We start from the raw sequence: 223,512 nt of genomic DNA, 5'->3' as shown, positions 1-223,512 counted from the left end.
GACTAACAGTCTTGGAGAGTGATTACAGGTACAGGTACAGGTACAGGTACTTCTAAATTTTAGGCATGCTGCCTAAAGGTTAGAAGTACCTGCAGCTTCCATAATACAATTAGCTTTTTTACATTTCTTCTCATCGCTTAATCCTAAAGACTAATCAGATTCAGAACCCCTTGCCTTCTCACCCTGAATCCCAAGAAACTCCATCTCCCTTCTCCTGCCTATCTCCAGCTGCAAAGATCTCTGCCTGGGGCATATATACGTTTGGAAGCAACAATTGTAAGTAATGGAAAATTATCTGTACAATAAATAATTTCAAACTTAAAAGATCTTTGCCTGAATACTGATTAAGAAGAAAAGTTAGCTGTGTGGAAGAGGGAAATCCATGTATTTCTTATTGAGCCAGCACAGCGCTATTAGTTATTCTCCCCAGATCTAAAACAAAAAAAAAAAAAAGTGCTCCCAACCTGCACATTTTTACGCTCAGAAATTAACGTCTACCCAAAGCATGCATTAATTTCTGAGCAGCCCAAAAAAAAATACAGACAAACAGAAAATACTGGTTTTCTGTACATTCTCTGACTTAATATCGTGGCAATATTAAGTCGGAGGAAGCAAAACAATTTTTTTTTAACTTTTTTTTTTAAATTTTTTAAAAAGTTGCCAGCGGTCAGGTTTGGGAAAAGAGATGCTCAATTAATGAGCATTCATTTTCCTAACCCGTGGCTGTGTACAGGTTAGGAAAACGGATGCTCGTAAAATTGAGCGTCCATTTTCCTAACCCACTGACAAGACACCTTACCTGGGGTGCCCGCTGCCAAGGAGGTGCTAGGGGCACATATTTGTCCCTAGCGCCTTCTTGGCAGTGTGACCCCTCATTTAAATATTCAATCGCGCACACAGGAGAGGTGGCTGTGCACGTGTTAGAAAAGCGGGCGCTCAATAGTGAGCGCCCATTTTCCACGTTCATCTATTGCATCGGCCCCCACTGACTGTTACTTTAGCGTCTCTTCACTGGGTTTGAATCCGACCCTAGAAGTTCGACTTTATATCTTATGACATCACAAACACAAGATGAAACAACATGCAAGGTGTGAGAGACTGCCATAGCAGATGGAGGATTTAGACCACAAAAAGTATGTAAGTCTGTGGGACACATGCCATGCAGAAGGATCAGACAGTAACCTGATAGAATTGGATGAAAAGTAGCTGTGCAACTCGTTAATCAAAAGGCTTTGATGAAAGTCGATGAATGTGAATAAAAGGAAGGACGGGCGGTGGGTTTGGAATGAGTAACAAAAGAAAAAAGGGGAGAAAAAATTGGATCTGAACTGAAACTATTCTCAGAAGAAAGATACACGGCTCTTAGGAGGCCGATTCACTAAAGCCACACAGGTCCCCCTGTCACAGGTGTTTATAAGAGGAGGTTCGCTAAAACTGCCTGCGGGTGCGGGACTCCAGTGGCCACAGAATCCCGTGGACACAGTGCCGTAACGTCTGTGCAAACGGCTCTTCCGACTCCTTGACCTCCGCCCTTGGCAGGAAGAGATAAAGGGCGGCCTTTTACAGGTCCTTAGATTCAGTGCAAAACAGGAGGGCGTGGGAGGGTCAGTGGCTGGACTAAGAAGTGGAGGCTTTGCTGAAACCATTCGTTCAGGTAAGGCGTTTGGTGTCTTCAGTCTTGCTGGCATTAAGTAGCCACTGAAAGGGAAAGTTGCATTTGAAAATGTCCCTCAACGCACCTTTTCCCCGGTGTCTACTGTTTGGCTTTTGAGTAGTGCCTGTGAATGAGTGGGCATCCTGTGCGTGCCTGAGTCTTCCCCTCTCTAGTCACTAATTGCCTGTAACCCCCCTCCCGTGTCCTCACTGTGATGGAAGGATGTGGGAATATAGATCCATTCCTGAGCAGGGGAAAAGATTACCATATACGCCCTTGGGTACTGAATATTTGGACTCTGACAAAACAGTCTTCGCATGATTTGACTTTTTAGTAAGAAAGTAAAAATATGGTTATTTTCACAGATATAAGATGTTCCAGTGGGTTTTTAAGCAGAGGAATGACAGACTGCAAGCAGTTAGAACTGTCCTGTTGAAAATGTGAGGTCAATGTATGTTATGCGTGTTAATTGTCTGCCGCCTTGGGCATGTTTTTATTAAATTGGGGAGGCGGGTTTTAAAGTTGTTGAATAAATGACTGAATGAATGAATGAATAAATAAATAAATAAATACAGGATGGTGTTCCAACTTTAATCTTCACTGATATAAAGCTTCTTTAATTGTGACAATGTAGTGATTAGTTACTTAGAGATGAATCTGTTCCTTCATTTGCACAATCACAAGCCCTGCAAACAGGATCCCTGTGTTTATCCACTGCATGATCACCTAATGAACAGGCTCTGGGAGTTTCTTTTGCTGAATGGCATTCACTTCCACTTCTTGAGGATCGCAAATGGGTCATGTTTTGAGGATATCTCTATGTGCATGAGATAAGAACATAAGTTACGCCATACTGGATCAGAGCAAGGGTCCATCAAGCCCAGTATCCAACAGCAGCCAATCCAAGTACCTGGCATATACCCAAACATTAAATAGATCTCATACTGCTAATGCCGGCAACAAGCAGTGGATATTCCCTATTGATTAATAGCAGTTTATTAACTTAATTGTCTAGGAACGTATCCAAATCTTTTTTAAACCCAGCTACACTAAATGCACTAATCACATTCTCTGGCAACAAATTCCAGAGCTTAATTGAGTGTTGAGTGAAAAAGAATTTTCTCCGATTCATTTTAAATGTGCTACTTGCTAACTTCATGGAGTGCCCCCTAGTCCTTCTATTATTCAAAAGAGTAAATAACTGATTCACATTTACCTGTTCAAGTCCTTTCATGATTTTGTAGACCTCTATCATATCCCCCAGTCATCTCTTCTCCAAGCTGAACAGCCCTAACCTCTTTAGCCTTTCCTCATCATTTTGGTCACCCTTCTCTGTACTTTTTCCAGTGCAACTATATCTTTTTTGAGATGCGGCGACCAGAATTGTGCACAGTATTCAATGTATGGTCTCACCATGGAGCAATACAGAGGCATTATGACATCCTCTGTTTTATTCACCATTCCCTTCGTGATAATTCCTGTTTGCTTTTTAATCGCCACAGCACACTGAGCTGAGAATTTCAATGCAATATCCACTATGATGCCTAGATCTTTTTCCTGGGTGGTAAGTCCTAAAATGGAACCTAAGATTGTGTAACCCCACCATGGATTACTTTTCCCTATATGCATCACCGTGCACTTGTCTATGTTATATTTCATCTGTCATATGGACACCCAATCTTCCAGTCTCACAAGGTCCTCCTGCAATTTATCACAATCTGCTTGTGATTTAACTACTCTGAACAATTTTGTATCATCTGCAAATTTGATCGCCTCACTCGTTGTACCTCTTTCCAGATCCTCTATAAATATTGATTTTCATACAGCTAAAGCAGTATAAATGCAAATCTATCTAATGCATGTTTATTAGGGATATCCTGAAAACCCAACCTGTTTTGTGTCCTTCAAGGACTGGAAGCGAATACCACTGCTATAGCTCTTAGGATACCTCCTGGTACCTGAAATCCAATGGCTGCACTGCTCCTGTGCAGGAAAGCTTTCTCTCTTTAGTTTCAGCACTGTGTGGATACTGACTTGTCTGTTCTCAGGTAGGTAGCACCGTTTCAGCACTGGGTCACACTTAATGGAAGAGTCAGAATGAAACTTCTTCTCCCTTGAAGAAAATCACAGTGGAGTTCTGTGTATTTACGAAATCTCTTCTGGCAAAAACAATTGGAATTGCTCTCATTCCAGGCTAGGATTATTTCCTCCATGAAAAACCTTAAGAGCAAAAGCTATCATCCAAACGTGGGAAACAATCGCTCCTGCAGATTGGAAAGCTTTACCCTTGCTTTCCACTCCTTAAGCTTTCCAAACTGGAGAAACTATGACCCCCCTGCACCAGGTCTGCATCTACTTTCCCTGCTTACGGTAATGGCTGCACCTGGGTGCCTTCTGAAATTACTGCAAGACAGACAGAAAGCATGGACTTCTTTGAACCACTACATCACAGAACTTTCTAGAAAACTCTTGGGGGGTCTCTGACAGTGATGCAGCCACATGTGGGCCTGGGTGGGCCATGGTCCACGCACTTTGGGCTCTGGCCAGCTCAAGCAGCATTGCCTGGCAGCCCAAGAAGAGAGTCCCTGTTGCAGGGCTGCTGCGGACAGGCCCGGCACTGCTGGGCATGCACACTCAGGGGAGCAGCAGCCAAAGAGAGGAGGAGGCCCGCGAGGCCACTATTGGACCCCATCCTGCCAGTGGTCAAAGAAGAAAGAAGAACCCACCGAGAGGGAGCGTTCTCCACCTCTTCTTCGTGTGCTGGCTCTGTACTAATTAAAACATGTATGACTAGCAAGTGCTCTATGCTGATCTCGCAGTGCATGAGATCAGCAGAAAGGAAATCCTAGCCCCATGAGTTTGAATAGCACAGGGTCAACACATGAGGAGCAGCAAAACAGACTCCCCTTTTTGCTCCCTCTGGAAGCCTGCCTCTGTGTGTGTGTGTGTGTGTGTGTTGTGTATGTGTGTGAGAGAGAGAGGGAAAGAGAGCATGTGGGAGCGAAAGCGTGTATGTGTGTGTGTGTGTGTGTGAGGGAATATAAATGTGTGGGAGTGGGAGCATGTGTATGAGAAAGAGCATGTGAGAGTGAGAGCCTGTGTTTATGTGTGTGTGTGTGTGTGTGTGTGGGAGTGGGAGCCTGCATATGACAGAGAGCATGTGAGAGCAAGAACCTGTATGTGAGAGAGAGCAAATGAGAATGAAAGTCTGGGTGAGAGACAGTATGAGGGAGTGGGGGCCTGTTTATATATGAGAGTGAGCATGCAAAAGTGGGATCCTGGGTGAGAGAAAGCATGTGGATGAGAGAGCGCATGTGAGAGAGAACCTGTGTACGAAGGAGGAAGGAAAGAAGACAGGAGAGAGAAGAAACAAAGAATAAAAAGGACCCTGAAAAAGGAATTAGAAAAAGACAGTGAAGAGGAAAAAAGAGACTGGGGACCAACTAATTAGAAGCATAATATCAGACAACAAAAGTAAAAAAATAATAATTTTGTTTCAGTGATTGGAATAATACTTCTTTGGGAATGTGCATTTCTTGTATATTTGTATTTTGCTTTTTCTTCAGTATTCCAGAGTTCACGGAGTCTGGTTTTTCTGGCTTTCCATTTCAGTTTTGTCTGCATGTTTCTTTCCAATTTGTAGTCCCTTGTTCTGCATTAGGTAAGAGTCTGTTTGTGTTGCACATGTGTGACAGAGGTGCAGTATTTTGGTTAGCGTGTAGTTTCGCTATAGGGATTTGTAGCTGTCCTGTCTATTGTGTTTGCCCCCTAGGTAGTGTATTAGTGTTCTTGGGCTTGGTGTAAAGTTTGCCTTTGCTGCCTTTTTGTAGATGAGGTCCTGTGAGTTACTGCTGTTATAATATTGTATGGCAAGGTTCTAGGTGGATTTTTTGATTTTTTTTTTTGGTATAGGTTTGTGTTACTTCACAAAATAGCAGTGGAGAGAATTTGTTTTGCTGTCACTGAGGTGACACCAGAGTTTAAATATATATATATATATATTTTTTTTTTTTTTTTTGCATGTTCTAGTTCTGTTCTGCACCCATTGCAAATCTTAAGTTCTTATGATTATTATGATTATTGCTGTTTTATTGTAGTTATGATATTCGCTGCATTTGGAAACAGGATTCATAAAAGAATACATTGATATTTGTTTTATTATGTGATTGGATCTTGATTTTCTGTAAAGTGTTCTTTTTTTTCACTTTTCACATGATATTGTTGTGGATTTATAAACTGCAATAAACATAAAATAAATTCATACAGATTGATGTTGGTAAGTGCTTGAAATAGAATTAAACTATTTTAAAGCATCACTCGTGATGCATGATGGCTGGACCAACTTTCTCTGCCACAGTTTATTCAAAATTCACCTGTGTGTGAGAAGCATCTTCCTGCAGTGCCATTACACTGATGTTACCCCCTTCTCATGGGTCTGTATTGCCTTCCTTTTTGCACTGGCATGCAGTTAAAGCCACTTCTCACCTACAAGTTGCATCTATTTTGCAGCTCCAGGCTACCTCTCCTCTCTTATCTCGCCCTGCCTCTCTCCTCTTGACCTCTGACAGGCAAGTTTTGTTTGGTTTTTTTTATTTGTGCTCTTCTCTTGCAGTGCTAATCTCAGGCTTTGCACTTCTTGTTTTGCTGAACCTCTTGAAGATTTGCTTTGACATCCAGAGCACCTGACTGTTCCTGATCTTGGCCCAGTCACATTAAGCATATTATACTGTAATGCTTAAGCGATTACAAGAAAATGATTTGTTTTGTATGTGCTTCTCAACTAGACTGTAGGCTCCACGGAGTGAGAAAGGGCTCTTGTATGTATCCACGCAGCATTACACATGCCTAGTCATGCTAGTGAAATGTTAAGTAGCAGTAGTAAGTCCTAGAAAAACTCCAGACCCAAGAACCTCAGACTTGGGACCCCCAGCCTCAGAAACCCATGACCTACGAACTCCAGCCCCCAGGACTTTATTTGACTGATGAAGGGAGTGTAACTCTCAAAAGCTATTCCAGAAAATGTAGTAAATCAATCCAATAAAAAGGTATCACATCACATTTTTTTTCTTTACTGGCCTTGATTTCCATGCATTTAAGCAGATTAACACAGCAACCACACTGTTTTATTAAGAATTAGTAGAATGGCCAGATTTTGGCCAGCAGAGGGAGCCCATACACTGCCGTGAATAATAGAATAAAGCACTGTGCCTGCCACTCAGATAATAAGGACAGCGAACAAGCTGTGGGTGATACCTTGTAATTAGTCTAAATACATTAGTGACTACCGTAAATAAATAATATATTTTTCACTAGCATAGGTCTCAAATCCCAGGCTTCAGCGTAATTAGTTCAATAAAAATGTATCACTTACAATTTGTTTATTAACCTTTACTTCCGTGAATTGTAGAATAGGAACCTACAGACACAAACAACAGAGAATCATTTGTGTTATAAGAGAAGAGTATAGAGCCCATGCTGGCTGCATTTATGGCTTGAATGCAAACAAAGCAAGTCTAATTTTAAACTGTGAATTTATATTTTCCTAAAGCATACTTGTCCATATATGTGGAGTAGAGAAGTAGCCTAGTGGTTAGAGCTGTGGCCTGTGAGCCAGGAAAATCGGCATTCAAATACTACCGCCCCTTCTTGTGACCCTGGGCAAGCCACTTCACCCTCCGTGGCCTCAAGTGCAAATTCAGATCGTGACCCCTCTAGGGATAGGGAAATCCCTGCAGTACCCGAATGTAATCTGCTTTGAACTGCCTGAAAAGCAGAATATAAATCAAATAAATAGATTTATTGATTGTACTTTCCTAAAGAGTACCTACAATGAGAAGCTTAGAACAGAGAAAGTTTGAGAGAGACATACGTAACAATGCTGAAGAAATAATTCAGCGCCACAGTGCCTTACTTTCCGTACAGTGTACCTTGCCACATGTCAGGGTGAGCTCAACATTCACCCCTTAATACTTCCAGACAGAATCCAACCGATGCCCCTCATTGTGACCTCTGGGGCAAGTCATCTTACCCTCTATTGCCTTGGGTGAAAAATGTAGGGCCTCATTCACAAAGCAGTCTTCTCCCGGGACCAGGATGGGAGAAAAGCCTTGTTAAATCAGGGCCCTTAAATTGCAAACCCTCTGAGGATTGGGACATACCTGCCGTTATATGAATGCAATCCACTTTAAAGGGACTGGATGGTGGAACATAAATAAATAAATAAATAAATCCTAGGAGGTCCTTTTCCTGTTCGTGTAGGAACTCCATCCCACAGGGGCTTACATCAAGAACTCATTTAGCCACTTTTAGGAAATTTTGATGGACACGGCTGTCAAGGATGTGCGGAAGAAAAATGTTCACTTCTCCTCTTTCATTTGTTTTGTAGGGCACCTCCATTTGATTCATTAGTTTCAAAGCGAAAAAAAAAGGTTTTCATTCATTCATTTTATTTGTTCATTCATTTACCATTAAGGTCAATTGTGGAAGCACAACAGCGTATTTTGGACTCCAGAATTGGGATTTTCTAATTATTTCTATTGCAACTGGTTGGGTAGATGTCATCAGAAGGGTGAAGGTGTGTCAACAAATCCAGACTATGTCAAAGGTGGCGTGATTGGCCTAAGGCACTGTAAAGCACTAGCAGTTTTACTGTACAAAGAGTGGCATCAATGCACCAAGGCACCATGAGAGGTGCAAAGCAGCCCCCTAAAGTGACGAGAACACACCCCAATATGTATAGTCTGGGGTATGACAGCAAGGCAGAGTGACAGCAAAGCCCTCCAGGTGTGAAGTCTGTGTGTGTGGCAGCAATAGTGAGTGAAAGAAAGACTCCCCAGTTGTAGGGTAAGGGATATAGCTGCAAGGATGAGCGGTATGGGAGATGTCTGTCTTCCTGTTGAGGCACCTGCCACTTGCCAAATTTAGTATAAGAGAATGATCTATCGTCAGTAATATTTTTGTAACATAAGCTTTTATTACATCCCCTATCTGAACATGATCTTGCTGCTGGGTAGAATTTTGGGTTTCTTGTGAAATTTGCTTTCCAATTGAAACTTGTGTCACAATCACATGACAATGGTCTCTCCTCAATGTGGCTTTCCTGGTGATTCGTGAAGTTTGCTTTATTAAGAAAGCTTTTGCCATATTCTGCACCTGAACACAATCTCTTCCCTGTGTTGATTTTCTGGTGTTGCATTAGTTCTCTTCCTATTGAAACCTTCATCATATTCAGAACATGTAGATAGTCTCTCCTGTGCATGTTTTAATTTGTGGCTGTATTTCTTTCTTCTGACTGGGCACAACATACCTCAGTATAACCCAGAAAGAAGAAGGTTGGGAGGACTAGGCTGGGAACCTATTAATGTACAACAAAACAGAAAGGTGGAAAACCAGAAAAGTGCTGTGGTGGGAGGAAAAATTAGTTTTTTTTTTCTAGGGACTAAACGCCCCAGTATAACCAATAATGAAACAGGGTGGGAAAAGTAGGCTGGAATTGTAGAGGGGTAGGACGAAGTAAAGAACCAGAAAAGCGGTGGATGGGAGGAGAAACATTTTTTTCTTTTTTCACATTTTTATCTGGAGACATCCTAGTATACTCGCAACTACAAGGGAAACAATCTAATCAATAATAGCATATGTCGGGGATACTTTACACATTTTTTTTTATTATTATTCATCTTTGTACCAAAAAGTGAAGTGCTAAATATTCATACTGACACTAACCCCTTTGCAAAGCATTAAAGGCCAGACAATGCACATATCTAATTCCTTCCAAATCCTATAACAAAAGTCAAACAAACAAATTAAAAAATCGACGATTCCCTCTCACTAAAACACCATCACCTTCAGATCTGATACGTTTCTTTGTATTAGTCAGAATAAATGGTAGGGGCTGCCCTGTCCTGGTCCTTGTATCCTGGTCCTACAACACCAAGGTCCATTGCTGTAATCCAGAAAGGCTGAGGGCAACCCCACTGCTGATTCCAAAAAGCACGCGATGTGGATAACCAGTTACCTGGCAAGCATTAACAAGGATGTAGATCCGTCACTCGAAAAGCCTTGTTGATTTTGTCTTAAATCTACAAGTCTTGAGTCAACAATTCCACTTGCATAATTTCAAATGATCCTCAGTAGCAACTGTTAAAAAAACACATTTTATCCAGACTGTTCATAATGGGGCGGATTTTAAGAGCCCTGCTCGCGTAAATCCGCCCGGATTTACGCGAGCAGGGCCCTGCGCGCCGGTAGGCCTATGTTCAATTGGCCTACCGGCGCGCGCAGAGCCCCGGGACTCGCGTAAGTCCCGGGGTTTTCCGAGGGGGGCGGGGCCGAGCGGCGCACCGTTTTTGGGGCGGGACGCGGCGTTTCGGGGGTGGGCCCAGGGGTATGGTTTCGGCCTGGGGTGGTCCGGGGGCGTGGCCGCACCCTCCGGAACTGCCCCTGGGTTGTGTCTAGGCGCGCCAGCGGGCCGCTGGCGCGCCGGGATTTACTTCTCCCTCTGGAAGGCGTAAATCCCCCAACAAAGGTAGGGGGGGGGGTTTAGACAGGGCCAGGGGGGTGGGTTAGGTAGAGAAAGAGAGGGGAAGGTGAGGGGAGGGCGTTAGAGAATTCCCTCTGAGGCCGCTCCGATTTCGGAGCAGTCTTGGAGGGAACGGCGGCAGGCTGCGCGGCTCGGCGCGCACCGGCTACACAGAATAGGCAGCCTTGCGCGCGCCGATCCAGGATTTTAGCGGATACGCGCGTATCTACTAAAATCCCGCGTACTTTTGTTTGTGCCTGGAGCGCCAACAAAAGTACACGAACGCGCCGTTTTTGAAAATCTACCCCAATACCGTCTGCATATTGGGGTAGATTTTCAAAAACGGCGCATTCGTGTACTTTTGTTGGCGCTCCAGGCGCCAACAAAAGTACGCGGGATTTTAGTAGATACGCGCGTAGCCGCGCGTATCCGCTAAACCCCATATTTACTTATCCAAGTTATATCGACCTGTTCTTTGTAAGACATTTACTTGTCAATGTTATTGTTCTGTTAAAATGTAAACCGAATTGATCAGTAATTCTGTTATTGGAAAGTCGGTATATAAAAATGCTAAATAAATAAATAAATAAATAAATAAATAAAATCCTGGATCGGCGCACGCAAGGCTGCCTATTCCGTGTAGCCTAGACGCGACCCGGGGGCGGTTCCGGAGGGCGCGGCCACGCCCCTGGACCGCCCCGGGCCGAAACCACGCCCCCGAAACGCCGCGTCCCGCCCCGAAAACGGCGCGCCACTCGGCCCCACCCCCAACACGCCCCCCTCGGAAAACCCCCGGACTTACGCGAGTCCCGGGGCTCTGCACGCGCCGGCAGGCCTATGTAAAATAGGCGCGCCGGCAGGCCTATGTAAAATAGGCGCACCGGCGCGCAAGCCCTGCTCGCGTAAATCCGCCTGGATTTACGTGAGCAGGGCTCTTAAAATCCGCCCCTGTGATTTTAATCTATTTATGCCGTGATCTAATATGTAACATGCCATTTTTGCCATCTAAGAACTTCTACAGTAAAGGTTTCTTTTGGACACTCATCTCGAGCTTCCAGAGTATTTAGTTGGTACTTACATCCCTTTAATGGTGAACGGGAACAGTTACCTCCCCAGGACAGAGCAGCCCCTACCATCTTGGGTTGGAGGATTGATTCCTATCCCCCTAATGGACAGAATCCTACCTCGGGGCCTGTGGGATTGAGAGAAAAGGATACCCCTAACCTCTAGGCTCCAAAACCCGAACAGGGGGTTACATCAAGATTTGGAAACTGTTCACAGTGTCTAGCATTGCCTAAATAACGTGGGGGAGCATTTACTACCACAGCTCTAACTTATAAATAAAAAGAAAAAAAAAATTAAAAACCATTTAAAACCGTGTAAGTATTGACAACATTGTTGAATGTCATTTTTGAAACTTGTCTATCATTAATTAAACTTCCCAAACTATTTGAAACTCTTTCCGGCCAGCTGAATTTTGATTTTTCATAATCTGGCTTCAGAATAAAAAAAATCTAAAAATCACTCATGAAATTGATTGTTTATTCCATTCATTCACCACATACATTTTATTATTTTTATGTAAACTTGTATTCCTGCTTCCCCTCCAGATCCACAGACCAGGTAATGTAAACATAACTTTTAATAGACTTTGGGGGTCGATTTTAAAGCCCACGCATGTGCGCCCATGTGCGTGCAGTTCCCGGTGCGTGTGCATGGATGCAGCTATTTTATAACACGTGCGCATCAACGCGTGCATGATTATAAAATATGAGTCCCGCGCGCACATGCGCGCCGGATTTTAATGTCCATGTGCGCATGTGCGGGTGGGTGGGTGGCCTCTTCCGTGCACAAAGGGGGTGGGATTTTAGAAAACAATGCACGGTGACGTGAGTGGGGTTTACCCAGGTCCCTATCCCCCTACCTACCCTTCCTCCCTTTTCCCCCTCTCTTACCCAGCCCCTAAACTAACCCTATGCACCCTAGAATTTTTTGTTTTGCAACTTAAATGCTCCTCCAAGCTGGTGTATGTTCCTCCCGGGACAGGGCCTAATGTCCCCTGTCCTGGCTGGCCCCCACTCCACCCAGACCCCACCCCCGGCCTGCCCCTTTGAGACAGGCTGGCACTTCTGTGTGTACCGGGGGATACGCATGTGGCTGGGCCATTTTTAAAATGTGCTTGGCGTGCGCACGGCCCAGCCACGCGCGTATCCCCCGGTTTTAGCATGCAGAGCACTCTGAAAATGTGGGCGTTTGTAGGGAAGAGAACAACTGTAGGAGCCTCTCTGGACAACACTGGAGATCACTGCTCACATCTGCTTTATACCTCAGCCACCACGGGAGAATAGGACTCACTTCAGAGGGTGATTTACAATATAGTGTTTAAAGTGTGAGGGAAGGATACAAAATACATTATTAAAAACAGTAAATATGAAGTAATAAAAAAGAGGCTTGCAATATTACAGGAAATCTGCATGTAAATGTAACTTACTATCAGCAATTTTCAAAACTCATTTATCCACATCAAGTGCACTTAAGGAGGGTAAAACCTATTGACAATTCAATGGCATATAATATAGCAACAGGTAAAGTGCATTTACACATAGAAAACCCGGTTTTCAGCTTGTAAATCCTTTTAAAAATGACCCCAAGGGGTGGGCAACACATAAATGGTGGCACCTGTCCCTCTCTGCCTCTCCATCATCACATCTCTGAGAAAAAGAAAGCACACCAGACAAGAAAAACATTTTTTTTAATCCTGAAAAAGATTTTTGGGTTTTCGAGGGAAAACCAACATCCCCCCTCATCAGGCAGTCACTATCTTGAAAACATAACAATTTTAATAAATGATACAAAAGACAAATCTTTGAAACCTCACAACTATTTCAGTTCAAACTGAACTATTCCTCAACAAATGCTGCTTGTTCAACATTATCCAAATGAAGAACTCAAGAAAAACAATTAAAAAGATTAATAAATAAATATACATTTTAGTTTTCTTATTCTTTTCAGGGTTTGTTTTTTTTTACATTTTTTATCACTTTTTTGGTTTTTTTTTATAGCGCTGTTTATTTGAGAGAAACTTTGAAGAGCCATCTCGATTTCCGGATCCTTTCCCTCTTTTTCTGAAACAGATGTTGGTAGGTGGCTGTGTTTTGTTCTGTTTTGCTTGGTGGCTTTCTCTTCCTCCTTGGGGCTTTCAGCTCAATTGGAGCTAAACTTTGTTGGGCTGTGGCGCTATGAGAGCTCATGGGCAGTTATCTGGAGCCTTCCCCCCCAGTTTTATATCCCTTCCCAGCTCACTTAGGCCAGTCATTACAGCAACAATCCTCAGACGATGGCCATGCACCATGATTCCTTGTAGAAGCCCGCAACTGTGGGGGTGCCATTGTGCAATGAGAGATACTCTCTCCCCCCACTCCGGAACTGTGAACGCTTATTGGTATATGCTGACACATACCATTTATTCAGCATCCATGTTGTGAACCTGCCCGCTCCACTCACCTCTGCTGTTCCCGACGCGGCATGGACGCCGCCGTCGGGCCTGCCTGCGCGGCTGGAGCCGCGGACTGAAGATCCCTCCCGCGGCCCGGAGGCCGCCCCGGTGTTCTGACTTCACCGCGGCCAGAGCCGCGGACTTCTCTCCCCTGCTGTCGCGGCTGGAGCCGCCGCCGTCGTTGACATCTTCGCGGCCAGGAGGCCGCATCCCTGGGCTGGAGTAGTGGCAGGAGCCGTCCCCGGGGTTCCCTGCAGCGGCTGGAGCCGCTGCCGTCGTCAGGGCCTGCTCCTCAGGCTCTGCCCTGCTTCCGTGATGTCGACGCTGTGCAGGCCGCTGTCCACGGTCCTGCACAGTCCTGCTTCCTGCTCCCTAGGCACGCGGCCGTGCCTCTCTTCTGTATTTAAAGGGCCAGCCACAGGAAGTGTGGCTGACTCTACCTAAGTTTGAACTTCCTGTTCCAGTCCTATAAAAGGGCTGTCTTCACTGTACGTCTTTGCCTTGCATCGGAGTGTCATCCTTCTGGAGGCTCCTGCCTGCCAGAGCTCCATCAGGCCTTCTTGTCTTCTCCATGGAGTTCCTGTTCTCTCGCCTTGTCAAGTCTTGTCTTCGTGCCTGAGGTCCCTGTCCAGATGTCCCGTCCAGGTATCCTGATGTTCCTGTCCTGATCTTTGTCCTGATGTCCTGCCATGATTGTCTACGTCCTGATGTTTCTGCCTTCCCGGATGTTCTTCCCTGCGTCTTCGTATGTGCTCCTAGCCTTCTGACCTGCTGGGCCTTGGAGTGGCCAACAGATGGGACCTGTCCCTGTGCTCTGGAGCTTCTGTTCCCACCAGCCTTCGGAGCTTCAGATGTCATTGGTCCCGACATCGGAGTTCCTCCTCCCCTGGATCTTTCCTGCGCATGTCCCGCTCTCCTCGTGGTCCGTGACCAGCCTTCAGGCTGTGTAGGGCGCGCAGTGGGACAGGGTGGTCCGCGACTCAGTCCTGTGGGTGGGCTGAGTAGGGTGCCCTGAGAGACTGTGCAATTGTCCTTCTGCCCAAGTGTCTTCTGTGATGTCTTCGCACTAGCCCTCGTCTGTGATGTCGTTACATACCTGCCTGGTTCCAGTACCCGAGCCTTGCTACAGTTCCTGCCTGGTTCCATTATGCGAGTCCTGCTACAGTTCCTGTCTACTGTTCTAGTCTGGTTCCAGTTCTCAGTCCAGCTCCTGCCCTCAACCTCAGGCCAGGCCTGCTGCCCCATGCTGTTCGCAGCAGGTCCAAAAGGGCTCGGAATGGTCGGAGGACCATTCACCTTCCAACATCCTTGGGTGTTGGCCTTGGGGGCTTGAAGGTCTGGCAGAGGGTCAGCTCGCCAGTCACGCTGGAATACGCCATCAACCCTCGGGTCGGCCCTGGGTGCGCCTGGGGTCGGGCTGAGGCCCAAGGGCACACTAAACCCATCCCGCAACAGAATGCAAGGCCTTCGAGGTTGCAACAGAATGCAAGGCCTTCGAGGTTGCAACAGAATGCAAGGCCTTGTGGCCGTCCACAACAGTATGCAAGGCCATGTGCTCGACGGTACTTTCAGCGATGGATTTGCCTTGTTCTGACTCTTGCCTGTGTTCCTGGATGGTAATAGGACCGAAAAAAATTTTTTCTGGACTGTTCTTTCCTGCTTACGACCTGCTGGAGGTACCAGCTGTCTGGATTTCCTTTTTGAAACGACCTACAGGAGGCGCCTGTATCCAGACCCTTTTTTGATATCCTGTTACCATGTTGGGGTTTTACGACCTGCAGGAGGCGCCTGCACCCCTACTGGTTTGTTGGGTTTTCCTTGCCTCCCGGATTTCTTGATGTTTCTTGTTTCTTGCTTGTTGCTCGTTGGTCCTGTCATTGTTTTGTTTCCTGCTTGTGTGCTCCTTGTTCCCGTGTTCCATTCCCTCATTTCCCAGCTCTCGTTCTGTCGCTTTTTCGCCCTTCGCTCTTTCTGCTCTTTCACTTTCCGCTCTCTTGCTCTTCCGCTCCTTGAGTTCCCTTGCCCCCTGCTCCCCTGCTCTCTGTTCCCTTGCTCGCTGCTTCCTCACTCTCTGCTCCCTTGCTCCCCGCTCCCTCGCTCTACGTTCACTTTCTCCCTCTTTTGTGTTTTTGTGTTGTCGGTCGCGCGGTCGTTGTTCGCTCGGTCACTGCTCGCTCGGTCGCTGCTTGCGCGGTCTCCATTCATTCGGTCGCCGCTCCCTCGGTCTCGTGTTCGCTTGGTCCCGTGTTCCCTCGGTCTTGTGTTCCCTTGGTCTTTTCTGTTCTCGGTCTTCTGCTCTTCGTCTCTCGTCGTGTTTTCATGTTTTTGTGGTTCCTGCTTGCCTGCTACAGTACCTGCTTGGTTCCTGCTTGCCTGCTACAATACTTGCTTGGTTCATGCTGTCCCCAGTTTTACCAGCTTCCACTTTTTGGGCCCTCATATACCTCCATTCGCTATGAACTGTTACCCCTCTCCTCGGAATGGTTGACTGGATGTTGAGGAGGGGGGCTTTGAGGAGGGGGGACTGTTGTGAACCTGCTCGCTTCACTCACCTCTGCTGTTCCCAACGTGACATGGACGAAGTCGGGCCTGCCTGCGCGGCTGGATCCGTGGACTGAAGCCCCTCCCGCGGCCCAGAGGCCACCCTGGTGTTCTGACTTCACCGCGGCCAGAGCCGCGGACTTCTCTCCCCTGCTGTCGCGTCTGGAATGTCATTATCTCGTATAATGAACACACACCTAGGGGTTAATGTCTGTCCCATACATGTGATCTCTGCTTCCAGACAGCCAACCACTGGCAATTCCATGCCATTGACTGTCTTCAAGATCATTCAGCTGGCATCTTCAACTTTACTGGATGCTTGGAAGTTCTGTCAAAAATGACTCTCAGTGATCGTAGTCACATCTGATCCTGTGTCTATGTAACAGCGGGTATTAATACTTCCAGTGACCACATCTAGTATGGGTGATTTTCCATCAAACCAACTGATTGGAGTCATACTGCAAGAATGGTATACCAGGATCCAGCTTCCTCTGATGTAGATGCCGGTTCCTTCTGTCTTTTCACCTCTTCTCCACCAGCACTAGGCCACGACTCTTATCCACAGTCTGCCATCTTCTTTTCACTCAAACAGTTTCAGGCTATATGCATGCACAGTTACCCGCACATTAGGATTCTTATACTCTATAGCAAAAACAGACAAATGGCATCATAATAAAAAAAGAAAGAAGATTTTATTAACATGGAAAAGTGAGGAAAATTAGATTGCAAGATATAAAAGAAAAATCATTAGCCCCACTCTGTATCTCAGTACAGTTCACTTGCAAAATACTTCAAGCTTGTATATTATTCTGGCCAGAATAATAATATAAGTTCTCAGTTAAATCTCATATGAGCTGTTTTCCTTTTCTTTAGACAAGTTGCTCTTCTGTGTGCTTGATAAAGCTGATGCAGGTGCTTGAAATCCTGTGCTCAGTTCAGCTGCAATGTCCACTTGCTTCAGGAGATTGGACGTCTCAGTTCTCACAAAAAAATATAAATTCTCTGTCTACTCTATATAAAATTGTGACAAATCTTCTGAATTTCCCTGCAACTAAGTCAGCTTGATACTGAATGTATGCAGATACTATTCTAAATACTGCTTTTCTAGCTATAATGAAACAAAAGGTCAGAAAATACTTGAAACTCACACACTTTTCCCTCACTACAAAATAACAAACCACTGCTTTCTCGGCACTGCTATATAATTACTATTCTACAGACTTTGGATATGAGGAAATGCGCCAATCTATATGCAAATGTTATTTCCTTTGTGGTAGCAGCCATGTGGCTAGGGTAAGAACCTCACCTCATTGTTGTCCTCTGTCTTTGCCTCGCTCTGCCTGTCTGATGGTACACAAAAGACAACCTTTCTTTTATACCTAATTTTTTTAAAAGTTCATTAGCAATCGATCCCCTGCTCCTCATTGGCTCTTGTCCAGGATTACACAGCAACTTCTGATTCGAAGAGCTGTCATAGGTCCAAAATGTTCCTTCTGTGGAAATATCTAATCCTAGCAATTGTAGCCAGGTCTAGTGTCACTGCAGCCCAGGGGATCATACCACTGGCTTCCAGCCATGGCACCCCCCTCCCCTTTGTAGTGGAGCCAGAGGGTAATTTAACATATGCATAGGTGTGGACTTCTGCAGGCTTCAAAGGAAAGCATTTGCATTGGCCCCTCTCTATCCTGCCAAGTAATTCACATCACCATTTGCTAGTCAGAGCAAGAACAATATCTTAAGCTTCTGGCTTACATTACTGCCACTTAACCCATAGTGCAGAAAGGGGAGAAGAATCCAAACATGTAACAATATTATTCATTTATTATCGTTACTATAAACTGGTATAATAAAGTAGTGATACATGGAATGCCTTCCTGGAAGAAGTGGTGAAAACAAGAACATTAATGGAGTTCAAAAGGGTGAGGGATAAACCAGATGATCCCTAGGGGTTAGAGCAGGACTTCCCAAACATTTAGCCATCAGGACCCCATCTTAGCACTTGAAAATTCATGTGACCCCAGGTGAAGACCAAAATGAATTTGTGGGGAAAAGGGGATTGTCCACTTCTGACAATCACTCCACTCTAACCCTCCCCACACATTACCTGATCTTTTTCAACATCCAGTTTTTCTCTTAAACGTCTCCCCTCCAGCTGATCCTCTCTTACATCTCCCACATAAAAATACAAATCCAGCTCCTGTTACCTTTCTTGCCTATCCTCTCACCCTCTCCAGCCCTTTTGGCATCCCCCATCTGTTCCCTTCTCAGTCCAAAGTCCTTCTTATAATCCCCAACTGATCCTGACATTCCTTCCCTCTCACCCCATCCTCCATTCTCTCCTCACACTCATCCCCATTACCTCACCTCCCCGCCTCACCTCCTTCCCTGACATCCTGAAGGCCCTATTTCATCCCCAATCTTGTCATTCCCTCTCTTACCCTATAAAGGCAATTCTCCCCCAACCCACCCCCACAATACACCATTTCCATCTGATTCTTCTCCTGAAACCTTCTGCCAGATAATCCAACTCTAAACCACTTCCATATCTGATCCCTTCCTTCAACATTCCCCTCCTCAGGGTCAGCAACATTTTCCTTGGGGTCCTGGGCCAATTATTGTTAACAGCTGGTGGGAAGAGGAGCAGGCAGATGAGATGGGCAACATTTTTTCTTGAGTAGGTTCAGTGGTGGATGAGGTTAGAGAAGGAGTAACAATCTCCACCAGCCTGTTAACACTCAGCCTTCCACTCCCCTCATAGCTGGTCCTGAGCCCAATTATGATCTGCAAGTGGCAGAGTGCAGTGTCTGTGCACCACCAGTGCAAGCTCACTGGCCCTGCAATGGCCCAATCCCACCTCGTGCAGGATTTCATGATACTAGAAACTCATGTGAGGTTGAGCCACGACAGGTCCTATGCATGCATGCTGGTTTATAAACCCCAAGTTGACTTCTATTACTAATGCTGCTGGTGCTCAAAGAGCACTGTAATTTCGGGTTACAACTCCATTTGGGATGCTTTGGGTTAGACTAGGATGCAAATGAAAAAAACGGGAAAGCAGTGGAAACTTTAGTTGTGACATTTCTGCATGCAGATAACCTGTACAGAGCAGCAGTTACAGCCTTAAAACATTTTGCTGAAGATAGTATTGATCATTTGGGGTCTTTATCTGCCATCATTTACTGTGTCACTATCTCACTCTTTATCCTCTTTGAATGCAAATGAAGATATAAACCTTAGGATTGCTCTTTGATGGCATGGGGACGTTTTAGAGAAAAAAAATGAGAGACCTTAATAATCACATCACTGAAATGTCTTGGGCAAAAGTAAACGTTTAATGGAGATAAAGCAAATTCATATTTTTTTTTTAATCCAACAGACGAGCCTGTAATATATATTCCTGTTTTGTTTGACTGCCCCACTTCGAGTTCTGCAATAAAGCTGCCATTGTTCAAAGAACAGGTTGGGCCAATAATAAATAAAGTCTTTGCTGGAGCGCGGGAGCGCGCATGCGCAATGCAGAGAGCAGGAACTCGGCCGACGCCGGAAGAGCCCCGGATCTTGGTGACGCCGAATCCCAGGAGCTCGCCCGCGGCGGCGCCTTCCCGTTGGTTCGTCCCTCGGCCGGGGATGGTGAGGAAGTGTTTCCAGCGCCTGCTGACTGCCATCAATCGGAGAATGATGAAGCTGCTGGTCGGACTCGCCCTCGTGGCTTATGTGGCTTGTGAGTGTGGGCTGGCTCTCTGCCTCTTTCATTCATTCGCCGGCGCGGGGGAATGTGTTTGCATGGGAGGCGTTTTTTTTTTTTTGGTTTTCCCGTAAGGAGCTCTTCCGTGCACGGACGATTGTCTGCAGAGCTCCGTTGCCCCCAGCTTGCAGGGCTTGCATGGCTCCTGCGTGGCGACGGGGGTTGCCTGTCAGTGCACAGCGCTCGAGTGTTACAAGTTGGCAAAGTCGCATCTTGCTTAGGCCTCGGGAGAAGCCCCCTGAGGTGTCCCCGTCCCCCCTCCCCCGGTAGCACGGCACGTGTTACGCCCGGGCAGACTGCCGTGGGCCGTGGGGAAGGCTGGCTGTGAAAATCAGCCTGGCTTGCCTTCGGAATCAGTCTCCGGTGTGCCGAGGGGAAGCCATGGCACCCCCCCCCCCCCCCGGTCTCGAGATGCCCTCAGATCGGGGGTGGGGGGGGGGGGTGAAGGCAGGCATATGCATGCACGAGTTGGAAAGGTAGAGCACCGTGATTGATTTTATTTCTTCTTCTTCTTCTTTACTGAAAAGCAGCATGTCCTGAAGGACCCGGGGCGTAGGGGTTGATAACTCCGCCCTGCACTAGACGGGCACACGCTCTGTTTATATAGTGTTGCGGTTGACGTGTAAATCCAGCCCTTGTTACTCGTCAACTACAACGCTGCCCTTTCCAGGGTGGCTGCTTCTGTGGAGCTAAGAGATGTCTGGATGCAGTGAAGCATGGCCAAGGCTGAAGTTTTGTGTTCGTTTTTTTTTTTTTTAATGGAACAGGTTGTTTAGTGTATGGCATCCTGGACTGTGTGTGTGCTTTTTCCATGCTCTCATGAAAAAGGTGAAGCCATTAATATAATATACAATCCCTAGTTTTGTGTGTGTGTGCGCGCAAAGGATGGGTTCTTTTGAATAGTGCTATCATATTTGAAACAAAAGTGAGAATTTAAAAACCTCATGAGGTGCTAATTATCAAGTTTATTTGGAAAGCAAGTCCGGAGGTCGTCTTTTAATTTATACTATAGATGCACATTTGTGATGGTACCTAACAAGACTTCTGCCACTTTAAGTGATTAGCATTTGGATAATTAATAGGCTGATGCAATAAGGTGCACCCAGCTTAGTGCGAAGGTTTACTTGTGGTTGGGCAGGCATGCATTTTGGGCATGCAATAATGTCCAATGCAGCAAGGCGATTAGTGCGTTGTAACAAAAGTGTAGTGTATAGCACCCATTGCATTTAAATTTCATGTAAATTAAGACTGGTATTACTAGGGTTTCTATCTTTTCCACAGACCAGGTCTGGACACACTTATTTGCATAAGTTTGCATAAAACAGAGAAAATATCAGTACGGTAAGACCATACTAATAAAAACAAACTTTTAAAAGCTTTTAGAATAAAATCAGCAATTAAAAATTATAAATATTTTTAAACTTCCTAAACCAATAAAATATTTCAAAACAGCAGATACATCAGATAGCATGCAGTATTTAAAATGAATAAGGATTTTTAAAAACTCCATGTTTTCCATATCTGGGAACATGATTTTCAGTCACCCTGACATTGTTGTGGAGCACGATGCACTAACTCTTAACTTCTCGGTCATATACAGACATGATCATGCTCCCACTCGCACATGTTCATGCTCTCTTTCACACACATACATCCTCTCCCACCAACTGGCTTCTGATTATTTCTAAATCAGTCTGGTGAAAGGTGGCACAGCCCGACTCTGCTTATTCCCATAACATTTTCTACCCAGGAGCCCCAGGATCATTCTGCTAGCACCACAATTCTATAACTCCATACTCCCTCCAGCTCTGCTCTTGGAGCCATCACCAGTGTCACCACCAGGAGGGGCTACATTGCACCCTTGGCACACCCCATCCAGCCCTCCTCTCACCAGCTCCTTCCCCCCCCTGTTCCCAGTCCTCTCTTCTCTCCAGCACCCCTCCTCTTTTCCCCTCTCCACTGTGCTTGCCCCATGTCCTGTCCTCTCCACTCAGTCCCCCATTCTCACCTCATGTTTGCTCTCTTTTGCCTCTTCCCCCCCCTCCCTCCTGATCCTCCTTTCCCCCTGTTCCCACCCCTCTCTTGTTCTCTCACCCTCCTTCCCCCACCCTCTGCTCCTCAGCTCTCATAGACCTCATCATCATCTGTCCATCACCTTTCACAAATACCTGTCCTGGTGATTCCCCCACTCAGGTCTCTGGAAACTGCTGATGGGCGGCAGAAGCACAATGCCGGTCTGGTGGTAGGTGGTAGTAGAAATATAGGCAGCGGCACGGCCCCATGGCCTGGAGCAGCGACAGCAGCAACAGAACGAAGCTCCCAGTGTCGGCAAGCAGATAAAGAAGTCAGGCAGTAAAAAGGGTCCACAAGTTCTACTGCTGAGTTGTTGTTGGGGGTTTGTTTGTTTTGTTTTTTTTAACTTGCTTGTGGCAGAAGTTGCATCTTGAAGCCCTATCTTCTTTCGTGAGCAAGTTGCGGCGGAAAGAGAGAGAACTTGAGCATGGAGCACTTCTTGTCAGTCAGGTAACAAAAGCAGCAGGGAGGAGCTGTCATGGCTGCTTGATGGGCAAAAGTTGGTTTCTCACCCCACCCCACCCCATGCACCACTTGTTTCTGACACCCATGTTTCACAGCCTAAGTGTGTGCAATTCTTCTCTGCTGTGTCTGTGACCAGCAACCTGAAAACAGCATGCCACTGATTGGTGTACCAGGCCCAGAGCAACACGTAACTTATCTTATTTTAGACATTTTATATCTCGTTCCATATCAAGAGCACACCGTATATCTGAAAGGTCCCCAGCCCAGCTTGGATAGTTTAACATAACCTTGTTGTCCAACTGGGTTTTATGGGCTCCGGTTACACTTGCAACTGGACAGCGGTACCCCTGATGAAAAAAACTGGACTGTCTGGTTTAAAACCAGGCAGTTGGTCACCCCAGGTGAGTGGTTCTCAACGTACCCTCATTCACCCAGATCAAAGCGAGACATTGTGAACTCCTGCTCTTCTGGGCCTGATGGAAACACTAAATTTATCTTACCCCGCTGGGCTGGAAGTGATGCTGCTGATGCTCTCTTCACCCTGTGGGGGATGGGGCAACGAAGGTTGAAGATGCTGGTGAGGAGGTGGAAGAGAGAGGGATTGTGGAAATAAGACCATAAGAAACTGCCATACTGGGTCAGACCAAGGGTCCATCAAGCCCAGCATCCTGTTTCCAGCAGGTACCCAAACATTGTCTATCCCATGCTACTGATGCCAGTAATAGCAATGGCTGTTTTCTAAGTCGACTTGATTAATAGCAGGTAATGGACTTCTCCTCCAAGAACTTATCCAAACCTTTTTAAACCCAGCTACACTAACTGCACTAACCACATCCCCTGGCAACAAATTCCAGAGTTGAATTGTGCGTTAAGTGAGATAATTTTCTCCGATTAGTCTTAAATGTGCTACATGCTAACTTCATGGATTGCCCCCTAGTCCTTCTATTATCCGAAAGAGTAAATAACTGATTCACGTTTACCTGTTCTAGACCTCTCATGATTTTAAAGACCTCTATCATATCCCCCCTCCAAACTGAACAGCCCTAATCTCTTTAGCCTTTCCTCATACGGGTGGGAAGGGGACAGGGTGGGAAACATGATAGTTGGACAATGAGAGGGAGGAAGAGGTTAGGGAGAGCTGTGCAGGGGAGAGGGAGCCCAGTGAAGAAGATTTGGGGGTCGGGAATGCTGGACAGGTATGTGTGAGGGTATGATTAAAATGGAATAATTGGGAGAAATGAGGCTTGATGGGAGCATGGAGAGAGAGTGGCAGGATGCAAAAGCATCTGTTTTGGGAATGTGCATTTCTTCTATCTTTGTACTTTGCTTAGTGTAGAAGAAAATGTTTCTATTTCTCCAGTTTTACACTGAATGCAGAGTGGCTTTTGGGGGTTTCCATTCCAGTTTTTTGTCTCCACATTTGTAATGCATGATCTTTTATTCTGTGTTTGGTGAAGGCCTGTTCTGTTTGTTTATTTATTTGTTGAGTTTTATATACTGTCATTCGGTGAAGCCTCACAACGGTTTACAAGATTCAAAAGGTAGTATCTTAACATATGCGAATTAAGGGTATAATAGGAAACCTTTTATATTCCAAAATGAGCAGATAAGGGGGGGGGAGGAAAGAGAGGGGGAAAAGGAGGGTTACGGGGGTGGGGAAATTAGTTAAATGGAAAGTTATTCATTTTAAAGTCCGACAAAAAATCATTTGAATGAGACGGATTTGCTTGGTGCTGGTCTGTCTTGTTTTTGCGTGGTTTCGGTTGGTAATTGTGTTGGGTGTTTGGATGTTTTGATACTTGATTGTCAATGCAGACTTATAAAACAGCCATGTTTTTATATCTTTTTTGAATGTTTTGAGGTTAGGTTGGGTTCTCAAATCTTCTGGGAGGGAGTTCCATATTTTAGGGCAGGCAATGGAAAATGCTCTCTCTGGTTGCTGTCAAGTGAGTATCTCTGATTGGGGGGGGGGGGACTGTTAAAAGGCCTGTGTTATTTGAACGTAAGTTTCTTTGTGGATTCTGGGGAGTTACATTTAATCCAGTTTGACCTTGATGTTCATTGTGTAGTAATTTGTGTATGATGGTCATGGATTTGTGTTCAATTCGGGATTTGATTAGAAGCCAGTGTAGTGAAATCAGTATTGGCGTTATGTGATCATTCCTCTTTGTTTCAGTCAGAATTCTGGCTGCTGAGTTTTGCAGAATCTGGAGAGGTTTGATGTTGGAGTATAGTATTCTGATCAGAAGGGAGTTGCAGTAGTCGATGGTTGAGAATATGAGAAGCTGTAGTACAGTTCTGAAATCATAAGGGTTAAGAAATGGTTTCAGACGTCTTAGGGTTAGTAGTTTGTGATATCCTTCTTTGATTTTGTTTGATATATGGTTCTTGTAGGAAAAATCTTTGTCAATTTATTCCCGGGTTTCTGGTGTAGGTGGCAGGGAGTATTGGGTTCATTTGATTGCAAAGTATGAGTTGAGGTGGTGGTGTTGGATTGGGTTTTCTGTCCATGAGGATTATTTCAGTTTTGTCGATGTTTGAGTTTAAGGGATGTTAGAAGATATTTGAGACAAGTAGAGCAGAAGTTTCTTTGTACATTTCTTCAATTGAATTTTGGATGGGAATTAGAAGTTGAGTGTCAACAGCATAGAGGAAGTGGGTGATTCCCCTATCTTTTAGTAGTTGGCATATAGGAAGAAGGTATGTGTTAAATAGAGTGGCCGATAGCACTGAGACTTGGGGAACTCCAGTGTTGAGGCTAATTTCTTTTGGATGGGTTGTTGTTAATTGATACTTGGTAGGTTCTGTCTGATAGATAAGATGAGAACCATTATAAGGTAATGTCAGTTAAACCAATTTCAGACAGCCGTTCTAGGAGTATAGTGTGGTTTACTGTGTCGAAGGCAGCTGAGAGGTCAAGGAGTATGAGTAGGTATTTTTTTCCTTTGTCGAATCCTCTTAGTGTCGTGTCGTTCAATGAGAGTAGGAGAGTTTCTGTGCTTAGGTTCTTTCTGAATCCATATTGGGTTGGTGATAGGATGTTGTTTGTTTCAAGGTAATAATCAAGTTGGGAGTGTACGACTTCTTCGATGATCTTGGCTATGAATGATAAGTTTGAAATAGGATGGTAGTTTGCTAGGATTTCAGGTTCCAAGTTGTTGTTTTTTTAGTATCGGTTTGATTACTGCAGATTTGAGGCATTTGGGGTAATTACCTTCAGTCAGGGATAAATTGATGTTCTTGGTGAGAGTTTTAGATATGATAGGTTCAATTGTTTTGAGAGTTGTTATGGGGATGCTTTCTAGGGGGAGATTGGCGGGGTTCATTTTTTTTGATTGAATTTCAAGGGTGGAGGTTGTCAGTTTTTCCATGTTTAGCTGTTGATTAGGTTGGTTTGTATTAGGTTTGATATTTTCTTGTTGACGGATTCTGCAAAGTCATTACTTCCGTGTTTGGTGCATGTAGTTTCTTGTGTGGTTTTAGTGAGGTTTTGTACTATGGAGAATAACATTCTGGGGTTGTGATGAAATTTGGTGATTTTGTTAGAAGAAAAATTTTTTTTGTATTGTTGATGGTGTTTTTATATTGTGTGTGTTATTCTGTGTGTGTCACAGAGGTAAGATATTTTATTAGCATTTGTATCAGTCTTATTTGTTGTGTTTTCTCAATAGGACATGCCTTGATGCTGCACTGCTACCTTTTCATTGGTAGAGCTATTGCTGTTTGAGTCCTTGGAGTTAGTACTGTTATGGTATGGCAGGTTTGCTAAACATATACTGAGCATTTTTTTTTTTTTTCAGGTTTTGTATTTTACAATGTACCTGGTAGTAGGGAGAGTGTTTTTTTTTTTTTCTGATACTGAAATGATGCCAGTATCAAAATATCTTTTCTGTATATGAGTTGTTTGGGGAAATACCGTAGTTCTGCAATGCACCTATTATTGGGGGGTTGAGGGATTCCTGTGGATGCAGAGTATATGTTTAAATTTATCTCCATGATGGTCACTTCTTTGAGCATCATCTATCACATGCGTCCTGAAAGAAAAAAGGTTGAGAACTACTGTTCTAGGGCACTGGCTTCTGGAGTAGCAGTTGTCCTTTAAATGGAGCCTCCTCTTTGGAGAAGAGTTAAAAGAATTTATTGAAGGATATGAGGGAGTCAAAACTAGAGTTCCCTAAAAGATATGTCTTGAGATGTAAAGGTCCAAGGTTCAACACCTCTGGGACTGGTGCAAATACAAGCAAGTTAGGAGTTCCCCCTTCAGGTGTGTGAAGTATCATCCCTTTTTGGAGGGGGAAGGGCTAGAAGGGCCAAGACAGAGCCCCCTGTAGAAGCAGTTAATAACCGATTAACCCAGTGAAACACTGCAGGTGCCTCTGGCAATAGTTTCAGTGGGCAGCTGCCTGTTACGGTGCTATTCAGAGTGGACTCAAATTATGACAGACCAGGGAGTCAGACATTGTATGAAGGGGCTGTGCCCCGGAATGTATAAAACCGGTCTCGAGGCCTTTGACTTCCCCCGTGCACGTCTCAGCTTAAGAGAGAAGTGGTAAAAGGGACATTATTGAAAGTACTGTACCTCCAGGTGATAGTTCCAGAACCTCCTTAGGAAAAAAGCAAAGTAACTAAGATATTTTGTGGTACCAAAAAAAGATGGTCTTTCCATCCAGTATTGGATCAAAAAAGGGGTCAACAAATACCTTCATATGCCCCACTTCTGAATGGAGACACTATGATCAGTCAATGGAGATACAAAAAATGACAAGAGAAGGGTGACATCTTATAGACTAATCAGTTTGAGGCATGAGCTTTTGAGGACAGAATCCACTTTGTTGGATGCATCCATCTTTGAAAGCTCATGCCAGCTTTTATCTATTTTTGTTTTGAAACTTCATATTGTTTTTGGGGCTTTGTATTTCTTGCTGAACTCAGATATGTTCTTATTCTTTGCGGAGGATTCTGGGGATTGAGTGCAAATTAGCCTTTTTCTTTGCTCACACTGCAATGCACTCTTTGAAAATGAAATCTCTTGAATTGTTTTAAGGCTATGGACTATTTTTAAGTGTGTACTTAACATTTAATTGGCCAAAGATTTAAATGAACATCTGACAACAAGGGAAACGCAAAGAGTCAGGACAGAGACGGAGAACTCTGTGGATACCAATGGAACCCTTCAAAATGTAATTTATTTGGATTTCACGTTACCGAGACAAAATGCTGTTTCGAAGTTGGTTTACGCTAAACAAATGGGAAGGTGACCATAGTACATGATTATCAAAACTAGCCAATGAGTTTGAAAATGCAGAATGAGGGCTATAGATTGAAAGAAGTTCAGTTTTTGCCATATTAAGAGAAAGTTTGTTGTATTGCAGCCATGTTTTGATTGTTGACATACAGATTTTTAAATGTTCAAGAACATCATGCCAAGTAGTATGTAAACAAAGTACAAATTGGATGTCTGTGATTTTGGAGATGAGGTGAACCAGTTTAAGACGTCAGTCCTGCCCCACTTCTGCAAATGATGGAGGAGTATGTCATGATCGACCGTGTCTCACACGGAAGAGATATCTAGGCAGATAATATATTGATGGCTATTGTTAATCCCCCCCCTTCTTAAGGTATCAGTAAGTGACAGTAATGAGTTCAGTATTCATGGTATGCCTAAATCCAAATTGATGGGAATCAGCAGCTCGTGTTTCTGTAAGTGATCAGACAGTTGTAATAGAACTGCTGATTTGAGAACCTTGGAAAGAAAAGGCAGAGATGAAATGGATCTATAATTGTTTGAATCTGAACTGTCAAGATTGTGGGGTTTTTTTGTTTTTTTTAAGGCACTCTGGGACCAAACTTTCATCTAGTGAAAGATGAATAATGGTGATGATAAATGGGTAAAGCAAATCCCTAGCTACTTTTGAGGAGAGCAACAGAACAATTGCTAGATGGGCCCATGACATTCATGTGGGTAATAATCTGGCTAACTTCACACCTTTTAAGATGGGAAAAATAATTCCATAGTTGAGTTGTGTTGGAGGATATAGCGTGCCAATTAGAATGTTGGAAAAACTAAGACTCGGCATTTTCTATTTTTAAATTGAAATGTATAAGAAATGACTAAGTGTAGTGGTATTAATAGTGGAGGAACTGGTTAGTTTTTTTTTTTTCTCAAGAGAAAAACACCTTGGTATTATAACCAATATCACATATCTGTTTAGCATAGACATTTTTTGTCCTCCTGAATTAGTTTGATAGGTATATAACAAAGATCTGAACATGTCAATTCTGAAGTGTGATATGTTATCTTCACTCACATTTCCACAGAGATTGTCAGGCTGATTTGAGAGCAGGAGTTAGCCGATTTTGAACTTGATGTTTCTTTACCCTAGTTAGTTTAAGAGGAGCTAGTGTATCTAGTATTGAGTTAAGAGTGAGTCCCAAAAGGATACCGCTGTGTGAGTGCTATCTCTAGGAAAGTAATGGGGAAATGACTTATAAACTGTGTTGCATCCATATGGCCACAGTGAGACGTGTCTGAGAGTAACTGGAAGGTATGAATGAAGTTTTACTATTAATGTGAAAACTGATCAGAGCAGGGAACCTCCATCATGGAGATTGACTTGAACTAAAATCTTTAAGGGATTTATTAACAAATACCAAGACTAGAGTATGACCAAGTCAGAGTAGCAGAGCGAATCAATTGATGCCAACCCAAGGTTGAGAGGATATCGGGGGGGGGGGGGGGAGAGAGAACATTGCAAAGAGAGTGGGGATGCATCCACATGTATGTCAATCTCCTAAAATAATCATATTATTGAAATTCAACTTGGAATACAAGTTACACAAAAAATGGAGAAAGATTAGACTGCAAAAGTTTGGGAGGACATTATACTAAGCACAATGAGAAACAGATGAAACCACATGCATTTCACGAGGAGTCACAATTAAGATTTTCAGTCTTTAGTTTCCAGTGATCCTTATAGACTACGAGTTGGCCACAACTCTGCCCTCTCTTGTGTGGCTGCGAAGCACAGGAATAACCAGCTTGGTGGATTTGATTCAAAATAATGTCGATCCATCAACCAAGTTTCAGTAATAAAGAAGAAATCAGGTTGCCTTTCAATAATGTTGTGGATGAACTGAACGTTTTTTTTTCTTTACAGCCTGAGTATTAATGAGCATGAGAGGTGTTTAAAGACAACACAGAATGTAACTTATCCTGACATGGAATGAAAACAAGACAAGATGGCCAATGGGACACAGGATGATGCTTAGCATAGGATCAGGTTCCATACCTTCCTTGCTTGGTAATGAATGGAATAAAATAATTTTGAGGTTCTGTATCTTCCAGAATTGTAGTAACATTACTTGCCACCTCAGCCCTTGGAGCGCATAATGGAGCTCCTTTGTTCTCCTTTGTGTGTGTGTGAAGGAGCACGCACACTGGCGTTTCACCCTCCCATTCAGATGATGTCATCAGGGGGTGGGGCAGGGCCATGGGCCAACTATGACAGCTGAGCCAGCAGCAGTGGTAACATCCAGGAGGCAAAATCCACTTTCTCAGAGGAGCCAGTAGTTGACAAATAGCCCAATGTGCCAGAGAGAGTGGTGCAGGCAGAATCACAGTCCTTCAGCGGCGTTGCATGCCAGCTCTTCACCTCCCACCACCCCCCCCCAGTAAGATGTCATTGGAGGTAGGGCAATGGGCCAGCAATGACAGCTGAACCAGTGGGAACATCCAGGAGGCAGAATCCACTTTCTCAGAGGAGCCATGTAGTCCTCTTAACGTGCTTATATATGCACTTCTTCCAGTGAAACCAACATCTACAACCTCTGTACACTTGAATAAGTGTGACTTTGGAAATAGAACAAGAAATCCATTGGTGGTTGCAGCTGGAAGTCTTCCAAAGGGGTACAGTCTTACAGCCTATGCCATATTATCAGCTAATCCTAGTACCAGATGCCTCCACAACCGGCCAGGGAGCTCAAACAAGCCGGTACAAAACATAGGGGCTCTGGTCCATTCAAGAAAGTCATTTACAACTCAATTTGCTGGAACTCAGAGCAATATGATATGCGATGCAGGCTTTTTTCTACATTCTCCAGGGGAAACACATAATCTACATGGACAACCAAGTGGCAATGTTCTGTGTCAACAAACAGAGGCATGTGATCTTGGATCCTTTGTGAAGAATACCTACACATTTTGCAATGGACAATTTGGAACAGAGCCTCCCTGCAAGTGACCAGAGTGTCTGGAGTAGTCAACATGGTGGCAGACACTCAGCCAGATATTCCACTTTCCCAAATAGTCACTAAGTCAATCTTTTTATAGCAAGGACTGTTCAGAAGTTCATCTGAGAGCGTGCCATTAATAGCACTAGTCTGGCCCAAGCAACCATGGTATGCCTATCTAGTACAGTTCTCCATCGAACTACCTTAAGACTGGAAGACAGTCCTACCTTACTAACCCAAAGAGGACAGCAATTTATTGCACCCACTGCTCCTGATGCTGATCTTGACAGCATGGATGTTCAGCATTCAGCACTAGTTCAATGGTCTTTGGACCTGATTCAGTCCGCCATCCTGTCGGCTACAAAACCATCCATGAGATGCAATTCATTTAAATGGAAGCATTATTCATAATGGTTTGTGTCAAACACATTAGACCCATTCATTTATGAACTTTGCCATTTTGTTTTCATACCTACATCACCACCTGTCAAGCTGGATTGGCGATTGTGTCCATCAGAGTCTATCTTAGCTTCATTGTAGCCTACTGCACTCCTGAAAATGCAGCCCCTATTTCCATGCATCCTCTAGCCCAGTGATGGCTAACCTATGACACTCGTGTCAGAGGTGACATGCCGAGACGTTTTTGCTGACAGGTGCAGCGTTTCGTGGACTATCGGGAAATTATTTTTTTTTTTTTATCGGCTGCGCCGAGCCTTTAAAATTAGTTTTTTAGTATGCCCCCGGGCGCAGGGAGGCTCATGCGGCACAGCGACAGGCAGATAGGCAGGGCCGTGGTGAGGCTCACGTCAACACGGCCCGAAGAAAAAGATCGCGTTTAAACGCGCTGATGCTCCTCCTCCTTCCTGCCTGTGTGGCCCCGGAAGTAAACATTGCCGGAGCTGTGTGAGCAGGAAGGAGGAGAAGCATCAGCCCGTGCAGAAGAGGAGCAGTGCTTACGGGCCGCCGCGAATCCCAAGTCGCAACGGCCCGAGAAGAGGAAGAGGCCCGGTAGCAGGGCCGCCGCGGCCCAAGAAGATCAGGGCCGCTGCAGGGCCCCACCCTGTGGCGACCCGTGAAGAGGAGGCCCAGAGGTGAGAGAGAGGCTGAGGGTCCGTAGAGGGTGTGTGTGCGTGTATGAGATGAGTTGAGAGACTGTGTGTGAGAGTGAGGACCTGAATGTTTGCAGAGACAGCATGTGCTTGAGCAAGACAGCATGTGGGAGTGAGAGACTGTGTGTGTGTGAGAGAGAGAGAAATGCATGTCAGAATGAGAACCTGACTGTGTGGTGGAGGGAAGAAGATGGAGAGAAAAGAAATAGAAAAAAAAAGACAATATAAAAGGAATTGGCAAAAAAATAAGAAAGGGAAGGTGGGGAAAAAAAAGCCTGTGACCAACTAATTAGAAAACTAAGATCAGACAGCAAAGGTAAAAAATAAATAAATTGCTTTTTAGTGATTGGCACATGTCATCTTTGGGAATGTGCAAGAGTAGCACTTTCTCTATGCGGATCTCACAATGTACGAGATCCGCATGGAGGAAGTGGAAGCCCACGGGGCCTGCATAGAGGAGGCAGCAGAATGGGCTTCAGTGCCAATAGCAGCAATCAGCACCTCCGCAATAGCCATGCGGCAGCAGTGACAGTGGCAGCAGAGGAATGAGAGAGGCTCCGAGGTTGTTGGCAAAAGAAAGAGAGGGAGGTCTCCCTTTAGTGTGTGCACGTGTATGAATGGGAGTCTGCCTGGGGGTGTATTTGTGTGAATGCATGGGTGCCTGCCTGGCTGTCTGTATGTGCAAGAATGAATTGGTGCCTGCCTGGGGGATGGGGAGGGAGTGGTGTGAAAATGAATGGGAGCCTGCCTGGGGTTCAATGGGTGTGTGTGTGTGTGTGAGAGTGACTGGGAGCCTGCCTGGATTTGTGTGTATGTGAGGGAGCCAGTAGGTGTGAGCATGAGTGTGTATGAGAAAATCCAGGGGAGTAAGAGTTTGTGTGTGGGGAGGGGGGGGGGGTGGAGGGGGAGAGAGTGTTTTAATTGAAGATTTAGCCAATGAAATTCAGCAACAAAAAAGTCACTAACAGGTAAGGTAAAGAATTATTTGTTTTTGCTTTTTTAATACAGTACATATATTAAAATAACTTTTTGTTATTAATTAGAGCTACAAATATCACAATTATGGATTTTTCTAGAAGTGACACACCATCCGAGTTATGCTCGGTTTTTTATGAATTTTGACACACTGAGCTCAAAAGGTTGCCCATTACTGCTCTAGCCCCTAAATTCATGAAGGGGCACTTATGTCTATGCCTGCTGATCAAAATACCACCAGTTCCCTGGGTTATTTAATGTTCTCACCATTCTAATTAAAGCTCTTTGACTCTCTGGAAGCCACATTACTGAAATACCTGACTTGGAAAGTCCTCTTTTTAGTGATGGTTACCTCCACACTCAGTGAGTGAACTACAAGCCTTGGTTCATCACCACCCTTATCTGCAATTTTTTCATGACAAAGTAGTTCTACAAACACACCCTACATTTCTACCAGTAACTCTACTTAACTTACCTAAAGCCTTATGCACATGACGGTGAGAAGCTGTTGCACACATTTGGATTGTAAAAGAGCTCTTGCCTACTACTAACTTAGAATGCAGTCCCACAGCCAGATGCGTCAACTCTTCATCTCCTATGACCCAAACAAGTTGGATGCACCTGTAGTGAAGAGGACGCTATCGAACTGGATAGCCAATTATATCCAGCACTGCTACATGCAAACTGAACTCTTATCTCGCAGGTCCAGTCAGAGCCCATCAAGTTTGCCCAACAACTTTCTTCATTGTGCACTTGAAGGAAGTACCCATTGAGGACACATGTAAAGCTGTGACCTAGTCTTCTGTCCACCCATTTACTTCCTACTATTGCCTAGACACCTTGGCTTCTGCTGACAGTGCATTGGGACACTTGCGTCGTGCAGTTTCAAAATAGTTTGCTCTCTATGATGGAGTCCAGGTTGCTATATTAACAATGCTGTTCTGCAACCCTGTGCTTGGGACTTCCCACAGATAATGGCTAATTTAGCCCTGTCTAATGACTGAAAAAAGCAAGTTTTCTTACCACAAATGGCGTTTTCTATAAATAGCAAGGTAAATTATCCATGAGAGGCCTGCTATCCTCCCTGGATAAGACTGTGCTATTCTGCTAGCTTTGAAAACAGACTGAGGAGACTCTGAGGCAGTGCCTGTGTGGGCACTCCCACACATGCTCAGTAGCAAACTCTCTTTTTTTTTTTTTCACCCCTTGCTTTTCTAATACTCCTTTTCTTTGTCCTTATCTGTAATTATTTTTCATTTTAATTAGGTATGTTCTATTATGTAAACCTCCTTGGACTATAATGTAAAACACCTGTTAAAAATTTATAAAAATAAACAAACACTTGACATCAGGTCCCTAAGCCTCTGGTCCTTCTCCTCACTCTCCTCCATATGTGAAAATATAATGGTGCTCTTTGCGACTCCATAGCATTCATAAAAACTTCCCCAGAGCTGAAATATAGCTGAATAAATAATATAAATAAGCCGCATGTGGACGAGAGCTTGTGTACTACATAGTATTTCAAAGGTACTTATGATGTACAGTAGCATGTAACTCATATCTATTAAATATCACTGCTGAGAACTGTTTAAGCTGTTGCTATAAGCCTCAGCAGTAGTCCTAATTAGCAAGATTTACTGATTCATGAAGTTTGTAATTATCTGCTGTAGTGTTTTGTTTTTGTTTGTTTTTTGTTTGTTTTTAATTGGTTTTATTCATTTTTATGGAAATGTTTGGCATAAATTTGCTGTTTTAGAGCCTTGCCAGTAGGCGACTAATAGTGCCTAAATAAGTGATACAGTAAATACAGGTAAAACAAAGCTAGTAAATACTATATCACAAATGACATGTCGCACTAATTAAAGTAATTAGCCAGCATTATGCTTAGGACTATTTGGGATGCTGTTTTGAACAAAGTTGCTTCATTGAGTCTGCGAGGCAGTAGTTTAAAATAAAAAATAAAATTAGTTGGTAGTTAGATTTTTATTTATTTATTTTAAATCTTTTCTATACCGTCGCTAAGTTATATACCATTGCAACGGTTTACATGTAGGCACATATTTAATGTAGGTAAAAGTGTACTATAGTTCATTCTAACAGGTGCTGTCAAAGGTTCGGTTACAATATATCATTAGACAAAATTTTTAGAGAAGTGGGTCATGACAGTGTACTGAAGGTACTTTTACGGGTTAAAATTATCATACATAGTGTTATCAATATGCTAGTTGTGATGGGGTTCATAGACTACTCTACTGTATCGTCCTAAGTACTGTATTGATGGGAAGGATTGCTACTTTTTGCATTCTTTTGAAATATTGCCCACTGCAGCAATACATCTTTATACAACTGATTAAGGAAGGACAGAGAGAGTAAGAAAGGGGGAGGAGTAGCTCTTTGTCAAAACAATATCCAAGCAACTGAAATGCAAGGGACGTGGGATAACGAAGAAGCATTATGGGCTATCCTAAAAACAAATAAAAGATGGTGCTTCTGTTTTATATTGGTGTGGTCTACAGGTGCATGATTCAGATAGAGCTGGACAGAAATCCTTGTTGAAGACATCCAAAAGGTGGTAAAGAAGGGAGAAATGTTGCTCGTTGGGCATTTTAATCTGCTGCATGTAGATTGGCATATCCTTCTTTGGCATCTACAAGAAGTAGAGAGAGAGTGGGTGCCCTTCATGGAGCTCTGCTCAAACAAATGGAAATGGAACCCAAGAGGGGAGGGTGTGATATTAGATATAGTGCTCAAAAACTGGGATAATGTCTGTCTACATAGGTGCCCACGTGAGCACCAGTGATCATCAGACGGTATGGTTTGATATCGCAAACAAGATATGGAGAAGTTGCACACAGATACTGCGCCTTTTGAATTTAAAAAATATGGGCTTTGCCAAAATGGGGATGTTCCTGGAGGAAGAACTAGAGGGCTGGGAGAAAAGAGGTAAGGTAGGCCAAATTAAAAGGAGCTATTACAAAAGCAACAGATCTATACATTAGAAAAGTAAGAGGAAAAAGAAATCAATCTGGTTCTCCAAGGAGGTGGCTGAAAAAATAAAGGCAAAAAGAACAGCGTTCAAGAAGTTATAAAGGGTCATAAAGAGGAACACAGGGAAGAATGCCTGGTGAAACTGAAACTAAGGGAGATGAAGGAAGAAATCAGGAAAACAAAAGGTGAAGCGGAAGAAAGGGGTAAAATGAGGTGCCAGAACATTTTTCAGATATATCTGAGAAAGAAGGGAGCCCAAAGTAGTATAGCGAAATTGAAAGGTGACGAGGAGCAATGCGTGGAGAGAGATGAAAAAAATGGCAGAAATGGTAAACAAATACTTGTTGAAATCGGCCCTTATAAATGTCCAGTGTGTAAGCCACATACCATCTAGGCATTAGGACTTACACTTGTGAAAGGCACCCTTTAGTTACTAGTATTGCCATCTTAAGCACAGGTATTTACACTGATACGAAAGTGGAGCCAACTTTATACAACTCTGTTTTTCTCTTTGGCTGGTAAATGTGATGGTTTAGAAGTGGTTATCTTTCTTAATATATATATTAATATATATATATTCTATACCTTTGTACCTAATTATGTTTCGTGTTTACTGATTGTATAGCAAAGACCCTGGTTAACTCCCTCCCTCCCCCAGTTCTATTATCAGTTTCATTGTAAAGCCCTGTTGGCTACTTTCTTGTTCCATGGAAACCGATGTGATGTTTTCTTAACGAATGTCTGTATACAAAAACTTTAAATAAAACGTTTTTAACAAGCCCGTAAAGATGTTGCTGTTTTGATGCTCATGACTTAATCAGTTTTCATATTTGCTTCACAGCACACAATACTGTATCTTTCACAGCTTGGAGAAAAGACAGCCGAGGGAAGATATGATAGAGGTCTATAAAATAATGAGCGGAATGAAATGGGTGAACACAAATAGGTTTTTTACTTTTCCATAAAGCACAAACTTTTTTGCACATGTGAATCAAGGTCTGTGTAGTTAAGGATCCCAAGAGTTACCTGCTCAATATCCCTGTAGTGCAGGTAAATGAATATTTGCAGCGTTTGGTTTGGGCAGGTTGTTGCTGCGACGAGATGTGACTTAGCATACTGGTGGCGAAGAGCAACTGTTCCATCCTTGGCTGATGTATGTACTAGAATTGAGAGATGGCCATCAAGAATGATGATACGGCTGGATTTGAAAAAGTGTGGGCCCCGTATACATGGTGGAAGGGTAAACAATAGCAGCAAGCACCTTTTCAGCAGGGGAGGCTTAGATTTATTTAAATTTATGAATCGCATAATCGCAAAAAGATCTAGGCGATGCACAATAATGACATACACAATAAAAGAGCAAAGAGTGTATTAACTAAAATACTCAACAAATAATATTTATTTATTTATTTAAGGTTTTTTTTATACCGGCATTCATGAACTCGTTCACATCATGTCGGTTTACAGAAAACAGGGGTGCGAATAATACAACCAAACATAAATAACGTGATGAAGAGAAGCAGTTACAATTAACAAGGGCTAATGAACTGGGAATGTAAGAAATAGAAAGAGATAGAGGAGGTTAATTATATACAAAAGTACAATATAAATATGGCGTCTCATATATACAGTCTCTGAGTAGAGAATTTATTTGTGGTGCATATTAGGTAGAGTTCGGGAAGGCTTGCCTGAAGAGCCATGTCTTGAGTCTTTTCCTAAAGGTTAGGAGACATGGTTCGTTTCTGAGTTCTGGAGGGATGGAGTTCCATAACGGTGGTCCTGCTGTGGAAAGGGCTCGGTCTCTTAAGGTGCTGTGATTAGTGGTTTTCGTGGGTGGAACAATGAGGCATCCTCTGAATACAAAAACAGTCAAGTAAAATAATTAAAACTAGCTTATTGAAACAAAAAAGCTTTGAGGAGAGACCTAAGTGTTTTCAGATTCGCATTGCCGAATTTCTAGGGGTAAAGAATTCCAGAAATTGGGTCCTGCTACTGAGAGAGCCTTCACGAGTTGTGTACAAACGAGTGATCTTTGGGGAAGGAACATCAAGGAGATGGTGTTATGATGAGCGAAGGTTGCGAACCGGTTGACAGAACTTGAGAATAGCATTTGCCCAGGGACATGAAATAGCATTGATGTTTGTGAATAAGACCAATTTTTAAATTGGAGGGATAATAATTGCCCCGGGCTTACCATGTATTGGAACTGTGATAAGGGAAGGGAGAATTACCAGAAACTGTCAAATAAAAATGGGAACACTGATGTCATTAGTTGATAGTGGATTATAGTGTTGTTTTCAGGTGAAGTTTTGTGTAATTTTGTTGTGGCATGTTAATTTGACCACACTCAAAAATAAATACATAGATAAAAAGCACAGAAACTACAGGACATGCAATGAAGTTACTAAGAGGTCTATTTAACACAAATAGGAAATGAAAGCTGTTAGTGTAGCAGGGTTTAAAAAAGGTATGGATGAGCTCCTGGAGGGGAAAGTCCATAAATCATTAAGGTGGTCTTGGGGAAACTCACTGCTTATCTCTGGAATAAGCAGCTTGGGATCTGTCTACCCCTTGGGATTCTGCCAGGTTCTTGTGACCCGGATTGGCCACTGTTTAGAAACAGGATACTGTGCTTGAGGGACCTTTTTTGGTCTGACTCAGAATGGCAAGTCTTATGTTTAGGTTCTAATCTTGAGCAGCAGTGCTTGGAGGGCTTGACATGGGTCTGCCAAAAACCTAAGATTTTATTGCAGTGCATGAGGTCAGAGTGTGAGGTAAGATGATGCCTTAGTGTGAACATAACTGCATAAGGTTGCTAGGAAATAAGCATCTATTGCTGTTTATATTAAGCTCTTGGCAGTTTCCTCTTAAGGAACTAGTTTCTCACGTATCCAATTCCATTAGAACTATATTGTCGCGTCACACTGAAATGATTGCCTCTTTATGTACGTTCTTTTTGACAGCTTTTTTTTTCTTCTTTTTAAGACAATTCTGACTTTCCTGCATCTTGGTTTTAGTCAGTTGGACATGAATGCTGCTGTAATGCCCATTCCTTTTTCTCTGTATGTGTTTATCAATATATAGTCACATGGATACAGAACCTTTTCCCTACTTAAAATGCGAGTTTGAGCATAGGAAGATTCAAGTGACTTGCTTGAGGTCAACAGCTGTGTGGTAGATGTTTCCAGATTTTATAACTTGCGCATAAAGATTTCACAACCAGACTGTGTAATAATAGACTAAAATGGGCAGAGCATGAATCTTTAGGTTCACTTGCACTAACCAAAACAGGCATAATGAGTCACTGGCCAACTTTGAATAAAAATTCACAATTGGTGAGCTAGCAACAAACATTACACCACATTAACGGGCCGATACAGTACAGTGCACTCCGGAGCACACTGTGATAACCCTCTATTGGATGCACGTTTTCGATGCGCTAGTGTTACCCCTTATTCAGTAAGGGTCCGAAAACACTCATCCAACCCCCCCGAACCTAATAGCGCCCGCAACATGCAAATGCATGTTGATGGCCCTATTAGGTATTCCTGCGCGATTCAAAAAACAAAATGTGCAGCCAAGCCGCACATTTTGCTTTCAGAAATCAGTGCCTACCCAAAGGTAGGCGCTAATTTCTTTGGGGACTGGGAAAGTGCACAGAAAATCAGTAAAAACTGCTTTTCTGTGCACCCTCCGACTTAATATCATGGCGATTATTTAAGTTGGAGGTCCTGAAAGTTTCCAAAAGTGAAAAAAAAAAAAAATTTGAAGTCTGCCCGCAACTGTCGGGTCGAAAACCGGACGCTCAATTTTGCCGGCGTCCGATTTCCGAGCCCGTGGCTGTCAGCGGGCTCGAACAGACGCCGGCAAAATTGAGCGTCGGCTGTCAAACCCGCTGACAGCCGCCGCTCCTGTCCGAAAAGAGGCGCTAGGGACGCGCTAGTGTCCCTAGCGCCTCTTTTTGCCTGTTTTTACCGCCGGGCCTAATTTGAATAGTGAATCGCGTGGACAGGAGAGTGGCCTGTGCGTGCCTCTCCCGTGGACTTTACTGTATTGGCCCGTAAGATAGGGCTGCAAATGAATAGAGAAGGAGAGCTAAGGACTGGTGAAGAAAGTGGCTTATAGATTTTTTCAGAAACCTTTTTTTATGTATATTCAATTTTAACTTGCTGGATCACCAAAAATAATGCCCTCAGTAAGGAACACCACAAATCATGTACAAAGTATTACTATAAAACAATATTAAACTAGAAGTGTTAAACCCCCTCTTTATAACTGTATTACATGTTATATATATTAGATAATCCCTGCTCCCAACCAGCCAGTATTTTTCCAGATGAGCAAACATAGGACCTGATTCACTAAGGGTTTCTCTCGTAGACACAAAATGGGAGAAAAGCCGTAATGATGAATCTGGCCCATAGCTGTCTATATTTGCTTCATGATACCATTATAAAGAAATGCATGGAAGAGTTTTGATATCATATTGGCTGTTGCCTGCTCCATAAACCATTGATGGTCAAGTACATTGTGCTGCATGACTGCTGCTTATATCAAATTTGAGGGTGTGTGTGTTTTATAATGAATTCCCATCTACTTCTAGACCAGGTAGGCAGCTGAAATGGTTTAAACTGACGGGAAATATTTGAAAACCAAAATGTTCATATTTGGGGAAATGGGATAAAATGGGGGGACGGGGACTTAGGTTATTACGTAAATCCCGAGCTGCTGTACGACTCGGCTAGTTGGCCCATATAGTCGCTGGCCGCTGACTATATCTAGCTGGTTTAATGTTAGCCGGATACGTTTATCCGGCCAACTTTACGACAACCCTATGGGCCGACCAGACTTAACCAGATAGGTTATCTAACTGAATATCTGAGAGGTGGTAATAGGAGCAGGGGAGCAAGAGCCAGCAACAGGATTTGGGAAGGGGGGAAAGATTTGAGGAGCTGCACAGAAAGGTGAGGGTGGGAGGGTATATTAAAGAGATCCAGAGGGGACTGGGGAGCGGAAGAGAAGAGAGGGTTGGTGTCGGGGAGAGACAGAGGTTAGGGCACAGCAAAAAAAAAAAAAAAAGAGTAGGGTGTGGGGAAGCAGAGAGAGAGAAAGAAGGGTGGGATGGGTGAGAGAAGGAAAGAAAAGGGGCGTGGTGAGATTGGGGTTTGGGAATACTGGTGCTGGGCAGAGGGGTGTGGAGGGGGAAGGAGGGGCTGGGGATATGGGGGTTACAGTATCAGGGGGTTTGGATGGAAGGTATTTTGTCTGTGCCTCTTATTATTCTTGTGTGGGGGTGGGAATCTTATGCTGGGGCTGCTGAGAAAGCTGTGGGGAGATTGTGAGAGGACTGGTGGGAGGACAGGTTGAGATTGAGAGAGACCGGGAGGACAGAGTGGTTAGACACTAATGGGGGGGGAGTGGTGGGTGGATTGAGAGATTGAGACAGATTGGATTAAGGGACTGATAAAATTGTGGGAACAGGTTGAGGGAAATGAGAGAGGGACAGGGTGGGGGATTGAGGCTGATAGCAGGGTGGGGGGACAGGATGGGAGGATTAAGAGAGACTGGGCAGAGAGCATGTGAGAGATTGGTGGGTAAAAGATGGGGTTTCTGTCCTTTGCATGTTAGGCTCTTCCGTTCTGTGCATTCTGGTTTCTTGGCTCTTGGGCACCCCTGGTGTATACCATTACTGAGCTATTTCTGGCATTGCTTGCTAGCAGTGTGGAAATGAATTTCAGTATTCCTTTTGTAGAATTAAATGTATATCATGTCACACGTGCAATTTGAAATTTGTCACTATTCAATCTGTAGGAACAAAATAAGTATAAACTGCTGTATGATCTGAAATACTTATTACATTTGTTTTTTTTTTCTTTTTCAGCTGTTTGGGGAAATTTTGTCAACATGAGGTAACTTACAGTTATTGAAACTTTGTATTTTTCATGATACAAATACGTAGGATAAATATTGTCAGTTGTATATATCATTGAGACTTCTTGTGCAGTATGGTGTTCATTCCTGTAGATTCCTCTCCAGAAAGATATAGATAGGTTAAAGGTAACCAGAAGAAAGCCATCAAAATTGATCAGAGTTCACGCCATAAGTCCTTTTGAGGTACACTTAATGAACTAATGATCGTCACAGTTGAATTTGTTGGAGGTTCCTACTGTTCGTCAGGCTCGTTTATTCATCACTAGAGAGACATCCTTTTCGATTGCGGCACCCTGTCAATGAAACCTTATTCCTTTAGAGTTAAGATCTCTCGAAGATGTCAAAATTTAAAACATCTTTTAAATAATTTTTGCTTGCCCGTGTGTTCAATGTTTAAAAACTGCGGAGAGAAGTCTTGTTATATGACAGCTGATGATCCAGTATTTGGTCTTATTTAAGTTATTATGATGTATATTATCATTGTTATGATTTATGATTTTGGCTTCTGTGAAACCATGTGTTTGTAATGTTTTTAGTTTATGTATGTAATTATGTTCATCGCCTAGGCCTTTTTGTGTTAGGCGTTTAATAAATTCTTTTAAATGAAATGAAATGAAAATATGTTTGATCTTGGAGGTGGAGAGGGCAGGGTAAATGATATAATAGATTTATATAACTGTAAGATATAAATGCACCAAAAGCAAATAATTTTTCACAAGCGAGTTCTAGAACATTTGCTCTCTGAAGCTACTAAACCATTTTAAGGTAACCAAAATATGCAGTTTTAATGCATTTTTTAGATCATATTACACACCTCTCATGCATGATCATTGCAAATATCTTAAAACCATAACTGGGTTGGGGGAGGGAAATCTCAATGTTCATAGTTGAGAAACCACTAAGCCCTATAAAAGAGATTTTTTATTTTAAAACATTTACTATACCGCCTAAACAAAATGTTTACTAACAGGCCGATTCAGTAAACACCGCGGGAGAGCTGGTGCTCGAGGTAAGCAGCCAGGCCACTCTCCTGGGTGCACGATTCAGTATGCAAATGAGGGCCCGCGCTAATAAGGAGGCGCTAGGGACACTAGCGCGTCCCTAGCGCCTCCTTATTGGCAGAAGCAGCAGCTGTCAGCTGGTTTGACAGCCGACGCTTAATTTTACTGGTGTCTGTTCTTGAACCCGCTGACAGCCACGGGTTCAGAACATGGACGCCAGCAAAATTGAGCATCCGTCTTCCAATCCGCGGGCAGATTTATTTTTAATGTGTTTATTTTTTTATTTTTGGGGCCTCTGACTTTTAATATCACTATGATATTAAGTCAGAGGGTGTACAGAAAAGTATCGAGCAGGACTAACAGGCTCATCAACATGCATTTGCATGTTGAGCGTGCTATTAGTTTCGGGGGGATTGGACGCATGTTTTCCATGTGGGTCCGAACGGGGGCTAATGGCGCGCTCGGCCTGAGTGTGATTTACAGTGCCATTAAAATCACTTCAGCCCTCCCACAACCCAGTACCCTCAATAATAAATTATCCCGTACTCTGACAAGCAAGGCTGAATTAGCTATGACACATGGGTGACGACGTTCACCATCACCAAATGGACCCATCTCTCTAGCTCAAAGTTTTTACTACTGTGCATGTGCTGCCTTGTGAACTCCTCCGGTCTTTTTTGTACAAGCTTCCACACAGAGGTGTACCCTCTCTCCGTTTGAGAAAAAATATTAAAAAAAACCAAAAGCCCCACAACTTGCAGTCTCTGCACTGCTCAACAGCACTTTTCAGTGCTACAAAAAAAATCCTAACAATATATCCAACTCTAAGAAGGCTGCCTCTAGTAGCTGTAAGGACTGTATGTATGACTGTAAGGTGGCCATGATATCTGTGTTAGATTCCTGAGACCAGTCTATAACTCAGCCAATTACTGCAACTGTGGCCAGCTGTCACCGAGATCCCAGAGGAACAGGGCCTGTAAAATGGAAGAATTTAGATTAGTGAAGATTTGGAATCTTTCCTTTTCTTGGAGCAGGATCTCTTCGTACTCCCTCTGTGCCATGCTCCTTGAGCAAAGCTCCCCCAACCTTGGTGCCGGGTCCTGGTTCCGCTGAAGTTCAGGGGTGATCAAGCATCGAGAGCAGGGGTTAGTGAGGCCCTGGATGTACCTATGGGCCTAGCCTCCCACCTAGTAGGCCTCGTCTGTGCAGAAGAAGAAATACCGTATGTCAGACCTGGCGATGCAGTTGGCACAATCGAAGCTTAAGTTGGCACTGAAGCATGCATTGACACAGGGCCTTGTCTCAGTCAATGCATCCAGCCTCTGCGCCATCTATGCTTCACCCTTCGGCATCATTGATGCACTGGTCACCAGTGTCATCAATGCATTTTTGAGGCAGGAACAGGCTTACCTTCCTCCATGTTTGCTTCCTTATCTCCATTTCAACTCAATTTATGAAGACTCCAAATTAGATATGCTCAATTGTGCTTCTGGTCTGTATGTAGCCATTGGTGCAGTTAACTGGAGTCCAGTAGGAATTTGAGGATGACCTTATACTGTTGTCAGAGGATGTCTTCCCCAAATCCAGGTCAAAGGTAACAACAATCCGTTGACCAGGTGACTGAATTAGTGAATACTTTCTTTTATCTCATTGGCAGCCAGTGCAAGGAGGGTGCTCTTCAACCTCTTCTGTCCAAAATATTGGATTTGTTTCCCCAAGGGGGTTCCTCATGCTTGGGAACTCCAATCAGAGGTCCCCGGTGGTGGGATCTATCCCTCATCCATCTTCAGAAGAATCCAGCCAGTCAAGGAGGGAGCTTGGAATGTCACTGTCTGGAGCTTGCTCCTAGTATATTCCACTCAAAGATGACCAAGGACCCTACCTTGATAACATTCATCTTCATTGGGATCGTGGGTTAGTGGCCCTTCGCTTCTTGGTTCTGAGGAAGGGTCTACAGGGATTCTCTCAGACCCCTTACCTGACCTGCCAGGACATTTATCTCTACCATAAGTCCTCTTGTACTCTAAATTCCTGGACCAGCTGGGCAAATCAATAGGAGTGAACATATGTATGAACAAAGATCTCCATGCTGAGTTCTTTGGACTACTTTTAATTTTGAAAACACCTTCTGAACCTCCAATGATCCCAAGTCATTTAATCCTGAGGGAACAAGAATTTGGGTGAGTCTAGTCTCTTGCCCCCGTGTAATTAAGAAATTGAACTATAAATACAGAATTCAGCAGGCTCCTGGTTTGGAGTAGTCCAACTACAGTGGTAGCAGAGTTGGAACTGAAATGAACTAAAAAGACCAGAATCTTTCCCAACACTTTTTTTTCTCTGGGTAAGGATCCTAAATTGTTGAGCAGTTTTAGGAGGAAGGTCTTCCAGAGCTTGAGGTTAATGCTGGATTTAGGCCCACAAGCTATACATGATGCAATACTTAAATAACTGCATCTACAAGCTGAAGCCTCTGGTAAAGTCCTCAGTAGGGGACAGGAAGGCTATCTGTGGGCTTTTTTGAATGCAAAAGTGTACGAATGTCACCTCCGGTCAATATATGACTTGTTTGGCACTGCAGCAAGCTCTTCTGTGGTAGCCATCAGAGCATGCCATATGGCCTGGTTGAGAGCTAGCAGCTTAAGTGTGGGCATTGACAAGCTGGCAGATGACTCGTACTATGAGGACAAGGTCAGAGAAACAGTCAATATACATTTATTCAGCCTTTATTCATGGAAGCCAAACAGCCATCTTTCTCTAGGCATCCTTACTTCACTTTTGTATTTTGAACTTCCTTTTTATTAACAGGGAAAAAAAAAAAGAAACCTAACTCACAGACCTTCAAAGCACACAGTTTCTGAAGCACTTCAAATGTACCTGTGAGCAATACAGATATAACATTTCTTCCCATTTTTTTCATTTTTACAATCCTCCCTCTTCATCCTCCCTCCCATCCGTGTTCCAAGCAGACATATCAGCTCCTCAGACAATTCCCATTGTGTACAAAAACTATTCCCAGGCTGAAAGAAACATCACAACTACTCATAAAATGGTTTCCATTAGTTCCCCTCAACCCAACCAAAGAAAATATCTTCATATTCCCTTTTCCCAATGTCTTATAATCATGGTCTCTATCAACAATCTGCATGAAACAGAGGTGATGAACCATCTCAGAACCACTGTTTAATATCAAACTTCTCACTATTGGAGGTAAAGTCTGAATATATTTTTCCCAGATAGCCATAAACATCAGACGTTACTTGAAAGCTGCAGTTGAGGCTGTTTTTCCATCTGCATCATTTTATGCAGTGAGTTTCGCCACTGCCAGAAAGATGCTGCTTCAGCCTCTCTCCAGTTTGAGAATAAACTTTTTACCTAAAATACAGGCCTGTGTAGTAAAGATTCCATCCGACTTACTCCTCGGAGGGAACTTTTTAAATACTGTCTTGGGAATCCTCACAACATCATAGCACTATATTTTTGAAAGATAAGTTACAATCTTAATCCAGAAGCATTGGTTTGACCCACAAGTCCAAAAACAGTGAATCAAGGGTTCTCTTCCATGTCACACAACTTCATTTGTGAAATGCCAGCTTTAAAGGCTTATACTTGGGAGACACATGCCCTCACAAAAATTTATATTGCAGCCCTAATATCCATATTTAAAGATTGTTCCTTAATGTTTATAACAAGATTTTAGTATTAGTTCTGAAATGTTAGTCGCGGTCACGGGTTCAGCAGGCCACAGATATAGTGAGGTCAAGCTCTGAATCAAATTCATGCAAACCTTTACATATATATGGTAGGGATGTGCATTCATCTAGGGCGAATTAGACCATTTCAATGGAATTGTCTAATTCATCCTGTTTCGGCCACCCCGAAAAACAAAGGGAATTTTCCCAAAATTTTGGGAAATTTCATTTTTTGGGGTTAGTATGCACTAACCCGAAATTCAGGGCATCCGGGGGGGGGGGGGGGAAAGGCCCACACTGCGGGAAATCAAAATTTCCCATGGCGGTCCGATAACAAAGGCTGAACCGAAAGGTTCAGCCAAAGCACATCTCTAATATTTATTAGTGTTTTTTTCTTGACCGACCTTCATCAGAGATGTCATGCCGGTTTACATATAACAGGGGGAAAACAAAGAAGGAAGAGAGCAGTTACAAAAAACAGGGTAAAGAACTGGGAGGTGCAAAAAAGGGTGCACGTAGGAAAGAGCATTAGGAATAATATATGGTGGATGAGAGCTTTAACTCTTCCATGTTTTATAACAGCCTCTACAGAGTCTAAAAAGAGAGTCCAAATCGTCCATTGGTTACATAGTGTCTCAATTGAATATAGGAAAAATAGTTATTGTCACTTAAGGAATACCGATTTTTCAATTCCAGAAAAGGCAAGATCGTCCTTCCTTCATCTAAGACATGTTGCAAGTGTGTTATACCTTTTGACTTCCACTGCTGGAAGTCAATCGTAATATCTCCCGGTATAAAGTCCAGGTTTGCCTGAATCGATAATACTGATGAACAAACTGAGGACCTTTTTAAGAGGCTTAGGCTCACCCAAGCCCACTTAAGAGGGGCTATCATAATAGACCATATTCCTGAAAATTTACCATATGGGGCAGTCAAGGGGGGGCAGTTTGGAGAACAAGCACTATCAAGTTATCACAAAGATCTATTTATATACCTAGTGCCTAAGTATTCTCAGCATGCCAAACTATTAATTTCTCAATCTGGAAGCTCTAAACTTCTCTCCTCCCAACTCCCCTTCAGGCATTTCAGTGGGATTCTGGGCTTCCTTGCCACAAGAAATGTAATCAACAGTGTGTCTAAAGCTTTCAAGTCTGTCTTTGGCAAACTAATCAGTACATTTTGAGTGGAATAGAGTAATTTAGGAAATCTGCCATTTTAAATAGGTTAATCCGTCCCACCAGTGAGAGTGAAGACCCTGCCAAGCTCGAAGCTCTTACATAGTATGGTCTAGGAGCAATGAAAATTCAGATCATAGAATAATCCCAAATCTGTAGACATCTTCAAGCCCAGATATCTAAAGCTACCAGTAACCCACTTCAATGGGAAATTTCTAGCCCATTGAAGAGATGGGCTAGAAATCTCTTTAAGAGATTCTGGGGAAAACTAAAGCTCGGATTTGTCTGTTAATTTTAAAACCTTGTGAACACTTGCATTAGAACTGCCAAGGAATAATTTTGGATTGGTAAGGAATGCTGCATGTATGCCCAATTGTATCCCTCTTGCATCCTGAGCCAGTTGAATGTAGCACAACAACTGTTTCAGGGAAAGCAAAAATAATAAAGGGGACAGGGGACAACCATGCCTGGTACCCCTCTCTATGGGCCATAGCTCAGAATGAATGCCGTTGGCTGTTATACTCACGCTTTGATTTCTAAATAACATTTGTCAGTTGTACTGCTTGTTGAAAGCGACCCTACAATCCCATAAACTCTAGAATAAATATGGCCATTCAACCCTGTCAAAAACACCTTTTCAGCATTGAAACTGACTGTCAAGTAAGGAGTCTATCTGTTATTGCTTAATGTCATGGTAGTCAGTAACAGATGCACATTCATCAAGGCATGTTTCCTACAGACAAACCCAAACTTTCCTAGTTTGATAGGCGGGTGTCCTTTTGCCTAAATTATCGATGGCATTTTGGCCAACAGTTTTTGATTAAATTTTAATAGGGTCCTGCTCTGATTTATGCATTACCCTAATTTGAGCCACATTCGCATCATATGGATATTTTCCCTTGTCTAGCAGAGCTTGGTATACTAAACTAAGTGGCATTCCTTGCTTCACTTTTAAACACTCCATCTTCCAGAGATGCCCCTTCCGTCATTTCTGGAAGATGGAGTATGACATTATTCTTTTGTAGGTCACTATCAGGTAAATAATGAATACACTAGTACATTTAAAGGACCCTAATTGTACTCATTCCTACTCCCATAGCAACCTAAAAACTAGGAACTGAACAAATGTAAGACAAAGACAGCAGTCCAGCAGCACGAGGGGGGCCTCCCACTCTTCTGCATAGTGTCATGTGTGATTTTTATTTATTTATTTATTTTTTTTACCCACCAGTGAGAGGTCTCAATGTGTGGATGAGATTATGGTGCAAGGAAGAGGGATTCAGTTTTGTAAGGAACTGGAGAATCTTTTGGGGAAGGGGGAGTCTCTTCCAAAGGGATGAGCTCCACCTTAACCAGGGTGGAATCAGGCTGATGGCACTAATCTTTTAAAAAAGAGAGAGAAGTGCTTTTAAACTAAATCAAAAGGGAAAGCTGACAGTCGCTCATCAATGCATGGTTCAGAGGGAAGTATCTACGAAGGATACTAATGAAGCAATAGAGTTAAGCCATCCCAACAGAGAGGTTCCAGTAATAAGAAAGGTAGTCCAAATGCCTATAATTAAAAACTCACCTGAGCTAAAAGATTCCAGTTTATTCCTGTCAACTGCAAAACAGTGTTAATACAAACAAAAAAACACTTTGAAAAGTTTGCATGCTAATGCCAGAAGTCTAAAAAGTAAGATGGGAGAATTAGTGTATAGCAGTGAATGATGACATAGACTTAATTCTCATCTCAGAGATGTGGAAGAGAGGATAACCGATGGGATATTGCTATACTAGGGTACAAATTATATCTCAGTGATAGAGAGGAGCAACTTGGTGGTGGGGTAGTGCTTTATGTCTGGGGTGGCATAAAGATCCTGCAAGAGACTAAATGCACAATAAAATCTTTATGGATAGAAATTCCTTGTGTGTTGAGGAAGAGTACACTAATAGGAGTATACTACCATCCACCTGGCCAAAATAAGATGGACAGTGAAATGCTTAAGAGAAATTGGGGAAGCTAACCAAATTGGTAGTGCAGTAATTTATTTATTTATTTAAAACTTTTTATATATCGGCATTAGTAAGCATACATCATGCCAGTTCACATTGTAACTGAAAGGCTGAAATTACAATCAACGGGGAGGGGAAACAGGGAGGAATATGCATAGAGCAGAGGGCAATGAAATTAAAGCAATAAAACTGTAACAGGCTATTTACTGGTCTAAATATAAAGGCTTAAACGGGTTACTTACAGGAGTCTATGTACAAAAGGTTCAATTGAGGTATGGGCTGGAGGGGGAGGGGGGGTGAAGATTAGTCTGGGTAGGCTTGTTGGAAGTAATGGAATGGAGACTTCAATTAACCCAGTATTGACTGGGTAAGTGAACGATTAGGACATGCTAGAGAGAGAAAGTTCCTAGATGGAATAAATGACATTTTTATGGAGCAATTGGTTCAGGAACTGATGAGAGAAGAAGCAATTTTAGATCTAATTCTCAGTGTAGTGCAGGATTTGGTGAGAGGAAACGATGGTGGAGCCACTTGGCTATAGTGATCATAATATGAACACATTTGAAATAGACTGGAAGGGGGACAATAAGTAAATCTATGGCTCTAGCACTAAACTTTCAAAAGGGATACTTTGATAAAATGAGAAAAATAGTTTTAAAAACAAACAAAAAAACCCCTGAAAGATGTAGCTACAAAGACGCAGAATGCAACAAGTGTAGACATTGTTTAAAAAAAAAAATCTTAGAAGTGCAGTCCTGATATAGTCAATGCATTAAGAAAGGTGGAAGGAAGGTCAAACGATTGCTAGCATGGTTAAAAAAAAAAAAAAGTGAGGAAAGATGTTAGAAAAGAGGATAAAGCATAAGTGTTGGCAAGTTGATAAGACAGGCTAAGAGAAAATTTGAAAAGAAGTTGGTCTTAGAGGCAAAAACTTTTTAAAATATATCTGAAGCAGAAAGGGAGTTGGTTGGACCATTAGATCATCAGGGAGTTAAAGGGGCAAATAGGGAAGATAAGGCCATCGTGGAAATATTAAACATTCTTTGCTTCTGTGTTTACTGAAGAGGATGAGTAGACTGTTTTCAAGGGAAGACTATTCAGATGAACTGAACCAAATCATGGTGAACCTGGAAGATATGGTAGGCCAGATTGAAAAACTAAAGCGCAGTAATTCACCTGATCCGGATGATATACACCTGGGTGTATACCACTATCCTATTTCAAATTGTAACCTACCATTAAAATCATCTGTTGCATCTGAAGACCTGAAGGTAGCCAACGTAACCCCAATATTTAAAAAGGGCTCCAAGGTGATTCAGGAAACTATAGACCAGTGAGCCTGACTTCAGTGCTGGGAAAAATCATGGAAACTTATAAAGAATAAAATCAGAAAACATTTAGACAGACATGGTTTAATGGTGCACAACCAGCATGGATTTACCCAAGGGAAGCCTTGCCTCAAAAATCTGCTTCATTTTTTTGAAGGGGTTAATAAACATGTGGACAAAGGTGAACCGGTAGATGTAGTGTATTTGGATTTTCAGAAGGCATTTGACAAAGTTCCTCATGAGAGGCTTTTAAGAAAACTAAAATGTTATGGGATAGGAGGCGATGTCCTTTTGTGGATTGCAAACTGGTTAAAAGACAGGAAACAGAGAGTAGGATTAAATGGTCAGTTTGCACAGTGGAAAAAGGTAAACAGTGGAGTGCCTCAGAGATCTGTACTTGGACCGGTGTTTTTTAATATATTTATAAATGATCTGGAAAGGAATATGATGAGTGAGGTGATCAACTTTGCAGATGACTCAACATTATGCAGAGTAATTAAATCTCAAGCAGATTGTGATAAATTGCAGGAGGACCTTGTGAGGCTGGAAGATTGGGCTTCCAAATGGCAGATGAAATTCAGTGTGGAGAAGTGCAAAGTGATGCATATAGGGAAAAATAACTCTTGTTGTAATTACACAATGTTGGGTTCTAGATTAAGAGCTACCATCCAGGAAATAGATCTAGGCATCAGTGGATAATACATTGAAATCGGCTCAGTGTGCTGCAGCAGTCAAAAAAAAAAAAAAAAAAAGCAAAATGTTAGGAATTATTTGGAAGGGAATGGCAAATAAAACGATGGAGGTCATAATGCCTCTGTATCACTCCATGATGAGACTGCATCTTGAATACTGTGTGCAGTTCTGATCACCATCTCAAAAAAGATATAATTGCGATGGAGAAGGTACAAAGAAGGGCAACCAAAATGATAAGGAGCATGGAATGGCTGCCCTATGAGGAAAGGCTATGGAAGTTAGGGCTGGTCAGCTTGTAGAAGGATGACTGAGGGGGGATATGATGATAGGTCTTCAAAATCATGAAAGGACTTGAACAGTTTATGTAAATAGGTTATTTACTCTTAGATAATAGAATTAGGGGGGGCACTTAATGACATTATAGCAAGTGGCTCTTTAAAACAAATTGAAGAAAATTCTTTCACATGGCGCATAGTTGAGCTTTGGAATTCATTGCCAGAAGATGTGGTTAGGGCAGTGGGGTTTAAAAAGGTTTGGATAATTCCTAGAGTTAAAATCCATAAACTGCTATTGATAAGCAATAGTAGCTTGATCTATTTAATGCGACTTGGATTGGCCACTGTTGGAAGCAGGATGTTGGGCTTGATGGACCCTTGGTCTGACCCAGTATGGCATTAAAAACTGAACAGCAGATAACTTGTATATGATGTCTCTATGTTAACAATCATTTGAACCTTTTTGAAAACCTTGTTAACCTCCTTAACCTTGTAAACATCGTATTTTTTGTAAACCGTTATGATGGCGAAAGCGAATGACGGTATATAAAACTCAATAAATAAATTAAATCAATAAAAAAAGTCTTATGTTATGTGCAGCATGACCCAGGCAAGGGTGGCTTTCTTACCTTGTCTGGCTGTCAATGTGTCCAACCCCTGGGATTCGTTCTGGCTCTGGTGACTTATGAGGGTGTCAGCTGTCATCAGATTCCCCCCCCCCCCCCCTTCTCTCAATTTAACAGCTTTGGATGTTGAGCATTCTATAGTCTTGTCCGTCAGTCTCCCAAGAAGCAGAGGGCATTGTGATTTTGGCTCAGGAAGCCATCTATTAGAGCATGCAGTTTTAAATAGAAGCGTTATTCATCTTGGGTCAGGCAGGCTCCTTGAACCAGTTTGCCCGACTCCAAAGGATTTACTTCAATACTTGTTTTTTCTCCCTTCTTTGGGCCTCAGTACAAGGTCTGATGCAACTCTGTGCAATTGCCATTTCCATTCTCAAGTGGACGGTAAGCCCATCTCCATACATCTTCTTCTTCTGTTTTGAAATTTATGAAAGACTTGTGGCATACGAGACCACCAGTTGCCAAGCCATGGGATCTCACGGTCTTGATGCAACTGATGAAGCAGCCCTATGAACCAGAAGAATCAACTCTTAGAATTTCTTAGCCAGAAAGTTTCTAGTTGCCATCACTTTGTCTAGAAGTCAGCAAGCCACAAGCAGTGGTTCGTTACTCTTCGTATCTACAGTTTTTTGTTTTTTTTTCCACAACAGTATGGTGCTCTGCATTCACCCCATATTTCTGCCCAAAAGTAACTTCAGTATTTCATTTGAACCAAGCCCTTACCTCATGCACATAAAGGGGAGCAGGCCTATCATTCATTGACCTATAAAGGGGCTTTGGTCTATTATCTAACGAGAACATAACCACATTTTCAGGCTTCTCAACTTTGGATCTTCTATGATCTTAAATGGCCTGGGAATAGCTCTTGCCAAGCACATGTTTTCCAATTGGATAGCAGAGTGTATCATTCGTTGTTATCCTCTGGCTGGCCTCCAGATCCCAGACTTTGTCGAGGCTTATTTAGAAAGAAAAACAAGTTAATGGTTGTATAAATTAGAAGTGCAAAACTACTTTTGCATGTTTTTTTTTTAATTATTTCTAAGGTGGTTGTCTTTCTTCAGCCGTGATGGGGTTATTTTTCTGCTAAATTTGTGATAGCAGAGAAAATGGCAGTATTGAAAAGTCAAAAAGCCTGATCATGAAACTACTGTGCCATTCAACTTTTTTCAGGTTCAGGAAGAAAATGGGGCAACTTAATTTCAGGAATAGAGTACTTCAGTAGCCTAAGTTACTTGAGTACTCAGGTTTTTTTGTTTTCTCATGTCAACATTATATTGCATAATAACAAAAAAAGACTGCCTACTAGTGAATTTTTAACCAATGTTTAAAAAAAAAACAAACCAAAAAATCTGCTGGAACATTGAGTGCTTGGGAAGACCATTTTTAAAAACCTGACTTTTGTTCTTTGTTCTCAGTTCCTTTTGGTTTGAAGCCAGCCTTTTTATAGCTGCTGTTGACCTTATGTGCTGCAGCCCTCTGCCTTGGATCAACAGAAGCCTTAGAGTACTGTGGCTTGAAAGAAAACTGCATGCTATGTAGCCACTGTTTTAAGCTTCAGAAGTAGCCCTATTGAAGACAACTTTCAAAGCTGCATTAATGTGGGCAAATAGTGATTTAGTCGTGTACATTGGCTATCTGAAAATTGCCCACCGTCAATACCGCTAAAAGTATGAGTGTTTTAGAACGTGTGTGCTTTTTAGTCTCATTTAAAGGAGGCATTCCTGTGGCAGGATTCAAAGTGAACATGTGTGCCTCTGTTCTCTTTGAAAATTGTTGCACAGGCCGTGAGTGTAAAGTACCTGCAAGGCTTTATCCCAGTCTGAAAATTGCCCCCATTCTGTATTGATTAAAAATTGCACTTTTAAAAATATCTTTAATGTTCTTAAGTTTCTAGAAGCAGCCACTTTGAAGCATTACAAATTGCCTCAGACAACTTGAAACTGATTGGCTCATGCAATGTCATATGACTGTTTTGTGAACCAATAGCATTTCTTTCTGTGCACATGGGGTGGTTGCATGGTGTTAAATGTCACTGCTGTGGTTCTGGGGAATTGTAGTGGAGCAGCTTAAAAGAAACATGAAAACCGATGTAAACTTTTTATACTGCTAGAGAAGATGGTTATTCTTTCTGTGTATTTTTTGAAATTTTACTGCTATGCATTATGCAGCTCTTTTTTTTTTTTTTAGAGTAAAAAGTTGTCTGCTAACTTTTTCTTTTTCACAGCAGTTTCTATGCAGATGTTGAGAAAAGAGGAGTAGCCTTTGCTTTTAAGGGATACGCTTTTCTTTTCTTTTTTCGGAAACTTTCACTTGCAGAACCCTTTAGTGTTTTCTGCCAAGCAGATTTGTAACTCTTTTTTGTACCTGCAGTAGTGAAAGTTCTAGCCCTGTGCTTCATTTAGTGCTTCAGTCACTCGTATGCTTTCTGAGAAAAGGGAGGGTTTAGTGGGAGGAGACACAGATTTGATCTCCAGCACACTGGTATATGTGTGTGTGTGTTACAAAGGATCTTCTGTCTTTTTCTAGTGGCCATGTGCTGGTCCCCATGTAAGGGAATTTTGTTTCTGACTTGAAAGCGCCCTGTTTTCTGCTGTAAGAACAGCAGGTTTTAGTGCACTTATTATTGAAAGCGCATAGTTCCATAACAGGTATTCGAGCCTAACTACTTTTAGTATGAAACCAGAAGAGGACAACATCTCGGCAAGCCTTTAGAATAGATGAAATGGAAAACTTGACAGGAACTTTCCATTGAAAAAAGAAATGTGCTGTATTATTGGGTTTGATAGAATTGGCTGCTTTCCATGTGTCGTCTTTTTCAAATAAATCTCCCAGTAATGCTTAGGCAGTGATCTTTCTTGCATCTCTGAACCCAGTGACACTGACGTTAAACCTATCTCTTCTTTCAATCACCTGTACCCTTACCTAGATACTAGTTCACTTTTAATATGTACTAGAAAATTTCTTTCCAAAAAGCAAAGCGGAAGCCGATCAATAATGCTGGAAAACAGAACAAACGGTAATGGATCGGTGTATCAAGGGATTCCAATAAAGAATCCCTTGATACACCGATCACTACAGTTTGTTCTGCTTTCTAGAAAATTTCTTTGACAGATATTTAATGCCGGACTATGAAGACCTCCTCCTCTGGAACCCATCTTCGTATGTTTGTTTGTTTTTTGTTTTAATTTTGAACGTCACTTTGTAAACAGTTGTGATCTACAAATGGAACGACGGTATATATAAAATGTCTAAATAAAAAATAAGGGCTTGTCTTTTTTTTAAGCTGCTTTAGTTCATTTGTATTTTTTTGTGTTTCTCTTCTCTCAGCAGATCGTTCCAAGAAAACGGAGAAAAGAAAATGGAAAAGAAAATAGAAGAGGTTAGTCTTTCTCATCATGGCTGCAAATATTCCTTTCTGCCCTTTCTTCTTCAGCCTGCTATTCTCTGTCTCAGAGCTGCCCTCTAGATAGACAGACGTACAATGTATTCTTTCCTGCTCTACTCGTTTCCTGTTCTGTTGAATGAAAAACTGTTTGGCTATTCATAAGCATCTAGGCTTCCTGAATAAATATTTAAAAGTTGGATACGTTTCAGCATAAGGCCCAATGTATTACTGTAGTCTAGTCTAGAACTCACTCAGGACCTGAGCTGTGAAGAGCTCAGCTGTCATTAAACCATGCTTATTTACAAAACTGCTAAAGCTCAGTCAGACTTCTTGGGGGAGCGTTGATGCACAGCAATCCTAATCATGTCGCAGATTTCCAATTGGAGTGAGGTTGAGGCTCTAACTGGGCCACTCCAGCAGGACAGTTATCTTTTTGTTCCTTAGCCACGCCGGTGTAGTTTCCGCTGTTTGCTTAGCGTCCTTGCCATACTAAGAGGTGCATTTCTATCCCAGTTTCAGCTTTCTTACAGAGAGCAGCAGGTTTTCCTCAAGGACTTTTCTTAGTGCGTCGCCCCCTTCTATTCTGACCAGCGCTGCGGTTCCTGTCAAGAAAAAACATCCCCCATGACCTGCTGCCACCACCCTGCTTCCCAGTAGGGATGGTGCTCTCTGGGTGAGGTGCTGTTGGGTTTGCACCAAATGTAATGCTTTGTATTCAAGCCGAAAAGTTCTATTTTAGTGTCATCAGACCACAAATCTTTTTTCATATTGTTTGTTATAGTAACCCCTGAGGGTTCCTTTGCGTTCTTTAAAATAAGATTCAAGGTGGACTATTGAATAATAGCTTCCCTCTTGTCACCCTACCATTACAGCTCCGATTTTGTGGCGTGCTCAGGATATTGTTGTCACATGCACACTTTGACTAGTCTGGAAATGACTTAAGGACATTTTTATTTTCTTATTTCTGTAGGTGGTTGCGCCCTTAAAAGAGAAAATCAGAATCTTGGAAAAAAGGTACGTGTTTTTTTTTCTAAAGTGTCAGTGCATGTCTTTCCAATTATTTAGATGAAATCGGAGTTTGTGTTGGTACTGAGAGATTCTATTTACAGTACTTAACTTTTATTTCTTCTGCTATTCATGTGTGTGTTTGGGTTTTTTGGGTGACGGAATTCACTTTTCAAACCTCAGACCTTAAATGTTTATCTGAAATGATGTTTTAGGAAGATCGTGGCTTCTCTAGCAGCCTACCTACCTAAGGGGCTTAAAGGGTGGAAGATTGAGTAGGGTTTATCCCCTGCCAGCAAAGAACAGGAAAGCTGTCCTGAATTCCTGAGGTTGATGTCCTATTTGCCATTACCCGTAGGACAACCATTCTAGTTGAAGGTGGAGCCAAATTTGGTGCCAAAGTTTTAGAAACTGTCAGTTTCATGCGGGCAGGTTTGCTATGTAACAAAACATTCTAAGGCTCAGGTTTTTCAAGGAACTAAGAGGAACAAGGATGAAGTCTCTACAGGCTCCGGGTGCCCTCAATGATACACAGCTGGTCCTCTCCATGATAGCCTCAGTAGGTGGCCGCCTACTAAGGTTCTATAAAGAGTGAATCCAAAATTACTTCAAACCAGTGAGTCCTGGACATCATCAGGGCTATGAGCCTAAAAACAAGTACTGAACATATTTGTAGTATTTCCCTGTGTTACCGCTTTAGAGGGAAGCTATAAAGGGAACGCTGCACAAAACTGAACTCTAAGCTTTTGTACCAATACGTCCACAAAGAGGGGACAGGACACTTATTATATTTTACTTTGTAGAGCCAAACAAGGATGGAGCTTTCTATCCAGTAATGGACCTCAGAGATAAGCATTACACATACTCCACTGCAGTATGGAGATGCTAAGGTCACTAATTGAATCGGTGATGCAAGGGGAGTGTTTGGTGTCCTTGGATTTAGCTTAAATATTTTCCCATTCTTATTCGGATTACTTACCAAAGCCTCCTACGTTTCTGTATCTTAGGTCAGTACTTCAGTTTCAAGCACTGCCCTTGGATTTCTGATCCAATCATAATCTTGGATTTCAATATTTGGGAAGTAGCGATGAACTTTCTCTCCGAGCAATGCTAAATGGTCAACAATTAGCGAACTGATCTCACAGTCAGCAGTTTTGGAAAACATTTCAAAATTTCCTTCTGTCACTTTCCTTTTCCAAATTGCTATCCTGTCTCTCATAGCACAAATTTTATCTACCGTTGTTAAAATATTTTCTCCTTTTCCTTGCATACTGCTGTTTATTTTATTCAAGTGTTCAAATATGACGGCAAGATATGCCAGTTTTATGCACCATAGTTTGTTTTGAATTAGATCGCAGAATTTCTTTTGCTGATTTTCCTCAAAATGTTTAAGCATCATTTCCTTCAATTCGTTTTTTTATTTAACAGCTTTTAATATACCGGTGTTCGTGGGGGCACATCACGCCGGTTTACAATAAAACTTGAGAAAGGAGGAAATTACAAAAAACAGGGAGCGGGTAGGGGGGCGGGAGTGAGGGGGATAGAGGAGGAAGGGATAGCAGCTGAGAAAGTAGAGGAGAGTAACCAAAGTTGAGGTGGGGTATTTACAGGAGGAGGTATTTACAGCAGAAGGACTGCAGAGGTGTGATAATGTAAAACTATAACTTATTTACATTGTATATTCTATACATTATAACTTGTTTACAGCAGAGTGTGATACAATTAACTTAAGTCAAGCTAATTCAGGTGGTGTGTTAAAGAGAAATCCATAGGAGCGTGTATATACAACAAAGCACTCGACCTCTTGAGAGCCAACGAACTTCTGTGTGTAGTGTAAGGTTTTTAAATTTTGCTCCCATTTCTTCACAAATATGAGCAAACAATCTTGATTTAAGAGGTCTAATTTTAATGTAATTGACCATTTGAACCACTTGATCCATAACCTTTCTTAATTCGTTACCAATGCTTTGCACGACTAGTGCTTCGCGATGTAAAAAGCAATGAGTGATTATAATATTTTCATTGCCTTTCTTTGTTAAAGCTGTAAAACCTTTGTTTGAACGAACCATTGAAGGAGCGCCATCTGTGCTTATTCCTATTCAATTTAATCATTGCAAATTATTTTCCTTCATGAAGCAATCTAATGTGTTAAATATTTCTTCGCCTCTGGTTCTCATTGGAAGTTCTAGACAACACAAGAATTGCTCAATGGTTCTGTCAGCATGAATGAAACATAAAAACCAGTAATTGTGCTAACCCACTGATTCATCTAACTGCAATGTAAAAAGCATATTATCGTCTTGAAAAATATCCTTCATTTAAAGCTTAATGTCCACAGACATGTCTTGAATAAGTCTTCCAATTGTGTTATCTGCCAAAGGGATTTTATTAACTTCTATCTCAAATTCGGGCCCAAACATTGTTCAAACAATAGCACAACAAGATTCCTTTAGTGGTTTTGGAAATAGTTTGTGGCTCCTTATTTTTGGCAATTATTTGAGCGACCAAGTATCTTGCTTTTTGAGCTTTCTCTGATGTCTTCATTCTCTTGGTGAATGATGCAGACTGCTTCTTTATAGATTTTGAAAGTTCAATAAAGTATTCTACTGGCTTTTCTGACAAATGACTGTGTTTTGAGGTAAAATGGCGCTTTAATTTGTTTGGTACCATACTTTCATTTGCAAGTATCATCCCACAAACTAAACACTGGGGAAAAAGATTCTTTTCATTACCAGAAAATGTGACCCCCAGTTTTATATAATCTGCATTGTATAAACGAGGCATAGAAATTTTTCCTTTACACTTCTTGTTTATTAATACAGACCATTCAACAGTTCTTGTGTAGCTTTCTCTATAGTCGATACATTTTGTTCATCACACACATCGTCTTCAGATTTTTCTTTTCTTAACTAGAAACTTATCCATTTTACCCTGATGAAATAGATGGTTGTATGCAAGTCTGTATTGCTTATTTCAGTTGGCCAACGTTAGCACTGCGTTGTGTGCAGTCGGGAGTTGACGCCGTGCCGTCGCATGCGCGTGATACTGGAGGGGAGCTGCTTTCGACGTGCCGACTGCTATGTGGACCGGGCTTGAAAGTGCTATGTTCGCTCGCCACACCTTCACACTGCAGGCGACACACTGTCGCGATACAGTTTGGAAAGCTCTGCACTATGGCAGCTTCTTATGCTCTCTAGCTCCACAATGAAAGCATGCCTGGGGGACTTACTCTGCTTTCATTTCAGCTACTTCTGTTCCCAAGTTTTTAACCTCGTTGACAAAATGGCACCTGTGCAAAAATACTGTATTACAGCTTCTCTTGCTCTGGTCATCTAGCCTTTGGTCTTTAAACTATTTAGTAATTTTTAGGTGCAGGTCCAAATGATATCTGGTTAAGAAGCTAGCCAGATAAACGCATCCGTCTAACTTCAGCAGTGAGGCTATGCCACTAGATATATCCAGATAACTTTGAGTAAGGGTTTGTTTTTTTTAAGCTAATTTTAGACCTGCTCGATAGCAGGTTTAATTTATCAGGTTTAACTTATTCAGGCTAACTTAGCCAGATGTCTGAATATCTCTGCTTCTCCGGCTGAGTTAGCCAGAGAAGTAGCTACGCCATGGAATGTCCTGTCACGCCCACCACTTAGTTGGATAACTAGTAGGATAAAAATGTATCCAACTAAGTAGTGGCGGTGCCAAACACGCCAGATATTCAGACACTGCCCCTCAGCCAGATAAGTCCAAATTTTATCCAGCCAAGTGGCACTGAATATTGACCTTGGTTTTAATTGCACTATCCCTTACCTGTCGTCTGATTTTTGAATGCAGGTTAGTGTGTGTAGCTTGCTTGGACTGTTAACGTAGAATTTGTTGCAAATGTTTGTCTTTTATTTTTTGGTCATTTGAAACTTTTTTTTTCTGCAGTTTTACTCAGAAGTACCCACCTGTAAAATTTCTCTCTGAAAAGGATCGTAAAAGAATTCTGGTGAGTTAACATTGTGTTACAAAATATTTTGACTGGCTTCCCAAGAGCCATTTTAAGCCAACCATGAATTGTCATAAATTGGTCTGTTACATGGGTTGTCACAAATGACAAACAATTAATTAACCAGTCTCTAGGTTTGTTACATTTTGTGACCATTTTGATGATCTAACTGAATCCAGGGCTGCTGAGCAATTTAAAGACTGAGCTTTATTTATTTTTTAATTATATTGCTTGCCCTATGGACTCTAAAATATTGTATAATACAGAGGAAAATCCTTGTTAAATGTATGCCACACTTTTGCAACTTGCCTTTTAGGTTCCAAATAGAATTTCACTGAGTGGTATCGGCTAATTATCCAAGGACAAGCAGGATGGCAGTCCTCACACATGGGTGCCATCATCCAATGGAGCCAGACACAGTACTTTGATCTCAAGGTTCTAGAGCTTTCAGCATGCCCTACTGAGCATGTGCAGCTCTTGCCCCTCCCTGTCTCTCAGGTAGAGTTCCTTAGTCTAAAGCTGATAATTCTGGAGCTGCAGGCAACTGTTTTTTGGTTTTTTTTCTCAGGCAGATCCGTGCTGTTTGTTTTCCCTTGCATCCTTTGTGGTGGTTTAGATTTAATTTGGTTTTTCTCTCTTTGTAGTACCTCTGTCGGCTGCATGGCAGGCCTTGTGCACTGTATAGCTGACAGATGTTTTTCCCCTTAATATATAATGCTGTATGTACGGTTTAACTGTCATCTTAACCTTTTTGCCTTTGTCGGGTGCCTTTTTGGGCTTGCAGTGTGCAGTCTGTGGGATCCAAGTAGGCCTCTGGCTTCGGGACTTGCAGGAGTTCCAGGAAATTCTGTCCAACTGCTGGGCATCAGAGGCTGGCTGGAGAAATTTAGGACCAGGTGCTCCTGTGGGGAAGAGAGCTCATCTCCCCACACTCTGGGGAACTAGTCTTGACTAGTGCCCTGGATGACATGGCCTCCCCTTCTGAATGACAAATCGATCTGGCAATGCATGGCTTCAAAGAGAGGGTGAGTGTGAGTCTGAGTGATCAGCTTCACTGATTCACCATCTGCGCCATGCCCAGAATCAATTGCTAGTGCACCTGCATGCTAGAGTACTGATGGCCACAGAAGCGCATTGGGTGCCAGTGGCATCACAGCTGCCATTGAGTGGGCACCATTGAAGCTATGGCTGTCGTCAAGTGCCATGGATGCCATTGTGCGCCGTGTTGCCATTGATACCATCTAGGGTCATGGAGGCCATTGTGCGCCAGAAGCACTGTAGATGTCGTCAAGCCTTATGGGGCCATTGCCTTCTGGGCTAGCATGCGCCACAGGCACTGTCAGTCATAGTGGCCGCCACCAATGCCGTCAAATGAAACAGGGACAGTCAAGCAGCATGGCACGCCGGCTGTCAAGCACCGTAAGTGCAATCAATGCCATTGAGTGCTCTCAGGCACTGCAGGCACAATCAGTGCCAGAGAAGCATTGTGGGTGCCACTGAAGCCATCAGTGCAGTTGAGCACTGTGGCATGGCAGCCATTGAACCATCAATGCCATGGATGCAATTGAGCGCTGTGGGGGCAATTGAGTCCCATGGGCACCAATGAGCACCATGGAGGAAATACAGATGGGAGACCAATGAATTGCTGTTGAGGCAGGTTCAGCCAACAGGGTCTGTCTCCACATGGCAAGCCAGCCTCAGATGCCTTTGCCCTTCATTAGGACCAGGGTTTCCTTTATATGTATCCTCCAGCTCCACTGGTGGCAAAGACTTTGAAGCTCAGGGAGAACAAAGGCACTATGATTTTCATACCCTCAATTGGTTGACGCAGGTCTGTTTTCCAGTCCTTTGAGAGTTGTCCATCTGGAAATAGATCAGACTGGAGACTTTTCCAGATTTCATCACTCAAGATTGGGGCAGGTTGCAACATCCCAACCTTCAGGCCCTGTTGCTTGGATGTAGGGTGGTTTTGCAACCCCTCAATCTCTTGGAAGATGTGTCCCATGACCTTGTAGCTTCCAGAAAGTACTTTCTGGTGAAGGCTATGGTTTGAAGTGGAAGAGGCTTTCCATGTGGTGTGAACAAAAGGCCTTAGACCCTTTCTCCTGTTCAGCACAAAACTGCTTGACTACTTTTAGACCAACTCAGCTAAGGTTCACCTTAGTGCAATTCGTGCATATCACTATGGTGTAGAGGGCAAGCCCATCTCTGTACAGCCTATAGCTTTTTTTTTCTTCAGTTGAAGCCTCCAGCTGTGTCCTGGGACCTCAGTGTGGTTTTACTTTAGCTGATGAAAGCTCCTGTGATCTGAAGTACCTGTTGACCTTTTCAGGTATTTGAGGTGGTGGTCACTTCAGCACGCAGGGTCAGTGAGGTCTTAGATAAAATATTATTAAACCTGTTTTGTTTTGATTTTTTTTTTTTTTTAATGTTGGTATAAATGTCTCATGCATACTGTCCTAATGCAGATAACTGGCGGAGCAGGATTTGTGGGTTCTCATCTTACGGACAAACTAATGATGGATGGCCATGAAGTCACAGTTGTGGACAACTTCTTTACGGGCAGGAAAAGAAATGTGGAGCACTGGATTGGTCATGAGAACTTTGAGCTCATTAACCATGATGTCGTTGAGCCACTCTACATTGAAGGTGAGTTGACTGTGTGCATACTGATGCTTGCATATCAAGCAGTTTGCATATTGTGTTGTCCTTGCCCTCGTACTATTTTGCATGGGAAGTCTTTTGTACTGGGAGAAAATGGAAGAGGAAATTTTTCCCTTATGCACTGCGTGCAGCAGACACATTTTTCCTAATTCCAAATTACTTACTGAATTTAGCGTGAAATAGATTAATGCCAAGGAAATTATCACACTGGATGCTGTTTAATGTGTGACCAAACTATTTCTTCTCCCGTGTTGACCATCTCCAGCAGAATATATTTGCTAGTAGGCTTGCATATCTTTGTTACAATCTGATACTGCTTAAGGGTGTTTTTTTGAACTAACATACAAAAAGAGCATCTAACAGTAATGGCATTGTACTTCAGGAATAAAAAGGGGTAAGGTACAAGAGGAAAACGTCGGGCATTTTCTGATTTCGAACACATCTTGTTATATCACGGCATCAGCATTGTGCGGTTTCTGGTCTCACGCACACTACTCTAAATCTAAGGCACATGCCATCCAGTCAGCTTCCTCTCTGAAAAACTAATCTACAGAGGTACTGTGTACACGATTGCCTATTCAGCACAGGCAGCTGAAATCTTCTGTTTTATTTCTGCCAGCTATTCTGAAAATGCTGATTCACTTACTGATGTTGCACAGCAGCATGATGTAGTTCGGATCCTCCTTATCTTTTCTGAGAGAGAATTTAAAGTTTGCTAATACTTAGAGCCTTTTATTTGAGCATTGATGGATAAGGTAGATAGACTTTTTCTTAATTCTTTCATTAACACACCAGAGAGAGTGCTTTTTCCTAGCCGGTACAATTTACTTTTGGTGCATTTGAGGTGTAGACTCCAGTGCTGCAGAAGTCCTGTCTCTTGACAGTCATAATACTGTTACGTTCAGAATTCTTAATATTTTGTACAAGATCAGTGTAATTTTAAACCAGTGTTCCCAAGCTTTTCAAGCTTACGGTACACCTACATTAACAGATATTTTGTACGGCACCCCAGTCTCCGTGGAGCAGGCAATGCAGACGTGGAGAGGACTAGTCTGCCAGGAAAGCTAGGGAAGCACTGATAGACCTGCCAGTTTCTCTTAAATTTTAAAATGGGGTGGGGGCAAAGTCGTCCATGAACCCATCACCATGGACCAGTTCCCGCTGTGTACAAGTGTCTGTGTGGTAGCGACCAAAGGAAAAGGAGGATCAATGAATCACACACAAAAATCTGTAGACCATGTTTGAATGACATAGTCTGTTTTGTGATTTTTTTGTCTTTATTTTTTCTATTTTATATGATTTTATATAATTTACTTATGTATGGTGTATATGTTTTTATGTTTTTATTTGTATTTATATGTTTTTATACATGTTTTAGTTTGCTAGCCCCTGAAGCAGCTCAACGAGTGAAACTCGGCCTGAGTCGGGCTTTTATTATGTTCTGTGCTCAATAAAGAACTCCTGGTGTTCATTGATCCTCCTTTTCCTTTGGTCGCTACTGCAATATTGGATCAATTTCCGATCTGTTTCTTTGGACCTTCAAGTGTCTGTGTGGTGCAGGTAGCCGGCTCAGTTAGTTACCTTGGCTGCTGCATGTGGCTGCCAGAGCTCCTTCTCTGCTGCTCCCTCCCCCCAACGCTCGGAATAACTTTGCATAGTCTCCCCATCTCACGTAGTCTGGGAATAAGACAGACCGGAAGGAAGCTCAGGAGGGGAAAATGAGGAAGTGGTGTGTGCCACACACAGCGGGGGCCCAGCTGCCTGCACTCTGCAGGCTGCCCACTAATTCCCATACTCCAGTGCTCACGCTATAGCTGGGAAGGAAAGGGCATGTCTAGCTATGCATGTGCTAAGACAGGAGCTTTAACATGTTTCAGAACCATGTTGCTGTGAGGTGCAGAGAGAGCAGGACCCAGGTGTTAACCTGGATCTAAGAATCGGGTAGTAATGACTTTTCCGGGATACACTTGATCAGATCTTGAAGGCACACTGGTTGGGACACACCAGTTTAAACTTTGCATTTCCATTTCTGTACTGTTTCAAAATCTTTACATTTCATTTTGCTGCTAAACATAATAGTTAAAAATATTTAAATGCCTTTTAATTTTTTTGCAAAGTCAAAAAAAATTTGTAGTGTGAAAACCTTTATTCATCCATTTTTTTTAGGTGTATTTTGCTAGAACAAGAACATCTGTTAAAAGATGTTTGTTTAAAATCTTTTCTATACTGTCGTTAAGTAGTATACCATCACAACGGTTTTACAGTGAGGCACATATATACATCTTAGAATTAATTTATACAGCTTTCAATCTATAGGAAGCACCATTAAAGTCCGGTAACATAGTTTCGTAATAAAGACTATTTGCAAAAGTTAAAAATATTGTCCTTTTCTACGCTTCTCAGTTTTAATTGCGCATATATATATAACTCTATCGTAATGTGTGATTTGTTTTAATAAAACATGCTTATTGAGCATAAAGGTGCTGCGTTCTGATGTTCTGCTGCCAGAATTCATATTACACTATCCACTGCTCTCTTTGTAACATGCTTGCTTGAAAAGCCAGGTTTTTAAACTCTCTTTGAATATTTTGAAATCTCTGTAGTCTAATTTCCAAGGGCATGGTGTTCCACATTATTGGTCCGTCTAGGGATAGAGCCCGTTCTCTAACCTGGGTTAGTCTAGCTGTTTTAACCGAAGGGATGGTTAGGAGTGCTTTGTTCACAGATCTGAGGTTTCTATGTGGGACATGAACACTTAGTGCCGTGTTCAGCCATTCTGCTTTTTGTCGTGTATTAATTTATGTATTGTGCAAAGTGTTTTGTATGGAACTCCGTATTCGATGGGTAGCCAGTGTAGTTCTCCTAGAGTTTCGGTATTGTGATCTTTTTTTCTTTTATCAGTAAGTATTCTTGCGGCAGAGTTTTGCAGTATTTGGAATGGTTTTATTGTTGTGTATGGTAATCCAAGGAGAAGGCCATTACAGTAGTCGGTGCTAGCAAATATTAGTGCTTGTAAGACTGTTCTGAAGTTTGTCAAAGTTGTTAAAGGTTTTAATTTCCTAAGTACCATAAGTTTGGCGTAACCTTCTTTGACTTTTAGTGATATGTGTTGTTCTGTGTCAATTACACAGAGGTTTTGTACTTTTTCAGTTAATTCTATTTTCTGATTATTTTTGAGCAGTATTGGAGTTTGTATGATAGATTTTTTTTCGTTCTAAATGTAGGAATTCAGTTTTCTCGATGTTAATTACTAGCGCCATTTGGTTTAGTAGCTGTTTGTCTAGGTACATATTTGCTAGATTTAGTGTTTTTTCCAATGTGTCTCAATTGGTGGCAGTAGTAATTGAATGTCGTCAGCATAAATGTAGTGTGTGACTCCCATGCCTGCTAGGAGGTGGCATAGCGGCAGCAGATAAATATTAAATAGTGTGGCTGATAGTGCTGATCCCTGTGGGACGTCTGTCATCCAAGATTTTACCAAAACTTTTTAATTTATTTGGTGCTTTGTCATTAGGTTAGCTGTCACTTGATTTTCTTTTGGCACATTGGGTTGATTTTCAGACATGCACATGGAAGCATTAATTTCAGGCATACCATTGTCAGTAGAATGTCTTTTTTGGAAGGAAGAAGCATGTGGGGGATCAGCAGTTTACTTCTTTTTTTGGGGTTTCCAGCTCAGCTGGATCTGAGGCTGGGAACCAGGCCATGAGCCTTCACTTGCCAACTATCTAGTGATTTTTTTTTTTCTCCTATTTTATATCCCCTCTTAACTCAGCCCAGTTATTGCAGCAATAGTCTTAAGTCTGGGCTAATCACTAGGGTTCCTCCCAGTATCCTGCAGTCATGGGCCTTAATTTTTATTTCTTTTGCAACATTCTGCTGCTATGTCCTCAGTGAATTACAAATAGAATGACAAAAGCAGCATAATAACTTTGAAGCATTGGTCGACAAGTGTGGAAAACACATGATCTTGTCGACCTTCAATGTTTTCAAGACAGAATCAAGATTCTCTGCAGTGGGTATTGGTGCCCACAGACCTCGACCAGCAAAAACTTGTAAACCTGCCATGCAATGAGGAGAATCTCTTTGGAGATAAGGATGTGGTGGTTCAAATTAAAGACCACTGTGACACACCAGATCTTCTCCACTGCCACTTCAGATCTGACGCAACTCATCCAGAAGGCACAGCCAACTACTCAGCCATGGTTTTAACTCCATTATGGAGAACATAACAGAACTTAGTACTTGTGCCAGACTACCTTCCCGTCAGATACTTAGGTTTTATATAAACTGTTGGTGCAGTATAATGTTTGGATATCTGGGTCCTCAGCATAATATGAAATGGATACAGACTGCATTTATTGAACATCATCGAAACTACTTAGGATATATCTCTGCATCAGGAACTACTGCAAATAGAGCTTTCTTCCTTCTTAGAAGCGAATACTGTTGAACCCATTCCATCAGGGGAAATATGGTGGGGTTTCTACTCAAAGTATATTTTTGATCCAAAAAAAAAAATAGGAGACGACTGTCCCAACATAGACCTAAGGACTTTGAACAGGTTCCTAAAACGGAAAAGGTTTAATATGGTTTCCCTGGGCACCTTTATTCCCTTTCTGAAAAAAAAGGGGGGACTGGCTATGCTCTCTAGATCTAAAGGATGCTTACATCCACAAGAGATTTCAGGCTCACTGAAAATATCCTAGATTCATAGTAGGGAATCACTGCCTCCAGTATCATGTACTACTTTTCATTCACAAAATATCTGACAATGGTGATGGTGTATCCATGCAAATTGGGGGTGTACAGGTTCCCCTACCTGGACAATTTATTGGTCAAAAGTACAACTTAGGGTGGTGCCATAGAATCAGTGAGTAGAACATTTGGGTGTTTGGAATTACTAAAGCTCCTCATCAACTAACTTGCGTGCTACTTGAGCCTGGGAACAGGAGTTTATAGGAGTACTGTAAGATACAACTCTGGCAGAGTTTTCCTCCTACAGATGAGCATTATTACACTGATAATACAGTGGAGAGGATAAGAACGAGGCATTAGCATGGGACATGTTGAGGTTGTTGGGCCTCATGGCATCAACAGTCCATGTTACTCCCTTGACATGTCTTCACATGAGGCAAGCCCAATGGACAGTCAGATCAAAGGCCACTCAGTATCTTCAGGACAGCATCGAATCACCCAGCTTCTGAATAACTCCCTGTCTTGGTGGCTGATCCATTACGATCTGGGCAGGGGTGTACTCTTCCAAATTCCTTCAGTTTAGATTGTTCTAACCACAGATTTGTCCAACCTAAGGTAGAGACCCTCATGTGAAGGGGCACAGCACCCAGTCCTTAAGTCAGTTCAGGAAAAGCTTCATTAGATAAATTCCCTAGAGCTGAGAGCAATTCGGTCCACTCTGAAGACTTTGAGATTGTTGATCAGCAAAGTACTTGTCGAGACAAGTATTCTACATGAGCAAGCAGAGAGAAACGAGATTGTAGCTCCTGTATCAGGAGACTGTCCATGTTTCGGTCTGGGCTGTCTCTCAAGGGATGGTCCTTAGGGTCACATATCTGGCAGGCAAGGAGAATATCCTAGCTGGCATAGTTGGGTCCTGGAACCTATAAATGGACTGTGTAGGGGCAGGGTGGGAAGCTTGGTAAACCAGATACTCCTGTGGTAGACTTTTTTTTTTTTCATATCCTCAGAGACATGATTGTGTTGGTAACCTGAGTAAGATCAGCCTCCATGAAGATCTGAAAGGCTGTGATGTGGGGTTCTCCCCACATATTCACAATGCACTATTGCTTGGACAGGTATTCCTGAAGTACAGAAGATTTGGCCAGTCTATACTGAGGAGTCTGAGGTGTAGAGCCCATCTTCATCCTTCCTAGAACCCATTGTTCTGAGTTGCTAACCCTTGTCAGGATGTCAGTGCCCACAAAATCCACCTCCCCTTGGAGTTAGTTCTCCAAATTAGACTATATTGTAGACTGAAGGGGTTCTTGCACGGATGCATGGCATGATCAAACTTTTGACATCAAATCTCTGTGCCATGCTCTATCTGATTTCATGTGAGGACTGACTTCCTGCTGCCCTTGGAGAACACTTGTTATAGGTAAGCTTTGGAAAGTGGTTTTTGTTTTTTTTTTTGTTTTTGGTAGCAGTTACTTCTGCATGAAGCGTAGTCTGATTATCACCATATACCCAGATTTTCCACAACAGAATAGTTTTGAAAATTCTTCCGTTTCTACCAAACGTGATCTCGCAATTTCACTTAAATCAGTCCTTCCTCCTCGTCCTGCCGTAGCAATCCAGACAAGTGGGTTGTTCCCCCCTGCCAGCAGATGGAGGCAGAGAAAACAGCTTTTCTCTGTGAGGTCATCACAGCCACTTACATGTGGTGTAGAGCAGAAAATTCCCTGCTATTTTCTGCCTCCAGCAGATGATAGAACAATATTGGTGATGCAGCAGGAATTGTTTTGACGAGGCCTATCTGATCAGACTATCTGATCCTTTGAGTTGAACTATGGAAGGAATCATCTAGGGCCAGGCTCCTGGTTTTGTGATACTAAGGTAGTGTGCCTGCTGTGTGATGGATCCGACCCTGAGAGGTATTGAGTTGGTGGTTTAAAAACAAAAAAGAAAATCAAGAATATCCTCTGTCTGCCTCCTCCTCTTTCTTCCTTCCTCTCGCCTTCTATTGGCTTGTCTGCCTCTAAAGTTTTGTTTCTGGGGGAGGAAAAAAAAGAGCAGGACAATAACTCTGGTGCAGCTCAAGCAGTGCTTCCAGCTTTGGGGGTACGTTTCTCTGTTTTAACTATGAGCTCCTTCAGCGCTGCGCTAACTTGACTGCCCACGCTTCTGATGGAGAAGGGACCGCCAGTGCGTGGCTTGCAGCTGCAAGCCTGCTTTTTTTTTTTTCTGCTTTGGGGGTTTTTGTGTGTGGCATGCCTCAAAATTGGATGAGATCTAAGGCCTCCACTTTATCCATGGGGGCCAGTCACCATGGGAATTGAGACCACTGCTTCTTCCAGCTAGGGGAAAGACAAGGCCAGGGCTGTGGATTCGGCGGTTTTGGCAGGAACAGCCACCATTTTAAGTGTGGGTCCTTCAGAACATTTGATTCCCATGGCCATCTTTTTTTTTTTTTTTTTTTTGAGCCTCATTTTATCCCCAATGGGAGATGGGATCTCAGAGGCTCCAGTTCCTACAGGCTCTACTTCAGGGGGTTTTCCTGGAATTCTTTTGGTTTCTTTTATCAGGCTTTTTGTGGTATTCAGAGCCTGCTGGAGAAGGTCCTCAATCTTCTAGCCAGGGGATTTATTCCAAAGTCTGTGGCCTGCCCTTTACTTAAATGTGCCCAGGAGTCCTGTGATCCGGGGGATGCTTCTCCACTTAAGAAGAGGGAGCCCTTTTAGATGACCTAGATGAATTTATCATTACAATCAGCTCAGACTCCTTAAAGGAAGGAGAAATGCTCTCAGTTTAGAGAGATTCAGTTATCTGGCTTTTCCGTAGGGTTGAGGTTGTGTCCCTTATTGAGCAGGTGGCTACTGCACGAAAAATTAGAGAATAAACCAGAAGAGGCTCCTGAATGGCATCCTGTTATCAAGGTTCTACATAAGTCCGCTAAGACCTTTTGCCGTTCACTTGAAAGTGTAGAAAATGGTGGTAGCGCACAGGAATCTGCAGATTCTGGGCTCAAGAGAGCTGAGCTTTTTGGTAAGTTGTATCCGCCTCCACAAGAGCCATTGCAGCGTTTTTCTTCTTGATGCTCAAAGTGGATGCCCTCGTTTCAGCAGTTATGAGGAGAACAGTTCCTGTAGAAGGTTTCCTTTTCCTCAGGATAAGAGGATTGAGAATCCTGTTACATGTTTCCATTTCATCCTGCCAGTCAAGACAAGTGGGTTATAACCCCCTGCCAGCAGATGGAGGCCAAGAACAGTTTTCCTTGGTGACTTCACTACTTAGAAGCGGTGCAGCACAGGAACAAGTCTGTATTCTCTTCCTCCAGCAAATGGTAGGCCTCACTGGTGGTGCAACAGGATTTGTGTAGACAGTGACAGTCATGGGGCCGGGTCTCTGATACTGCTGAGAGGGGTCCCAGTCCCAGAGGAGACTTGATAGAGCCAGAGGAAGAGGGATTTTTCTCCTTCAGCAGACTCAAGAGGAAAAAAGCAGAGTGTTAAACTCTGCTAGGAGGATTCTTCTGACTGCCTCTGCCACCCCTTCCCCCTGTCCATTCCAGTGCTGCTGTGACGACTGAAAAGCAAGAGGAAAAACAAAATCAAGCGGCATGGAGTTAATCCAGGACTGAGAAAGGCAAGTGACTTGAAAGGCTCAACTTTGTTGTGAGGGTAAATGCCTTTGGAGAGCGTTCTTTGTACTGGTTCAGCGGCTGTCATTCTGTGGAGGGAGGTGCCAAACCCGCTCTTGGATCTTCCTGGGCCCAGTTGCCGCTGCTGAAGCCTGTGACTGCAGATGGAGCCTCTTTTGTGCGGCTTGTGACCAGGTTGGTGGAAATTCTTGAAGAGTCATCTGACACCTCAGTCTCTCTTGCTTTGGGGAAGGCCCTTTCCCTGTCACGCGACTGGAACACCCTTCTAGGGAGGCTCTCCATGCAGCATTTTCGGCGGGAATGGGCATTGTTGAATCACTTCACCACTGGCAGCTGTGGTGGACTTTGGAGATTCCCTCAGTTTTTAGCTCTTGTGAGAGAGCTGCCTAAGCAGGCTCGGGGTGCTGAAGTAGCTTGTATTGGATCTTCTGGGCGGTTCAGAAGCCTGATGGTAGGTGAAGGCTTTTTTGTAGGCTTTGGGCCTAGTTCTAAATCTCAGCCTCGTGTTCAGATCCCAAGTAAGAGGTCTAGAGGAGCAAAGGAGTGTTATTTCTCCCCAGTCAACAGCAGTCTCCCTGCCCCCTCCCTCGCATAGGTTCCTGCTGTGGCAGTAATGATGTGATGAAGGGGACAAGACTGCCAGTCAGGGGGAAACTAACTTGTGCTTTGTGTGGTTTGTTTGTTTTGTTTTTGAGGGGAGTGGGAGTGACATGTAAAACTTGAATATAATTTTCCAACTCTGCTACAGAACTTTTTAGTTCTGTTCAGCAAATGCTGGTTTATATGGAAGCTGTTAAGCTGAGATGTATTTTACTCATGACATAAAATTGGATGTTTCTAAATGAAACCTGGCTAATTTCATGAGCTTGTGGTATGTTTAGCAGGTATGACGTTATATTATATCATTGAACAGCATCAGTTGCATGGACTACTAGATGGCTGAAATTTCAGCACAATCCTTTGTTTTTTTTGGCGGTGGGGTGGGGTTTGGTCTTTGCTTATTTTTTTTTTTTAAATTTTTAAGTATCTTTCAAGCGCATATGGAGTAACTGGATACCACAACAGATCTGATTTATTTTAAATCTTCTATGCTGCTCAATTCTTTGTATTGTCCTCTTCAGATGTGCAGTTGTGCTGTAATGACCTGTTTTGTTTTTTTGTGTGGAATAGACTATCTCATCTAGTCCAACCAGTAGTACATTCTTTACTGTCTCTTCTCTTTCATCTTGAACAAGGAGGAGATCGAGCGAAGAAACATAACACTTTTTTTTATGGTCAGCTGATTAAACGTGTTGAATTCTTTGTTACGTTTTTCTCTCTTCAGGTTTTACCTGAATTACCTGTTGTGTTGGGTACTACGTATGTTTTGGAATTCTGAAGTGAAATACAGTACATAGCTTAGTGATTAGAGCAGAGCTTTCCAAACTTTTCATGTTGGTAACACACTTTTTAGACAAACATAATTTCACGACACTGTAATTTAGTCTACTAGCAAACCAGAGGTTAAAGATTAAACGAACGAAACAAACATACATAAATTGTCAAAATATATAAATATATACATAAAATGTTTCATGACACAACCTATCTCATGAAAACCTTTCATTTATATTAAAAATATATAATATTCCAAGATTTATAAGTAACAATAATAAAACAAATTGAATAACACCAATAACTATTTATCTCTTTAATGATGTATGAGCTTGATGGGATGAACACAGCTTTTGAATATTTGGTGGAATATTAGATAAAGACACTCGCATTTCGTCAATTAAGCATTTTTAAGCTTCCACGTTTCAATGTCTTCAAATTTGTCATCATTGAAAAGGATACTTCAAGTGTATGTAGTGGAAAACTGCAGAAGAATTTTTAATGCTTTTTACTTATGTTTGGATGCATTTTTGAAACACGAATCCAAAAGTTGTCTGTCACCCTCTTCATACATCATTAATAGACTTCGATTATTTTTTATTTTAGCTAATTCTTCTTCAATAAGTGAAAAGTCAATCGTTGCAGCTGAAAAAAATGGATTTCTGATCCAATTGTAATCTTCGATTTCAACATTTGGGAAGTAGTGATGAACTTTCTCTCTGAACAATGCTAAATGGTCAACAATTAGCGAACTGATCTCACATTTTAGCTCAGTAAGCAGTTTTAGAAAACATTTCAAAATTTCCTTCTGTCACTTTCTTTTCTAAATTGCTATCTTGTCTCATAGCACAAATTTTATCTACCTGTTAAAAATATTTTATCTACCTGTTAAAATATTTTCTCCTTTTCCTTTCATACTGCTGTTTATTTTATTCAAGTGTTCAAATATGTCGGAAAGATATGCCAGTTTTGTGCACCATAGTTTGTTTTGAATTAGATCTCAGATTCTATTTTGCTGATTTTCCTCAAAGTTTAAGCATCATTTCCTTCAGTTCGAATATACGACACAGCACTCGACCTCTTGAGAGCCAACAAATGTCTGTGTAGTGTAAGGTTTTTAAATTTTGCTCCCATTTCTTCACAAATATGAGCAAATAATCTTGATTTAAGAGGTCTAATTTTAATGTAATTGACCATTTGAACCACTTGATCCATCACCTTTCTTAATTTGTTACCAATGGTTTGTGAGACTAGTGCTTCGCGATGTAAAAGGCAATGAGTAATTATAATATTTTCATTCTCTTTCTTTGTTAAAGCTGTAAAACCTTTGTTTGAACCAACCATTGAAGGAGCGCCATCTGTGCTTATTCCTATACAATTTAACCATTGCAAATTATTTTCCTTCATGAAGCAATCTGTTTAAATATCTTTCTTCTAGTTCTCATTGGAAGTTCTAGACAACACAAGAATTGCTCAATTCTGTCAGTATGAATGAAACATATAAAAACCAGTAATTGTTAATCCACTAACATCTGTTGATTCATCTAACTGCAATGTAAAAAGCTTATTATAGTCTTGAAAAATATCCTTCATTTGAAGCTTAATGTCTTGAATACGTCTTCTAATCGTGTTATCTGCCAAAGGGATTTTATTAACTTCTATCTCAAATTCGGGCCCAAACATGGTTCGAACAGTTAGGACAGCAAGATTCCTTTATAGTGGTTTTGGAAGTAGTGTGTGGCTCCTTATTTCTGGAAATTATTTGAGCAACCAAGTAACTTGTCTTTTGAGCTTTCTTTGATTTCTCTTGGTGAACGATGTAGACTGCTTCTTTATAGATTTTGAAAGTTCAATAAAGTATTCTATTGGCTTTTTTGACAAATGACTGTGTTTTGAGGTAAAATGGTGCTTTAATTTGTTTGGTACCATATTTTCATTTGCATGTATCACCCCACAAACTAAACACTGGAGAGAGACAAGGATTGTTTTCATTACCAGAAAATGTGAACCCCAGTTTTATATAATCTGCATTGTATAAATGAGGTGTGGAAATTTTTCCTTTACACTTTTTGCTTATTAATGCAGACCATTCAACAGTTGATTCTTGCGTAGTTTTCTCTATAGTCGATACATTTTGTTTATCACAAACATCTTCAGATTTTCTTTTAATTAGAAACGTATCCATTTTACGGGTAACTCAACACCAATTTAATAAATAAAACTACAAATTTACCAGCACCAGCTCTCCAGCGATAAAACGAGACCATTTTGCGTTACACACATTTAGAAAATCCTGACGAAACAGATGGTTGTATGCAAGTCGGTATTGGTTATTTCAGTTGGCCAACGTTAGCGCTGAGTAGTGTGCAGTCAAATATTATAGCCTTTTACGTCTGAGTTGATGGAGCGGCATCACGTGCCGTCGCATGGCTTCAGACGTGCCGACTACTATGTGGAACGGGTTTTAATGCGTTACGTTCGCTCGACACACCTTCACACTGCAGGCGACACACTAACGTGTTGCGACACACAGTTTGGAAAGCCCTGGATTAGAGCATAGGAGAGTGAACAGAGGGCGTTTGGACCAAGGCACCCCAAGCTACCACTCAGCATCACCTGAGCCCTTTGTGCTCAGATTGTAAGGTCTTTGACCATAGACCTTGTGGGTATGTATATATGTTGGAGCTGCAAAATAAATATCAAGAGTAAATTATATATTCTACAGACTGTGCTGTGTTTGAGTAGGGCATACCTTTCCTATAGAGTTTCTAATTATTTTTGTATTGGTAAGTCAGATTTACCCTCCCTTTCCCCGAATTTCTGAAAGCAGTTATACTGTCAGTTCTTACAGATTACCTCACTTTCTGGGTCCAGTTGTACATGCTGGCTGTAATGACACTTGAGGTATCGCAAACTACATTAAGCTAATCTCATCCCAGGTCACATGAGGAAATTTTGTTTACCTGTTTAAAAATGTAATTTAAAATTTTTGTATGTTCCACCCAGCACAATAAACTTTGCTCTAAGTGGATTACACACAAACATGCACATTTCTTAAAAACATATAACACCTACTTTAAAATATACATTTTAAATTGTATATCAGCATATTTAAATGCTTGACAAAACAACCAGGCCTTCAGTTTTTGGAAAACTTGAAAATTTCCAATTTGTCTAATCTTCAATGAGAGAGAATTCCATGAAACAGCATTATTGAAAATGCTCGTCTGTTTCTTGAAGCCTAGCTCCTTTAGTGATGTTGCTAACTAATGCCTACTCGATGAATGCAAGGTTCTGCTTGGAGAATACACTTCTAATAAAATCTGTAAATATTGTGGGCCTGTCCCTTTCAGTACTTTTGGAAATTACCTTAAATGTAATTCTTTGCATGACTGGTAACCAGTGCGGTTATGTTGTATGTTCTCTTACTGCAAGGAACAATTAGTCTTGCTGTGGCATTTTGTAATAGCTGCAGAGACTTTCACCTGGCAACTTGGCAGCCAAGCATATCAAGAATTGCAGTAATCTATTGTCAAACTAAATGCCTGGGTAATAGTACAAAAATTCTCTCTTGCCAAAACATTTTTTCAAGCATCTTGCTAATCGCAGTTTGTAAAATGCAGATCTCTAAAGCAGATTCAGTTGTTCGCATAAAGTTAAATGCTGAGCCCCGAGGATCACCTAACTCCACCGCCTTCCATGCCAGTTTTGCAAGATCTTACTTGGACCTGTTATTAACAATTTGATAAACATGAACCAAGCCATCTTTAGTCCTAGCAAAACGCAACCTCTCAAGTAGGATCCTATGGTTTTCAGCATCAAAAGCTGAAGAAATATTTTAAAAATAACATTACTGCTCTTCTTTTTTCCAGTTCCCTCAAAAATGTTTGCTACAGACAAAAGCAAACTAAAAAATAACCCAACAGTGTAAGAATCAACTCAAACACCACACAGAAATCTCACTCACCACAAATAGTGGGTAAACGCACATTAATAACTATTTGGATGACTGTTCTACAGCACAGGGTAGGCACACATAGGGGTAGATTTTCAAACCATGCAATTTGGCGTACTTTTGCTGGCGCATCAGGCGCAAGCAAAAGTATGCGGGATTTTAGTAGATACGCGCGGAGCCACACGTATCCGCTAAAATCCGGGATCGGCGCGCGCAAGGCTATGGATTCTGTATAGCCGGCGCGCGCCGAGCTGCGCAGCCTACCTCTGTTCCCTCCAAGGCCGCTCCAAAATCGGAGCGGCCTCGGAGGGAACTTTCTTTTGCCCTCCCCTCACCTTCCCCTACCTAACCCACCCGCCCGGCCCTGTCTAAACCCCATCCTTACCTTTGTCGGGGGATTTACGCCTCCCAGAGGGAGGCGTAAATCCCTGCGCACCAGCGGGCCGCTAGCATGCCGGGAAGCGACCTGGGGGCGGGTACAGAGGACGCGGCCACGCCCCCGGACCGCCCCGGGCCCGCCCCAAAACTCTGCCGACACGCCCCAAAAACGGCGTGGCGCTCGGCCCCGCCCCCGACACGCCCCCTCCGAAAACCCCGGGACTTATGCGAGTCCCGGGGCTCTGCGCGCGCCGGTAGGCCTATGTAAAATAGGCTCACCGGCGCGCAGGGCCCTGCTCGCCTAAATCCGCCCGGATTTGGATGGATTTAGGCGAGCAGGGCTCTTAAAATCCGCCCCATAACTTGTGCTTCAAATTCTCAACAATGGGTTCGATTTTGAAAGGAGCATTCGTGCATGGACGCTTCGATTTTTATAACAAGCTCACGCTTGTCATAAAAACTGCTGGCTGCGTGCACATGCATGCTGGATTTTAAAGTCTGTGCGGGCGGCCTGTGACTCGGAGACGGGGATTTTATAATCTATGTGCAGCAATGTAATCGGGCCTACCCCCCCTAACCTTCCTTCTCTTTCCTCTCTCCTCTCCACCCTTAAATCTAACCTAACTTTTCCAAAATTTATTTTATTACTTTCTGCTCTTCTGGAGCAGCACTAATCTCCAGGCATCAGATGTCTACTGGCCGCTGTCCCGGCTGGCCTCCGTCCGGCCCTCCCCCCCCCCGGCCAACCCCTTTGGAGAAGCCCGGCACTTGTGCACATACCGCGGTTTATGTGCGTGGCTGGGCCCATTATAAAATGCGTGCTGTGCACGCGAGGCCCGGCCACGCTCATAAACCCTGGTTTTTACGTGCATAGGCCTTTGAAAATTTGGTCGAATGTGCTTAACATTGTGTAATCATCAGTCATTCATATTTTTTTTTCAGTATTTTTATAGTGTTGCATATACAAAAAAACCTCCAGGAATGTTTAAAGGCTGAAAAGACTGCACTTATCTGAGTGCTGGAGATACCAGGAGTCTCCTGCAGAATGAAGACTGTGTACCTGATATTCATGTCATCTGATGAAAAAACGCTTCTTGTTAGCCCAACATAGCAACATTTCGGAAGGCCAGGCCCCATCCTTCTTCAGGGGATGTGCAGATCAGAGGCGATTTAATTAGAAGTCCTGGTTTCTAAAATAATAAAAATAAACTTTATGTGAAATTTAACACCACAATTTGTGTTCCCACTTTCTTAAATCTTGGCAGAAAAACATACAAATAGATTAATGAAGCTAATATAGTATAAATCCCACATAGAGGGTGAACTGAGCCACCAATGAAGATCAATCACATCATTGAGATATCATTGAATATGTAAACATTTTAAGTAGACATAGATCCACCAGTACCTCTTTGTCAACTCAGGCTCTACAGAAATGAAAGAAAACAGCATGGCTTACTTGTAAAAACCTCCAACACAGAGGTATGGATGTTAACTTAACCACGGTGTTTTACTCTTGTGCTGGAAACCGGCAAGCTTTCCCCGCAGTGATTTCATCTCCCATTGCAAGCCAGAAACGTACCACACCGTTTTTAAAAGAAAAAAGGCGTGAAAGACCGCTGTCAATCCAAAAATGAAGAATCACCAAAGTGAAATAGTCCAGAAAAGAAAAAAAAATTCGTCATAAGTACCAATCGATTTTATCATTAAGTCCCACAGGAGTGTAATCGTTGAGTTTAGAAATCCAAAAACTTTCACAACAAAATCTTTTAAAATGGTGGGGTTTGTTGACATAAAGAAGAGGTACTGGTGGATCTATGTCTACTTAAAATGTTTACATATTCAATGATATCTCAATGATGCGATTGATCTTCATTGTTGGCTCAGTTCACCCTCTATGTGGGATTTATACTATATTAGCTTCATTACATCTATTTGTATGTTTTTCTGCCGAGATTTAAGAAAGTGGGAACACAAATTGTGGTGTTAAATTTCACACACAGTTTATTTTTATTATTTTAGAAACCAGGACTTCTAATTAAATAGCCTCTGATCTGCACAGCCCCTGAAGAAGGAAGGGACCTGGCCTTCCGAAATGTTGCCATGTTGGGCTAACAAGAAGTGTTTTTTCATCAGATGACATGAATATCAGGTACACAGTCTTCGTTCTGCAGGAGACTTTGCATCTCCAGCACTCAGAAAAGTGCAGTCTTTTTCAACCTTTAAAAATTCAAGGAGTTTTTAATTGCAACACTATAAAAATAGTGCAAAAAAAAAAAGACTGATTACACAATGGGAATTTGAAGAACAAGTTTTGAGTCCCTACCCCATGCTGTATGATAGTCATGCAACTAGTTATTAATGTGTGTTTACCCACTGTTTGTGCTGAGTGAGATTTCTGTGTGATATTTACAAAACCCACATTGAGAATGGCTTAAACAATTGTTTTTTCTTTTGAAAGCTCATTCAGCTCTAATAGAGCTACTCTAATATGTTCTCTAGCGTAGGTAGATTAGAAATTGGCCTATAATATGATGGTTCAGCAATTGATAAACTAGATTCTTAGTCAACAAAAAGGGCTGAATTGGCCATGATGCATGGGTGACGTCATCCAGTGCCGCATGGAGCTTTTACTCTACTGGGCATGTGTGGTAGCTCCCATGCAGACATTGCCTGGTGAGCTCTTGATTTTTTTTTTGTCTGAGCCACTTGTGGTCAGGCCATAGACACTGATGACAACACACTTAACTATTATTACTGTGGCTGGATGTTTCTGCAGGCTCAGAGATACAAAGCCAAGCCACGCCACATGATTGAGGTTCAATCCCTAGACCTTACCCCAGTCACATGGCTGAGGCAAGGTCAGGTCATCGCCATTTTCAAAAATTTTAGAAAATGGCACCAGCTGGGCCAGGTGCTAGGGAGCACCCCAGGCCTGATATGGGAGCCTTACCTTAAAGTAAGGTTAGGTGGGGTGGGGACTGGGACGCTATATTCCTTTTTTTTGACATGGGGTGGGTAGGGGATAAGGAATAGGACCCTATTTTTATGAATTAAGCTTTGGGGGGGGGGCAGGGCTATGATGGTCTTTGGGTGTGGGGGGACTGTCGCCACGTACCTACACTCTTACATTTTGGGGGTGTCAGCGCCACCTCGACTGGCAGCCCTGAGTTGAGACAGGTGTCAGCCATTTTTTTTTCCCCTGCCGCTTTAAATGTGCGGCGGGAGCCTCGGAACTTGCATTAGGGTCCCGAGCCTCCTGCTGCTCATTTAATGCATTTCAAATAGTTGTAGTTATTTTATTATGGCTGACCACCTTCTCAGTCGACCATGATAACATATTTACATCAGATTGACTGACTATTAATGACCTTCTTTGCATGCATTTTTATTATTCATGCATGCAAATTACATGCAAAGAAGGTCATTGTAATGGGGAGGGGATCTGGGTGGGGAGATCATGGCGATACTGCACAATTATAACACATGCTTGAGCACTACCATGGCTTGCTACATCACCCAGTTAGTAATCACTCTGAGACAGATGTTTTAAAATATTGCAATACCCAGAACGGGCAAGCATTAAGGGAACAGAATGTGCTTTTCAAGCTACTCCATTATTTTTATCAACCTCTGCAGGTCCAAATAGAGCTAGATTTTGCATCTTTCCAATCGTAACGTGTTATCTGCTTCTACAGCAAAGGTTTGCAGATTCCCCCTTATCAGTCCTAAAGAGCTCAAATCGACAATACAGTGACACTTGTGCACGTTACGCAGTCTTGCTTCTGAGAAGAGGCTCTTATTGCTGCCCCAAAAGCTCTCTCGTCATATCCTCTCACTTCTAGGTAATCATGCAACTGTTTGCTCAATTGTAGCTTCCACTGTTTGCGTCCAGCTTAGCCCACTTTTAAACAGGCATTCTTGTGAAAACAGACACTCGTTTCACCTCCTTAATTACACGGTGACATGTTACAAATGTAGGAACTCATGCGAAAACTGAAATTGTTTTGAGCAGGCCTGCTTCCACTTCCATAAGGGAGCTGCAGGGTATAATTTAATTTCAAGAATGACTTGACAAAGAGTTTGATAGTGTGTAAGTATTACTACTTGCTGTGTGTGCTTCTGAATTGGTGCAAAGAGGCTGTAGCTTTCTTTTAAGACCACTGTTCGACTTTGTGTGTGGGTCTTTAAACAGACATTTTTTTTATTGTATTACTAAATGTGCTTGCTGGTGCATTAATTAGTAGATCCAATCGTGGTAACTTTCAAAGAAATTACAAGTGTAAATGTAACAAACTATTGTAGCAATTTTCAAAAGCCCACTTACATATGTAAAATGCATTTACACTTGTAAAACCCAGTTTTAAGCATGTAAATCCTTTTCAAAATTACCCCCAATGTGCCCAATATTAATGCAATACAGCACAAGCTATCCTTAGTTTATTAGTTGATTTTTACATTTATTATATATATTTTTTTTAATTTGTAGTGGATCAGATTTACCATCTAGCATCTCCTGCCTCACCTCCAAATTACATGTATAATCCTATCAAGACACTGAAGACCAATACTATTGGGACATTAAACATGTTGGGTGAGTTGAATTCCAATGCATGCATTTCACGATCTGGCGCCTACACGTCTGTGTTTCCCCCTTTGTATCGCGGTTCCTTTCACCCTTGCAGGTCAAGTCCTCAAATCGCGTTAGGGCGTTATCACTGGCATTAGGGCCCTGATGCCTGTGTGTGACGCATGTGATATTGCATCACAAGGTGTGTATACGAATTTTCAAATTTTTTCCGACTGGAAGGAGCTAGGGCAGAACTAGGACGGAGTAAATTAAAAAGAGGGGTGATTAGTGTCGCATGCAATAGTGTAACGCACGCCATCGGAAATAACTACGCCTTTTTTCCTGGTGTTATGCCTGCGATAGCTGTGCGTGACTGAAACGGGATTTGCGATATTTAGCGCAAATCCCGTTAACAGGCAGGGGAGAGGGAGGTGAAAGAGAAAGGGCCTCTTGGGAGGCACACGTATTAGTCAATGTTTTAAACCACTGTAAGAGGGGGCATTCTGAATTCGGGGTGAATTGGTGGCTCAGTGGTGGTCCCAGGCCAGGCTTCTGCTTCTCAGCTTGACTGGGACTGATGCTGCAGAGGTATCGCCTAATGACTAGATTTAAGGTTCAAGTTAGCTGTTTTTGGTCCAAGACTGTCGTAATGGTTGGGCTGAGTTGAGAAGGATTTATAAAAACAGAGAAAACGGCCCTGGGTAGTTGGGAATTGAAGGTTCATGGCAGCTAATTTGAGTCCAGTTCCAATTTCACCTGGAAGCCCATAGGACTGAGCAGAGGAGAAGTTTATTGGTCTAATGAAACAGTAGTTTACTTCAGCCTCGCGTACTGATAGACTGGGTGGAGTAACTGGGCACAAGACACCGGTCAGAAGCGTGAAATACTGTAAAAGTATTATGCAAAATTCTATTTAAAAAATTGGATTACATACATTTTGTTAAAGAATACTGGCTGTGCCACACCTGAGCTAGGTTTCACACAACTGCAGGTTGGAGGGCTGCAGCCATGAGCCATGTGTGGACAGGAGGCTTAGAAAGTTATGATGCTCCGACCTTTCTTAATCTACGTAAGAGTTAATGATTAAACTAGCCAAAAAAAAAATATTTACATTGTATCAAAATTTAACATTCACTTTGCTTTTCTGTTTTGCATATTTCAACAAAAAAGTCTTTTTTTTCTCCCTTGTCACAATTAAGGAATTTCCTTTTTTGTATTTTTTTAGGACTGGCTAAACGTGTTGGAGCGAGGCTTTTGCTAGCTTCCACATCTGAGGTGTATGGAGGTAAAATACATGGCACAAAAGCTTTAAGTAGTTTGTAACCTGTGCACATGGTATCTTGTTTGTGTTGACATCAGTAACTTCTTAGTTGGATCTCATTGATCTTTTGTTTAGGGGGAAACTACGGAGTTCTTAGCCCCATTTAATAGCCCCCCCTTATTTCTGCTCAGGTTTTTGTTCGTTATTATGAAGCACAACAGCCTTTTTTCCATCCAGTCCTGTAGTCCAGCCAAAAAGACTGTTTTTTGTTCTGTTGCAGATTTATGCTGTAACAGATGAACAAGAAACAAACAGGAGGTTTACACTGTAGGAACTCCTGAAAAATGTTATATGTAGCTTTTAAAACGTGTGCAGTGTCGGGATAGTAGTATAGCATCATTTCCTTATGTAATGTCTTTTTCCCTCTGAGTAGAAGAGTACATGTAGTACTCGCAGGAGGGTGACGTTATCCAACGGCATCCGGTTTGGTGAAACAATCACATACCTTTCTAGAGCTTTCTTCATGCTCTACTGAGTATGTACTCATTGTCCTGCATCAAAGACAACCTCTGTTTCACTTTTTCTGCAGAGCCTGTAGTTTGTTTTGTTTTGGTACTTTTCCATGTGGTTTCATTCAGTTAAGCCTCTATCCAACCTATTTAAACTCTTATAGGTTGTTTTGTTGAATTACAATTTTTCTTCTTTTTTGTGTGGCTGTGTGTTTGAGAATACTGACTGTGCCACACTTCAGCTAGGTTTCACACCACTGCAGGTTGGACTTTTATTCAAAACTGAGTTGATTTCACAACAGCTTTTTTTTTTTTGCCTGACATCCCTTGGAGAGGTCCTCAGCAGCTTTGCAAGGTGCTTCAATGCAAATATGCTTTGTCACATGGATTCCTGTGACAAATGACTTCTTTGCCTGGGATACATCTACAGTGTCTGGGGATGCCCTATATGTAAAGAGATGACTACCAGAGACTGTCAGTCCTAGTTAAAACTCATTAGAAAGCACTTTAGGACAGATAATACCAGGCCATTTGCATCAGACGTCTGCATCCCAGGGTCTATAGGAGCTGCACCAGCTGCGAGTGATGCATCGGTAGTGAGAAAGCATCATCAAAGGTGGCGCATCGATAGAGGCCAGGGTTTAGCTCAGGCCATCCAAGAGAAGCGTAGGATTCTGCTTCATCAGCATCAACACTGAGGGAAGCCAATGCGGTGCTTCAAGTGAAGGTGAAGAGATATACATATTATTCCTCGTCGCTGCTTTATGCTGAGAGCAGGGCATTACTGACAGTAGCTGTACATCCTTCCAAGCATCACCTGAAGAAGGGGCTACCCTCCCGCTACAGAACTTGAGGGATTTTTCACAGCCCAGGCCACAACCCCCCATTCCTGAACATACCCAGATCAGTCCAGACCAGTGGGTTATTCATCTCTTCCAGCAGATGGAGTCAGAGAACAAAACTTTGAGGCACTGCTGCTTAACAGAATGTGCCACCTGCAGGACCTCAGTATTTCTCCAACTCCAGCAGATGGTAGAGATGCACCTGCAGACTAGGCTGTTAGTTTAAAAAAAAAAAAAAAGGAAACATTTTTGGTTTTACAGTAATTTTAGGTTCCAGATGACAAATGCTCCCTAAGGTGTCAAGCATCTTCGTTGGCCATACCTCAGGTGGAGCTGGGCCACCAGCGGGGTTTTATACCCCTGACTGGGTTTGCCACGGCAAACCGAACGCTCAGATAGCCAGGGGTCCTGCCTCCCTCAATTCTCTGAGGCACCTTCTTCCTCTGGAAGAAGTACCTGCTTAATGTTTCTTTAAGTTCCTTCTGTAAAAAAAAAAAAAAAGAAAAAAACAGTAGCGTAGAAGAAACAGAAGAGCAGAGCTTAGCAGGAACTTCGGGGAGGGCTTAGTCAGCAGGAGCTGTTGGCCAGAACTGAGCAGCGGTCGCCTGATTGTTAACCTGGGGATTCAAGGTCGATTGCGATGCTAGTGCCGGGAGGGAACCACAGTGCCTCGTTCCTTGTGTATTCCTGTGCATTAGTAGGTCCGACCGGTCTCTGTCAGCATTCCTGGGAACTCCTGGTGGGGATTGCATCCATTCCCAGCAGTGGCTCAGTGGGCCTGAGTCTATGGGAGGCCTCCTGGGGGAGCACCGTGAGGCGCGATCAGGAGACATGGTGTGAAAAATAAATTGGCCACCTGATGCGCATCTGAACTTGCGTCCCCTCTGGCATGTGTTTTGGGGCAGGAAGGCCCCTCGAGCCAAGCAGGAAATCTCAGCAGGAGGTCAGCAGGGTCCATTCTGTTGCCACTGGGGAGGCAGTGCAGGAGACCGCAGGGCGGTTTGGCAATTCTTCACCTAGTCAGGCAGGATGCCTCGGAAGGGGAAATTAAGACTGACAGTTCCCCGTGATCGGGGGATTTTTACCCAAATTTTATTCTCCTTCTCTATAAGCCCTACCTGGATGGGGGAGAAGTGGAGAAAGAAGGCGGGCAGGGGATTGCCCACGGGCCCCTGCGGCTTCTCAGGGGGTCTGGCAGTATTCTTCAATGCCTGGGTTTGCGCCGTGTAGCTGCAGAGGCTGGTTCCAGAGACAGTGAGGACTTGGATCAGTCCCAATTGGACCCCCTCGATGCAGGGGCTGACCCCTAATGCAGACAGGGCAAAAGATGATCCTGATCCTGATGAGTTCGCGGTCCTAGAGGGAGACGATCCTTGGGTAGTGTCTTTAAAAAGGATGAACTGCGCCCTCTCATCCTGCAGGTGCTGGAGGAATTAGGAGTGTAGTTCACTCAGGAAGAGTCGGATAATGAGGGTGTTAACCCAGTCCTGGATGGGCTGAGGGGGCCCTCTAGCATTTCTCCATTGCCAAGAAGATCCAAAAGCTGGTGAACCAGGAGTGGGACCCCAGATGCCGGCCTGAAGGTGGGGGAGAGTGATGGCCAAGCCTTACCCTTTAATGGAGGACTCCCTGGAATTGCTGAGGATTCTGAAGGTGGATGTGGCTGTCTCGGCAGTAACCAAGAAGACAATCCCGGTGGCTGGGGCAGCGGCCCTGAAGGATGTCCAGGATCGTAAGCAACTCAAATGGATGTTTGAGGTCTCAGCGTTGAGTCTTCGGGCAGCTGGCTGTGCCAGTTTAATACAAGGGGGTCTGTCTGTTGGGTTCAGAAGGACCTGACACCGATGTCCACGGTGGACGGCTGCTCATTGCAGGCCATGCGTCTGGAGGTAGGCATAGCCTACATGGCAGATGCTTTGTATGATTTGGTGCATACATCAGCTCACTACATGGTCTCCTCAGCGGCTCATAGGCTGCTGTGGTTACATCAAGTTTCTTCACTTCAAAGTGAGTCAACATTTTCAGTTCAGATCCCTCCTGTTCGGCTTGGCGACGGTGCCCCGCACATTCACCAAGGTGATGGTAGTGGTGGCTGCGGCTCTTGGCTGGGACGGAATTTTGGTCCACAAGTATCTAGACGTTTGGTTTGAGCGACGTCTAGAGAGGAATGCGAGAAGTCCATCCGAAGAGTGATGTCTACCTTACAGTCTCTCGGTTGGGTTGTCAACGTGCAGAAGAGTCAGTTGGAACAGGCTCAATTGCTGGTTTACTTAGCAGCCCACTTCGACACTCAGTGAGGCAGGGTTTTCCTGGCAGCAGATCGGGTGTCAAAGTTGCAGTCTCAGGTCAAGCGTCGTCTTCGTCTGGAGGCGCCCAAAGTGTGTGTCCTGGGGTCCATGGCATCCATGTTGGACTTGATCCCATGGGCGTTTGCGCACATGAGACCATTGAAATGCATGCTGTTGTCCGTGGAGTCCCTGCTCAGAGGAGTTTCATCTTCCCTTGCCTCTGCTTCAGGAGTCCAGGTCCAACCTCTCGTGGTGGCTGTCTTGTCCCAGTTTAGAGAAGGGGATGGATCTGGAGCCTCCAGTCTGGGTGGTGGCCTCCACGGACACAAGCCTCTCCTGTTGGGGAGCAGTGTGCTTGGGCCAGTCGGCACAAGGCCTGTGGTAACCAGAGGATAAGTTCTGGTCCATCAGTCACCTTGAGACTAGGGTGGTCCGTCGAACTCTGGAGAGTTTTCTACCCCTGGTCCAGGGTTGCGTGGTTCGAGTGTACTCTGACGACGTGACGGTTGTGGCATACATCATTCGGCAGGACAATACGAAGAGTCATGCAGTGGTGTTGGTAGCCTGGAGATTATCTGCCTGGGTGGAGTGTCATCTCAAAGGTCTAGCTGGAGCTAGACAACAGAGTAGCAGAGTAGACAACATGTAGCAGAGTAGACATGTAGACAACATGTAACAGAGTAGCAGAGTAGACAACATGTAGACGGACTTCTCAGCAGGCAGCAATTGGATCCTGGGAAGTGGGAGTTGTTCACTGAGGCATGGAACCACATCTGTGCGAGGTGGGGCACTCTTCAATTGGATCTTATGGTGACGTGGCTCAACTCCAAGACGGAGAGGTTCTTCAATCGCCAAAAGGAACTCTGTTCAGTGGGCCTCAATGCTCTGCTGTGCCCTTGACCAGCAATTCTTCTGTTCATCTTTCCTCCTTGGCCCCTCATAGGTTGTGTCCTCTGGTGCATAGAATCACATCCCAGGACCGTGGTTAGTGGTACTGGAGTGGTCGCGGAGACCATGGTTCACAAATCTGGGTCGACTTGCGGTGGGCGGTCTTGTCAGTCTGACTCATCGTCCAGACCTGTTGCGTCAGGGTCCCATATTTTCGGATCGAGAGAATCACTTGTGTCTCGTGGCTTGGCTTTCGAGAGGCGGAGACTTCAATTGATGGGTTACTCCGAACAGGTCTTCTCCACTGTTTTTCAATCCAGAAGACCAGCGACCTCTGTATATTGGGGTCTGGAAACTTGTTTGAAGTTTGGTGTCTTCAGCGTCGTCTAGATCCTCTGGTGGAGGTGTCACGTGCTGGATTTCCTGCAGCAGAGGTTGTCCAAAGGTTTGGCTTACAACTTGCTTCATGTGCAGGTGGCTGCTTTGGGTGCACTTAGAGGCAGTTTTCAGAGTAGGACTCTTTCACCCAGATGTGGTAAGGTTCCTCAAAGGGGTTAAGCTGTTACATCCTCTGGTGCAGAAGATCTGACCAGATTGGAGTCTCAACCTAATACTTTGTGTCCTTTGCAGAGCCCCCTTTCAACCCTTGGGAAGGGCTACCCTGAAGGATTTGACTTAGAAAACGGTCTTTTTAGTAGCTATTTGTTCAGCTCAAAGGATTTCAGAACTTCAGGCTATCTCATGTAGGGATCCGTTTTTGTGGATTTCCAGGAATGGAATCTCATTGAGAACAGTGCCTTCCTTTGTTCCTAAGGTGGTGTCTACCTTTCATGTTAATCAGATGGTAGATCTGGGGTTTCTAGAGTGGTCTAAAGATTCTCCTCAGGATAGAGAATTACATCTTCTGGATGTGCGGCGGGCGCTACTTCGGTATTTGGAGGTTACTAATGCTTTTCATTGCTAAGATCATCTGTTTGTCCTCTTCAGTGGACTGAAGAAAGGGGGCAAAGCCTCTAAAGCTATCATATCTCGTTGGCTTATGGAGGCCATTTGTTCGGCTTACATTTGTAAGGGATGACAAATTCCTGTCGGTTTGCAGTTGCAACCACTAGGGTACAGGCTGCTTCCTGGGCTGAGTGTCAACTTCTGTTGCCACAGGAGATTTGTAGGGCAGCAGAGTGGTCCTCAGTTCCTACTTTTACCAGACATTTTCGTCTGGATATCAGGGCACAGGATGAGCAGTCCTTCGGGGAGCATGTCCTGTGCACAGGTGTTTAGGGATGCTTAGGTACATCCCACTGATCTGGGTATGTTCAGGAAAGGAAAATTGGTTCTTGCCTGCTAATTTTCAATCCTGTAATATCACTGATCAGTCCAGAGGCCCTCCCGTTTGATGCGGAAAGACTGATTTCCTGACAAGTTTTGCTGCTTAGTACAGAACTTTTCTGTTTAATAAATAATTTTTCTCTTTAGTGGGCAGTTACGAGATTTGTTTGGTTCTTGACGAATACGGTTTATAGTTCAAGGTATCCCACCTTTAGATCCCTATGTCTGTGTGAAGGGGTCTTTAAAGTATCTTAGCTTGGGTACAGGTCAATACTGAGGTCCTGCAGGTGGCACTCTCAGTTAAGCAGAAGTGCCTCAAAGTTTTGTTCTCTGACTCCATCTGCTGGTGGGAGTGCATAACCCACTGATCTGGACCGATCTGTGGTATTACAGGAACGAAAATTAGCAGGTAAGAACCAATTTTCCTGTATACATCTTGGGTGGTGACCCAGGAAGATGTGATCTCATCTCCTGCTTCCCAGGTTGGTTTAGAAGTGGCAGTCTTTGAGGAGGAACAGAACAGATTTAGGAGATGGTGAGCCTCTGTCTTGCATCTGTGCAGCAACATTAATGCAAACTGTTGTCCAACCCATTCTAGAAACACTGGGAGCAACAGAGTTTTGAACATTTCTATACCGGACTCTATTAAAAGTTATAGTTTTTGAGCTACGTGGTGCAGTGTTTTGACATTTTTCAGGCTATAAGGACCATTCAAGGAACTCTTCCCTCTGTATTACTGATATTACATTTGCTGCTGTAATTCATGTCTGGTTTGTTAGTTTGTTACCAGGGGAAAAAAACAATTATTTCCCACCCCATGCAGCGTGCCTGGATAACACTAAAACCCTTACTGACTTTAAGTTAGAGAAAAGTCCCTTTCAGGGCTAACCCTCAGCATTGCTCCGTGGGGCCGACGCAGTAAGCCGCGCACAAAAACATGCATCCAAACTGGGCACCCATTTTGGGGTTTTTTTAACATGCGCACAGCCACGTCTCCTGGACGCCCGATGCAATATGGTGATGAGATGTGCCTGGCTAAAAAAAGGATGCGTTAGGGATTGTGTGTCCTTGGCACCGGGCACCCAGGAGATGTGGCTGTGTTCTGTTCCTCCTTAAAGACTGCCACTTCTAAACTGACCTGGGAAGCAGGAGGTGAGATCACATCTTTCTGGGTCACCACCTAACGTGTATTGGGGGGGGGGGGTGATCTGGGCTGTGAGAATCCCTCAAATTCTATTGGAGAGGCCTGCCCCTTCCTCAGGGATGTACAGCTGTTGACTTCATGCAGCAACGTTTATCTCTTCTTCTTCACTTGAAATGCTCATCGCAAGCTTTGACAGATTTATTTTTTTTTCCTGTAAGATTGAAGTCAGACAATTTTAATGAGATTTTTAAGCTGCCTTAGTAGAATCCTGTAATGGAAGTACTATTTTTAATCCTGCCTAAACTCTAATTTAAATGACATGTGGTGATACTTCAAGAGCAGTAATCCGCTTGCTTCTTATTTGGTCAGGCAGCCCGTGAAGGTGATGTGCTTAGTCATTGGCAGAAAGACGAGATTGAGGGGGGAATTGGGTGACAGTAATAAGCACAGACTCTTCAAGTGAACACATGGAGCAGCATCAGTGGAGGGGGAATGAGCACTCCAACTCTTACCCGGTGGTGGGAAAGGGAGCAAGTTAATTTATATGATGGAAGGGACAGCAGAAAAGAACTAGAAACTCGCAAGAGCAGGAAGAAGCACCTTGTCATTGAAGGCGTGTTCTCATACTTTGGTGTGTTGTGTAGGGCTTCCAGCTTTATGGTACTGATTTTTATGGCCTCGAGTTTTATAATTAAGGATTCATCAAATTTGAGAATTCACCATTTTGCATTATATTTTAAAATACCTTAAAGCATGGATCAATGTAAAAGGCAGCATAAGATCAACAGCTTTACTAATACATCTGACATACACATTCACTCTGCATTTTACTATTAATTTTAAGACACCATTTTTATTTTTAATGGTAACTTTTCTTGTTGTGTGTGTTTTTTTTTGTTTTTGTTTTTGTTTTTAAGATGTTGTGCTTCACAATCCTGAAAATGAATTAAGGAATTCCTGCTTTTGATTTGTTTCTGCAGATCCTGAAGTCCACCCTCAAAATGAAGACTACTGGGGTCATGTGAACCCCATTGGGCCCAGAGCCTGCTATGATGAAGGGAAGAGAGTTGCAGAAACCATGTGCTATGCTTACATGAAACAGGTAGGTTGCTGGCAAGGTCAGAAATCTCTGCTTGCTAGCAGCAATATCAAAGTAAGGCAAACCAAAATGAGCTAGAATGACTTTAGGAAATCTTTTTGTTAGGTGATAGAGGGGAGGAGTTTGGTAACAGTCTTAAAAGAAGAAATTTCTAATTTTGTATTGGTCTAGATTCAGATATTATAAAATAAATATAGATATAGATAGATACTCAGTTTTTGTTTTATGATAAAATCTCAAAGCATGTTTTGTCTCGAATATTTTTAAAGAAAATTGTCTTCTCATGTAAGCTACACCGTTCCACTTTGCTCCAAAACCCATTAAGAAGCATGCTCCACTTTCCAAAGCAGCAGAAATGACTTAAAATATGGTTTTAAGTTGCACACACATAGAATCAAAGAATTAAGAGAACTGTTTTTTTTTTAAGTTTATAATTTATGTACATATAGTACAAAGATTCTAAATCATAAATGCACAATCTTATACAACAGCTGTGATAATAAATCAAACTTAAATATCAACATTAGCAATGGAATATAAACTACCATTTACAGAACTTTTCTTTACATGTAAATCAGCCAGGTACCCTACACTTTGTACCAGTTATCAGTTTGTTTATAATACGCCAAACACAAATTCTTTTTCACCTGCTAGACCAGTCCAGCTCACTTGGGATTCTCTCCACTCCTTAGCTGTCAGAGATGATGGAGGGAATCTGATCTTCTGCCTTGCTAGTTATCCTTCTGTTAAACGTCTTTGATAGTTTACACTGCAGTTAGTTTCTCAAAATGACCCCCTCAGCTTTTCTGCCTTTCTGATAATACTTTAGTTAACTGTGATATTGAAGTGAATAGGTGTTATCTTACACCTTCTCAAGGTAAAGTACCCTTTCTTTTAAGGCAAAAGACACAGGAATAAGCTAGCCTTTTTTTTATTTTAAAGGCAAGCCCACCCTCCTCTCCCCCACCCAGGAATAACAAGTGTGCCCCATAGTCTCTCTTTTTCACAAAAATTCCCCAGTAAAGCAATACTTCAAATCCCGTTCAGTCACCAGCCCAGGCAGCTTCTGCTCTCAGTACGCCCTCAGAACCAAGAGAATATCTGTGTTGGCCTCTAAAAATCGATCTGTGATGAATTCTAGGATGAATCGTGCAGAGAGGAATGATTTTGTTCTTGGAAATCTATTTCCCACATCAAACCAGCCTCAATTCCATATCTTTAACAAATCCTAGAATTTCTTCTAATGGATTCATGAATTGGACCAGATTTATCCGTGACTGAATCAATGATTGTATTGATCTTCTCTGAGCAAAAGCTGACCATGTAGAAACAAAACAGGAATATATACAATTTATTGGATCTCAATGGGGTAATAAATTGAACCTACAGTGATACTAGAACCTGCAAGCTTATATTTTAAATCTATACTCTATCTTTTTTTTTATTCTAGTAATCTTGTCAGTTGATAGTGGAAGGGTTTGTGTTTTTTTGTTTTGCTTTTTTTTAACCTTGGTATATTTTCAGTTATACAGAATAGGGAAATGTATCAGTGAAAAAAGCGAGAGCAAAATATCTAGGAAAAAAAAAGAACTGACTAAAATCAATGTGGATTTGCTAAGCCAAACACTAATATCACAACTAAGGAGGGTCCCCAAGATTAAATAAAAGGTTCAATAAGAAAAATACCATGCTAGGACTGTGGCCTTAAGAGTAGCCTATTCTCTGTCTCAGAAAAGAGCAAATAAGAAACTAATAACCATGTTACAGCTTTCTCTGAGGACAAGCAGGATGGTAGTTTTTCACACATGGGTGACATCAGATGGAGCCCCGATGTTGGGGAAAACTAATATCAAAGTTTCTAGAACTTTCACTAGGCACGCTGAGTGTGCCTATACCACGCGTCCACGCAGGGTCTCTCTCCGTGGAGCTGTAAGTCGTGTGGTGTGAGTGAGCTCACTTTTGGCTGTTTTTTGGCCATATAGAAAACTTTCCTTTTCCTTGCATTTTTCACAGGTTTTTTCTCGTTCTGTCGCTTCTCCCTCTCTGTGTACCTCCCAGTAGTGTTCCTAGTCAGGGTTTTCTGCGATTCTGGTAAGTTTCCTTATGTGGTCGATTCCCCAGTAGCAGCTGTGCTTCTGTGCCTGCTGGCCAACGACGCCTGCTGCCATCGATTTCTGTTTTGTGGCCCTTATTGTTTCGTCCCGACATGGCCACGTCTGGTTTTAGGCAATGCCCCCAGTGCCCGAGGGCCATGTCCATCACTGGTCCTCATAAGATATATGTCCTGTGGTTGGAGGCTGTACATAATTTTGTGTACACAGGGACAGGGCAAATCAGAACACTTCGATTCAGAAAAAGATTTTAAAATATAATTTATTCAGCTGTTTATAAGAAATTCCAAGACAAGTGTTCTGGGAGATACAATATAACTGCCCTCTATCTGTAATACCTTGCATCTCCCTCTTGAACCCTAAATTATCATATTAAAATCACACTGAGACACAGCACCCTCTATGTGATCAAAGCAGCTTCCATAGATAAAGATAAAAAAAAACCTAGTACATATGCATTTAGCTGATTCAGCATATAAGTATTATAAAGTCTAAGACTGGAACATACTACTTAACTTGGAACATACAAACTAATAAAAACAGCATCACTTCAGATGCTATCATTAACTTGAAAACCTAAGTGCTGACAGAAAATGAAAGAACCTAAATTCTGCATAAAGTCATTCCCACAAAACATAGAAAAAAACAAAAAGCAGGTATAAATTGTAAGCCTTGCAGTCCATATAATAGGTAAGAACGTCTGTGACCAAGAATAATTTCTGCATTCAGTGCGTATATAGTTCTTTTAGTAGGATTCAGTAATGATGTCAAGGCAAAATCTCTTAGCTCCTTAGATTAGATGCATGTGTATGAAGTCAAACCTAAATAAAAGTGCAACAAATCCGATTAAGTAGTAAGAAAATACTTTTATGTCACGTACTCCCTATATTTAATTTGCCAAATAATCCCCACATTATTTCAAAACATCATGCAATGGTCCAGACCACAAACATAAATACTCAGACTTTACATTAAAACATATATGTCACAGAACTGACTACATAATGCATGCATTCATTCATTCCTCCTTGTACACATGTAACATAGAACAGACAACATGACAAACTTTTGAGCTCAAAAAGAAAAACGTATTTTAAAATATAAAAGAATTGGATCGATCCACAAAAGAAAACAAAAACTCAGGATTAAAAATAGAATAGATCTATTAAAAATGAAAAAGGAATCAAACTGGAATAAACTGCATTCTTCATCTCCCATAGAACAGAGACAGATGCGCTTTGTGCTTTGGTACCCTGGAAAGAAATCTAATATATAACAGTTAATATAATGATTAAAATGAAAATTAAAACATAACATTACAGGTTCCTTAAAAGTCAAACTACTGATATACCTTAATTCAGAAAAAAACAGTCATAAAGCTACTTTCCTTTCTCTGTTGGTCCACCCCTAGGAGGCACTGTCCCCTGTGATAAGAACTACTTCCTTTTACCAATCTAAAATCTTTTTTGTTTTCCTATGCCTGTAAACTCCTAACTCGCCTTCTAAAAGAGAAACTTAAAACAGACAACTTTACATTTAATTACAAGTCATTTAACTCATCATACTAATTATAACTTTCAACTAGGCATCATATGACGTCCAGGGTTTCCTTTATGCACCCAAATGATCCTGAAGGGACATTGGCTTCGACTCGACAAGATAGAACAGCTATTTGGATCGAAAAAGTTCAAGCTATTGGCATTGATGAACCTGGGACAGTGTGCCATTGACATCAGCAGGTAGGGGCACCGAAGACCAACAACCATTGACCTCCAGGCAGAGGACATTGGGTTCCACATCATTGGCTTCAGCACCAGGGAATGACCAGGCCAAGCATCGAGGAAAGCCAAAGAAGCATTGGCACTGGTCTCGTCAGTGCACAGGTACCGGTCACGGGGATGCACCGGTTGAAGCTGCGATGCACCGGCTCAAGCTGCGATGCCCCTCCCCCCCCCGCCCCCCCCCCAAAAAAAGTGACCCTGTGGCAAGGAGTGCCTGTCCTCCATCAGTACAGGGGGTCCATGACGGTCTCCATTGGTTCTGATGCCAGTCACAATCTACCTCATGGGTCCAAGGAAGATCTGGCCACCTGTCCTTCCTCCCAGTATTGGAATCAGCAACGTTTGAGGAGGAGCTGGAGTGCCAAGTCAGCTGACAGTGGATTGGGTGCTGCAGGGCTTCGGTCCTGTGGCACTGATGGCACCGGATCCAGCATTGCCCAGCCTCTTACTGCTGCTGGAGAAGCTCAACATACTCATAAGGACATGCCATACCGGATCAGACCAAGGGTCCATCAAGCCCAGCATCCTGTTTCCAACAGTGGCCAATCCAGGCCATAAGAACCTGGCAAGTACCCAAAAACTAAGTCTATTCCATGTAACCATTGCTAATGGCAGTGGCTATTCTCTAAGTGAACTTAATAGCAGGTAATGGACTTCTCCTCCAAGAACTTATCCAATCCTTTTTTAAACACAGCTATACTAACTGCACCAACCACATTCTCTGGCAACAAATTCCAGAGTTTAATTGTGCGTTGAGTAAAAAAGAACTTTCTCCGATTAGTTTTAAATATGCCCCATGCTAACTTCATGGAGTGCCCCCTAGTCTTTCTATTATCCGAAAGAGTAAATAACCAATTCACATCTACAAGAGTAAATAACCAATTCACATCTACTCATTGGTGTGTTATCGATCCAGCTGGTGTCTGTTCCCAGGACAGCTTTGGTGCCCTGCAGGGCACAGCCCCCTACCATTAAAGTGGTTGTTGCTGGTTTTGCTGAGGAGGAAGTTCCACCTGGGCTGGCAGAAATGCTGAGGCTTGCAGCTCCCTTTCCAGTTTTACTGGTGCCTGCACATCTGGACGAAGACCAAGCACTTTGGGCACCATCCCCTGTAACGTACAGTGAGAATGAGGACCACTCCTGGGGGGATGGTTCTTTGAAATCATCCTCAAAGGGCTCTAAGGGTCTCCTTTCTCCTCCAGAGGAGCGAAGGAAATCTGTCTGAGGACTTGACCTTTGCAGGGTTTGTGAGTGATGGCAGAAGTCACTCCGTTTCAGTTAACAGAGTAGGATGCCAGGCACAAAATGCACCTGCGAGATTGTGGAGGTCCCGGTGCACGAGATCATTAAGGAGCTTGTGCTGAGGTTATGGGAACACCCCCCTCATAGTGACTCCCATTAATAAGAAGGCAGATGGGACCTACCTCGTCCAGAAGGCTTCCGGATTTGATAAGCATCTATGGTAGACAAATCTGCTCTCAAGGGCCAAGCGTTCTCATTTATTCCTTGGTGCCCCCAGGGAAGGACCACAGAGCAATGGATACTCTTGGGAGGAAGGTGTTTCAAGGCACCATGCTTATTGCGCCTATCAGCTGTATGTGAGCCAGTACTCGCAAGACATCTGGAAGCATGTGCAGGAGGTGGCCGAGCAGGTACCTCAACAGCAGCAGGATACCCTCATGTCGCAGGTGTATAAGGGCCTAGAGTGAGGCAAACGCTAGGTCCAAGCGACCTATATTTTCAAGAGAACATTTATTTTATTTTTATATACTGAAATTCGATCTGACATATCACATTGGTTTACAGTGAAACTGGAATTAAGAGGACATCTCTCATATCTTACAGTATAACCGCATCTACATTAACTGGCTTAATGAAACGTTAACATTGTTTGCTACTGAGAACATAATCAACAAGAAACAAAGGTGCTAGGGGGGGACCTAGTCTTCAGGAACTTTCATATAGTGTAACTTAGCATCAATATTAACTGGATTAATGAATCATTAACATTGTTTGCTGCTATGAACATAGGCAACGAGGATCAAAGGTGCTAGGGAGGACCTAATCTTCATGTTCTTTCTTAGTGTAACTTAACATACATTATAATTGAAATAATACCCGTAGTAGCATCCTGTTACATTATCAGTGAGTATCTATGTAATATCTTAGAGTAATCTTTGGGTGGGCAGCTACTTTTTTATAGTGTTGGTAGGAGGGTGGCCTTAGGAGGCTGATGAGAAGGCTTTTTGGAAGAGCCATGTCGTCAGGTTTTTTTTTTAGTTTGTTACATCGGTTCTGTTCTTAGCTGTACAAGTAGGTTGTTCCAAAGAGCTGGGCCTTTGGCTTTCTTACCGTTTTCAGGTGCGCCACTTTCGGTGGGGGAATTGGAAGTAGCCCAGTGCTAGTGGAGCAGAGACTCCTCTGGGGGATGTGATAGTGTAAGGATGCATTTTGCCAGTCAATCTTGTCATTGTTGAGTGTTTTGTGAATAAGGGTAAGGGCTTTGTATTGTATTCTGAATGGGATGGGTAGCCAGTGAAGGTGTTTGAGGATTGGTGTGATGTGATCCAATCTTTTACTGTTGGTGAGCGATCTTGCTGCTGCATTCTGTAATAGCTGCAATGAGCTGAGGGTAGCAGCTGGGAGGCCCAGGAGAAGCGTATTGCAGTAATTTTGAAAATAGTAGTGCCTACAGAACAGTTCGAAAGTCTTCGATGTAAAGGAGTGGTTTGAGTTTTTTAGGACTTGGAGTTTGAAGTATCCATCTTTTATCACAGTTAATGTGTTTTTTAAAGCTTAGTTCACTATCTATGATGACACCTAGGTCCTTTACTATGGAGACTATTTGATTATTCATATGAGAGGCTGTGCAATCGTGGGAAAGAGCTGTGGTGGTTTTGTTTGTTATATGAGGATTTCAGTTTTACTATGGCTGAGTGTGAGACATTTGTGAGAGAAGCTGTGTGATTTCAGATAAATAAGTCTCCCAGAGTTTTAGGGTGTTCTCGAGGAACTCTAAGGGGGAGCAGAATTTGGACATCTTCCGCATAGACGAAGGATAGGCCTAATCCGGATAGAAATTTATAGAGGGGCAGCATGTAAATGTTAAAGAAGGTAGATGATAAGGAAGATATTTGCGGGATGCCGTGTGGAAGGGGTATTTGTTTGGATTCTGAGTTTAGTCTTACTTTGTAGGATCTGCCTGATAGATGGGAGTTGAACTATTTGTGGAGTTACATAGGCCAATTTCTCTTAATCTATTTAATAGTATTTCATGGTTAATGGTGTCAAATGCGGCGGAGATGTCAAGTAAGATTAATAGGTAGGAGCAGCCGCCCTCAAGTCCTCTGAGGACTGTCAGCAAGGCTGAGTAGTAGCGTTTCAGTGCTAAAGAACTTTCTGAAGCCGTGTTGGGCTGGAAATAAAATGTTCTGGTTTTCCAAATGCTCAGTTGGTGATTGACAATTTTTTCTAGGATCTTGGCTAGGAAGGGAAGATTGAAGATGGGCCTGAAATTTGTTAGGTCGGATTTGTCGAGTTGAGGTTTTTTTGAGAATAGGCTTGATGATGGCACATTTAAGGTTGTCCGGGAAGGTACCCTGTTCGAGTGATAGGTTGACTGTCAGCTATGGGTCTGGCGATAATGTTGGAGATTTGTTTCAGGATTTTTATTGGGATGGGGTCGAGGAGATGTGCAGCAGGGTTTGTTTTTTAGGTGATTGCTTCAACTTCAGATGATGCAACGGTCTCAAATTGTGTCCATGTGGCTTTAGGTCTGGTTGATGATGTTGTCGTGTCCTTGTTCTTCACGTAAGGGTTTTTTGCGATTAAGGTTGTTTTGTCCCTGAAAAATTGGGCTAGTTCTTCGCAAGATCTCGTTTGATTATCATTTGCGGGTGACTTGGTTGTGTGAGGTCCTTTACATATGCAAATAAGGTTCTGGGATTAAATTGATAGTTATGAATCTTCTTGGCGTAGAACTCTCATTTGGCTTTCTCGATGTCTGATCTCTAAATGTATAGAATGGTTCTGTACTTGTCTTTTAGGTAGGGAGTTTGGTTTCTCCTCCATCTTTTTTTCCACTTGTCTTAGTAATCGTTTGATATTTTTTAACTCTGGGGTATACCATGGGGCTTTATATTTGGTGGATGGCTTGATTTTCTTTTCTGATAATTGGGCATTTAATTCTTGCTACTTCCGAGTTGATGGTGATCCAGGAGTTTACGACTGAGTTTGCATTATTCTTGTTTAGGGATTTCAGGGTTTACGGAAGAATTTCAGTTAGGTCCTCGTTGGTGCAAGGTTTGGTAAATTCAGTGTATTTATTGAGATTGTCTCCGTGATGGAGATTTCCAGGTGTAACTTGGTTTGTAGAAGTTTGTGATCTGACCAGGGAATTGAGGTTGCTGTGGGTGGGACGTTGTAAGAGATTTTCCCATTGAATATTAGATCAAGTGTGTGACCTGACCTTTGGGTGGGGATGTTAATTATTTGTTTAAATCCGATGGCCGTCATGGTGTCCATTAGAAGTTTGCAGGTGGATGAGGGAGGTATTTTATCAATATGGAGGCTGAAATCACCCAGGACAATTGCGGGGATATCCATGTTGATGCTGGTTGTGATGGCTTCTATTAGTGGAGACAGGTTGAGTTCGAGTAGGCCTGCTGAGGAGTAGATCAGAAAAATTTGTGTTTTTTAATTTGAAGACTTATTTCAAAGGGTGATGGTAGGTTGATGGGGTGGATTTTAAATTTAAATTTCTTTAGGGCCATGAACAAAAGACCCACCTCCTTTTCTTTTTGGTCTGGGTATAGAGTAAATGTTGTAGGTTGATTTGGGAAGTTGGTTGATTAGTGCAACGTCTGAGTTTTTGAGCCATGATTCAGTCAGACAAAATAAGTCAGGGCGGTTGTCTAAGAGGAGGTCGTGAATGATCGGTATCTTTTTTTTGTCAGACTTTGCATTAAGTAGAAAAAGGGTCTGCATGGAGAGTCTAGCAGAAATCAGTGCACGCAGAATAGCATGGACCGGAGATTCAGGAACAACTTGCTGACATGCTGTGTACTAGGGAGAATCTCTTTGGAGATAGGGTGAGGGATACTGTGGCCCAACTTCAAGAACACCATAAAACATCGTGGCAGAAATTCAGCAGGGCCAGCAGGTGTCAGCCTGGCGCATGTTGAGACTATTGGGCCACATGCCCACAACCATCCTTGTCATTCCCTTGGCATGTTTACACATACGCAGAGCCCAATGGACCCTGAGGTCCCAATGGCGCCAGGTCATTCAGAGCCTTCAGGTTTGCATCCGAGTCACCCCATCTCTCTGGGACTCATTGTTCTGGCAGTGGGTACTTTCAAATCTGGAACTGGGATCTCTTTTTGAAGTCATCCTACCCAAATTGTCCTAATTACAGAGGCATCCGTCCTGGAGTGGGAAGCTCATACAGATGGGCTTAGGATCCAGTGTCTCTGGTCTATAGTTACCCGGATCGCCCCTGGAGCCTTTTTTAAATATTGGGGTTATATTGGCCACCCTCCAGTCTTCAGGTACAATGGATGATTTTAATGATAGGTTACAAATTTTAACTAATAGATCAGAAATTTCATTTTTTTAGTTCCTTCAGAACCCTAGGATGCATACCATCCGGTCCAGGTGATTTGCTACTCTTTTTAGTTTGTCAATCTGGCCTGCTACATCTTCCAGGTTCACGGTGATTTCGTTCAGTTCGTCTGACTCATCACCCCTGAAAACCATCTCTGGAACTGGTATCTCCCCAACATCCTCATTAGTAAACACGGAGGCAAAGAATTCATTTAGTCTTTCTGCAATGGCCTTATTTTCCCTAAGAGCCCCTTTAACCCCTCTGTCATCTAATGGTCCAACAGACTCCCTCACAGGTTTCTTGCTTTGGATATATTTTAAAATGTTTTTATTATGAGTTTTTGCTTCTATGGCCAACTTCATTTCAAATTCTCTCTCCGCCTGTTGTATCAATATTTTACACTTACCTTGACAATGCTTATGTTTTATCCTATTTTCTTCAGATGGATCCTTCTTCCAATTTTTGAAGGATTTTTTTGGATAAAATAGCCTCTTTCATCTCACCTTTTAACCATGACGGTAATCGTTTTGCCTTCCTTCCACCTTTCTTAATGCGTGGAATACATATGGACTGTGCCTCTAGGATTGTATTTTTAAACAATGTCCAAGCCTGAACACTTTTAACCTTTGCAGCTGCACCTTTCAGTTTTTTTCTAACTATTTTCCTCATTTTATCAGTTTCCCTTTTTAAAATTTAGTGTTAGAGCTGCAGATTTACTTATTGTCCCCCTTCCAGTTATTAGTTTAAATTTGATCATGTTATGATCACTGATGCCAAGTGGCCCCACCACAGTTAATTCTCTCACCAAATCCTGCGTTCCACTAAGAATTAAATCTAAAATAGCTCCCTCTCTTGTTGGTTCCTGAACCAATTGCTCTATGAAACAATCATTTATTACATCCAGGAACTTTGTCTCTAGCAAGTCCTGATGTTACATTTACCCAGTCAATATTGGGGTAATTGAAATCTAAAAGTGAAAAAAAGTGGTTCAATATTTTTTCAAATCTGTAATGCTGTATGTTATGTTCTTATAAATTTAAAGAAATATACAGTTATGTGAAATTAGGGACCATCATACCACCCACTGTGCTTGCAAGTTAAAACTTGTATATTATGCAGTTTGTTGGGTCACTTTTAATCATTGGTCCAAACAAGTCCAATATTCAATTTTTAGCTTTTTAACTTTTTTTATAAACTTATATGTAAAAAAAATGCAGGAGATCTAACTTCCCTTCAGTGGTGCGTTGGACTACTGACCCCGACAGCCACTGAAGGGAAGTTATATCTCCTGCATTCTTTTTATATATAAGTTTATAAAAAAAATTTAAAAAGCTAAAAATTGAATATTTGAATATTGGACTTGTTTGGACCAATGATTAAAAGTGACCCAACAAACTGCATAATATACAGGTTTTAACTTGCAAGCACAGTGGGTTGTATGATCCCTAATTTCATATAACTGTATATTTCTTTAGATTTATAAGAACATAACATACAGCATTACAGATTTGAAAAAATATTGAACCACGTTTTTTCACTTTTATGTTACGTTAATCGTGGGTCTTTAGATTAAGAGAGACATTTTTTGTATTTTGGTAATTGAAATCTCCCATTATTACTGCACTGCCAAATTGGTTTGCTTCCCTGATTTCTCTTAGCATTTCATCATCTGTCTGAGCATTTTGTCCAGGTGGACGGTAGTATACACCACACCTATCACTATACTCTTACCCAACACACATGGGATTTCTACCCATATAGATTCTACTGAGCATTTACTCTCTTGTATGATCTTTATCCTGTTGGACTCTATACCCTCCCGGACATAAAGTGCCACACCCCCACCAAGTTGATCCTCCCTATCATTGTTATATAATTTGTACCCTGTTATAGCACTGTCCCATTGGTTATCCTCCTTCCACCAAGTCTCTGTGATGCCAATTATGTCACTCATCATTTGCTGCTATACAATCTAACTCTCCCATCTTACTTCTTAGACTTCTGGCATTGGCATACAGACATTTCAAAGTGTGGTTTTTGCTTGTTTTAACAACCTGCTTTTCAGTTGTTTGGGATAATTCAGAAATCATTAGCTGTGGTGATTTTTTACATATAGGTATATGAACTATGTTTGCTTTTAATGGAACCTCTCTGTTGGGATGCCCTAACTCTCCTGTTTCATTAGTATCCTTCAAGTTTTTATTCTCTCCTGTTCTTGCTTTTTCCTTCCCTCTCCTGTCCTATCTACATATATTTCAGCTTTTTTTTCCCTTGCTCAACCTTAACTCACACCCCTTTCCCTCTTCCCCACCTCTTCTCTTCCATCCCTATCCTTCTTTCTTGTCATCTCTCCTTCCTGTTTTATCCATCTCTTATGCCTGTGCACATCCAAATCCCTATTTCCACATCTCTTCATCCCTCTATTTCTCACTGTCTTCCCATTCATTCGATCTCTCATCTCCTCTTTCTCACCCCCTTCACCCTGCTTGATCCCCACTTCCCTCCCCTCAGCTTGGTCCTCTCAATTCCCCTTTTTCCCCCCATGCGATCCTAGGTCATCCCTTCTTTCTTGCTTCCCTCTTCATGTTTCTCTTGGTTCTTACATCTTTTGTTCATCTTCCACCCCAACCCCAGGGCCTCCATCCTGGTCTTCCTCCCCCCCATCCTGATTTGGTGATTATTATTCCTCCCTAGCAAACACAACTCTAAATTTTAAACAAGACTCAAAACTTTAAAGCATCCAACTTTGCATGCTGCCTCTGGGAGCCTCCCATCAAATCGCTTCACCCCAGAATTGTAAACTCATGAATTACTCATTTACAGGCAAGTAATTTCTATCATCTTGGTACAGATATTTACATAGTGCTTTGATTCTTAGTTTACTATGTTCCTTGTTGGTGAGCTTTTGCTGTTTTTGCATGCAACACATTTTCCACTTATTTTGAACCAAGGGAGGACATATGCATAAACCAAGAACAATATAACGTTGACCAAATCTCTACAGCCCTTCTGTGCTAGTGATACAAACATTACTAAGTACAGCTCGCCATATTCCCCATCCTATGGCTGCTTGGCTCTGATTTGCTCCAAGTCCTAAGGGCCCGAGTTCTAGAACGAACATTTCCTATAGGGTGCCCATATTCTGTCGTACAAAAACGACTTCTTTCGGAGAGAGTAAGTCATTTTCTCGATCACCGCTATGTCACAAACCTGTCATTACCAACGCGACATGAGCAGTTCCGACTTCTAATGAGTTGCTCTGGTGAACCTTAGCCACATGGATTAATTGATCGCAAAGTGTCCGCTGTGCCCCTGCGAGAGAGACACTGGCCCAGAGCCCAAGGAGACAAGTAACAGGCCTGACATTTTATTTGATGGCCCAGAATGTCTTCAGTCCTCTGCCCAACCCTTCTCCAGAACCTCCTCACTAGTGGACATCTCCACCTCTCCGCACCCCTTCCAGCACAGTGGGGAAGAAGAGAGGGAAAACTTGACAAAATCTAAGGGCTATCCTTATCAGCTTCTACATAAGTTCTGATCTGTGACTGCAATATGGAAACCTTGTGAGCCTTTTTTCCAAATTCTGCAGCCCCAGATTCCTATTCCAGCTGTTCATCAGACTGAAATATGAGCGTTGTAAAGTAAGGAGATGGCTCCCTGACTCTTCGTTCTCCATAAAGTACTTATTTTTCCCCTTTCTTTTCCTTTCCTTATCTTTTTAGCTGCCTACTGCATACCTTTCATAGTGGAATTAGACACACACCTGTTTCAGATGCATCTCTCAAATGTTTTCATCAATATTGTTAGTAATAATACAGTAAAAATAAGCAAGTGCTACGGAGTTAAACTGGGTTTGTGAAATTAAAATAAGAACAGTTTCTTATGAATCTCTTCCAACCAGTGTGTTGTAGCAGCTAAATATATTTACTGGAATTGGTTGTGTTATGCTTAAAGTAACCATTTGGAAACACATCATCTCAGAGCAGAATGATGTGGAAGTCAATCTGGACTGTTCAGCTGGGGTTCCTAGAGGGTGTGGCAGATTTGTGTGTCAGTAGTAATATTTGTAGGGAATTGGCAATCCTACCATCTGCCTCCCACTCGCACCCCTATAGTCTTTTGTTTCTTTTCCCCTTCTTTTTCCCTGTCTCACCCAGTGGGGGTAGTCTTTCCCGCTGGTGGACCGGAAACCCTGCAGCGCGTCGCTCTCACCGCGCTGCTGCACGGGTAGTCTCCCTGCTGGCAGTCTTTGCACGACCTTGTAGGCCGTCTTCCTCGTCGTGCCACTGCTCCCTGCCACTAAAATGACCAAAAAAATAAAAAGGTAATCTTTGCTCCGCGGGGCATTCCAACTGCAGACAAGGAAAGTGGGGGGGGGGGGGTTGGGGTGGTTTTTTTTTTGGGGGGGGGTGGTTTGGATTCAGTCTAGGGGCCATAGTTTGAGCAGCCCTGCACTAATATAGCAAACGACCGAGAAGTGTATTCTGAAGGGAGAGTGAAAGGTGGGTGGAGGATGGCCACAGTGTGCTAAAAAAAAATAAAAAAAAATGCACACCTCCTATTGCAGCAAGCATGTGAATCTCAATTCTAATAGGGCAAAAAAACAAACAAACAAAAAAAGAGATCCAGGAAAATACCAGAGAGGAGCAATAAAGGCAAGACTCTGTTCTATATTATGTTTATTGTTTAATGTAACGCCCCCCGGCGATAGTTGTGTTATTTGGAAACCGACTTGATTTGATATATATATATCAAGAAAGTCGGTATATAAAAACCCTAAATAAATAAATAAATAAGAGGCAGCCAAGCTGAAGTTTTGAAAACAAAATACCTGGCACTGATTCTTGACCTCATAATGCAGCGTTGCACAAGCTTTCATTTCTCAGAGAAAGGAAACCCTATTGCAGAATTTTCAGAAACTGAGCAGTCTGCTTGGCAAAGGCTTTTGTCCCATGATTAACAGCTGTAAAGTTATCCTGGTGAAATTGTATTTTACTAGCTCCAGTTCATGAGGAGCGCTTAATTGTTCTTATTAAAATGTAAACAAGGTATCAATGTGGCTTTCTTCTGGTTTCTCTCCTCCCTGACCCCCCCCCCTTTTTTTTTTTTTTTTTTTTACTGTTAACAGGAGGGAGTGGAGGTGCGCGTTGCTAGAATATTCAATACGTTCGGGCCACGAATGCATATGAACGATGGCAGAGTTGTCAGCAACTTCATTCTGCAGGCTTTGCAGGGAGAACCACTAACTGTAAGTACCTCTCTATCTGCTCAGTCTGAAACTGCCCATTTTCTCTGTTCGCTGTTGGTGGATTATACTCGCTGTGCTGTCTGAGCGCCTACGTGCCAAAACCACTGACAACAGCAAATTTACAACATGTAAAAAGAAATGCCAAGCATGGAATCGCTGACCTGGACCCATGGCACTCTGGAGAAGTCCAGCGGCGATGCTGGATGCTGGCAGTGAGAAATGACACCCGGCATTTGCATTTACCCGGAAACACAGGTTTTCATGCTGCTAATCGAAGAGATGAATACGTTTTATACAACAGAGTTGTCCTTTTGCCTTTAATAATTAGAGACAGGCTTGGAAAGGAACCAGGCCACGTTCTACTCTTTAAAAAAAAACAAGCAGATGAGTGCAATTTATTTTTAAAATGGCATAGATAACATCCTGTCCAACTGCATGAATGATGTTAACTGACCTATTTAATATTTTAGTGTATGTATACATAGGTATAAAATCCTTCCTGTAAATTGGTTTTGGGCACACACCATATCCTCAGCCCTGGGAATTCCTTAGAATGCATGTATAGGTTCCATGCTGCTCGTAAGCACCTGACGCTTTGTTTTTGGAGAGTAGGTTATACAGTTGAGCCATTTTATTAAGCATACTCAAAGAACACAGGTGCAGAAAATCCTTGTATAGGTTTTAAAATAGGTAAGCGCTTCAGCATGAAGGGGCAGCATTGCGTTTTGGGTTTTTTGGTTTTTTTTAAGAAGCTGAAGAATAAAAGATAATGTGAATAATAAATCTTTTTTTACATTAAATTAAATATGATGCCTTGAGCAAGCTGCCATATAATAATTTGGAATTTAATATGGAAATGGTACAAAGCTATGTGATAAGTGAAATGAACTACCATATTTTTCGCACCTAGGATTTAGAGGAGGAAAATAAAAGAAAACCAAAATTCTGTCCCTAAGACAGGCTCTGTAGTGAGCTCCCTCCTGGTGGCCATCCATGGGATATTTTTTCGGTTTTGTTTTATATTAAGGCAGAGAACATCCACACAGGTACTCACACTCACTGGTTTTCTCTCCCTCACATGCATACATAGATTCTTTCCCCTCCCCATATCACATACAGGTTCTTTCACACTCACTAGCTCTCTCCCCCACTCCCATACAGGCTCTCGCACATACAAACTCTCCCCCCCTCCTCCCCTCCCCCCCCCACACACACATACACTCATTGGCTCTCCCTTACATATCCACAGACAATCACACATTCAGACTCTCTCCCTCATACACGCAGCTCTCTCACACCAGTTATTTTAAACTTTCAAGACTGCTCCAAAGTTCAATAATAAATAGTCAGGGCTATATTACATTGATTAGGAGAGCAATTTGCTCCTAATATTTCAACAGGTAGCCACTTAATCAGCACAGGCAGTAATTCTATTTGCTTTTCATTAATTTCAGCTGTCAAAAACTGCTAGTTTTGAAAATCCACATTGCTTCATATGCAAGAAACATTTTATCATAAATCACTGAACTATACCATGAACTAAAAAAGTAAAGGTTTGTGTCATGTGTCCTCTATCACAGGCAGTATATTACCCTCATGATTTTCTAATATATCTAAACAAATAAGAAGGAAATGGCCTGTACTAACCATAAACTTGGATGCCATGTATCGTCTTCTGCCGGCAGAGCTTGAGCTCCCTGCCGGTCTGCTGTTCCCGGGGTGCATCTTACTGCGAAGGTCGGCGTGGCGCAGGTTAAACATCAGCTGTTTGAACCGGAAGGGCCTCCGTAACCCACGCAGTTCAAACAGCTGATCTTTGACCTGCGCCACGCTGTCCTTCGCAGTAAGATGCACCCCGGGAACAGCAGACCGGCAGGGAGCTCAAGCTCTGCCGGCAGAAGACGATACATGGCATCCAAGTTTGGTTAGTACAGGCCATTTCCTTCTCATTTGTTTAGATATATTAGAAAATCATGAGGGTAATATACTGCCTGGGATAGAGGACACATGACACAAACTTTTACTTTTTTAGTTCATGGCATAGTGATTTATGATAAAATGTTTCTTGCATTTGACCTGCGCCACCTTGCTGATTGGGCTGAGTTGGGAGGAGGGGGACAGCACACAAGAGGAAGAGATGCTACATTCGCTCCATAAGTCGCACAGACATTTTCCCCCCATTTTTGAGGGGAAAAAAAGTCTTATGGAGCGAAAAATACGGTATTCAAAGCTCATACACAAATTGGACCTTAAAGTTTAGGCTAGTTGGAGTAAACAGGGTTATAGCTATATAGTAGCATAGTAGATGTCTGATAAAGACCACTTGGCTCAGTCTTTCTATCTGGTTTTCTACCACTTTGGATACTTAAACCAACACCGGCTCCTTCGTCCTCTTCCTCCCAATGACTGACCTAACCTTAGTCCTGTTCAACTACTGTCCCTCCTTATTTGTCACAGGTGATAGACCATTCCAGGCATAGTCATCTTTGCTTCTTATAAATTGTATACATAAACCAACATGCTGGCATTTTTCCCATCTTTTACGACAAAGCTTTGTAATACTCCATGCACATTAGATCCAGATTTTCTTTATGTTCAGGAGGAAAAAGATTCTTTACCAGAAGAGAGAGGGCAGGAATATGGCTCCGGGATAATTTCCCCATCAGTTAATCTGTATGAAACCCATGGATGTTTAAGCCAGGTTTAGTCTGCCTTTAGTGCAGAAAGATCAGATGGTATGGCTCATACTTGTTTGTACATGAATTTTGAATGAGCACTAAAATGTGTAGCATGTATCACTGATTGCATTTCTTATACTTAATACTTTTCTTGCAGGAGTACAAGTGAATGTTAAATCAATTGGTTACAAATGAACTTCAGTTATGCTATAGGACATAATGTTCCCATTTGTTGACCAGATGAAACTCCTAGGAGTAATGCCTGATATGGGCTGAACAATTCATCAGATGCACCCCTGCAGTTGAATTTGCATGCTTTGATGAGGGCCTTTAATTCTATCACAATTAAATTATTGCAACAGCTCACACTGTGGATTGCCCTTAAAGATGAAAAAAAAATAAAATAAAACTTTCCTTGATTCAGAACATTGCTACTAGGACCGTGACACGGGGAGGAAGTATGGGGAGCATGTTAATGCCTTACTGAAGGCCCTACCCTGGCTGCCAATAAACTATCAAATCCAGTTTAAACTATTGATTCTTACATTTAAAACTATCTGAATCAAAGGCCAAGGTATTTGCAGGAGTGCTTGTGCAGATATATTCCCAGAAATACTTCTTAAGGCACTTTTTTCAGTTCCTCAGTGAAGGGAAGACAAGCTGTCAAAGATGAGAAATGGTGTGTTTATTTGTGCTGCTCCTCAGCCATGGAACCACCTTGTCTAATGATCTGTGACTAATGCTAAAATATACATTCTTTAAGCAGGGACTTAAGACTTGGTTATTTATTCAGGCATACACAGTATAACAGGGCTAGTTGAAAGGTCTCTTGCAAAAATCAAAATCTGCTGATAAGAACACATAATTGATTCTTACAAGAGTAAGAGAGTCTATATGGGCATGAGAACATCTGGGAGAGACACGTACATAGTAATATGTATGTTTTGATAGGACACACCATAATGGTAGATACCCAAGGTGTGAGGAGTATTGTATAAGGTGAACTAGAAAAGGTACAGAAAGCATGGTAACATGATAAAGGAGAAGGAAGGGAACTTTATAAGAGAGGTTGAGCAGGATAATGCTCTTCAATTTGGAGAAGAGATGTCTAGAAGATAGAGGTTTATAGAATCATGAGTGGCGTGAAACAGGTAAATAGGGAATGGTTATTTACCGTTTGTAATAGTACTAAGACTAGGGAACACCTCATAAACTAGTTGCAGATTTAAAACAAATTGGCAAAATTGTTTTCATTTAGCATACAATCAAGCTGCAGAATTTGTTGCCAGAGGATGTGGTCAAGGCATCTAAAATAGCTGGGTTTAAAAGGGGTTTGGCCAAGTTCCTGGAGGAAAAGTCCATAAACAATTACTTGGGAAAGCCACTGCTTATCTCAAGGAAAGAGCAACAAGGAATGGATCTACTTCTTGAGATCTTCTGGGTGCCTTCTAGAGATCCAGCTTGACCACTGTCAGAAGCAGGATGCTGGGCTCAGTGGGACCTTTGGTCTCACCCAGCATGGCAAATCTTATGTTAAGTTGTAGTTTTAGAGTAGTTATCATGATACTCTGATGTTGGGCAGAAGTTTTACACTGTGATTATGAAATTTTAGAATGTATATTATGAATTATTTTGATGTAATTGGATAATGTTTTGCTGTTGTACCACACTCTTCAAACTTGGCGCTAAAGTTTGTAACAAGAAAATGTTATCTTCTATGCACTTTGTGGGAACTTGTCAAACCAGCTGTACACTAGCAAAACTAATAGATGCACATGAAAGAGCTAGTCACATTTAGTATTCAGATGAGTTTCTGTATTGTACCATTCTTTGTGGTATTGACCACTAAGCTGAAAGTTCTAGGAGCTGAGCATGGAGCTTTCCATATGGAAACTTTTTTACATTTGCTGTTATCTGAGGACAAGTAGGATGATAGTCCTCACACATAGATGGTAGTCTTCACACAGGTGACATCACATGGAGCCCTGATGCAGAAAACTTATGTCAGTTTCTAGAACTTTGACTAGGCACACTGAGCATGTCCAGTCTTTTATACGGAGCTGTAAGCTTTGCAGTGGGAGTGAGCTCTCCTTGCCTGTTTTTGGCCTTGTGGAAAACTTCATTTTTCTAGTGTTTTTTGCTGGTTTCTTCTCATTGTTTCATTGCCGGGTGCTCTCCCATAGTGTCTCCTAGTCAAGGTTCTCGGTGATTTGGGTAAGCCTTCTTTCGTGGTTTATTCCCTGTGGCAGCAGTGCATAGGTGCCTACTGGCCATCGATGCCCTGCTGCTGCCATGCTCCTGTTTAATCCATCATGGCCACGTCCGGTTTTGGCAATGCCCCTGGTGCCAGAGGACTATGTCCATTACGGGTCAGCATGAGTCGTGTCTCTTATGTGTCCCGATGATTCTTAAGGGATGTAGACTTCGACTCAACAAGATGGAGCAGATGTGCGGGTTGAAGACATCCGAGCCATTGGCATCCAAAGACCTTCACAGATACAGTGAACCATCAACATCAGTGTGACCATCTGTTCCATCAAAGTCACCGGCAGACAGGGAGCTGGAGACCGACCATTGGCAATCTCCTCCAGGCCGAGGACGTCTGGTTCTTCATCAGCCTAGGCACTGCAGAAGGATCGGGCCAAGCATCGAGAGAAGCCGAAAATGCATCTGCACCGGACTGAACATTGTAGGGCACAGGAATGCACCAGCTTTTGCTGTAATGCCCCCAAAGCGACACTGCGGCGAGGAGTGTCGATCCTCCATCTGTGCTGGGGGTCCAGGACTAGCTCCACTGGTCCTGATGTCAGTCACCTCCTCCTTCCTCCTCTCCTTCCTCCCAATCAGTCTTGGCATCGGCAACCTCTGAGGAGGAACTAGAGGTCCTTCTCCAGGGGTGCCTGTCCTTGTACCGCTTCTGGAGAAGCTCCGCGTGCTTATTGGTACATTACCAGGGCAGCATTGATGCCTGACAGGCACCAAGGCCGCCTCCTACCAATGCAGTAGTTGTCACCAGTTTCTGTGAGGAGGAACTCCACTGGAGACGCCGAGGCCTGCTTCTCCCCCCTCGTCCATTTCTACTGTGCTTGCACCACTGGATGTAGGCCATGCACCTACAGTGAGGATGAGGAACCCTATGACCCCTAGGGGGATGATGTTTCATAGTCTTCCGACGAAGGCTCTGAGGGCATCCAGTCAGGCCCTTCTCCTCCAGAGGACCAAAGGAAGTCTCTGCCTGAGGGCTTGACCTTCACAGGGTTTGTGAGGGTGATGGTGGAAGCCATCCCTTTTCAGTTATTGATGGAGGAGGATGCCAGGCACAAAATAGTTGAGATCCTCCAGTTCGTGGAGCCTCCTAAGGAGATTGTGGCAGTCTCGATTTATGAAATTCTTAAGGAGGATATGGGAACAACTCTTCACAGTGCCTCCCGTTAACAAGAAGGTGGATGGGGCCTACCTCATCCAGAAGGCTGTCTGATTTGATAATAGCGGCCTCACCAGTTGGTGGTCAAATCTGCTATCAAGAGGGCCAAGCACTCTCTGATCCTTACCTCTGCATCTCACCGGTAAGGACAATAGAGCGATAGATGCTCTTGGGAAGAAGGTGTTCCAAGGCACCACACTTATTGCCTGCATCGCTGCCTACCAGCTTTACATGAGCCAGTACTTGCAGGACATCTGGAAGCAGGTGCAAAAATAAGGCCCGTGCAACCTATGATGATTTCAAGACCGCATTGAGTCTCTGCAGTGGGAATCGGTGCCCACAAAGTGGCATGACTGCGGGCCTTGGATCTCCGACCTGAGATACCAGAATGACTTGCTGACATGGCAGATGAAATTTAATATGGATAAGTGCATGGTGACGCATATAGGGAAAAATAACCCATGCTATGGTTACACAATGTTAGGTTCCATATTAGGTGCTACAACCCAAGAAAGAGATCTAGGCGTCATAGTGGATAACACATTGAAATCATCGGTTCAGTGTGCTGCGGCAGTCAAAAAAGCAAACAATGTTGGGAATTATTAGAAAGGGAATAGTGAATAAAACGGAAAATGTCATAATGGCTCTATCGCTCCATGGTGAGACCGCACCTTGAATACTGTGTACAATTCTGGTTGCCACATCTCAAAAAAGATATAGTTGCAATGGAGAAGGTACAGAGAAGGGCAACCAAAATAAGGGGAATGGAACAGCTCCCCTATGAGGAAAGGCTAAAGAGGTTAGGACTTTTCAGCTTGGAGAAGAGATGGCTGAGGGGGGATATGATAGAGGTGTTTAAAATCATGAGGTCTAGAACGGGTAGATGTGAATCGGTTATTTACTCTTTCAGATAATAGACTGGGGGGGCACTCCATGAAGTTAGCATGTGGCACATTTAAAACTAATTGGAGAAAGTTCTTTTTTACTCAACGCACAAACTCTGGAATTTGTTGCCAGAGGATGTGGTTAGTGCAGTTAGTATAGCTGTGTTTAAAAAAGGATTGGATAAGTTCTTGGAGGAGAAGTCCATTACCTGCTGTTAAGTTGACTTAGAAAATAGCCACTGCTATTACTAGCAACGGTAACATGGACTAAACTTAGTTTTTTGGGTATTTGCCAGGTTCTTATGGCCTGGATTGGCCACTGTTGGAAACAGGATGCTGGGCTTGATGGACCTTTGGTCTGACCCAGTATGGCATGTTCTTATGATGGAAGGGCCTTGTCTTGTCCTGTGAGAACACCTGTTACAGGTAAGCAACATTTGCTAACTTTGTAAAATGAGGACTCTTCAAAAATTCCAAGTTTACTCCAGAAACATGGCCTGTAAAGGAGAGGAATAAAAAGAAAGCCACTGTTGAAGAAAAGCCATATGATGTGCTGCATCATGTTTGCAAAGAAACACTTGGGGGACAGTGCATGGGAGAAGGTTTTACGGTCTGAGACCAAAGTGGAACCTTTTGGTCTCGCTGGTAAGCAATGCGTGAGACGTAAAACCCTCAGTACATCACCCTGCTAACACCATCTCTACAGTAAACCGTGGTGGTGGCAGCATTAAGTTGTGAGGACGTTTGCAGCAGCAGAGACAGGAAAGCTCAGGAAGATTAAAGGAAAGATGGATGGTAAGAAAATTTAGCAAGATGCTGGAGGAAAACCTGTTCCAGTCTGCCAGAGACCTGGGAAGGAGGGCAGTGATCCTAAGCACAAAGCAAAAGTAATAAAGGGAATGTCTCAGTAAGAAGAAAGTGATTGTCCTTGAGTAGCCCCAAGTCCTGAATAGATAGAAAATCTGGGGCAAGGATTGAAGACTGCAGTCCACAGATAATCAGCCAACTTGAAAGAGCTTGTGCTCTTCTGCAAAAACAGCATCATCCCGCTGTATAAAGTTGGTAGACGCTTACCTTAAACAACTCATGGCTGTTATTGCTGCAAAATGGGCTTCCAAAGAATACTGAGTCAAGAGATGTGCAAGATTATTTATTTATTTTTTTTTTTTAAATTCTCAATTACTTTTGGAATATGTCTATTTTTTCACGATGAACATGCAGAGTATGTTGTATAGGTGGTACTTTAATGCATTTTGCTTTACATTTTTTTTAGACAGCAGAATGTGAAAAATATAAACAGGTGTGAAGGCACTTGCAGGGTAGTGTAACTGCCTGTTTTGCATGAGGACAATTCTGTTGGACAACCAATCCTTGAAAGCCTTCAGAGCATACTGTACTTCCCTGAGCGCTGGAAGACATTAACTGATGAAACATTTCCTGAGCAGTCATTCTATTTAAGCTCCCCTACCCAGGTTGGACACATCCGTGGTTAGAACAATTTGTACTAAAGCAATTTGGAAAGGAATGAATCACCCATCAGGATTAGAAGGCCCTCAGAGGCTGGGTGATGCGGATGCTGTCTGAGATCCCGAGTGGTTTGATTTCACTGAGATCTGAGGGTCCCCTGGGCTCTTCTCATGTGAAGATGTGCCATAGGAGTAACTGATGACAAACCCTAGTAACCACAACTCCCGGATGGTTTTGCTCATTGATTCTGCAGCACCTGTTTGAGATGTGCTTCTTACCAGCCAATTGTCCAGACAGGGCAATATGTGTACCCCCAATTTGCACAGATACACAGCCACCACTGTGAGGCATTTTGTGAATATTTGGGGTGCTGATGCCAAGCCAAAAAGCAACACAAGATACTGGAGGTGGCGTTTGTGTACTATGAATCGGAGATATGTCTTGTGAGCTGGAAATATCTCTATGTGGCTGGAAGCAGTCTTTAAATCTGGAGAGCACAGCCAGTCTCCTTTTTCTAGAAAGGAAACCAAGGGACTGAGAGAAACCATTTTGAACGTTTCCCTTATATTTGTTCAAAGCCCTTGGTTCTGGGATGAGATGTTAGCCCCCTGGATGGTTCAGGATCAGGAAATACTAGAGTAGAATCCCTGCCATCTTTCCCTTGGTGGAACATATTTGACTAAGAGGGAGTAGAGTTCCTTTGTAAGCAGTTCCTGATGCTAAGAAACTGCTGAAGCACTTCTCAGTGGACGATTTGGAGGTGTCTCCAGTAGTTTTAATCTGCTGTATCTTATGCTCAGTTCTTAATGCTTCACCCCAGCATGGTGCTGTGTTTCGTCCTGAACTGTATCAGGGAGTTGTAGCCAGGCTAAGTACTTTCACTATTTGAATTTGTGTTTTTTCAGGACGTTAGGTTCATTATATGTTCCACGCCTCAATTGGTCTTTAAAATTTTTTTTTTTAAAGTACATTGGATTACAGAAACATATAAAAATATAGCAATACGGACCCTATTTCTAAGTGCAGTCTTAATTCAAGCATATTTTTGGTATTAAGTGGATTTTCAAAGTTATCAGGGAAATTTTTATTTGTTTTGTTTGGATGTGCACTAGGATATTTCCCATGGAATGGTTCTCAGAACCATGTCCATAAATCTTGTGGGCAAGGAGAATCTCCTGATGGACAGACTGAGATAGGTCCCAGAACCCTGACAAATGGACGCTGGACAGGGAGTAGCAAACCTGATATTCCATGAGTGCGGCACATTCGTGATAGACAAGTTTGTCTCCTCTAAATAGAATGGTCCCAAACTTCAGTTCCAGGAGGTGGATGTATGTCATATTCTTGGGTACCTTTGCTCTAAATTGCTGAAACTCAGAAAAATGCCAGGAGCTATGATCCTCATAAATCCTATTGGCCGAGACATATTTGGTTTCCACTGCTGCTGGAAATGTCCACCCAGAATCCATTCAGATTGGGGAATTCAAGTATCGTCCCTCAAGATCACCTTCATATTGGGTCCCTGGCCCTAAAAGTCTGGATGTTGAAAGGGTAACCCTACAACCCCTGACTCTCTGAGGATGTGTCTCATATTCTGAATTCCAGGAGGAAATCCTGTGTTTTTAAAGTGAAGGTGGTTTTCTTTGTTGTGAGGGAAAGGCCAGAGATCCTTTCTCCTGCTTCACACAAACTGCTTTATTACCTTCTACATCTGAGTCTGGTTTGAAGACCAACTCAATTAGGATTAATCTCTGTGCAGTTGTCATTTATTACTCTCAGGAGGTAAACTCATCTCCATTTAGGCTTTAGTTGGCTGTTTATTTAGGATTTGCTTCCACTGAAGCCTCCCATCAAGCCGCCTGCTGTGTCATAGGCTATGTGGTATTTACCCAGCTGATGAAAGCTCCCTTTGAGCCATTGGACTCTTGTGAGCTGAAGTACTTGACCTGGAAGGTTGAATTTTAGTGGCGGTCGCTTTGGCACGCATGCTCAGTGATCTCCAGGCCCTAGTGACATCTACCTTATCCTAAGTTTTTCAGCAATAGGGTGGCTCTGCACATACATCCTACGTTCCTGCCTAAGATAGTAACAGACCTCCATCTTAACCAATCGATTGTCCTCCTAGCATTCTTTCTTAGGTTACATATCCACAGAAGTGAACAGGCATTACACATTACACAGAAGTGAACAGGCATTACACTGTCTGAAGTGGACTGAAGTCCTTAGAAAGTTGACCCAGCTTTTTGTTTTGTTTGTGCATGCGGTGCAAAGAGCTCCTGGCTCTCAGAACAAGTCCGATCTCTGGAGGCTAGAGTGGCAGACCTGGAGGAGCTGAGGCAGACAGAGGTAGCCAAGTCCCAACTTCAGACTGGCAGCCCTGGTGCTGCCTTGGAGGAAGAAGGTCTCATGATGGGAGAGCATCAACCAGGTGCAGCAGGAAAGGATCCTGCAGCGAGGACCTGCTCTCCAGGTGATGCATTGTCCTTTCGCACTGAGGATATCTCCCCAAGGCCTATTGCCCAGGAGGGAAGGGTTAGGTCGGCTGTCATAGTTGGTGATTCGATTAGGAATGTAGATAGCTGGGTGGCTGGTGGGCGTGAGGATCGCCTGGTAACATGCCTACCTGGTGCGAAGGTGGCGGACCTCACTCGTCACCTAGATAGGATTCTAGACAGTGCTGGGGAGGAGCCGGCTGTCGTGGTATATGTGGGCACCAACGACATAGGAAAATGTGGGAGGTTCTGGAACCAAATTTAGGCTCTTACGTAGAAAGCTTAAATCCAGAACCTCATGGTAGCATTCTCTGAAATGCTCCCTGTTCACGCGCAGGTCCCCAGAAGCAGGCAGAGCTCCGGAGTCTCAATGCGTGGATGAGATGATGGTGCAAGGAAGAGAGATTCAGTTTTGTTAGGAACTGGGGAACCTTTTGGGGAAGGGGGAGTATCTTCCGAAGGGATGGGCTCCACCTTAACCAGGGTGGAACCAGACTGCTGGCGCTAACCTTTAAAAAGGAGAGAGAGCAGCTTTTAAACTAGAACAAAGGGGAAAGCCGACAGTCGCTCAGCAGCACATGGTTCGGAGAGAGGTATCTTCAAAGGATACTAATGATGCATTAGAGTTAGGGCATCCCAACAGTGAGGTTCCAATAATAAGAAAAGTAGTCCAAGTGCCTATAACTGAAAACTCACCTGAGCTAAAAAATTCTAACTTATCCCTATCAATTAAAAAGCAGAATGAAAATACAAACAAAAAACAAACTTTGAAATGTTTGTATGCTAATGCCAGAAGTCTAAGAAGTAAGATGGGAGAATTAGAATGTATAGCAGTAAATGATGAGACAGACTTGGCATCTCAGAGACATGGTGGAAAGAGGATAACCAATGGGACAGTGCTATACTGGGGTACAAATTATATCGCAATGACAGAGAGGAGCACCCGGGAGGAGGTGTGGCATTTTATGTCCGGGATGGCATAGAGACAAACAGGATAAACATCCTGCATGAGACTAAATACAAAATTGAATCTTTATGGGTAGAAATCCCTTGTGTGTTGGGGAAGACTATAGTGATAGGCGTATACTACCGTCCACCTGGTCAAGATGGTGAGACGACAGTAAAATGCTAAGGGAAATTAGGGAAACTAACCAAATTGGTAGTGTGGTAATAATGGGAGACTTCAATTACCTCAATATTGACTGGGTAAATGTATCATCAGGACACGCTAGAGAGATAACGTTCCTGGATGGAATAAATGATAGCTTTATGGAGCAATTGGTTCAGGAACCAACAAGAGAGGGAGCAATTTTAGATCTAATTCTCAGTGGAGCACAGGACTTGGTGAGAGAGGTAACAGTGGTGGGGCCGCTTGGCAGTAGTGATCATAATATGATCAAATTTGATTTAATGACTGGAAGAGGAACAGTGTGCAAATCCACGGCTCTCGTGCTAAACTTTCAAAAGGGAAACTTTGATAAAATGAGAAATAGTTAGAAAAAAACTGAAAGGAGCAGCTACAAAAGTAAAAAAATGTGCAAGAGGCGTGGTCATTGTTAAAAAAAAAAAAAAAAAATACCATTCTAGAAGCACAGACCAGATGTATTCCACACATTAAGAAAGGTGGAAAGAAGGCAAAACGATTACCGGCATGGTTAAAAGGGGAGGTGAAACAAGCTATTTTAGCCAAAAGATCTTCATTCAAAAATTGGAAGAAAGATCCAACAGAAAATAGGATAAAGCATAAACGTTGGCAAGTTAAATGTAAGACCTTGATAAGACAGGCTAAGAGAATTTGAAAAGAAGTTGGCCGTAGAGGCAAAAACTCACAGTAAAAACTTTTAAAAATATATCCGAAGCAGAAAGCCTATGAGGGAAGTCAGTTGGACCGTTAGATGATCGAGGGGTTAAAGGGGCACTTAGAGAAGATAAGGCCATCGCGGAAAGATTAAATGATTTCTTTGCTTCTGTGTTTACTGAAGAGGATGTTGGGGAGGTACCCATGATGGAGAAGGTTTTCATGGGTAATGATTCAGATGGACTGAATCAAATCACGGTGAACCTAGATGTGGTAGACCTGATTGACAAACTGGAGTAGTAAAACACCTGGACCGGATGGTATATACCCCAGAGTTCTAAAGGAACTAAAAAATGAAATTTCAGACCTATTAGTAAAAATTTGTAACCTATCATTAAAATCATCCATTGTACCTGAAGACTGGAGGATAGCAAATGTAACCCCAATATTTAAAAAGGGCTCCAGGGGCGATCCGGGAAACTACAGACTGGTTAGCCTGACTTCAGTGCCAGGAAAAATAGTGGAAAGTGTTCTAAACATCAAAATCACAGAACATATAGAAAGACATGGTTTAAGGGAGCAAAGCCAGCATGGCTTTACCCAGGGCAAGTCTTGCCTCACAAATCTGCTTCACTTTTTTGAAGGAGTTAATAAACATGTGGATAAAGGTGAACCGGTAGATATAGTATACTTGGGTTTTCAGAAGTCGTTTGACAAAGTTCCTCATGAGAGGCTTCTAGGAAAAGTAAAAAGTCATGGGATAGGTGGCGATGTCCTTTCGTGGATTATAAACTGGCTAAAAGACAGGAAACAGTGAGTAGGATTAAATGGACAATTTTCTCAGTGGAAGGGAATGGTCAGTGGAGTGCCTCAGGGATCTTTATTGGGACCCTTACTTTTTAATCAACCTAATAATTGAAGGTTGACCGACGTGCCACAAATGCGCAGTAGAGACCAGCTCTACCGCGCATGTGCGGGCGAGCACGTCTGTCTCAGCCAGCGTGAGAAAAAAAAATGGCGGCTTCGAGTGGCGGCGGCAGTGGGCGCGGGCGGGCGGCAGCGGCGGCGGCCAGTATCGAGGGAGGGACGGAGTGGGGAGGGAGGGAGGGACTGAGTGGGAGGGAGGGAGGGACTGAGTGGGAGGGAGGGAGGGACTGAGTGGGAGGGAGGGAGGGACGGACTGGGAGGGAGGGATTGAGTGAGGGGGAGGGAGGGAGGTAGGGGGTGGGGAAGAGTGAGGGGAGAGGGAGAATGAGGGAGAGGTGAGAGACAGGGATGTGAGTAAGTGGAAGGGTAAGAAGTTGTGGAGCAGAGAAAAAGGGAGTGGAGGAGGGCTGAGGGGGAGGGGATGGGATTGAGAGAGGGTGGGGAGTGACTGAGGGAAGGGGAGGGAGGTGAGAGTGAGGGGAAGGAGGCAGTGGGAGACAGAGGGTGAGTAAGACTGAGTGGAGGAAAGGGGAGGAGTGAACGAGGGGAAGGGGGAGAGAGAGGGAGAAAAAGTGTAGAAGGGTGCTGTTAGAAAATGGACTGAAAAAAAATGTAATGTAGCCCATTTTAACGGGCTTAACAGCTTGTATATTTATAAATGATCTGGAAAGAAATACGACGAGTGAGATAATCAAATTTGCAGATGACACAAAATTGTTCAGAGTAGTAAAATCACAAGCAGATTGTGATAAATTGCAGGAAGCCCTTGTGAGACTGGAAAATTGGGCATCAAAATGGCAGATGAAATTTAATGTGGATAAGTGCAAGGTGATGCATATAGGGAAAAATAACCCATGCTATAATTACAGTATTGGGTTCCATATTAGGTGCTACAACCCAAGAAAGAGATCTAGGCATCAAGTGGATAACACATTGAAATCGTCGGTTCAGTGTGCTGCGGCAGTCAAAAAAGCAAACAATGTTGGGAATTATTAGAAAGGGAATGGTGAACAAAACGGAAAATGTCATAATGCCTCTGTATCGCTCCATGGTGAGACCGTAACTTGAATACGGTGTACAATTCTGGTCGCCGCATCTCAAAAAAGATATAATTGCGATGGAGAAGTTACAGAGAAGGGCTACCAAAATGATAAGGGGAATGGAACAGCTCCCCTATGAGGAAAGACTAAAGAGGTTAGGACTTTTCAGCTTGGAGAAGAGACTGCTGAGGGGGGACATGATAGAGGTGTTTAAAATCGTGAGAGGTCTAGAACGGGTAGATGTGAATCGGTTATTTACTCTATCGGATAGTAGAAAGACTAGGGGGCACTCCATGAAGTGAGCATGTGGCACATTTAAAAGTATTCGGAGAAAGTTCTTTTTTTTCTCAACGCACAATTAAACTCTGGAATTTGTTTCCAGAGGATGTGGTTAGTGCAGTTAGTATAGCTGTGTTTAAAAAAGGATTGAATAAGTTCTTGGAGGAGAAGTCCATTACCTGCTATTAAGTTCACCTAGAGAATAGCCACTGCCATTAGCAACAGTAACATGGAATAGACTTAGTTTTTGGGTACTTGCCAGGTTCTTATGGCCTGGATTGGCCACTGTTGGAAACAGGATGCTGGGCTTGATGGACCCTTGGTCTGACCCAGTATGGCATATTCTTATGTTCTTATGACCAAAACAAACTTGAGCTTACCTTGCCAAGCACCCCCTTTCTAATTGGCTATCAGAACACATTGCCTTTATGCCCAGGCAGATCTGAGTGAAGGCTCATAACATCAGAGCCATGGCAGCATCATAATCCACTTAAGATAGGCCTTCATAAAGAAAATTTGCAAGGCTGCAACTTGGTTATCACATTATTGCTTGGATAGGAACTCCGATATGATAGGTTTCATCAGTCTATCCTACTTTAAGGTGTAGAACTCAACTTACCCTCCTAGGGCCTGTTATTTTGGTTTCACAGCTGCCCTTTGTATATTTAAAAATAAAATAAACAGAAAATAATAAGTGTCCTGTTTCCACTTTTTTGCCAGTTGGCACTGTTCCTTGGTTATTTCCCCCCTTTCTTTAATTTGGCCCAGTCTGTAGCAAGGGATTCCCGACGTGCAAGAACTGCCATTCTGCTTGTCCTCTAACAGCTGTTCTCTAAGGATAGCAGAAAATTAGTTGTCAGCTTTGTAGAAACTGAGGGGGCCCCGTACTGGACATGGAGATATATATTGAGCCACACATGCCAAGCAGGGGCATGTCCAAAGCTTCCAGAAACTTTGAAAAAACGTTTGTGCCAGACTCCATCTGATGTCACCCACATGTGAAGACTGACATTCGGCAGTCCTTCGAACACTTGCTTTTCCCATGGCGAACAGCACACGCACCATTAGGTAGCACATACTTTTACCCATAAAGGATAATATTCTAAGGGCCTTCCACGTGTGTGTGTGTGTGTGTGTAAATGTCTGTTAACCCTTGGAGAATTCCTTTTGAAAATTGCTCCCTGTTCCTTAGTTTGTACCCAGCTCCCTTCTCTTATCGTGCCTAACCATAAAGTCGGCTGAAGATGCAGCAAATTTTATTTAAAGCCTGCTGTGGAAAACTAATTATGTTCACTAGTTCTGGTAATTTAAATATTTATCTAGATTTACAACAAGCTTGCACATTAACCACCAGCACAAATGCAGTCCCCTATAACTAGCCTGACTGTGGCATTTTCAAGGAAATTGATACATGCTCATCGACTGCTAAGGTATTAGTTGATCAATACATGTGAGACCAAAATGTTAAAGCATTGCTGAACAGAATAACATATGACATTGTCACGCCCTCTATAGTAAACTTTCCACCATTTTCATTGACTATAATTTTATTATGTTTATAGGTCTATGGATCGGGTTCTCAGACTAGAGCTTTCCAATATGTCAGGTAAGACCAGGTTGCTTTTTTTTTTTTCACTATTTTATTTTTTACTGCCTTCAGACTGAGTCTTAAATGAACCTTTTCCAAACAAGCTTAAAATTGATGATTATAATAAATGAGAAAATTATAATTCTATATTAAAACAAAAATTGGATCGTACTGCTAATCCATGTATAACCAATTAATTTACATCTCACGTGACTTTATTTTTACAAGGAAGTACGTGAATTTTCAGTTTAAAAGAGTTAATCTTGTGTGATCTATATTTTTGTTTTACTGCCACTTGATATTTATAGCTTATGTGAGCTTTCTTCTCTTCTTTGAATGGCCTTGGCTTCAGTTTTTGTCAATATCTAAGCTTGCGATCCAAATTGTTGCATTAGGAGTTAGTTGATGAATGTTAGTAAGACTATCCTTAAGCACTTTCGATGAGAAGAGTAGATATGATTCACAGTTTGTGACACTGGTCCACAGTCACCACCCAGGCCGTTTCTTTTCTGTTGGAAGAGTTTTGGGCACATTTTCCTTGTGATGATCTTACATGACCAGGGGTATTCCAGTCTTTCTATTGCAAGTGAGAGCCTGCTATTTGTTCAGTAAGGTCAGCAATGAGGTACATACAGGGAATAATTGAGTTGTTGTTCCAAGTTGCATACCATTGATTTTCACTATTAAACTTTTCCAGAAAGAGTATTGCAAGTCCAAAGGGGCATCCTAGATTTTAAGCTTGGAGGGTTTTTCATAGCATCATGGAAGAGAACGCTGATATTCTGATTTCACCTTGTAGAAGAGAGATTTGCATGGTCTTCCATACTCTTTTAAATCAGACCTGTTTGTGGCAGTCAAAAACCGGAATTAAGAATCCCGGCTAATTGCCTAATAGTTATCTTGCTTTTTCTGACTATAAGCAGGCTAAATTAGTCATGATGTGGGTGACGTTATCCAGTGGCACCAAGCAGACCCATCTCTCTAAGCTCATAGTGCATTTAGCTCTACTTAGTATGTGCAGGAAGTCCCACACAGGCTTTGCCTCATGAGCCCCCTCAAATGTTTTTTTTGTTGTAAATAATTTTTATTATGGAAATGTTCCAACAATACATCGGGAGTTAGCGATATGTAGTTTCTTCTATATCCCAACTCCAAACCACAATAACAGTAACAGAAAATTCAGCAGGTTGTCCCAGTTCATGTCCATAAATATCACAGTTAAGAACACACAAGTGATGACTTTCTTGTCTATTGGTCCATTCAGCAGTTAAGAATCAAACTTCGAGCTCGATGTGATAATGCCTGTATATATCCATTCCAAATACGGAGAAAGCGTCTTCGTCTTTGCGGGTCCGTCTTGGAAGATAAGCTATCTAGTTGCATTAGGCGATGGAGATGTATGCGCCACATCCAGAAAGAGGGATTCGTAGTTTCTTTCCATTTAAGCAGTACAATTTTTTTTCCTACTGCAAAGGCTTTGCGAAGAAACCATTTAAGTTCCTGGCCCTTAATCAAGGGTCGGGGGATACAATCAAATAAAATCATATATGGGGACACAGGCAAGTTTACATCCAACAACTCACTTAGCGCACGATCTTCCCCCAATAAGAATGAGTTCCCGAACATCCGAGCATCAGCATGGATGTGAACCCTTTCTCTTTTTTTTTTTTTTTCTGTAAATGCCTTAGTATTTTTCTTCGTCTTGCTGCCTCAGCAGCCCTCAAACAGCACTTTTCAGTGATACCCTTTTAAAAAAAAAAAGTCTTCTTCTTCTAGCAAAAAGAAAGCCACCGTAAGAGGGCTTAAGGACTGTATCTGCAGTAGGAAAATGTCTGTTACCAGTAGTCATGATCTGTTCTACCACTGCCTCAGACCGGACCACAATCGGACCAGCTGCTAAGGTTGTGGCCAAACGGCCCTGTTTGAAAAGTGGAGGGCCTGGAAAATAGTGGAAAGATGCAAGTCTTTGAGAAGCCACGGCCAGTCCTCTTCTCCGATCGCAGCCTCATTTGCTCCCTCAGGTATGGAGTTGAGCAGGAGCTCCTCAAAATGATCTCCCCCCTTTTGGCAGAACAGGCCAAATCCTTGGGGTGGAGCAAACAAAGACAGAATGCAATGAAGAAAGAAGCGACATGCTTCAGAGCCACTAATGCAGCTGGTGCCAAAAAAATAGTTTTGGCAGAGTCAACACACTCTGCATCAGCTTCAGCATGAGAAATGCATCGATCTTCAACAGCAGTGGCCATTTAGGTTATTGGAACAGGCTCCTCCATCATTGACGCATCGTGCTGCAGTATTTCCAACGCACCTGTATGCTGACCTACTGAGAATTTTGTCAGGGGCAGAAGGGGGGATACGATTCCTCCTGCTCTCATCCGTTTCCAGGGCATTTACATCAACAAAATTAATGGAGCAAGGGCTATGACTGGAGACATCAGACCCTATTTACTCTGATTTATTGGTTTATTACTCGCCTTTCAAAGTTCTATCAAAATGAATTAGACATATTTATGAAATAAATTACATAAAACACATAGACATACCCTGTTTCCCCGAAAATAAGACAGTGTCTTATATTAATTTTTGCTACCAAAGATGCGCTAGGCCTTATTTTCAGGGGATGTCTAATAGAGCTGCTGGCTGCCCCTGCCTCAGCCATGTCCCACCAGTGTGCTGTCAGAGAGAGGTAAGAGTGTGCAGCATTCATGGTAGTCAGCTTGGGCTGACTCTGCTGCTTTTGAACCTCTGCACACTGCTTGGAAGGGGTCCCCCGACTGGTACTGCCACCATCCCCAGATGTCAGTAATCTTGCTGCCACTGTCACTGCTGCCGCGTGGCTATTGGGGAGGCGCCGATTGCTGCTACTGACACTGAAGCCCATTCTGCTGCCTCCTCTATGCAGGCCCCGTGGGCTTCCACTTTCTCCATGCTGATCTCGTACATTGTGAGATCCGCATAGAGAAAGTGCTATTCTTGCACATTCCCAAAGATTACATGTGCCAATCACTAAAAAGTAATTTATTTATTTTTTACCTTTGCTGGCTGATGTTAGTTTTCTAATCGGTTGGTCACAGGCTTTTTTTTTCCACCTTCCCTTTCTTATTTTTTTTGCCAGTTCCTTTTATATTGTCCTTTTTTCTTCCGTATTTCTTTTCTCTCCATCTTCTTCCCTCAAACAGTCAGGTTCTCATTCTCACATGCATTTCTCTCTCTCACACACAGGCTCTCACTGTCACATGCTGTCTCTCATACAATCATTCATACACACAGTCTCTCACTGGCACATATGCTGTCTGACTCTCACACACAGGCTCTCTCTCACTCCCACATGCTGTCTTGCTCAAGCACAGGCTCTCACCGTCACACGCTGTCTCTCACACACACAGAGGCTCTCACATGCTGCCTCTGCAAACATTCAGATCCTCACTCCCACACAATCTCTCAACTCATCTCATACACGCACGCACACACCCTCTACAGACCCTCAGCCTCTCTCTCACCTCTGGGCCTCTTCTTTGCAGGTCGCCGCAGAATGGGCTCTGCAGTGGCCCTGAACTTCTCGGGCCGCTGCAGAGCGGCCCGAGAAGTTCCAAAAAATGGATTAATATAATCCATAAAGCAAGTTTGCTTGTCAAATGCAGCAAAACTAATACTTTTATTTAAAAAAAAAAAAAAGAATACAAGAGCCATAACTACGAAGTAGATGAAATTTCAGGCATCATACTGAAAAATTAAATATTTCAGAAGCGCAATATATCTAATCACGCCAAATGCCTCCTGAAAGAGGTTTTTAACATTTTCTTAAAATGTTAAATCAGTCAATCACAGTGATTCTAGAAGATGATTCCAGATGTTGGATCCTGCCACTGAAAAGATCTGATCTTTCTCACAATAAGCTTAGTAGATGGAACTTCTAACAGTTCTTTATTGAAGAATCTTAAGGCTTTTGAGGATTTATATATACGAAGAATTTAACTTTACCAAACAGGAGTCATACTTTCTTTTTTACCTGCCAAAAGATGGGGAGCCATTGAATATCTGCCAATACAGGAGAAAAATGCTCATGAAAGGAAGTGCCAATTTCCTGCCAGATTGCACTATTCTGAACAATTTGTAGTGGTTTCAATCTTGCAACTGGAATCCCTAGAAAGATGGAATTGTAATATCTGTTGAAGGAAATAATTGCAGGATTGTAGTATGGAAGCCAGAGGGATTAATCAAAGGTTGTAATCTCTATAATAAACTTCCAAAATATTTTTTTCAATAGATCTTATATGTGGCTTCTCTGAATAATTGAAGGCTACCAAGAAGTAAACTATTGGGGTATATTATTTAGTGTATTTGTGTGTTTGTGCTTTCAATAGTAAGGCAGCTAATAAGCAGGTTAGTGTGTTTGTATTTCCCAACCCTCCCACCCACCCCTAGCTCATCCTTAAATTTATAGGCAGGTGCCACGTTCACACTTAAAAAAAAAATCAGCCTTTTAACTTCACTTCATGAATTCCCCACACCTTATTGAGAGTTTGATCATTCCCCTGTAGGCCACTACCAGACATAAGTGAATACACTAACACATTTAAAGGTCCCTAATTAGATACATTCCTTCTCCCATAGCAGCCTAAAACTTAACTAGTAACTGAACAAATTTTGAGATGAAGCCAGCAATCCAGCAGCAAGAGGGGTGCCTCCCAGTCTTTTGCATAGTGCCACATGTATGATTTTTTACCCGCTGATGAGAAGTTGTACGTGTGCATCCATTGCAATGAGCTCCTGTCTCTCAGAGAATGAATCTGATCTCTGGAGGCTAGAGTGGCAGACCTGGAGGAGCTGAGGCAGACAGAGAAGTATATAGATGAGACCTTCAGGGACATAGTAGGCAAGTCCCAACTTCAGACTGCCAGCCCTATTGCTGCCTTGGAGGAAGAAGGTCTCATGATCAGAGAGCATCAACCTGGTACAGCAGGAAAGGATCCTGTAGCAAGGACCTGCTCTCCAGGTGGTGCATTGTCCTTATTCACTTAGGATGTGTCTCCAAGGGCTACTGCCCAGGAGGGAAGGGTTAGGTCGGCCATCATAGTTGGTGATTCGATTATTAGGAATGTAGACAGCTGGGTGGCTCGCGGTCATGACTATCACCTGGTAACATGCCTACCTGGTGTGAAGGTGGTGGACCTCGCGCATCACCTAGATAGGATTTTACAGTGCTGTGGCGGAGCCAGCCAGCTGTTGTGGTATATGTGGGCACCAATGACGTCGTAAAATGTGGGAGGGAGGTTCTGGAAGCCAAATTTAAGCTCTTAGGTAGAAAGCTGAAATGCAGAACCTCCAGGGTAGCATTCTCTGAAATGCTTCCTGTTCCATGCGCAGGTCACCATAGGAGGGCAGAGCTCTGGAGTCTCAATGCGTGGATGAGATGATGGTGCAAAGAAGAGGGATTTAGTTTTGTAAAGAACTGGGGAACTTTTTGGGGAATGGGGAGTCTTTTTTTGCGACGGGATGGGCTCCACTTTTACCAGGGTGGAACCAGACTGGCACTAACATTTAAAAGGGGGAGAGAGCAGTTTTTAAACTAGAACAAAGAGGAAAGCCGACAGTCGCTCAGCAGCGCATGGTTTGGAGAGAGGTATCTTTGAAGGATACTAGTGATGCATTAGAATTAGGGCATCCCGACAGTGAGGTTCCAATAATAAGAAAAGTAGGCCAAGTGCCTGGAACTAAAAACTCGCCAGAGCTAAAAAAAAAATTCCAAGTTATTGCTATCAATTACAAAGCAGAATGAAAATACAAACAAAAAACACACTTTGAAATGTTTGTATACTAATGCCAGTCTAAGAAGTAAGATGGGAGAATTTGAATGTATAGCAGTAAATGATGACAGACTTAATTGGCATCTCAGACATGGTGGAAGGAGGATAACCAATGGATTACCGGGATACAAATTATATTGCAATGATTGAGGAGCATCTGGGAGGCAGGGTGGCACTTTATGTCCAGGATGGCATAGACAGGATAAACATCCTGCATGAGACTAAAATCACAATTGAATCTTTATGGATAGCAATCCCTTCTGTGTTGGGGAAGAATATAGTGATAAGAGTATACTACAGTCGTCCTGGCCAAGATGATGAGATGGACAGTGAAATGCTAAGAGAAATTAGGGAAGCTAACCAAATTCGTAGTGCCGTAATAATGGGAGATTTCTATTACCCCAATATTGACTGGGTAAATGTATCATCAGGACATGCTAGAAAGATAAAGATCCTGGATGGAATACATGTCAGTTTTGTGGCGCAATTGGTTCAGGAACAGACAAGAGAGGGAGCAATTTTAGATCTACTTCTCAGTGGGGCCAATTGGGATCATATGATCAAATTTGAATTAATGACTGGAAGGGGGACAGTAAGCAAATCCACGGCTCTAGTGCTAAACTTTCAAAAGGGAAAATTTGATAAAATGAGAAAAATAGTTAGAAAAAACTGAAAGGAGCTACTACAAAGGCAAGTGTGCAAGAAGTGTGGACATTGTTAGATAAATAAATAATACCATCCTAGAAGCACAGTCGGGATGTATTCCACACATTAAGAAAGGTGGAAGGAAGGCAAAACGATTACTAGCATGGTTAAAAAGTGAGGTGAAAGGCTATTTTAGCCAGAAGATCTTCATTCAATAATTGGAAGAAGGGTCTAACAGAAGAAAACAGGATAAAGCATAAGCGTTGGCAAGTTAAATGAAAGACATTGATAAGACAGGCTAAGAGAGAATTTGAAAAGATGGCCATAGAGGCAAAAACTCACAGTAAAAACTTTTTAAAATATATCCGAAGCAGCCTGTGAGGGAGTCAGTTGGACCGTTAGATGATCGAGAGGTTAAAGGGGCACTTAGAGAAGATAAGGCCTTCACGGAAAGATTAAACTATTTCTTTGCTTCAGTGTTTACTGAAGAGGATGTTGGGGAGATACTCGTTCCGGAGAAGGTTTTCATGGGTAATGATTCAGATGGACTGAATCAAATTTCAGTAAACCAAGATGATGTGGTAGGCCTGATTGACAAACTGAAGAATAGTAAATCACCTGGACAAGATGGTTTATACCCCAGGGTTCTGAAGGATCTCAAAAATGAAATTTCAGATTTTTTAGTAATAACTTTTATCTTTTCATTAAAATGATCAATTGTAACTGAAGACTGGAGTGGCTAATGTAACCCGAATATTTAAAAAGGGCTCCAGGGGTGAACCGGGAAACTACAAACCAGCTAGCCTGACTTCAGTGCCAGGAAAAATAGTGGAAAGGGTTCTAAACATCAAAATCACAGAACATATAGAAAGACATGGTTTAATAGAACAAAGTCAGCATGGCTTTACCCAAGGCAAGTCTTGCCTCACAAATCTGCTTCACTTTTTTGAAGGAGTTAAGCATGCAGATAAGTGAACCGGTAGATGTAGTGGATTTGGATTTTCAGAAGCCGTTTGACAAAGCTCCTCATGAGTCTTCTAAGAAAAGTAAAAAGTCATGGGATAGGTGTCGATGTCCTTTCGTGGATTACAAACTGGCTAAAAGTCAGAAAACAGAGTAGGATTAAATGGACAATTTTCTCAGTGGAGGGGGGTGGGCAGTGGAGTGCCTCAGGGATCTGTGCTTTTCAATATATTTATAAATGATCTGGAAAGGAATACGACGAGTGAGGTAATCAAAATTTCAAAATGATACAAAATTGTTCAGAGTAGTTAAATCACAAGCAGATTGTGATAAATTGCAGGAAGACCTTGTGAGACTGGAAAATTGGGCATCCAAATGTGGATAAGTGCAAGGTGATGCATATAGAGAAAAATAGCACATGTTATATTTACACGATGTTAGGTTCCATATTAGGAGCTACCACACAGGAAAAAGATCTAGGAGTCATAGTGGATAATACATTTAAATCGTCGGTTCAATGTGCTGCGGCAGTCAAAAAAAGCAAACAATGTTAGGAATTGTTAGAAAGGAAATGGTGAATAAAATGGAAAATGTCATAATACCTCTGTATTGCTCCATGGTGATACCGCACCTTGAATACTGTGTACAACTCTGGTCGCCGCATCTCAAAAAAGATATAGTTGTGATGGAGAAGGTACAGAGAAGGGCTACCAAAATGATAAGGGGAATGGAACAGCTCCCCTATGAGTAAAGAGGTTAGGACTGTTCAGCTTGGAGAAGACTGCTGAGTGGGGGATGTGGTAGAGGTGTTTAAAATCATGAGAGGTCTAGAACGGGTAGATGTGAATCTGTTATTTACTCTTTCGGATAATAGAAGGACTAGGGGGGCACTCCATAACTTAGCATGTAGCACATTTAAAACTAATGAGAGTTCTTTTTCACTCAACGCACAATTAAACTCTGGAATTTGTTGCTAGGGGATGTGGTTAGTGCAGTTAGGTTTGGATAAGTTCTTGGAGAAGTCCATTACCTGCTATTAATCAAGTTGACTTAGAAAATAGCCACTGCTATTACTAGCATCAGTAGCGTGGGATAAATTTTGGGTAATTGCCAGGTACTTGTAGCCTGGATTGGCCACTGTTGGAAACAGGATGCTGGGCTTGATGGACCCTTGGTCTGACCCAGTATGGCATGTTCTTATGTACCTACAGAACCATGTTTTTCCATTAAATTTGCTTCCCTTGTTTTTTTTCAGTGACCTTGTGAATGGCTTGGTGAGCTTAATGAACAGCAATGTCAGCAGTCCTGTTAACTTGGTAAGTGAAACACTATAACGCATTTGCACATTCCACTTTCTCAGTGTTCGTTGCCTGCTCCTCTTATTCAGGCTGTGTCATGACTTAAGCTGTATCGGTGGAAAGACAAGGTGTATCCAGGGCTGAGGTACCAAGCTATAGACCACCTCCAGTGAAATCATTCCAGTCTGTCTAGGGGCACAAATCCTAGCTTTGAGTTAAATGATGCAGGGAATACATAATCTTACAAAGGTATTTAGATTGCAAATACCTGTGAACCTTAATGTTTGAAGGGGAGGGAAGTTTGCATTTATAGCAAGCTTGTGAAATGGGGTAGAGACTTAATGAGAATCTTAGTTTACAAAAACAAACTATTTCCTGTACCCTCAATACTTTGCTTTTTTAATGGTTCTGATAACACTGGTCTACATTTGAAAAAAGTTTTCTGCTGACCTATGTTTTTGCTGGTTTTACCCAAATGAAAGGTGCTGATTCCAAATATGAAGTCAAAAATATGCAATACATCAAATTTTTTCACAAATGAGAAATGTTTGATTAAAGATTATAAAGTAGAATATCAAGGGTAATTAATTTCTGAAGAAGTGATAGCATGCAATATATTTGTTTCATGCACAAAACGAGTCTATCGTCTAACCAAGAGAGCAATAGTTGTGTAAACTTGAATTGTTAGGGAGAAATGTTCTCTTTTTGCATGCTCTGGAATAATTATGATCAGGGTTGTCACGTTGTAAACACCAGGAGTAGTCTGCCATCATGTTTGTGTTCCATCTGCCTTGATATCTATGTTCCATGGTCTTGATGTCTTGGTGGAAGTGTTCTCCTTGTTCTTCACTCATAGCTCCAAGATTTGAGGGGAAGTAGTTCAGGTGGCTATCAAGGAAATGCAATTTGACACTCATGATTGCTCCCAGTCTTTGAAAAGCAATCAACAAATTTTGAACGAAAAGCTTATAATTTTCAGCCCTGAAGTTGCCAAGAAAGTCTGTAATCACGTCAGAAAAAGCAGACCAAGCATCCTTTTCTATGGTTTTCATGGTATTGAGGAATCCTCTCTTTGATTAGAAGCCTAATTTGCAGCCTATCAAATTTGCCAGCTTTCAACTTCCCATGTGAAAGAGCAGGAAGTTTAATACACAGGTACTTGAAGCACTCACCATCTTGATCCAAAGCCCTAGCGAACTGTTTCATGAGTCCCAATTTTATAAGCAATGAGGGGAGCAACACTTTCTGAGGATTAACAAGTGGCTCATTCTTAATATTCTTTTCACCGATCTTAAATTTCTCTCCAGCGGGCCATTCTTTCCTTGTATAATGTTCTGCCTTTGCTCGCCTATCCCAAAGGCACAAGAAGCAAGAAAATTGTTTAACCACTTGTCCTAGAAGCATCGATATAATCTTCAGATCGCCACAAAATCCAGCAATGATCATTATATTTGATTTTTTGGAGAATGGTGTTCTCATGGATTCATTAGTTTTTCATATTTACAGACAGGCCGATTCAGTAAAGTCTGCGGGAGAGCGGACGAACGCCCGCTCTCCCGGCACGCGCACAGGCCGCTCGCCTGTGCGTGCGATTCTGTATTTAAATTAGGTGGTGTGGTAGAAATGGGCAAAAGGAGGCGCTAGGGACACTAGCGCGTCCCTAGCGCCTCCTTTTGACCCGGAGCAGCGGCTGTCAGCAGGTTTGACAGCCGACGCTCAATTTTGCCGGCATCTGTTCTCTAGTCCGCTGACAGCCACGGGCTCGGAAACCGGATGCCGGCAAAATTGAGTGTCCAGTTTTCGGCCAGACAGCCGCTGGTCCATTAAAATTTTTTTTTCTTTATTCTATTTTTTTTTTAACTTTTTTTACCCTTCGGGACCTCAGACTTAATATCGCCATGATATTAAGTCGGAGGGTGCACAGAAAAGCAGTTTTTACTGCTTTTCTGTGCACTTTCCCGGTGCCGACAGAAACTAGCGCCGACCTTTTGGGTAGGCGCTAATTTCTTAAAGTAAAATGTGCAGCTTGGTTGCACATTTTACTTTCTGTATCGTGCGGGCATACCTCATAGGGCCATCAACATGCATTTGCATGTTGAGGGCGTATTAGGTGCCGCGGGTTGGACACGCGTTTTCGGTCCCTTACTGAATAAGGGGTAAGGGAAAACGCGCGTCCAAGGGCAGGTTAACAGTGCGCTCCGGAGATGATTTCTCAATTCAAACTAAACAAGTCTGTTAGACAATTTATTTATATATCAGAAAACTTGGAAAATACTTCTAACTCAAAAATTTAGTTTAACTTTTTCCTAAGGTGGATTGATTCTTAGCAGAGGTGTTTAAAAAAAATGCTTAAGATTCCTCTTGAATCATTACCATTGGTATCAAGAATGTGCTCTACCTCCCATCATTACAATGAATTTTGGGTAAAAATAAAGCAGGTGAGTTTTCACCTATTTTATGTGAAAGCTTGGCTTGAATGAGAAATTACTTACTTACCTGAAAAATCCTTTTCTTTAGGATGGTCAGATGAATACAGAACAAGTGGGTTATGCACCTCTACCAATAGATGGAGACAGAGCAAACTGACATCACACTATATATACTTCTGCAATAACATCAGCCTGCCAGTATTTTCTTCTAAAGCAACTGTGGTCAGACTAACAAACTTGATTACAAACAGATAACCATTTCAATATTTAGCCAACAGGCAACACTGAGCTCAGACAAGAATGTAATAACATTAGTCTATGGACTGGAATAACACCAGTAATCCTTGTAACATGTAGGTACACTGGAGGATCATTATGCAATCATTCAGTAGCCAAAGGAGGGAAGCTGGATTAGTCAGATGAATCCAGAACAAGTGGGATGTATCTAAGCTACTCCCGACTAGGGCAGGAAGCTGCCCGCAGTCTAGTCAAAACCACACATGCAAAGGCTGCATCCTCCCTGAACATCCAGACGATAATTCCTGGAAAAGGTGTTTGATGACCACATCACAGCTCAGCAAATGTCAAAGGGAGACAGTCTAACTTCTGTCCGTGACACTGCCTGAGCCCTAACCTAACTAGGTAACAGCTTCCCAGCATCCACATATGCTGCCGTGACTATTGTAGCCTGTGAAGCTGGCTCTCCCTGTCTAGTACTACCATGAAGGGCAAACAGGCGATCCAACTTCCGCAGAGGCTCAGTAACCTCTAGATGTCTGACAATGTCTCATGATATCCAAGGATTGCAACAGACTATACTCCTCTACATCTCTCTGTCCAGAGATGATAGGGAGATGGACCTATTCAAGTGAAACTCAGTGACCACCTTCGGTGTAAAAAAAAAAAAAAAGGAATATCATGCAGCTGTACTGCCCCTAGAGTCACCTGGACAAAAATGGCTCCTGGCAAGACACGGCCTGCAGCTCAGAAACTCTCCGCACAGAACAAATTGCCACCAGAAACAGTTTTCAAGGTCAGCACTGCAAGGACAGAGTACGTAGCGGTCTAAATGTAGGGCCTGCCAAAAAATCCAAAACCAAATTAAGACTCCATAGGGACACTGGAAACCGCAAAGGACAAAGATGTTTCACTTTTGTCAGAAAACAGGTCATATCAGGATGAGCCGACAAGGATCCACCATTTACCTGACCCCTGAAACAGGTGAGAGCTGCTACTTGTACGTTTAAGGAATTCAGAGCCAAGCCTTTATTCAAACCATCCTGCAAAAATTCCAAAATGAGCGGAATCTTGACCAAGGAAGGAAGAGTACCTCAGGCCTCAAACACTTTCCAAACCTGCACATAGGCCAAGAAAGTGGAGTACTTTCTAGCTCTTAGGTAGAAATCACTGCCACAGAGTATCCACGTTTCAGCAAACGAGCCCTTTCAAGGGCCATATCGTAAGACAAAATTGTGTTTGATCTTTGTGAAGAACAGGTCACTGCTGTAACAAGTTCCTATGCGCTAGAAGTTGAAGAGGCAAATCCACCAGATCTGCATACCACGGTCTCCTAAGCCAATATGGAGCGACCAAGAACACCATCCCTCTGTGGCGTTTAATCCTTCAAATTAATCTGCCTAACATGGGACATGAAGGAAAGGCATACAGCAAATCTCTTCCGGCCACTCCTGCACTAGAGCAATGATCCCCAATGACTTTGGATCTCTTCAGAACTTTTGCATTGTGCAGTCTGTCTAGGAACGGGAGACCCTGGTGATCCCAAATCAGCTGAAACGCCTTGTCTGAAAACACCCACTCTCCTGGGTCCTGACTCTCCCTGCTGAGAGAGCTTGCTCTTACGTTGTCTTTGCCTGCCATATGCAAGACTGAGATCATCTGGAGATGCACCTCTGTCCATTCCATAAGTTGATCTATTTCCTGTGACTATTGTTGGCACTTGGTACTTCCCTGCCGATTGATGTAAGCAACAGCCGTTGCATTGTCTGACCATTATTCAGACTGATCGACCCTGCAACTTGTCACTGAACTATAAACATGCCAGATGGAGACAGAGCAAACTGACATCACAGTATATATACTTCTGCAGTGACAGCCTGCCAGTATTTTCTTCTAAAGCAACTGTGGTCAGCCGATTGATGTTCCAGAGAGAGACTCTTCTGCACTCCACTGCCCTTGCACTGTTAGCTCCTGATAGTGAGTTCCCCAACCAAGTAGACTCACATCCATTGTCAGTACTAGCCAGTCCAGTGGGGTTAGGGAAACTCCCTTCTATAGATGATCTGCCTACAGCCACCCCTGCAACTGGGAGGATATCTCCATTGGCAGGTGGAGCTGAATCAAATAGTCCTGGGACTGCATGTTCCACAGGGACAGCAGGGAGTGCTGAAGAGGACACATGCACCTCCGCCCATGGTACCACTTCCAGGGTTGCCACCATTAAGCCAAGTACCTGCATAACCCACTTGTTCTGGATTCATCTGACTGAACGCTAAGAAACTGCTTTTTTTAGGCACATCTGGTTGGTTAAGCACATGTAAAACCTGCAACTTTAATTGTGAATTTGGTATTCAAACCAGATCATAATTGGATTATGAAACTGTTCTTTGGACATAGAGATAAGTTATTCTTTAAGTGCAAGATGAAGACATTGCTAGAGATGGCATGAGGAGGTCCAACTTCACAAGAGAGGTAGCAGAGAGGAGCCTCACTTCGGTAGAGGGAAAATTAATGGAGAGACTGAAAGAATAATTCAATATCTACAGTCCAGTAAGTTATAGGATCCAAGGCAGCATGGATTCACCAATGGAAAGTCCTATCAGACAAATCTGATTTTTTTTTATTGGGGTGACTAAAGAATTGGCTTGAGCAATGATGCTTGATGTGACTTCCTTGGATTTCAGCAAAGCTTTAGATTTGGTCCCACATAGGCTTGTGAATAAAATGAGAAGCTTGGGAGTTGGTACCAAGGTGGTGGAATGGATTACAAACTGGTTGACTAACAAGAGACAGTGGGTAATGGTAAATGGAACTTAATTTGAAGAGAAAACTGTTAGTTGGGACTGGGTCTGTTCAATATCTGAGTGACATTGCAGAAGGGATAGAAGGTAAAGTTTGTCTATTTGCAGATGATACTAATATTTACAACAGTGGACATGCCTGAAGGAGTAGCAAAAATGAAAAGATGATTTAAGAGAGCGTGAAGAGTGGTCAAAGATTTGACAGCTGGGATTCAGTGCCAAGAAGTGCAGCGTCATGCATCTGGGATGCGGTAATCTGAAAGAGCTGTTTGTGATTGGGGAGGGGGAGATGAAAGTGTGCACAGCCCAGAGTGGGATATTGGGGTGATAGTGACTGGTGATCCAAAGGCGGAAAAGCAATGTGACAATGTGATAGCTAAAGCCAGAAGAATGTGTGCTGCACAGAGAGAGGAATATCCAGTAAGAGAAAAGAGGTGATGATGCCCTTGTACAGGTCCTTGGTGAGGCCTCATCTGGAGTACTATGTTAAGTTCTGGAGCCCGTATCTCAAAAAGGATAGTAACAAAATGGAGGCAGTCCAGAGAAGGTGACCAAAACTTGGTTTGAGAGAGGTTCAAAATGGAAGCCCTCCAAACGATTCTTTCATTTAACCAGGGGATTGGATGTGCACTCAAGACCTGAAAGATGCTTACGCGCACATTCCAATTCACCCCTCCCACTGGAAGTTCCTCAGATTTATAGTGAAGGATATGTACTACCAGGATAAGGTGTTTCCTTTTATCCTTTTGGCAACCCCCAAGAGTGTTCAGAAAATGCCCTGCATTAGTGGCTACACATTGTGTCAGCAGGGAGTCTGTGTATTCTCTTACCTAGAAGAATGGTGATGGGTCAGTTTCCTAAAGGACTTGTTTAAGTAAAAAAAAAAAAAAAAAGGCTTTCCACTTATCCTGTGTCTTCCTAGAAAGATAAGGAAAGATCATAATGAAATTCAACATCTCTATTCCAGATTTCAAAATCCAGTCTCTATCAAGATCTAAATCAAGTGGTCAACAGCATTGCTCTTGAAATAGGTTGTGATAAAGAATGTAACTGTTCAGTCAATTCAAGATTGTCAACATTTAAATTATCCGTTTTATTTGGCTGAGCCTTACTTTTCACTTTGGAAAGATATGCCTGGGCTGTCAGCGGGAAAGTATCAACAGGATATTTCAAGACGACAGAAAAACATTTCCTCCGTATATTAATAGAGAAAACCATATAAGACTGAAGGAAATAAATCATAAATTTCTCTTCCAAAGCAGATTCTCTATAGTGTTCAATCTATTATATAATATCTGATTACTTTTAATAATCAAGGTTGAGTTAGAAGAGGCCAAAGATTGCACTTATTCTTCATATTTCTTGATATCTTTTTCCACGTGTAGTTAGTTTTTATCTTGAAAAGGCATTCTCTCCTACGCCACCTTGGAAAAATCACACAGCTGAGATACCGAACGTAAGTCCATGCAAAACACTAAAGCCCACGTATTCCCCAGTGAAACATCCAATGGAGGTTGAGGCAAGGAAAAACAGGCTATTTTTAAGAACTTAAATCCAGCTTGAATGTAGTTCGTTAGCTCTCTTAAAATTTTGTGACAAAAATAGTTAATTTATCTCTGCAACTCACAAAAAAAAAAAGCTATAGTGAGACCAGTTCTTAAATATTCACAAATGGATCCTTTTAGAACCCTCCACTTATAGGCCAATATTTAATTTACCCTCCCCAATCAAGATCATTGAAAAAGCTGTTCATAAACAGCTATGTGATTATATAGAAAATAATTCCTTATTGAATCACAGTATGGATATAGGAATAATAAAATACTGAGACTTTACTGTTATCTTGATCTGACACTATTTTTCGTGGCTTTGATTATGGCCTGGTGGTCCTGGATATCTCCGCAGCGTTCAATACTGTGGATCACAGTACACATTTGACTCGATTGAGCTTGGAATCCAAAAAATGGTATTGTTGGTTTTGTTCATTCCTCAATAATAGAAAATTTGCTGTTAAGTATTAATTGTTAGTGCTGACTGGGTTAATATTCATACCAGGGGCTCCACAGGGGACAGCCCTGTTCAATATATACTTAGCCCCACTTTGTAAACTTTTGGATGGCATAGGTTTGAATTTTAAGATATATGCAGATATCCTGTTTTTCTTTTTCCATAAAATCATCAGTAACTTTAGCTCTGAAGGAGTTAGATATTTATTTGGAGGCCACTCAGAAATTGCAATTCCATAATAGGTTAGCATTGAACATGGAAAAAACTGAGATGATTCTGATATCCAGGCGCGAGGTAACAAAAGAAATTTGAAAATCAAGAAAACTAAATCTCATTCATGGCACTTGATTTGGGTGTTACAATTGATACAACATGGTCTATGGAAATCTAACACCCAAATCAAGAATTGAATAAGAATTGATTATTTCCTGGTGGACAGATCTATTCTCCATAATGCTATTGCATCGGGTATAGAAGCCATAGTTTGGTCTGATGGGTGGATATTCTTTTTGATAATTGTGATCCGGGCATTTAAATTAATCATTATTGCTAAATATTTTAATACTTGTTTGGCCAACAATATCCAAGCTTTTCTGGTCAGAAATGATATTGATGATTCCTTTGCTGTTGTAATAAGGGATTGCTTAAATGCTTATATCCATGGTCTGTTGATCTCTAGAGCGTCTTTTCTCAAGAGGCAGAGAGATTAAAAATGCAAAACTATATGGCGTAACATTCATTTGCTGTCTCTCCAGCACCTTTCTAGTGGCTCAAAATGGACTTTATCTAAGCTAGCTAAGGCCAGAGAGGAGTTGAAGCGACTTGAAGTGTCTAAGATGTCACATCCTTTAACTCTTGTTAAACAAGAATACTTTGAAGGGGGAGAGAAGGTAGGGAAATTGTTGGCCAATAAATTAAAGAAGGTCTCTCTCCAAAATCACATGTTAAGTTAGACGAAATTGGGCGATTGTCAACTACTGCTATTAGGAATAGGTTTCTTAAATTTTACAAAGACTTATATAAGGCTGACACTACTATTCCCTTGGATAGGATTTAGGCTTATTTTCAGAATCTTCCCCTACCTACATGGACGAGATAAAGGAAGTGCTGGACAGAGAAATCTCTAGCCCAGAGATTTTATTAGCTATTAAGAATTTTAAAGTGGGAAAGGCACCCGGACCCGATGGCCTGTCAGCTTGATTTTATGAACAGTTTGCACCTGTCATTGTAGCTCAACTTTTTGAGAACTGGGAGTTCTCTGCTTCCAGATTCTATTATGGCCGGTATTATCACCAAACCTGGATGTGACCCTACACTCTGTGGGTCCTATCAGACCATTTCCTTGGTAAATCTTGACCTCAAATTGCTGGCCAAAATACTAGCTGACCGCTTTAATTTTATTGGGCCACTTATTTTCAGGATTAGGCAGGGTTCATTCCTGGGCAGATGGTAGGGGACAATGTCCGTAAGCTTGTGGACCTCATGTGGTGGGCTCAGAGAAAATATTCCCTCTTGGTTTGTTTTTTTTTTTTGTCAATCGATGCTGAAAAAGCATTTGATATGGTGCACTGGCCCTTTTTATTTTATACTCTTGCGTGAATGGGTTTTGGGGAATTTTTTCGTTCTTGAATTGCTAAATTATATGATTGGCCCAAAGCCTGTATCAAAATAAATTGAGGGTATTCTGACTTCTTTTTGGTGGAGAGAGGCTCTCAACAAGGCTGCCCCTTATCACCTTTGTTTGGGTTTCGGTTGGGTTCACACACATTTAAGCTTTCCCTTTTTGCAGACAACATTAACCATTTGTGATCCCCATACTTAATTGACCTATATAGAAAAGACTTTAGGAGATTTTAGTAATGTCTGGTTTTAAGATCAGTTGGGAGAAGTCTGAGCTAATTAATATTTCTTGTACTCCTGAAGTACAAGAAATATTACATAAACACTATCAATTTAAATGGGCTCTGAGCAAGATTAAGTACCTTGGTAGGCATATGAATGATCTTTTTGCATTAAATCATTCCCCTCTGCTTAAAAATATCTGGATTTGGAAACATGGGAACATTTGTCTCTTTCTTGGTTTGGGAGGATATCCGTGATTAATGTTCTACCAAGGCTGCCTTTATTTGTTTCAAACTCTGCCAATCCATGTGTCAACTAAGTTGTTAAAATCTTGGCAGCAGAAAATATTCAGCTTTATGTGGAAGAGTCGACTGCCTAGAGTTTGCAGGAATGTTTTGTTCAGATCTAAACTTGGAGGCCTGGGGTACAGAACATTTTGTGGAACTTTGTGGCTGCTCAGCTTCGCTCTGTGGCTGACTGGCATACTTTATCTCACATCAAACACTGGGTTTTGATAGAGCAGTCTTGGATGAACCACAGGCCTCCCTTGGCTATTCTTAGAACATCCACGCCAGTTTTGTTGTGGTTGCCAGATACGGCACAGACTATCTGTAATACTCTGAATATATGCGAATCTAATAGATTTATAAGGCAAGACTTCCTTTTTCTAAAACCATGTTGAGGCTTCCCTATTATTTGTCTGTCAATGTGGTCAGTATTTTGTTTTAAGAATGACTTCTACCATTTTCCCAGCATCAAGGTCAGGCTCCACTGGTCTGTAGTTTCCCCGATTAACCCTTGAAGCCCTTTTTGAAAATCGGCATTGTTAGCCACCCACCTGTTTTCAGGTACTGTGGGTATCTTATATGATAGGTTTCAAGATTACTAGTAACTGGTTTGCAGTTTCATGTTTTCAGAATTCTGGGGTGAATACCATCCAATCCCAGTGATTTGTTACTGTTTAGTTTGCCAGTTTGATCTATTATATCTTCCATTATCACAGAGATTTGCTTTAGTTGCTCAGAATCATCACCATTAAAGAACATTTCCAGTGTTCGTATGTTCCCAGTGTGAAAATATTCCCAACATCCTCCCCCGCAAAACCGAGGCAAAGAATAAATTTAGTTTTTCTGCTATTTCCGTGTCCTCCTTGAAGTACCTCTTTTATCCCTCGATCATCCAGTGGCCCAAACTGACTCCCTCGCAGTCTTTTTACTTTGATTGAACTTTAAAAAGGTTTTATATTTATATTCAGTCATTTATATATATATATTTATTTATTTATTTGAAGTTTTTATATACCGACGTTCATCAATGATATCACATCGGTTCACAGTGTAACGCAAACAGACGCCTGGGGTAGCACTTTACATCGAACAAATATAACATGTTAACAAGAGTAATTGAGGGGGGGAGAAATAATGGGGGGTATAGCGTTAAATGTTATAAACAAGATTTGCAAATATATACAATATATACATTAATAGGAGAGAGCATAAAATAAATTTGGGCCGGATTTGAAATGAGAAGAGGGGTGAAAGGAGAGAGGAGTGGGGAGGGAAAGGCGGGGAGGGTAGCGCAGAGGAGAGGGAAAGGAGAAGTTAGGTGTATGCTTTAGTGAAAAGCCAGGTCTTAAGCTTCCGTTTGAAGGTTTTTAGGCATTCTTCTTGCCGTAGTTCGACTGGCATTGTGTTCGTGTTGTAATTAATTTTTCCCTCTTTGGTAAGCTTCTTCTCAAATTCTCTCTTGGCCTGTCTTATTTACTATTTTCCTCATTTGAGTCTCCATTTCTTGAAAGATGCCTTGTTGGTTGTTGTTGCCTCTTTCACCTCACCATTAAACCATTCTGGCAGTCATTTGGTCTTCCTTCAGCCTTTTTTAATGCACAGAATACATTTTAGCTGGGCTATCAAGATATTTTTAAACAATGTCCACACCCCATGTGGATTTTTAACCTTGGCGGTCACTCCTTTTAATATACTTTTTTAAAAAGTTTTATATGCCACTGGAGTCATTTTACTTAATGGCCTCCCTTCGGCGATTGTGACAGATTTGATGCCATTGTAATCACTATTCCTAAGCAGCCCCACCAAAGTAACCCCTTGCACCAGATCCTGCCTTTCACTAAGGGCTAGAGCTAAAGTAGCGCTATCTCTCATTAGTTCTAGGAACAACCGCCCCAAGGAGCAGTCATTCATGGCATCTAGAAACTTAACTTCTGGAGCATGTCCTGATGAGACGTTGACCCAGTAACTGAAATATTCCATCATTATTGTTTTATTTGCCTTTCTAATTTTTGCTAGCATTTCAGACTGTTCATTTTGGCCAGGCAGACAGTAGCACACATCCACTACTATGTTCTTATCCATTACCACATGGACTTGCTATCCATAAGGTTCCACCATGCGTTTTGCTTCCTGCAAGACATTCATCCTGTACTTTGACATCCTTTACATATAGTGCCATTGTCCAACCAATTTGATCTGCCCTGTCAGTATAATTTATACCCTGGTTTCAGTGTCCTATTGGTTATCCTCCTTCTGCCATGTCTTTGAGTTTCCTGTAGTGTCTATATCCTTGTATAATGCCATACATTATTTCTAATTTTTATTGTTTTAGACTTCTGGCATTCACATACAGACATTTTAAAGTAGATTTGTATTTCTAATTGTATTCACAACCTGCTTATTAGCAGATGATATAGGCAGTATAGAATCATTCATATCTATGTATTCTTTATTTAAATACATCTGGACTGTTTCAGCCTTTAACATAGCCTCTTTCTCAGGATATTCTAAGTTCCCTGTTACGCCAGTATCATCAGAAGATACAATGTGCTTCTGAGTGATTATCTGTTTTCCCTGATCGTCTAGATTAAAAGCTGTTTGATCTCTTTTTTTAAATCTTTTTTATCATCGGCAGCTGGGTTCCACCTTGGTTGAGGTGAAGCTTATCCCATTGGAATAGATTTCCTCTTCCCTAGAATGCTCCCTAATTCCTGATACGGCATCCCCGTACCATTGTCTCATGCACGCATTGAGATTCTGGAGCTCAGCTTGCTTCTGGGGTCCTGCATGTGGAACAGGGACTTTTTCTGAAAATGCAACCCTGGAGGTTCTGGGTTTTAATTTTCTACCTAAAACCCTAAATGTAGCCTCCCTCTTTCTATTTCATTGGTACCTACATGTACCACAACAGCTGTCGTCTCCTCTGTCTGCTACCTTTGCCCAGGCAAATTACCAAGACTCACCAGCACCCAGCTTATCTACATTCCTCATGATCAAATCTCTAATTACAAATGCTGTCCTAATCCTTCCCTTCCAGGCATAAAATTGTTCAAAAAGGCACGCAAAATCTACTTTTTCCAGCTATCCTACAATGACCTTATTTTGAATACTCTTGTTGTTGATTTATTTTTATCATGTTATTCCTTTTTTTAATTGTGAATCTTTTCTTGTACTCCCCTCTGAACTATAGAAGGACAGGTGACAAATATTTTAAATCTCCTAGGAGAGACATTGTCTGTGCAAGAGGATAAGGCGTCAACTGGTGGCTAGATCCTAGTTACAGAATCACTTCCTGCCACAGCATGGTGATTCTTTCTTAGAATTTTTCAAATCCTGCATATCGCAATCTAGTACACAATGTCGCAAAACTATACAGTTTTGTAAAATATGTATAAAATAAGCACATCTGAGCATATTAGAGCATATACATAATATAATAAAACTACAATAATGCAAAGAAGCTGTCTGAGAAACTGCATATGCTGTTGGGCACACAAGTGAAACTTCTGTTGACATCTTTGTATAATTCTTACATTGGTATACATTGGTATAATGTATCACAATGTTCAGTTTTCTACTGGACGGATACAGCTACTAGAACTTGGATGGACCAAAACATGAAATGCATTGAAGCCGGTTTTCCCTTTTTGTTTCACATTTACAGTTGCATGTTATGTTGTGATTTGCGTGGTGGCTGTATTGTGCATGGAATATGTGGTGTAAAACTATATATCCAAACTAGTGTTCTATTGTACCTAATGTGAACTATTTTACTGGCTCTTTCGTCCTTAAAAATATTCATCAAATTGTATTTTCTTAGCGTCCAGTCAGATGAATCTAGAACCAAGTGGGTTATGCACCCTTATCAGCAGATGGAGCAAACTGAAGTCATAGTATATATACCCCTGCAGTGACATCGGCCTGCCAGTATTCGCCATCTCCAGCAGATGGTGGATGTGCATCTCTCTACTGGGAATTGCTTCATTTTGAGAAAAGAGAATTAACAAAAATAAATTCGCTCCACTCTCCTGCAGTTAAAGCAAATGGTCCCTCCCACAGCTGAGAATTCCTAAGGTGACTTCCATGGTCCCTCAGATGAGTGCCTTAGTCCGGTAGCTGGGTTTCAGCCAGCATGGTCTTAACTGCATAAGCAGCTGAAAGGCAGCGGGTACAGGAAGCTGACCATGGCAATGAAGGCATATGCCCTCTCCCCCTGCAGCCGGAGATCTTCTCTGTACTCAGCGAGGTAAGGCTGAGCTCAGGTAAGCTTAAAAAAATTAGAAATATGTTTAGAGACATAAAAGGAGGTTTTTAGTAGTGTAGGGCTCCCTCCTTTTCCCAGTCTCTGTGCTCAGCACGCTGCTCCGACATTCGGTCCATGGGATGTCGAAGGACCTGGGCAGCCTCAGCTGAGTGGCCTCTTTAGGCTAGGCCCGCTCTGAGGCTTTTTTGCTGCACGCTGCAAGGGAGGCCACAATAGCTTTTCGTGTGCTTTGCTTAGGCTGCCTTCTACAGGATTCTCAGTTTGGTTTTGTGCGTCTAGCTTTGCGTCCAGATTGCACGTCCAATTTTTGGACGCTAGTTGGGCCTGGTATTCTGTGCTTCTAAGTTAAGCAGCGCCTTCAGTGACTGCATGCTTGCCTATGTGCCCAAGTTTCTTTGAGCGCTTAAATTGGGTGTGAGACGCCTAATGCCCAATTTTTGGATGCCTAGTATTTTTGGACATACACAAAAAAAAAACAAAACAGCTAGATGCACGTCTCTGGCAGTCAATTCAGTGCACTGTTGGCCATAATGGCGCCTAAACCTAAGCATCTTTCTCTAAGCACTGCTTATCATATTCGGGCTTCTCAGCAGGAGTGCCTGCTAACTTGAGCCAGCACTGTTTGGAGGCTCAGGGTGAATTGCCTCCTGATTTTGCTAAGCCTGGTTCTTCCCAGTTGGATACAGATGGTACAGGTGGGGTGCCTAATTTTGGAACTCCCCTAACTGGTTTCTCAACAGGGGATGGTAGCTCAGTATGTACACCCCAAATACCTCCTGGATTGGATGCTTCTACCTTTCCTTGGGTGGAGTTCTTTCAGGGATTGCAATTCGCTCTCCAGGCACACTCGATAATGCTTCCAGGGCAGAGTCGCAGGTTGGAACCTTGCCAGGCCCTATTGTTAAGCGCCAGAGTACTGCTAGAGTCAGGACTTCCTGATGGAGGTCTGGATGTTATGCATGGCGACGCTGATCCTGACTCCCTTGAGGATGGTGAATTCCTCCAGGATTAGAACTGTATAGAACTATGCTATGGTTCTTTCGTAAGGATAAACTGCTGGCTTTGATTTCCCAGACCTTGCAGATGCTTGAGGTTCCTGGGACAGATGCTGGGCCGGAGCCAAAGAAAAATCCCATTTTGGTTTCCTTGCATATGGCCTCTTGTTTTTCCCCTGTGATAGAATCCATTCAAGAATTAATTGATCTTTAATGGGGTGCCCCAGAGTCTAGTTTCAAAGGCAGTTGGGTTTTGGAAGGCCTGTACCTCTGGATCCAGTGGCAAGAGAATGTTTACGTTTTCCAAACGTGGATGCACTTGTGTGTTCTCCAAGCAGACCACTATTCTTGCAGATTGCTTCTCTGGTGGCTTGATCTTGTTTGCTTCTGTCTCTGGGGTGAACTCTAGAATTGTTATGGATCCAGCTGCTGCTTTTCTGGTGGATGTGGGTGATTTGTTCCGCTTCCATAGTAGTGGCTAGGCTTCAGTTATCACTGAGAAATTGGTTGGCCGATGCATTCTCCAAGGCTAACCTTACCAAATTGCCCTCTAAAGGATTGCTGTTATTTGGGAGCGAGTTGGAAAAACTAGCCAGTAATTGGGACGAATCTTCGGTTCCTCGTTTGCCAGAGGATAAGCAGACACCATGCTACTTTAACATGCGAGGTCATACTAGAGGATCCAGGCATTTTTGTCCCTATAGTCTCAGTCCTTTTGTCTCCGACAGCCAAGAAAGGGGCATGGGTTCGGGTAGTGGCTCCTCCCAACTCTCCCAATGAAGGTTTCCTGACCCACCCCCAGGAACAGGAGATAGGGGGACACCTTTCTCTTCTATCAGAGGAGGGTTGAGATCACATCGGATCAATGGGTCCTGGAAGTGATACGAGAAGGATATGCATTGGAGTTTCGCAGCGTTCCTCGGAGCACGTTCATGGTGTCTCCTTGCCACTCGCCCCAGAAGAAGCAGGCAGTAGAAACTACATTGACAAGGCTCCTCAGTCTGAGAGCTGTGGTTCCAGTGCCCATGTCTCAAGAAAATACAGGTTGATATTCCATTTATTTCATTGTACCCAAGAAGGAGGGGAGGGCTCCTTTTGTCCCATCCTGGATCTCAAAGGTTTCAACAGTCTTCTATGGGTGACGCATGTGTGCGTGGACACATTGCACTCTGTAATAATGGCCATGCAGTTGGGCATTTCTGACCTCCTTAGACCTGTCGGAGGTGTACCTTCATATTCCCATCCGACTGAAACATCGTTTTCTGCGGTTCGCAGTTCTGGGACGCCATTATCAGTTTCGGGCCCTGCCCTTTGGTCTGGCCACCGTTGCATGGACACTTTCCAAGGGTAATGGTGATAGTGGCAGCATTGAGAATATGGGATCCTTGCACACCCATATTTGGATGACTGGCTGATTCGAGCCGGGTCACTGGAAGAGAGCTGCAGCGTGACCATCAAAGTGCTTTCCCTGTTGCAGGAGCTTGGCTGGGTGGTGAACCTGGCCAAGAGCAGTCAGCAGGGAGGAACAAAGAGCCAGCAGGTGTCAGCTTATGGAATGGGCAGAAGTACATCTCCAGGTGATCTGAGCCTTGCAAATGGCAGGAAAAGACAATGTAAGAGCAGACTTTCTCAGCAGAGAGAATCTGGGACCCAGGAGAATGGACTTTGTCAGACAAGGCATTTTAACTGATTCTGGATCGCAGAGGTCCACCATTCCTAGACCTGGCGACTTCTCACAATGCGAAAGTTCCATGATGCTTCAGTCGCAGACTAGATCCATTGTTGGGGATCAATGCCCTGCTGCAGGAGTGGCCGGAAAACAAGTTGCTGTATGCCTTTTCTCTATGGCCCATGTTGGTCAGATTGATCCGAAGGATCGAGCGCCACAGAGGGATGTCAAGAGACCTATTCTGGTATCTGGTGGTTGCTGAGCCGTTACGGAAAACGGATCACCTGCTTGTCCTTCATGGCGGGGAGAGTTGGCCGCACAGGCTACAGTAGCTCGCTGGATTAAGGAGGTAGTCACGGTGGCATACGTTGATGCTGGCAAACTGTTAGTCAATCCACTAGGGCTCAGGAAGTGTTATGGGCAGAAGTTAGATTGTCTCCTGTCAACATTTGCTGAGTTGAGACATGGTCCTCTTTACACACCTTTTCCAGGTTTTATCGTCTGGATGTGCAGGCCCAGGAGGACACAAACTTTGCATATGTGGTTTTGACTGGACCACAGGCAGCCTCCCACCCTATTTGGGAGTAGCTTGGGTACATCCCAGTTGCCCTGGATTCATCTGACTGGACGCTAAGAAATGAGAAATTACTACTTACCTGATAATTTCTTTTTATTTATTTATTTATTTATTTATTTATTTATAGTTTTTTATATACCGCCGCTCATCAAAGATATCACATCGGTGTACAATGAACAGGAACTTACGCCGGAGCGTTATACATTTAACAGTCTGTTGAATCCTGCTTCCCTACCTTGGCTGCCTAAAGTTTCTAGTTTAGTGGTGTTAACACTAGTCTAGGGACTGGACTATTACATTCTTATCTGAGCTCAGTATTGATGTGGTTATCTGTTTTTTAAACCAAGTGTTTTTGCTAGTCTGTCCACTGTTGCTTTTGCAGAGAATACTGGCAGGCTGATGTCACTGCAGGGGTATATGTATACTGTGATGTCAGTTTGCTTCGTCTCCATCTGTTGGTGGGAGTGCATAACCCACTTGTTCTGGATTCATCTGCCTGTCCTAAAAAAAAGAAAATTATTAGGTAAATAGTTAGTTCTCATTATTCCTGATGTGCTATGGAACACATCTCCATACTGTTGTTCTGTTTGCCTTTCCTGTGCATTCTCATTTTTTAAAAATGAATGTAATATTTTTCTGGGAACACTTCTACACTGCCCTGCTATAAGCTTCCAGTTGAGTGCAACATGCTTACTTAATGGTGGACTCCTATTTCATCCATCTCACTTTACTTTTGAACATTAAAACACAAATAGAAACTGACCCAAAAATCATGTCTCGCTTCTCAAGTGAAAAACGTATTAATATATATATATATTTTTTTTTTTGTGCTGGCCAGTGATTTTTGCAACCGGAGCTTAGATCATTCTAACAGGAATTTGGCTTTATTTGCATGCATTGGAAAGGCACGGGACTCATTATGACATTTATTTATTTATTTTATTTATTTAGCATTTTTCTATACCGACTTTCCAATAACAAAATTATTGATCAATTCGGTTTACATTTTAAACAATAACAACAATGACAAGTAAATGTCTTACAATGAACAGGTCGAATTAACTTGGATTAAGATATATGGGGGTAATAACATAATTAAGATATATGGGGGTAAGCTCCCTGGAAGAGGGCTTCATTGTGCTGTGCACTGCTTATATTCTAAAGTCCAGAATGCACATGGGGATGGATTTACCTGTTGGGTGCTGCTAAGCATAGGACTGGGGGGTGGGGAAGATGGAGGATATGGCACTGCCCTTTCCTGAGTGGTGGTCTCCCTTAAAGGTGCAGAGGTGGGTCACCAACTGCTCTTAATGCCACTAGCCTGTGAGCCCCGCCCCTTGAAGGGGGACAGGTTCAGTGGGTCACCACGTCTTAAACTGCCAGGGGCATGGAAGAGGAGGCGCCCCTAGGGAGCTGACAGTACATAGTAACCCTTTAGTTCTCTTTGAGACTTTAATCTGCGTTTGAACAGTTCTGATTTCCTCCTCATGGTAGATGTTGTTTTTAATAATCATTTAAATTTGTGTTATAACCAGTTTTTTGGGTTTTTTTTTCCTCAGGGGAACCCTGAAGAGCACACCATTTTGGAATTTGCCAAGTTAATTAAAATCCTTGTAGGTAAGTACATAAGTGAAATTCACTGTGTTTGGAAAGATGCCAGACAATTCCTTAGACATTAAGCATGTTTTAATTAATTTAAAATTGTGAATCTCGTGCTCCTAAACAGCAGTTTTATCTCCGTCCATAAATAATAAAAGTTTGACAACAGAGGCACAAGGTAAGATGGCATCCTAGAGACAGTCACACGCGGCGGGATGAGCTCTGCCAGCCTGACTCACCTCGTCTGAATTTGCTAATTCCCATCTTCTTGGCTGGGTATAAGGAAGGGGGAGATGTCTGACCTATCCTGCAGCCTGGCACAAAAGGAGTCCCTTCATTTTGCATCCTTTATCGCACTCGGAGCATGCAGTTGCCGGAAGCCACAGGGGACGGAAGATGTTGCCCTCTCTCCCTTCTTGACCTGAATAACTGTTCTCAGCCCTGACGTGAGGCAGCCCCCGGAGATCCCAAGGAGGGGGAAAGGTTTCTCTTCCCTGCTTAGCATCGGTGCCATCTGATGATGGCAGGGAAAGAGCATTGATTTCCAGGGGAGGGTAGAATTTCCTGGGATAGGGCTGTCCCGTCTTCAGGATCTGTAATGGACTCTCAGGCCCTTGGACCTCCAGTTGGGCAAAAGATTCCTGAGTTTGGCTTCCAGTTAGAGCAGTCCTATTGAGTTTATGCTTGAGAAGATATGGTGGGCCGCCATGGGCTTGGGTAAGACCCTGACTGCAAGGATATCTATGATAGTAGATGATACTTGCCTCCAACAGTAGTTTTAATACACAGGAGGCCCAGACTGTTGGCCTTGGGAATTGCTTGGAAAATGTGGAAAGACAGGTTAAACCAGTGGCGTAGCCGGAAATGAATTTTTGGCTGGGCCCAAGGTTAACATGGGCGGGCACTAAACAAAGTCTGAACCATGGAATTCATATTCTTATTAATAAATACTTTCACACACACACCTGACAATAGATTTCTAAATAATCTGCTACAGCTGTTATACTTTTAATATTTTAAACTCGATGACTTCAAGCAGCTACCAATGCTAAACCTTATATATAGTTATGGAAGCATTTCAATTATACTTAAAGAGAACTCAAGTGGCAGTATCCCATAACTTACAAAGAATCATATACTAGTCTGCTATAAAGACACATCTCATCATACATCACAGTATTCTGTGAGATGTTTTAAAACCCTCTGGAATGTTGAACCAAAATTTAGCAATCAAACAAAAATAATGTACTGGTGTGTACTATAATGCACCTTAACATACTAATAATGCAGAAATCATGGATTCGTCCATGAAATAATTAGAACAGACTGTTTTACAATTCAAAAATCAGTTAAAGCAGTTTAAGATCCAAAAACTTCGGAGAGATAACGATTACAAACAAGACAATGTATATTTTTGGAAAAATAACAAAAAGGAATCGAAGAAGGGTCCCCATGTCACATTTCAGGATTCGGATGAGTCGAACAGTAGTAGTGGAGATGATGACAAAGATAAAAACAAATCAGCACAACCTTTTTTAGGACCTCCTCGGGAGGCATATCGAGCTCGTCCTTACAGAGGCAGGGCTCAGACCCGCCCTCCGGATTGGGAAGCTTCACGCACGAGAACGTCAGATTGGGAAGGTCCGGTGACCAGGGCGCAACAGCGCAACCAACAGAGAGGTTTTAGGACTGGAATCTACTGCTGTCATAAATATTTCCCGGGAGGTATTGTCACAAGATATGGTGTGTGCGCTAGAGAAGGGGCTTTCTTTCATTCCTGCAACAAAATATGACTCTTTTCAAACACATGTTGATTTACATCGGTTCTTTAGACGATTACAATTGCGTTTATTTTTTTGTGATGTTGGGACGAACATAGGGCATACATCAATTATTTCTCCTAAGTCTACTTGGTTACCCCCAGGGCCGATTGATCCGACCATTTTGACATTCATGCAATTAGTACTGAAAGATCTATCTATATTGGAAAAGCGCCAGGGTATGAATAAAGTATTCTCTTCATATGATTGGAGCTATGCCCAAGATTGTCCTTTGAAACAACTTTCAGACAATCATAACGTGACAGTAAAACCTGCCGACAAGGGCGGCGCTATCGTCATTCAAGATACCGATGCATATGTAGCAGAGAGATACCGCCAGTTAGATTCTAATTATTATCAAGTCTTGTTAGAAGACCCTACGGAATCTCTCCGACACCATTGAAGCATCTATCCTGGAAGGGGTTGATAGAGGGTTCCTTACTTCTAGGGAAGCCCGTGCACTTAAGGTACAATATCCTGTCCATCCTGTTCTATATACATTGCCCAAAATTCATAAGAACATGGAAGTTCCCCCTGGACGCCCTATTGGGGCTCTATTTTAGAGCCACTGTCTAATTTTTTAGACTTTTTTCTGAAACCTGCTGTATTGGGATCTAGATCGTTCTTACAGGATACGTCCCATATGCTCCGGTTACTTCAGGATTTACCTTTGTTGCCGCAAGATTGTTGGTTGGTGACGTTAGACATCACGTCGCTTTATACCAACATCCCCCAGAATGAAGCATTCTTATTGGTACAAGACGTCTTACAAGGTCGCCCCCGTCCACATAGGGTACCTACGGGTTTTTTGGTGGAATTGTTAAAGTTGGTACTGTTTAAGAACTATTTCAGCTTTGATGGGACCTTCTATCTTCAAGTACAAGGAGTGGCGATGGGGGCCACGGTGGCCCCTGACATTGCAAACTTATACGTTGCCCATTTTGAAGAAAAATGTCTATACATTTCGGATTGGTTTAACGATATACTGTTATGGCGGCGGTATATAGACGATGTGTTCTTTATTTGGATGGCTTCATGGGATTCTTTACAACAATTTCTAGTATGGTTAAATTTGCAAGACACTCATTTACAATTCACAGAACATTGTTATCAGCATTCAGTTGCTTTTCTGGATATCCTGATCATAAAAGAGGGTTCAGTGAAAACTTCATTGTATAGAAAAGAAACAGACCGCAATCAATACTTGCGGTATTCTAGTTATCATCCTCAAAGGCTGAAAAACGGGCTCCCTATTTCTCAATTTTTGCGGCTACGTAGAATCTGTTCATCTTTAGAGGACTTCAAGTCTCAAGCCCATTCCCTGTCTTTACGTTTTGCCCAGAGGGGTTATCCTCAGGGTGTAATTAAGAAGGCATACAAGCAGGCTCTCTTTGCTAATAGAGATCTGCTTTTACAATATCAGCAGCGTCCGTATAGTCAAGATCTTACCTGCATATTGAAATTCTCCCGACATGTCAATGATGTTGTTAACATTATACGTACCCATTGGAGGGTTTTATCCCTCCATTCAGTATTCCAATCAGGCCCTAGATTTGCCTACTTTAGGGGCCAGAATATCAGGGACCGGATTGTACATTCAAATTTTGTATCTACTAAGAAAGAAATAGTCCGAGGAGGACACCAAATCTGTGGATCTTGTGACATGTGCGCTTTAGCTATCACAGGAGAACAATGGCAGGCTCCCCATTCTGGGGTGATAATACATCGGGCGAAGTCAACTACATGTGATTCCACTGGAGTTATTTATGTGATTCAATGCCCTTGTAATCTGGTATACGTGGGTCGGACTAAGAGAAAGATTCGTACAAGACTTATAGAACACAGGAGCTGTATTAAGACCTTGAAAATTACAGCCCCCCTGGTTCAACATTGCATTACAGAACACCATCAATTTACAGACCTAGGGTGGTCCATTTTGGAACAGATATTTTGTAATTCAAGAGGAGGGGATATACAATCAACATTAAACCGTCGGGAGCATTTTTGGATCTTCACGCTGAATACTGTAGATCCGTATGGTCTAAACGAAAGGATCAATTGGTATTCTTTAATTTGACTATACTTGATAAAGTTGGATACCTTCCTTACTATATTAGGGACCCTTGAACAATTGTTTGCAATGTGGACGCTTTTGGCGTCCGGGTTCAGCTCGTAAGAGGACGTGATGGAAGCCTATACACCGTCAGTGTACACTCTAAAAGAGGACGCGATGGAAGACCCGACGTCTGCTCGTGCTTGTAAAGGACGTGATAGAGACCTGGCATCGGATAGAGTTTGTCGCATCTTTGAAGAGAAGCCTATACACAGTCAGTGTACACTTTAAAAGATGACGCGATGGAAGACCCGTCGTCGGCTCGCGTCTGTTCCTTGCTTGCAGAGGACGCGATAGAGGACCTGGCATCGGATAGCGTTTGTCGCATCTTTGAAGAGGACGTAATGGAGGACTAGATAGCTTACGTTCTACCTTTGGAGAGGACGTGATAGAAGCCTGCATGAATGAGAAGCGTAACAAGGTGTTTTCGCTAAGGGAGTGGTCTTGAGTGGTTTCCGGTAGACGAGTATAAAAGGTTCCAGTCTGTCGCCATTTGTTTAAACTTTGCGAGCTGCAAGTTGGCTCGCGCTCAGAAAAAGGATATGCACGAATTATAACTTCAGTTTGGATTATTCTTCTTCCTGAATTGGATTTCATCTTTCAGCATTTCCCCTGAAGCAGGACTAAGGTCCGAAACATGGCCATGTCGGGACGTTTTGGGACCTATTCAGTGTAGATAAATATCTATATTACCGTCATTGGATTTATTAATTGGGAGTTTTTTGCCCCATGAATTTTTGTCGGGACTGTTTTTAAGAATATCTTTAAAAAGTAAAAAATTCGTTGAAATTGAAAATGTATAATGCTTATTTTATCCTGTTAAATGTATAACGCTCCGGCGTAAGTTCCTGTTCATTGTACACCGATGTGATATCTTTGAGCGGCGGTATATAAAAAACTATAAATAAATAAATAAATAAAGTAATGAGACCCTTTACAAAAAACAAGATGGATTTCTTGATACCTCCTCGTGAGTAAATAGGGTCTAACAAAAGTAAATTTGGCGTTAAGGTGCATTATAGTACACACCAGTACATTATTTTTTGTTTGATTGCTGTTTACACAGTGGTGTACTGGAATACACAAGTGGTGTGAGTGGGTTGTTTTGTGTGATAGAACCAAAATATTTACCATAATTGAGCAAATGCCTTATTAATCTGTATCAATAAAACAGATAAATACCTTTGAAGACTTCTTTTCCTTTCCTATGGCTCAACTATTTAGTTTTAATCTTCCTCTGATGCTGACATTTGCCTAATCGAGTCCAGGGGCTCCTGACATTCATCCCCTTTTCTTTATAAAGGAAGAATAGAAAAAAAGACTGTTCTGGATAAAGAGATGTCTTGAAGGTGGTCACACTCTTTGGCTGGCAGCTGGGATGTATCCTTAGCAGTGTGGACAGGATAACTGGGTAGACAGGACAAAAAGGCTATCCAGCCTTGTTATTTACTAAGCTATCATCATGTAAACATGCACTCTGCATCCAGGGGACCCCCCTTGACCCCTAACAATGGATGCAGAGCAGAACTAGGGCATTACCCATGCATAAAAAAGATATTCTGGTTCTGATGACATCTCAGTAAAAGCAAAACAAACTCCCTTTATGACCAGGCACAATAGCCTTCCTTATGAAAAGACAGTAATTTACCACTAATGCATGTCCTATTGAGAAATCACAACAAATAAGATTACTAGCATGTAGGCAATTGTATCAAACTACCTTACCTCGGTCACACACCCTGAACTGACCTTCGCCAAGTACAGAAAAACCACAAATGATAAATATGGAGACAAACTGGAATGGAAAACCAAAAACAGCCCCTCTGCATGCAGAGCGAACCTGGAGAAATGGAAAGAGAAATATAGCACCTAACACAGTCCCAGGATCTGCAATAATGCACACAAACTAATCTGCACAAAGTTACACCTGTATTATGGCATGTACAGTAACAACCCTATCTATGAAAAGGCAACACTACAAATATTAAATCAGGTATTAAACACTAATACACCTCCTATAAGGAAAACAGAACAAGCCAAACTGCTATAGATCCCCACACAGAAATAACTGTAAAACTATACTAATAAATGTTACAAAACAGCCGATGAACAGAATAACGTCAAACAAAACTCATAAAAATTAAAAATTGTCCAAATATCAATAAAATATTTCAAAACAGCAGGCACATTATATAATACTCAATAATTAAAATGGCAGTCAATCAAGAAAAATAAACTTAAAAAGCTGCCTTTACTCACCCCCTCCAGCAGCTCTCCTACTCCTTTCCCTTCCAGGCCAATAGCACTCACCAGAAGCAGCAGCGGCTGCTGAAGCTCTGTCCTTATGGTCCTCTTATTTTGGGTCCACAAGTCAGACACACACCAATTAAACCTATGACCAGTCTCTGTCTCTCACACACACCCCAGTCACCTCCCTGACCAGTCTCTGTCTCTCACACACACCCCAGTCACCTCCCTGACCAGTCTCTGTCTCTCACGCACACCCCAGTCACCTCCCTGACCAGTCTCTTGTCTCTCACGCACACCCCAGTCACCTCCCTGACCAGTCTCTTGTCTCTCACGCACACCCCAGTCACCTCCCTGACCAGTCTCTTGTCTGTCACGCACACCCCAGTCACCTCCCTGACCAGTCTCTTGTCTCTCATGCACACTTTTCTTAGAGCCCCAGTGCTGAGTTCCCCTTTAATTTCGCAGTGGCAGATTTCCCAGTGCTGCCGCTGCCTTCTCAGCCGCACCAAAGCAGCAAACATTTATTTTATAAAAATATGCCACAGAACTCAAGCCTTTCTTCTGGCTGTCAGGATATCCCTAGGCTCCCGCGGCCCCCCATCTGCCTGTTTTTACGGCCGCTGGGAGCTCCAGTTGCCCCATCTTTAATCAGCATAGCTGAGTGCCACTTTTACTTTAAACGCGGTTCTGCTGCGCTCACTGTTGCATGGGGCGGGGGGGGGGGGGGGGAGAAACTCCCTGGAGCAACCGGCCTCTTCGTGCTTGCGACTCACTGCCGCTTTGGGGAATCCCTACTCTATCGCGGTTCCTGGCGCGGCTGGCCTCTTTTTTTCTTTGTGGCTCGCTGCTGTTTAATTTCAGCACTTCCAGCCCGTGGCGGCCACTGGGTCGGGCTTCTTCGCCGCCATGGGCCTGGACACCGCCACTCCTCCCAGCCCCCCCTCAAACCACCCTACTCCCAGGCTATGAGATGCCCACCCCTTCTTCCTGCCCCACTGGCCAATCAGAGGCTGCCTCCTCCCAGCAGGAAGAAGGGAGGAGGCTTCCAATTGGCCCGCAGGGCAGAAAGAAGGGAGAAGACTTCCAATTGGCCCGTGGGGGGCAGAAAGAAGGGAGGAGGGGGCAGGAAGAAGGGAGGAGGGTTCCCATTGGCCTGCAGGGACAGGAAAAAAGTAAAGGGAAGTATAACCGGGGCAGTGGGACACCGGGAGCCGCGACACACCAGCTGGTCTTATTAATAATTTTTCTCCCTTGGGTTGCCTGCTGATGCTGCCTGCTTTTTATTGGCTGCAGTGTCTTGCAAAGAAATTTGAGTGGGCCTGAATGGAAAGTGGGTGAGCCACTGCCCACCCAGGCCCCCACCCGTAGCTACGCCACTGGGTTAAACATACTCCAAAGCTTATAAAAGATACTGGGTTTTTTTCTCCACTCCAAGCTTGAAAATACAGAAAATTTGCCAAGATGCTGGAATCTACATTTCATAAATTTTCCCAAAATCCATTCTGTTTTTGCTGTAGAGGCTTTTAAACGTTATTTGGGGGAAGTACTGAAGATTTCCATCTCGTACAACGCCCCCTGTTATAAGAGCTTATTTGTTCCTGTTTTAAAAAAAAAAAAAAAGTTGAATAGCTGGATGTGTCACCCATATCAGAATATAGTATGAACTTGACTGTGTTATTAGTCTTCTAATGGGAAAATTACACCAGCAACATTGATTGTTTTTTCTTATTTTGCAATCTGATTGGGAATGGATTTTGTCAGATTTTTAAGCATCTTTGATTTTTTTTCCTAAATTTTAAGTTAGGATTTTTCCTGACAATGCAAAAGCTATGCAGAAAAGGTGTAAGCAGTTTTTCATTGAGACCCAAAGTACTTCAATTAGATGCCTCGCTTGTACTGAAATTTCATTGTAAGTGCTGCATTTTGTATCAAAATCTTCTTTTGTTTTGAGCGTTGTCAATTAAGCCTTTCTTAGTGATAAGATTGTGCAGTCTAGTGATGCTTTACCTACTTAATTGCAAAATGGTGATTTACTGCTCTGGGGCTATTTTCATTTTATTTTTTTTCCTTGTGGATTAATGTTTGTGGACTTTGAGTCTTGGATAAGATTTGGGGTTTTTTTTTCCTATGGCAATTTGAATTTAGGTGGATTTTTTTTTTTTTTGCTATTGTGATCTAATGACTTTTGCATTTCATCTCAAATGTTTATTTGATGTTTATTATATAAAATATGCATAAATAAGTAAAAAAAAAAAATTAAAAATATATTAAATTCATGTTTCTGTAAATCTTGTATCAGAAAATGGAGTGCTGCAGTTCACCGCATGCTCTGGCAGGTAGTAAACAACCCTTTGCTGCTGGTTACTGTGGACTTTGGCAGCTCACCTGAAAGCCAAAACAATGCACAAGCAAAGGGAATCTGGTCCTTTTTAAACAGAAAAAAAAGCAAGTCTCCCCTGATTTTCTGGGCTTTCATTTGTGGGATTATGTTGTGAGCTGCAGTTACTGGTAGTTAAGCCACCTTGCACTGAAAGCCCATATCTGATAGCTTAAAATATCAATATGCCGATAATTTCACTTTCAAAAATCAGAGATCATACTTGTAGAATGAGCAATAAATAATGAGCGAAGTGAATGAAATTACAATGGAACTAATAAATTACAAAATACTATCCTAAACCCCCAAGTTAACATCTATTTGATGTCCTGGCCTAGAATATGTATTAGTTATGTTGACCTAGAATATGAATGTTGTTTGTTTAAACCGTGGTGGTTTTCTTTTGGAACGACGGTATATAAAATGCTTAAATAAAAAGTAAATAAAAGTGATTAAAAAAAAAGAGGGAGCAGCAGCTCATTAGGAACTGATGTTGCAGTTTGGGCTTGCTACTTCAGATGTGCGTTTCCTTACGGCTACAGCATGGCTGTAAACAAAGGTCAGCTATACTCGATCGGCACATCGCGGTTCCAACTTGCACGAATTTAATTGTAAAAGCAGTGGAGGCAAAACAAGAAATGGCTTTAATGATACAAAAAGAAAATAAAGGACAGGTTCTTCCTTCACATTACACCAAACCTTTAAAAGGAAGGAGAGAAGAGGCTGTAGATCCTGAGCGTTGGTCCTTGGCTTATCAACTCGTTACTGCTAATGAGAACGCTGACCATAATTCCAGCTCCTGCTTCAATCAGTAAATCGGTATTCAGGAAGGGAGCACCTCGAGGATTTCAGTTTTAGCTTCTGAATGGAATCCTTTTGCCAGCATAGGCAGATCATGTGTGCAAGGTTAACTTTTTCACAAGCGATCTGTAATAAATGCTCTCGTTTTTTTTTTTGTATATTTTTATTGACTTTTTCAATTGAAACAGTCTATTTGGGGTACAGAGAGGAGTTGTAGGGTTATCAAAACCCTCAAATCCAAGCATTTTATTGGTAAAATGATTATCTATATAAAAATGCTGTAAACCTAACAAACAATTATTCATCTGATGGAGCCCGGCACGGAACTTTGATCTCAAAGATTCTAGAACGTTCAGCCTGCTCTACTGAGCATGTGCAGCTGTAGCCCCCTCCCTGTTTCTCAGGCAGAGTCCCTCATTTTTTTATTTTTTTTTTGCAAAGCTGTGTGGTCACAGGTTCAGCTTTGCTCTCCTCACTGCTAATTCTGTAACAGTTCTAGAGCTGCAAGCAGCTGTTTCTTCAGGCAGAGCCTTGGGGTGTTTTATTTTGCCCTCACTTCCCTTGCGTAGGGTTGCCAACTTTTCCACGGACCAGGACTGGACACTTGAGGACGGGGGGGGGTGTTTCTGTTATGCATTAAAGAATAATGAGCTGAGAGGCTAACACAGGCAGGAGTTTATCTTCCAGGATCTTGGGGCAATAAAAGGGGAGACCCTGCCATTCGACTGCTCCCCATTTCTTTTCACTGGCTCAGCTACAATGGGGCAAGCTGTGGTGCATAGCTCTGCACTTGTGGCTCAGTGTTGGGTGCCTTGTTGGCTGCTGTGGGAGCAGTCAGAGCGGACCGGTGCTAGCTTTTTAGCTGCCTTATGCAAACAATTACTGTGTACCCCAATCAAAGTTAGTGCACGAGTATTAGGAGCCCTAGGTAAATCTCATAGACCCGTGCCCCCTCCTCCCATAGCCCTCTCCACACACACTTAAAAAGTATGCAATTATAATAGATTTTACATGAGAGAGGCTATTCAAAGTACAGTCTTCTGAGGTTAAAATTTCAAAGTATTTACATATACTCTTTTTTCATAGTTATCCCTTGTTAACAATTTTCATTGTTATTAATGTTAAATGTATTTGACAAAGGAAACTTTTTTCCTGCATCTCCTGTTTTAATGTAAACCGGTATGATTTGTATATTATACAAGAATGTCGATATATAAAAATTAAAAATAAATACTGTGGTATCAACCAGAAAACCCTGTACAAGAAAATGCTTACAACCCATATAGTATTGGGCCTACTGTAATGTACGGTTGGGTATGGGCTTGGCCTTCCAAAAGACATCCGTAAACAATCAGAATATAGTAAACCTCCTGTCCCAGCACTAATTTCCATCACTCAAATAGTAACAACCTTACTTTTGAAAAAGCAATGTTGAATATACATACCAGGCCGTAAAACTCCAATACACACCTCCTATTAGGAAAACAAAACAAGCCAAGATACTTTAGAGCCCTACAGAGGAACTACACGCTAGCAGAATACCTCACCTCAGTCACACATGCAAAACATAGAAAGACCTTCAACAACTGTGAAATAAGGAGACCGTAAAGTATAAATAGAAACATGTAAACAAAAACTGAACTGGAAACCGCAAGAAGCCATGACTTGGTATCCATTGAAACAATGGAAAACACAAACATTGCAATTCTTCATAAAACAACAAATAAAATAGATTTATACAACATCAATCATAATAGAAAAACCATACTAACAAAAGAAAAAAATATTTCAATACAGCTGATGAACAAAACATCCAATAATTAAACTTATATATTGTTACATTTTCAAAATACCCATAAAATATTTCAAAACAGCAGACATCAAATAATGCACAACAATTTAAACTAATAAGGATATAAAAATCTTCATATTCTCCGTACCTGGGAACTTTGGATTTCCAGGATTGCTGTGGTTTATTAAGGGTGAGGAGGATGGGGGAGCCCCAAAAAACTTTCTCTCAGACACACACACGTTCATTATCTCACACCCATGCTCATTCACGCATTCCCTCTCTCACACGGACACACATGCTCCCTTTCTCTCACACGGACACACCCTCTTCCATCTCTAACTCCCACATACTCTCAAGGGGTGGGCATTCACCCAGGGTATGTGAGGGAGGGGCGCTGATGCATGTCACCAGGGGGTCGGGTGCCAGTGGTATCAGTGCCCCTTAACCTGTCTGCAGCTGGTGGCTCAAGTGGCTGGTTATCTCATCCAAGGAGACTCCCCACACCACTTCTTCCTGGGGCAGTGGGCAGCCCAGCAAACACGCCTGAGGGGGGAGCAGGATAATGAGCAGGAAGGAGGTAGACTGGGGTCAGGATAGGGGATGCTGGGCAGGGAGAGGGACAGGAATGGGGTCACTGCAGTATACTAAATGTTTTTTTATTTACACCAGATAATTCTGATATGATAAGGGAATAAGAGTAAGATGGTTTCTGGTTTTTTTTTTCTTTATAGACAATTCATGTTTACTTGCCTGAATTGTCTGGCTTTCGCTGCAGCAACAGCAGCCAGGAGAAAATAAGAGGCAGACACTTGGGAGGGGGCACCAGAGAAAAAAAGTAGAATAGAAAACAAGAAAGCATGAAAATAGGCAATCAGGGAGGGGAGTAAAGGGGGAAGGTGCCAGCCAGGTAAAGTAAGACCTGAGGGAGGGAGGGAGGTATATCCTGCAGTGAGTAGCAGGCAGGCAGCTACCAGCAGAGGACATTTGTAGACGTGGGAAGAAGAGGTTGCAGTACTAATGAGCTTAGCCATGATGTGAGCTATGAGTATAGAAGAGGCAGCCGTGGTGGCGGGTGATGCAAGTCTCGACCGGGGAAAAGGCAGCATCAGTGCTGGAACAGCATGAATGGCTGAGCAAGCTGTAGGGAGCAGAAGTAGTGGAAGTTAGCTGAGGCTTGAACTCCCGATGTGCAGGGCACAGTCTCTATCTGCAACGCCCTCCCGCTCCTCCTCTTCCTCCTGTGGCTGCCTCAGCTTCCTGTTACAAAGACGAGGCACCTGATTGGAGGGGGAGGGCAGACACCAGACTCATTCATGCCATTCTCTGATTGGATGATGTGCAGCCAGTATAGTTCTGACGCTGGTCCAGGGACATGCATGCAGTTTTGACTGGACATTAGTGTCCGGTTACCTCTGCAACCAGACACTGTATAATTAGCTTAAAAACCGGACTGCCCTGTCCATAAGCAGGCAATTGGTCACCCACCCCTTGCAGTTGTTTAGGTTAAATTTGTTGTCTTTCTTGCACCTTTCTGTTGGCTGCATGTTGGGCCGCATGCACTGTGCAGCTGACAGGTTTTTCCCCTTAATAAATGCTGCATCTACAGATTATTGCTGTGTTCCTCTCCTTAATGTCTTTTTTTTTTTTTTTAACCTTTGTTAGGTGCCTATTCAGACTGGCAGTGTGCATTCCGTGTGTGGTCCAAATAGGCTTCTGGCTTGGGGACTTGCCAAAGTTCCTACCCAGGCAGGAGTTCCAGGATGTTCTATCTGACCGCAGGCCGTTGATGGAGTTCCAACCGAGGAGGAATTCAGGACCAGATGCTCCTGTTGGGGGAGGAGAACTCATCCTTCCCATACCTCTGGAAACTAGTCTCCTTGGCTGATATTGGAAGATGTAGCTTCCCCTCCTGCTTTTCAGATTGATCTGGTACTGAATCTCCTTCAGAGGGTGAGCAAGAATATGGGCGATCAGCTTTGCTGATGCACCATTGATGCCATGTCAGGAATCTGTTGCCCGCGCACATCCATGCCAGAGCACAGATGGCCCCAGGAGTGCATTTGAACGCCAGGGGCACCACAGTTGCCGCTGAATGTCAGGGATGCCATCGAGAGCTCTGGCCGTCATTGAGCACAGTGGACACCATCAAACACCATGGATGCCCTCGACACCATCAAGAGCCTTGGACATCATGGACACCACAATACAGTCGAACACCTTTGATGCTAGTCAGAGCAGTGGTTGGAGGGCCACGGGTGCCTTCAATGCCAGCGGGCACCATCAGGCACTGCGGGTGCCACTGATGCCATCAGTGCCGTTAAGCAGCACGAGTGCTGTCAAACACCATGGTATGGCGGCCATTGAGCGTCATGGGCACTATTGACACGTTGCTGCCAGTGAGCACCATGGGCACCATCCAGCACCATGGGCACTACAAACACCATCAATGCTGTAGAGAAGCATGGATGTTGTCGAACACACAGTGACATGACAGTCATAGTGCCAGGGGTACCAGCAACGCCACGGATGCAGTCAAACACCATGAATGCTGTTGAGCATTGTGGGCACCATCGATGGATGCCATCGAGCACCATTGATGCCATCTGGTCGAGTACCATGGGCACTGGTGAATGCTGCAGGTATCCAGTGCTGTGAGTGCCATAGATGCTGTCTGGTGCCAGTGGCTCAAACAAGTACCATTGGCACTAAAGAGAGGGATGCTGTGGGCACCATTGAAGAACCTGGTGCCACTTCTGCCATCAAGCGCCAGGGGCACCATGGATGTCATTGAGTGCCATGCACCACTGAGCCTCATTGAGGCTCTCTATACCATCAGGCACAAGGGTTATCGTTGAGTGCCAAGGACACAAACAGGCACCTGGAGGGATACTGTGGACACCACCAAGCACTGTAAGCATCTTGAATGCCATCAGAATCTGTAGCGATGTCCACTATCGTGCTCATGGTTGCTATCGAGCACCATGTTTGCTCTCAAGTGCATGGGTCGCCATCGCATGGAGTTCCAACAGGTGCCCTCACTATCAAGTGTGTAGGTGTCACAGGATGCTGTATGTGCCAGGGGGTGCCATGGAGGAACCATCAAAGGGCTCCTCTAAGCAACATAGAGCATTGCAGTTAGCACTGTTGCCCTTCCTTGAGTGTGGTGAATGCTACTGCCAACATAGAGCATCATCAGGACAGTGGAGCGCTGAAGGTGGGGTCCCCACTGATGGGGGGGGTCATCTATGCCACACCACTGGGGTGCTAGCATCGCTGTTGGCAGTGTGAAGTGCCTGGGTACCGTGGACAGTGGCATTACCATCATTGCCACAGGCGCCATCAACACCATTCTTATTGTGGAAGGTGCCTGGATGCTGTAGACTCCCTGCATGCCCTTCCTTCCATCACATATGATAGGTGCCATACAGGGCATCTCTGGTATCGCGTGCCATGGCATAGGCAGTGGCACCGAAGGTATATCATTGCAACTACTCTTTATTGCTATCAGGAGCCATCAGCAGGTAGAGCCATGGGCACTTTCTAGTGCCTTCATGTGTCTGGCACTCAGGGAAGCTATATGACACCAGTGGCAACACCTCACACACGAACACTGGGATATCTTGGCTGAGAATGCATTCCTATTCACTCTCTTTTTAGGATGATGTCAGGGCCGCCTCCCTTATTGGCTAATGCTCTGGATCCCCTTTAGGGGGAGTCTTCAGGGCACATTTCCTCTCTGGTGCGTGGCTCTGACCAAGGCAATGATACAGCCCTTGATTTGTATGAATCAGTGCAGCAACATGGGCCATCTAGATGACTTTCACTGTCTATTGCATTACTGTGCAGCGGAGATGCCGTGTAGCAAGCGATGAGCCACCTGGATCGAGGCTCCTCGTACAGATGGGGATTTCCTCTCCAAGAAATCTGCTTCCCAGTAGCAGATGAGGATTCATGTGGGCAGAATACCTGTTTGGATACCTGCTGAGCACAAGATGCATAGTTTCACTTCATGCCGCTCCTACCTCTTGGTGTCACATTTGGGTGGCACTCTACCTCTGAGGGGAGATTTCTCCTCCCTCTTTCTTGACTGATGTGTCTGCCTTCCGACAGCTTGCCATAGCTAGGGCAGCTTGGGTCGGGGGTAGAGGATCTCGAAAAAGTGGCTCCCCACCCATAATGCAGTCACTTAAGAGTTCTTATGTCCTCTTTCAGAGGTGACCTTGTCAGTATATGCATTCATTGGCTGACAAGGCAGTCCCTATCCATCTGGATGTTTCCGCTTGTGTGCCACAACATTATGAGGTTGGAAAAAGGGGGAATCTTGAGCCATAGGGTTGATGCCTGTGCTTATGCTCTGCTGATCAGACTGCTCTTCCTTTGGTACCCTTAGGATTTCCAGATCGGTGAGGATGTCCTCTTCCATAGGGGCTGCCTCCTGCAGCATTCCAGTCTTCGCTGTCAGTAGTAGAGAGGCTTATGGACTTCTTTCTCGGTATAAGTTGCCTATGTTCACTGAGGAGAGAATGGGCCCTGTGGGCTGTACCTGCCACAGAGGTAACTCCCTGGCAGGAGGTTCATAGGATTGGGAGATGTCCCAGCCCAGGGGTCTGCCTCCTTGTGGTGTTCACTTCTACTGACTTTGTCAGACAGTCGGGGAGGAAGCCGCGGGGGGGCTGATGGGAGTGGTTGTCGCATATACCTTCATGGAAGGGAATGCGATCCTCTCACCTGGCTGAGGTGCTTCCCCCTGATGGTGAATTACATCCATTTAGCTGCGCTTCAGTCACAGCTCTCTATCCTGCTCAGCATCTTGGCATGGGGGCTCCCAGTGGAGGCCCCGTTTTTATCCAGTCTGGCCCTGGAGGTCAGGTCTTATACTTGTAGTTCAGCAGGTGGGGTCAGCTGCAGATCCTGATGCTCCTTGCCGCTGCTTCTCTGGACAGGCCTTTGGATTCCATGCCCGCTGTTGCTTTTGGATATACTTTGGACATTGCTCTGTATGCCCACTCTGTCTTGTTACTCGATTGATAGTGAGAACCGCAGTTTTCTTTCTGCTGGGCTGTCTAGCCCCAGCTGGTTTTCAGTTGTCTTGTGATACCAAAGACAAAATCTTTGCGGACTTGATCCAAGAGCTTTTTTTTTTTTCTTCTTGTACTTGGTAGTAGTTTATGTATTTTCCTGTATCCAGGGGGGTTCTAGTTCATTGTTTGGAAGCTCTGACTGGATTGGGTTTTGTGCAGTTCAGTGGACTTTTCGCCCTGTGCTCGCATTACGCCCCTGCCTTCGGACATCTTGCTGCGTATCATGCTTTAACTGTCGCACCATTCTCTTTGAGGTGAAAAACCCAATGTTCCCCTCCTATAGCCCTTATAGGTAGGCTGCCTCACCAAAATGTGTGGGGGAATGATGCTTCTGCACTAAAGAGTTTCCCCATTTTTCCTGTTTCAGCAGCCTCTAACTTGGATTTGCCCATGTGTAAGGACTGCCATTCTGCCTGTCCTTGGAGAAAGCAGAGATGCTTACCTGTAACAAGTGTTCTCCAAGGACAGCAGGATGTTATTTATTTATTTATTTAGGGTTTTTATATACCGACTTTCTTGATATATATATGTCAAATCAAGTCGGTTTCCATATAACACAACTATCGCCGGGGGGGCGTTACATTAAACAATAAACATAGTATTGAACAGAGAACGTGTAGCGTTACATTAAACAATCAATAAGGTCGTTACATTAAACAATAAACATAGTATTGAACAGAGAACATGTAGGGTTACTTTAAACAATCAATAGGTCCTGATGGTCCTGAGGGTATTAGGTTGGCGGTGGACTTTATATTGCGCTATTTTGTTCTTTGTCCTGTGTCGAAGTGTTCCTGCGATTCCATGTTAGTCCTCAGAATACCCTCCCGCCTCCCTTGGGGGGAGTTTTTTGGTTTTTTTCCCTTCTATCTGCTATATCATGAACTGAGGGACACTGCCTGAGATGCAGAAAGGTGGCTTCAGCTGCACATGCTCAGTAGAGCAGGCTGAAAGCTCTAGAATCTTTGAGATTAAAGTTCTGCGCTGGGCTCCATCTGATGATGTCACCCAGGTGCGAGGACTGACATCCTGCTGTCCTCGGAGAGCACCTGTTCCAGGTAAGCAGCTCTGCTTTATATCTGTACTGTTCATTCTTATTCTTGACAGGCAGTGGAAGTCAGATTCAGTTTCTGTCGGAAGCACAAGATGACCCTCAAAGAAGGAAGCCTGACATTAAGAAAGCCAAATTATTACTTGGTTGGGAGCCTGTGGTAAGTAAAACAAGATGATATAAAAGTTTAAAATGTAAAACCGCATTTTGTCATTACAGATAGCTGATTTCAGTTTATGGTTTGTAACACTGCACTCTTTGAAAGGAAGTTTTGTGAAGATATTTCAAGCTGTGCTGTGGGCAGTATATGTTTGTAATAATTACATTGGTTACTTTTTATGTTTCATGATTCCTGACCCCTTTTTTTTCCTTCAGAGCGATGCATTTGCACTCTAATTATCTAGTCTTAATGCATCTCCATTATGAATTCTCCAAACTCAGAAATGTATGGGAAAGTTGACCTTGCTGGTAAATATATTTGAAATTGGGTGATGGCGGTGCTTGCCCCCGGGGCTGGAGGAGGCACCTTTCTCTTCTATAAGACATACCCTCCACGTTGCTACTGTCACAGCAGCCGCTTTCCTTGGGCTTCAGATGGTGTGCCAGGGCCCAGCCAGCCCTGCTGAACAAGGAATTGGAATTCATAATGGATTGACTGGTTTGATTCTTATCTGTTTTTCACTTATTTTCACACCCTTTCACTTTAAAGCACTACACTAACTTAAAAATATTTATTTGGGGGTCAGTAATTAGGAGAATGAGTTGATTTATTTTTGCCAACCAGCTAGGACAGTTAAAATATTGAAGGATTTTTTTTTTTGGTCTATACATTTTTCTATTTGACTTTTTATTGAATTGGCTTTTTTTTTTAATGTTTTTACTGAAGACAGTGTGTGTTTATTGTATTATAGCATATTTTATTTGCCAGGAAAGCATAATCTGCCCATGAGTCTAGCTTTTCTGGCAAAGGCCCAGTATGCAGCCTTGATTTATTACGGATCTTTGTGCTAAGCTCTAATCTTTTTCTTTTTTTTTTTCCCTTTATTAAAAAAAAAAAAAACAGGTTCCACTAGAAGAAGGTCTAAATAAAACCATTCATTACTTCAGTAAAGAACTGGAGTATCAGGCAAATAATCAATACATCCCCAAACCAAAGCCTGCAAGAATAAAAAAAGGAAGATCCAGGCTTAACTGAACACTCCACTTGGCAGGACGGGACACCTATTTAACGTTTTACAGGATGTATTTTTTTTTTCTTTCTTTAAACAAAAAAGGACAACTTAACAGGTATCATGAAGAACAAACTGGATTTTCATCATGAAGCTTGCTTTAAAGAAATGGATGTGCCTAAAAACAAAATTAAAACAAAAAACAAACTGCAATCCTTGCCTTGCACTTTTTAAACCTGTCTTTTTATGTCCACTAGAGTAGAAGCATCAAGTTTTTTCTATCTTTTTGTGAAGATCATTTTGTCGAGACTGTCCTTGGACAGTTGAATATACTGGTTTCTTTTTGAAGCTGAAGATGCATTTGTGGGATGGAAGTTGCCGATTTATTTATGAAAATGGGTACTTTTATTAAACATGAGATGTTCTATGCATATATAAATAACACTTTAAAAGTGCTAGAAGTATCTGTCAGAGCAGTAGGGCCCTGGCGTTTACTAGTGCATTTAGTTATTGCAGAAATGGAATCCTGTTGGAGAGCTTTACACTTTTTTTTCTTTAAATTGAAAACTTTTTTTTTTTTTTTTGGTTAGGGATTTAGATTTAGCCACAGAATTAAAATATTTTCATTGGTGGTCACGGATAAGGCTATTTTGAATCACTACTGTATTGTCATGTGGGAAAAAAAAAAAAACTTAATGTATTATTGGTTACCAGTGGTTGAATATGCTATTTTAATAAAATATTGAAATGTATCACATATATTGTTTGTTGAAGCTTTTATTAGTTTGCATTTTGCTTTTAGTTCAGTTCCATGCTATTTATACGTAAATTTTAAATAAACAATGGATGTGGTGCCCTTGCCTTCCTCTGCCATAGCAAATGACCTGTGAAAATTCTTTTATAGGCTGCTCTTAGCATTCCCAGTTTGAGGCAACAAATATGTACTACGTAAAAACATAGTGCATAATATAGTAACTGATATAAAGCATCATAAATTTACCCGTCCCAGGGTATCGACAATGAATATGCATGAGCTCAGTTTGCCTATATATGCTAGTTTGTCATGCATATGCATTGCTATTTATCTGTTTGGTGTTTTGATGTGTGAGTCACTCTGAGCAGCGGAGGGAAATTGTAAATAAATTGTGAATATCCTGAAAATTGGATTGGCAGTGGGGCGCAGGACAGGCTTCGGAAGTCTCTGGTCTAGAGTATTAAATATATAGTTTTTAGTACCTATTGAACATGATTTTGATTTTACTTATAAATTCATAACTATTTATTTAGATGCCATTAAAAAAACTGTTATCACAAATGAAATTAATCCTTAATACAGAAAAAACCGAAATTATACTATTAGAGAAAACACTCCCATGGTATTATTCCACCATTGAAGTTTGAGAATACCAATCTGATTCCTGCATCCTTTGCAAGAGATGTTGGAGTGACAATTGATACTGAGTTAAATATGAGAAAACATATTACCATGAAGTTGAGAGACTGTTATTTCAAACTGTTAACTTTAAGAAGACTGAAACCACTGTTGGAACCCTCTGATTTTAGATCGGTGCTTCAAGCTTTGTTTGCTAATCTCGACTATTGTAATGCTTTGATGCTTGGTCTACCTCAGTCTACGATTAGGCCTTTGCAAGTTTTCCAGAATGCCGCAGCTCGGATCCTCACAGGAAAAAATACGTTTGAGCACATTACGCCAACTTTGATAGCATTACACTGGTTGCCTGTACATTTTAGAATACACTATAAGGCGGCATGTATAATACATACTATAATTTATGGAGAAAGAACAGAATGGCTTAATGCCGCTTTGCGATTACATGTCCCACAGAGAAGCCTTAGATCCGCTAATAAAGGTCTTTTATCAATCCCTATCGTTAAATCGGCACATCTTAGTCAGATACGAGAGAGGGCACTGTCTATTGCGGGATCAAAGTTGTGGAACACATTACCAGTGCAACTAAGGATGCAGCAGGAAAAAAATGAATTTAAAGCAGAACTTAAAACTTGGTTATTCCATGTGGCTTATAATGAAGATGAGAAACAGATAAGCATGCAACTGTACAATCAAAGGTGGCTCTACCTCTTTTTAACCTTAAAATACTGGAAGTATGTTTTATGCTTTTAGTATTCTATTGGTTTAATATTTATGGCTTCAGATATTACTTTTCATTAATATACTTTTATATCTTTCATAAAACCCTTTATTTCTTTTATTATTATAACTGATTGTAATTTCTTTTATTGTATGTTAATGTTATGTTAACCGCTGTGAAGGCTATGCTGAGACAACGGTATATAAGCAATAATAAACCTTAAACCTTAAAATGTATGAATTTAAATTTGATTTGGCAAGTCACATGGAGGTGCACAACTCAAGGTCCCCCGGTTTGATCCTGACTTGGACCTTACACACTCCAGGTTGGCAGCAAAAAAAAGCATAGGATCTGGTGGAATTCAATGTCTCTGCTTAAGGGAAGACTCCTAATAGCCAGAGATAGGGCCCCGTGATTGCATGGTTCCAGAAAGAGTCCATGACCTTTGGCCCAGGACCATCACTGCAATGACCAGACTAGGTTTATTGGGATGAAGAGCTGGGGATATAAAATAGGAGAAAAAAAATGCATGAAGGCTCCTGGCACCGGATCCCAGTCCTGCCTCCAACTGAGCTTGGGAAGTACAAAGCAGCAGGAGGAAACCGGGAAAAAAGCCAGATCGAGACAAAGGCTTTTTTTTAAATGAGTCCCTGGAAGCAGCCGGGCTTATGGACTATGTTAAACACAAAATAAGAGAATAGTTACAACATAATTTCATCAAAAAGCATTAACAAAACCTTTTTTTTTTTTTGTCAACTTGATCTGCAAAAGATTTAAGGCTGCATTGAACATTTTATGTGGATTAACTCCTCGGCTACTTTCCAGATGTCTGGCATTCCTTAAGATGATGGTCGATACCCTCAAGTCCCGTAATGAAGAACACATTTTTTTCTGCACCTCCTGTGGTATTGGATGAAGAAAAAGGTGAAATATGACCATGGTTTTGTCTTAATTCAGAGGAAAAAAAAAAAAAATAAGGGTGTTTGGTTTTTTTTTATTATTTTTTTACACCTTTTGTAGTCTTTTGAAGGAGGGGGCCTCAGTTTATGTGGGAAATCAGATTCTGAAAATCCATGCAGGATGATGTGTGGGGGGGAAAAGTGAACACACAGCTCAAATACGTGCATACTGACACTGGGGGGAAGATGGGTGGGGCCAGGGCAGGGTGTGACCTGTGCAAAAGAGTGGGTGTGAACTCTCTCACACGCACTCGAACACACTTTTCACTCTTAACATGCTCAATGCGCGCTGGGAGGCAAGGGTCGGCCGGGGGTTGGAGATGCAGGATCACTGGCCTAAGGAGAAGAAGGCAGATAGGATGCAGCTCTCTCTCTAACCCTTCCACTCTGCCCTGTGGCATCTCCATAAATTCTCCGGTGGTCCTAAAGCCTCTTAGGTCTAACCCCCTATTCCTGGTGATCCTCAAGTCCTTCCTCTCTTTAGGAAGCCACCTTCTCCAGTAACTCTTCCCTCCCTCCTCAGCCGGTAAAGTCCTCCTGTTCAAGTGAGAGTTGGCTCGCCTCTGTCTTGGGGGGGGCAGGAACAGACTGGTGTGTGCACTGTCTCTCCTTGGACAGGGGTGTTGGGCCAGCTCTTTGACTTCTTGGGAGTAGAAGGAAAGGAGCAAAGCCATGTGCTCCCCTCACTCGTCTCTCCTTCTCCCTCTCCCCACCACACCCAATCCTATCCCCTCCTTCACTTTCTCCCCCCCCCCGATCACTTTACTCACTCCCCCCCCCCCCCAACTGATCATCTCAGTCACATCTCATAGTCCCTCCGATGCCCTCACACCCCACAGCACCTTTGATCCCAACTCACTCTCCCCCTCTCCCCATGCAACCCACAGCCTCTCCGATCTCCTGTCTCATTCTTTTCTCCTCCCACATCTCCTCCCCTTCCCCCTCCAATCCCTTCATTCACTCCCCCTCTCCACCCTGTCATTCACGTTCTTGGCCCTTTTACCCTCACCAGCGTGGTCACTAGCAGCAGAGGCAGCAAGGCCTAGGATGACAGCGGGAGTAGCAGAAGCAGTGGGGCTGAGAAGTATTCACCCCTTTTTTCTTTTTTTTTTTCCTTGGCCTCCTAAACTCTGCCGGGAAATTGCACAACAATCCAAGCCCAGGGTAAGCGGTTCCAACCCTCTCTCTTCTTCTCTGCGTCCTGCAAGGACTGGAGTGCCAGAAATGTTTCATGCAACTAACCTCGCTGGTCTGTTTGTTTCCACAGGGTAGCCAAAATCGATAAACCGCTGCTGGCTCTACACCACTTACTCGGGTCCCAGAAAAAAGGTAGCAGAATTTCCGTTCTGCCAGAAATGAAGCCCTCGCTAATGGATACACAAAGGTTTGAGAGTGGTGAGCGGTTAATGCCATTCGCCAAGAATTTGCCTGGTGTGCTCGATCGGAGACATACGCATCGCTATTCATTTAGCAAACTTCAGACTTAACAGACATTTGGTGCAGTCATTCAACGAATATATTTTTTGAGATATAAATAGAGGGCACTAATATGCACGGCCCCTGAGGCAGCCCTAAGCAGGGCGAAACTCGGCCCGAGTCGGGCGTTTGAATGAATTGATGTCTCCATCCAAATAAAGTTACGCTTGGACTACTTTGGCGTCTAATCCACTTTGTTGCCCACACGGCTTTTTTTTAGATAGCCTACCCTCCTGTTTTATTGGAATGCCATTCGTCAAGGCCAGGGTTGAAGTCAGGACAATTGGCTCTCCTGCTCCCGAGTTTCGAACTTGGTGCTAATTCAAACCTCTCTTTGCTCAGCAAGGTCTGCTTCAGTACCACCGCTTCCCCTTTTGTGCCCTGCAATACAGGAGGAGAAGAGGGAGGGGGGAGAACCTGGAATAGGGAGCAGAGTGGCCGTTCTCTCTGTGTGTGCGCCGGGCTTACCTCTCCTCTTCCATATAGGCTGCCTGGAGGGGGAGGTGCTGGAGAAAAACATCCCTGCTGGCTCTGCCTAAAAATAAGGGTCGGAACTCTGTTTTGGGCTATTCCTCCCCCAACATATTGGGGCCGATTTTAAAAGTTACGCGTGGGGGGTACATTTGGCGCGCACAAATGTACACCCGATTTTATAACATGCACGTGCGTTATAAAATCCAGGGCCAGCGCGCGCAAGGGGGTGCCCCGATGGCTTTCCCCGTTCCCTCAAAGGCTTTTCAGAGCGGCCTTGGAGGGAACGTTTTTTTTTGGTCCTCCCCACCTTTCCCTCCCTTCCCCTATCTAACCCACCCCCCAGCCCTACCTAAATCCCCCCCCCCCCACACCTTATTTCATCGAGTTATGCCTGCCGGCCAGGTGCCAGCATGCCATGCCCCGGCACAGGCCACTATGCTGGAGCACTCTGCCCCGCCCCGGGACATAAGCGCGTCCCGGGGCTTGCGCGCGCCTCCGAGCCTATGGAAAATAGGCTCGGCGCATGCAGGGGTAGGTTTTCGGGGGTTACGCACGTATCCCTTTGAAAATCGTCCCCATTAAATGCTGTTGGGTAGGTGTTCTGGGGGGCAGCGTTGGGGGCAGGGTAAGCGTGCTTTCAGTTTCCAAAACTAAGCGCATAAAAAGTCCACGCAGGAGGTTAGACCTGCTTGGGTGCAGGCATAACTTCTTGGGGCATCTATCCTCGTGTGTACCGGTACAATTGAAATTTTCTAAGGGGTCTATTTTCGAAATTGTGTGCGTGCGTCCACGTGCGTGCGGTTGCTACGACTATTTTATAACATGCACACGTTGGTGCGTGTGTGTGCCGGTGAGTGTCTCCCATGCGCAAGGGTGGGGTATTTTCCAAGTTCCTATTTCCTTGATACATGTTCAACTCTCCCAATTTCCTCAGTAATAATGCAAGCATCTTCCCCAAATTCCTCAGTATAATGCTAGCTACCTTGCAAGAACTTGATAACCTTCCCCTAAAATACTTGAAGAATCTTTGTATACATGAAGCAATCTTGTTACTAATTTTTGTGCTGTGTATATAGTATATATAGCTCCCCCTTCATGCATTCATATTTCCATCTTTAATTAACCTTCCCGACTGAAGGTTTCCCTGTACCCTTATATTTCCATATATAGTCAACTTGAACCTTCATATTTCCTTTTATAGTTAATCACTGTCATATACATTGTTCATGGCTTTGCATTTATTTGTTCTGTTTCTTGTCAAACGCATCTTAAGCGTAGTTTATTGTTTACTGTTAACCGATGTGATATCATTGATGAATGTCGGTATATAAAACCATTAAATAAATAAATAAATTGTGCGGCGATGCAAGTAGGCCTTTCCCAGTTCCCTCCCAGCCTGCACCAATTAAGGAGCAGCCTGGGAGGGAACTTCTCTATCCCCCGACCCCTAAACTTAACCCTCTCTACCCTAGAATTTTTTTGTTGTAAAACTTAACGCGCTCCTCTGAGCAGGTGTAAGTTCCACGCGGCTGCCGGCGGGCGCTTCCCCAGGACAGGGCCCAATGGTGGCTATCCCAGCCGGCCTCTGCCCTGGCCCCACCCCTTTCGTCTGCGCGTATCGGGGCTGTTTTTAAAACGCCCTCGGCGCGCGCACCTCCCAGTATTTGTGCGCACGGGCCTTTGAAAATTCACCCGAAAGTGGCCTTTATCCACCCAAGTCCACTTTGAAAACGTAGGCTAAAGTCCATGGGTGCTCTGTTCCCACAGGCTTTACCCCCCTGCGTTTGCTGTTGGAAATAATCCTCTTGATGGGTAGCTGTTAGGTTTAGCTAAAAAAGTCAGCTACCTTAAGCTATTACATGAGGGACGTCATTCTGTTAAATACCTTTCTTGGCCTTCATAAGCCTTAATTTCAGGGAACTGTGTAGCAGAGGATCAGGAGAGGCTTGCACAGCGGACTTTGGCCACATCTTGTTATAGAAAAGCGAAGACTTTGAAATAGTCTGGTTCAAAAATGACTTTCATTGACCTGAATGAGCACTTGGCTGCCAGGGATAGCACTGGCAGAACTGGATGCTTTAGGATGACGGTGAAGAATATTGAATTATACATTTTGAGCATCAGATGATGAAAGGTAATAAAATTTAAGAGGTTTGGGGCAAAAAAAAATTTTTTTTTTAATTTGTTGATTTTTAAATATGTGCTACCCTTGTTTATGCCAGTGACGCCCAAACCTGCCCTTTTGACCTCCCAGCAAGTCTGATTTTCAAGATATCCACCATGAATATGCATGAAAATTTGCATATGTATTATAATCAACACTAGATCTGCCTTGAAGGTGTTTAACAAAGTAAGGAACATAAAAACCAGCCCTTCTATAATCCGTTGCAAGCTTAGGGGGGTGTCTCTCGTGCTGTGTGGACGCCCTGAAAACTGGACTGCTGTGGAGTCAATAGGACAGGTTTGGGAACCTCTGCTTTATACCCTGCTCAATCAGATGAGCAATTTATCCAGATTTGGGGTGTACAGTTATTTTTTTTTTCCTCTTAGCTTTATGTGAAGGAATATTAAACAAAGTGGAAGGGTTGGCCTAATTTATGCCTGTTTAGATTTTGCTCTTTTAGTGAACGGTTTATTCTCGCATTTGAATCTGTGGTTTGTTCTTCCATTTTATAAATCGGCTAGAATTGATGACCGGGAATTGCATGTTCTTGCTAACTGTTATCGCGATAGCTATGCTCCTAGCAGCACACAGCTCTTATAGCATGAGATGTGGAGGGGGAATTATTAGCATGAAAAACAGACAAAAAAAACCATCCGAGCAGTGACACCCCTATGGGTCTGTGCATTTCCTATGCCGTTATGACTGCATATTAAGGACTAATAACAATACTGCTGCCTCCCACACACAATTAGCTGCCCTCCGCTTGCCTGCTTTTCAGCCCGCACAAATCCAAGTGATTTTAAAGCACAAGGTACCCAATGTTGGTTGTGTCTGAATATTAGTTTCTGATGTGGTTGGAGCTGCACATGTACACTTACATCATCTAAGGCGATGGTATAAAGTATGCAGATTGGCCTACACACTGGGCTTTTTTCCTCCCTAAGTTTGATGGTACCTAGCACTGGGTACCATTTTGTTTTCTCCTCTACATCAGCCCAAGGAAAATAACAGGAGGGGAGGGGTTGGATTAGGGAGCAGAATAGTTGCTTCCTACTGTTCTCGGTGGTCTGTTCTCTGCAGGGCACAAGTCAATAGAGTTCGCTGCAGGGCATCAGTCCTTTATGCCAATAATATAGTACAGCAGCAGAACCTGGTAATTGTCCATACTTTTAATTTTAATTAATATTAGCACTGTTATATATCTTCATTTTTTCTCCTTTTAACCACTTTATGTATCGCTTTGGCAACATGTGCACCCCATAATTATTGGAAGAGGCAGAATATTAAGGACGTGCACGAAAAAACATTTTTGGTTCATTTTCGGAAGGTTTTTTTCCCCACAAACTTTGGTTCATGGATAGTTTGATTCATTTTCTTTCGTGAGGGGAAAAAAAACCCACATAAAAAGCCAAAAACAAAACTGCCTACCACCCACCCATCTGAAAAATGCCAGGGACGGGGACCCCTTCCGGCCCCCACTTACCTACTTGAGGTCAAGGCTTCGGCCTGACCCTAGAGGCTAGGTCCCAATGCCTGGGCCTCTGTGTACGCCAGGGCCCAGATCTAGACCAGACGCCATGAACCCAGTTCAGAGGCCAGGTCCTGATGCCGTGCCTTGGCCCTGACTCAGGCCTAGGCCTGATGCGCGACCAGACCCAGAAGCTGGGTCCTGACACTGGGACCCAACACTGGGGCCTGGACATCACAGCTATAGTCCCGCCCAGACATCAGCCCACCAGTATTCTCCGTCTCCAGCAGATGGTGGACATGCATTTCTCTTCGGGGGATTGTCTGAGTAAAAAAAAAAAAGTTGGAAAGGAGATGTTAATGTGGCACTGCTTGCCTCCTAAGGTGATAAAATGCGGACCCTCCCTCAGTAGAGTTCCTCAGTCCGGTAGACTTTGTCTGTCATGGACCTAAATTCCAATTAGTGGTTGCAGTTTGAGAGGGGCTTGGCGGTGAAGGCTTTAGCCCTCTCCCCTTCGTAGCTGGGTCCCACTCCTGCTCTCAACCAGGGAGGGCTGAGCTCAAGTAAGTTTTTAACTTAAAAAAAAAAAAAAAAAAAAGTCAGCAACAGGAAGACAGCAGGAGAAGGATCTATTTCCTCGGCATTCGGCTGTTCTCACATCTCTGGGGATTTCTTTGAGGAGAAAGTGCAGACCTGGCAGGTTGAACAGCTGTTTGGCTAGGCCCCACTTCCAGGTTTCTCACATTTTGGCACACAGTAGGCCGTGGGGGGTACTTTTGCGCCTTTTTTTTTTTTTTTTTTGCTGCAGGCCATCGGCACTCACTTGTGTGTCAGGTGTGTACCTATTCTCGTTTGTGTGTGCAATTGGGTGTTCTTCCTCCTGGACACAGATCTTGTGCACCAAGTTTAGGTGTCTGTTCTGGGTGTCCAGTTTCAGTGTCCAGTAGGAAGAGTGGCCTAGGTGTGTGGGCTTGGATGCACATTTTTGTGCATCCATATTAGGCGTGCTGGTACGTATGGGAAAAGTTAGGCGCGAGCCTCCTTCGGGCTCGTGCATTATATCATGGCGCCCGCGGAGAAGAAACCTAAGTGTGCCTATCTATCTGTGCAACCTGCACATCAAAGCCATTCAGCAGGTGCTTTCCTTAAGCCTGGGTTGGTGTTGCCTGGATGCTAGGGGAGATTTGCCTCCTTCCAATTTTGCCGACTATGTCCATCTCCTCAGTCTGAGGGGAGTGGGACCGAGGGAGACATTGCAGGGGTGTCTTCTCCCCTGATTAGTCCATGGGTTGAGTTCTCAGGGGACACAGACTTGCAGGATGTCAGCTGTGGGCTTATGGAGCCTGGAATGAACCCGGTCACCTTTTCCTGGGTGGAATTCTTCCATGGATTGCAGACATTTCTACAGGGCTGGGCTGCTGAAGCGGCGGTTCTTACAAAGGTAGGTCCAGGTGCTCAGAGTGCTCCTCCGCCTGTCTCCACGACCAAGTGCTGTAGTGCAATGCGTTCGGACAGAGCTCAAATGCAGGTGGATCAGGATAATACTGATGATGACTGTGGCTCTCTTGGTGAGGAAGGATATTCTCCTAGATTTGGAGCCATATAGAACTTCTAATTTCTTTCAGAGGTGAGTTACCGGGTCTGATATCTCAGACCCAGAAAGACTTCGGAATGGCTGGGCCTGACTCCTTGGATGCAGAAGAAGGACCCTATTTTAATTACCCTGTGCAAGGCTTCTTGTTTCTTTCCCCTCTTGGATGCAGTCCAGTAGTTGATTGATTTTGGCATCAGAAGCATCCTTTAAAGGAAGATGCGCCTTAGTGGGTTTATACCCCTTGGATCCACAAGCCAGAGAGCAGTTGCATCCGGTAGAGGGAGGTGCAGCTCTGAAGGATGCTCAATAGGAGGATTGAGGCTATCATGAAGCAAGCCTTTGAGGCAGTGAAAATGAACTTGCAAATTGCTTCTTGTTGCGCCTTGGTAGCTCTGGCTACCTTGCGGCTTTGTCAAGAGTCTGGTGACATTGGGTCTGATTTAGGACCTATGGTAGAACCAGGGCTGCCTCCTTGGCTGAATCGAGCTATGACTTGGTGTATGCACAGCTGCCAGAGGAGCTGCTTCAGTTATTGCGGCCAGGCAACAGCTGTGCAACTGGTCCATAGATACTATTTCAAAGTCCAATATGACTAACCTACCTTTCAAAGGCTTGCTTTTGTTTGGCAGTGATTTGGAGAAAATGCAAGTAAATTGGGAGAGACCAAGGTTCCGCATTTACCAGAGGATAAGAAGCCAGTTTCATGGACTTCCCAGCAAGTGGCAGCTCTCGAGACTTTTGACGTTTTCAGTCTTATAGGGGAGATTCATCCCAGAGATCCCCTCCCTTCTGCAGATCTGTCCTTTCACCCAGAGGTCCTCGAAAGGATATGGGCTCCGGAGGCGGAGCCCCCTCCTTCTTCCCAATGAAGGTTTGCGGGCTTATCTGAGGGTGTGGGAGATAGGTGGTCATCTTTCCCGCTTTTATTACAGGTGGGCCCAGATTACTTCGGATCAATGGTTTCTCAAAGTGGTTAAGAATGGCTATGCTCTAGAATTTTTTTTTAACATTCCTCTGCCTTCATGGTCTCTCCATGCAACTCCCCTCAGAAGAAAGGTAGAAGTGGAAGCAGCTGTTCCTGAATCGCAGTGAAATACAGGCCAGTATTCAATTTATTTTATCATGTCCAAGAAGGAAGTGTGTTTCAGCCCATATTGGATCTCAAGGGCATCAACCAACATCTACGAGTCACACATTTCAGGATGGAAACTGCGCTCTGTCATAATGGCGGTTCAAGCTGGGGAGTACCTCATGACTCTGGATCTGACAGAGGTGTATCTGAATATTCCCATTCAACAGGAACATAAGCGGTTCTGATTTTCCATCCTGAATTGTCAATACCAGTTTCAGGCCTTGCCTTTTTGACTAGCCACTGCACCCAGGACCTTTTCCAAGGTTATATTTATTCTACCTTTTCCATGTTATATTTATTCTACCTGTCTCTATCTTCCTTCCAGCTTGTCTTTAAGCCTCCAAGTTTTCCATTCCTTGTTGATTGTAACTTTGACTTATTCCTTTTCCTTTGTTATCTATTATTTACCAAGAATTGTTACCTCAGTTTACCCTTTGTTAAAATGTAAACCGATCCAATATGGTTATCTACTATGAAGGTCGGTATAAAAAACTGTTAAATAAATAAAGGTTATGCTAGTGGCAGTGGCAGCCTTTCGCAAGGAGAGGGCATTCTAGTTCACCCCTATTTAGACGACTGGTTGATTCGAAGAGTCTTCTCGTTTCCTGCAGGGTGGTTTCCTTGCTACAGGATCTAGGCTGGGTTGTGAATCTGGCCAAGAGCAGTTTGCAGCCGTCTCAGACCTTGGAGTATCTCTGGGTTTGATTCGATACAAGGCAGGGCAGTGTTTCTGCCAGTGTCTTAGATCCACTCTTCGATGCTGCAAGTCCGATCCCTGTGGAACTCTGTTTGTCCAACCATGTGGTCTTATCTACAGTCCTGGAGTTGATGGCTGCCACATTAGAAGTGGTTCCTTGGGTAAGAACCCATATGTGCCCTCTTCAGTGCACCTTGCTCTCCCAATGGCGTCCACAGTGTCAGAACTATGTGGTGAGGCTGCTCCTTCTGTTGGAGGTGAAATCCCAGTTGAACTGGTGGTTACACATGGACCATCTTGGGAAGGGAATTTCCCTAATTACACTGGATTGGTTGGAACTCATGACAGTTGTGAGCCGCTGGGGGGGGGGGGTGTCTTACTGGCAGGAGTTGGTGGTGCAAGGATATCTGAAATCAGTAGAGCGGCAATAGAACCTCAACAGACTGGAGGTACAAGCAGTTCGGTTGGCATGCCTGTGGCTCTTTGAGTGGCTAGAGGCTCAGGCGGTCCAGATGATATTTGACAATGCGACAACAGTGGCTTACATCAGTGTGGAACCAAAAGTCGACAGGTGTCTGACAAGATAGATACACTTATGGTATGAGCGAAGCAGCATCCCCTAAGCATATCAGGCTCTCATATTGCCGGAAAGCACAATGTCTGAGCCAGTTTCCTCAACAGGAAAGGCTTGGACCCAGGAGAATGGGAGCTGGTGGATGAGGCCTACTGGATCTAAATCTGTTGGCGAATTTCAACAACGTGAAAGTTCCATGCTTTTTCTGTTGCAGGCGGGACCCAAAAGCGATGGGCATAGATGCTTTCGTTCAGGAGTGGCCACATGGTGCCCTGCTGTATGCGTTCCCACCCTTGGCCTTGATAGGCAGGCTGATACAGAAGATTGCAAATCAAACACCATCCTTTTAGTGGCTCTGGATTGGGCTCGAAGACCATGGTATACTGATCTCCAGAGACTTCTGGTGGGCAATCCCCTCCAGCTACTATTACATCAGGAGCCCATTCTGCACGATTATCTGGGTCTGTTCTGTTTTACGGTTGGCCATTGAAAGGGCTCGGCTGTTGAAGTGTGGTTATTTGCCTTCTGTAATTTCCACTCTTCTTTGGACCCAGAAAGTTTCTACTTCTCTAACTTACATTAGAGATGGAGGGTCTTTGAGGCCTGGTTTTTGAGTGAGGTACTCAACCACTCAAGATGGATATTCCTTTGATTTTGGAATTTTTACAGGAAGGCTTGCTTAAGGGTTTGGCCCTTAAAAATGTGAAGTTTCAAGTTGTGGCAATGGCTTGTTACTAAGGAAGAGTCAATGGAGGGCCTTTGTCTTCCCATCCGGATACATCCCATTTCCTGTGGGAAGTTAAATGTCATTACCTCCCGATGTGGCTTCCAGTGTTTTTGTAGGATCTTAACTTGGTCCTTCAGTTCTTGGCAGGTCCAACTTTTCGACTGCTCTATACTCTATCCTTGTGGCTGCTTACTTTGAAGACAGTCTTTCTGGTAGGAATTTGTTTGGCTCGTTGGGACTCTGAGCTGCAACCTCTTTCCTGCTGAGGGGCTTCTCTCCGTATGACTCCGGATGCGGTTCAGCTTTGGACTGTGCCTTCCTTTTTGCCCAAAGTGGATTCAGACTCATTTGAATCAGTCCATTTCTCTGCCTTGGACAGAGATGAAGCTGAATACTGACTTTTGTGATCCTTAGATGCCAAGTGTCATTTACTGCACTACTTGGAGGTGACTAAGATTGTTCTGAAGTCTGATCGCCTGTTTGTGCTCCATGATGGAGGTAGCAGGGAGCACCAGCAACACTGGCAACGATTACCCGCTGGGTTAAGGAGATCATTACGGCAGCCTATATGGGTGATGAGGTTGCCTTACCAAAGCAGATTAGACCACTTTCCACGAGGGCTCAGACTGTATCATGGGCAAAGTTTTGTTTGACACCTACTGAAATTTGCCGAATGGCGACATGGTCATCTTTGCACACCTTCTCCAAGTTTTACCGCTTGGATGTTAGGGCTAGGGAGGATACTGCTTTTGCAAGGGCGGTTTTGAATGGGCCACTGGCAGCCTCCTGCCTTTTCAGGATTAGCTTTTGTACATCCCACTCATTGGGATTGACCTATCTGAATGCTAAGGAAGGAGAAATTACTACTTACCTGATAATTTCCTTTCCTTTAGTGATGGTAGGTCAATCACACATCCACCCTTGGCTGCCAGATTTGGATTTTTGTGGTTTGCCTTCTTAGGGCAAGTGATGCGGAGTATGATTCCTGCTCTTCATTGAGTGACTTCTCTAGCTCTTAGTTTGCTAGATATGTGCCTTCTTTTGGCTGAGCTCCGTGTTCCAGTTGGTTGAGAAACACGAATGGTCGTCTGTTGCAAATAATGTTCAAGTTTAATTAGGTTTGTCCAGTTTTGGCTTTTCCAGAGAATACTGGTGGGTTGATGTCGGGGGCGGGACTATTTAGCTGTGACAGCTTTTGCTCCATCTATATCTGCTGGCAGAGGTGCATAACCCACTCGTTGGGATTGAACTACCCATCACTAAAGGAAAGGAAATTTCAGATACGTAGTAATTTTTCCTTTTCTCATGCCATGACAATAGCAAAAGAGCATGTTTACCTGCTGTGTCTCCTGTTATGCCTGCTTTTGGGAAGGAGGGGAGGATCATGCTGTGACTGCAGCGGGCTGGACCACCTTGGTGGGCAGGATGCTGTGCAGTTGCCCTAGTTTCTCCCACCCCTCTCCCCTAAGGATGGCCCTGCACCCAAGTACCAATACCTTTCTAGAAACAAAACGCCTACACTCAAACCTTTTTTTTTTTTAATATTATGTGTGTGCATTTTCCAGCAAGGTCTCTGAACCTTCTGTATTGCTAAATGTATTTGCAGGGTGAAAGTTTGCACATACTTTTAGCCAGCTAAAAATCCACTTTACTGTATTGGGATGGTTAGAAGGTCACCCCTGGTTTTTTGTTTTGTTTTTTTTTTACCCCCATATATGATCTTTTAGCATTCTTGTTGAAATAGCATATTTAACCCCTTATTTAAGCTGGCTTATCAGGTGTTTTCCTAAATGCATCTAACCTCAGAATTTGACAAATCTTTGCTTCCATTCTTAACTTGCTTGCTGAAGGGAAAAAGGCTTACAAAATCACCATCTATGATCCCCCTACTAACTTGTTTGGTGTCCTCTCCACACCAAAGGACATGTCAGCGTCTCAGAAGTTTGAAAGAGTGGGGGTTTTTTTGTTTATAATCCACCTTTATTTGCATTAGAAAAGCAGATTCTAACACCCACGCTCACACTTTCTTCCTACGCTCCCGTTATATTTTTAGTAATTTGTAAGAGTGCATAGGTTTAAATTGAATTAAAAGATAGTATTTTTAACAGTATGCAAACAAAACACAACGAATGGACCAAATTCTATTTAGACAAGTACATAGGCACTAGGTAAACAAATACACCCAAGGCTCCTCATCTCCCACAATTATGGAGCTAGGGTAAGGGCTACAAAATTGGGCCTGTGATACAGAACTGGCCAATCCTGGCCACCTTGACATTGGAGACAGGGGACCCTTTCAAAACAAAAGCACTGGATGGTACATTTCCCGCCCTCTCCCACCTGCCCAGGAAGAGTAGCAGTGGATGCACGGGCTGCCCTCCCTATCCCCCCCATGATCCCCAGTTCACACTCTCCCTGCCCCACCAGTATCAGCTCCTGTAACTGCAAAACAGGAAGACGGGGGACAGCCTTGCAGCTCCTCCGGCGCATCCAACCCTCCTCCCCTGCTGGGGCTTGAATGAAGCTCAGGCCATGATAGGGGAGGAAGGGGGGACGTGGCCAGGAGGAGCTGCAAGGCTGCCCCTTCTCTGCCGCAGTCGTAGGAGCCCAGTGAGCGAGGGGCAGGGAGTGAACCCAGGATCATAGGGGAAAAAGTGAACAAACTGGGGATGGTGAGGGTGGGGAGAGCAGGGATGAATGAGGGATCCCTGGTGTGGGGGAGGGAACTGGGGTGAGATGGGTTTGTGAGTGGGGGGGGGGGGGGGGGACGACACTAAACCAGAGTGTGGGATTTTTGAGAGGAAGAGAGAGTTGGGAGCCAGTTGAGTGACATGGGAGGAGGATTGGAGGGGGTTAAGGGAAAGAGGGGATCTGGTGTGATTGGAGGGGGCTGTAGTTTCCTTCACCCCATCCCTACTCCTCCATCTTTATCTTCCCTTGTTCTCTTTATTAAAACTTTATATACTTTTTCTAAATCCTTAACTCCACTCCCACTCCCAGTACATTTCTTCCCACCTCCCCATCCATGATCCTCTCTCCCACTCCTGATGCATCTTCCCTTCTCTCCTCTACCTCTGTCCTCCTCCGTCCCTCCTCTCCCCTTCCTGCATAAGATTCCTTCTTCATTTCCCCTCATCTGTGGTTTCTTCTCTTCCCATTCCCAGCTCCCTTCCCCTCCTTCCCCACCCCCAATCACGAAGATGCCTTTTCCCCTAATAAATTAACTGGACACAGAAATGTCAGAAAATGACTTTATTTGTATATAGTACAAAAAGCAATTACATTATTTACATTGCAAAATTATGCAAATGTACTGCTAAATTTTGAAAAATATGCCCCAGGAAACCAGGGGGCTCTGCGTATACCCCCTCTGGTGGATAACACAGTGCCGTCCAAATAAACGGTGGGACTAAGCACGTAGAAAACGGAGTTATAAAAAGTATAGCATGTCCATCAAATGTTACCGCCCAACACTGCTAGAACAGCAGGCAGAGGGATTTAATTCCTGATCTAGCCGCTTTTTTAAAAGGAGCACGCGTGGTACCTGGCCCGCGCTAATGGACGCAGCGATTTTATAACATGCGTGCACCAGCGTATACATACCTGCTGGATTTTAAAATCCGCATGTGCGGGCGGCTCACGACTCTCGTGGTGGGTGGGGGGGGGATTTTATAACCTATGCATGGCGACACCATCTGCTGGTCTCCAGTTCCCTCCCAGTCTATTCCAATTAAGGAACGGACTGGAAGGGAACTATCCAATCCCTAACACTACTCTTCCTCTCCACCCTGACCCCTCCCATCTATCCTAGCTATTCCTTTTTTTTTTTTTTTTTTTGGCAACTTATTTCATGCCCCAAATTGAAGTAAGTTGCGCATGCCGGCAGCCAAATGGTGCTGTCCTGACCTGACCCCCCACTCCTCCCTGCCCAGACCATGCCCCTGGCCCACCCCTTTTGCAGGTCCTGGCACTTCGGCGCATAACAGGGGTTATGCACGTGGCCAGCCTTGTTCTAAAATGCGCAAGGCCCGGCTATGCACGTAATGCCCATTTTTTTATTTTTTTTTTTTTACACGCGTGACCCTTTTAAAATCAGGCTGATAACTGCCATTCTGCTTACCCTTTATTGGTGTCCCACAGAAAATGAATTTTTCATTCCATTGTTGCTCTCCGATGGTTAGGAGCATGGGCTGAAAGTTAGAATAGGATGAGCAAATGATTGCTTTAAATAGAGAGAGGTCTTTAAAATCATGAGAGGTCTTGAATGAGTAGATGTGAATCAGTTATTTACACATTTGTATAATAGAAGGATGAGGGCAATCCATGAAGTTAGCAAGTAGCACATTTAAGACTAATCGGAGAAAGTTCTTTTTCACTCAATGCACAATTAAGCTCTGAAATTTGTTGCCAGAGGATGTGGTTAGTGCAGTTAGTGTAGCTGGGTTTAAAAAAGGTTTGGATAAGTTCTTGGAGGAGAAGTCCATTAACGGCTATTAATCAAGTTTACTTAGGGAATAGTCGCTGCTATTAACTGTATCAGTAGCATGGGATCTTCTAGGTGTTTGGGTAATTGCCAGGTTCTTATGGCCTGGTTTGGCCTTTGTTGGAAACAGGATGCTGGGCTTGATGGACCCTTGGTCTGACCCAGCATGGCATGTTCTTATGTTCTTAAAAGTGAGGATATATGACCTATACTGTTGTAGAGTTCTGCTAATCACCAAAGAAATCTTCATTTACATTTTTTTTCCATGAAGCCTTGGTATATTTTTATGTGCACAAAATATTTTGAATACTCTGGCATTCTGTTTACATGAGCATGGAATACAAATTCCACATTTGTGTGCAAAAATAAAGGTCTACAACAAATAGCGTGATACCTTTTTCTTGGACTAAATGAATACATTTCCTGACTAGCCTTTTTTTAGTTTTTCAAACAGTTTTGACCTGATGGAAAGGTATAGCTCCCATACGTTAGTCAAGAAATGTATTTAGCCTGTCAAAATGGTATTGCCTTGCATGTGGTGACCTTTTATTTCCATACATTTAAGTGTTTTAACAGGGCATCCCCACTACCATATGTGATAATTCATAAGTAGATATTATACATGTGTAAAAGACATCACATGTGCTCAAACTGGAAGAGGTGGTTAAGGCAGTTACCATAGCTGGGTTTAAAAAAAAAAAAAAAGTTTGGGCAAATTCCTAGAAGAGAAGTCCATAAACTGTTATTAACCAAGCAAACTTCAGGAACAGCCACTACTTATCGCCGTGTGATAGCAGCATGGGCTCCATTTACTGTTTGGGATTGTGCAATGTACGTGTGACCTGGATGGGATGGTGGGCTTGATGGACCCTCAGTCTGACCCGCCATGGCAAGTTCTTATGACTGCTTCCCAGCCGTTTCAAATCGTCCCAACCTGATGACAAATAACATTGCAACCTTAAGTCAGAACGTACCACCCCCACCCCGGTCCCTTAGATTGCCGTGACTTCCAGTAGAAATAATGGGATGATCGATGGCCGAGACACTGAATCCATCAAGTCACGAAGGGAATTGTGCTCAGATGGCTAACACCCTGTGCCACTGAAGCTAACACTTGTACCAATCAGTGCCAGGTTGGCTGCTACTTTACCTCAGGTACACTTTAGCATACAAACCACCCGTTACTATAAAATCCAGACTTCTTCTTCCTTTAAACTGACCTTCCTATGGTCGCCAGTACAGGGAGTAAATGCACATGATTTGCAGTAAGCACATTATAGAAAAATTAGTTCTAAGTATTTCAGATTCTGAAGTTCTGTAAAACTTAAATTGGAATACAGAAATAGGAAAAGGAAATCATGAAATTCAAATGTAATCATGTCAAAAGGTGTGGGTGGATGGTTGAAACCGAAGGCCATTTATGCTTCATTTTCATGCCGTCTCATCCCCCTTCCCACAATCTCTCTTCCCTTTTTTGCAATTCTGAATTGTGATCGTAAACCCTACCCAAAATTTGAATAATTGGCTGGAGTTTGATGAAATTAATTCAGTCCTTACTGGCTGAGTTTTTGCTTTTGTCTCCACGGATAGAAGTTTTTGTTTTGGGAGGGGGCGGGAGAGACTGGCGGGGACAAGCAGCACACAGATATGGAGGGGGAGAAGAGGTGAAGGGATATGGGAGAGATATTTAATCCAAAGTGGCAGGCAGGAAAATATATTAAAGAAAACTTTAATACACACTGAAAATCCAATACTTCAGTTCACGATGACTCATGAATCTACCAATCAGTATATAAAACTTACATACAAAAATCCTACAAACCTTCCCCTGTGTCCTACGGCGTCCTTGTGTAATAATGTAATGTCATTGACTGTACTTGCGCGATAGAGATCAGTCTCCCCCTCCACAACAATTTTTTTCAATCTCTCTTTCGACCTAGTTCAAAAGTTCCTGTATAGCAATTCTCTGCAAGCCATACATGATTTATTCTTTGATTATATGTACAACAACCGGAGCACCTCTCAACAATCCCTACAGACTTCTTCAGTCACTTTGCTTCCAAGCCAATATTAATCATCCTTTCAGTGGCAATCGCATCCAAGCCAAATGATGCATAAGGCCCTGTCCCCCTCAACAGGGGAGTGTTGAACCACCCGTAAGAAAAGACGGTAGGTTAGGCTAAGTGAGAGAGGTGATGTAAAGTAGAAGACAAAAGCAATGCATTTGGCATGGGAGGAAATGGATATAAAAGGTGAAGTGAGGAAAGAGACAGTGCATGAGAAGATGGGGAAACAGAAAAGGTACAGCAACCATAACGAATGAAATAAGCGAAAGAAAGGGAGGGGGGTGGGAGAATTTGAGAGAGACAGAAGTGAGATTTGCATGGCTGGTTGAGCAGCTGCCATTTTACTCCTATAACAGGGAGGAAGGAGTGACGCCAGCAAGCTGCGTTGTCCACAAGTGACTGCCTGCCATGAATGTGGTAGAATAAATGAGATTCCCAGGCAGGGTGGAAGTTGCACTGTGAGGCCTTAGATAATGATGCAGAGCAAACAGCAAAAGAAATCCAGGAGCATAAAAGAATAATTACCCATATCGAACAGCAAACCTTTCTGTCATTCTCTTAAATTTAACAAAGAAGAAAGGTGTGGCGCAAAAATAAATACAGCACTGTTCAATCCAAAAGTCCCCAAATTTTATTCGATTAGATGCAACAAAAGAGCCTTTCAAAGTACAATTTACTTATTCATTGAGGAAACCCGACACGGCCGTGTATATTGTACTTTAGATGCAACAAAAGAGCTTTTCAATCGAATAAAATTTGGGGACATGGATTGAACAGTGCTTTATTCATTTCTTCTTTGTTAAATTTAATTACAGGTGTGTGCTGCTTACTCCACATTTTTTTTTGCTTTGCTTTTGCCCATGCTCTTAAATTTTACAGAGAGAATTCATTTGCACCAGTTCAATTCCAAAAGGACTGCAAACTGTTTCCCTCCCTGCAAAACAAATTTCGCACGTCACCTCCTTTTAATTATTGCCATGGATGGAAAGAAGAACATATTGTGAGTTATTAGTAAGAAGACTTCTCCAATAGGTTTTAGGCATGCCCATCCTACGTGCTACATGGATGGTGGTTGTTTTTATTAAGTACTTAAAAAAAAAAAAAAAAAAAAGCTTGTTCAATATATAATTATGGCCAAACTATTGCCATCAAAACACTGCAATGCTATTTGCTCTGTTGGTTAAACTGAGATTAACGAGACTAGTAGTCGTCGTAGTTGACGCCTGCTCCATGCCTGAAAGTGTTCGGATAGCGGGGACCGATCGGCGCATCCTCATCGTAGTGATGCTGATGGTAGCCACCGTAATAGTCACTGCCGCCACGGCCCTGGTTCATCCAGTAGGAGACATCAGCCTCAAATTTCTGCAAAAAAAAAAAAAGTGGAAAAGCTGCCGGTTGGCCAAGCTGATGGTACGCTGCAAATTGCATGACCCTAGGAAATACTTTCAGGAGATGTAAGTACGGCCGTTTTTGAGTGGGAAAACAGGAGTTTGTTTTCTGCTGTTAAGAGGATTAAAAGTTGTCTGCAGGTTTGTGTATACGAATAGCTACATCTATCTCGTGCATATTTCATATCCTAAAAATAAGACCTGCCCATGGCACACAAGCACCAGTTTGATCTATCCCTGCACTGTTTCAATATGTTCACCGTTGTCTATTGCACATCTTATAAAAAAAAACCCTAATAGATTTGTAAGGCAAGACTTCCCTTTCCTAAGCCATGTTGACTCTTCCCCGTTAAGCCATGTCTGTCTATATGGCCAGTAATTTTCTCTTTAAGAGCAGCTCCTGTCATTTTACCTGGCCTGGATGTCAGGCTCACTGGTCTATAACTTCCGGATTGCTCCAAAGCCCTTTAGAAAAATCAGCATTTCCCTGGCCATCCTCCGGGCGTCCGGTACTATGGCTGTTCCAAAGGATAACTTTGCAATTGTGTTTACTTCAGGACTCTGGGGAGGATCCCATCTGATCCTGATTTGTCGCTGTTACATCCTCCATAATCAGAGATTTATTGTAGTAGATCAGAATCACCAACACCACCAAAAGGAATGTTTCTGGCAGGGGTATATGTTCCCGAAATCCTCCTCGGTAATGTTTTTATTAGTTTTTTCCCTTCTCAAATTCTCTCTTGGCCTGTCTTACTGCTGTTTCACATCTAACTTGCCAGCTCTTGCCTTGTTTCCTCATTTGGATCTGCTCTCAGCTCTTTGAAAGATGCCCTTTTGGCTTTCACATCACCATTTAAACCATGCTGGCAGTTGTTTGGTCTTCCTTCAACTTTTTTTTTTTTTTAATGTATGGGATACATTTTTTTTATCTGGGCTTCCAAGATGGGATATTTACACAATGTCCATGCCTCATTCAAAATTTTAACCTTTGCAGCTGCTCTCTTCAGGTTTTTTTTCCCTAAATGTCCTCATTCTGTCATAGTCCCCCCTTTATAAAATTATATGCTACTGTAGTAGTTTTGCTTAATGTCCTCCCTGCAGTGATGAAGTAACATCTGATTGCATTATGATTGCTATTGCTTGACAGGCCCCATCTTCTTGCACGAGATCATGCATGCCACTGAGGATTAGAGCTAAAGCAGCAGCTCCATGAAGCAGTCATTTATGACATCTCAAAGCTTCACCTCTCCAGAATGTCCTGCTGAGGCACTACTGGGATAACTGAAATCTCCCATTAGCATTGTGTTGCCAAATGTATGTGCCTTTCTAATTTCTGGTAGAGGTTCAGTCTGTTTCTTCACTTGGCCGGTAGAATATAGCACTTGCTACCCATCACACGTGGAATTGCTATCCTTAAGGATTTCACGGTGCATTTTTTTGTCCTGCAGGGTGTTGATCCTATTTGACTCTATGCCATCCTTAACCTATAGTGCCCACCTCACTACTAATGTGATCTGCTCTGTCATGTAAATATAATTTACATCCTGGTTGTCTGTGTGTCCCATTGGTTATCCTACTTCCACCATGTTTCTGAAATGCTTATCTCCTCTGTACCTCATAATGCCATGTATTTTCCAAATTTACTATTCAGACTTCTGGCATTTGAACACAGACTGTTTTAAAAGTAAGATTTTATTTGTATTCATAACCTGCTTATTGGCAGAAATACAGGCCATTTAAAGTCTCTTATATCGGTGTGCTCTTTATTTTCATCCATCTGGGCTACTCCGTCTCAACCAAACCCTCTCGAATGGAACAGTCTTAACTTCTCTGTTCTGCAAGCATTTTTGGAAGATACTTCCCTTCAGACCCATGCACTGCTGAGCATCGGTTGGCTTTTTAAACATGACCTAGTTTTAAAAACTGCTCTCTCCCCTTTTTAAAATGTTACCCTTTGGAATAGGCTTCCCCTTACCAGGAACGTTCCCCAGTTCTAACAAAGCTAAAGCTCTCGTCCTCTACGCCACTGGCTTATCCACGCACGGAGAATCTAAACACCCGTAAACACTATGCTCGAGACACTGTTTTAATTACTGAATAAGTCTAAAGTGAGATTTCTGAAGGAACACCGATTGACGTTGACATCTTGTGTTAGATCCATGAAACAGAAACGTTCTATCTCTCCTTATACCTTCCAGCGTATGCAAAGTGCAGAGAAATTGTTCTGTACTGTAATTTACATTTCTGTGGCACAGCTGGGAAAGAAATGGCTACTTACGGTTTCATCAAAGCCCAGATACAGGAATTGCTGGTACCACTGCTGCACGTCGGGCTGAGCCCTATCCCACAGCTGACGCTTCAGACGTTCTGGTCTACTCAAAAACGCTTTGGCTTTGTCTTCTGCGGCTGACACTTCAGTCTTGGCTAAAGCTGGAACTGAAACAATCCCATGATCGCCAGAAGTCCACTTACTTTATACAGAAATGCAACAATCTTATAACAAACGGAAAAAGAACAAAATATAGGCACAGTCAGTTTCCAAGCCTGTTTGTGGGATCCCACAGTCAATTGAGTTCTCAGGATTATGTCTCCAGTGTATGGAAATGTATTTTATACATATTGTGAGTATCCTGAAAAACCAGCTGGCTGATCTGATGTCAAGGACAGATGTGGGAACCTTTGGATCACGGTAAGCCACCTTCACTTGCTGAATCACCTTCCACGCCTCACCGCATCATGTTGAGAATGGAAAAAACTCTCCACTTTTTTTTGTTTGATCCTGTAGCTTCCTCCTGCTTATTTGCACTTTCAGCTCCATCACAATTAGGGCCGGGATTTGGCACCTTTACTCACAACTATCTGGGGATTTTATCCTCTTATTTTATATCCCCTCCCAAGTTTTAGTCCATTCACTGTAGCCAGGGCTGGGGTTCCTGCCACGACGTAGAGGCTAGTGGAGCAACAGATACACCTCCATGAGCTGTCTGTGTACACCAACATAGGTTTGAATCATGTTCTGGGAGCGTTAGGATTGGGTTACACAGGGGACGCAGGTGATGCACATCCATGAATGTGGCCACCTAGCTATCATCCTTAAGCAACAATCTGCACTCTTCCTTGTCCCCAGAGGTTGTTGATGCAGACTCAGCAGCATCCCCAGCCGACCTGAAGGCCTTTTACATGTTCATGCAGTGTGTAGAAATAACTTGAAGAGGTCTGAGAGGGCTAACCATCATTAGAAGTTAAAAATAAATTAAATTACATTTTTCACTTATTATTGCCGTTAACTCTCTCAAACCTCTTTGAGATCTCCCTCACAGCACTTACTAAATGAGCCAGTGGGCCACCCTCAACTCTGTCCACTTAATCTTGTGTTGATGTCTCTAATGGATAAAATTAACAGCATTGTGCTATGCATAATTTTTTTTTTTTGTTAGTTATTAGGGTTTAGGTCTTTAGTCTTGTGCCTTATAACATGCTTGTATGCTATTTCCCTAGCAGTGCCTGGAGATCAGCACATGGGGCAGAATATGTAAGTGTCAAAAGGTAATAGGGTATGGTGTTAAGGATTTGTGACTTACATCTTTTTCCTCAAGATAATTAACAATGCAAAAGCTGGATTAGTAACTTGGCCCATAATTAAAGAGCTGGATTTCAAAAATATATACAACACTATCAGTTCAAAATGTTGTTGAATAAATTTTTCACTTTCATAGTTCTTACTGAGCAATTCACCTGAATACCCCCTAGAAACAAATTACCTCACATGGAGCACGTTCCGATTGGTTCAAGCAATCTATGTGATGTCATTTGTGATGATATAAATCAGTACAGAAGAGAATACATGGGAATAACTAGGAAAAATGAAAGTAGACAAGGTCATATGGTCAGAAAAGGTATATCCTAGGACAGGGGGTGCTCAAACCGGTCTTATGGGCCCCCGCCCCAGCTAGTTGGGTTTTCAAGATATCCCTAATGAATATGCATGAGATGTATTTGCATGCACTACCTCCTGCGTATGCACCCAGTCTGCCACATCTGATATAGTACTTTAACAGATGGCTGAAGTTGGTCCTGACTATAAAGTAACTTGCATAGGAATAAGTTAACAAACAAACCAAAATCGTAACCCCTCAGGGATATACCTGTTTCTACTCCTTTAAACCACAAATACATTTTTAAAGTGGAAAGGTGGTAGTTTCAAATCATTAGCCCTTTTACAAACCTGCCATTCCGGCAGGTTCACATCTAATCATTAACTTATCACCTTCCACCGTTTAAAGTGAACCAAAAAATCCCCGGTAATAAATCTTTTATTCTTTTTTCATTTATTATATCCTTAATCCTTTATTTAAAAATTCCTTGTAAAAGTCCAGCTTGTTTCAAACCCCACTAATGCTTTGTCTCATGTAACGCCAAATGAATCACTCATTTAATATAAGTACTTAACTTTAGTGTTTGTTTAAAGTTGAACCGTCTTTGAATCGCCCATAAAGCTTAAAGCACCCCCCAACACAGCCGTGTTTCGAAAATCATCTTTCCTTCATCAGGGGAACAATTGATCAAACTTTGCTCTCGGTTTTATCCGACAGCCCGATTCGTTGAGTGTGGGTATAAATCTCCTTATACCACCAACGGTATTTATCTTGAACATCATACTTCAGACTGAACCAATGAGGTGGAAGCATTACCCCCTCGTCAATGAAGACCAATCTAGTTCTTCATTCAAACCTTGAGGCATCAGCGTATCCATTTGGTAAATCCAAAATTGTTCCCTATAATTTAGTTTAGCGCATAATCATCTCCTCTAATCATGTCTTGCACTTGATCAATTATAGTCCATTTTAATGACTTAAATTCATGTCCATTGTCAATGCAATGTTGAACTATGGGAGCTGACAGGTTTTGAGTCTGCAAACAGGATCTATGTTCTAATAGACGTACCCTAATGAACAGACTTGTACACCCCAAATACAGTTTAGGAAGGGGCAAACTAATATATACACCCCATTTTTGGATGTACAATCAGTCTGAAATCTATGGCATATCAAGCATCCTGTCATTGGCTCTGTCTATTCGGACCCTTCTATGGTCTGCTGGCGTCGGCAATGCATGCCTGTGTCCATTTGACCCAAAACTACTGGATCCAAATGTGTGTGCTCACAATCTGGTCCCGAATGTTCGGTCCTCTGGCTGTAGCCATTAAAGGGGGGCTCATTGAAGATATTATAAAGAACCAAAATGTGCCAATGTTTTCTTATTGACAATGTAAGCAATGCAGTCGCTGTGGTATGCTGTAATACACACAGCAATCTTCCTTGGTCTTTCTTATGTTGATATTATTATCTTATGATCTTATGTATGATCTTATGATTATCTTATCTTATGATCTTATGTATATTATACAGGAACCTCCGGTATATAAATCCTTAAATAAATAAATAAATATTGTAATAACTGATCGCGGTCTGCAAACTTAGCCCTCTTGTATGCCCTCATGATAGCTGCTCTCGGGTAACTGCGGGATTTGAACCAATCGAATAACACTTGAGCTTGCGATTCAAATGCTTCCAATGTTGAGCAAATCAGTCTGATTCTAAAACATTGGCTAACTGGTAAACCATTCTTAAAAGACGTCGGATGATGGCTATGATATCTCAGCAAATTATTGCGGTCAGTCGGTTTGCGGTGCACCGTTGTGTGCAATTTGTTATAAATTTGCACTTGTACATCCAAATAAGCTATCATTGTTGGATCAAACTGACATGTGAATTGTAAATGGGGATTTAAGGAGTTTACCCAATTCATAAAAGACTAACTTGTTTTGGTTTGTTTGATTACAGTGGTAATCCCACAAGTGGAGATTGATGATATAGGAATAAGTTAAAGCATTGGGTGGATCTATATCCCTTGTTTTTTTGGTCACCGTATTTTTTGTTCTCTCATTTGGAAGCCTGACACAGCCCCTCTATTGGGTGAAACTTGGCCTGAGTTGGGCATAATTTAAGGGCAATTTTTAACCTTTTCATCAATTGATTGATTATTTAATAAAGGAGTCTTTACAACTAAGGAGATCAGTCTTTTTCCATTAAAGCCATAGGGATGCTGGGCTGCATAAAAATGAATAACAGGAAAAAAGAGGTGATAATGCCCTTGTATACCTCACCTGGAGTACTGTGTTCAGTGTGGAGACTGTATCTCAAAAAGGATAAAGACAAAATGGAAGCGATCCTGAAAAAGGTGACCAAAATGTGGGACCTGTACTGGAAGCCCTATGAGGAGAGGCTGAATGACCTAAATATGTATACCTGAGAGGAGAGAACGAATAGGGGATTTCAACCTTCAGATATCTGAATGGTTTTAATGATGCACATCAAAATTTTTTCCGTTCAAAAAAAAAACCCCCAAAAAAACTGTAGAACTAGGGGTAACAATATGAAACTCCAAGGGAGACGACTGAACTAATATCAGAAAATATTTCTTCACAGAGAGAGTGGTGGATGCCTGGAATGCCCTCCCGGAAGAGGTGATGAAGATGAGTGATGGAATTCAAAAGTGATGGGTTGATAAAACAAGGAGGAAGGCGATCTAGGAAAACCGTTTGGGCAACACAAACAATAGATGCCAAGTAATGTCCATTGAACTTCTTTATTAGGAGACTGATAAAACAAGATTGAAATGCCCGACTCAAGCCGAGTTTCGCCCTCTCAGAGGCTGTTCAAGAAATATCTTATTTGCATGTGGAGATTATCTTGCGCCAATTAAGTTTTCAAAAAAGCTGTGCATTGAAACTGTATAATGCCAGTGTATCTGGTCTTCTGTGCAGCGATAATATATTTGTTAAAGTGATTTACAATGCGCTGTAAACCGCGCCGAGTCTACTGTCATACAAAGTTGTGGGCGTATGAATTAAAACAAAGTGACGTCCGGCGCGCATTGTCTCCTCACTGGAATACAAAAGGGCATGGGATAAGCACCACAGATCTTTAGAGGCTAGAAGCTGGAAATGAAAAAAATAGGGCAACTTGTATTAACTTTACGTGCAAAAAAACAAAAGAGCACAGTTAACCCACAAAAATGAGAAATCCAAAAAAGAAAAAGGGGAAGCCAATTAAACAATAATAAAAATTGCTCACTTTTATGTCTTTTAAATTTTTTCTATTCTTTAAAGTTTGTTTCTATGTATGTATAAATATTTAAGTAAACTGCATCAGCAAGCCAGTCAGCGTCTCTCCTGACACCAGGAGAGCGCTCTGTCTTCTCAATCACTTGCAGTTACTTTAGAAATTAAATTGTCAGGAGAGACGCTGACTGGCTTGCTGATGCAGTTTACTTAAATATTTATATATACATAGAAACAAACTTTAAAAAAATAGTAAAAATTTAAAAAAGATAAGTGAGCAATTTTTTGATTATTGCATAATTGGTTTCTCCTTTTCTTTTTTGGATTTAACTTTACGTGCAACATTTCTGCTTGGGGCTAACCTGCACAGACCAGCAGTTACTATCACAAGCACTTTGCTGGGCAGTCAGAAGGGATCATTTGATCTGTTTCTGCTAACATTTACTATGTTACTATATTATGGACCCAGTAGCAAGTATTTCAAGAGAGCAACTTTAATAACTTAAAATAAGTTTGTAGGGTAGTTTTGAATATCCAAGTTATGTGTATTTTTTTAAAATACTGCACATCATACAGGTGGTGGTTGTTTCTCCATCGACAAGCAGGGACAAATTAGCCATGGCACGCGAGTGACATCATCCAATGGCGCCGAACAGACCCATCTCTCTAGTTCAATAGAGTTTTACTACTGAGCATGCATGGGAGTTTCCCTGCGCGCACGCACTGCCTCGTGAGCCCCTCAGTCTCTCTTTGTCCATACTACCACTTGGACATGTACTCTCTCTCTCATTGAAAATTTTTTTCCATTGGACTGTGGAATTCTCTCATGGTTTATCTGCCTCAGCAGCCCCTCAACAGCATTTTTCAGTGCTATCTTAAAAAAAAAACAAAAATTGGACGTCAAAGATAATGCCTGGAAAAAGGGACATTCTTAGTGGCTTCAGAGATTGTGTGTGACTGGATAATATCGATCACTAATGGCCACGTGGTCTGCAGCAAATGCCTGGGCCCAGATCATGATTCTGCGACCTGCTATGATTGCAGGCAGAAGTCTCCTAGGGCACAAATGGAACCGGGCATTCAAAATAGCCGAGGTCCGCAGGCCAGCAAGAGGCTGTCGCTGATCCTCTCGCCAGATCGGAGCTTCCTTGGGCTCAGTCACGCAGGGACTCCTCATCTATGGCTTCTCCAGCCCATGGTGCTGGGTTCCAGATCCACCGTGGCCCCCAAGTCAAGCAAGGCACGGGAACCGGTCTTTTGCGTTCCACATCACATTTCCAAGCCTCATCCCCCCCCCCCCCCCTTTCAAGAGGATTAGAAGTGACTAATGAAGCGTCATTCGGCATCGCTGAAGCAGCCAGTGTTGACACTGTTGATGTATTTGGCTCCACGGATACTCAAAGCTTCGGATGAGTCTCTATCGGGATGGAACGACTTGCTTTTGCTCTTAAGAATAATTTGGAGAGATACAGCAAGGCATGGGAGTGTTTGTTACTGGACATGGAAATGCTTGATCTATTTTCTACTTCATTTTTTGATGTTTATGCTGTTTTCTACCTTATTATGGTCTATTTGACTTTATGTATGCTTATAGCTTTTTACATCACCTGGTCAAAATGTTATGAGCATTAATAGGTGACTTTAAATAAAGAGAGATATTTAAAAAAAAAAAAAAGTCTTCATCGGGATAAAGATTCTCATCTGATATTCCCCTGGAGTTGGAGGGATCAGGAGGCGAAGCTTTCCAGGTTCCCTCTTACTTCTTGGCATGGAAAACAAAACACCTTTAATCCCCATCTTATCTATTCTTCAGGATCCTAAATCTGCTAGGCCTTTGGATCAGGAAATAGTCATCAGGGCCAGTGCTAACATTTGTTGCCCTGTGTGGAGTTTTTTGGTTTTTGTTTTTTTTTTTTACACACAATTTTGTTTTCCCCAATAACCAACACACTATAGAAACTCAGTATCACGCGCTATCCCCCTTTTGCCACTGAAAAAAAAAGCCCTGCTCCCTCCGGTAATCTAAACTGTCAAAACTGACACGCTCCTGCAAACCTATTTTACCCCATTCACGGGTCCAGAATTTCTAAATTGTGTAGGAATTAGCCCGAGGTGCTCCTTCCCCCACCTTCTGGTACATAAACTTGGTGCTGGCTGGACCCTGTAGCTGGCACCTGTTTGTTGCACAGAAAAAAAACGTGCACTGCTTGTGGTGCCACCCAGAAAACCCTGCCAAAAAAAAAAAAAAAAAAGCAATGTGGAACCCATATGAGGTATGAGACCTATTGTACCGCGTGATAGGTGTGGGTTGGGCTCTTGGATAACTTTAAACTGAATGATAGCAATACATTGAACTTCCCATACCAAAATAGTACAAACTGCAAGCACTCAAACAGGAACAACCCTATCTACAAAAAAGGCAAATATTACACTAGGCCCTAATACACCTCGTAATAGGAAAGCAGATCAGACCAGTCTGCTCTATGTTCAAATATTTTTTTATATTAAGTTTTAACATATTATACAACAATAACCCACTGATGCACATGAAGATGGTGAACTCTGCTCATTCTCGTGCTAACAAAAGACACAATGAGAAAAAATAAACTATCTGCAATTATAACAATAACTCCTTGGCAGCTCCCATTCTCTCACACACATACACAGGCAGGATTCCATTCACACACACACATCCATCTTCCCTAGACAGGCACACATTCGTACCCCCATACACACACCCATCCCATTCTCTCTCTCATTCCTTCCAGGCAAGCTCCCATTCACAACCAACCCACTCACCCATCCTAGGGAGGTTCCCATTTCACATTCACTCATCTTTGGCAGACTCCCATTCACTCAAAACTCACAACTAACCTCTTTGCAGGCAGGATCTACTGGTCTCTTATTCCTCTTTTGCTGCTGCCTCCACCCAGTGCCTTGCTCCTTGGGGAAGGACAAGATTCCTTGCAGTGCCATAGAAGTCCTTCCTGTGGCGGCTCCTCATGTCCTGGCTGGCCCCTTGGTACTCAGCACTGGCAGTGTTAGCAATTCCTGTATGTTCATCTCGCGATGCAAGAGATGAGCATACAGGAAGTGTTAGCATGAGTGTTTTATCACGGCGCTGGCCGTCACATGAGAAGGAGCCACAAAATGAGCTCCCTCTTCTTCAGCCAGAGTGTGGTCCTCTCTTTTCTTCTGTCACCGGTGGGATGGGGTCTACCGGTGGCCACATGGGCCTCTTGCTGCTCCCTTTGGTGGGCCTCGTCTGCCACCCTCCTGGGTGTGGCACAATTGCACAGTTTTGATAGCGCTGGGCCTGGCAGTCATGTACCTGGCCACCAGAAGCCACAGATCCTCTGTTCAGTGGAACCTCTGGTCTCCCTGTGGGCCTCACATGAAGAGACTGCTTGGAGTCCAGTGCAAGCATCTCAGGAGAATGATCTTATTCTGGTCTCCAAGGAGGATATCTCTTCTCCAACTCCAGCACAGAGGACACAGCTTTCTGTGGACCAGGTATCTGAACTGGTGAAGAATTTCTTTACCTCTTTGGCCAATGACCAGAAGGGCACCCTTCAACTATTCCTGTCAAAGGTGTCATATTTTATTTTTGTGCAAGGGGGTGTCCAGCCTCTTTCACACCATCGGATGTCCTATCAATAACCCTGGTGGTGGAAATATGCCCACCCCACTCAGGCAAGCCTTCCCCCTCCGTGGAGGAGTCCATGACCAACCTGGAATCTCCCTGAAAGTTGGTCCCCTCTGAGACAATGGAAGTTGTCTCCCCAATCGCCATTCTTTTCATTGGGGTCCTGAGGTGGTATTCCCCCAGCCTATAATTCGAAGGAAGGGTCTGCAGGAATCCCATCCATCCCCTTAGCTGACCTACTGCAGATTTTTCCTACTCCAAATTCTTCAATAAGTTGGAACATTGGAGTTAATGTCCAGCAGGATAGGGATCTGTGTTCTCAGATCTTTGGCCTTTTTCAGATCCTGGAGACCCTGTCTGAACTAGAGGCCATTGGATGCACCAAATCCTCTAGGACCTACAGATAGGAATGTGGGATAATCCAACGTCATGTCCGCCAGTTGCCAGAAAGATAGACCTCAAATATAGAGTGCAACAAGTTCCTGGGTTCGGGATGGTTCAGTTATCCCATCAATCCATGCTAGTGGAGTCAGCCCTGAAGCAGGCTAAGGAATCCTGAATTTTCTCCAACATTTCCCTGGTCAAGGACTCCAGGCTATTGGATATTTCAAAGAAAATGGCTTCCAAAGTTCAATGCTCAAAGCATGCATTACAGCCAATCAACTTTACATTATCCAGTACTTTCATGACTGCACTGATAAGTTAAAACCCTTAGCAGAATCCTTGGAAAGGAAGCATGCCCTTTTGGAGGCAGATGAGTGTGAACACCAGCAGATCATTGGCAGCAGCCATTAGAGCTACCACATGGTTGGGCTCAGAGCTAGCAGCCATTAGAGCATAAGAGTCAGCATCACTGAAGTTTCTTACATGGAAAGTGTTTCTCATGGCTGTCATTTCGGCTTGGAGAATCTGTGAACTTCAGGCTTTGGTCTTGTACAACAGAGTGGTGCTCCACATCCATCCAAAATCGAATTCCAAAGTGGTTTCTGCTTTTGATTTAGATGAAACTATTGTTTTGCCCATCTTTATTTTTTTCAAAAGCTTCATGCACATAAGGGAGAGAAGGCCCTGCACACTCTGGACTGTAAAAGGGCCCTGGCTTATTAATTGAAAGGAAAGCAACCTCACAATCAGGCTTCTCGGCTCTTTTTTTTCCTATCATTCTAACAGAATGGGTGTAGCAGTTGCCAAACAAACATTATTTCCAACTGGCTAGCAGACCGTATCGTGTGTTATGTGCTTGCTGACCTCCAGATTATAGACGGTCAAGACTCAAGTCAGAGCCACTGCTTCTACTTCAGTTGTTTTGATTGAAGACATCTGCAAAGCTGCAACTTGTTTGTCCGTTCACACCTTCATGTCCCACTATCGTCTGGACAATCTTTTGAGAAATGACCGTAATTTTGGACAAGCAGTTCCGTGTAGCCTGTTCACCCAGCAATCCACTCTGCATGGGGAGGAGCTGGATTGTTTTATTCAGTAAGTGCTCTGCTTGCGACTTTCCACACGTTGTGCCTAATTCAGCCCTGTTTGTCAACGGAGAAAGTGAATTTGCTTATTAGCAGGGTTCTCCGTAGACAGCAGGATGAATAAGCCATGCTTAATACCCGCCCGCCTCCCTGGAGAGTCGACTACTTAGTTAAAGCTAAGCTCTACAAAATGTCTGCGGGGCTCGTGAGGCAGCGTGCACTTAGGGACTCCGGCACATCCTCAGTAATAAACTTTTATGATATGCAAACTTGCTTTTTTTGACCGACAAGCTTTGTGTTACAATTTGGGGTGTGTCTATAAATCTTTCAAAGGGGAGAATATGGTTTTAGACGTATGAGAGCTTGCAAAGCATGAGAGGACTATTTCTCCTTCTGCAGTGGCGCTTCTGTACCTCTGCTGATTTTAGCAGGAGGCTCATGAACAGTAAGGTCGGAGATCGTCCTGGAGAAATTTCTCCCAAAATAACATAAAACAAATAGTTTGGTGGGGGGGGGGGGGGGGAATTCTTATTTACCTCTGAGACCAGTGTTTTCTGACAAGTGTGCCTTCGGACCTGATCAAGGTATTGCCACGAAAAGGTTACCACTGCTGATGCTCAGATCCAGGCCTGTACTTGGGCTCTGCTCTTAGCACCTCACAGCAGTAAGAGAGAGGGATGTGCAATCGTTTTCCCTCATTAGGCAATGTCAAAGAAATTCATTTTTGCGCACTATTCATTCATTAGTGCGCACTAACCCGAAAATCGGGGCCCCCGCAACGAAGCCCGACATGAAATGTTTGCCCGAAGCACATCTCTAAGAGATACCAGTGGTATAAATGCATGCTGCTTCTTCCTAGCCTACACCATGAGCCCCTTTAGTGTGCAAATTAACATTGGTGTGTCCTGCTTTGTGCTGCACACACATTGCACATAGCCCTTCCCCCTCCTAAGCCACTTCAGCCTTTGTCTTATCCCCAGATTGAATGAGAGAGAGTGAGTGTGCATTAAGCATCAAATATGACTTACTCCAAGTGTTAGGAGCAGCAGGAGTGAATGAGCTCTGGCAGCCACATGCAAAAGTCAAGGTAACTAACAGAGCCAGCTGCACGCATCATACCCACCACCTGCACTTTCATATAGAGGGAACTGGACCATTATGATGGGTTCCTGTGCTCTCTGCCTCATCTCCATTTGTTTTAAAACTGGAACGAGAGACTGATGGGACTCTTATTTTGGCTGAGTCCTCTATGTACATACTGCTTGCTTCGTAGAGGTTGGTGTGCATTATATTTTTGTTAATGTAGATGTGCCCTGGACGTGAAGAGTTTGAGAAACACTGCCTTAGGCGAATGCTCATTTTGATGCTATGCACCATTTGGGGAAGAATTCAGCCTTAGGCTGAAATAGTGATTTCAAAAAGTTTGGACAGCTGATTCAGTGACCTGGCAGCAGCTCTCTGTCCTGCAGAAGATCCAGATTTGAATGCCACATCGCCCCAGTAGGGACTATAACTGCTCTCTACAGAGGTGACTTCTGTATACAAGGGGTTCAGCCTTGGGAAAGGCTCCCGTTCCAGCCTGCAGGCAGCAAAGGTGCCTGAATATCTTGGGGCAGTTGTCATGGGAAGGGAGAGAAATCATGGATAATTAAGAAGAAAAAAATTATCAAAATCCTTTGCAAATTCAAAAGTGCAACAAATATAGAACATTATTAAATGAGCCATATAGTTTCTTACCATCTTGTTTTTGAAGCATCATCCTGAGTTTATTTCCTTGTGATCCAGCTAGATAAAACAAAAAAAAAAAACAGCTATAACTACAAGCATGGTGTACAATACTGCAGTATTAAAAGGGTAGAGGAGTTGACATGCTAAGAGAGATTACTGACTGATTCAGGTCTCAAGTCCTACAAATCATTTTGGGACTTTGTGGGTTCAGCTGTATACTGAATATTGTGAATACAGAGACAAGTTGTCCTTATTCTTGCATTCCTTACAAATTTTGCTCCCTATGGGGCTGATATACAGCAAAACAGGTGCAAATTATGAGCGCGGGTTTTGATCACTGAGCGTGGCTGAAGATGCTGCTTCTATGAGATGTAAAAAAAACAAATTATGCAAATGATTTGCACGCAGAAATCCATGCACATATCTAAGCACAGTAAGGGCCTACGCACAAAGTGGCTGCATCCATGCTCAAAATCCGTGCCGATAATCCGTGCAGAAAAGCAAGCGAGCAAAACAGGTCTTCCTATTAAGTGAAAAGTATGAGCCTGGAAAGAATTTTTAATATTTCAAAGATGGCAAATATTCTCATGGATGCTAATTCACACTGGCATAGCAGTGAGAGAGGTGCTCAGCTGGTTACCAATCTGAATGCTCGGGTGACAACACAAGGCACTCAGCCGGGAGCGAATATGGATGCTCTGGCGGCCAGAAAGGAGCCTAGTAAATGTTGCCACTCGGGCGCTGAGCTAGGCACTCAGCTGGTTGCAAATCTGGCTGCTCCAACGCCAAGAAAAGCACCTACCTAAGCTGACCGCTCAGTTGCCCAGAAAAGGGCCTGGCTAAGCTGGCCACTAGGACGCTGAGATTAGGCGCTCAGCTAGGTAGTTTTCAGGACGATCGCACACAGACCATGGTGGTAAAAAACCCGCCCTAGTATTAACGTGGCTCCCTGCATTGCCTATGGATTGGCTAACTGCCTCCTTTGCACGCCGTTAGCATGCATTCACACAGGAAAAACCGCGGGTCTGTAAGCGCGTTCGTACACGCATTTTCCCCCCACGCACAAAACCCTTATTACATCCCCGTTACGGAGCTTTGTGCGGGAAGACGCACGTACGGGCGCACACAAACCCCCCGACAGCTAAAGCACACCTTATTACGTCGGCTCCAATGGGTGCACAGAGAGATACTTGAGGCCCGCAAAAATGGATCTCAAGTTTAGAAAACACATTTGAGATTGTACCATGGTAACCGCAGCCTCTGCTGTCACCACCTGTCACAAAACCAAACGGCACCAATCCAAGATTCTCAACTTTAGTTTCTTAAATAAATCCAGAGAAATAAGGTATCGCCTACAACATATCTGTTGGCCTTATTTTGACTAATTTAATACATTTGTGATTAGTTTTCAGGAACTATACTCCCTTCATCAGATCCGTGCAGAATAAGCCATGGATGGTGAGAAGTGTAAATACAGGTAAACAAAAAAACATAAGATCATTATTGGGAAAGGTAATGCATTTCTTGATTAATCACATTAAATATATGTGTATTGTAGGCTGGTTTACAATAGATGTGGGTTTTTTCAAAGCTGTATGAGTAAAAGGATTGGAGGTGGAGTCATGATGTGTTTTCAGAGGGTTAAGAAAAGTTAAGGAGGCAAACAGCAGAGTTCGCAGCTACAGGACTGTCTGATAATGGATGAGGAAACCAATGTCCTTATTAAGTCCCCAGCAGGCCGACACAGTAAAGTGCACTCAGCTGAGTGCACGGTTTTACCCGCTGTTGGACGCACATATTGGATGCATGTCCACTATCCCTTACACAATAAGGGGTTTAGCGCGTCCAAAACCCCCTAAAACTAATAGTGCTCACCACAGGCATTAATTTCTGAGCAGCCTGAAAAAGTGTACAAAATCCTGCTTTTCTGTACATCCTCTGACTTAATATCATGGCGATATTAAGTCGGAGGAACCAAAAGGTTAAAAAGAAAATTTAAAAAAAAAAAAAAAAATGCCAGTGGATCAGGTTAGGTAAACGGACGGTACAATTTTACAAGGGTCCATTTTTCTAACCCATGGCTGTGCACAGGTTAGGAAAAGAGTTGCAGGTAAAATTGAGCGTCCATTTTTTCCAAACCCGCTGAATGCGTGCACTAGGAGCGCACTATTGTCCCTAGCCCCTCCTTTTTAGCGTGACCCCTCATTTAAATAATGCATTGCGCCAGGAGAGGTGGCTGGGCGTGCGTTAGGGAAGCAGGTGCTCCACACTGAGCACCCGTTTTCCCTGTGCACTTTTCTGTATCGGCCTGTTGGTGCTTTTTTTCAAAGTGTTGTTCCTTGGTGTTTTTCTTTTAAAAAAAAAAACAAAAACCTTTTTCTGTCTTTGTGCACATTATCTCATGAACCAGCAACCAAATTTTCAGGATAGGTAGATCTATATAAAAGCTAAAAACCAGAATAACATTTTTCCAGAAAATCTAGGGACCTAACAAAATTAGGAAAAAGCATTCAAAATTAAAATAAGTAAAGAACTGTAAAGCAGTTTTTAAGGCATGCTTCTTTTTTTTTTTTTTACTCTCATAACCCTGAGATTTCTTGGGAACTCATTTTATCCATCTGCCTGTGCAAACTCAGGGGGTCATTTTCAAAGGAGTTACGCATGTAAATGTGACATACTATCGTAGCAATTTTCAAAAGCTATTTACTCGAGTAAAGTGCACTTGAGTAAATCCTATGGACAATTCAATGGCATATATTGTAGCAATTTTGAAAAGCCCACTTGAGTAAAGTGTATTTACTCGAGCAAAAACCAGTTTTGCTCGAGTAAATGCTTTTTAAAATCTACCCCACAGTGTCCACATAGTGTCAGACATATCTATTGTAATAGGATACTGCCAGCTTTTGACTAGTCCTGGTACTGCAGCCAATAAAGTTTACTGGGAAAACATTATTGAAGATTTATATGGATCTACCTTTCCTAAAAATGTGGGTTTTGCAGATTGATTCAAGAGAAAGTGTACACACGAACCACAAATTAGTTCAAAGACTGCATTGGTATTGCTGTTAGCAAAGTTTCAACTTGTACTAATTCACCCTCTATGGGCATAGGTTACCATCTGCTCCATATGTATGTGGAGAGCCTAAAGGATTAATAAAGAGGAGCGAGAGCTTTTTTTTTTCCTCCATGAAAAGAATCCCACCCAGGGTCTGAAAGTCAAGTGTGGGATGGAATTCCTAGCCGGAGCAGCCCCTGAAGATATAAATTAGCTATGTGCCCTGAAAGGAGTATTTACTTAAAAAAAAAAAAAAAAAAAAGTTACACACATCTACCAAGAGCCTTTTCAGTTCCAAGGAAATTGATCCTGTTAGCCAAATGGCAGTCTTCAGTCTGAGAACTTGTACGCTCATCTACCCTGAATGGCAGAAAACCAAAAGTATAAGACAACGCAATCTGACTTGGGGCGAGTTGACAGCCAGGGTTTAAAAAAGGATTGGATAAGTTCTTGGAGGAGAAGTCCATTACCTGCTATTAAGTTCACTTAGAGAATAGCCACTGCCATTAGCAATGGTTACATGGAATAGACTTAGTGTTTGGGTACTTGCCAGGTTCTTATGGCCTGGATTGGCCACTGTTGGAAACAGGATGCTGGGCTTGATGGACTCTTGGTCTGACCCAGTATGGCATTTTCTTATGTTCTTATGCTGCAGGGGCAGGAAGAGTGCAGGCAAGCTACAGTAGAGAAGTGCAATTCCCCCCCCCCCCCCCACCCCCTCCAAAATTCTTTTTTTTTGGAGGGGCGTTCATTTCATGTTTGTTTCTGTTCTTTTCCTAAATCAACCCCCCCCCCCCCCCAAACAAACAAAAAACCCACACAAAGTGGGCACTCTGTGCCCCCCCCTTCTTCCCACCGACCTAAAAAATCTGCCAGGGACACCTCAGCCCCCATTTACCACTTCCGTGGGGGGGGTCCTGGATTAATAAAGGGGGCATCAAGAATGCCCATTCACCCCCATTGCTACGTCAGCATCTCTTTGAAAACCCAGTGCCATGAAATGAAATAGGAAACATCAGTGACGTCTTGTTTCAACGAATACAGAAGCCCAAGGCTACAGTCAGGAGAGGAAGAGGAAAGCCAGGAGGAAGTGCCCGGGTAGTGGTGGTGAGGTGGCTGGGAAGTCGGGGGGACCCTCGGGGAGGGCGGGTTTGCTAAGAATGGATAGGAATGGTAAAGGGAGGAGGCTGCTGCAGGTTGCGGGGGAAGAAGGGACTGGCGGCAAGCAAGAGCTTTATATGAGGCAGCAATGCTGGGGTGGTGGCCACTCCCTGAGTGAATACACACAACAAGAGAAATGTATGTGGGTCAGTGTATGTGTGTGTGTATATATATCTATATATCTTTCTCTATATATATATCTCTATCTATATATATCTATCTCTCTATACATATCAGAAAGAGAGACAGCATGTGTGTTTCAAGATGCATGTCAGAGAGAGAGAGAATGCGTGTGCGTGTGTGTTAGTGTCACTGTTACTGGCTCACACAGTAGGATCCTCCATCAGAGAGCATGTGTAAGACAGCGTTTGTGCCAATAACATTTCCCCAGTCTGAAAATCCGCTTGTGTCTAAGAGAGTTTGTGTCCGAGAGAGTCATGTCAGTGAGTGTGTGAGAGAGAGAGCATGTCAGTGTGTGTATCGGTGTCTGAGAGAGAATGTTTGCCCTTTCAGGTAGTACTAGGAGAGGGTCACTCCATGAAGCTAATAGCTACCACATTTAAAACAAATCAGAGAAAGTATTTTTCACTCGGTACACAATTAAACTAAGGAATTTGTCGGAGGATGTGAGGAAAGTTTTTGTAGCTTGTTTTAAAAAGGGTTTAGACAAGTTCCTGAAGGAAAAGTCCATAAACCATTATTAGCCAGGTAGACCTGAGAAAACCACTGCCCATCCTTGATAATGAGCAAAAAGGGACTGGATTTATTTTTTGGGAGCCTGTTAGGTACATGTCACCTGACTTGGCCACCGTCAGAGACAGGATGCTGAGCTTAGGCATTTCTCATACCTTTCTGCCTGAGCCATTGGCTGGCAGTTTGGTTGCCTTGTTGCATGTCAATTGATTCAAGAGCTGATTCCTCTGTACTCAGGCAGGCCAATCTTCACAAATGCATTGTGCATCTCTACCAGTAGATGGAGACAGAGTAAAAGATGATATCACAGACACATAACTTTGCCCCATCAGCAGTATTCTCTATCTCCAGCAGATGGTGGACATGATTTCCCTTCTGGGGATTGCTTGTGGTAAAAAAAAAAAAAAAAAAAAAATGAGAAGAGGAGAAATGTGTGTATCTGAGCACAGTCATATCTTCAGGTCCTAGAGTCGAGGGTGGCTACTTTGGACATTATTCCCTGTGTGAGGGTGCTCCTGCGGCCCCTTCAATGCACGCTGCTTTCCTAATGGCATCCGCAGTCACGGGAGTGGATGGTGTGAATCCACTTGCCTCTGGCAGTGCGTATTCAGTTGCACTGGTAGCTACGGGCGGATCTTCTCAGGAAAAGGATTTCCCTGGAGGCACCGGGCTGGTTGGTTCTCATGACAGATGTGAGCCTTCTGAGTTGTGGGGCTCATGGCAGGTATTGGAAGCGCGTACAGTTCCACCGACACGTTGGTTTGCCAAGCGGCTGGAACCTCATGCGTTCATGGTACTGTCAAACAATATTTCACATCTGGATGCATCATAGCCTCCTCAAACACTGGACAGTCACATTCAGAAGTTAGTTGCTCAGGTTCAGGCCCTGAGGAGAACTATTAGTCAGGTGCAGCATCGATAGTGGCCTACTTCAATCATCAAGGTGGAACTTGAAGCTTTTCAGCTTATGGTAGCATGCTGGGGTAATCCACTTCTGGTTTTGCAGGCATTCTCCGCCAATGCAGAGCTGCCGCATTTCTTCAGTTGAAGTCCAAGTGCACCAGGATATAGATGCTCTTGTTCAGATGTGGCCGCGGGACAGGATGGTATATGCCTTCCCACCATGACCACTGATAGGCGGGATTGTTCAGAAGGTTGCAAGCCAGACCGAAACCGTTTAATTCTGATGGCTCTGCATTGACTCCAGAGACCGTTCTACACAGGCTACCAGCGGGCAGCCTCTACAGCTGCTGCTCAGGATGGATCAGTTGCATCGGGGACCCTATCCACAGGCTAATCTGGGTTGCTTTTGTCATAAGGTTTGGCCCTCGAAAGGGTTCGGCTGTTGAAGCGTGGTTATCTTTTAGCAGTGATTTCCACTTTGCTCCAGGCCAGAGAGGTTTTTTTCCTATGTCTCTGGCCTTTGTTACTGTGGGAAAGGCTTGGTGTGAGAGCAAGGTTCTCAGCCTCTCAAGGGGAAATTCCTTTAATTTTGGAATTTCTGCCAAAATGTTTGCTTAAAGGCTTGTTCCTTGCTACCCTGAAGGTTCAAGTAGCAACTCTCGCTTGTTATAGGGGTGAATCAATGGCAGGCTATTGTCTTCTCATCCAGATGTGTTCTGGTTCTTGAATGGTTCCCACCTTTCGTCCACTGCGTGATCTTTCCTTGCAGCCACTTACCTTAAAGGCAGGTTTTTTTCTATTGGCAATCTGTTCAGTGTGTCGGATTTCCGAGCTGCACAATCTTCTTGTTGTTGGCCGTTTCAGTGTGATATTTCCTTTCTTTTGCCGATAGTAATTTCGGGAGTTGCAGTCGGACCACTTCCTTTTCCTGCCCACGCGGGACAGGGATAGTGCTGTGCATGAGTATAGTCTTTTGTGGGTGTTGGATGTCAAGCAGCATCTGATGAAGTACTTAATGATTTCTAAATCTTTCAGGAAGTAGGATCGGCTATTTGTGATCCATGGTGGAGGTAAACAAGAGGAATCAGCAATGCAGGCACCTATAGCCCATTGGAAAAATGTCAACACTGCCGCCGGTGTGGTTGCTGAGATTCCTTTCTCTAAGCGACTTAAGAGTGCATTCCACTAGAGCTCGGGCAGTATCATGGGCGGAGCCTTAGTTGTCATCTCCGGCTGAGTTTTCCTGAGCAAGCGATGTGGTCTTCCTTGCATACCTTCCCAAGCATGACCGCTTGGATGTTCAGGCTCCAAAGAGAACAGCCTATGGTAACTGGACTGCAGGCAGCCTCCTGCCCTATTCGAGAGTAGCTTTGGTACATCCCACTTGTGGGGATTGGCCTGCCTGAATGCAGAGGAAGGAGAAATTACTATTTACCTGATAATTTATTTTCCTCTAATGAAGGCAGGCCAATCCATGACCTGCCCTCGGTTGCCAATGGTTTCCTTTGATTCGCCCTTTAGGTGCAGATGTTGCAGAGTATTTCTGCTATTCGTTGGAGGACTGGTGTCTTAACTAGTCTCTCGGTCTACTAAATGTTAATTATTTTCTCTGAGCTCAGTGTTCCCTATTGGTCGAAAGCATGAGTGGTTGATTGTTTATAGTCATGTTCAATTATTACCAGTTTGGCCAGTTTGGCTTTGCCAGAGAATATTGGTGGGCTGATGGGGCAAGGCTTTATGTCCATGACGTCAACTTTTACTCCGTCTATATCTGCTGGTAGAGGTGCACAATCACTTGTAGGGATTGTCCCGCCTTCATTAGAGGAAAGGAAATTATCAGGTAAATAGTAATTTCTTCTTGGCTGGCAAGAGATTAACACCAGGCTAAGAATCCAAGATATACCATACTTGGGGGTGTGGCCCAACCAATTGCATGGACTGAAGAGGGACTGCAGCTCACTTTGCTCATCCCTGGTCCACTTGATTATGTAGGAAAAATGTGAAATTTGTACTGGAGATTTTTTTTTTGGCTCACTTCTACCAATATAGGCAAATGCACTCCTTGTCACATAGTCATAGAAAGCACTGGGGGGAGTCTGACAAATACACTGTGGGCCAGTTTTGAAAATATCCCCTGGGCTGCTATGTTCCTGCCATCCTCCACTACTAATAATCTACTATGTTGTAAAAGCCTAAACAGCATTAACCAAGACATTTTGATAAAGGAAGAGGATTGGGGTCTGTGGTAATGATTGTTCCCCAAAGTCCGCTCCCCAGGCAACTTACTCCTCCCCCCCTCCCCCCATACATATTTAAAACAATTACATTCTCCTGCAAACCTCCTTTCCCTATTGCTATTTAAAATTTCTTAATGGATGACTTAAAAAAACCCCAGAATCAGTATGCACAACCTCTGTTAGCAATCCCAGCATGAAGCAAGCATCTGAAAAATTTACTTTTGAGACTTTTACTTATTTTTTTTAAGGTAATTGAATTATGAATGCTTAGGAAGCTGCGTGAATGTGCATCTTAAGGTTTGATTCCCCGAAGACTGGAGTTTCCTGCTCATGTCAATGTGAACAACCCTGGGAGACAGAGCCCATATGGTTTAGCTTAGGCTGGGCAGGCTGTGATTGAGAAGTCAAAGGGAATTTTATTTATTTATTTTTTTTCCAGAGAGCTGGAGGAACAGCAGCATCTCATAACATCTCCTTGAGGTGGAAATGCAAAATCCCGTTCTGAAGAAGAAAACAGCCAAAGATCAGGTACTTCCTGAGCAACAGAGCAATCGGGGGAAACCATCCGCATGGGAGTGAGAAGTTAATTGTAAGAAAAGGGTATCTAAACTTTGTGGGGCAGCGAGATTATCCAGGAGAGAAAAGGATTAAATTGGAGGTCTTTTTTTTTTTTTTTTTACTGCTGTGGAAATCCCATTTTGTGGAAGAAAACTACTGAAGGTGTAATGCTTGCAGTTGCATGCAAACTCTACTGATCTTACGTGTGGATTAAAGTCAGGCACTTCTTAATTTTGTTTTAGGAGCAAAGGCAAACTGAAGAAAGGCTCTTCTTGCTTACCTGAGTAGAACGTATTATATTTAGATACACCGCAACTCTGGAAAAAGTGCTGGAAGTGAATTATTGTTTGGACCCTATGAATTTATTGTAAAATAAAACTAAATTTGGAATGCACTACCAGTGTGGCCTGCAGACTTGTTTTGACAGCAGCAACAGAAAGAGGAGGACTGTGTAATTTAAACTTTTAGCCACCTGTGTTTCAACATCTGTTAGACTGGCTCAAATTAAACCCCCAGAGTCATTCTCAGACTTTGCTGGGAGCCGGGCTACATGCAGGTCACCCTATCTCCAATATATGTATGTTTGCTTGTTTTTTTTCTCTGAACTATTGTAGTTTGTGCAATTTAGAACCTTTAAAGATGCTAACAGTAAATTATCTGAAACTGAACTCCAGATGCAGAACGTTTTCTAGGTAACATTTTTACAGTTCTAGAATGGTCTTAAAGACAGGATCATTTACAATTGGCATAAAATTCCTGTTTCGTTCAGCTTGGCCAGATATTGAGGCTGAACAGTCCTATGGCGGAGCTGGGTGTGCCTCAGTAATAGCTAAAATGTGCAAAAGAGGTCTGCATGCAGCCTGATAACGATTCATGGTGCATTTATATGCTGAAGCCCCAACTGGACTGAGGAACACTAAGCAATGGCAGTCACTTATTTGAGGTACCTAAAATTTTTATTTAGATATTTTCAACAGAGCTATCATGACAAAGGCCTGCTACATAAGAAGCATCACAACGTAGATTATATAGAAAACAGGGTAGGATATAGGATATCTGCAACCTGGAAGAACTGTAATACAAAAAGTCTCTTTTCAAACCAGATGGCATTAAAGCACAAGGGGGCGGATGTAATAAGACTCGCACTGAAATCCGTGCTTTCTGCACGTGGGGCAAAAAACATCAGAGGTGCGGGATGTAATAACGGCCACGTATGCTAATTAGATACATGTATAAAATCCCATGCCCACCAAACCTGGGGGCGGTAAAGCGCACTCATGGCCCCATGCAGTAAATGGCTCAGACACACATCGGCATGTGAACATCTGGGATTGATTCTCCGGGCAAGAGCCTTTCTTTTCTTGCAAGGGAAACAAACGAAACAAAGCCCTTGCTCGACCTCTTCCCTGCCATTGAGAAGGGTAACAGCATTGTCTTTATTAAAATAAGGTGGGTACAGCCCTATCTAACCCCTTCATGATCGGCCAAAGCAAGAAAGGCAGATCCCCGATTTCTGCCTCAGTGAGAAGCTGCCTCCTCTCTTCCACTTCCCTCTGCGGCTTGGCTGACTCGCAAAAGCACAAAAAAAAACACAAAACCCCAGCCTTCACACCAGCACTTTCACTTAACTCCTCCCCTGCCCTGACCCAGGCGCTAAAAAAAAACCACATTAAAAAACCCACACCACCCCAACCTGCCAGCATTGACCATGCTGAGAATCTCCTCCTTTGCATGTGCTGGCACAGAACAAGCCGCGGGTTAGTAAGCAGATTTATACCCGCGGTTTTCCAGTGCACACACTGGGGCAGGTTTTCAAAGGGGTACGCGCGTACCCCCTGAAAACCTGCCCCAAGCTACCCCCTGTGCCCGCCGAGCAAGCCCCAGGACGCAAGTTAAGTCCTGGGACTTTCCACGGGGGGGGGGGGGGGGGGGGCGTGTTGTGGCGGTGCCTCATCAGGGGGGGGGGCTGTGGGTGTGGTTCCAGACCAGGACATGGCACGCCGGCAGCCGACCTGCGCAAGCTATGCCTGCTTTGGGCAGGCGTAACTTTTGGAATAAAGGTGGTGGGGGGCGGGGGGGAATTAGTTAGGGCAGGGGGGTGGGTTAGGGAGGCAGAGGGAACGGAGGCAGTCTGCCGATTTTGCGCAGCCTTGCGTGCGCCGACCCGGGATTTTAAAAGATACGCGCGTATCTATTAAAATCCGGCGTACTTTTGTTTGCGCGGGTGTTGTTTTTTTTTTTTAAATCTGTCCCACTCTGTATTACATTGCCGTCCGGTTTGCATGGAAACGTGCAGACAATACACCCTGAAAGGTGGGGCATTACGGCTGCCTATTACATCCCCCCCCCCCCCCCTCCCCTCCCCAATGAGTTGGAAACTTCTCAGCATGGTCCTATTGCAAGGGAAACAAAGGAAAGATAAAGCCCTTACTCGACCTCTTCCCCGCCATTGGGGAGGGGCAACACTATTGTCTTTATTAAAATAAAATACTTATTTAAATGGCACCTAACTGAAGCCTGGTTTAGTAACTTAGTTCAAAACTTTTCCTCCTATGTTACTGTCCGTCCATGAGGTCATAAGCTTTAACAGGGCTTCTTCAAACATCGACTGCCACCACCACCACACAGTGCGACCCGCGCGCTGGCCTGTCCCGTCCCCCCACTAGCTTAGTTTTAAAACTGCAGCGCTAACAAATCCGTCGGAGCAAGGAAAGCGAGGAGGGAGAAGGTGGTTGCCCTGTAAGAGGTTTATGGAAAGCAAAATACAAATCGACGACTTCAGCCGCCTCACAAGCAGCTGGTGCGCGCGCGGGCTGAAAAGAGGTAATTTGTGCGCGAGCGCGCGCTCACCTGGAGCGAGGCAGACGAGCAGGAGGGTCGCGAGGGCTGCCAGGGCGAGTCGGCCGCACGCGCTCCGGCGCCAGACCATGGTGGGGGCTTGCTCGAGCGCCTCGGTCTGATCAGTGCAGCCGGGCCGGCAGCTGGGGGAGGCGGGCAGGAAACCGCGCGCGACGCAAAGCGCCCATTCATTTGTTGCCGGTCAGCTTGGACAAAGAGGGCGTTTCAGGTCCTTCCAAAGCAAAGCAGTGGCAGCAGCTAAGAAGTTAGATGTGTGAAAAGCCTTTGTTCTGGCTCAGAGGAAGGGATGCCAAAGTCCTGATCGTGGCAGTTTTACGACAAAGTTAATTAGAACTTTCATTGCTTCACCGCTTTTACATTTTTACTGCACCGCCTAGGTTCCAGTTGTCTTTAATATTTCTTCAAACTATCAAATTGATTTCGTCTTTTCCTCCTAGTACTAGCCTCCTTTTTCTTTGTCCGGATATCTCTCTCCTGGTTGTATACACATTGGGGGTAATTTTCAAAGGAGTTACGTGCATAAATGTAGCTACTATTGTAGCAATTTTCAAAAGCCATTTACTCATGTAAAGTGCACTTACACAAGTAAATCCTATGGACAATTCAATGGCATATATTATAGCAATTTTCAAAAGCCCACTTACTCGAGTAAAGTGCATTTACTCCAGTAAAACCCTGTTTTACTGGAGTAAATGCTTTTTAAAATCAGGCCCCTTTTGTTTTTATTGAAACCGTGCACCTCTTTACACAAGGCGCACGCCTACAGTCATGGTTTCTGATTTGACTCTGCCCGTGTTATCATTTACCAGAAACCTGCGTATCATAAATTGCACCAACTTCACAGCAGCTGTAGCTGTGTGCGTGTGGATTTGTATGCACACATTAGGAAGAAAAAAAATCAACCATGCTTAAATCCCTCTTCCGCTGCGCCCCCCCCCCCCCGATTATTTAGTATGCACATAAAAGTATTGAGAAAATTGTGCTCTGCGTGAACTATTTTCAAAGAGACATACAATCAGGTTTTATGCAAATAAGTGCTTTTGACAATTACCTCCAAGTGCTGAGAATGATTAATGAGGAGAAGCTTTCACAGATATTTAGACATGGATTCAGAAATTAAATATTAAGGTGACTAGGGATAAAAAAAATATGGCCAAGAATGATCTGGTGTATTTTAAGTGCCAGTGAAGAGGGTTTACAAACGTCTTCCTGCTGTTTTGATTAGAAGTGATGTTAGATTATAATCTGAAACCCTGACCATTATCATGGAATTGCTGCAGGCAGGGTGGGTTGTGATCCAACACCACAGAAAAAAACAATCCACTAATATCAGGGAATTAGGAAAGAGGAAATCAAATTATGGTATGGAGAACCAGCATAGAACAAAAGCCCTGATTGGTGGACAGATGTGAGGAAGCTGTGTGCTGTATGTGCACATTTTGTATACACGAGTACTTGCTAATAGGTATGCACGCTACTGCTCCTGCATACAGAGCCCATGATAAGGAACATATTAACTTTTACTCCCCCCATGCATAGTGGGTGGAGCCTTAGCACATGTTTTCTTACAGACAAAAGTAACTAGTTTAGCATTAAAACTGTACACTAAAAATCAACACCGTGTATTTAATAGCCTCACCTACATGAATTTCCCCATGATCCAAAAAAGTTTTCCCCTTGGCCAACGCACCCTTGCAACACGGCAAATTTAAGGCCAGCCCAGGGCTGGCGCTATGGTATGCCAAGCTCAGAGGCACATTGAAAAAAAAAAAATCCTGCTTTCTGTGATTCCTCCTAATAGTATCGTAGCGATATTATGTAAAAGGGAACCAAATAGAGTGATTTATTTAAAAAAAAGAAAGTCTTTGAAAAAAAAAACAAAAACTGGACGTCCAATACACCACGCACAAGATACACGGTCCAGGCCGTGTATCATGTGCGTGTGTATATGCCGGTAGCGGGAGAAAACGGATGCTCGTAGAATGAGCGTCTGTTTTCCCAACCTGTCTACCCAGTGCTGAGGAGGCGATAGGGACAGACATTTGTCCCTTGTGTCTCCATTTTCGCATTATCCCTCATTTAAATATTCGATCACAAGCCCAAGAGAGTTGGCTGGGCATATGTTAGGAAAGCGCCCATTTTCCATGCACATTTATTGGATTTTTTACTCCCAATGCAGTAAGCTAATGAAATGCATAGAGAGTTTAAAATAAATAAATAAATAAATAAGAACATAAGAAAATGCCATACTGGGTCAGACCAAGGGTCCATCAAGCCCAGCATCCTGTTTCCAACAGTGGCCAATCCAGGCCATAAGAACCTGGCAAGTACCCAAAAACTAAGTATATTCCATGTAACCATTGCTAATGGCAGTGGCTATTCTCTAAGTGAACTTAATAGCAGGTAATGGACTTCTCCGCCAAGAACTTATAAAATCCTTTTTTAAACACAGCTATACTAACTGCACTAACCACATCCTCTGGCAACAAATTCCAGAGTTTAATTGTGCGTTGAGTAAAAAAGAACTTTCTCCGATTAGTTTTAAATGTGCCCCATGCTAACTTCATGGAGTGCCCCCTAGTCTTTCTACTATCTGAAAGAGTAAATAACCGATTTACATCTACCCATTCTAGACCTCTCATGATTTTAAACACCTCTATCATATCCCCCCTCAGTCGTCTCTTCTCCAAGCTGAAAAGTCCTAACCTCTTTAGTCTTTCCTCATAGGGGAGTTGTTCCATTCCCCTTATCATTTTGGTAGCCTTTCTCTGTACCTTCTCCATCGCAATTATATCTTTTTTGAGATGCGGCGACCAGAATTGTACACAATATTCAAGGTGCGGTCTCACCATGGAGCGATACAGAGGCATTATGACATTTTCCGTTTTATTCACCATTCCCTTTCTAATAATTCCCAACATTCTGTTTGCTTTTTTGACTGCCGCAGCACACTGTACCGACAATTTCAATGTGTTATCCACTATGACACCTAGATCTCTTTCTTGGGTTGTAACACCTAATATGGAACCCAACATTGTGTAATTATAGCATGGCTTATTTTTCCCTATGTGCATCACCTTGCACTTATCCACATTAAATTTCATCTGCCATTTGGATGCCCAATTTTCCAGTCTCACTATAAGGTCTTCCTGCAATTTATCACAATCTGCTTGTGATTTAACTACTCTGAACAATTTTGTGTCATCTGCAAATTTGATTATCTCACTCGTCGTATTTCTTTCCAGATCATTTATAAATGTATTGAAAAGTAAGGGTCCCAATACAGATCCCTGAGGCACTCCACTGTCCACTCCCTTCCACTGAGAAAATTGCCCATTTAATCCTACTCTCTGTTTCCTGTCTCTTAGCCAGTTTGCAATCCACAAAAGGACATCACCACCTATCCCATGACTTTTTACTTTTCCTAGAAGCCTCTCATGAGGAACTTTATCAAACGCCTTCTGAAAATCCAAGTATACTATATCTACCGGTTCACCTTTATCCACATGTTTATTAACTCTGGAGAATTGATGGACCACAGGCAGCATGGATTCACCAGGGGAAGATCCTGTCAGACAAATCTGATTGACTTTTTTGACTGGGTAACCAAGGAATTGGATCAAGGAAGAGCGCTCGATATCATATACTTGGATTTCAGCAAAGCTTTTGATACGGTTCCGCACAGGAGATTGGTGAATAAAACGAGAAGCTTGGGAGTGAGTGCCGAGGTGGTGACCTGGATTGCAAATTGGTTGACGGACAGAAGACAATGTGTGATGGTAAACGGAACCTTCTCTGAAGAGAGAGCGGTTTTAAGTGGTGTACCGCAAGGATCGGTGTTGGGACCGGTCCTGTTAAATATCTTTGTGAGCGACATTGCGGACGGGATAGAAGGTAAGGTTTGTCTTTTTGCGGATGACACTAAGATCTGCAACAGAGTGGACACGCCGGAAGGAGTGGAGAGAATGAGACGGGATCTAAGGAAACTGGAAGAGTGGTCGAAGATATGGCAGCTGAGATTCAATGCCAAGAAGTGCAAAGTCATGCATATGGGGAGTGGAAATCCGAATGAACTGTATTCGATGGGGGGGGGAAAGGCTGATGTGCACGGAGCAGGAGAGAGGGACCTTGGGGTGATAGTGTCTAATGATATGAAGTCTGCGAAACAATGTGACAAGGCGATAGCAAAAGCCAGAAGAATGCTGGGCTGCATAGAGAGAGGAATATCGAGTAAGAAAAGGGAAGTGATTATTCCCTTGTACAGGTCCTTGGTGAGGCCTCACCTGGAGTACTGTGTTCAGTTCTGGAGACCGTATCTACAAAAAGACAAAGACAAGATGGAAGCGGTACAGAGAAGGGCGACCAGGAAGGTGGAGGATCTTCATCGGATGACGTACGAGGAGAGATTGAAGAATCTAAATATGTACACCCTGGAGGAAAGGAGGAGCAGAGGTGATATGATACAGACTTTCAGATACTTGAAAGGTTTTAATGATCCAAAGACAACGACAAACCTTTTCCGTAGGAAAAAAATCAGCAGAACCAGGGGTCACGATTTGAGGCTCCAGGGAGGAAGATTCAGAACCAATGTCAGGAAGTATTTCTTCACGGAGAGGGTGGTGGATGCCTGGAATGCCCTTCTGGAGGAAGTGGTGAAGACCAGAACTGTGAAGGACTTCAAAGGGGCATGGGATAAACACTGTGGATCCATAAAGTCAAGAGGCCGCCAATGAAGAGTGGGTGACTCGCCAGAATGATGGCTACTGCCTGGACACAATACCCTTATTCAATAAACATACACATGCTTACTGTGACTCCAACATCGCTCTAAGCTTCAACAGCAAGAGGAAATGTGAAAAAAGGATTTGCACTTACAAAGAGGGGAGTAGCTGGCTTGTTACGGCGGTTACTACCCCAAACCAAATGTGCCTGATACTTCACTTTCAATGCATATCCAGCATGGCTCTCTGCTTCAACGGCAGGAGAGAAGAAAAACTGATACTTCACGCATATCCAGCATAGCTCTCTGCTTCAACGGCAGGGGAGAAAAAAACTGATACTTCACGCATATCCAGCATAGCTCCCTGCTTCAACGGCAGGGGAGAAGAAAAAACAACCAACAAGGGCTGTACAACATAGTCTGGGTAAAACAAATAAGCATGGGTGTAGCTTGCTTATTGCGGCGGTTACTACCCCTACTACCCCTAACTAATCAAGCTAGATATTTCACTTGGATGCAGCTCCATCACTGCTCTCTACATTAATGGTGGGGGTGGAAGGGAAATAGAACCAAGAGCTAAGAGAAACAGATAAGTATGAGAGAAAAAAAATGTGTGAAGCTTGCTGGGCAGACTGGATGGGCCATTTGGTCGTCTTCTGCCGTCATTTCTATGTTTCTATGTAACTCCTTCAAAAAAGTGAAGCAGATTTGTGAGGCAAGACTTGCCCAGGGTAAAGCCATGCTGACTTTGTTCCATTAAACCATGTCTTTCTATATGTTCTGTGATTTTGATGTTTAGAACACTTTCCACTATTTTTCCTGGCACTGAAGTCAGGCTAACCGGTCTGTAGTTTCCCGGATCGCCCCTGGAGCCCTTTTTAAATATTGGGGTTACATTTGCTATCCTCCAGTCTTCAGGTACAATGGATGTTTTTAATGATAAGTTACAAATTTTTACTAATAGGTCTGAAATTTCATTTTCTAGTTCCTTCAGAACTCTGGGGTGTATACCATCTGGTCCAGGTGATTTACTACTCTTCAGTTTGTCAATCAGACCTACCACATCTTCTAGGTTCACCGTGATTTGATTCAGTCCATCTGAATCATTACCCATGAAAACCTTCTCCATTACGGGTACCTCCCCAACATCCTCTTCAGTAAACACCGAAGCAAAGAAATCATTTAATCTTTCCGCGATGGCCTTATCTTCTCTAAGTGCCCCTTTAACCCCTCGATCATCTAACGGTCCAACTGACTCCCTCACAGGCTTTCTGCTTCGGATATATTTAAAAAAGTTTTTACTGTGAGTTTTTGCCTCTACAGCCAACTTCTTTTCAAATTCTCTCTTAGCCTGTCTTATCAGTGTTTTACATTTAACTTGCCAATGTTTATGCTTTATCCTATTTTCTTCTGTTGGATCCTTCTTCCAATTTTTGAATGAAGATCTTTTGGCTAAAATAGCTTCTTTCACCTCCCCTTTTAACCATGCCGGTAATTGTTTTGCCTTCTTTCCACCTTTCTTAATGTGTGGAATACATCTGGACTGTGCTTCTAGAATGGTATTTTTTAACAATGACCACGCCTCTTGTACATTTTTTACTTTTGTAGATGCTCCTTTCAGTTTTTTTCTAATAATTTTTCTCATTTTATCAAAGTTTCCATTTTGAAAGTTTAGCACGAGAACCTTGGATTTGCACACTGTTCCTTTTCCAGTCATTAAATCAAATTTGATCATATTATGATCACTATTGCCAAGCGGCCCCACCACTGTTACCTCTCTCACCAAGTCCTGTGCTCCACTGAGAATTAGATCTAAAATTGCTCCCTCTCTCGTTGGTTCCTGAACCAATTGCTCCATAAAGCTATCATTTCCTGGCGTGTAGCCAGATGGACTCAGAACAAATGGGATAGTATCTGCGTGCTAGCACGCGGATACTATCCCATTTGTTCTGAGTCCATCTGTCTACACTAAGGAAAAGGGGATTATCAGGTAGTAATCCCAACATTTGTTCTCAGTCCATCTGTCTACACTAAGGAAAAGGGGATTATCAGGTAGTAATCCCAACATTTATTCCATCCAGGAACGTTATCTCTCTAGCGTGACCCGATGATACATTTACCCAGTCTATATTGGGGGTAATTGAAGTCTAATATACAAAAATGTGGAACCCAAATTTGGTTCCACATTTTTGTATATTTGATTTGTGTTGTGGTTAACCGCCGACTCCCTTGTGTGAGTAGGGTAATTGAAGTCTCCCATTATTACTGCACTACCAATTTGGTTAGCTTCCCTAATTTCTCTTAGCATTTCACTGTCCATCTCACCATCTTGACCAGGTGGACGGTAGTATACCCCTATCACTATAGTCTTCCCTGACACACAAGGGATTCTACCCATAAAGATTCAATTTTGTATTTAGTCTCATGCAGGATGTTTATCCTGTTGGACTCTATGCCATCCCGGACATAAAGTGCCACACCTCCCGAGTGCTCCTCTCTGTCATTGCGATATAATTTGTACCCTGGTATAGCACTGTCCCATTGGTTATCCTCTTTCCACCATGTCTCTGAGATGCCAATTAAGTCTATGTCATCATTTACTGCTAAAAACCTCAAAACAAATCCTTCATGATACTTATATAACTGTTCTCTGTTCAACTCCCAAATCCTCATATAAGAGTGCAAAAGATTGACTATTGACAAAATAATTTAACAAAAAAATTTTTGTTGGAAGGAGCGGAACGTTTCATATACATTATCATAAATCCCCACCAGTGGTAATATGACTGTTGATTGTAATCATAAACGTCCCACCTCCAACCGTTATGTGATAAATGTGCAAAATGTGCTACAATCCACAAGCTTTTTGTTGAATCATTTTTTATCTATTACTATAAAACATTATGCATAATTAATTACGGTGAAATGAATCACTTCAATTTTTTCAATTTTTCAAGTGCTGTCAAACGCTCCTCGCCGCCTTGTGTACTAATCCCAACAAAGGGTAAAAAATCCTCAAAGCCGCTGATGACACAACCTAGAACGGCTTAATCGGCAGTCTCTTATGGCTTGAAAATAAGCTCGTACAACACCCCGACTTATCTGGTGGTTGAGCGGGTCACCGACGTAGCCACGTTTCAGGTCCACATTGAGACCTTTCATCAGGGAATTTGTCCTCTTGCGATGTATCGTCGGTCAGTGTTGAGCCATTGCCTGCTAGGTTCCTGGCGTGAGTCTTGAGACTCTATCCAAGGCTGACAACAGGTTGTCTTGAGACAACCTGTTGTCACACACACACATATATATATATATACATACACACACACACAACACA

At 43.0% G+C, this 223,512-nt stretch overlaps 2 protein-coding genes across 3 annotated transcripts; one reads left to right on the top strand and one right to left on the bottom strand.

Moving 5' to 3' along the window:
* The first annotated feature begins 19,687 nt into the window (after positions 1-19,687).
* Positions 19,688-169,471, top strand: UXS1 (UDP-glucuronate decarboxylase 1). Of its 2 annotated transcripts, none has more exons than XM_029604868.1 (15): positions 19,688-19,930; positions 41,675-41,702; positions 55,834-55,882; positions 56,859-56,902; positions 60,818-60,878; positions 63,347-63,527; positions 82,080-82,184; positions 83,386-83,445; positions 91,399-91,520; positions 106,143-106,262; positions 122,814-122,857; positions 131,510-131,570; positions 150,220-150,277; positions 167,601-167,704; positions 168,608-168,745. In XM_029604868.1, the coding sequence occupies exons 1-15, from the start codon at positions 19,723-19,725 to the stop codon at positions 168,737-168,739; spliced, it is 1,377 nt and encodes a 458-aa protein (XP_029460728.1). In that variant the 5' UTR covers positions 19,688-19,722; the 3' UTR covers positions 168,740-168,745. The 2 variants fall into 2 exon arrangements, with proteins under 2 accessions (XP_029460728.1, XP_029460727.1); XM_029604867.1 differs by having other exon boundaries at positions 19,690-19,930; positions 55,831-55,882; positions 168,608-169,471.
* Positions 169,472-188,285: 18,814 nt separating this feature from the next.
* ECRG4 (ECRG4 augurin precursor) lies at positions 188,286-215,685 on the bottom strand. The gene is made up of 4 exons (XM_029604866.1): positions 215,450-215,685; positions 204,002-204,049; positions 192,305-192,462; positions 188,286-190,000 (listed from the first exon to the last, which is right to left on the bottom strand). Exons 1-4 carry the CDS (start codon positions 215,526-215,528, stop codon positions 189,839-189,841), a joined length of 447 nt encoding a protein of 148 aa, XP_029460726.1. The 5' UTR covers positions 215,529-215,685; the 3' UTR covers positions 188,286-189,838.
* Between the last annotated feature and the right edge of the window lie 7,827 nt (positions 215,686-223,512).

Source organism: Rhinatrema bivittatum, chromosome 5, assembly GCF_901001135.1.
Source record: "Rhinatrema bivittatum chromosome 5, aRhiBiv1.1, whole genome shotgun sequence".
NCBI classification, from domain to species: domain Eukaryota; kingdom Metazoa; phylum Chordata; class Amphibia; order Gymnophiona; family Rhinatrematidae; genus Rhinatrema; species Rhinatrema bivittatum.
The sequence above is the reverse complement of the archived record's forward strand: the minus strand, read 5'-3'. Positions and strand labels throughout refer to the sequence as shown.

Coding starts and splice junctions, on each gene's coding strand:
- UXS1 (XM_029604867.1), top strand. CDS start 19,723: ATGCAGAGAGCAGGAACTCGGCCGACGCCGGAAGAGCCCCGGATCTTG. Junction 41,703..55,830: donor GGAAATTTTGTCAACATGAG/GTAACTTACAGT, acceptor CTCTTCTCTCAG/CAGATCGTTCCAAGAAAACG. Junction 56,903..60,817: donor ATCAGAATCTTGGAAAAAAG/GTACGTGTTTTT, acceptor TTTTTTCTGCAG/TTTTACTCAGAAGTACCCAC.
- ECRG4 (XM_029604866.1), bottom strand. CDS start 215,528: ATGGTCTGGCGCCGGAGCGCGTGCGGCCGACTCGCCCTGGCAGCCCTC. Junction 192,463..204,001: donor GATGCTTCAAAAACAAGATG/GTAAGAAACTAT, acceptor GGATTGTTTCAG/TTCCAGCTTTAGCCAAGACT. Junction 190,001..192,304: donor ATCTGGGCTTTGATGAAACC/GTAAGTAGCCAT, acceptor TTTTTTTTGCAG/AAATTTGAGGCTGATGTCTC.